This window comes from Echeneis naucrates, chromosome 3 (assembly GCF_900963305.1).
Source record: "Echeneis naucrates chromosome 3, fEcheNa1.1, whole genome shotgun sequence".
In the NCBI taxonomy this organism is placed as follows: domain Eukaryota; kingdom Metazoa; phylum Chordata; class Actinopteri; order Carangiformes; family Echeneidae; genus Echeneis; species Echeneis naucrates.
Window position 1 is genome coordinate 18,676,884 of NC_042513.1, and position 288,358 is coordinate 18,965,241.

General features: G+C 42.0%; 1 protein-coding gene across 1 annotated transcript; it reads right to left on the minus strand.

Annotated features, from left to right (window-relative positions):
- Nucleotides 1-11,714: 11,714 nt before the first annotated feature.
- znf536 (zinc finger protein 536) lies at nucleotides 11,715-210,739 on the minus strand. Its single transcript, XM_029497423.1, has 8 exons — nucleotides 210,109-210,739; nucleotides 185,875-185,960; nucleotides 166,404-166,547; nucleotides 130,648-130,747; nucleotides 100,191-102,484; nucleotides 61,241-61,399; nucleotides 52,174-53,952; nucleotides 11,715-13,032 (listed from the first exon to the last, which is right to left on the minus strand). Exons 5-8 carry the CDS (start codon nucleotides 102,481-102,483, stop codon nucleotides 12,878-12,880), a joined length of 4,386 nt encoding a protein of 1,461 aa, XP_029353283.1. The 5' UTR covers nucleotide 102,484; nucleotides 130,648-130,747; nucleotides 166,404-166,547; nucleotides 185,875-185,960; nucleotides 210,109-210,739; the 3' UTR covers nucleotides 11,715-12,877.
- Between the last annotated feature and the right edge of the window lie 77,619 nt (nucleotides 210,740-288,358).

Below are 288,358 nucleotides of genomic sequence, written 5' to 3' on the forward strand. Positions count from 1 at the left end.
TTTGCTCAAAGTTTGACTCATTCGCCCATTCATTCACTCATCTGTTTCCAGTCTTCAGTCAGCGGCACAGTGACACTGTGATGCACACTCACTCTGTGGTTATACCGCCAGTGTTTTTTCGCAAATGCACCCTCACTCACTGTTTCACTCATAGCTTTGTGATGATCCTTCCATTTGTCTCTGTCGGGCCTGTTTTTTCTCCTTCGTCCTCTCATTAAGTCAGAACAGGTGAAGTGCCGTGCAGGTCATCAGCCAGGAACAGTTCGCCCGGGCTTCCAGCTTTAAAAGCTCTATCTCATCAGTAACGCCCCTTTTTTTGTTCGTATCATTTGTTTGCTTAATTCTTGCACGCAATATCTTTCTGCATCCGAACATTCCCATCCATGAACGATTTTACTGATTCAGTATGTTTTTTTTTGTTTGTTTATTTTGTTTTTTCCAGTTCGTCCATGTGTTGGCTTGGCAGCAGATTAAGTGCGGTATTCCAGCAAGTTCCCGGTTTGCCAAAATTGCCACCTTAATGTGGTGGAAGAGATTGTGTGCTGCTGTGACCCTGGGAGCTGGGTTATTGGGGCAATAGCTCCAGGAGAGTGGCGGGAACCAGAGTGGTTCACTAAACAGGCCACGTCAAAGCTTTAGCACTTTGCTGAGAAAAGCAAGACCCCCCACCCCCCCACAGAAACACACACACTATCTTTGTTCTCGGTTCAGTTTTTACTACATGCTACCAACGAACAGGCAGGGTGTCCCTGACAGGACCCTGTGAAGGGAGGAGCTGCCAAAAAAGCAAAACAACACATGGCTTTCAAAAAAGCACCTTGACACTCAACACTGCTGCTGGATAAATGTTTTGTGGGCTGATGAAACCAAACTTGTATTGTTTGCGACATGCTACATGTGATAAAAAAAAAAAAATCAACAGTGACGTACAGTGCAGGAAGCATCCTGATTTGAGGCTTTGCTGCCTCAGGCCTGGAAAGCTTGACTTCACTGAGCGGATAGTGAATCCCTGAGTTTATCAAGCATTCCTGCTGAAGGTCAATAAAAACTGAGTCACTTGGCGGAACAATGACCCAAAACGTAAATCATCTACAGAATGGCTTCAGAGTGGCCCAGTCACAGCCCAGACCTCGACCCGCCTGAGATGCTGAAGAAGGGTTGAGTGCTTGAGCTCATCAGTACCAGCCAGTTATTAAGAGATCTGTTTTCACGCATTTACTGTGGCTTTGGGACATGAGGTGGAATTGACCCCCAGCAAGAGGGATCTCCAGCTCCTGAACCCCAGACTGCCCCTGATGGCCCTGCATGTGTTTAACTTTGTGTGGCTGCGATGTGTGAATGGATGAATGTGGCGTGCAGTGTAACATGGAGGAGTTATGTATTTACTGTCAGTCACACGCCAACACATTCACTTGGCCACTAACAAATATACACAGTACCCTCTTGACTCCCTCAGTCCCTCACACTTCAACTGTCAAAAAAACAAAAATAAAAATAAAAATACAGGTCATAGTTTCCACCTCCATCTGTTTGCTTACTCACTGCTTGTGCTTATTCTAGGGTTGTGTGCGTGTGTTTGTGTGTGTGGTGGGCGGTTCTGGACACTGAATGAAGGATGGCTACAATCTGGATGCCAGCAAACATGCACATCTTCAGCCTATATGTCGTTTTGAGAAACCTGTGTATCTTGTCCTGTGGCAGGAAGAACGTTAAGGGACACAAGGCTTGAATCCTGAACGTTGGTCAGACACCAGTGCTGACCGCCGCATCACATTCACCAAACTTTGGTATGTAACCTGGTCAGTTCAATCATTTTAACAAAGCTCACTTTCAGCTGCTCTCCAGTTCTCCTTTTCAGGCTGGTTTTTTGTGAAATAATTGTGCTTTATGCTTCAAACACTCATGCATTTGCACAGTCAGCCTCTTTCTCTCTTTGTGTGTGTGTGTGTGTCTGCAGACTAGATCCCCAACTTTGCCTTATGTTTCTTCAGAGTCCCTGCTGAACTGTGGGACGCCCAATCTGCTGCTGACCTGTCACTGTACACAGATAATGGATGCCCAGCTGCATGTGTTGTCTGTGTGCATATCTGTGTGTGTGTGTGTGTGTGCGGGCCATTATCCATGTTTTTCAGCAATGAAGAAAAAAAAGGAAAAATGGGGGCGGCGGTGGTTGATAGATATGCTGGCCACCTGCCTCTCACTCACATTCTGACACAAAGAGCATCGGCTGCTCTGCTGCATTAATCATCATGAACTTTCTTTGACCTCAACACGCAGCTTGAAGTTAGACAAACAGTTAGACAACACAGCAACGGAGGGAGGGGGAAACATTATGAATACTAGTATCTAGGATGTAGGAAGATGAGGTAATAAAATCAAACGCTCTGAAGACTCAAGGGCCCAAGAAGTGGTTGAAGCAAATCTGTGACTGTCTGAAAAATAATAAACCCACCCTGATATGTCGTCATTACTTTTTTATTGGTTATTTTATTAATATTTATAATTTTTTATTAGCCAAAGTTAAAGAGGCACAAACATGGGAGATATTGCACTTGTGTCTTTCTTTTTTCTTTTTTCTTTTTTTTTTTTTGTTGGCCGGGCTGTGAGTAGGCAATAGGAGGCCTCTAGCAGGACACCATGGGGCCAGAGCCACAAAACCAAGATCCAATTCTTATCAGGAGATGTAGATGTTTTCTTTGTCAAAGCTTTTGTGAAGACTGAGAGCCACAGGGAGATAAAACAACAAATGTCTTTTTTTTTTTCTAACATTAAAACTGATTATTGCAGATAGTTATCATCTTTGGGGATCAAAATTTTGGAATTTACAGAAAGATCTACAGCGCTTCATATTAACGGAGCAAAAAGAAAGAGAAATGAAGATGAAACAAAAAAAGGAACTTGACGTTCATTATATTTATCTGACAGTAGGTTTTAAGGCAGCACACTATCCTCCCCCTGTAGATTATGGTAGATATTCTTTGATGAAACAACGAAACCTACAAAATAATTATTAATGGCTTCTCACTCAAGAGCAGCATTAAAATGCTGATTGGGGTTTGATACTTTTACAAATAAAAGCAGTGATTTAATGCATATTGAGTTTAGAATGAAAAGCATTTGCATGTCATTGAGGTTTTGTTAAGTTGAAGGACTGAATACTTGTACCAGCGAAGGTAGTGGAATGTGTTTCATCTTCAAGGTCAAGGTTAAGGTCAACTATCCCATCGGGGTCAATATAATGTGCAGCAGGGACAAAAGTAACAAATATATACAAATAAAGATCAAATAGAGATGTATAAAGTAAATCTAAAACCGGATTAGAATAAATACAGAGAAATGTGACAAAAATACTCGTTTAAATGAAAGACAAATGGAAGTAGGAGTAAAATATCCCCGTTGCCTGTTTGTCCTGCAGCTAGGCAAGGTGTATCTCCTCCAAATGGGTGTGGAACTCAGCCACAGCACGTGGACTGTACGTTAGATATTGTAGGTGGACAGAGCAGCTGCTCTCACTGCTCACATGGACATGATTCTGTTTGGAAAAAAGTGCAGAGAGACACAGACAAACACAGGCATGGAAGACGGTCAAAGAAACGGAGAGACAGATGCCGAGGTGGAAATGCAGACAGGGAAAGACAGAAGTAGAGACAGAGACAGGCAGATAGACACAGACAGACAGATGGACAGGCAGAGACAGAGAGACAGAGGTGCAGGAAGCAGCCAGGAAACTCTCCTCAGCACTTGCACTGATCGTGTGTCAGTGTTTGCTGGTAGCAGTTGTAAGTGAGACAAGCTGCAGCTGAGGAACGGCAAGTGCTATCAACACACACTGTTGAGTACGGCCTGTGTCTAGTGTATATGTTTGCGTCATATTGCCAGGTGCTCCTCAAGGACATAGCCATGGCAATTTCTGCAGAAAGGACATGAGGAATAGAAACAGCATCACCAGTGTGTGTGTGTGTGTGTGTGTGCGTGCATGCATGCATGTGTTTCCCATCCTGCGGCACACACTAAAGAGTTCCCGCTGTCTGAACTTATCAGCTCTTTTCTGGAAGCGTTTTGCGGGGCAGGTAAGATTAGTAACGGACAAGAACATCTCTCTTCCACAGAGCTCAGCCGGTAAACACGATCAGGACTTGATCATGTTTAGAGTTTTGTGAATGTGATCCTGCATGCAGAGTAATCTAACTCTGAATTATCTGCCCAGGAGCTAAAATCCCTTCAGATCCAACCACCACAACTTTTTAAGACCTCTCCCTGTAGAGCTGTTATTTATCCCCTCTCATAAGCTCTCCCCCTTTTGCTCTTTATCTCCTTCCCTTATTTCCTCTCCTCCTCCTCTGCTTCCTGACTTTTCTTTGCCTTCACTTTTCGGTGGGGGGGGGGGGGGGGGGGGAATCACTCAGTTCTTTCAGGAGGAGACTTTGGAGACCAGTGGAGACCAGTGGAGAGTGAACGAAAAAAAGAAAGAAGGAAAGAAAGCATGTGTGTGAGAGTGAGAGTCCACCTTCCAAATAAGTTCCATTAATCATGAACCAGAGTCTAATGTAACTAATATTTTACAATTAGAGGAGACAAGATGGAGCTGGGGGCCATATATCTCCCTTACACCACATGATCATCGATTCATAAGAGCCGGGGAGAGGGAAAAAGGAGGGAGGCTGCAGGACACTAGTCCTGCATACAGACACACACAGCAACACATGCGCAGACGCTTGCACACCCACATGCATAAGCACAGATGCTTAGCAGGAAACAGAAGGATGCATGAGAATGAGGGGACAAGCTGTCACATTAGCATTCGTTAGTATACGATCGGCTTAAAATCAGGGCAGGAAATCTTTTTTTTTTTTTTAATTGATTGACTTTTTTTTTTCCTTTTGATTGATTGATTGATTAGTAGATTGGCCATGAAATTGTTTGAAAGCCAACGAGAGATACTGTAAAAGAATAAATGAATGAAAGAATCAAAATGGCTGTTTTTGTCAACAGCCAATTGTCACAGTTAAGACGAATGAAAAAAAGATGCATTTCTTCTTTTAAATGAATCATTTACTTGTATTTCCTTATTTTTGTACTCTATTTGCATTGTCGTGTGTATTTTAAACGCGTTTATTGGACGGTCTTTGCTGTTGTAGTCATTTCTTTTAATTTTATCTCTATCTCATCGTCTGCTGATTCACTAGTCCTCTATAAAGCCACTGAACTTCACTAACACAAACTAAATTTAGTATTAATTGATTTATTGAATTAGCACCAATCAAAATTGATGGCCATGGATTTTCAGCACTACTTAAGTTTTGTTGTCCAGATAAAAGTTATCCCTTACACATCATTAAACAGATTTTTTTTTCAAATAAAGTCCTTAATTTGAGAAAAGCCTTGAAGTTTTTTTTTTATTATTATTATTATTCATCTTTTGTCATAATTTGTTGAAAAAAAAAAAAAGTTTCATCTTGAGCTTAGTCTTTTTTTTCCAGATAATGGAAATATGATTTTGGTGAAGTTTAATTTTTAATTTTTTTTTTCTTTTTATTGTCCACTATTCATAATATTTGCAGTAATGGAATTATGATGGGTTAAGGTAAACACAAAGAGAAGAGGAAGGGGACACATAGGTAATGACAAATTAAAGAACTTAATAAAACAAAACTACTGAAGCGGAGCATGACTCTGCACTGGAAAAGAAAAGGCAGGTAAAAAGAAAACACTCCAGACAGAAACAAGGTGAACAGAAACGTGATCTTTGTGGTGTGAAAGGACATTTCGAGATAATGTCATCTGCGTCATTCAGTTAAGAGGGCAAATAGAAAATATAAAAAAAAAGTAGAGATCAAACAACGAAGATGGCGGAAATATACGATGGTGTGTACTAAAGCACAAGACACATGGCACCTTTGAGCCAAACACTGAATCCCTATCAGCTGCAGGTTCTACTCCGAGCCACAGTTAAAAAGACCAGCTCGGTCCAAGTCCCCGAACAATGACATTGCACCATCTCTGTTATTACCTAATTAATTTCATTTTTAAAACCCATTTCATTCAATCAGTTATTCTGTCTTTGAGGTAAAAAAATGCTGCTTTAAAGCCAAGTGAAACTCTGGCTGCATCATAAAAAAGGTTTTCACATTTATGACTTTGTTCGAATAGAAGTAATTAAATGGAAAAAAAAAAAAAAGATAAGGTTTCTGAAAGCCCACAAATCCTCATTGTTTTTGCTCTGCCCTGCAGCATGCAGCCTGATCAGAGGAGCATGAACCCGCCGCCGAAGACCGGCTCCGCACCAAAACCTGGTCTGCTGTGCCCTCTGGTGGTGGTGCGCCCGAGCTGCACCATTCAGACTCCAGCCTGTCTAATGTAAAGGAGGAGGGAAAATTAGAGGCAGCTGAGCAAATGAGCAGAAAGATGGGTTCATCTGCAGGTCACCATCTGCCCGACGACCAGCCCAACGCAAAGAAACTGCAGTCGCTGCAAGCGTGTCGTCTCAAACACATCAATTCGCATGTAGATGCACGCGCGTGCAAAGACAATTGCATAACACGCCAGTGTGCGTGCACAAACATGTGCTTGTACACGCGGCTGCACAACATGCCATGGAGAAAAATGAGAGGAAATGGATACTGAGGGAGAGAAAGAGAGGGGAGAGGGAAGACTGAAAGACAGGGAGGCAGAGCAAATGATGAGAGAGAAAGTTAAATGAAGAGCAAAGAGCGGTGTTCATCACTCTGTGATCACAATGTTCAAATTGCTCAACTGAGCAACAAACAGAAATGCACACTTACATTTACACACACACACACACACACACACACACACACAATAAGCTGGATGTAATGAAAGATGACCTAATATGTTCTTTAATCAGACACATGTGCACTGTTACATGGAGACACACTCCAACTGAAATGTATATGCAAACACACGTATATGCATGGAGGCCCAAACCCCCACGTACAAACACACATGCAGCCAAAACCTTCAGGATGCGTACACACAAATACACACACGTTCACATAGGCTAAGCAATAATATCCTGATTGTTCCTGCTCAGTTTCATATCCAACCATTGGAAACATCCTTCACAGGCGACATGTGTGCGTGCGTGTGTGTGCGTGTGTGTGGATATAAAACAGTCAAACAGTTACTTTCCCCGGATGTGAGTTTTATTGAGAACAGACTTGGGAGATTCGTGGCATGGGGGCCCCCCACATCTGGCGCAGTGCAGCTGATCCGTTAAAAAATTAGTCAGGCATTGACCTGGGCAGCCTCCCAGCAGCGCAGCAGCCTTTGGGGTCCTGGCATTAGGTTAACACAAATACGGATTCTATCAATGCAGTGCAGATCAGGTTTCAGATGACAGGAGGAGGGTGTGTGTGTGTGTGTGTGTGTCTGTGTGTTGGGAGGGGGGCGGGGGCATGAAACCATAAAATTTTCCTCCCTTTGAAAAGCAGAGTCAGCTGAAGCCACAGGGCTCTGAGTGGGGAGGAGACTGTGAGACGGTGTGTGGGAGGTTTGTTGTCATTTTTACTGTTATGATAGGAAATCTGCAGCATTCATTTATGTGTGCACACAAACAGACACACACATACATAAAACCAGTCCCCCCTCCCCCCATACACTGACATTAACTTTTGGCTGACCTTCAACACTGATAAACTAGTTTTAACAACTCTTTGAATTACAGAAAGTTACTTTTACACACTGAAATGTCTAAACATAAGTATTTCATGTCTTTATTGGTTTTGTTCTTTCATTACAACAAATGTTTCCAAAACGTTTTGAACCTACAGAAATGAGTGAATTGAGTCTGTTTCATTGTTCGCCTGTCAGTGATGTCATATCCTTAAAATGGACTCTTATCCAGTTTCAAGCCGCGTCGTTTTTAAAAAACACCTTGATCGATTTGAATTAAGTATTTTAACCAGATGAAGGATTTTTTTTCATCAGACATCTGGATCTTAATTTATCAGACAACAAGCGGCGAAAACATTCAACAGTTCAGCTCCCAGCTGCTCAGTGAGCGTTAATGAACGTCTACTGGTTTTAATCCCCAGCTGTTTGTCGTGGAAAAGAGGGACCTCTGTGGAGAATTCAGCTCCTGGTAAAAAACCCCCCGAGCGTCTGTATCATAAGTTACCTGGGAAACGAAACAAAGGTTGGCAGCGATTTAAGATCCCAATCGTCCCGTGTCTGATTGATGACAAAACACTGACTTGAAATGTTTTATTCAGTGTTTGCACTGTTTCTAATCACTGGCCTGTTTCTTGCGGAGAAGATGAAACTCCGCTGAGAATTCGGTTCCTGGTTTAAAAAAACCTCCTGAACGGATGACACGAAAGGAGTCGAAACCAGGAGACGCTGACGACAGAGGTGGTGACAAGACAACAACTCCAGTGAGCTGATAGTGTTTTATACAGCAGAAGTTACAGACTGTCTGTTTAAGAGCAGATGTTGAATACGCTTTGCTGACAATGTTGGGTTTTTTTTCACTCTCTCTAAATAGATAAAATTTATAGATATACTGCATGTATGAGTTGTATCTTGATGAAGGTTTTTGATACACACACACAAAAAAAACTTGAATCATTAAGTAGTAAATATTAACTATTGCTCCTTTTCAAAAGAAAATCGTCAGTGAGCGTTTATGCTTAATTAAAAAGGCTTGATCTGTGTAGTTTCCTGTTTTTCTGCAATTATCTTCTTATTATCTTTTTGGAGGAGCGATCTAATCAATGACACTCAAATTATTAAAAGTGATTTTCAAAGGTCGTGTTACATCCAGTCTGTCACTTGTCACAGTCTGAAAACATGTAGCAGAACAAAAGGTTTGTATTGATGCTGATGTTCTGCAGCAGTGCTGAACACAAATTAAAACACTGATGGAGACTGATGGTTGTCACAAGTTAACAACATACCCGAGAGAAACCTGATACTTCCAGCCATAAAACTGAACTGTGACTCTTTCACCAACGGGCTCATCAAAAGAACAAATGTTTCGGCATATTTCACAACAGTTAAGTTTACAGGAAATCCATTTAAAAGGAAATGTGGCCGGGATAAGGTCTTTTCTGAAATATGGAACTGTATTTAGCCAGAAAAATGTGCACCACAGTAAGTTACGGAGCAAAAGCCGCAATACCATTTAACGGTTTTTATTCCTACGGTTGGACTTTCACAGGATTAAAGCTGCTTGTGAAGTTTAACATATACAAACGCGTTTATTTACCGTTACTAAAAACCATGAACCCCGCTAGGGGTGAATGACGTGCATAGAAAAGCCCAGTGTGATTCGTTCAGCAGTAATTGAGATATGAGTCATGTCCAGTGAAAAAAAATATTGGTGATGATGCTTTCGTTGGGGTTCGTACCTATGCTCCTGTATATTTGTAGGTTTCTATTGTCCACGGCAGCACAATCTACAGTCTACAACACGTTGCGATAACTTTCATCTTCATCACAAAAACTGCAGCTCTTTCCGACTTGGATAATGCACATTGCTGTTTGGATAAACTCTAAATTAACTGTTTCACTGTGATCCAAACCTACTGTATACTCAGGATTTGAAGCCTGGTCTAGTTTGCACCAGAGACGCACCCATAAAAGCTCAATTTATTCAGAGAAAGAAACTTCAGCCCCTGAGTCGGTACCACAGTTCCCCTTATAATAATAATAATTATTATTATGATTGTTTGATTGTTATTTTTATTACTATTAGAACAAAGAACAACTGAACATCCTAATTTCGGCTGTGGTTGTCTATCTATCTATCTAAATATAAGCATTCACATGGTTGGTCAGCATCAATGGTACAGACGCATCGTCATGTTGGATTGACAGCTCAAAAATGGAGGAGAAGTCAGAGAAATCAAAAAGACCTTAGCCTGGGCCACAGATGAGTAATACCTGCTGCGTGGATCACACTCTGGAAGCCCTTTGCTTTCTTTCTAACCTCTGACATGCTACTACACGGGCTGCTCAGCGTTGTTCACGACAGTCTATCACCGATGCACAAGCACCTTTGGGAGACAAAGTAGTGCAGACGGTAATCGAGCTGTGTGTATTCGACATCGTGGCCACAGCCCGTGAAGCTTCGCCATCAAAGTGACTGAGCGATAATAACTCGTACTGGGAATGACGGACTACTCTACAAACAGTTTACGCATGTCTCATCACACAGTGACACTCCAATGCAGCGGTGGCTCTCACCTTTATCATTCTCGCTCAGTCAGAAATGAAGAAATTAAAAACATGAAACAGGCCGTTGCTCTGTGACAATCTTTTTTTTTTTTTTTTTTTGTTTGAATACATTTTATTTTTATTATAAGTACAGTTCAGTAGTTACAAAACGAAGCATCTGCCATGAGGATACAGCAAAACATAAAGAGTGTTTCAGCTCACAAGACAGGTTTTGTACATAATATGTGGAGTGGAATGCTCATTATAGCTGGTTCAGAGGAGGAGAGAGTCCATGAAAGACTCTCGCCGTTAATCTCTCATCTTTATACCCCTGGAAAACAGAGATAGGGTCAGAGGTCAAAGCCATTGCTCAGTGCCTCCAGTAGGATGAGTCTGATTGGTTCACTCAAACCCCATTTCCAGAATTCCTCCCTTCAAACACCCTGTTGCATTTCCCTACAACCGTTACTTCTCACTTTTCAATAGTCTCACTGTTATTATTTCAGTTTTAAATCCCCTCTTTTCCTGGTATATTAAAAATGAACGTATGGTTAATTGTAATCTACATGAATCAACTTTGAGAAAACAAAACAAAGAAAAAAAAAAAACAAACAAAACAAAAACAAAAACAAAAAAGTCAGAGGCTGTACTGCAGCGAAATTTACTTGGAATTGGAGTTTGAGCATCGGGTCATGCTGCTGCTGAAGCAGTAATGGGGCCTATGTTGCAGGTGTAAAAGGGGATTTGCATACAAAAGAAATCTGGGTAACAATTTGTCAAAGCCACATACAGTGTAGCGGTTGATCTAACTCAAAATTCAACTAAAAAAAAAGAAAAAAAAGAAAAGAAAAATAAAGGTAGTATTATATTTGGACTGTATATACTGACTGAATTTTTCTCTGGGTTCACAAAAAATGACGTAGAAACATTTCACAAAGCCAAGGGACACACAAACACACACCTTCATTTTAGTTAGTTAGCTAGTTTTATACTGTATAGGTTGGGTTTATAATACTATCACAGTGCCAAATACTTCTGAGAACCAAAACAAATGAAAGAAATAAGAAAGGATAAAGTCCCTCTATTCATTATGGACTCTGGATACAGTATATGGGGGCAAATATGTTTGCAGCACAGGAGACGATTGTCATCTTTTTCCTCTTTTTTTTTCTTTTTTTTTTTAATCAGTAAATGGAGAAGGCATTAATGTACAGTACATATAAAATTAAGAATAAAATCAACCCTACATCCTACAGTCTAGCACAGCTACATAGCTTTTTGTAGAAGCAATAACAGATGACTTGTATCTAAGGCTATACACAATATGTCTTTTTTGCCAGTTTTTTGTTCTTTTTTTTTTTTCTCATCTTAAAGTAAATACATCAAACCATTTTCAGTAGTCATTAACACTGTGCAACAATGATCGGTGGCAGTATTTTACAAACATCTGCAACACTAGAGTCCTTGAGGTTGACATGAGAGATGAAGTGAAAGGGGTGGAGGGTGATAAAGAAAGAAACATTTCCCCCTTTTTTTTCTGTTTTTAGGATTGTTTTTTTCTTATTATTATTCTCTGTCAAACTCTAAAAGATTTGCCAACCTTTTGAGAACGTGGCTGTGCAAACTACTGTCACTTCTTTGCTTTTTCCTTGTCGCAAATGTTTTAAAACTTTTGTTTTCACTTCTTTTTTAAACTACTGTATATCTCTCTATGTACATTAAGCATCTATGGCCGCTGTGATGAATAATAGAGAACAAGAAAAATAGACAAAGGAAGCCATGTGGCAGGGTGGGGGCCTTGTACTGGCCTGGTTATGGAGAGGGGATTTAGTATTGTTAAGTTACATTTAAGGAAAGTCTGAATATTCAGTCCTCTTCGCAATTATCACTAGCACCACCATCATCAAAAGTCAGCTATGGGTTTTTTTTTTCCTTCCAGCAATACCATATAGTTCTGGAAACAAACTTGTATTGTAGATTGTCATGTGGTGTCCTGTGTGATGCATGTCTATGGGACATAAATAGTGACTCTATTACAGTTGATAGTAGAGCCAAAAGTGGCTAGTCTGACAGGAAATGTGCTTGGTCTCTGTCAACAGTCCGGCAAAGTTGATTTTCTATTCTACAGTAGATTACATTCCAGTACAATATAATGGCGGTCCGTGGACTTAACAGGAGAGAAAAGTCTTTGAAAGCATTTGATTAAGCACAACACTTCAGTCCTAACTAAAAAAAGAAAAGAAAAGAACAGAACAGACATACCTTTCTAGCTCAAGGAATGTATCAGAAATAGTGGGGCCAGGTACAAGAACTGCTAATCAGACAGGTAGTTTCATTGAAAGAAAAACAAAACAAAACAAAAACAAAAATCAACATTGTGTAAGAGATAAGACAACAAAGACAAGAGGCATTCAGACCACAATAGACAAAACAGGAAAATTGCCATCACTTCGTTTAATGTCCAGACTGCTTTAAAAGCCATTAGGTCCATTACTCAAACCATCCCCAATCCGTCCTTCATATAGTTCTTGCCTTCTCTTGACTATGACGGTAGTATGTGTTTTTTTTTTTTTTTTTTCATCTTAAGTAAAGTATTTGTTATAGTGTACTCCTTCATTTATCCTTCATCCTCCTCTTGCTCATCATCATCACCGCCTTCATCCTCATCCTCATCATCCTGCCTTGCTCCGGTCTGGGGCCATTAGTCTTTGTTTACACCTTGGGCATCCAGCCCCTCAGGTTCGCCTAGGTTATGGTTGTTAGGGTGGTTAAGGTCGTTGTTAAGATGGTTGGGGTCGTGGGTCAGCGCGGGGTCATGGGTCATGGGCTGGTCCTCCTCTCCCACCCACAGGTGCACTACGGCCAATGAGAGAACAAGAGGCAGATTAGCACCACGGACCCAACAATACCGACCCCACCCTGCAGCATACACACTCACACACACATGGGGAGAGACACACACACACACACACACACACACACACACACACACACACACAGCTTTATCATTAGATCATACCATTAGTACGGTCAAATGAATGCATTAGATAGTAGAGGCTTTACATATCGGTTGATGAGCAGTTGTGTCAAACATTAAAGACCTTGATGGGTCAGAAACAACAACGACATAAAAAAACTAAAATATTTCTATCTTTGCGTTACTTTGCTTCAGTTATTTCTGATTGTGAGTTTGGGTCTCATCCCCAACACAACAGAGATGAATGGAATTTGGTTAGTAGTGCATAAGCGCTGACAGAAATTAAACATATTCATTTCCAATGACATTCACAATGGCTGAGTATTCCGTAGACCCTTTGTGTGGAGCATTTCTTTGGTAGAAAATAAACAACTACACAGTGACAAAATAATTGAAACAAATGTAGAGTTTGTATGTTTGTGTGCGTGTGTGTGCATGTTTTTAAATGCAATTTCAATTTAGTTTAAATAATCTGTTGTGTTGGGACAGTGAGAAAATATTGAAGGGCATCAACACAACTACAATAATGAAAAAAAAATGGAATGGTTGGATGCTGCTTAAGACAAATAAGAGCTTGGCAATGGATCGTTCCTATGATTTGACCTTTGGCCTACAGTAGGGACAGAGACAGAAAGACCTTCACCTTTGCCCTTTTGCTTTCACAGAACTGTCGCTCTGTTCTGTTGTAAAAACAAAAAATAACACGAACACCAGATTTCCTGGTGTGTATAACTGTGTGTATAGCTGAAATAAAAAGTGTCACCCTCTCATAGTAGCGCTCTGGCTTAAATCACATCCAAGCGTGTTCCTGTTATTTTGCCCACCCAGTTATCTGCTGCTAACATCAAGTGAAACCAAATGTACTCTTTTTGTAAGAAAGGTCAGAAGAGCTTTCACTGTATCGACATATTTACTTTGCAACTCTACGCTTCATACAATTCATCTTTCCCAGATTTTATTTTTGCATCTTCGCTACGCTGGGGTTCGTGCTGTGAGACAGTCTGCAGCTTCCACAGTGAGATGATCATTTCTAAAACAATATGAGACACTAACACATTATGGTTATGACAACGGCAGTACTTCTGTACTCGTTACAAGCAAGTTGGTTGGCTCAGTAAGTGTGACAGGAAGTGTGACAGTGGGTGAGAAGTGAAGTGAGTAATTCTAATAAAAAGTTTTAAGACTTGGTAACACAGTAAGAAATGCATAACTGTAATTAGGTCCCATAGCAGCAGCCACTAAATAATACAACTACCCCCCCCCCCCCCCCCCCCCCCCCCACCCCACACACACACACACACACACACACCACCCCTCTTATTTCTACACTTTCATTCCCTCAGCTACTTCTTCGAAAATTATTTTGCAATAAAACGCTGCAGAACACATTTGCATGTCATGTTCTTTTAAAGTGGCGTTATGAATCTGACAAAACCAAATTAAAACACGGGTTTATTTGAGCTGTGCTTTCGCGAGGATGGAAATGGATATCGAAATGAAGGAAGTGCCACTGTAAGAGAGGGAAAATAAAGAGATAATAACATGATAAAACATCTCTTAGATTTAACTCTCTCAGGCTGTTTTGTGTGGTTTGAGCAACACTTACTTTATGCTTCTGCTTTTAATTCTCCGCGTTACTCACTTCAGGTGCTTCCAGCAGCACTAAAAGAATATCTCAATATCTCAGATTTCATTCATGTATTTGTTTGTTTGTTTTTTTCAGGTCACCACTGACCACTGTTGTTAAATCTGGGCTAAATAAGTTCATAAAAACAGCACATTAAGATGACTGGCTGTGAATATAGAGTGTTGTTTTCCTAGGGCTTGATTCCAACTCTTTAACAGAGGATCTGTGGCCATGACCACCTTTCACCACAAGATGGCAAGCAAAGACAGGAAACAAGAGACTGAATCCAGCGTCCAGATGGCTGAACACACTTCTACATACGTTGAGACGGTCATTTACACATTGATGGAAATGTCAAAATTTTTGTATTAATGCCTAATTAAAGAAATGAGAAGCTGATTTACCAAAATGCTCTGATGAAAGCATCAAACATCACCGATTTGGTCGTGTCCATAACCTTCACTGTGACTTTTTTTTTTTTCTTTTTAATCTTTAGGATTAAAAGTTTTCAGTAACTAAACAAAGTTTCCTTGTTTTGAAGCTTCAAAAAGTGCCTACCCTCCCCAAGGGCACTTCCTGCCTTTGACATCCCTGTAAAGAAACTTACTGTAACGAGCTCCAGATTAGGCCCCATATTTGATTTTCACTGTTCATTAACTAAGCCACCTGGAATGTTATTATTTAAGCACGGTGCTCCTTCTCCCCAAACAACTGCCGCTGCGAAGGGGGAGAGATTTCCTGGCCAACTTTATAGATTTAGCATAACTTCCCCTCGCAGTTTTTAATTTCCCATTCGGGCAGGCAGCAGATGCATCTCAGACGCAGAAAAAACTGCCTGGCATTCATTTATCACATGAATTCAAGGCTTATCTGTTTGTTTCCTTCAAAGGCTCTGCCTTTCCTGGGAGCCGATGCGACGTGCATGTACGATGGAAACGCGATGGCGTTGTGATAAAGATAGAAAAATATATATATCTGAGGCGGTGGGCAACAACGACAACACGACCGTCTCCAGCACAACACTTTTGAAACACAACGAGAAAGAGCAAGTGCGCCCTCCTGTGGTGCGTTTGGAGGTGGCAGATGGCAGCAAAGGTAGTTACTGGGAGGGAAAAGAGACCAAGGAAAGGAAAACATATGGTGGGAGGACACACAGCTCCGGGATCCATCCACTGTTAATACATGTGTCATGCTTAACAGAATGGATAAATGAGACGGAGGATGGAACAATAGCATACCGCTGCACTCTGAGCATGTGTCGGAGACCGCCTTAGGATACGGTGGACTGTGTTGTGTGTGTGAGTGTGTGGTCTCAGATGTATCACCTGACATTAATAGCAGTCTGTGAAAACATCACACAACAGGCACTCACCAAGAAGAAGCTGGCGTTTTGCAGTGCAACACCCAACAATTCCTGCGACTGCTCGTGTGAAACATTTTGCGAGGCGTTTCTCCACATTTAAACCAACACCAGTGACTAAGAGAAGATGCTGCCACTTCCCACATTTATTCTGTCTATTTTCAGTCAGCTTGTATGGATTTTTAAGTTGTGGCTGATTTAAATCGAACCTGCTCCCAGCTGACATTTTGTGAGACTTTACCTCGAGCTGCATCGTCTTAATCTCCCAACTTCATTCAGAATATCTGCATTTCTCACATGCAAATTTAATTGCATTTATTTTTACTGACGGCTGTTGTTATCACGGAGCTGTTGTTGGCTCTGTGAAAACTAGCCACTGCATCTCCGAAGCCAAACATGCAACAGCCAGATTTCTCATGTCAGTCTGGCGAAAGAAGAAATGTGATTTCACATCTCTATACATTTGATGCTCATATCATACATTTTCTACCTTTTAGAGTCTTTATTTTACAAGTTTTTCTTCAGGTCTCCCCCCCCCCCCTCTGTCTTATACTTGGGTGAATATTTTCTGTCTTATATCTTAAGTCCTTCTAAACTTATGATATAATTGCTTGGGCCACAAGTGGATTTTGCTTTTTTTTGAACAAAGAGTTTTGGAACCACAACAAGAGATAATTGACAAAATAGCAACTTCTCTGGGACAAGTTCTGTGTGAGGAAACTGGAATCTTCATCTCCAATGAACTGAATGCCTGCTATTTACTATAAAAAGGATGCTGCGTATCTGGCGGCGTGCGCGGCAGCCTGGGTGCGGTGCATCATGTGTGATCGTGTCTGTCCATATGGACTTCAGCAGAGAGTAAAGTGGAGCTCTGTGAACCGTCTCTGTGCCACTGAAGGTGGCTGTGGCTCCTTTGTTCCCTCTCCCAGGCTTCTGGGCCCTGCACTAGCAGGAAAAGTGTTGTTCTTGGCACAGCCCCGTCACATTGTACAGCCCAGTATTTATAAATATGTAAATATGAGCAGCACCAGGCATAACACGGCTCGCTTGTATATACCAAGGAGGAGCGGCGAGGAAGTGAGCATGCACAACCAATCTCCGCCACCCCCACCCTCCACCCCTCCACCCCTCCGCACCCTCCCCAACTAAAAATTGTATTTTTAGATGGTTTTAATGAATACAGGATGTTTATAGTTACCATTGCCTGTGATTCGCACAAAAGAATAGAAAAATCCACATCCAGCCTACCACCCCCTCCTCCAACCCCCCCCCCCCCCCCCCCCCCCCCCAAACCCAAATCCCTCAAAGCACTACTAAAGAAGAAGAAGGGGTGAGGGAGGGAAGGGAAAAAAAAGCAAAATTGTGGCGAAACACAGCAGGATTGTTGTGCTCTCAGTCTCTCTTCGACTTCAGATCCCTATTAGACAAACAGAGTGTGGTGTTAAGGTGCAACAAAGAGTGACAAAAAACTCTGGTGTGCGGGTGGAGAGTAGTGGGGGGCACATGCAAGAGAGAGAGCGCGAGAGAAACATGCAGCGAGAAGGTTCCTCACAAAGCCGACTTCAAGGTGGAACACAATTTGTATGTTTATTCTTGTGTGCGCGTGTGCTGTTAGTTTTTTGTTTTTTGTTTTTTTTACATTGCAAAAATAATACAGAAGCCAAATAAATAAAGTGGGTAAAAAGGCTACCTGTTTTCCACTGTCTGTGATAACGCGTCTCTGGTTGTTGGTGGTTTGTTTGTTTTTTTTTTTTCCGTTTGTGTGTGTGTGTGTGTGTGTGTGTGTGTGTGTGTGTGTATAATGACTCTGTGTCAACTTGTTCTCCTTTTATAAACTCTGTTTTGTTTTGCTGCAAACTCTTGGGTCTAGTTCGAGGTGATGCAAGTGACAGGACGAAAAGATTTAGGAGAGAGGAGAGAGAGAAAGAAGGAAAAAGTGAATAAATTGTAAAAAAAAAAAAAAAAAAAAAAAAAAAAAAAAAGAATGATTGCAGTTGGGGAAACACAATGAAGAGAGTGGCCTCTTTCTATCTTTTTCGCTCTCTGTCTCCAAAACTATTTTTGAGGCTAAAAGATTGCCGGCTTGATAATACCTCCGCTGAGCAATTTAAGCCCAAACACTCTGACGCTACAATCTGTCTTCTCTGCCTGATAGCGCTTTTCTCCCCTCTCCTCTCCAAATTACTTTCTTTCATATCTAATTATATTTGCTAATGATCTTATAAGAGAATAATGGAATGTGCTTGATCTATTACCTTTTTTTTTTTTCAATACATAAATACAATGCAGGGGGAAATGACTATTGGAGACAGGAGGAAATGTTTTTTTTTTTATGTTTTTGATGAGAGGGAAAATGAAGCTGGGAGCTGCAGGGTCATTAATGGGCAATGAACACAGAGGTCATCTCTCATATTCTCTTTGACATTTCTCTCATCTGATGTGCTGAAACAATCACAAACACATCCACGCTCTCCATTGTGTTTTTTTTTTTTTGTTGTTGTTGTTGTTGTTTTTTTTGTTGTCATTGCAATTTCTCCGTAATCTTCCAGATCTCCAGCTCAAGTCTCTTGGATCTTCTAATGGGAATGTCGAACTTTGTTAGTTGCCGCTATTTGCAGCCCTCAAAACTTCCAAAGTTACGCCGCACTTTAGGAAGCATCGAGGGATAATCATTTCGGAGATGTATCATCAAAAAGTCACAGGAGAGCCTGCAGAAGTGCTCTCTGGGGAGGTATTAAAGGGGCATATGGGCTAGAGTACTCTTCTTCTGTGGTATGGCTTAAAAGGCCTTGCTGCAGATTGAATTTTAAGTTCAGCTTTTGTACAGATTTCCACAAAATCACAGAAAGAAAAATAGTAGTTCTAATTATCTTCACCCTATTCAAATGATGGCTTTCTGGCATTAAAGCTTACACTCGCAAAATCATTTGGCCTTTTAAGTGAATAGCTCTTCTCTCTTTTTCTGGTGCCAAACCCCTGTCCCGTCTGTCCCTCCCTCGCTCCCTTCCTCTTAAGCCTCTTCCCCATTCCCCCCCCCCCCACCACCACCACATTATTTTTCTTTCTCTCTCTCCCTCACCCTCTCTCTATCGCTCTCTCACCCTCTCACTACAGGCCGTAGGACAAGCCAAGCCATGACAGGCACTCTAAACCCCCTGCATTAATGGAAGGAAATGGCATTCGATCCCTGTTTGATCTCCTAATCATTTCTGATGAAATGATAATTAGTGCCCTTCCAATTCTCCCACAGAGGAGGAGAAAGGGGTGGGAGAGGGTTTTGGGGGTTTGGGGGGAGAGTGCGAGTGGATAAATACATGAAAAAGAAAAAAAAAAGGCTTGCTTTTTAGACCCCAAATGACATCTCTGTCACCAAGCTCGGCATGTTCGTAACCAACAACATATCCCTTTTTGCAGATTTCCTATCCTGTAACACACATAGAAAGGGGGATATACACACTAACACGCACACACACACACAGGCATTCAGAAACACAGTGCCTGGCGACTGCTGTCTGTGATTCTTTTCAGCTGACATAATCCTGATTGATTCGTTCAGCAGATAAAAACTGGGTCCACTTCTGCCCTTTTACTGGGGGGGATGGAATATAATACGGCCTTTTATGCAGCAACAATGTAACATAATGGCGTTGGAATGTGCAGGGAAAAAGGGCCACATCTTAAATGCTTGTGACACACAAAGAGAGAGAGGGAGGGAAAAATAAGACACTGGAAATTAAAAAAAAAAAAAAAAAAAAAAAAAAAAAAAAAGAGAGAGAGAGAGATCGAGCGCGACACAGAGAAATAAATCATTACACTGCCAGATTACCCATGTGCCCTGGTTCTATCAAGGTCAAATGAAGGCTTTTGTTTTGGAGAGCATGTGTTCTTTCCCTTCTGGGTGTGGCTAGATGTTGTTATAACTTTGTTTGTCTGTCTGTAGCTTTGCAACTCCATGTTACCTTCGTGTTCTCACAAGGAAAACACAGATTTGGAGCTGCCACTTCATCACCGTGTGACTTTTGAAAAGGAAGCTTTGCTTTAGGGCGCAAGGAAGAGGTGAAATCTGATGTCATCTCACATCCTGAGCTATGCGCTTACATGACTCGACATCCCTCACGTCCCTCTCTGAGATGTGGATGGAGTCTTAAGGCTTCTCAACCGGATCCCTGTTAGTGCTGCACAGTCTGCATCAGTCAGCAACAAACTGCAACAGCATTTTCCACAATCGTAGGCTTTGAAAGACGTAAAAACAAAAACAGCAGCATGGACTCACAGCACAGAGTTTCTTTAATGCGATTATCTGTTATTAAATATTTCCACTTGAAGTCAAGTCAGCCTGTGTTTAGTTTAGTTTAGTTTGGTTTTTTTTACATTTCTATGTCTACCTCATTTATTAACAGCTGTGCACAAAAACAACATGAAATCAGAAGAAGAGGATTGTGACGAAAGGTTTAGGTCTTTTTCTACTGATATAAACTACATATCCATTTAAAAGTGAAGTATTTTTTTTTTTTTTTTTAATCTACCAACATGCAGGACAGAAAAAGAAGAGTGATACACTGAGTGTGGGTGGATATTTCACTCACGTCAGGACGCTCAAGGCTGAAATGACACACGCGCAAACTGTTCCCTTCACTGGGGCCGTGAAAATTTCTTTGCTGTCGTACGATTTTTCGAACGTTGCACCGCCACACCACCCAGTACGAGGGTGCACGGCCTTCTGTGCCAGTCAATCATATTAAATGTAGGTGCTAATCTGCCAAACCCACGGCCCTCCCAGGTTTGTGCTGGTGTTGTCCACACCAGCACAGAGGTGGTGATATATCTGGCTGCTAATTCAGTGTGGCATGAAGCCACAGATGGGAGAGCGTAAGATCGGACATTGAAATATGTCTCCTAATCCCTCCATTTGACTGTGAGGGAACAGGAAGAGGAGGATGAAGTATGGAGGATGTATGTAGATCACAGAAGGAGGAGAAAATGAACTAGAGACATCGCAGCAAATAGGGCAGTATTATATAGGGCAATATGCATATATAGGGCAAGAGTGAGTGTGCTGCCCTGCTAACGTCTATAATATACTCACTCATAAAGACAGACACAGACAAGAAAATAGAGAGTATGAGTAAAGTGCTAAATCTCGATCTGAAATAATGAAGCCAAAATATCAGGCCTTTCATTAAATATAGATATTGGTGAGTCAGTTCCCTTCAGCTCTTCCTTAAATCTCAACAAGGGCTGGTTTCAATACAATGCCATCAACTGAATTATTTGCATCAACTAAATTCAGGTAGAATGGACAAAATGAAAAAAAAAACAAACAAACAAACAAACAAAATAAAAACGGAAAGCAGGGTAGAATCCCAGGGAAGAAAACACACTGAAGAGTCAGAGCGATCCGTCCTCAGCTATCAGTCCCATCATGTGTAACCGCAGAGAACCTGTCGCTGGTGCCCGGTGTTTACCATGACACGAGGAGAGCGTCATGGATCTACAAATAAAGCAGGACAGACTGTGAAAATGCAGATGGCTCAGTGGATGTTGGCCGGTTAGAGTCGAAAGAGGAAGGAAGAGGATGAGAAGCAGCTCTGTGAAGAACTCTAACATGGGCATCAATTAAATACATTAAGGTGCAGGCACTTGCCATATGCTGAAGCTCTAGCAGGCAAGACTGTGAAGATTTATGGAAGCTGAAACAGTTTTCAATTACTGCTTCCTCCCAGTGTTTCCAGTGAGTCCACTGTTGCATTTGCGTTTTATCATTCATTATGATAGCGTTTTATCATTTAAGAGATGAAGAAAGGATGAAGGATGAAGGAAAGGAAAAGCATGCAAAGGCAATAATTTGATAAGAGCACATCAATGTGGGTGCTGAAAAAGTAATGCTGGTTAGTTAGAATGGAACAAAATGTTGGAAAAGAAGCATTGACAATGCTTTTTTTTTTTTTTGGCCCCACGTCCCAGCAACTGGTCAATCTGTTGGTTGTCAAGAATTTTTTATCTTGGCCTTCGATTGGGGACAAAGAATGCATCAATCAATCTTGTAGATTCACGAATAAAATGACATCCAAATAAAAATGAAAATTCGGATTTTTAAGCCCAACTCCGCCTGTCTCTCTTGCTCTTTCTCTCTCTCACATATATTGTAGTTACTGTGTAATGGTTTAGAATAAAATAAGTTGTGAATTAAAATGTAAATGGTTTATGGCTTTGTAGAGCAGTGTTGTAGGCCTTTAGAAAATATACTACGAAAATAATTTTCGACTGTATTTATTGACTATATTCAGTTTCTTAAGTTAAACTTAATGCCAGACTCATTTCTTTTCGTTCTTTCTTTCTTTTTTTTTTTTTTTTTTACTTTTTGGCTGAAACAAAAAATGTGCTGACACTTAATAATAAAAGCTATATTTCTGTTGTTCCTCCCACATACTCCCAATGCACACACTTTTGCACCACCACGTCAGTTTTCCATGATGTAACAAAAGAAAAAAAGAAGCGAAAGTGAAGAATTAAAAAAAAAAAAAAGTGGAGCACCTGGTTTCTTTTTAACATGGTTTCACAGGCTTTCAGTGGTCTCTGATGATTCAACAGTTGCTGCTATAAACAGCTGCTGCCTGCTCTTAGCAGATCTCAATTAAGTCTCGCACAGCCGGCAACACCATATTTAAGCTCGAGCTTTCTTTTTTACCCCTTTTTTTACAACATTACAAACAAGGAAGGAGGCCAAAAGGTCTGACAAAACCCAACTCAAAGATGACATCACACTACAAGAGATTCGGCAAAAGTCGAAAATTATGATTTGCTTTCATTTAAGAAAATAAGAGCAAAAAATGCAATGAAACTAATATAAAATAAAACAAATGTTAACAGGCAGCAACCTTAAGTCCTCCCTCTTTTGTCCCCCCCCCCCCACTGCTTTTTTCTCTTAAAAGAGGCACTCGGCACTCAAAAGACGAAGAAGAAGAAGGAGTGAGTGTTGATATGATTATGTAAATGTAAACAGGATTTCCTCCCGACTGGAAGCCGTTTCTCTCTCTCTCTCTCTCTCTCTGACCCGTTCTCCTTGCAAATCTTCCATTTAAGACGAATTCCCCCGGGGAGGCCGCTCCGCTGTTACTTAACGGGATAATTATGATATACGAAACCTTTCCAAGATCAGCCCCCCACTCCCCACGCTCCACACACACGCACACAAACACACACACACTCTTACTCTTCCTCCTCATCTTTGCCTTCTCCTCGACTCTTTCCATTTTCATGTTTTCTGTCTATCACTCTCATTCATTTCCTCTCAGGCCTTTCCTCTGCCTTCTGCCTGTCTAGGACAGTAACACTGATGTGTCTCTAAGCTGTCCAAATAACCATGAACCTAGGTTCAGATAATATGGGGTTTCAAAGGCCAATGTTGACATCACTCTTTTTTTTTTTTTCTTCTTTTCTTTCTGGTTTGATGTTGTCCACACTGAACCGTATTTCTACAGGAATGGAATGTTTTCCGTTGTGGAAATGCTTCTGAAACACCATTCACTCCATCAGCTGTTGCTGAACCCGTTTAAGCTACTCCCAAAGCGATGTCTGCTGCTCATGCTGTGCAAGTAAAATCAGAGTTTGTATGTTTACATTAAAATTAACTTACATGGGGGGGGGGGCAAAAAAAAAAAAAGAAATTAAGGCACACATTTCGCGAAGTGCAGGATAAATAATTACTATGAAGACTTTGCCTAACTCATCCTCTGCAACAACGGAAAAAAGAATTTAACTCAATCATGTCAAACCTGCACAAACTGATGTGCGATTTATTAAAATGCCAGCTTCACATTTAAAGTAAAGCAAGTCTGCCTATCTCTATTTAAAGGTCCTGTCAAATGCCTATTAACTGTACTACTCATACTATCACATTTTACCAGAAAGAATTCAATATACTTTGTTACCTTTCTTTCCTCCCTGTTGTACTGTTCATTACAGTTTGTTGCATTTTACTGTGATAAACTATATTGTGATTAAAAATCTCTTTTACAGGTTGTCATAATAGTAATTCTTTAGTAATTGCACTCGGGGATCGTTCCTTCCTGGTGTACTATATATATATATATTTTTTTTTTTTGCGTGCTGTACTCTAAAAATGAAATATTTTAAAAACTTCTCACGAGCAGCAACTTGGCAGTGGGTCATTACAGTACAAACATATAAACATACAGCATGCAGCCAAACATTGTTCAAACCCACAGACATTTATTTTAGATCCTGCTGGAGATTCTGGTGAAAGTGTCCAAAGATGCCAAACATGACGAGCTGAATTTCAGGGAAATGTATAAATAGTAAGAAGAGTGATAAAGTTATGCAACAGACATCTGAAACAATCAAGTTTCATTATACATTTGTCTGTTAAGACGAAGCTACATGATTTTCTATGTTGAGTTTTTTAAATTATGTTTTACCTTATTCTATATCTATGATGTTTTCCCTGATGTCGGTGAATAATGTCATTTTGATGTTGCTGAATTTCTTTTTTGTTGATATTATTAAATTATGTCCTCTTTTATGGATGCAGTTGAATTATAGTTTCCTTTTGTCTTGTTAAATCTTTTTTTTCTTCTTCCTCTTTCGGTCAGTTTTTAGAATACCTTAATTTTTTTTTTTTGTTGGTAAAAAGAAATTTTTTCTTGATGTTGAATCGCAATTTTCTTTTATTTTGCTAAATCACATCAAAGTCTTTTTTTCCCCCCCGATGTTTCCAAATTGCATTTTATCTTGATGTGAAATTTGTGTTTTTTCTTGACGTTGTAAAATTGCATTCTTTCTTGATCCTGATTTTGTTTTGTTTTGTTTTGTTTTGTTTTTTTTTCCTCGCGGTGTTAAATTATGATTGAAATTTGTCTTGACGGTTTTTTAAGGCTGTATACACGATAACGTTGACATTTCAAGCCTGTTCAATTTGTCTATGAAAATATTCTCAGACAGATCCTTCATTTCACTTGGATCTTAACACCATGACCTCACGATGGAAGAACTGAGCAGCAATCCCATTTTATTCCTCCGCTATCCCACCGTGCTGTGCGTCTGCATGTGTCTAGCTGGTTACTTTCCATAATATACTGTGCTTACCCTTTGATCTCCAAGGAACAAAGAAACACATACTTTTGATATGAAGAATCAGAAATGTGTAAGAGGGTGAACAGAAATCACGTTGCTCCAAACATTTCATAATGGAGAGATACAACTTAATTGCAACTCTGTGTGGTTGTTTGGTTCCTTATTTATTCCTGCAACTTTGTTACAGAGCCACACGTCAAACTATTTATGCGCTGGTGTAAGCACTTTCGGCTACGTCTCTTTTCGCTTGACAACGGCCATAAACACAGGAGCGAGAGATCAAAACTGTTCATCAGAGAGCGTGACAGATGACAGATATGGCAAGTGATTTTCCATGATCTTCTGCACACATGGGGGGGACTTCAAGGGATGGAAAGAAACTTAAAAAAAAAAAAAAAAGAAAGGATGAAGGGGGGAGACCGGATGAAATGAAAAAGAAAGATCGAAAAAAAAAAAAAAAAACAGGACAAGAGGAAATCAAAAAAAGGTTTTTTTCCACATGAGGTAGTGGAGCACAAAAAAAAGAGGCAAAGACAGAAACTTATCACTTTCAATGACAATAGCAGCACCGTGTGCGATGGTGCCGGTGTGAGTTTCTCGTATTGCAGAACAGACGTTGGTCGCCGTCACTGTGCGCTCTGCTAATTGGACACTCATAAATTACACAAATGGAACCAAAGCTCTGCTTCCTGACTGTCTGCCCTGACCTTGAGTGGGCTGAGGACATGATAGGCATTAAAACATCTTCAACAAAGAAAGAGTGAAATCATGTTTGCGTGAGAGCAACGCTGCATTGGACCGCTGCAACTGCAACTTATTTTACTGCGATAAACAAATTAAGATCCAAATTCTACCTTGGATGTGTAAGAGTAATTAAGAACCGCTCGCTCCCTGAGAATCCTCGTCTCTCTGCTCCCTTTTCCCTCCCTGCACCATTGTTTTGCTGTTAAAATCCATAACATTTCATTTGTTCCCCTACTTTCTGTAAGCCTGCTCTCTTATTTTCCCAAGGCCAAGAAACTTCAGACATGAGAACCCCTGATATAAAACCAGGGAAATTTACCTGGGATTAGCAGCCATTGACAAATAACCTTGGTGATAGATGCAAAGTAGATTTGGTTCAAAGCTCTCCCAGCAGCCTCAAAAGAGATTAGTTCACTTCTTATCAGGTCAGCTGCGTCGCCTGGGAAATGTGTTTAAAGTCACATTGATTTATTGAAAGATTCCCCAATAAGAAGATATCGCTTGACTTAAGAAGTGTGTGGGTGTGTGTTTCTGTGTGTTATGTGAATGTGCACCTCTAATAAATTACACTGCCTGTTTAAGATTTAAGAAGAAGAAGAAGAAGACAAAAAAAAGAGCCTCATACAAAGGCAGTTCGAGCAAACGAGCGCGCGGCTTGACGAAACCAAAAAAAAAAAAAAAAAAAAACCCCAAAAAAACAAAACAAAACAAAACAAACAAAAAAAAAAAAACTTTGAAAACTCGTGTTGAATGCTGGTACTGGAGGGAGACATTCCCCATTCTCTCCCCACCTGTCTCGTCCACTCTCAGTCCCCTCTCTCTCCATTCACCCCATGCTGGTTGTGCTGCTGAAAACAGTGATTGTACAGTGGTGAGACACAGAGTGACACTGACAGGGAGGTATAATAAGGCCTCTTTGTTCCCCAGAGAGAGAGAGAGAGGTAGAGAGACATGCAGATAGGCAGCGGCTTTCATTTACACCATTACCTTCTTAAGCGTCATTATCAGGCCAAGGAGAAGAGGACTGTGGGAAAGCGGGCGGGGCCACGAATGAGGGAAATGACAGATATGACATGTCTCTCACCAGGTCCATCTGAGGGATGACAATCTCAATTGTTCTCTCTTTCCCTTTAGCGCACATGCATGCACACAGACACACACGCTTTCTATTGTAAGCCTTTTTCCTTTTCATCCCTCCTTTGGTGTTTAAAAGTTTCTTCATGGACTACATGCAACTGATATTCACCACTGGACACGCCGTTCCCAATACGCAAGGTTTCAAATGCTGTTGTAAAAGCCGCTACCTTCCTGGTTTTAGGCCTTTCCTGGAGATTTTTGGAGCTTGGCTGCAGGAACTAGCACCAATTTAGACGAGAGGACATTAGCAAGGAGGGACACCAATGTCAAGGGGTCAGTTCATTTTAGCAGACAGTCATAAATCCTCCAAAAGCATTTTCCTGTAACTTTCTACCAAGCGTGCCTGTTTCATGCAGCTGAGGGCCAGCTGCGTGGACAGTTGTAACTTCAGTCTTCACACAACTATTTTCGTGATTTTTTTGTATGTATGACTGAGAGGAGCGCTATGACTGCCTGCCAGGAGACAGAAGCCGTCCCACCTCCAAATGATAACACAATTTTAGAAGCCATAAAATACCACAGCAATGAGATTTCCCTTCTGCCTCTGTACTTTAGATAATGTAGCGTTTGCCCCCTGATGTCTCTTTCTCTCCTATAAATCTGTTGCTTCCCTCCTGTTTACCAACTCAGCCCACACATTTTACAGATTTTTATCCTCCTTGCGTCTCTCAGACGCCGCTTCTTTTCATACCTTTTACCTCCCTGCCTTTATCCACGTACCTCCATCCCTCCTTTCTCTGTCTCTGTGTCAGTTTTCATGCTTCCTCCATGCCTTCGTCTAACTCTCCCGCTGTTTGCTTTTAACTCTTGAGGTCATCCGGGACCCCCGGGCAGCTATCCCAGAATGCTGAGACGGCTAACATCCTGTGGAGCTGCCTTCTGGACAGAGCGGACAACTGAGCCAGGACTCGATCAGTGCTCGGACTCAACCATGTATTCGGGCGAGTCAACACCCAGAAAAAAAAAAAAGCTGTCTTCAGAGAATCTTTGGTTAGAGTTGGAGGTTTTATATCACATTGTTGAATGTAGACTGTTACATGTAGCACTGTAACATCAATAAATCATAGCCACCTTTATTTGTAGACATTAATGTAATTACCACAAGCAGCCAACTGGATTCGCAGCTTTCACTAGACTGTAATGGGTTTTACATTGTTAGCCAGGTTCCTTTATGGCACAACAATAGATTTTCTTAAAAGATAAAACTGCTATAAAAAAAAAGGGGGATATTTTGCCAAAGCAAACAGAGGTAGAGCTTTCAGAGTTTTTGGCAGGGCAGACAGAGTGAGAAGATGAGGGTAAAAGGCATAAAAATAAGACAAAGGAGTGAGGAGGAGAGGAAGGATCCTAGTCGCGTCAGGAAGCAACAGGGTATAGGGAAAGTGTACGGATGTGTGATGTAAATAAGCTTATTTACACATGTGGATGTCAGACTGACACACAGGCTAGCACACGTGGCGCACAAACATACACACACCTCTCTCCTCGCAGCCGAGCTCGTGAAACACATCAAACCACACAGACTGCTGCGCTTTCAAGTAACTGAAATGCAGAGATTACAAAGAACGAAAGCTACCGCACGGTAACGCGCACACCTGATAACCACGACACTCTCAAGTTCCAGAGAATTTAACACAAGGGCCCGTGTCTCTAAGTTGCTGCTCAAGTGGAAAGCTATAATTAGCGATTGACTCGTTGCCTGAGTAATTCAGCTATGCACAAAAACATGCAACCACACGGTGCCTTTATGTAGAGTGGACAAGTAATAATAAGATGACAAGGAATCAGTAGTCAGATCACATGCATACACACACACACACACACACACACACCTCCATCCTTCACCGCTATCTGGAAACGACAATAATGTCTTGTCCAAAACTGACAGTGATCAATACATAACACAAAAAGTCAGAAACAATATCACAGCATCGGGATCTGCGTCTATAAAACGCCCGTGATTATTCGATGGGGTGGCGTAGGGGGAAAAAGGAGTTATTAGGGAGGATGAGGAGCGATCAGGCCTGCTCGGCCAAAGACAGGTGAAGAAATCAATCCGCACTTTGTGTCACAGGTGTGAGAGGCACAACAGAGGCAGACGTATTCGCATTTCAGGTCGACGCCACCTTCCCTGAGTTCTTCGCTCGCGGAGGGACGTCGGTGAAGTTCGAGAAGGGGTGATGAACAAGAGAAGCACACACAGCAACAGATAGACAAAGAATGACAGAGGAGGGAGAGAGGGCGAAAATAGTTGGTCTTGGAATGTGCATCAATGTGTGTCAAAAATTCTCTGGCCAGTGTGTCAAACAAACGCACACACACACACACACAGAAGCTTTTGGACACTACGATATTGACAGAATGTCAAGAACAACAGCAGCTGACAGGGGGGAGTGCGTATGTCTGATGTTTGTCAGCACAGCTGAGTATGCGTGCAGCATCTTTACCCCGGTGCATCTTGGTGTGTTTACGTGTGTGTGGGGTTTGTGTGTGTGTGTGCGTGTCTCGTCAAAAACAAAGGAATCCAAATACACAACTACGCATAAGCATAAATATCACTGGCTGTCAGTCAACTTCAAACAATGCTTCTGTAATCTCTGATAACATAAATACGAGCAGCTGTGGGAAGCCTGAAAAACCGCCACAGGAAAAGAGCGCCGGGTGAACCGAGTCTCCTCCTGACCATTAAAGGAAACTTTCGCTGCGTCCGCACGGCAAGTGAATTCAGAGTCAAGTGCCAACGGGGCCTGGGGGGAAAAAAGTTCCGGCTCAGCCTCTAACCCACCTCATGCGGCTCAAGCCCCCAACGAGGGGTGGGGGGGGGGCACGGTGGTCCACCAGATGGAGCTGGACATATAAACAACAGGAGGACTCCAAATCCCAGAGGGCCGTGTGCCTGTGCTCAGAGTCTAACAGGGCTCTGCTTGTCATCAATAATCCCAGTTGTCAGACCTCCCTGTCGACGAGGAGCAGATCAACATGTACAAGCCAACTACCCCCCTTTTACTCCCACTCTTCCATCTCCCCCACACGCACACACACTTCGTCTTTGATCTCTCCCCAGTGGAAATATTCTATTTCCTATTTCCGTCATCACCTGGTTCAGATTTAGAGGTCAGGAGAGGGAGTGCTGGATCAAGCCAGGCTAAATAGCTGTCACTCACACCATCAGCAAAGCTAACCAGCTGCCTTTCTGCTGCTGAAATTTGTTTTAAGCTGCCCCCCCCCACCTCGTACCCCACCTTTTCAGCTCTGACTCGCTCCCTACCTACCATTAATGTGTGTTATTTGCCTTTATACGAAGAAAAAGAAAGGCTGTGGCAGTTCAACAAATGTTAAACCCTCCTCGTAATTCACAGGCTGCACACTTGTGGCCACAAATGCCCTCCTTCTCGATAAATGGCTTTAAGGAAACAATCATTTCGGTGTGTAACTAATCATGGGGGGGGGGGGGGGGGGGGGGGGTTATATATCTCAGCGCTTTTCTCGAAGAAGGGACACAAATAAGCCCCCCCGCCTCCAGTTAGTGGAGGATGACAGTGTCTGCCTTTGACCTCTAGATGGTGCTGATCTTTTAGATGTGTGACTCGGTCGCATGGTGTGTACAAACAACCTGTGTGTGTTGTTCCATTGCATAGACATACATGTGTAAAGAGTCATCCTGTGTCTGTATTGTATATTACTGTGTTGTGTGTGTGTGTGTCTGTGTGTCTGTGTGTGTGTGTGTCTGTGTGTGTGTTTTCCACAGGACAATAAAAACATTAATTTGCCCTGAAATCATTTCTGACGTAAATGTAAAGCAGTGCCCATTGGAATCCAGTAATGAAGCATGCGGCATCTCGCCGGCTCCTAATTTGACTAGTTAAATGACTCCATTACGTGTCTAACAGACAGAGGCAAATTTTTTCTGGTCAGTTGAGGCTCACTTACCCGCATCCTGGTGTTGGGGAAATGTCTATGTCTCTGGCTGGCAGGCTGACTGACTGACTGACTGGCTGGCTACATCTGGTTCATTCTCTCTCACTGTTGATGTTTTTTTTTTTTTTTTTTTTTTAGTCCTTTCCAAAATGGAGAGATGTTGAATGAATATGTGAGGAGGCCATAAAAATAATACACCAGCGTTGTTTTCATGTTCACTCCCACCTCAAATTTTATTTTTTGATCCCAATTTATCTAATCATATCTTTGTCAACAGTGTTATTTGGTTTCCGACAAAGAAGATATAGTGAGCGAACGTGAGAGCAGCAGAGAGGGAGAGGAGATTAAAAAATATTGAATTATTAAAAGGACTACCTGCTGTCCATCACTGTCACTTAACACATGTAGAATGTGAAGTGCCTTCCCAGCAGCCACTGGGTGGACATCTGTTACCATGCATACACACACACACACGCACATGCACAGTGACACCCCAAATTTCTACGTTCAAAGAAGAAAAGAATTAATTTGTTTTGTTGTTGCTAAAAGCGATGACAATGGCGCACACATTCCCATTCATATGCACACACAGCGCAGATCACCTGCCATCTTTACCCAATTCCCTTGAGACTATAATACTCAGAGTTGGACTTGTCTTACTTGTCAAAATGGAAACACTTTTCTTTTTTTTTTTTGCATCCATCTGCAGCTGAGCAGGGTTAGTAAAAAAAAACCTTCATTTCCTCTCAGCCCTTTAACATCACCCCTGATCTCACAGCGCTTGACCTCCAGAGAGCCGACGTGACAACCTGCAAATTATCGGCAAACTTCGAAATGGGGCCTTGCAAAAATAAAAGAAGAAAGAAAAAGAAAACTCCAAAACCCAAAACCCATGGCTTTTTTTTTTTCACCACAATGGGTTTTCTGATGTGAGATTAATTCACAAACAAAAGAAGCCTCAGAGTTTTTACAGTATAGACATGCATTTTTTATATTGAACATAAGGGCAGGGGGAAAAAAAACAAAACAAAAACCTCAATGCCAAAATCTGCTCCTAGTGAAACATGATAAATTCATAGACTTGGACTTGGAGCTCAAGATGAGCATAAACAATGGAATCATTGTGTGTGTGTGTGTGTGTGTGCGTGAGTATGTGATGTTCATGTCTGCACGTCTGCTAATCTAGAGCTCATCTATGTGGATCATCCCTTACGTTCTTGAGCTTATAAAAAGAGACAGGTAGGCCAACACACATGCGCACAAACACACGCATACACACACACACACACACACACACTGGCAGATCAACAATGTCCACTCTGGTACAATCTTCCATCACACTATGTACCACACTAAGACATAAGACGCACACTGATTAGCTCTGGAAACATTCAACCGTTATGAACCATGGACTTGCAACTTGGCACGTGCACCCGTGTCTGGTGATGTCGTGCATGTGTCCATGTACGCGTGTTTGCATATGTATGTGTGTGTGAGTGTGTGTGTGTGTGTGTTCGACGAAGCCTGACACAATGTCCTGCTGATTCTTCTGTTGGATGTGATGGGGTGATGAGTGACATGCCTGTGTCGTTGATAGCAGTCTGTCTGAATAGATTCACGCCAAATGGGACTGTGCGAGTGCAAGTGCTGTGCTGTATGTGTGCGTTTGGAAGTTGTGCTGCTCTCTGTGCGTGTGGGTCAATTAAACAAAAAAAAAAAAAAAAAAAAAAGGCTTTGAAGTTTGTGAGCTACACTAATGTAGACTCTCCTTCAAATCACATATTCGTCTTCTCCCCATTTGATTTTCTATCTCATTCTCTCTGCCCACCCCCCCACCCCCACCGCCTAGGCACACTGTGTGTCAATAATGCTACCAGCTGCTCCACTGCTGCTCCTCTGTGTGTGTGTGAGAGAGAGAGACAGGCAGACAGCGAAAGAGAGGCCTAAGTCTGGTGGACATAAAGGACTTAATGTGATAGGTAATTACGTAGTCTGATCTCACATACAGGATTTAAGAGCTAACTATACCGGCCGTCTCCTGGAGACACACACGTTAATGTCTATAAATAACTGTCATATGACAGTGAGATAGACAGATAGATGCTAAATAGATTGATAGATGCACGGATGGATACAGGCTTATCAGTCTATTCTGTGGGGTAATATGTTATTATGTGGGGACGAATAAAAAGCAGGGTGAACCAAGTTGATACCCGCAAACGCGTCAGCAGTCAGGTCGCTATGAAATAATGCGATACCTCGAACTCATACACAACACTGCAACTATGCGAACAGTTTGGGCTTTTTTTTTTTTTTTTTTTTTTCAGGACCAATTCAGCTTTTCATCATTGATTAATGAAATGTACAGAAATTGCTCAGGTTTTTTTTTTTCCCTCAAGGATCTAATCCAACCTTTAATTTAGGGACAACACACACGCACACACAGAAGCAGGAATAAATGACGATTATTATATTCAGTTATTTATGGTTGAAAAGGCCTTAAATTAACATGTATTAAGTATTCCAAATTATATAACATACAGCTTGAATCATTATTTGTATGTTTAATCCCTACAGGTTTCCATGCCATAGAAATGTTCGAAATTCAAAGAGACTTAAAAAAAATATATATATAATATTCATCTCAATAATTTTTTGCTGCTGCTAAAATCAGATGATTCAAAGAAATAATAATAATAATAAAAAAAAAACTGTTACTTTGGCAGGTAGAAATTTTAATCGTAATCGTCGAACGCTCACTCTGGTAGAATTGGAGAAAGACAAACAAACAAAAAAAAAAAAACGGTTGCTGGCATAAGATGAGGCAGGTTTGCCCTGCATTACGTCTCACTGATGTAGCTTCCTACCAAATTATTAGAGATAAGAACAAAGGCATGAACAAACGAAGAAAATGAACAAATAGAGGAAGAAAAAAAAATGAATATAACGATGTTCGATATGGATCCTGGTTGAATGGAAGTAATATAAGAATTTGATATTTATTCAAAAGCATTCAGGGTTAAGGGAGTTAAGGTGAGAAAGACAACCCCCCCCCCCTTCGCCCTCCTCCAGTCTCCTCACTTCCTCTTCCTCCCTCCTCCTTCCTCCTCGTTTTGCCATGCCCTGGCACCCCTGTCATTTGTGTGACTGCTGATCCTTGCAAAGAGGACAGATGAAATATTTCTCCTCCAGTGTATGAGGCTTTCTGTTGGGGCCTTGCAGATATGATGATTGGGGCTGACGGACGGACGGGGGTCCTGAGTTTTGAAGTCTGTAACAGACAGCGGTGGCTTTGATAGCCCCTGCTCCTCTTGCACTAGATCACCAAAGACATCAGGCGAAATGAGTGGAGAAAGAGGAGGAGGAGGAGACGGGGTGTGGTGGGGGTTGTGGGGGGGGTGGGGGGGTGATGGCGAGGAGGGTGCAAAAGAAAGCTAGACCATGGAGGGAACAAAAGCATCTGTAGAGTGGTCAGGGCCGGCGGTGGGAGCAGCAGCAGCCGTCAGAGGCTTTTTGAAGTTTACACATGGCCCTCCCCTCCATTTCTCTCCCGCTTTCCTCCAATTCCAGTATTTCCTTCCTTCCCTGGAAGCCTTCAGCTTCCCTTGTTCTTGCTTTCTTATGGCCTTCTCTCTTTTTCACCCTTCGATACCCCAAGTTTCACCCAGGAGAGGGTATGCCAATGACATCTCGGTGTATGTGCTCCGCTCCTGTCCCCCTGGAGATTTCCAAAACCCATGTCAGAGCAATCATTAACCCACCATCAGTTTGCTTCAAAGTGCTTCCCTTCAAGTACAAAGAGCGAGGCATGCTGCTGTCTAACATCTGTAACCCTGCTGTAAACCCACAAATCAACACAAGTCATCAGTCAACGCAAATATAATAGCAAGTCCTCCCGTTTACAGCATATATGTCATGTGGCCCCCAGTCGGCCTTTCTGAGGAATCCTACAGCAGCATTTCCAGAATTAGCGATTCTGGAAAAGTAATACTTTGCAAACAGGCAACTTTTAAAATAATTTGTTTCTTGAACACAGTAATAAGCCATAATTACTCTATGGTTAAAAGACAACTGAACCGAGCTCCACTCCAACGTCCCTGTGAGGACTCTGTCTTATGAAACAACACCGTAATGATTTCCCCTGTTCTTATTTACTGCAACCACTAAAGAGCTTTGTCATTGGGATGTAAATATATTTTGGGAATTTGTTTACAAGATTGATGCCGACCACTGATGTACCTTAATAACGTTTCAAGACACTTCGTGCACTAAGGACCAAAGGGGCTATATGTTATGGGAGGAACATTTCCAAACACATGAAGAAGGTGGAGAACACCAGCAATATATGGATGTGTGTTCAATACTTTATTTTGCGTTCCACACTTGCAACCCAGGACCATTTGAACAGATTTATATGATAAGATAAAAAAGGTTTGCCATAGTGATGACACAGGTGAGGACAGTCTTATGAATCTATGTCTGTAAACGGCAGATTTAGAAGGCCTCGTCATCGACGATGTTGCGATGATGCAAAAGCATACTATTGTGAGCCATTTGTAAAGAATATGTCATGAAGGAGTTTTGAGTGGAGGTCCTGCTAGCTAAAACGTTAAACTTTGAGCACCACAAGAATTGAAGAGTCAGCAACTCGAATCAGCACTGGCCTCCATCTATCCATCCATCAACCATATCTGCTTATCCTTGAGGGTGGTGGGAGACAGAAGAAACATTCAGTCCGATTTTAAGGCAGCTTAAGGGGACGGGAAGAGGGGGGTTTTAAAACAAGGGACTCGGTTTACACCCAATTTCATATAAAAAGCGAATGAACTTGTTCCCCATTTGATCCTCACTCTGTAGATTACAGTGTGTACAGTGATACTAGTTGACACCCAACAGATGGCTTTTGTCAGGCATGGAGAGCAAGAGTTAACCCAATCCTCTGCTCACCCTCCCTCCCTCCCTATATCCCTCTCTTCTTTTTAAATGTCTCCCATATAAACAGATTTTGTTGCTGCTTAAAGTGGGCTCAAAATTAAAGCGTATCGTTTTACACACATATTGCATGCATATTACGGGGCCCCAGCTGGTGGCGGGCTGCTCTTAAGAGCCATATGATTAAGTTAGAGGTTGGGGTATCCGATAAGATTTGAGCTCTCTGCCTCTCTCGCTATCTCACTGCCTATTTTACTGCAAACTTATTAAATGGAGGAAACAACATTATTTTTTTCCTGAGTTTATGTGTAATTATTGTCACACACCTGTGACTCCCTGCCATCGACGAGAGGGAAGAGGAGAAGGGAAGGGGGGGGGCGGGGGTGGTGAGGAGGGGGGAGGTGGAACGAGAAATGTCGTTGGAAGCAGCGGGAGTCCTCGTTTCAGAAAAAAGGGAGGAGGATAAAGAGGAGAGGAAAAACAAGAGCGCTTGTTAATCAGGCACTTTCTGTCACTGGCTGAACACTGATATCCTAATGATTCACACCGAGATAGTGACATCATAAGGGAGCGTGATGGAGAGATGTAGAGGGAGAAAGGTAACAACAGGGAAAAGTGGTTGCAAGTGAAGGAGGAGGAAATGACAGCCCCCTCCCTCACACACACACAAAAAAAGGACAGCTAGATTTGCACAGACAAGATGACAGAAAGCATGAAATACCAAAGAAGAGATATAAACCAGGAAATGTCCCTCTGAATCTGTCATTGCATTCCTCACAAACAGGCGCTTGTTTAATTTGAACAGAATGTTTCTCAAGGAACGCTGTTGTGAAAGTTTTTCAGCCAAGTTTCAATCTGTAATTTCTCTCCCCCCCCCCCACCTCTCTCTCTCTCTCGCTCTCTGTTTTGCAGTTTTTTCCTCTGCAGACCACCCTGTCGAAGGCAACAGCATGTGATCCGATCCTCAGAAGACAAAGGAAATTACCTATTAAGTGGGAGAGATGATCTTCCTTTAGGCGCGCTCCAAAAAAGTGACTCACGATGTTGTAATTGTTTACCTTTGACTCGGACCATAAGTCTCTCCTCCCTTCTCTCTCTCTCAGTTCGGGGTTGTAACATAATATTTTAGCAGTGCTGCTTTCAGAAGCCCGGCTCTCACTCTCCTCTTTTTTTTCCCCTCTCTCTTTCTCTCTCTCTATCTGTTCTAACAGGACAGATGTCATCACCCCAAACAGTCTGAGTCATTGTACGCCTCCACACCCCTGAGTAACCCAAGGACATCAGGGAAGAGAGGACTGTAATTTTACATTTTAGACATTTAGCTGATGCTCTTACTCATGGCAACTTGAAGCTTCAGTGTTTTGCTCAAGGACACGCGGACGGCAGCAGTAATGTAACGAAATAAATCAAAAGGAGGGCTGCTTGTGTGACCTGCGGTTATTACTCAACAAAAGAAAAATACAATTGTGAAAGGAAAAATAATCATTTCAGATAAAAAGCCCTTAAAATATTCTAACAAACATCACTATCAGGCGGTATTGATTTCGCTGAGGAAGATTTATCTCGGTCTAAACAGGTGATAAACTGTGTTCTGTGAACTCTCCTCCTGCACGGGGGGGACGGCGCCGACTTCAACTTATCAAACGGCGACTTCTGTAATGACTTGTAAAACAGTTCCAGCAGATATTCGGAAACTTGTTTTTATTGATGTTGGGAGTCAGCTGGGCGATTTCAGCAGGACTCAAAAGGTTGTTTTATTTTTTGATTCTTTTTGCGCCAGTGTTTCCCCCCAAGATTGAGAAGATCTGAGAGGAAGGAAGAAAGTAAAGGGGGTGGGGAAAAAAAAAAAAAAAAGCTGGAAATAGTGTCAGTGAGCGAGAGGGCTGCATGTGCCTTTTTGGGTGTAATGTTTTAATAGAAAGCAGATGGTTCCAGATGCAGAGCTGAACACCGGTGATGACACATCTTTAATATTTTAGAGTGGTCTTTGCTGTAAATGTTGCAGCAGCTGTTTCCCCACGCTGTAAATCTACAGTGTTTTTTAATTCTTTTTTTTTTTTTTCTTTTCCCTTTTGTGTGTATTTGTGTGAGTGTGTGACTGACAGCTATTGGGTTTACTGTAAATTACAGAAATGAATATGGAAAAGTGATGAAAAGGCAGTGAAAGGGGAGGAGGCTGCGCATGCGAGTGTGTGAGAGTGTGTGCGCGCCCTGACTGTTTGCCGCTGAATCAATTCCTCCTCATTCTAAACCCTGCTGATTATTCTCTTATTTTAGTTTGCTAGAGGCGACTCACACGCTGTTGCCCTGTGAGTATAGGAACTGATATTCAAATGTAAAGTGATACTAAAATAATGAGATGGAGGGAGAGGAAGAGCAAAAGAAAGGCTGATGCAGGAAGAAGGGGAGGCAGGGAAGATAAATATATATTTGTATTGTGTTTGCGTTTGCAGCCGTCGGTTTAGTTTTAATGTCAGCGTGGAGGAGAGAGGGTTTTCGCCGATGCTTCTGAGTCAAGGTGATTGTCATCAATTCGCGTCTTGGCATTTAAACCACCCTCTTCAAATATGAGTATTTGAAATGCAAATACAGCTGCATATGCCCCAGACAAATTAAAAGACACACACAGGAGTTGGGGGGGTGGACAAAAAATTGCTTTTGAAGATATAACTTTTTACTGGTTTTTATCATCGGAATTTGCATTGTCAAACCTTCATTTCTCTTTGCAGAGAGAGAGAGAGAGAGGGGCTAAATAATGTGACTGAGAGCATAAATGGCATATTACCTGCTTATATATTTATTTGTCGTTGCATTCACCCGGCAGAAGGAGAGAAGAAAGACCAAGAGGAGAGGTGCTGTTTTTATCTTGCCCTTGGCTTTACTGTTTGTGCCTCGCGGAGTGTGTTCGATTAGTTGCTTTCTCTCTCTCTCTTTCTCTTTTTTTTTTTTTTGAACACAAGACACAGTGAGAAAATATGATACACATTTTTCCCCTCTCTCCATCTCTCTGACACTACAGTTATTTAAACATCAATAGCCATGCGTCTTCTTTAGCACACATTCTTTCTCATATTGATATTTGTATATGATCATTACTTTTGGCCCTGCACGCTTTGTTATACTGCATCAGCTTCAATAGGTGTAAGATCCAATACTGCAACCTCTGCATTCAAGCCCCCACCCCCAACCTGTACAAAAAAAACAAAAAAAAAAAAACAAAAACAAAAAAACAACCCCACAATAAAATTGTTTGGTTCACATTAAAGAACTACGGCAGATAGGGCTGGACTGCAGTTGCAATAGATTCGGGAAGGTCCTTACATTTTTCATTGTAAAATAATAAAAACTTCAAGGGAATATGGCGACAACAACCCCCCCCCCCCCCCACCCCTCATCTCCTCCCTCCAACAAAGGTTACAAAATAGAAAAAAAGAAGAACAGCATTGTGTTCAAGTTAAGAGCCTGGAAGAAAGACACGTTCTTCTAAAACTTCAGGTAAGCTGACGGCGCGCTTTCACAAAGAGTTGTGCCTGCTGCCTCACTCCTGATAAAGTTGCAGAGTATTTGTTTTCTTAACAAGCCGAGCTTTTATTCATTTATTTGTTTATTTCTTTTATATGTCAGATGATGAAGTAGAGGAGAAGGAAGTGGAAGAAAGGAATGCATATGTGTGTGTGACAGACGGTGGCGATCACTGCATCCCTCCAAACTCAATGTAATTTTTGGGGAATTTTGGACAAAATGACACCTCTTCAAGTATTTCATGTTGTTTGTATAAGATATACCTAAGTTAACAGGCGACCATTGAGTGTGGTAGTTGATGTAGGAAGATGAGAAAGGGGGGGTTGGGGGGTGCGGGAGGAACTGTGGGTGACGACTACCTGCAGAGAACCAGCGTCCAAATGAGAACATGATGACAACATCAGAGAGTGAGAAGACGGACTGTCTGCGAGATGACAACAGTATTAGACAGAAGTCAGATAATTAAGAAACGCACTTAGTGTTTTGTCAGAAGTGGCCGTCACTGCTGGTGATGGAGTTTTAGCGCCACGTGTGTGTGTGTGTGCGTGTGTTTTTATCTTGTGCTCCATAATGCAGATAATGAGCCCATGAAAGAAAAAAGAAGAAGAAAAAGATGAAGGGAAGATGAAGAAGAAAAAATGAAGAAAAAAAAAAACAGTGAGAAAATGAATCAAATAATTAAAATGAGAAGTTGTGTTCTGTCCACACAAAGACGCCAAGTTCTTTTGGGTATTTCAGATGTAGCTGTCCAGTCAGGGAAAACGAGACACATCTTGGATAGGAAGCAAACAAGAGGGGTGGCAGAGGATGGGAGGGAGGGAGGGAGAGATAGATGGATGGAAGCGAGTTGGGTGGGGGGGGGGGGCACAGAAATAAACCCAACTCCCATCTGATGAGCAGCTTGTCCATAATACTGAATCCCAATCTCTTGCCAAGTCTGCTTCCTGATACAGAAACACGATAAGTGCAGTTTTTTTTTTTTTCCTCTTCCTCTTTTTCTCATTCTTTTGGCCTGGCAGCATTCCTCCCCAACATTACAGATAATCAGGTGGTTGTTTTTTTTTTGCCCTCCCCAAAGACGCAATAGTCAAATCAAGAAAAAAAAAAAAAAAAAAGTGGGGATGAGGAGGAAGAAAAAAAAATATAGATGTGTTCATTCATCTCTTCATGCGGCCAACAACTACAGGACAGATGATGTGGCCATCTTGAGATCGTTTGTCATCTGTCGGGCAGCGGTGACCTTGCAACCAACGGCGACCATTGCACTGATATCATCTTTTAGAAGAAGAAAAGAGAGATACAGAGAGATAGAGGGAGACAAAAAGAGAGAGGAGCTGTTGTTTTTGGTAATAAAGACAACATTTATGCCTTCCATTTGCGCTGCCAGTTAAAAGAGGCACAAACATGGAAATCCATTATGGAACGCTTCTTAAAAGTGTGACCAATCCTTGTTCAGTCAATTAGAGTCAGGAGACTGAGAATATGATGTTTCTCTGTTTAGCCCCCAACGCATACAGATCAGCCTGGATTTGATGATGGAAAGAGAGATTTTTCTCTCTCTCTCTCTCTCTTTTTCACTGAGATAGATTGAGGGAGAAAAGGGAAAGCAGAGAGGAATGGATGGAGGGGCAACTCAGCCAAGCTCTGCTTATCTCTTTTCTTCTCCTCTGCTTTCCTGCTATTTTTTACCCTACTTCCCCTCCCATATACAAAAGCATTAATGTGCGCAGCTATGTGCTTTGCCATTGTTCTGTGTTTAAAAGCTTAAAAAGGGACGCTGTTTGTGTAACTGGCAGAGTTAGCAGTGCGCGGCCGTGTCCAAAAAGCCCGTACTTAAAGTTGCTCTGTGAGAAAAAAAAAAAAAAAAATAGGCCGCATAAAAGGGAGTGCAAGAAAAGCAGTTAATAAGAGTGGTTACCCCAGAATGAGCGGGGATGAGGTTTCACATTAAAAAGATTTATCTTAAAGTATGGTGCTAATCCCTCCAGTTTTAATCCCACACACACACACACACACACACTCACAACTCACGCACACACAGACACGCACCCTCTCCTCACGGCACCCTTTTCATTCCTACTGAGACATAATAAAAAACTATAAACCATAAACTTCTTACAATTTCTGGAAACTGGCAAATGCAGGGCGTCCTGATTTTACAAGGATTCCTGGCCAGTGAATCACAGAGCTCGGAGGACTCATCTCTCTCACAGCAGATTATTAAACCAAAGAGGAAGCCATGGGGTACGACGGAGGGCAGCAAGGACAAAGGCAAGAAGAGGAAGAAGACGAAGAAGAGGAAGAAGACGAAGAAGAAAGAGGAGTGCATGTTTGCTATGACCTATTTGATGATTATGGTGATGGCAGAGGTTGTGGTGATAGGTGGTGGAGGGGTGTTGTCGTGCTCTCTGTCACACTCGGCTGTGTCATACAAGCTGGATGGATGCCTCTGTCCACTGCAAGCTGCTAGAACGAGGAAGCATATGGGTGTATGAGAACCTCAGCCCACTTCATGAATATTTGATTCATATTTCCTGTGTCTGTGTATGTGTGTCTGTGTGTGCGAGAGAGGGAGAAATAAACGTGAAGAAAGGGAGGAAGAATATTTCTCTCTCTCTCTCTCTCTCTCTCTCTCCCTTTCACTTGTCATTGCGAAAACTCACAAGGCTTACTTTGTGGCATTCTAATCATAATTGCCAATCCTGAATACAAATCTCTCAGCGCTAAACACATTGAGTGAAATTGAAATGACAAAACGAAGCTCATATAACACTGTAATCAAAGATACATTCAAGGCTGCGGAGGGGGTGGGTGGGGGGGGATTGCAGTTGAAGAAAGGAAAAAAAAAAAAAAAAAAAAGTTGAGAGTGTTCTTCCGCAACCAGTAAGAGATGAGGATCAGGGGCCAGTTATTAGCCCGGCCGGGGGAAACAAAGAGCCCCAGTGTTGGAGGGCGGCTTAATACTGAACCAGTTACTGTACCTTTCAAAACTAATGTGTAACCATATCTGTTTTAAAAGGAAGATTCATATTACTGTGAATGCACCACAAAAGTTGTTCCCATCCCTGCAACCCAGGAAACTGGAATCGCACTATTACCCCCACCTCCAAACACACACAGATTCGATTGTAGGACTGGCCTTTTCTGGAAAGCATCCAATTTAAAAAGACGACAACATCAAATTTTTTGCAATGATGTTAAACGTCATTGGCGCTTTTTTTTTTTTTTGACTGAACAATGGTGCTTATTGTGCTTTATTGTTACTGTGGCGACTCAGAAAGGTCACCGTGGGTGTGGCCGGGCAGACAAGGGCGACACTGAATGAAAATTGGGTTATATGTGATCAACTAAGTTATTAATCAGATTAAAATGGATTCCCTCTGCCTGCTGTTTAACTAGGCAGGATGAAGGAGGGGGAAAAAAGGGAATGAAATAAAGACAGATAGAGGGAGAGGAGGGAAAGAGAGGCAGAACAATAGACCAGTGTTTACTCATGCGAGAGCAAAGAAAGTCATTGTTTCGGGAGCTGAAGTCACTGTCGCAGATGAGTTTTCGATAAGGGCCAGCTCTGCGACACTTCCCACTGCAGGTAACCAGTTTGTCTGAGAGAATGTGCCCTTGCCATGGATGCCCCCTAGCTTCATCCAGGTAACCTCTCTAATCCTGATTAAATCACTGTAATTAGAACAAGCCGTGTTCCTCCACCCCCATATTTCCCTAATAAAACAATGCAAGCAGTTTAAATCTGGTTGCTGGGATTTGCAACGCAACAATGCAGTTTATATCCATCTCTGCCGAGGAATTAAGTGTATTTTCTAACTGCTAATGTTATAATGTTGCCGGCTTATTTGTCTCGATGCACGCTATTCTTATTCTTATTCCCCCTGCGGATTGTCTTCTCTCTCTCCGCTCTTTTTTTTTTTTTTTAGCATAACTTTGTTTATTTGAGTCTTATTTATTTGTTCCTTGGTGCTTTTTGATGTTTAAATCAAACACGTTTTAGCGAGTGGTCGGGATCATCTTTCACTACAGGAAATAATGCAAGTTATTTGTCCTTAATTGCCACAGAGCGTTTCAAACACGCCAACTCACTGCCTATGTGTCTATACCTGTGTATATTTTTTGTTTTTATTAGTATCACTGCGTGCATCCATTGATGTGGAATAACAGAGGAAATAAAAGTTGACATTGTTTCTTCTTTTTTTTCCCCCCTTCTCTCCCCCCACAACCCCCTGTTTCCCTCTCCCTCTGCCTCGCTGTCTGTTGTTTTTTATATATCTGTGTTCTTCCTTGAAGTTGCTGCGGCATTGTCTCATTATGTGTCGACTAGCTGTGTAAGTGTAGTTATTATGCCTGCGCGTCTTTGCCTGGCGGTACTGTCTCTCTCTCCCTCTCCCTCTGTTGTCTCTCTCTGTCTCTCCCTCGGAGGATGAGGAGCTTTATGAGTACAACTCCTCTGAGGCGTCCTCTTCACATCTCCAGGGCGCCTGGGGAAGGGAACGTTGCATTCTTAAGAGGAGCAACTCAAACTGAACAAAGTCTACAGGAGTCAGGGAAGAAAAGAAACAAACAGCAAACTAACGAGACGGGAAGCAGAGATCATGTCAAATATATTGGGTTGGAAAGGCCAATTCATAACCTATTGTTTCATGTTTTGCAATATTGAATATGACGCGCGCCAACGTGGCTGTAAGTGCACTGGGAGGAGGGAGGGCATCCAGACTCACATATATATTTAAAAGCACTTTCCCAACAGACACACACATACACAACATATGAATGTGGTCTCCAGCTCCCAGTAACCTCCGAGCTCCCACGCTGTATTCACTCCTGTTTCTTCAGTAATGAATAGAATAATTGTCATGTAACTTTGCAATCACCCCGCATTCGTCTCCATTTTCTTATCAAGAGCAACTCGATACTGCCCTTCATTCACTGTATTTCACTTCCAGGAAACGTGATGTGGCCAATATCAATGGCATTATTAGTGACGATGGCTGGGAGAAGAATATGAAGCCTTTTCAAAAAGGAACCTTTCAGCAGGCGGCAGCAGTTGATATCTGGGGAATTAGCGAGGGGAAAATATTTTTAGAGCCATCACATCTGCCGAAGAGAAAAGAGAGGGAGAGAGAGTGAGCAACAGGTACCTTCCTCGGGGCTTTTGACAGCAGCTATTACACTAAATTGCTATTTGAAAACTACACTATTTGCACTTTTAGGTGACAAGGTGATAATTCACCTCTGCACACCTTAAACTGGTAATATTGTTGTGGACATGAAACAGCGGCTTGCTCTCAGCAGCTTTCAGAGCTGTCATCTCAGCATAGCGGTGGCACACATGGAGAGCCGGGTATCACCAACAGTCGTCCTCATCTTCTTCTCAGTAAGAGACAGGCCTCCAGACGGCTTAATCACTGGAGAAGCCCCCCGTGCCCTCCAGCAACAGAGAAAAAGAAAGAGGGAGATCGAGAAATAAAGGAAACGGGAGGATCCCAGAGTGTGGGAAAGCGAAACGCTGGAGATCTGAGAGGCAGGAAGAAGGAGAGCTGATGGACTCGCTTTGGTCTGAACAGACAGACATCAGTGGCTGAACTTCAGTCAGTCAGATACTGGTCAAACTTCTGGTTGAAGTTTTAATTAGGTTAAGCTGTTTACAGGAATCTTTGCAGACCTGAAATTGAAGTATTACAACCACGGGGCAGATGAAGAGGCTTCGTGCTGGAAAAATTTTCATCAAGGATCATTTTGTTTTAGCACAAAAGTTAGGTCTTCCTTTCTTAAATCTGGAAATGTGACAGGTTGCAAATCTCATATATGAAGTGACACCACTTTTTGTTTGCACATTAAAAGCTGAACCCAAAAGGAATTCAAATTACTGCCTGATGGTTGTATCCCTCCTGCACCCTGACCATTTCCATCCATGCCCGTTCAGACTGATTTAATATATGAGGTGAGGACTATGAGATGATTTAATAAAATGTTTAAAGTGTATTTTGTCACTCTGAAATTTTAACCATGAGAAGCTAATCATTCCAAGTGACGATTCTTGTCAAATCCAAAGAGATGACAGACACAAAGTAAAATACTCGCTTCAATAAACAGAAGATGCAAACAATAGGCCTTACTTATGGATGTGTAACTGCCATGATTAAGGCTTGTTTAAGCTTTTCTCGACATTTTGCAGTTTTCACTTATGGCCACAAATGTTGGCCGCTTGGCAAAAGTTGCATATGCTGGCCTTAAACGGACCTCCATTTTAGCCAAATGTTTTTGGAAGAGGAAACGAATGCACACTGTCAAATGATTACCCAGAATGCTTCCAGTGAATGTGTATGACTTCCTAACTTTTCAGGCATTTGCAGGGATGGAAACCATTAGATACACACGTGGTGCAGTGTGTATGTCATTCGTGCAGTTCATGCAGAACTGTATTATCAAACTGTCTGCACCGAACGTGTGGAGAGAATAGAAATTGCGGTGGGGCCATGGTGGAACGGCAAAAGTTTGATAAACAGGAAACGCTCATCTGGTTTTACTTTTTCATTTTTCTTCCCTATTCAGAAAAGAGACATTTAACCATTTCGCTCAAAAAATTCTGACGTTTCTGAAAAAGGACTGTGTATCGCCTCCATTCGCCCTGAGTATGGATCCTGTGATGTGGCTCAGGCAGCGACATGCACCTGCACCCTCTGCTTCTCCAGCGACAACCTCTGAACTTTCAGGCCAACTTTAAACATACAGAATAATTACAACGATGCAGGTGTGTTTGGTGGATAATGATACCCCAGATACCCCTTTCCCACTGATCAAAGCAGTTTTTTTAGCCGAGCAGCAACCGCTTTCATGACAATTAACCACCTGATTAAGGACACTGTTATAGACAGTTACCATTTTCTGCGATATCACAACTTCTTGCCGGGTGTGTATGGAAAAGAGCGGGATTCAGGGTTGTGTGGATAAAGGGTCAGTTTCACTTTTACTGTTGGCTGCTAAAGGTGAGCGACATCTCGCATGATTCAAGAGAAGATGCAATTTCTTGCAGAAGCAAAAAGGCCCGTAGTCCAGTGTGTGTGAGTCTGCATGTTGCATGTGACCATCATGTGTTTCTGTGTTTTTTTTATCAGATGCTCTAAATTTCTGCTTCAAATTATTTACCTGATATCTGATCCGTTCGTTAAAAAAAAAACAAACAAAAACCATTCTTACCATCTTGTGCATAAACTACAAACCCAGGACAACACTCAGTGTATTTTGTATTTTAAAATCACCACCAGGAGGTAACATATAAAAAACAATGAAATACATGATAAAAAAAAATCTCCACAGTTTCATAAATCCAAGGATTGGACTCAATAAAGTGTAATAATTACGGTGAGTGATATTTGTGTGCATGAACACACAATTTTACTAACTGTATCTGTTACCAGCATATGTGCATGTAACAGCATGTGTGTAAGCATGTGTGTGTGTGTGTGTGTGCGTGTGTGAAGCTTCATTTGTTATGCCTACCTTTTTTCCACTTAAAGCAGAAAAAGTGAAAATTACACCAGCTATACCAACTGTGATCCACTACATCTGCGTTTCACAGGGAGCCCACCATCCCACCATATGTCCTCAATTATCATCATTGCTGTACAGAACCTGTTTCGCACTCACACACACGCACGCATGCGCATGTGTGCACTCGGCAGCCTTTCATTGTAAGGATTTAAGCTATAAGAATGCGGCACTCGTGGTGAGTTCAGACCTATACGGAGAAGAAAAGCTCAGCTGCTTACCATCACACAGACAACTGGACACCAATGATATAACCAATCCCGTATTTAAGATGAAAACACACACACACACACACACACACACACAGACACACAAACACACACATGTCCTTGCACCTTTACAAGGACATCTGTTGATATGATCCAACACCTGACCCGACAACAAAATCTTGAAGGGTCAGAAAGTAGCTGGTCAGATTGTTGTCACTATGTAACATATAAAAGTACACAAACACACAGGACAAAAAGGCTAATCACATTAAAGGGAGGCCGGACAATTCATTCATCTACAACCGCTTATCTGTTTTCCGGGTCGCGGGGTGTTGCTGGAGCCAATCCCAGCTCACATTGGCTGAGGGCGGGGCACACCCTGGACAGGTCACCAGGCCATCACAGGGATACACACAGAGAGAGGCAGACACCAACAACCACTCACTCTCACGGATAATTTAGAGCGACTAGTTAACCTAAACGTGATGTCTTTGGACGGTGGGAGGAAACCCACACAGGCACGGGGAGAACATGCAAACGCACAGAAAGGCCCCAGGACGGGAACCGAACCCACAACCTTGTTATTGTGGCGCAATAGCACTAACCACTATTCCGCCATGCTGCCCGGAAAAATAAAAGTGTTTCTTCTTTTAATGTTCGGGGTTTACACTTGGGGCCAACATTAAATCAAATATATTTTCAAAGTGGGAAAGGAAACGAAAGGAAAGAAAGCAAAAAGAGTTACGGCGGCTCATTATTAGTCATACCAGCTGTGTGTCAGTCATCTTTAACAGTTGTAATTGACTTTATTCCTCAGTTTCATGTTATTATGCATTCACTTAAAGGCCATTTAAACAACAACCTGTGAGGCGACGCAAACGGTGTGTTTTTAATCAGAGGTGGGTACAGCTAACTAACTAATGATTAAGTCCCACAAACTGGTGTGTGTCAGTTGTGTCAGTGTTCAAAAAAACGCATCTATTGGAAAACATGACATGCCTGATGGATCACTCCCAGTAGAGTTTGTGGGATGCTGTTGCAAAAGAGTCAGAATAAAAGCGAACGATCCTATCAGTCAGCAGTAGGATGAATTATAATGTCTCAATGAGATGTTTACTCATTGAGACACTCAGACTTTGTGTTGGAGCGAAAATACAGTTTTTCTCTTTCTGACACACAAAATATTTTGATTTCAAATTAATGATCAATATTTATGTTATTACTATTGCTATTATTATAGCGGTGCATAAACCTCATCAAATGTTTAAATTGGCCCACGTTTCGAATATTCCTACCTTTATGTGCCTCTTGCTATTATTTGATGACACGATGTAATATGTGTGTTCATCCTCCCTAATTGACAAAAATAGACAGTTTTTAGTGTCATTTAATGTGTGCACGGGAGGTGACGCTCCTAGAGAGTTTTTATCAGCAGCAACAAACACCAACAAACAACAGCAGCGAATTATAGAGCACGAGGCCAGAGTACTTGTAAATTGAGAGTGATAGGTCTAATTGATGAGAGAATATACAGCCTTCTTCCTCTCTCTCTCTGTCTCACTCACTCTCCCTCCTACCCACAAACTCTCTGTTTACGTAGCCTACTTCTCAAATGACAAGAGGTGCTCAGCTATGAGTAGCTATCTCTAGGTCCCCAGCTCCGGCTTGGCAACCCCTGTCCCCACCCCTCAACCACGCACCCACCTGCCGACCGTCAGAACGTCCGGTCAACATCAAATATATTAAATGAACAAGGTGGGCTTTGAGGTAATGCAAGCAAAACGATGTGTGGAGCAGTGGTGGCATGTATAGCACAGTTTGAATAATGAAATAGTTCGTGTTTGATAATGCATGGCTATAGATAGGTCTCCGCTGCAGCCAAGTATTGATTGTGTTAAGCACATCTACAGTAGAGCAAACAGCATGGGGTTCATATCAATCTTTACACAGCACGGTGTACCTCAGTAACCAGATACCTTGTCTGATTACAGAGACCTCAGGGCCACTGCTACTGTTAATGACATTTATTGATAAATCCTCAGCCAATTTAGGGATGTGTAGTTCAAAATTACAGATGTGTGGAAGCGTGTACGCGGGTTACAGAGGATATGTGTGTATTTGTTACGTGTCAAAGTGCAAGTGGATTCACGTGCATGGTACCCACTTCCACACTTTTTGCCCACCCCCCGCATCCCATCCTATGGGCATTGAAATGAAGAGCCGGCCACTCCAGACGTGCTGTGCGTGCCCTCCAACAAGTCCCATAGATTCAGAGGAGAATTTCGATATTAATGATTCATGCTGTATTTGCATACAAACCTAATGCAAACCCACTCCAGATAATCACATTTTTCCAGGTCTGAATTGAGTTTTACGGACGTCTTTGCTACCCCCGCCACCGCCGCCACCACCACCACCAAATAACACTGTGGATGCGTGGCTTCTGCTCTCTGTGCCGAGGGTGACCCCCAGCACAAGCGGCTGTTTACAAGTGGACACATGAATAGAGATGCTGCCAGTGTTTTTTCGCTGTGATACAAGTGTGTCTAGTTTTTCCATCCAATGTGTTGTGTGTGTAGCTGAAGGAGCAATGGTCACCTACACAACTTATTTAGAAGCAAATTCACCAAAGTGCTCGACTTGAGTACTTTTACTCTTCCGCCACACAATAATCTCTCTATTTTTGCATATATATGATCTAAATAATCTAATAATAATAAATAATGCACATTTATGTGGTTGCTAAATATGAGGTTTTTAAAAAAATTTTCTTACTGAATGGCTCCACAGCGGTAACACAATAGTATCGCAACACGTGATATAACACGGCTAAATACTTGATGCTATCCATCATTATGCACTTGTACTAAACATTTAATTAGGCATTTCGCTGGCTGTGGAGTATTTTTCCTTTGTGGTATTATCTCGTTCTGATATAAGCAGTGACCTTACAGACACTGTGGGATAGTAATGGTTGTAGCTTTAGCAGTACAAACAGTAGCCTCTATAAAAAACAGTAGATGAAGGTATGGTTTATTCCTGCACACGCAAAAGTAGACAAGTCTTTCTGTAGTAGTGCTAGTGATTATAACAGCAGCACTTGTGGCTGCAGTGGAGAGGCTGTAACAACAGTGATCATCGTATCAGTCCTATTAATTCTCGCTATGGGTTTTACGTGGGGGCTACAGCACACAGTTCATCAGAGGTTAACGGGTAAAAACTGACAAACACGTTCGTATTCACACTTATCGGCAACCACAAGCCTCTTAGTTCATTTCTGAGCTTCCAGGGAATTCAACCTGTTCTTTACTGAAAAGATGCAGATAAAGTAAGCTTCGAGCATGAGATGCAGTGTTACATTATCTGCATATCACTGAAACAGTATACACATTTAGCTGGCGGCTTGGATGAAAGCAGACTTTGGTTGGGCAAGTCACGCAAGGTCACGTAAAGTGCTGCGACAAACTTCCTGTAATTTTTTTAGAATTCTATTCTGCTTTCAGTGACATTTTAAAGCTCTGAGTGGCAACTATCTATTACCAGGAAGTTGGATTGACAGATTTATAACTGTGACTGACTGAGACAGGGAGAAACTAACAACATTGTAAGAAAGGCTTTTGTTCCAAAGAGAAGGAATTATTCAAATGTCTAACATTCTGGGTCGCAAATGGCTCTGCCCCCATTACATAGCTTTGGGTTTCCAAGCTAAGATGTTTCTTTACTAAACCACACATATGCATGTATATTTATAAATCAATCCTTTATCATTAAGATGGCCTAACGATGTCAAGATATGCAAAGAACCTGGCTCCATCGCAGTGGGTAATAGCTTGCCAGACGCAAAGGTCAGATGAACACATGCAGCTGCACTGCTTCATAATGAAAGGGGCCACTATTATATGGATTAATGCATTTTATACTGTATCTTTACAAAGCTGAAATCTGTAAACATAAACTGCAAATTTCAAAGTGATATTGTGTATTGTTTCATTACGCATGCAGAGGCAAAAATACATCACTACATTTGGCCCAGACTGCATCTAATGCTGACGATATCTGGCACTTAAGGTAAAGAACAGAAAAATCCTTTCTGTGGAATTTTTACTTTTATCCTTTGCTCGTTTTGAATTATGCTACTGATTGGATGACAAAAATAAGTAATCTATGTTTTTCCTGCAGGTCCTGTCTTTGGTGTGTATGAAGTATGAAGTCAGTGTTTCACAGCTCAACAGCAACTTTAGATTTTGACTTTCTTTCTATAGAGACACTTCAGCAACCACCCCTAAACAGCAAAAGAGCATTGTAATAAAAATAAAAAAAAAAGAAAGAAAGGAAAAGACTTCCTTCTTCAGTCTCAAGGAGCAGCTATAACCTTAGCAGAATCATGAAAGTTGACAGTTCATTTTTCACAGGGTCATAGATCGACGAGTCTTATAAAGTAATGGGCTTTCGGGAGCCAGCTTTATGAGAGCTAAGATAGTTAAGAGACATGTGGGGGAGATGGCATGGGGAGCTGAGGTCCTGCTCTGACTCATCTAGGGTTATTCCCTCCATGCTGTGGGGTGGGAGGGAGGCGCTGCACTCCCAGTAATATAAACGTGTAATAAAGATTAATCTGTTGCTACTCGCCAGGCTGATAGCTTCTAAACTTGCTTGAAATAAGGCTAAAATCACTTCAGAGCCAATCTCAAGACCTTTGGCAAGTGTCTGAGATTCCTGTGTGGGTGTCAGGGAGAAAAAATGTATATGTGTTTGTCTTGTGTGTTTAATGTTTATATGTATGCAGTGCTGGGGAAAATTCAATTTGTGCTTCAAGCACGTGTATTCATCTCTTTGCATGTGGTTTCTGTTTCCATAGGTGGATCTATGTGGTTGAGAGCTTTCTAGCAGTTACAGTGTTGTTAGGTATAAACACACTTACCAGGTGCATCTAGCCTCTTCATGCCCCCCGTGGGTGTTCCTCCTGCCCCGCCCCCCAGGCCATTGAATGCAGGGATGTTGTCTTTGCTGTAGGCTCTGAGGACAGACAGCATGTTCATCTGCTGCTCGAGGTGGGTCTGCTGCTCAGCCTTCAACAGTCCTGGAGGACCTCCGGGAGACAAAAGGCTCAGGCTCTGCTGCCACTGCTTCTCCAGCGGCAAAGCTTGGTTCTGGTTTTGGGGAACCAGAGAAAGTGGTCCCATGCTGGAGGAAGACCCTGCCAAGCCAGCACCGCTCCTTGGGGGCATAGGAGAATCGTCTTGGAGATGTTTGGGGTGGTTCTGAAGGTGGTCCGAGGCTGGACTTCCTTCTTCCTCTCTCTCTGTGTCCATTTGCCCTTCCTCATCTCTTTCTTCCTCCCTTTCAGCCACTCCTCCCTCTTCTTCTTCTTCGTCAGAGTGATTCTGTTGCTGCCGTCTCTTGGGGGTAGCTGAGGGGGTCTCATTGGCGCTTTGCACCCCGGCCTTTACAGTATCATCATCTGATCCTACTTGATCATCAGCATCTCCATGGGAGCCCCTCTCACCAATCTGGTCATCCCCAGCCGATCCTCCTCCAAAAGCCTGGCTTTGTAGGTCAAGACCCTGCTCTGTTGAGGTTATATAACCCTGAAGGCTTTGATTCGCCCTCGGTGATTCATCGTACAGGCCACCAAACCGTCTATAGAAGTCACTCTGGAAAGGATTGTAGGTCTGGTCCATGTGGTTGTTCCAACCTCCCTGGCCTTTCTCTCCATCTCGGTCTCCATCTTTGTCGAGGGCCATTCCAGAGGTTTTGGTATTGGAGGAGTGAAGGGTGGAGGTGGTGGGAGAGGTCTCTCCATGAAGCTCCTTTCCTGCATCAGAGCGCTGCAGCTGGGCCTTCCCCAGATGGTTGGCTTGGAGGTGCAGAGCCATAAGCTCCAATGAGGAGGTGGAGAAAGAGCAGAAGAGGCAACCATGCCATGCCACATTGTCATGGATGGTGACGGAGGAGCCAGGAAGAGAACCGGATGCAGATTCAGGTCGGACTGACACGGACAGATCAAGTGGTTCATACTGGGATCCGGGTTTGCCAGGCTCAGAGTTTGGTTTGCCTTCAGCCTTATCCTCTCTGTCCTGGTCAACTGACACGGCCCACTTGGCTTTGGGCTCACCATTGTCATGGTGGAGCTGTGCCTGGAGCTGGACTGGACTCTGGTTGCCCTTGATATCTTTCTTCATTGAGCTGAGGACAAAGCTGTCCATGAAGGCCTGAAGCGAGCCCTGAAAGTGGACTCCATTTCCCATCATGCTTTGGTAAGCCCTGCTTAAATCGGAGAAGCTGGCAGGACTATCTGTAGTGGCTGAGGCATGGGAGGAGGGGCCGTCGGCAGGCTTCATGTTCTCAGCTGAGGAGGTGGAGTCAAAGCGGCGGTCTCCACGATCACGATCTCGATCAGGTGGTGACATCATGCTGGCTGACGCCCACTGATGCGGCAGCAATGGACCTGCCCTGAAGTCCAGGTTGGATGGCATTCCCTTGAAAACGTTACGAAGGACGTCTGGTCGGGCAAAGATGCCACCAGAGGCTGTCTTCGTATGATCTTCTTTGTGGTCAGAAGAAGTGGTGTGGCCAGAAGATGGGCCTGAGGTGGTGGAGCCATTTTGACGCTCACGGTGGTGGCGTTCCAGGTGGTACTTCAAACTGGCAGACTGGGTGCCGGCATAGTCACAATGAGGGCACCGATAGGGTTTCTCTCCTGAGAGGTCAAGAAAGAGACAGAGAAACAGAAAGGGAAAGGCAGGGAAAACAGTGAATAATTAACCTGATTATTAGATTGACTGGATATCAAAATCTATTTATTGGAGCAGGGAATGTGGACCCTAGGGTCATGTAACCTCCCTGAACAAAGAAAATTAGGTCAAATGAGTTGAGCTCACAAAAAAGATATGCATTTCATTAAGTGCTATAAAAAAGGGGATAATTTTGCAATTGCCTCAATTTCAGTTGGCATCAAAACACAACATGCAGTTTCTAACTCCTCAAAGAGAGATGAGGAAAGAAAGTGAAAAAAATGTGAAATAGAAGAATTAAAAAAAAAAAAAAAAAACAGAAAGAAATTGATTGAAAAAAAAAAAAATGATAATGGACAAGATCCAGTCTCTTTTCTCATCCACAGTCATCAGCTTTGTGGCCCTTGGTTTATGTCACTGTATGCGTATTGGGGTGTGGGTGCACGTGTGTGTGTGGCCATTGGAATATGGGTCAATCCAGCTTGATCCAGCAAGTACGCCATCACCAATTGAGCCATCACTCACATCATCACAATAAAAAACATTTCAATATATGGTGCTTTCAGTCCACTACAAGAGATAATATTTTCAACTGACAACAAAACTATCTGGATGTTATCTGCGCGTGCACAAGCAAGGGCAGAAGCCTGGCGTTTGTGTGGTTTGCCTGTGCATGGATCCATGGTTGTTTGGGGGTGGGGGGGGGTGGTGGCACTTGGGGTCATGCGGCCTCTGTTCTGGCCTTGCTTGCTGTCAGGACTGACGATGAGAATGCCATTTCTCTGATATTCCCTACATGCAGTTCATCTTGAGGCGCATAAATCAGCCACAGCACAAGAGCTGCCTGTCCACTGCAGTTATACGGAGAGCAAAAAACATGGATGATGCACTACAATGCAAATATAAGTTGATTTTTAAGTAGTAAAAAAAAAGCCGACATATGTGAAACACATGCTTTTGCAGTTACATGGAAGCCCTCTGATAAAGAACAATATGATTCACAACAGGATACACAGATCAAAGTGATTTATATCACGGCAAAAGAGGGGTGAAGCTGTTGTGTAACATTTACATATATTTATTTATGGTGTTCACACATATTCATGAATATTCTTGATAATGGTATCACACTAGCATTATTCTGCCAGAAATGGATCTTCCATTGCAATGATACTTATGGTGAAAAAGAACATATCCTGCAAGCAATTATAATAGGCTTGGAGCCTGAGCCAGCTTTGGATTCATTAAACAGTGAAGAGAGAGGGAAAAAATGTTAAGCTTGATTTTTTTAAATTTATTTATTTATTTTTCCTTCTTTTTTTTTTTTTTTTTATGTATACACATAAAAAGTTCCCAGAGTGGAATTTCTGTTAAAGGGAAAACAGTGAGAATGGAAAAAGGCAGTTAGAGAAAATAGCGAATGGTTGTGGCGTTTTGTGTGAATGCACATTTCTATATATACAGTATAGGTTCTTAAAATGTTTAGATTATACACATGGAAACCATTTTATAAAAGGAAAAAAAGGCATTGTTACGCAAGGCTGGCTTGAATGATTTAAGTCGGGCTGTGTAGTAAATCATGGATATAATTAGCAAATGGCATACTGCTCAAGTAATTTATCATTATTTAGAGGGCACCATTCCAGAAAAAGACTCTGCGATCTGCAGACCTACTGCAGAGTTCTCAAATAAAGGGCCACAAACACCAACTCAATACAATATTGATACAGGCGAGGAAAGAAAAGGAGGGTATACAAAAGAAAATTGAAGGTAGAAATGCTGAGGAGAGGAGGGACAAAGAATAAAGGAGACAAAAAAATAGAAAGAGCATGCAGAGACAGATAGCCCCGACTATAGTTAGAAAGACAGTGATTTGATATCTTTTCTCTTACATTAGAGTGGCTATGAAGCATAGAGTATATTTAAAATAAACCATATGAGATGAGCTTTTAACGCAATAAGTGCTTCTCCTGTGAGCTGCTGAACAGAGGCTCAGTGCTGATTTAATAAGGAAACGTCCCTGATGCAAATGATCATTCTCAATTCCTCTAACTGGACAAAATGATATTCTAGGAGCCAAATTAGACAGAAATTAGACTGATCTGATCTTTTTTTCCTCCCATTGTTTTTTTTTTCTTTCCTAATGTTAATGTTCATGCGAGGGAAAAATAAAGATTAATGTAGCATATTCATATCTGAAATGAGGATGAAAATCACAGGTTGTACGTTTGACTCTCCCCTTTGATGTTTACAGACGAAGGTAAACTGAAAACAAACGCGATCGGTTTCTTCCAATTTTCGACTAAAATTGAGAATTAGAAAATATGAGTCAGAGAAGACGAGTGAATCGCTGCATCTACTTCTGTTTACGTACGTGTGTGTGTGTGCCTGTACACCATGTGGAATGTGTGTGAACACATGTTTATGCATGTGTGTCAGGCCTGAGCCTGTGTGTATGTATGTGTGTGTTTGTGTCTTAGAGGGCCATTTGGACTGGCTAAGACATCTGCTCCATCATACGTCAGGGGCCTGGTGTGACATCTGGGGAATATACTGTATCCTGCCTTGCAACATTACACACAATTTACTGCTAAAGGTCATTATGTACCCGTTAATCCACTTTTAATTGATATCAGCGCAAACAGCACAACCTCCCAGCCACATGACAGATCACTGCCACCACAAAACCAGGAAATTACTGTTTGGTACTTTAAAAATAGATCGGTAAACTTTTCCCTTCTTTTTTTTTTTTTCTCCTTCCCCCTGTTGTCCTTCTTCACTTCGCTGTTGCGCTTTGGACATTTTGTTCCCGACAAAGGTGAATGACAGATGTGCCGATGCAGCCATCTCAGCGCTGCCTTAAAATACTGCAGCTCATAAACATCTAAGTGACACCTTTGTGGATCTAAATTATGATTCTCCTGATTACTGTACAGGGACATGCTCCTCCACAGTGTGTCTGCACGTCATGTTGCATGTACTTGTTTTCTCTGGCTTTGTGCGACGGGTGAGAACACCACACAAATACCCCCCAAAAAATGTTAAGAGGGGCAATTAAAGCAGCTTGGTAAGATATGACACACTTGATGATGAATTTTCGTTTGCCAGAGGGATAAAACAGAGAATGTTTTAGGAATAAGTACTTACAGTATGTCAATAGTTACTAGACGGTTGGGACATACATTTAATTTCCCTTACAGAGAACATAGGACATTTGGAATATGTACATCTGCCCAAAGGCAAATATAATGCATAAAGGATAAGGACCAGGATTCTTTACTATATGCTCAATAAATCTAGCTCTGCGAGAAGAAAGTTAACTGATAACGCAGCTGTAGTTTTGGCCAAAAGTCACCCCAACACAAGTGAATAATGTCATTTGTTGGGGATTACTCTTAGCTGTGGTTTAATACACATTTTAAATAGTATCGATAGAGTATCGACACAAAATATTATAACGTGTTTAATGCCGTCCAGTGCAACAGCAATGCAGTATATATACTCACATGCACACGTCTAAATAGTGTGTGGATAAATATTGGATCTATATGTAGCAAAAAGAGAAAAGCAGCTGGGGGAAAAAAAGGAAAGACATTAGGAAGGAGATACTGAAAGAATTAGGAGTAAAGGGAGGAAGGAGGGGGCAAAGGATTGAGAGGGATGGTGTGGGAGATCACAGGTCCCTCTTGATTTATCCTGATTACAAGGTTAGGTTAAGGTTAAGTGACATGGGCAAGTCCTGGCTCGCCTCTTTCTCTTACCCCCTCTCTTTGTCTCACCCTCTTATCGTTTAAAGGTGAGCAGGGACTCTTATTGGTTATGCAGCCCTGCCTGAAGTTATGTGTGGCTATTGTCAAGAGTGAGGACCTTTTTATTTTTTACACACAGCTGCTTACTGCTAAATAGTGCCTTGTCCAGAAGGGGACAATCTGGGCCTCTAATTGCTGTCACTGAAGCCTAGATTCATTATGTGACTTTCCCATTAAAATGTGAGCATTAATTTGTATAATGAAATATCACCCTCTGCAGTGTGTTCATTAGCTGTGGCCCCACACTGTAGTGCCACAGCAGCACAATGTTAGCTACCTAGAAAACTGTGGTTAATTTTGCTAATGGATATTTTCCCACTCACTGTTCAAGAGGAAATTAATACTGTAACATTAGCTCTTTAACTTTTGGAGAAATTTAAATTCACTTCATTCCTTTCAAGCTGGTGTTAGTCGCTCATTAATCTCTGCGTTGCGTTGCACAATGCTGCCTCGACCGGCTTGGTAGGCAATTCCATTGTGTCACTCACATTGAATTAGGATGAAGGCGAGCGCAGCTGTCATCTGTGAATTTCTCTGCATTGTCACCAGAGCACAGAGAGGATCTTTAGCTGCTGTAAAAGTCATCTCGTGGATGTAATCAGGATGTCACAGTGGAGCTGCTATGATTAGGTTATAGGGATGATTTAAAGGCCACATATTGGGGATGCATCAAGCTGTTTTTCTCTCTATGTGTAGAGGACCATGCTGAACCTGTGCTTAGATAGGCTCACATCCAAAGATACATTCCACGGCAAAAACAACATCCTCTCTAACCTTTCTCACTCTTGCTCCTGCGTGCCGACGGCTCCTTTTATTTTATTGTACTTTGCAGACGTGAATAGATACATGTAGAGTATTCTGTGTGGATGAAATTAGATGGACCTACTTGTCTGTGTGTGTTTTGCCAAATGAATTTGTGCCAGGACTGGGCTGGGCTGAGGTCTCTGCTTTCTCCACGATAAAATACGGCCCTCATGGGTATCCTTACTGTACTACTCAAAGCAGACATAACTCAGTGCTCTCACCACCTTATAACAGATGCTTCCTGAAAACCACCACCAGCACCTCTATCACAGCCTGGCTGCGACCTGGATGTACTATTTAACATAAAGATCTTAATTATTTGAGTATACACCAGCTGTAGCATGCTACAACATAAAGCATTTCCATTTCCTATTTCTGTTCCAGCTCTGAGGAACACTACGTGTGTCTTATTAAGGAGCGCAAGAGAGGGTTACAATGCTGGTGGTCTCTTGCTCTGCCTTTAAAGTGCATGGAAAAGGAAGAAGAAAAAAAAAAAAAAGAAAAGGAGACAGAAGGAGAATAAAAAGAAAAGCAAGCTTTGATTATTCTCATCTGCAAAGGATTTCCATTTCCAGTTGTGAGCGTTTCAGCCTCACGTCCCTCCTGGCACCCAAGGATTATTTCGTAGTGAAGTGTAGAAACTAACAAAAAGGTTAGAACGGTCAAACTCAAGCTTTTCAAGTACATCTTGAGGGACTGAGGGTTAAATGTTTGACAGCCAGAAGAGGAAATTTCTCGAAGTCATGATTAGTATTAATATTCCTTTTCCTGTATTTTCATTCACTAGACTGTGTTGAGTCCAGCCATGAAAACAGCGCTTTGTTGAAGCATTTGAATTAAAGTTACAGATATTAAGATGTACATTTACTGAGGTGATTCAGGTAATCCCAGGAGAAGTATCCCTGTTATATATGCTATCATTTATTTTTTGTAATATCTTTTGGATTTAAGACATTTTTTGGGACTTTCTGGTATGTGTTTATTGCATGGTATTTCTTGGACTTAAGTCAGTATTGAATGAAACTGGCTTCTTAAAGGCTTACATGGGGAGCCAGCATTCGGTGAACAGGGCGCCCTTTCATGTCGTTAAGGTTCTGCCCAACAATAACTGTGTGTCAAACTAATTTTTATCTTTGGTAACCACGATTTTTACTTAAAACATTGCAGGATCTGTGACATTTTTTTCGTTGTTAAAGCCAACTTTAGATTAACCAGTTCTTTATTTGCCTTTCTTGCCAGGAGCTTTAAGCACAGTTGGGTTTACAGGACTCAAGTGCCCTCATCTGAGCAACTACATCATCAGAAGAGACTGGACGTTATACTGAAACCTGCTGGTTAGCAGGTTAGGATGGTGACTTAAGCAGAAGGAAAAGGTGATAGAAATAGAAGCAAAACAATGATGTTTGATGCTGAACTCACAATGTTTCTTCAAGACTTGTTAGTAAATGGCTGCTTATGTAACATTCATTTTAGCATTAGCATTAGCATTAGTCTCCAGCTCTTAATGGCTCAGTTTACTCTTTCCAGTTTGGAAACACTGAGTCTCTGTGAGATGAACTGAAAGTGTAACTCTACACATCAGACCCAACAGCTAGAACCATGTGTCCTTGTGAAGTGTCCTATTTGTGACTTTAACCTGGATAGTCAGTGGGGCGTTTGTACCTTGCAGAGGGTTAGCACCCTGGCTACTGTCCACAGTCCACATCATTACTCTAACGGCAGCCTTAACCTCCAAGCAACAACCGATATGCAGCCCGCCACGGAACTAAAGCCGCCTGAGTCCCAATTCTGGAGAGATGCATGAGCTGAGAGCGAACAGCTCACAGGGTTTGGACGCGTGACTGAAAAATAAAACTAAATCTATTAGGGACATCATCTCACGCATGTCCCTAAACTGTGGACAGGCAGGCTTTGTTTTGGTTTAAAAGTTATTCAGAGTTAGCGAGTGTGAAATTGCCCTCTGAGTGATGTCATCAGAGGACACTGAACCCTTGTTGTGTTAATTAGGGCTCAATTAAATGATGAGTATAATATAAAAAAAAAAAAAACAAGCCACAATGGCCACAAACCTCACTGAGGGACACTGTAGGAATACATATGTCCCTGCGCATGAATAGTTTGATTTAGCTGTATTCATGTCAATGTGAAAAAAATGCTTTACAGTGCACAGAAAATATCTGTGATTACTTCTGATGGACTGAGCATGATCTAAATGAGAATCACAGCATGTGTTGACTGAGTGGGACCAAGTTTGTGTGGTTCTGCTTATGATCAGCACATGTGAGTTGGAAAATAGGACCGTTTGTGCACTTTCTTTTTGTTCCTTCTCTTTGTTTCTTTCGTGTTAAAATATAGCCTGATAAAAAGGTTTCCCTGACACAACTAATGCAGTATTCATCAATTACAAAACTAATATGCAATCAATTAATCTGCATCATATCCATCATATGAGTGGCAGATTGACTCCAATATCTGATTAGGCCAATATTCATAAACCAATATGTCAGTCTAACCCCAGAAGGAATGTCAGTGCAAGTAGTAAAGTAAATTTTACATGAAGTACAATAAATGTTTAATTGCAGGAGAAATGCACTGTGTGCTTGCACTTGGCTGAGGGAGTGATGTCTTCGGACGTACTGACCTGTATGTATCCGCAGATGGACTTTGAGATGATGGGAGGTGCGGAAAGACTTGCCACAGTAGGGACAATCCTTGGAAGACGAGCCCAGGCTCCGCTCGCGATGCTGGGACAGAGGCGGCTGAATGCTCCCCGCTGCCTTTCCCAAGTCCTCCCCAACATCTGGAGCACACACAGAGACAGCACAAGGAGGGAGAGACAAATTGAAGGTGTGTTGAGTGCCATTTCAAACCGCCCCTTCACACATCACAACACAACATAACCCCCCACCCCCCACCCCCGACTCCCCCTTTCTCCTCTGTCTGTCTCTCTCATTGTCCCCTGTTTCCCTTCCTCAAATGTGCGAACACCACACAAAGTCAAACACATCAAACAGGTTCACGGGCCACGCTATTTTCCCCGCTGACAGAACGCTGACAGTTCATAAGCTTTTCAGTTTCTTTAGAAACACCATAGTCCTGAGATACAACCCCCACCAAACCCACCCGGCCACCCCCACACTCAACTCAAACACACCCTCCCTCAACACCACTATCTGCACCACCAACCCCCGTCCTTCTCTCCCCTGTTTTTTTTTTTCCTTCTTTTTTTATCCTTGCTATCATCATCATTCCTATTAAGCGCATGCCAGATTGCAGTGAAAATTAACAATACAAAATAAGACGGAGCGAAAGAGAGAAGAAAAAAAACAAAAAAACCCAGAGATAAATTGGGCTATGTCAGCATTGCAGGATCTCCTTGCATCTCCTCCTGCGACCCAATTTTGACAGGTAGTTGTCAGAGATATGATAGGGTGATAACGGTTTTGACCCCGCCCTCTGCCACTGCTGTTCACAGAAAAATTAATTAATTAATAAAAACGCACAAAAAAAAAAAAAAAAAAAAAATCCACAACGTGTAGTTTAGTGCGGCAGCAGTCTCTTATCATCACAATCACCTTACTGAATATGAATCAGAAAGATGAGTGGCAACAACCTGGGAATGTGTTGACAGTAGCATAATCTGAGGTGAGGGTGCCATCATCAGATTGTGCATGCTGGCCTTGTTATACTAAAGGTTAAGAGCCTGTGATGTGCTGACAGTCAGGGAATTTAAAGGCTTGAGCGACACAGTTAAGTTCAAAAAAGAAGCTAAAAGAAAGAGATAACAGATGTTTGACACGTCTCCTATCTTGAAGCTGTTAAAAATATCTTGTTCAAATAGCATTTGATGGACGTTACGATGCAGGGAGGTTCATCATCAACTCGCATGGCGCAGAACTGTCAAGACAGATTTACGGATTCACGGCTAAGTAAAAATTCATATTAAGATATCATTTCTTCTTTTATCAAAGGTCTCATATTTAACGCTTGCGCTGTCTTTTATTTGAAGTGTTGATATCCATTTATTTGATTCATTTTTGTTCTTATGAACTAAACGCCTCTTTTGTGATTGGTTGGCCACTTTGTTGGGGACTAAACTGAAATATGACCGTTATCCAATTTGGACTAGCTGTGGGGAATGGCTGAAGCTTTGTTGTGACATCACAATGTTTCTGAAGTCTTGACAGCTCATTTGTTGCGATTTCTGAGTAGAGACTTTGGACATTGCTCTGCTGGCTTTCACAGTATTAATATAGAACCTAGACCTGGCTCAAAATCAAACATGTGGCCATGATGTAGGACCTTTAAATGCCGGTGTTTCCCTTATTATTTTTTTTTTTCTGCTGCTGCCATGTCAATATCAACATTTACACATGTGAAATGTGCAGTGATCTGTGAGGCAACTGGCCAGTACACGAAGTCATGAACTTCACAAAATGAAATACACAGACAAACATGGTTCTTGTTAGTCGTGGCTATATTTTCACCATAAACACAGCAAATACAGTCTGTAACCGCCATGGTATGGAAAAAATGAAAAAAAAAAAAAACCAAACAAACAAACAAAAAAAAAAAACGTCAGCATGTCATTATGTGTGTGACCCGAATAAGCACAAATACATATTTATTTATTTATTAATATGTGCATAGAGAGGAGGGGAGGGAGCGCCGGAAAGAAAGAAAGAGAATCGAAATCGAGCAACCCACTCAGGCAACCATGCCGCACAATAAGGAACATTTTTTAACAGTAGCCTAATCTTTTCTCTTTTCTGTCGCTCCCCACCCCATTCCACCCCTCCTCTGTCGGGGAGTCAAATAAGGTTTACAGAATGGAAAGACCTAAGTCAGCAAGTCCCCCCCCCACACCCCCCGAGCCTTCCACCCACCCCCTCTACACTGACACTAGACACACAGCTCCATTCTGCAACACTGCTATCAGGCTGAAGGCTATTTATCACAACTGAAACTGAAGGGCAACCTAAATGTAAGTCTGTGACAATACACAGATACTAAATACCAGCTGCTTCTTCTTGGGTTTGGCAAATGTGTGGTTTAATTCTGTGTACTAACAAGGAGAGAGAAGCTGGGAGACAGGTCTTAAAAGCAGATGTTAAACTGTGGATCTCGCTTTTCACAGGAATTTAAACAATACGCGACAGAGCGCGGAGGGCTGCAGAAAGAAAGTGTGCGAGGAAAGAAATCACAGCGACAGAGACCGAGGAATGATCCTCCATAAATGGAACTGAGTGACAACTAAAGAGGAAAAACATGCAGGGTTGTTAAAAGGGAGACTTAAAACTGCGCTTCATCAGATCTACCTAAACCCACTTAAAACACTTTTAATAGCTTGAAGAAAATCTGACACCTCATTGAAATTATACTAAAACATGAATTGTATGTAAAATAGCGCCGGTGAAAATCTAATTTCCTGCATAATTTCAGCACAGTGTGAACATATGAACGAGCCCTCCACCGCCACCCCATTTTTTGTTTTTGCATTTATTTATTTATTTATTTATTTATTTGAATGCATTGAAAGGACAGGATCATGTTGACAGGAAATAAATAAATAAAAGTCAATACAATTCCCCCCAGTGCTCAGTCCAGGACTGCACCATACTGTAGCCATAGTTGCCTGCTCATAAACATATTTTGAGCGGTCTACTGTACAGATCCCCTTTTGGCAAAGATTCCTCAGATCGTGTAACAGACACTGGCCCACCTGCCCATCCCAGATGGGGATAAAATTAAAAAATCCAAAACACAGATTAGAAGCAGGGCCAACACCAGACCACACTTCCAAATACACACACACACAAGCTCTGGATGTCTGTTTTCTCTTTCGCTCTCTCTCTCACACACACACACACACACACTCTCTCTCTCACAGATAGACACACATGCGCGTGCGCGTCCTTGTGTGTCAGGGTTAATAGTGCCCCTGTAAGTAGAAGACACACTACTGAGACGATGAGAGTGTGCTCTCCTGGCATATAACGGCCCTTCAATAATAAATGGGCTTCACACATTCCCACACACACGCAGCACACACCATAAAGACAAGTAAAACACAACTTTCGCGGCATCCCTTTCTTGTCATTGCATGTAAACACATACACACACACACGTACATAGAAATATATACATATGGGCCCTGTGTCCTCACTCACGCTGGGCGAGGTGCAGGTAGCCAGGCCATCACAGGGCCAACACACAGAGACAGACAGAAACAAACAACCACTCACACAACTCAGAGTCAGCAGTTAACCCAAACATGATGTCTTCGGACGGTGGGAGGAAACCCACGAAGGCACAAAAAGGCCTCAGGCCGGGACCCGAACCAACAACCCTCTTGTTGTTGGGCAACCACTATGCCCACGTGCTGCCCCATATATACAGTACACACAAACATATACATACACACACACACAAATGAATACCTATAGGCCTTAGGTAAGTGTGAGGATGCACGTCATGCTGGTTGTCCAGCAGCATGCTCGTCTTTAATCAGTTTACTGATCCACAGCTTTTAATGTGGCTGTTCCAATTACTGTAAAAGTCATCCTGCTTCATATAACCGCAAATATTGACACTTTATTGCAAAACACATTTATGACATTTTGAAGGTCACCCCGTATATTAGGCATCATCGTTCACAGCTGGGTGTGTGATGTGGGGAGAGACTCTCGATCGCCTGTTGACACCCAGCCGTAACAACCCTCAGTGTATTGATTTTTGTTCCCCGGCTTCCATCTTTTTCTTTTTTTTTTTCTTTTATGCAAAGAAGATTCACTGCAGGAGACGCAACATTAAAGTGATTGTCACAGGTGAGCCTCTGGCTCCTCATATACAAGCCTGTAAAGGCCAGCTACTATCACTCTTCCACTTTGCCCACACTATTATAAAATTAAGAATCCCCCACTTATATTAGAGATATTTATATTTCACCATGTTGACAAATTGCTAGAATTACATTAATTTTGCATTTAAAAAGACAAATAGTGGCATTAAGGCCTGATGTATGACAGTAAATACAACATGATAATAAAGATGATACAGGGTTGGCAGGTTTGCTCCTTATCTAAACTGATTTTTTTAATGAAAACACATTTAAAATGAAATAAACACATTAATAAAAAAAAGGCAATGAAAATAAAAGAAAATCATTAGATTTTGCTGTTTATTTTTTTCAGTTACTTTGGCAGACGAGGATTCTTCATTATATCACAGGAATAAAAAAAAACATGATCTGGAATTATTTGATATTTAATATTTGACATTTAATAAAAAATCAGTATTTACCAGCCCATGCATCTCTCTCATCTAAATTTGTTGCAAGTGTCAGAGGCCCCTACGGAGTTGACATGTTTTATTTCAGCCAGACCTCATTTTCTGGCATTAATCCCCCACAATAGATCATAATCCATATCAAGAATGAAACCACTCATCTTTTAATTAAACATTCAAGCCACTACTACTTCTTCTTTTTTTTCTTTTTTTTCCCCTCCCCAAATTCTCCCATCAAACTCAAACGTTCAGACTGTTTGGATCTGTCGTCTACGAACCCCATCTCGCCTCTAACCCAGGAAAAAACATGACAAATGCAGAACTGTGACTGTGCTAGTACAAGAATATCACAGGGGGGGGGGAGAAAAAAAGGAGAAATACATGTATAATTCAGTTGTATCTGATCTGAGACCAGCTCCTCTCCCCTCTGCCTTTACTGGTGTCACGGCAGCATAATGGAACATGCCAGAACAAAGGCTCTGAGATCAGATTGGAGCAGAGTTGAGCAGGCCATCTGGGAGGCAGGCTGAGTATCAGTCATTCTGCCTGCTGTCTGCTGCACTCACACTCATGTACACACACTTCCCCTCTGACTAACTGTGTGCGAGAGTGCCACTGTGCACCTAAGTGTCTCTGTGTGCGTGCTTGTGCGAGGATGTGCATGCGTGTGTGTGTGTGTGTGTGTGTGTGTGTGTTTGTGTTTAAGACACTTTGCTCCCTTCAGTTCGTGCATCACCAGAAACGACGTGCACAGACAGAACCATTTGACAGACAAACACACGAGATGTACGGTGATAAGGATCTTTCGTAGTTTATACATTGAATTCATTACACCATGGGTGCGATGGTCCTATGTCTGTGTGTGCGTGTGTGTGGGTGACAGTGTGATGTGACAGTGGAAAGGAACAGTTACAGTATTTTGTGTAACTTTGAATACAATTGTATCTGTGTGTGTGTGTGTGTGTGTGTGTGTGTTTATATGGATACCCCTGGGACCGGGCATGCTGCCTACTTCTTTATGGCAGCCACACCCTGTTCCCATTAATGGAGATAATGAAAATGAAAAAAAAAAAAAAAAATCATCAACAACAGCAAAAAATAAACAGCAAAGCCAGTGATTATGTGTGCATATATGGTACCAGGGGTGTGGGCTGATGGTGGCAATGGCAGTGGGGGGGGGGGGTGTTGTTGGGTGTGTGGAGGGGTTGCCAGTCCTTAATGGTGCTCTTTCAATCACACTTTGCACTCTAAACGTTTTGTGGTTTTGATTAGTATGATATCACTTTCAGGAAATAAAACTGGAGGGGAAAAAAAAAAAAAGCACATCAGTCATAAAAACACAAGATGTTTTGCGTCTTGCTCAGCCATTATTCTAATGCGTCACGTGACTCCTGTCGAGGCCCAGCGGCCTCTCCCCGTAGTCAAATGACTGACTGGGGGATGAGGGAGGGCAGGCGGCAGTGGTGGTGGTGGTGGTGAGGAGGGGGTTGACGGAAACAGTTTGAAAAGGGGAAAGATATTAAGAGAGATTGGGTGAGAGAGGGAGGGCGGGAGGGGAAAGAGAGAAAGAGTAAAATGTGATGACATCATTTGAAAGGCATTAGGCTTTTAAAAATGCGCCCGGGGGGACTTGGATTTCCTTACACCAGAGCAACACAACACCATCCGGCCTGATGCTCGCTTGCTCTCTCTCGCTCTCTCTCTCTCTCTCTCTCTCTCTCACACACACACACACACACACACACACACACACACACACACACACACACACACACACACACCTCCCGACACCCCATTCCCCTCTCGTTCTTTTTTTGATTTGGACCACTGCCATCTTTGTGAGCGTCTGGTTCATGCGAGTTAATCAATTTGAGGTTTAGTTACACTGCTGATGCTAGCATTCTAGCCACTGCTAGAACGTAATCTGAACTCGCAGAATTTATTAACCAAACACCAATTATCATTAAACACCACTGCATTATCCCCCTCCTTTTACTACCTGACAAGGACTACTTAATGAAATTTCAGATTAAAGTTATTTGGTCCGTGATTTATAGGCATTGAGAAAGTCCTAATGCAAGGCTCTCTTAGTGTCTTATATTGTGCAGATGCTTTTGGTATTTTTCTTTTTTTCTCTCTATGGGAGCTCACTAGGGACATGAAAAGTCTCTGAGGTATTACAGCAACCAGGTCTAGACCAAGAACAAGAAGGAGAATAAGAAGGGGGGGGGCAACTGTGCTCCAAATTTTCATGAAGCATCCTTACCCCGTACTTGTTGTTTTCCTCCTGACCCTGTCGAGCAACAGAGATAAGACCAAACACAAAATAAATCGTGAGAAGAAGAAGAAGTACAAGAGGGGGAGAAAAAAACTAAACAAACAAAACAAAAAACAGAAATCGACAAAAATAAAAATAAAAGAAATGTAAGTTGTTGTTTACCCCCGCAATGTTTGTGAGATGAAAACAGCAGCAGAATGTGTTACATATAAGGCGGTGGGGTAAACAGGGGCACCAGATGTTCTTTGATGTTAATAATGGCATTTATTATTAATATTAATTAGACCGCATTCAGCAATACATTTGGGCCATTTCCAAGTCAATTAAGCAAAATGGCATTCGGGAGATGTTGAAACGACATTTTAAGGCAGGTGTTCAGCAATCCCCTAATAAAACATTTTTGCAGCTCCTGAAAAACAAGCCATTCTGAGGCAAATTTTATTTATTTCCTCCTTTGTTAACTCTTCCTCGGCATTTCACTCCTGTTGTGAACGCTCACAGTTTGAGCATATCTCAAAAAAACCACATAGAGTATCAGTTCTAGATTTAGCTGGCATTATCTAATTTAAAAAAAAAAACAAACAAAAAAAAAAAAAACCAAGAAAAACGGTATGTGCTGATTCTGAGCGTGTTGCATCCGTACATGAACAAAGTGTGGCCATCCACACTTCATTAAAGAAGCGAGGGCAGGAGAGGGTTACTCCAGATATGAAATCACAATTGATCATCACGATGATAGTAAGAAGAATACTTTGAGGGTTATTGATGGCTGCTCCATGGAGGGTTTACATTCTTCAGACAAAACCTGAACAAATTCACTTTTTGGGTTTTAAATGCTTTTATCTGTTAGGCCCAATCTACAAAGTCAACTCCGCCAAAACCCCCTAGGACCAGGACACAAGGTTCCTGTTCCACAGAATCTAATTAGACAACGTAAGCCAGAGGCCTCACACCAGTGTGTGTGTCTTGTCTATATCATCTAAATAATCCCAGGCTAGACGTGTAAGGATAAGTACACACACACACACACACACACACACACACACACATTCTAAAGCCCTATTTGGTTTAATCTAGACCTTTGAATAGGATCCTGCCACACCTCGCGGACCAATTGAGTGTTTATGAGTGTGTGTGTGTGTACGCTTCATAGCTTTGCTATTTGGCGGCAGGCCCTTTTTATTCAAAGCTTGTGGAGGCAGCAGCCTTACAATGGTACATTAACAATCTGTGCGTTCATTTATCAGTGTGTGCGATGTGGACTCTCCGTTCATGGCGCGCTGCGCTTTTCATGGCTGAAAATTAATGAACAAGCCTCCCCTCGCAACAAACATGCACCTGTGCTGCAGAGATGCTAATCACAAACATTTATATTTATTAGTGAACAACCGCACTAAAACTGGAGATGTGGAGGAGAGAGAGATAGAAGGGAGGAGAGGAAAGGATGGGAGAAACAGAAGGAGGAGAGTCCCCCCCCCCCACCACCACCACCACCACTTCTTTTTTAAACCTGTGTAGTGGAAGGGTTGTAGTTTCAGTTGTGCCCAATTTTGTTAAAGCCATTTATTTGAAGCACTTTCTTGAATGAAAGGGGAGGGGTGGCATGGAGGTGCGGCATCTCTTCAGGGGGAGTGTGATCTTCACGCTGTGAAGATTATTTCTCCACAACTATCAGGTGAAGGGCACTGCTGCAAAAGAAAGAAACGGAAGGAAAGAAAGGAAAAGAGGCAACTGATGCAAAATCAAAATGTGTAGAAATGATTAAATTTGGGGAGGGACCAAAACTCAGCCCCTGTCATTGCACAGGTGGGAATGATGGACAGCGCAGACGACTGCCTCTTCCGTTTTGGATGCTTTGCCTTGCCTCCGTTCCTCTCTTTCTTTCTCATCTTCCACTCCATCCTTCTTTCTCCCCTCTTCATTTCTCCTCCTCTTCCTTCCTACTCACATACTGACAGAAGGTGGCTCTCTCCCTCAGTAAAGGCTATGCCTCTGCCCGGCTAAGGGAAGAGGAATGGTGTCTGGCACCAGCCCACCTTTGTTTCCCCCCCTCTTCAAGTCTCAGGCTTCAAAGAGCATTGGAAAAAGACCTACTAAACACACACACACACACACACACACACACAAATGCACACACATTCAAATGTCTGAGGGAGCACTGATGTCTCACTAACTTTATCATTCTAGCAGGGTGATCATAGCCTCGTTGAGAGGCTGTGGATGATGCTTGAGGGTGTATGAGTGTGTGTGTGTGTGTGTGTTTGCATGTGTGCGTATGTGTGTGTATGTGTACATTAATGAGTGTAAGTGTGTGTGTTGTCCACCACTGTCTGCATGATAGCACAAAAGGCAGATGGGGACAGAGGTGGGTGTCTTTTAGGACATGAAGGCAAGAGCAATTACTAATGTGTTTGTCTGTGCATTTGTATACACACACACTTGCTAATGTGTGTGTGTGTGTGTTTGAGTGTGTTGTGCTATAATAATTAGGCTGTATATTCATCATGCCCCCTCTCAGTCTGTGTTGGCAGGAAGTGGTGTGGTTACCATTAGTGAAGGATGACTAGGTTGCTGTGTCTTTTACTGGGGTACTGCTGGCTTCCTCCTGATAGATAAATGCAAGGAAAAGAGAGGACAGGGAAGGAAAGGAAGGGATTTTAGACAAGGCATGAAGGAGAAAGGGAAAGAAAAGTAAGTGGTGACAAAGAAAATGTAAGGGATAAGAAAGATTTAAGCGACGAAGGAAAATGAAAGGGTGGGTGGGATATTACATCAAATTAGGAAAGGGAAGGAAAGGGAAGGAAAGGAAAGGGTTTAGAGTGATACAAGAAGGAAAACAAAGAGGGTTAGGGTTAATAAATTAAATACTTTACAAGAAAGCGTTAGGGAAAAACAAAAATGAAAAACGAAGCAATGAAACAACAAGGACAAGGAGGAAGCCACATTATAAAATAGCAAAGAGGGAAAAAGGAACCAGTTATGTTGGAGGAAAAGAGGAAGGAGGAAGGAAAAATAATCGATAACAGAATATAGCAAAAAAGAAACATCTGGAAACTAAATGAAACAAACAGAAGGAAGGAAATACTAATTTACCATTTAACAACAAAAACAGATAAAAAAAAAAAAAAGTGAAATAGATGAAATGAGAACTGGGCCTGACAGGATACTAAAGGAGGTGAAATGCAAAGGAAGGAAAACAGAGTCGGCCGCTGTCACCCATATGTGAGAGCCACCCTGTTGCACTGGTCCTTTAACACTGAGTAAAGTAGGACTCCTCCCTAAGCCGCCATTGATTTCCTATTCATTCCCGGGCATGCTAAATCAACAGTAAGCACAATAGTCCAATCATCAAGCTCAGCTATAGTGCGACCACTTCTGTCCCACCCTCCATCCACCTGGCAGTGGACAGAGTCTTTACTGTACACTGCATCAATGCTCTGCACACCACAGCCATTAGTGGCGTTATTTTCCATCAATGAAAATGAATCAATTAAGCCTCATTAAGGGGTGCATATTAAGGTGGAGTAATTATCTGGTGGGGAATGTACAGTGATCGATAGCTCGGGAGCATAAATGTGCACTTAAAGACATATATTACCACAAGAGGCAATGAACACTTTTAACAAGGCCACAGTGGAGGGGGAGCTAAAGTGGGTAAATCTGCTTCATGTCATGCATACATATTGTGTTTGTGTGTGTGTGTGTGTGTGTGTGTGTGTGTGTGTGTGTGTGTGTGTGTGTGTGTGTGGATAAGAGACAGTGAGACTACAGCTCCCACTGTAGCCTGGTCCGACAGTAAATCCAGAGACCAAGGACGCGTCCCGTTTTCCTCTTCTATGAACTTGTCCAGCGTCTTGGAAAATGAAATAAAAAGATTTATATTGCGGCTGCAAACATCCTTCCTCTGTGGACGTATGAGCGCGTGTGGAAGCGAGACAACGGCCAGAAGAAACGCTTTAAAAATAAACGAGAGGAAGGCTGCCCGGATTTAGTGAGAGAAGGGAAGTTTTTAAACACTCAAGGCCTTCGCCCGGTGGCCACCCGCATATAAACACACGTGCATGCACACACGTGCACTTCCCAACACACACGCACGCACACACACACAATCCCATGCATAATGCCTATTAAAGAGCACGCTTCGTCCCAGTCGCATAATTTTAATTTGTTATGAAGGTCATTGACAGAAAGTAATAATCACCATTGGGGATCTAACAATTTGCCATTTCAGAACACTGAGGCACTGATGACTCAACTATTAATAGACTGAAGTGCACCCACACCCACCCACCCACCCTTGCCCCACTGCCTCTACACCCACTGTCCTCTTAAAAGACAAAAAAACAAAAAAAAAAAAAACAATTTCAGTACTCTTCTTTATTTCTTGACACTCATCCCCCATTCACACACGCACACACAGACACACACGCTGCCTAAAAAATGTATCACCTTTTATCCGGGGAGGGCTATATGATATCTGGCGGCAAATGGGAATGGGAAGCTGTCAGGAAACCTGCCATGCGAGGTATCTCCTGGAAAGGCAAGGAAAGGCGACTTACACTGTAAAAAAAAAAAAAAAAAAAAGAAAACGAAAATGAAAAGTAAACTAAAACAAACAGCTTTTTAATTCTAATTTTTGTTTCTCGCTTCGAGCCTCGCGCCCGAGGAAACGCCAGGGCTGCCTGCGCTGAGCTGATGAATTGTTAAGCACCCCCCCATCCCCTCCTCGCTTTTTTTTTTTTTTTTAACAAACAAACACGCAGAGAGACACAATAACAAGTTTATTATAGACCAACTCATTTATTCTCTGCTTTAGCATCACCCAAGCCATTCAGACATATGTGTCTGGCATTTGTCGGCAAACAAATAAGTCCGAGCTTAAGCTATTTTTATCTAGCGCAAGAGCGTTTGTTCTTTTTAAGTGATCGTCAGCGTTTGGGCCGAATAGAATGGGAGTTGGAATCCTTTATCTTTCAGAGGCTCAACAACTCAAGACTAATTACAAATTAATCTGGATCTGGATATCTGCAATAAGAGGGCCCCAATAAGAACTTGTGGTGTGCTAAGAGGGACTATCTGTTATATATTTATAGGGGAGCTCAACGCATGGAGAGGGAGAGGCAGGCCGCAGATGCAGGCGGCCGAAGCCCAAAAGAGAGTAGCTCATAATTGCCTGCTTTTCTATATCCAAGCAGCCACATCAAGGCTGAGGATTGTGGATATTAATAATTGATCATTAGCTTGATAGGGCAGCACATGCTCAAGTTTTTAGCGGTGGAAGCTTGATGGCCATTTTAGGTCTCTCCTCAGGGTCTTGAGCACAGTTGCTATACTTGTGGAGAAAGTCAAGTGGGCTCATTGTAATAAATAAAACACTATTGCCCTAAACAAAAGGAGGTCATATCACCGTGATCTGTTGTGTATTTAATGCATTGGCTTGCTAACATTGTCTCTTTTCACTTTTTAATGGTAAAAATTTGCACCATCAATCCAGATTCAGAACAAATTTGAGTGATTGATGTAAATTTTTTGTCTCTGAATGCATGGTTAGACGGCGTCTTGTGCTTGTAGTAACTATGATGGTAGGAACCAGACAAAGACAGAACAAAGTTCGACCAAGTCCTGGTCAGCACAAGTTTGCTACATCAATGTTTCCTGCGTGAAACCAATCAAAATCGGTTCTTTCAACACATTCAAATGTATGTTCATTACGGTAACCATGGTGACAAAGGTCTCACAAAACTTAAAAAAAGAAACCTCACAGAGGTCAAACTTCTGTGTCTAAACATTAACCTTATTATTGTTACCATGACGGCAGAGGCCTGGATGCTTGCTACAAGTACATCCCTATATAATGCAATTTTGTTAACATGACAATGAAGATCCAGCAGGCACGTATGGGTTATATCCATGGGTGGGGACATATGACCTGTTGTTCCAGTTGGAGAATTTAATGACATTAGTACATTATTGATCTCTGTTATACCCGCACTTGCACAAAGATTTTCTCTCCGTGTAGAATTATCTGAGGGATCAATTCAGAATTGCCATTTTGTTGAAAATGATGTTTTTATGTTTCTTGACATCCGGGGAAGGCGTGTGGAGATAGAAGGCTTTAACACCTCAGCTAGCCACTCATAGCTACAGCTGAACTTTCAGCAGTCCATTGGCACTGTGGGTAATGTTAATGTCATAGTAAAAGTAAAAATTTAGATTCTTAGATTTCTTTTTGCGTCAACTTTGATTTATATTATTTAATCATTGTTTTACCTATGTCCACCCTGAGTATGAAAATGTTAAATGAGCACACTGGAGACCAGATGTGATTTAAAACTGTCAGAGATAATCTGAACATTTCGCTCACAAAGAAAATTCAGTGAAGGCAGACGGAGGAAAAAAATGTCAAGTCACACACTTGACTCCTTTTTCCAAAAAAGAAAAAGATCACAATTTACTCGGGCAGACAAGAGATGAGGAAAACTGTTACATTCAATTGAAACAGTTAAAAATGGAAGATGACGTATGTCTTCCTGGCCCTACTAACTGCTGCTACAGGTAACCAGAGGCAATATGCATCAGTGATATTGATTAAAAGGTTTATATATAATAGCTCTCTCAATCTGTTGGAGTGAATTATGTTTTTTGTTCATTTACACCCTGATATTTTTTGCAGTTTTACATGTCACTGAAATGCCTACAGCCAGCAGGACTTTCCAACATTTTCCCTGTAACAAATTTTATTAAGGTTTAGATTCCTGCACCCCTATTTCCTGATAATGATCCATCTGAGCAGCTCAGGGTGTTTTTTTTTTACAAGCGTTTCTACGGATGCTCTTAAATTCCTATAATGTGTTTCCCAAAGCAGCACTTCAGAACGAGTGCATGTGCTTACTGCTAAGGGCTTATGAACTGAAGCTGTGTGTGGTGCTGATGATGATGCTGAACGCGCTATAAGGTAACTTTGCATATTTTACTGTCTGTTAGCCATGCCATATATTGAAAATATTTACATTACAAAGAAATACCTTACACTTGGATAATTGTTCAGCTTGAAAACGCAGCCTAATGTGCAGTAAATAGTCTGAAGCTTTCAGCATGCTGACCATTGTAATTCACATTCCTGGCTGGAGCAAAATTTTAGAAAGGAAACTTGGCCTGATGCTTTAGGCAGGTTTTTCTTTGAAATGTTAGATATTAGTCCTGAAACGAAGCGAAGGCCCTTGTGATGGGAATTGCGGCTCTTTTTAGAGAACCAGCTCTTTTGGCCCCCGAGTGCCTCCTTAGAATTTTTTGTTGCTTAAATTTATTTACTGCAAAAATAATGTAAAATTAGGTGTAAAATTAATTACTCATGAAAAAAACCATCAAATGTTTATTATTTACAGGGCTTTATAGACATATTTTACACACTGGAGTGTAATGCTACAAATAATAAATTATAAAGTACAAACACGGGCATTAAGACCAAGTGCCTCATCTCTGAGGGGTTGATCCTGTTTCTTCTTGCTATTATTATTGTCTACCCTATTTTGGAGAAGATTCTCTCTCAGGGGACTGAGGTTGGTACAATACACAGTCTCCGTGCCATCACATGTGTAAGATGTGGGCAGGAGGAAACCCTTTGGTGTCCCACCAGCTCAGTGGGCCTGCACTTCTCTGGAAAAGGGGCTCCTCACCTTTTCCAGTGTGTCGTCCCTGTTTGTAGCGCATAAACTTTCTTTCCCTCTCACTGTGTGCTCACTGTGCTGTGTGTGTCTGTAACCCCGCCCCTCTCCCGTCTGCTCAGCATGGACACACAGACGCCACCAAACATCTTACATAAAAAAAGAGCCGAAAAAACCGTCGGCTCCCAATCAAGAGCTGGCTCCTGCCATTAACTTCCAAGATCGCTAGCGAAAGACACAGCACTAGAAGGCCGTCCCTGCAAGTTTCATCTCTGCACTACACCCATTAACAACAACCTATACGCCATATATCAGTGAAAATGTTGCTGAAATATACGGAGAAAACTCAAAAAGAGCTTCCCAGCCAGAGGACATTAGAGGGGAGAAAAAAGGCAGACTTGCAACGACCCAATTCAGTTTTTGAATTGACTTAATTTCCATTCCAACAAACAAAAAAAAAAAGTGAAACAAAACATTATGTTTTTGCTTTCTCCTGTCGGTTCGAGAGCCTATTAAGACACTCTTAACCTTCATGACGGCATTGTTAATCTCAGATCATTTCTAAGACCGCCTTCTGTTCCAGTGGTTTTTGGGAAACACCTCTCAAGCTTAAGAAGGTTGGCGAAATGGATTTTACAATCCATCTTAGCCCTAAGATGCTTTTGTGGAAACTAGGCCCCTGTTTGTGTTCCTTCCAATTGCCATTGATAAGGACCAGGAGGGAAAGCCTGTCCCAACGAGAACAGCCACAGTAAACCGGAACGCCGTTGCATTCCTTTGAATGCACGTTTGGAGATCCGTTTGGAGTTGTGCTGGCTGCAAAAATTCAAACTTTTGTTGAAATCCTAGCGACAACAAAAGGAATTAAATACCAACATTTGATCACAAAATAACACCTTGAATGCCCTGAACATCTGACTTGAGACTAGGCTGGGTGCTAGTTACCTTCCTGCTGGGGAAATAGGCTTTGATTTGCTGCCTGGTAGCCGGTATGTCGCACTCTATTACTCACAGCCTGTACAGGAAGTGTACTCTGTACACCACCCCCCCCCCCCCCCACCACTGATTCCCTCCCCCAGTCCCATGGTAGGGAACCTCTGGGCACCTTGACTGTCGTTTAACTGCTTGTGGCACGAGGCAGCTGAGGAAATGGGTCATTAAATCCAACGAGCTGGGGCCAGCCCCCCCAGTGCCCCAGATCTGTTTCCAGTCAGATAGCCTTCTTTTACAGGAGAGACAGAAAGAACCTCAGCGCAGCAGCCCAGAGCAGACATTAGTGTCACTGCAGCCTGACACTACTAATAGCAGCAGCTAACAATGACTGGTGCATTTATTTATCTATGTATTCTCATCCCAGTGGTATCTTAGTGGTGAGATCACCCCTGTCCCTCTGAGGATTTCATGGAAAATTCACTCCACACCTGCTTTCAAGCACAGTCCCTAAAAATACTTGCACTTGACCGTGAGTCACACACACACACACACACACACACACCCATTAATTATTGCTAAAAAGCATATAGGCTATAAAAGCTTCGTATAATAAATCTAAATCTCCATATAACATTAATATATCTGCCCACGCTCGGAAAAATCAAATGTTTCTGGTCAATTTCACAAATGGAAATTTTTCTGGATGAGCTCAGCTCTAATGACGGTGGCGTCAATATTGTTCGTCTGCCTACAATGTCTTAACAGTGACCGCAAAAGTTGCCATGACATTGTTGACATACATTTGTGGTTCCCAGAGGATGAATCACACTGACTGGGGTGATCCCCTTATTTTTCTTTTCTTGTCAACAACAGCTCAAATTCTTCATTCATCCATTGTCATGTCCCTACGTCATTGCATGGTTTAATAAAGCTAAATTCGTTTTCCACAGAGGATGATCCCCGCTGACTTTGGTGATCAACAGTTTGTTTGACAGTGAAGCAGCTGCTCCCCTGGATTGTTGCAGCTGATAGGCAGTAAGGGCTGTCCTTGTCTGTCACTTTTCATGTTTGCAAGATAATAAAAGCAACATGCTGAGTCAACTTACGGTTCAACTCTTTTCAGTCAAAGGAAGTATCAGTATCAGTTCAGTGTCACTTTCAAATGTAATCATTTGCATGGATGGAGGCAAAATACAGGGCCTCACAGATCAGTCATAAAAACTCTACCTTTTATAACCCCTAAAAAACTGTCATCTTAAGAGAATCAAACAAACAAAAAAATCTGTTCCTCCTAAGATGATTTGTGTCTGTATGACTTTACCTCCATCTATGAATTTGTGACCAAGTTAGGTAAGATTTGAATCAGTCTGGCCCTTTGACTGGAGTATTAGTGCTTTACTTCTGTGTTTCTACATCTATTCTCATCCTTCACCGGGCATTTATGATTAGCTGAGATCATGCTCATTCTGAATATGTGGCGACTTTGTGACATTTTAAAAATGACAACCTCTGAAGAAAAAAAAAGAAAAGAATCAAACCCATTCTTATTTAAGCTTTACCATCTATTTAGCTGAAGCTCAATTCCAACACATTGGCTTTATGTTTCGCAGCGGTTCAGATTTGAGTCTGTGGCCTTTTGCGGTTTGTCATCACCCTTCTCTCTCCTTAACATCACTGTCTTTCTTTTTCTCACTGCAACTTCAAAAAAGGCACACAAAGCCAGAAAAATCTACATAAAATTGACTCAGCACTCCCAAGTTTCATGCTCTCCACTCACATGACCATTTCTCATAATAATATACATAATAAATCACTACAGAGTCCCTGATCATCCCCTTTTTCACATAAAGTCTTAAGCTAGATGGCTTTCACTTTTGAACACCGACTGATCTCATCATCAAAGGAAAAGGGCAGACATTTGCCAGGAAGGTAAATACCTCTAACATTTGCATGGAGTTTCTTCGATTTGTCCTTTAGGAAGATGATAATGTGTGATACATCACGCCCTTCTTCCTCTTCCCACATCCTCTCTGAATCGAACTCCTGTTCCCTTTCTCCCTTTTCTTCTTCTGTCATTGGTAAAATGCAGGACCAGCGATATGAAAAAGAAGAGGGAAAAAAAAAAAAAAAAAAAAAAAAAACTACACACACTTGTTGCCTGGACTTTATCTCTACATTATTCCCGCCGCTCTTTCCGTTCATTTCAGAGAATAAGATAAATGAACAACGTACATTTTGTGCACCTGTCCTCCCCTCCCCACCTTCCTCTTCCCCTAACGATAAGGGGATTTCATTAACGTGAGAATGCTTGGGCTCAAAGAAACATAATTGCTTCAGTGTTGTTGTCCTCTCTGCTGCCGACGCCCTAATTTCCTCCTTGCCTTACTCCTGACTGTTAAGTGCTCATTATATCAACACAGGGGATGGTCCAAGGGCAAAATATTGACAAATGTCCATGCAAAAAGACACTGAGAAGAGGTGCGTATTTTTGTGTTGTAAAGTATGCTGAAATATTAAATAATAATAACAATGAGGAGGACAGAGGGTGGAGGTGGGGGGAGGTGGTGGTAAAGGATGGATTAGGAATAAGAGTAGAGGGAAGGTGCTAATAGAGTGAAGGTTAGGGTGTGAAGTGATAGGATCAATCAAGAAAGATCAGTCCAGCAATAAGACACACACACACACACCCCTCCCCCATTCTTGTTGGATATCTGTATGTAAAAGATACATAATTTTTTGACTTGCCATTTACACAGCGTTGCACCTGAAAGCCGGGCGGCATAATAGACAGTTTAAAATGTCAGGGAACTAAGTAAGTAAGAGAGACGGGTCGACCGGCAGAATCTTAATTAGAGGAGCTCCGTCTAATGGCCATGGCTTTCCAGATTGGCCGATGATGGCAAGTGTGTCTACCAAGAATACACACACACACACACACACAGTTAACACGTGCAACTATTAATGCTGACATACATGTGCATCACTCCTTACAGGCTTACTGGCATATACTTCAGCAGATATGGACACATTTGCATGGACACAGAGAGACATGTGCTCTGGACCAGCTTTATGACTACAAAACAAAATGGAAAAAGCACAGTTTTCCTGTTTTTTTGTTTGTGCAGCCACTCACATTTACCCACATACGCACACCCTTCAACATCAGTGCAATTAGCAAAAGATTCCCCGTGTTCAACCTTAATTTTATGCCTACAGCTGACCAGTCGGTGACCAAATCTATCTAGTTATGGCACAGCATCACAATAATGTTCAGTGGTAGTCTGGAAATGCATGTATAGGATTTACCTATCTATCCCTGAGCAGACCTGGCTATTGAGCCCAAGCCAGCGCCACATGATTGTGTTAATTAATCTGCCATTGTGAGCATGGGGAACAGCTGCACGGGCTCTCGTGGCTGCGTTGTCAAAGCAAAACAATGCAATGTTAAGCTTCCCCCACTGAATCTTCCATTACAAAGGAGCCACAACAACGGGGCTAAATTCATAAATCCACAGATCAGTTTTTACCAGCACTAAAGTCTGACCTTTAAAGCGAAAAAGGGATTTTTTTTTTTTACATGCTTCATTTGGGCTTGAAATATGGTCAGATATGTGATACCTAGGATTTGGTCCAAATTTCCTCCCCACCACCCCTCCCTCGAGCCTGCAAAACAAACTGTGGAGAGATAGAGATGCAGAGAAAGAAAAGGACCGAGCCAGGGAGAGGGAGGGATGGATAGACAGAGGTAGAAAATGAGCAACAGAAAGACAGAGGAGGAAGGAGAAGGAAGAAAGAGAGGCAGAGATCAACACAACAGAGTCAAACGGATGAGTGCTGGAAACCACCAGCTGGGCTCTGGTATTTTAAAACAAAACGTCTAACACGATTAGCAGGGATCCATCGATCGCTGCTATGTGGCGTTAATTTAGACTTGGGAGAGGGGGAGGAGGAGAAGAGAAAAGAGGGGGGAAAAGGGCTCTGGAATAAGCTTTACATTTGCTTTAAGGTCAAATCATAAGAGGACAAAGCTGGTCATGTAGGACATTTGAAATTAAGAATCAGAATTTCTGACAATTTGTCACTGAGGGAAATCTGAACAGACGGCTTCATTTGCGCTTTTTGAAATCTATGCGTGTTTTTATTTGACTAGTATTCACAGAAACTGAATGGACTGGTTAATACACAGCAGACAGTTACATGTAATTTTGTTTAGTTGCACACAAAACGCAAGCGTTCGTGCTTCACAACAAGATGAAAATCTCACATTCATTTAGAAAGAACATTGACCAAGGGAATACATAAATAAAATTAGGTAAACTGGTGCTGCCACCGCAAATTATGTCTGCAATAACAGACTTCACAAATAAATGGCTTAGCACCTCTAATCCAGTTCACAAAATGTTTCACTAGACAACCATTTCACTGCATTCATTACAGCTTCGCTGAATTACAATTTTATTGCTTGCAGAAATCACAGCGTTTGTCTTTAATGTGGCAACCAGATTCATCTTTGTTTCAGAGACCGCGATATGCCTGGAAGAGATGGGAGATGGCGTGCCCCCTATCACACACTCTCTACAGTGAATGGCGTGGCCTTGGTGCACACTTGGCGCTTCCAGAGAGATGGTGATGCACCCCGAAAAAAATCATCAAGATGCCTGGCTCGAGCCCCACCCTGCAGCCGAGCCCTTCTGTCTAACAGAAAGCCCTCCAACAGCCCACTGAGCACACAAGACATTGGGAGAGAGAGAGGAGTGATACGCATCAAGTTGAGGTGTCCTGACGTCTCGACGCGTCCCGCCACTCGTCATTGACTTTGTGTGGAAGTAGTAGGTAAAGGTGACTGATCGTTTCCTCGGGCTTGAATAAGGCAGGAAAGCCTGGGAAGGCTGTAAGTGGAAGCAATCTAAATGGCAGATGAAGAACAAGACATTCCCTTCTCCCTGTGACACTGTCTCTCAATCTGTACCCTGTTCTAGTCTGCCAAACACCAAGTCAAATAGTGACACTGAATATGGCAGTGAATTCCAAATCAGTTGTTTAGTTGCCATATTCTTGATACTGCACAAATGTTCTTTTTTCCCTTTTTTTTTTTTCTACAAGAGTTTTTTATCACAATTCTTGGACACGCAAGTGTATTTGAAACCAGTTTGAATTACTTCAGACTCCCTGAAACATACGCGCACGCCGAAGCAACACAATCTTGAAAGCTTACAGATGGGGAAGGGTGACATGGTGCTAACTCCCATCTCAAAAGTGACACTCGCTGCAGCATCTCACCTGTCCAACACACTGGATTTCAGAAAGCCATCAGATGTTGCATTTACCGCAACACTGAGCAGTGGAGAGCATCCGATCAGAAGATGTGTGCAGCCTGAGGTTTGGTGCACTTACTCTTGACAACTCAACAGGACACTTAGTTAAGCTAGAATGGGAATTTGTAATGCCAGAAAAGGAGGTTGGTATCTTGTCATTATCTTTTCCCTCACGGCTTTGTTAGAATTTACAGCTAAAATGTTACAGAGGGTGTATCGAATTGGATGGAGGACTTTTTTTTTTCCTCCTGTGGCACTGTGCTGTCGGCTCACTGATTGTTGGAGTATAAAAATAATCGTCATGGAAATAGATCTCATTGACAACGTGCCATGTTCACACTGTGAGCAGCTTGTGCCTTGTGAACATAATCCAGAAATGTCCTCCAAAAACTTTCCTCCACAAACTTTCAATCCCTCATCCTCTTTTTGCCCTTCTCTCCAAGAGATGAAAAGAGGGAATGCCAAGGAAGACAAAAGACAAAATCCTGTCTTGTCAAGTACCAGCAAAACAGGTAGAAATATGAAGTAGGAGGTGGGCACAAGGATCAGGGGCAAAGGAAGGAGAGGGGAAGGGAAGAGGGGAGGTGGGTGGGGGGACAAAAGAGGCAGAGCGCATGAGGGAAAAGAACTTTGATACCGAGAAAGAAGGAGGATTGACCAAGACAGCTTTCCCATCCTTCTCCTGAAAATCCACCCATCATCTCTGTGTCTAATAGGAAATACCTGATTCTGGCCCTGGGAGCACTGTGCCAGCACAATTACACCTTACATGCTGTGCCTGCCAGGAGAGGTGGCATTTGGGCGATCCGTCCCCCCGTGAGAGTGGCTTGTAGCTTAGCCTCGATTTAGCTCCTTGTCTTAAGACGGGAGATAGGAGGCATGAGGAGGACCACTGGGGATGCAATGTGAGTCTTTCTCTACGAAAGCCCCGGATAAACCTGTGTCCTCAGGAGGGAAGGAGCTAACTTCTGGCAGCTGGATGACGACCCAACGGTTTAAAAAGAAAAAAAACAAACACAAAATCTACACCGGTGTTTTCCGGAAGTTTTAACCAGGGAACCTTCGTGTCCTTGGCAAAATATTTGTGATATATAGATAATTTGTTGAGCTAGTTGAAAAGCACAAGGTCTGTCTGAACGCACCTTGAGTGATGCTTTTCCCTCCAGGAAAAACGACTCTTCTGGTTTAGGAAGATCTGAATCCTCCATGTATATTATGTGCAAGAATCGCAATCTAGGCCTGACAATGACTGTTGGAGATCCTCACATGAAGATTTATGCTTCACACTGACACGAGATGGGAGACATTCACATTCCTATAAAAACCTTACCATCGACATAAACATATGCTCACTGTGTGGACCAACGGGCGATGTTAACTCGAGGGCAGATAAAAGAATATAAGAAAGAGAGATGACGAGACTTAGGTTCATTAGGAAGGCGTCTCATCAAGCACATGTTCAACACTTGGTCCATAAGGGAGCGGTACCTGGGGCTGTCACATTCGGAGGGTGTTACTCTAATAAGACAACAGTCGCTTTTATTTACAGCGAACACAAGGCATGAACACGCAACATGAAACATGCATTAACACATCTTCTGTTGTGCCTTTGGTGAAACAAACAACTTTGTTATTTTGTAAACAAAACATCACACTAACAGCCCCGTTTTGCAAGCTAAAGATACATTCAAATAACATATGCTCTTGACTGGAGTAAAAAAAAAAAAAAAAATACAATAAACACAATAGGTGTAAACCGTCTAAATTGCAATTGCACCACATCTTGGAAAACAAACACTTCGCTTTGTTACCAAGACAACTGAGATAATGTGATTCCTGCGGCATTGTCAGGACTGCTACTTGCTACAATATGCGTGACAAGCTTAAGTGTAGATCGAGAGGACTGAATGCACCGATTCAGGCTCCAGCCTATTGCAGATTGAAGATAGTCCGGCAAACTGTATTTGCATAGGTAACCTTGCCAAAGAGTTAAGCTCAGCAGCTAACATTGTCTCCACGAATGCAAAGCCCGGGTTAGAAGTAGGCACTGATGTGCTCTAAGACTCTATAATGCTTGCTATGATTTGACAGTTTAGTTACTGTTACTTCCCATGCTAATGCTCAGCCCAGTGAATAAATGCAGTTCCATTCTGTCAGCGGATTTAAATGTGATCAGCGCCAACATTTGTTTTTAATATATCTATCTGGGCTAACAGCAAATTCATAATACAGCCTACAGCCCATATCCGCCTCCTTCCTCTTTGCTTTCCATGGCGACAAAATGAATTCAGCTCTGAACCTAATTAATCCACAAAGGTTTCATGTCTTAATCCCCAAAGTCAAGGGGGTTATTGTCCTCACAAATGAGGTCAGTGTTCCTCCCAGTGGAAATAAGGGGAAGAAGTAGCAAAACACTGGGAGTAAAGCAAGGGACAACGGATGCTTACAGAGTGAATTACTCTTTCTTCGGCTCTCCTGCTGAATAGAGGTGTGATTCAGTGGCAAGAGGACCTGTAAACAAGGATCAGAGTTTTTGGCTGTCACTCCAGGAATGAATACATCTGTGGAGGTCACGTGACGTGAAAAGGACCGAATGGTTAACATGGCATAATGCGAGAAGAGCCAATAGAAACGCAAACTGATGACCAAAATGAATAGCAAAACACAACAGCAGTGAGAGAGAGGGAAAATGAAACGCCTGCCAATCTCCAGCACATAGACCTTTTGAACCAGGTGGATAAGAAAGCTGGTTATTGTCATTAAGGCAAGTCACTGTCAAACTCGAGGCGAAGAAGCATCATCCAAGTGTGACAGGACGATAGCCATGATACAGCCCTCCGTCTGGTGGGATGACAAGGGGGGATGTGACACACATGGCCACACCATGCTGCCTCAAGCGCAGTCACCACCAGTGGCCCACACAGGGTTTTTCTGTGTTGGGGACAAATCCGAGCCAGCCAAAACGCTCGTCCAGCATCGATGCCCTGTGTGTACATCGTGGTCCCTGTCTCCAAAGACCAAGTGGCAGCCAAAGAAAAGTGCGGACGATTGACCATGATAGTCCACATCTATGCTCATTTACACCATCCTGATGAGAGCTTTCCAGAGATCTTTTGAGTCATCCAATCAAGGCTTGGCTGAGGACAGGCAAGGGGTGTGGAGGGGTGGGGTTGGGTGGCGGTGCTTGTATGGTGTTGGTAGTGGCGTGGGCGTGGGGAGTTGGGGCGGGTCAGCCAATAGCAGGCATGTTGAGGGAAGGGTCAGCCAAGATGGAGGCAAGCTTGAAGAATAAAGTCCAAGATGATGTAATCAACAGCTTGGGGAAATCTGTTGCTGTCAAAAGTCCGGCCACTGGACTGCATACAGCAGGCATGGTGGATCAGTGTAAGCCCGATGCAGAGAAGACAAAACCACGAGCTTTCTTAAGAATTCTTAAAATCTCTGCGTTATCTTACACGGTGTTAGCAAAGCGGCAGTGTTTCATGCTAAATTTTTCAGCCTGCCTGGGCAAATTACATTTTACATTCTTTTCTTGAAGTGGAAAAAAATGGAAAAGCAATTTTGTTTGTGGGCTCAGAAGTCCATTAACTCCTTAGGCGTTATTTAACGCATTAGGATTTGTAAGGCAGGTTTCCAGAGGTGATAATGTCTCTGACTCTTTAAACCTTGTGGTAGCACTCAATAGCCATTGAGCTTCTCCAGGCGATTAACTGAGAATGAAGCTGATAGATGTTTTACAGAGCAGTGGACGCTATAAAAAGATACCGAAGCCCTTGAAGCTGGAATTTTTGCAACTTTGTCTGAAACGTCATTTAGCAAATCAGTTTAAGGGGAAGTACGAAAGACAAGGAGAGCTGCAGGACAAGACTTTCTGACAAAAATCTGCAGGTCTCTTGGGTAGAAAAGCAAAAAAAAAAAACAAACAAAAAACCCACATAAGAGCTGACAGATGCATGAAATGTGTGTGAAATCCTCCATCCACTGACCCAAACACAAACAAACAAACAAACAAAAAACCTTTTAAAGCATAATAGTTTCAGGAAAGTAAGGTTTTCTTGACATTCCTTTCACATAAGAAAAAAGAAAAGAAAAACCACAAAACGTTGGATGCATGCCGGGCTGGTCTATCACCATCTGCAGGTTTACGCTTAGGTAGAATCCCGAGAACATACTGTATCCAGTCTACAAAGGACCTACTCAAGTATGTTCGGCAGAAGCTTATTTCCCACAAATTGCTTTCTTTTTGTGCGATAACTGATGTGGCGACACAATATCATGAAAACATCAAAAACATCAGCACAAAAACCTGTGCTGTTTTTGATCACTGATAATTACTGTATCTGCACTCCAAGAAGACTCGAGGAGTAAACAAAGTGAAAGCGAGCACCTGTGTGTGTGTGTGCGCACGCGTGTGTGTGCGCGCATGTCAGTGTATGTTTGTGGATCATAATTTCCAACTTCTCTGCGCGACTGGTGGAATAAAAAGTTTATATTGACATCTCAGCACCGCTGAGTTTGAAACATGAGTTGAAACTGACAAAGGGAATTAAAATCTGTAAACGCCACATTTTCTGATGCCTAATTTGAAAATCAGCTGTCAGAGTTGGTGTTTGTTGATTTTTATCAACTCAAGGGTTATTACATTTCAAGAATGTGACAATTAAAAATCCTTCAATCATTCCCGTGAGCTTTCTATAACCACACGAACTTGAAAAGCGATATAAAGTGGTGTGACAAAAGGCAATGAAACTGCAGTTGAAAACTCAGCATTGGCTCAAAAGGAAAAGGCAAAAGGGAAATCAAAATTTTTAGTCAAAACGTCTATGACATGGTGCGTCCATGTCGCAAATTTCCAATCATGTTGTAGTATCTTCGTATTTTCCTTCTTCTTTTAGTTAAACCAAAGCGCAGGCTCTCTTCAGATGACTGCATTTTAGTCGAAGAAGCTGGCATAAACAAAAATGGAGAATATCTGACATCAGTTGGTGAAGAGCTCATTGGACGTAAAAATTGTGAAAGCAAAGGGTTACAAAGCAATTTTTTCTTCCTCCTTTATTACTTCAGCACCCTCCCAACCCTCCCTCCTGCCACTGTCTGCATGCTTCCCCTTCATCTCAGAGGATATATAGAGGAGAAAAAGATTTAAAAGCACTGGAAAAAAAAAGCTCAATTGTTTATTGATTTTATAATAGGCTTAGAGCAAGAGAAATAAAGTGGGGGTGTGGGGGAGAGGAGGGGCAGGGGGGTTGTTGTGGTCAACCACGGGCGATGGCGTGACAAACACGTGGCTTACAGGCAGGTAACAACAGCTTTAGTTCAAATGCCGGGATATTGGTTCGAACCACCCGCCCCTCCCCCCTCCTTTTTTTTTTTTTCTGTTTTCCAAGCTCCCATTCATGGCAATGTTATCCTGCTTTTAAACCAGTGTAGACATAATCGCTCAGCTCACAAACAGGGCACGGCCTCCTGGGTTTGAGAGAGTGTGTGTGTGTGCATACGATTTTTTTTTTCCCCCCCGTCCAGAAAGGGAGGGAAGAAGGGGAAAGGGGTGTGTGTGTGTGTGTGTGTGGAGGGGGGGGTCTCAGTTCAGGATGAAATAGAATGAAACATCTCTGTGTGAGAGTGCGACCACATAGGGCGAGATAATCAAAAAGAAATGGAGAGGATCGGCGATGGTTACATTTTGTCTTTTGATCAGAGGGGGAACTAAATTTCATTAAATGTATTTAAAGTAAAATAAAATAAATATGTACTGGTGGTATGTATATTTCTAAATAAAAGATGAGGATTGTTTGAGCAGGCTTTTGTGAGTGTGTAAAGCAGAGTGTATGTGTCTGCCAGAAAACGAATGGGTGTGTGTAGGGTCTGATGTATGGATGATAACACTAATTAGCTCGTTTTGTTTGGGGCACAACACTCATTAAAAACCCAGTGGGGCCATTAAAGTTACCATCCCTCCAAACCATTGCTGCCACCATATCCATCTAGGCTGCTATCTCAGCCGCTCTCCCTCCTTTTAATGGTCTCTGCTTCAGGTTGTTGGGTTGAGCAAAGATTTGTGCGACTTGGATCATTCCCCTTCTTCTCCTCTTCCTCCAGCGGCCCACGTCCATATCTCTTGACTTCTATTTAAATCTCCATTCCCCTTTTCTCCTTTCAACGCTTTCTCCATGTCACTCACTTGCTTGCTCTTTTCGGCTCTGGCTATCTAGCTTCCCTCTCATCCACCACCTCGGCATCGTGCTCCATCCAATAACGACTGTTTGCTGAAAAAAACGGGGAGGGATTTGTGCTCTTCGCTCCCAACAAGGAGGGGAGACACGGGGTGGATTGGAATCGGGGGGGGGGGGGGGGCACTTGTTTCCAAGCTTTACACAGCCATGTCACTGTATGATTCTCCCCATGATTCAGTGCGGCTTGCCGTGCCATGAGGCACCTGTAACTCTGCAGCTGGAGAGACTACTGTGGCAGAGAGGCCTGCCGGGATTAGATGAGCAGGTGTAGCATCCTGCTAAAAGATACAGCACAAAGCCATATTCCGGCGCATTCTCTCTGGGGCTAACTAGGCTAAAGCTAACCACGTCTGCTGAGCTAAAACCAAGGGTTCAAGTCAATCCACTGCAAATATTACTGTCATGATAATGTGTCACATGCAAGAAGACAAAGAGCAGTGTGTAGAAAGTTTTCGTGGTTTAGACAGTCTATGTGATACTTTCTCACTTTAACAAATGTTACAGTATTTTTTTATTTTTTATTTTTTTTTTTGGTTAACACATGCCATAAAAACTTCTGACAACAAAAATGAATTTATCCACCTACCAAGTATTTTCATGATCATTGAGCTGGCTATATTCTAATTCACTACAATATAAAAACCCAATGGTTATTCAAAATCTCTAAAGAACAAAATAAGTCACAGGGTGGTAAAGCGGTGGCATGTTTCCATTAGCATGAACATGGATATGTAATCGCAAACAGACGCAAGATCCTGTAGTTTGGGAACTACAGAAAGAGAGAGAGTAGTAGCATAAGGTAGTTGCCAGAAATCTTTCGTAAGTGTCACTATTGAGCAGAAACTATGATGAAGCTCTGTGTGATCCTTCGTAATAAATCAGGTCAAGGTTCCATACTAATACCATTAAGTATCGAAGATCTCAGTCCACAGAGAAATTCTCAAAGCCCGTACTGAGACACTGAGCTTTAAAACCAGTCATCAGGACATCTGTAACGTTGTGATGTCACAACAAACCAGTCACCACCCTCAGCCACCACCGAGCCTGGCCCATCTGTGCACCACACCACCTTGCAGTATTTGTTTTTTTCTAAGCCTTTCCCTGAAATGTGCCATATTTTGTATTTGATTCTGTTTGATCACTCAGGAAAGGAACAGATCCTCCCTTCTGATTGGCTGTCTGACCTGTTACTGGAGGTCCAGAGAGAAGTGTGAGAGAGAAAATTTAAAACTACGCTGAAATGGTTTTTTGGCTCTTCAAACCATAAATATACCTTCTTTAGGACATTAAAACTTCAAAATAAAACCTTTAATTTCAGCACGTAGGACATTTAAGTATCACGGAAAGTCAATGATTTACAGGCCATCTTCAGAGGACAGAACAGAATATTTATTTATTGGCTAGAATGGAAAACAACTTACAGCTCAACAAAGCGCTGAAACAATTTCAAATATGAAACAAGATTGAAGAAAATATAGAATGCAGGCCAAAAACTATGAAGTTGTTCAACGCCGTTGCGCTCCGCCCTCTGCTATACAGACACACACCGAAATGTGCATCATTGAGTGGCTTACTAGATTCCCTGACAAATGCACCACTCTCTCCCGTTTGAGTAATGGTTGATTAAAACTGCAGTATCCAGCTGCCCACGATGCCCGTGAAGAAAAAAATAAATAGCTTAAAAAAAATGTTTGCTTTGTATACATATATTTTTTGGGATTTATGTCTACGGTGTGAGAGAGGGGGTTTAGGAAGATTAATGCATTGTTGATTCTCATATTTTAACATGACAATAAGTAGCACACAGAGTGATGCCAGCAGTCTCTTGTAAAATCAATGTAAGCAGGCCTTTCCACACACAGCTCCCCCCTGTACAACCTATGTGCAGTAAAGCTGACAGGACACCACCGGCACATACTCTGAGTGCCTGGTCATATCCCACACTCTCTCTTTAGCCATGCTGCTGAAAGGCACCACTCTGAAAATATCCCTGGTCTCAGGTCTGGATATTAAGAGTGTTGATTAGATATATGAGTTTGCCATTTGCCCACGGAGCGTGGAGTGTCTCCGACAGAACTGGGGACCATATGGCTGGTGAGAGATCCCCCCGCCCTCCCTTCCTCTTCACGCAGCCTGACAGCTGGATGGCTGCTAACTGGGGACGAGGAAGCTTGGCAGCTGCAGCTGAGAGCAACGCTTTGATGCTGCTCACCCTTTTTCACTCTCTCGCTCTCTGTTGCTCTTCCTCTTCCTTTCTCTCTCTCTCTCTCTGTCTCGCTCTCTCACACACACATGCACACACACTGTCTCTCAGAAGAACGCGCACACCCTCTACCAACCAGTGTTAACTTTCTACAGGTTGGACAGGAAAAAGAAGCAATACAAAAATGGGAGGTGGAACTGAGCATTAAGAGTCAGGACTGAAAGACGCTGGTCTGCAGGATTTCTTTTTCTTTTGGGGGGGGGGGGTGGTAGAATTGTCCCTTAATTTAGCTCCTTACAACTAGATCTTCTGGTAATAGTTGGTGTCAACTGTAACTTTTCATTAACAGGCTCAGCTTTTTAAGTAATGTTTTAATGAACAACAATTACAAAGGAGGAAAAGTAGAAATTCTCTGCTTTCCAAGAGGTGTAAAATCTACTGCCGTGTACGTGACAGCGCAAGGAAAGGAAAGAGAGCGCGCACCCATGGGTGAGAGGAGAGGTGGTGGTGGTAGTGGCGGGTGTGCAGTGAGGTGGAGGGGGAGAAAGGAGGAAGTGGAGGAGGGTGAAAAGGCCTCTGGGAACACATTAAGATGTACAACTGGCAAGCACAAAAAAGTCTGAGATTTTTTTATTTTCTTTTTCTGTCTCTCTCTCTTTTTGTACTTTGACTCAAAGGGATCTTTCATCATTTTTTCTGCAAAAGAAAGAAAGACTCCTTTGGATGTTTAGATGCAGATACCTGGATGCTTTGTGCCGAATGAAAGAAAGCTCCATTCTTTTCACATAAAAGTGTAACAGCAGGCAGGTGTTTTTTTATTTAATCTTAAACCTCATCTGCACCATGTTCACCGCCCCGTAAAGTACAGCCATGTGTTGACTCTATGCATTTCTTTTTAATGAGTAGAGCTTTAAGTGTTGAACATAGGATGTTTTTAATTGAGGTCACTGTCAACAAAGACGTCTTTCTTTGAAGACGGAGCATTTCCCAGAACAATAAGACTGTTTATTCCAACGTTTCTCAACGCTCAGATTGCGAAACCATCAGTTCACAATAAGTGCTGCACAAACTGATAAAATGCAGAGTAACATGTTGCCATAAAACACGAGTAGGTTTGATAAATGTCGTGCAAATTCTCAGATTTTCTTAGACTTGTCCTTCTCTACCATCCACATGTCCAAACTTTAATATCCTGTTCTTTTTCTCTCCAGCGTCCCTTCATCTTTTACTTTTTCCCTAACCCCCTAGTCCCCTCATTTCAGCCACCACCTGATCCGCATCCTCATCCTGCTGGCCTCTGTGCCATCCCGTTTTTTTTCTTTCTTTCTTTCTTTCATTTCATTCCTCTCCCTTGTTTCCTCCTCTTTTCATTCATTTGCCTTTACTGTACCCCCACGACCACCCCCAACCCCCCGACACACACACAAACAGACTCTTGCACTATATTCATCTCAATCTCTCCTCCTTTCTTTCTACCAGCAAGCTCCTCCCTTCCCTCCCCTTGTTGAAAGGCCCCCTGTTGCTGCCTGCTATCAACCAGCCCTGAACTGGTGAACATGATGTAGGGAAGGAAGGGAGGAGAGGAGAGGAAAGGAAAGGAGAGGAGAGGAGATGTAAGAGAGTAGGAGGAACAAGGAGAGAGGGAGCGGAGATGGCTGGAGCCAAGAGGAGAGCAGCTGGGCACGGCTAACAGGGAATGATAATGACCTCAGAAATCTGCTGTTCGCTCCACAACAATAGGGTGCTCAGTCGCCTGGAAAATTGTGTTCATCAGCTAGCTCTGCTCACTTACTAATTGACATTGCCAAATATTTTAAAAACAATTGGAAAGTGGCAGGGTGAGAGAGTAAAAAAAAAAAAAAAAAAAAAAAACAAAGCCAGAGATCTTTATCCCTGGACTTAATTCCTCTGTCACTTTTTGCCTCTTCCACTTTTTCTTCCCCCCTCCCCAATCTCTCTCCCTACTTTCTCTTACTCCTCCTTCTGTCCCTTTTGTGATGGGGAGATAGCTACAACTAAGAAAGAAAAAAAAAAAGCACATTTTTCATGTCACTCTCTCTGCTCTCATGTCAGCACCCTGATGTTGATACAAAAGGCTTTTTATGTGACCTGTCAATGGGGTTAAGAGGAAGCGATTGGGGGGGGGTGGGTAAAATTAGAGAATGAGAGCGCAAGGAGGAAAGCGCAAAAGCAAGGGAAGGGAGGAGAAGAGGAGCACAAAAGCAGAGAGGGAGAGGAAAAAAATAACCAAGCAAGAGATTCCCTAGTCATGGTATCACATGCCTGGCTTCCATTTTTAATGAGGCAAAGGTCAATGTATTCTCTTGCTCTTTCACTTACAGGAAGAACCCCAATCATGCCCAAGTTAACTTGTTCAAACAGAGCCCCCCCCAACGCACACCCACTTCACACCCCCACCGTGCCTGGTCCTGGTTTCCGCGATCCAGTGCTGCCCATTTGCATTCCTTGACCGAGAACCCTGCCTCATTTCACAGGAATCCCACATTGACAGAGTCAGACAGCTGTCACCAGACAGAGAAAAGGAACTTGGCGTTCGCCCTCGTTGAGTTACACTCTTTAACCCCCCCCATCCACACACACTCACACACACACACACACACACACACACACACACACAGCCACCTTCCCTCTCTTCATTAAGCACACACCAAAACAATCAAATGAAGAACTTTTATTTGCTTAAAGTGGTTTGATTTTGACTGAAGGAGGGACAGACGCCTGCTTGGTCAAAATTCATGGCCATCCTGGGACCCTGTAAACACACTCAACACTGGTACAACTTGCGACTGTGATGTTAATTCATATCTCTCTTTTCCTCTCACTTTCTGTTTTGTTTCTCTTTCTCTGGCGTCTTCAATAAAGTTCACTTCTTCCTGCATTTTGAAACCTTTGTTAAAAAAGAGCTCAGTTTCAGCAATGACACCGGAGAAGATAGCTTGTTGATGTATTAAGAATATTAATATGCAAACAGTCTACCTGACGGAGTAAGGCAGCCTTCTGTTATGGAAAGATAAATATTATGTTTTAATTATAAAAACATAAAACAGAAACGGGGGAAAGACAGAAGAAGAAGGAGGAGGCGTGTGTGTGTGTGTGTGCGTTTGTGTGTGTGAGCCAAGGAATCTTGTTCTGGGAGAAAGGTACACTATGTTTGGCAAAGACTGGGAGTTGAAAAGAGTGGATGGCATAATGTGATGCTGTTTACTGAGGAATGTGATGCCCCTCTCATCTCACTCCACTCAGTCTCTCCCTGCTGAATTGCCCGTGTCATTTTTTTTTCTTCACCTCTCCTCCACTCTCTCAACAGTCTTTTTCTTCTTTTCATTCTGTCCCAGCTTCATAACCAAATGGGGAATCCTAACGTGATCATTAAGACATAAAACGGGCTGATAAATGTTTCATAAGAACAAGACTAGCCACTGATAGCCACCCAGGAATACTGAGGAGCAAAACCCAGTCTTGCAGTCCTTCCCTCGTTCAAACGCACTCGTCGGAATACAATTGGAATTTTAAAATATCTAAAGAGCCTGGGCTAATTCCCACCATGGGTAATATTTACAAATTGAGTTTGAGAGACGGGGCAGGGGAGAGAAAGAGAGAGCAAGGAAGGAAGAAAGAAATCAAATGAACTGTGCAAGGAAAAAGAGAAAGAAGAACAGAGAAATAAATTGCCCTTTTATATTGTGCAAGCGTGTACGAAAATACTAAGTCTGCATTTATCCGAGACATGTCAATCAGCACAGCACACTGACAATTAGTGCATTTGAATAGAACTTTTATCATTTACCAGACACCAGAGTCCTGACCTACTGTACAAAAATACAGCTCGGGGAATGAATGTGCCTGTAATACAATGACTGTCTATTTAAGTTTGGTGACACATAAAAAATACAGATATGACAGGCCAGGCTCCTTCAAGTGAGCGGGGGGGTAGAAAGCTCAGGTTTTGTAACCATTGAGTTCTCTGATTATAGAGAAAAGAAGAATAGTGTGAAGAGTGCTGGGGGGGGCGCTGGTAGAGGAACGGATGTCAATTACAAAGACAAAATAATTTATGCAGAGCGGAGAAATGGGGGGAAAAATTGAGAGACATAATTCATTATTTTTTAATGCACATAGTTTTACACACATATATTATGTGTGGGGGGGGGGCACAGACTCACAGAGGACTGGCCTCATTTCAAAGTGCTGGCTGCTGTGTGATGTGGTAGCACTGTAGTTGTATACAGTGAGGGGCGATGTCTTGTTTTCCTAGAGACCATCAGCTAAATGTAGCTAATTTGACAGCAGTTTAGTTGTGCCCTTCCTGTAGTTGATGTCCATTTATATTTCTGATATATCTGATCTTTTTTTCAGTAGCAGAAGTGGTGGGGGTTTTTCTTCTTTGTATCTGACATTCACAGGGTCAGATTAATTGACTCAAAGGGTGACAATCCCAAAATTTCATTGAATACCCCAGAAGCCAACCAATCACCCTGACACTTATCTTGTGATGAAGACAGTGAAATGTAATCAAGAATGTGCACTAGTTATTTATATATGACATTAGCATCATTTTAAGATTAATTAAACAGAATAACATCAGGATATAGCTTCTTTATCTTTTCTGTTCTTACATGTGAGCAAATAAAATTTAATGAGCTATCTCCAAGTTACACAGCTAGATACACAGCTACCTTTAACATTGTCAGCTGTTTGCATTGCAGAAGGAGGAAGGAATGTTGAGTCCAAAATCAAAGGTTATTCCTCCAATCATAGAGAAATATCCATTGGTGGAAATCAACTTTTTATTCCTATCCCTTCTTTTACCAAGGTTGGCATGCTAACCATCTAGGACCAACCCATCAGCCCTCATAGTCACCAACATAGTCACTGTGGACTCAGGTCTGGCCTGAGACGTTGCGCTGCTCAGATGGCGTTTTATAACCTAAAAATAGTTCCTTTAATGAGCTGATCACACTGCATGATTTGCTGAGCCTTCTTTCCACCATGGAGGAATACATGAATACACAAACTGATGGCTATATGTATGAAAGAGGCAGCTGCTATCATGCCTTTGACCCTGAGTGGCCCTAAATATCCAAAATTCACTGCATTTCAGATTATTTTACACTGTCATCTGATTGTCACCTTGTTAGAGGCTGATTTCTTAACTACTGGCGCCACTAAAATGCAGAAGACTAAGTGTGTTAGCCAAACTCTCTTCAACCACAACCGGTTGTGTTCCTGTTTTGTTTGTCGGGATATTGTGTTTTTAGATACTATAAATATCTCAGGTATTTTCCTATTCATGTTATTATGGCATTAGGGTTAGGGTTAGGGTTATGTCAAATATAATCACTGGCCTGATAGTGGTTAGCGCTGCCGCTCCACAATAAGAAGGTTGTGGGTTCGGTGCGGGTTAGGCTGTGCGGAGTTTGCATGTTCTCTGCGTGGGTTTCCTCCCACCGTTCAAAGACATCATGTTTGGGTAAACTAGTGACTCTAAGTGTGAGTGGTTGTTTGTCTGTCTCTGTGTTTCGGCCCTGCGTTGGACTGGCGACCTGTCCAGGGTGTACTCCACCCCTGCCCAGTGTGAGCTGGGATTGGTTCCAGCACCCCCCACTACTAGGAAATGGATAAAGAGGTTGAAGCTGAATGAATGAATACTGCATTCCCAAAAGGTGGATATTCTGTAACCTCAGACGTTTAAGTAGGAAAATATATATTAACATTCCCTTACTGTGTTATCAGAAAAACATACCACAGCTAAGAGCACATATCCTCCAAAACAACTTTGTTTTCAAAATGAGTTGTATATTAATGGGATTTTTAGGAGACATGGTTGGCTCAGATGGTGGGAGGGGTCAATTCGGGGCTCAAAAGAAAATGTAACCCCTGCCTCTTTGTCATCTTAAGCAGGCTGTGGCACATACTAAGCTACAGTTCTTTGTAAAACCTCCTTTTGAATGAAAACCTGCTATACTGACCCTTCATTACGCCTACTTCTGTTTACACGGAACCAAACAAAGCCCTGATGTACGATTTCAGATGACACGACAACGCAGTCAACTTCCTCTTGTACCGTGTACGTGGAGCAGCGAGACGGAATAAAGCAGCAACATTCCCGCCTTGAACACACTGTTTAAAAGGGGGTAAAAATATGTAAATCCTCCGTCATTTGAAAGTACAGCGTGTATTATACACCCCCAAGTTCAGCTACTAAATTCATTTTTACACAGTTGTCTCAAAATGTTCAGGACCACGATTGAGAATTCTACTTATGAATGTATAAATGGCCGTGATGCTTCGTTTTATCGTTGTGACATATTTCACAGTGTTCATAATATTGCTAATAATACATAACATAGTATTGACAACATCTAGCCAATAATAGCTAGTTAAACTGGATTTGTCACTATGCATATTCATAGCAGTATGGATCTTGTTCAAGTCTACTTTATTTCTGCTTTAATGACACAGTAATTACACTGTAACAGTTTGTCTGCACGTGTAATTACGCCCCCATTGTACTGTCGCAATTAGATGAATATCCACGCTTTATAACCTAAGGCGTCAAGTTGGCAAATCCAATTTCAATTTGTATAAGGCAAGCATTTTGCCTGCTTGTTTGAGCCACGGTAAAGACCAGGGATATGCAGGCTAATCCTCACCATGTTAAAACGCTGTTCCTCTTAAAGAAAAAAAAAAAATGTAGACATGGGGGATTCTCCAGAGAGAAAAAGAGAGACAGTGAAAGAGAGAGCCAGAGGGAGCATATAGAGTCGTTTACAGCCCGGAGCCAAGAGGTGGGAGTGAGGTTTAGGGATAGTGGGAAGGTTGTGGAAGTGCGTGTAAAGAAGAATTGCTGCCGCTTTAGGCCTTGCAAAGCCTATTTTTTACACACGCAGCCACATTGTGCTTCGAGAACGGGGGAAAGACACTATGGTCCCAAATTAGGATTTTTAATGGTGGGTTACAAGCGCGTTAGTGCTGGCACAAAAAAAGGCAATGCTTTCCAGCGGACCGGTCTATTTCACACGTGACAGGCTGCAGGTCTACCTGTTGCTGAACCTCCCGACGATGCAATGCGTTTTTTTTCCTCTAAACTCGGCTACTTTGACACATCACATGAAACAATGATGATATGAAGTCACTCCAAGGATAACTAAACAACATCAAAAAAACAACAACAACAAAAAAAAAGATGGTGATGGGCATAAATGTAATTACCTCTTTGTTTTCTTAAAAGAAGAGCGAGAGAATGAAATTCGTTGAATAAGAGGCACGCTCAAGGTTAGCCGCTAAACTATACTGTAACAGGGAAGGTCTTTAAAGGATCCCTCTGACAGACGCTTTTGTTTTTCTGCTCTTTCTCGTCCTCATTTCTTTTTCTTTTTTTTTCACACATTGCTTTTAAACAAGTGCCGTCTCAAAGACAAAAGCGGTTGACCTTCTTTCACAGTTGAGATGTTATTGTTGATTACTATAATTTAAGTTTAACTCAAAATTGCTATGGGTAGGTGGCGGGGCAGAGGCTCACATATAGGTAGGCACTTGCCTGCAGGTGCGCAGCACAGACACAGACACAGCATTACACTTTTACACTTCTTTTTGAGCATGAGATATTAAGATAAAGACAATGGTACAGTAGCCACATCCTGTTCACAACACAAGAGAGTGATATGCACACATACTGTTAAGCGCACACATACAGAGGAGAGGCTTCACACTTTTCTCAACATGAGACTCAGACACATTTTCTCTCACACATCAAAGCTTCTAATTTGAGAGTCCCCAAGCTCCAAATGTAAATCAAAATGTAAGTTGTGAAAAAAGGCAAGTTTTATTACTTCTGAATGAAAAAAAACAGAAAGTGGCACAACAAGCATATTTAACATTTTTAATGTCAAATCTGTTTACTTCTCACTTTTTTTTTTTTGTTTGTTTTCTCCAGTGAAAGTGTATCCCACTTTATTCAGATCTGTGCATGGGTAATTGTTTTAGTTTACTTTCCAGCTGCGCTCTGTAGCAGTTAGCTACAGTTTGACATCCTGTTGTGGCTCGTGCTCTCACAAATCTCTGCAACAACAACATGAGGACAGTTTCTGATAGAACAGACGCAGATTGAGGAGGAGCTTGAAGAGTGCTGGTGCATCGCTGGGCTTCACAACCTGCACAGCCATATAGACACTCAAAAGAACAGCAGGAAGGCCGATATTAAGGCCTTGAGGAAAACCTACAGGATTTTTGCAAAGCTGCCAGAATTTATTTGCATTTATTTTTGAATATATATTTTGTCTTTAATCCTCCCCTCCTCCAAAAGTGATGACTAAGGGGTGAGATTTAACCACTCAACTAAATCTAATGAATTCATTTGCACTTTGTTAGCATTTGGTGGTAAATTCTGCTGGTCTTATTTGTCGATTATTATTTGAATTCACTTCTTTTTATACTGCACACTCATTGTTAATACAACACTACTGAACCTGTTGAAACACCACAAGCTGTACCCATCAGATTCAAAGTGCTTGAGTCAAAAGAGACATACAGAGAGAGGGAGAGAGAGAGACAGATGGAGAGAGAAACTTCCAGCATTAAAATTCAGAAGATAATTACATCCGCTACACCCCCACCCTGTTGAGAAAGTGTTATGTTTAATAGTCTCTATAAAGAAAATAGGTTTTTATCTCACTCTCATTTTCATTAATTCCTAATTGGGGTGGGGGGTTGTCTGTTATTATTTCTTAGATTAAAATAAACATAGCCTATCCCATGTTCAAACCCATCACACTACATGGGCATGATAAGGACTTTATGCCTCTGTGAATAAATAAACAATTTCGTCTACACTGGTGGAATTAAGTTGCTTATAGCCTTAAGCTAAGCCACTCTGATTTATATTTATATTTATTTATATATTTTCTTTCCTCACAGGACTTAAAAGTACATCCTTGCTTTTGCAAATGAAGTTCACAATTTTTTTTTGACCTGTTTTATATGTATAGCTTTAATTAGTGTCTTGTTTAGCTTAAACCGACTGATTATCACATAGTCGTGACCTAATTACCACGCACGTACTTAACGCCAGAATAGTGCCCTGAGGAGCAAGCGAAAGTTACCTTTAAAAACTTGTGTAATCATTAGCAACGAGCCTCCCTTAATCCCACTAAACATACATTTATCTAGCCCCGGCCGGCCTGTTTTTTCTGTGAAGCGAGAGGGGAGGGGTACGGTTGTCTCCTACGTGTTTATTAAAGACATTTATTAATCGCTGTGGTTAAAATGAGTTTGTCCCTCCGCTCCCAGTCTTTACTCATGTTCCACAGGGATCCAGGCTGCTAACCTGCAAATGTGAATGCAATGCTGGAGCAGGTCTCTTCCTGGTTTGTGATCTCTGGAGTCTTGTGTTTGGCTTAATGTGAATTCCGGTAACAACACAGTGGTGTCAAGGGACAATTGTTAACATGCCCAGCATAACTTAAGTATCGGAATTATGTGAGCAATGTGCTGGTCTGATTCTTCGGATGGTGTTTTGGTTGATTTACATTCTCTTTTACCGAGATTTTTTTGTGGACATTTCAAACCAATTCATGAAACCTGATTCTCTAGTGTACATCGTGAGATATACATAATTAACCAAAGAATCAACTGTCATTTAGTCTCTGACTTTCCTACCTGAAGATGGTGAAGAGGGATGTGGGCTGTCATCCTGGACGCTTCCAGTCTGGGAGTGTCCTCCTCCAGCTCCACTCTCTTCTGTCACGTTGGATGAACCAGGAGTGGTGGAACGGCTGATGGACTGGGACTCGGGGTCACTGGCTGATCCACGGCGTTCGTCAAGACCTTGTTGCTGGAGCACTTCCTCAATGCCTCTTCTGTCTTTGCCATGGATACGGGAGTGGACAACCATCTGATGGTAGGTTCGGAAGATCCGGCCACAGTCAGGACACTCTGAAGGCTTCTCCTTTAGGCTGGAGAGGCTGGAAAGGCTGTAGTCAATGTTGGGGCTACCCAAGCCAGCCAGGGCTCCAGGAGCCTCGGCACTACCATGGTGAGACATTATGTCACGGTGACTGTCAAAGCCTCTTCCGTCCTCCTTCATGGACATCATTGCTCCACTAGAGACCTTGGACCCCTGCAAAGCTTCAGAGAGCTGCTTCTGCTTGGTGCTATCGCTGGAAGAAATCAAGGAGTAGTCTTGTTTATCCTTTGAGAAAGAAGCCAGTGCTCCTGCACCACCCATATCATCTTCCTGACCTGGGGGAATGTGGTGCTGCTGCTGCTCTTTAGGCATGAAGGCCCTGTCCATAGCCATGCCACGAGCCATTATCTGCCAGGCTTGGTAGCTACTGAGGGAATCCATTTCTGCCACTTTTGCAGCTGCCTGGAGGCGCTCCATGCAGCTTGACTTGAGTGGTGGCACGAGGTTTAGACAACCCAGGAGTGAGCGCTTCTCATTTTCTCCCAGCCCATGGCCCATGCCTCCCGCCATTGGCCCCAGCAGCTTCCCTAGCATTTCTTTTTCCTTCATGGCTATCCCTGCTTTAGCCAACATCTGGTGCTGCTCACTCAGGCCCTGTTTGTCTGGAGAAAGGAAGCCTCCCTGAAGACAGGAGATGTAGCGGGAGTAAAGGTTGGCATGTGCTTCCTGAGCCAGATTGCTCATGCTATTGACGGCAGCAATATCCTGCTCGCTGGGCTGGGGCGGCTTGCTTTTGATGGCCAGTTTGTTGAGATGTACCTTCATGTGGTTCTTCAGGAACCAGGGTTCCTTGAATCGACGGCCACAGATCTGACAGCAGTGTTCAAAGGAGTCTTTGTGCTTGCGCATATGACCTTTGAGGAACCAAGCTTGGCTGAACACCTGTCCACACACATCGCAACGGAATTCAGTGGCCATCTGCATGCCGCCAGCACCACAGCCACCCTGGCCTTGTGTGGTCTCTGCTGTGATGTGGGCCTTTTCCACGTGACTTATCAGCTCCTCTTCATGGGAAGCAGCAAACTCGCACAGAGTACATTTGTAGGGCTTGTGCAGTATGCGAATGTGACGGTCAAGCTCTTCTCTTTTCTTGAACTTCCCTTTGCAGAAGGTACAGCGGAAGCCTGTAGTTGGGTTAAGGGACTGTTCATCCTGGGTGCCAGCTGGCTTGGGTGAAGAAGAAGGCTGGGAAATTGTTTCTGGAGTGGCAAGGCCAGAGGGGGGAAGGAGGCCACAGGCAGAGCCTAGCTGCTGCTGATGGGCGTTGGAGCTGTTATTGAGGCCCAGATGGGGTGTTTGTGCTGCCTGGAGGAGACTGCCGCTCCCTCTCATCTGCTTGTCCCTCAGAATAGCCCTCTCTTCCAGCTCATGCAGCAGCCTATTCTCTTCTCTGACACGACCACGGCCCTTACCGAGATTACCCAGCTTATGGGTGCGGAGGTGAATCTTCAAGTTGCCCTTTTGAGCTGCTCGGTGGTCACAGTAGGGACACTTGAAAGGCTTCTCCCCTGTATGTGTGCGCATGTGCAGCGACAAGATGCTGTTAAAACGGAAGCGTTTGCCACATAAAGGACAGGGATACTTTCTATTCTTGCGGGCGTCATCTTCAATATCATTCATGTGGGACATGATGCCCAAGTTCTGGCCATTGAGAAACTGCTGAAGGTCAACACGCCCATTCAGCCCACTAAGCGCTCCTGCGTCAATGTCACGGTTGAGCTGATTGGCTAGCAGGGCCATCTGACTGCTGATGGGTTGACTAGCCAGGGCTGCGTGGTGGGTCTTCTCGTCCAAAGGCGTAGCTGCTTTCTCTTCAGGGATCTGTTGTGGGTGGTGTAGGTCGGGAAAGGCGTGTCCTAGCTGGGCAGTAAGCTGGTGAAGCTTTTCACTTATGGGGTAGCGGCCATTCAAGACTGCACTACTCAGATGGGCATCAGCATCAGGCACCGCTGATGACACACCAAGACACAAACTAGAGTCCTCCATCCTGTGAGAACAAGACAAGAAAGGAAAAAGCACATTGTGCAGAATTAGATATATTTCAGAAACAATGTTTGTTTTCGATGCCAGCGGTACATGCCAATATCCTTCAAATATTTCTTTTCCAATTCTAAATAGACGTTTGTCCAACCACATGGTCAGAACTGATATGCCTCTTAATTTAGACAAACAACACCTGCCCTGTGTTGCCTTTTACAGTAAATTCATTTGACTGTCTTTCAATTGTCAGCACCGAGGGCCTCAAAAAGATGTGACTCTGTAGAACTTTTCGAAATTAAACACCATTTTGGATGGAATAATTACTCTGTAAACACAGTCAGCAGTGTATAATTAAACTACTTGTGCCCATCCTATCAGAATTCTTCCAATTATATGCCTTAATGAAATGGAGCAACGGCATTGTCAGGAAGCCACCGCAATACTACAATTATGATATTAACAATAGCACTTAAAACCAAGGGGTTACTCCAGTAAACACAACACTCTTATCTTGGTGCAATGACACTTGTCTTGGTGCAATATTCCATTAAAGAACCACACTACATTTGATCTGAATCACTTTGCTCTCCTGCTTTTTTCTTTCTTTCTTTCTTTCTTTTTTCCCTATTCACCCCGATTTACTCCTAGTCCTCAGCTCGCTAACTGTCTTCCAATGTTTAACAGTTAGTTTCAATGCTGGAAGAAAAAAGGCAAGAGATAAGCACACCCTTTAATCTTAGGAATAATCCGGTAGCAGTTGCTTTGTTCGATCTACCTGCTGCTGATACATGACGATTGAAATACATCATGGATTTCTGACCGTGTTGTATTATCATGGTAAGTGTTTTCATTTTTTATGTTACAACATCAGTGAATGAATAATATTAAAAAAAAAAGAATAACATTGATTTTAATGCAGATCCATCTGCTCTCCAGATGGTGAGGTATAAACATCTATCTGCACACTTCCTCTGGCTGCTGGCAGGGGTCAAACCCTCAGAAACAATAACCACGGTTCTGCTTTGGTCAACAAAATATTGTATAATATCTCATTACACTGATTAGTATGCTGCCTGGTAACAGTGGCAGCCACTGTGCTGTTACACATTATTATAATCATCAAAAAAGCCTTTCATGGAGGGGCAATGTAAAGCGCAAACATTAGGTGAGTCCACGTTGAAGAGAGAGTGTCATCATTTTAGGCAGCGTATGGACCCAATCTGGCAACGGTGAGGCACACCCGCATTAAATATGTTCACACATGTTCAGTATACACTTTACAGCCACAAAGGGCAAGTAAGGTTCTGCCAGACTCTGTCTTTCTGCTTCTGTCTCTCCACCTACAGTATGTTTCTACAGCATGGAAGACCCTGCATTGTGCCAGGCTCATTTGTTTTCTCATTCATTTGAATTTTTTTCTCCCTGTCTCTCCCATCAGTAGGAGGTTAGAAGACATAGGGGGTCCCTGTTCTTTTAGACACGGGCCCCTCCAACTCACTGTTGATGGTGGATTCTTATCTTGAGGACATGAATTAGAGACTGTGACCAGCTTCCACTTGTGCTTAAAGGAATGTGACACTTGTGGGTCGCCTTTTGAATTCTCCCCACAAGTATCATAAAGCAATTCTACTGAATTCATCAAGAATATAATGGTCATGCTATGTTCTGCTCAATACGCTCCTGTCAAAGCCGACTGGAATCTAAAAGGGATCTTATGATCAGGTTTCTCATATAAGAAAGGAAGTATTGTTATCAATAGTGTAAATGTAATAATATAGCAACTAATAAAAGTACATGGGTAAAATGAAGGTAATTAAGTCGAAGTGAATAAACTTCACTGGTACATAGATAAGCTGTAAACTGCACAAGTGTCCACAAACTCAGGAAACAATGTAAATTTGATAGAAAACAGGACATTTTCAAGGATTTAAAAGTTGGTTGAAGCCCAGTTTTCTTTCAGCAGTGAGAGTAAATGAAGCTTTGAAAGTTAATGCAAAGGATTCCTACTCGTTGATGACTTCCAAACAAAGGCAGAACTGGAACAAACTGTTTTACTACAACCTCTGCGGACTTATTAAGACAAACTGTCTGTCTGTCAACATCAAATCTTACTTCCTGCAGACAGGCTGGTTGCTTGGGCTTTCGTCCCACAGCAGGATAATGACCCCAAACATTAGGGGAACAGAGCTATCCCTGGAAGACCAGCGCAGTCTCCAGACCACAACCACATGGAGCTGGTTTGGAGTGAACTGGTGGTGAAAACAAAGCAAACTACGAGAACAAAACATTGGTGGTAACTGGTGCAAACTGAATTTTCTGATCATTGTGTTGTTACGATTGAAGACTTTGCTCAGTAGGACAAGTCAAATTTTGATTAAATGAAGGGTTTAAGGTTCTTTTCTTAAAATAAATATTTATTATCTATCTGTTATATGCTTTATTTACACAAATGTCATATATATATGTATATTAGTGGAATATTTACATACATGTATCTCCACACATACTATAGTATACATACTGAGTATATTTATATATATGCATTTATTATGAAAATAATATCAAGAGAGAATTGCAAGCAAAGATAAAACTTTGCCAGACTGCTTTATATGACTTAGGTTTCAGATTGTATTTATGTGACACCCCAGCTTCCATCACCAGGCGTGCTTATATCGAAGAAGACCTTATTTGAATGGGCCTCTTTTTACAGAGACAGCCGCCTTTTGGAATAGAAATCTGTGATTTAAACTAGGCTGATGAGCTGTTGCTCATTTGGGGAGATAGCGGCTTGCCCTTTTCTTCAATTTGATTTCTGTCTTTATCTTTAACATATAACAAAGGCAGATAGACAATGGAATAATGTGAAATGAACTGACGAATCCAGTTTGTGTTTTTTTATAAACGTATCCTGGCTGACGAGCGTATGCAAATGAGGCACATTAATATGCTTGCTTTGCTCCCGAGTCATTTTATATTTTTTCCCCTGATTAAAAAGGACATTTCTTATGTGACATCCCCCCTCTGCTCATATCAACACACACATGCAAGGGAATTTGAGGATGGTGTAAAAGCAAGAGAGCACACACACACACACACACACACACACACACACACACACGTAACCCCTTTTGACTACAGATAACAATTCAATATGCGAATGCCCTCTAAAAGACACAGTGAGTATGTTGCAGCTGTCAAAAGACTGCACACAGAAATCACCCAACAACTCTCTATTTTGACATCATCCCGTTGCTGGTACAAGACTTTTACAGAATATCCATCGAATGTACAGAAGAAACCTCGATGCAGTGATGAATGCTTTCAGAAGATCAAAGCTCACGATTGTCACTCTTACCGTTGTGTTAAGGAAAGACCTGGGGCCACTTTGTCTCCGCCAGGGCTGTGTAGACTCCATCATGAACAGCACATCCACCGTGCAGCTTTAAACCTCCGCACTATCTATCTGCCGTTATTCTAACCTGCATAACCTTATTATTTTCTGGCATGTAGAGCAACGCTGCTTCATTAAAACAACTGGTTCCTCTGATACCTATGAAACCACAAAGACTTCCTTTAGCATTTTCTCACGACAGCTCAGTTGTTGTCTTTATAGTTTGTGGTTTAATATTCACCAAGGCACCACATGCAACCATAAACACTGCCGCACATTGACACACACACACACACACACACAAACTGATGTGACTCTGCTTCTCTTAATGCATTTTTCTTCTCTTCTCCTTTTCTCTTCAAGCCTCAGCTTAATTATAAGTGGTATCTGTAATACAATGGAAGTGTATTTCAGCATTTGAATGTGCTCAGTTCATTTCTGTCTTTATCAATAATAGCGAGCATCATAAACTCATATGTGATTTTCCTTTTTTTTTGTGTTTGTCTATAATTGTAACCATGTAAATTATTGAAGTATGTGAGAACCAGTTTAAATATTAGAAAGAGATACCTATTATAAATTCAAATTAAAATCAACAATTTTATACAAAATTATGACTATATAGGGCCTGAGTTTTATCATAAAACTTTCCTCTTGATGTTGGGGGGGTGGGGGGGTTACACAGGATCGAAAAGCCATTAGTTGGACTTTACTTTGTTATTTTGGCATATATTGACACCAAAGCTATTGATTAATCACAATGCAATACCTCATTAAGTCCTAATGAACAAACTCATTGCGTTAAACGAATCAATCATTATTAACAATGTGTTGAATTCCATCATATTTTCCCCAAATCTTTAATGAGACGCGATCTAAAGTTAAAGGGACAGTTTGGATTTTTGCCATATGTTACGACTACAGGTTGTTTGGATCTATTCAAAAGATGTAAATATGCTTTCAAAGTACAAACAGAGCTTCTTCATCCTTTTAAACATCAATTACTTTTTGTTTTGGGATAAAGTTACTTCAGCTAGTTAGAGCTCCAAACCAGTTTCCTCCTGGTTTGTGTTTTGTTCTGTTCCAGGTGGTCTTTGCAAGGTATTTCATTAATCCAATGAAAAAAAAAGAAAGAAAGAAAAAAGTTTCCCTTGTTTTCCCTTCCCCTCTGTGTTGCTCTCACTCTTTGACTTCTCTGCATTATTACTTTCTGTAATAAGGCGAAAACACTCTGAAATGTACACGGAAGGCAGTCACACAAACCCGATTCAATCCTGACTCCGTCATAACTTCTGATCAAATAGACGTGAAGCTTCAAAAATGGATTGTTCTGTTTTGAGGAGGAAATAAAAACAGTGGAGCTGCAGACGTGACTGAGTTAAAGCCTAATCTATCTTTTGATTTTAAATATGAGGATGTTGTTGGTTTTTTTTTTTTTTTTATTCTACAAATATGAGCAAACACGGTTTGAACACAGATGAGAGTGAGCATATTAAAAACATAAATTTAGTGTACAGTATAACTAAAAATGTGTGCCTATTCCTAGTCTCCTGTTATGAGCGCATGGAAATTGACGGGCAGAAACTTTATGTGGACGCCGTCTAAAAAAAAAAAAAAAAGAATGCTGCATAAACAAAAAAGAGTTTATTTTACATAACCACAGGAAATTCCACTTCTTGAAACGTAGCAATAACAATAAATTAACAAAATGCTTTATTCCTCCTTAACACACTGAGAACAGCAAGGAAGCAAGGATGTGACGAGACAACAGACTCAATAGATCAGTGACAAATGAGTGAATGAACAGGAGCCTCTAGCTTTCCCTCTCCTTTCTGGAACAATATGTCATTGAGGGCTGTTTAAGAGGTCCTGTCAACAGGTAGTTCAACTTTCAGCTCATCCCTGCTGATCAGTGGGAGCCTTCCTGACAGCGAGAAAAGAAAGACACCAGGAGAGAGCAAGAGAGAGAGAAAGAAGAATGTTTTTGGTCTTTTTATCCGCCCGTCGCTCTGACAGCCTTGCAGGGGATGCCATGGGAGGAAGATCAATGCAGGACAAGCGGATTCCCACAGTTCATTGTTCTGGGCTAGCCAAATCATCTTCCCAAGACGGCCGGGAGCTCAAAGCTTCCCTTTATGATAACCATCCCTGGTATTATTCCCACTATGATGATGATGACCTGCAGATGTCTCTGTCTGTGTGTGTGTGTGTGTGTGTGTGTGTGTGTGTGAGTGAGGGTATGAGTATGAGTGTGAGTGTGTGTGTGTGTGTGTGTGCATGTACATCTGTGAACACGTCTCCCCTCCTGAGCGTGCTACAATAACGGTCACAGTGGCATGGACAGACCCCTGCAGCAGCGAATAAAGCAGAGCAATGAGCACAGGATTAATAGTGCCAAACATTTGTAAAGCAGCCTCTCTTTAGTGAGGTACGCTGACGGGAGCCCCAGCCAAAAAAATAAATGAAAATTATGAGGAGCTGACACGATAAGGATAGTGAGTGCTCCTCATCTTACATTTATATTCTGTATCAATCCTACTTTAATCCTGCAACCGCTAAAATCTAAATCACAAAGTGAGTAAAGCATGTGAACACTCACTAGTGTGACCTTTGAATAGAAGCTTAAATATACATCATCATTACAGACCCAAATTTAATTGATGATGCCTTATCTTTTCTAATTCTTAATGGTCTGTGCTTATCCATTTGAAAATTCAAGTATAACTAAGTTTGCACCGCCTCATACACCAACTTCCTTTTCAACTAATGATCGGAATGAAGCGCTGAGGTTTTGTGATGCACCTGTGAGGTCTCCTCTGGTGACTTAACTGCTGTTTCCTGCACAATCAGTCAGAAAACCAGGACACAATGCAGCGTGTGTGTGTGTGTGTGTGTGTTTGTCAGACAAACAAACATGGTAGTGTTGAGCGCTCACGCATGGTTAGACTGGAGGAAGAAAGAGGCCAGAGAGACAATGACTACTGTGTATCTGTCATAGCTTACATCACTGGTCACCCTCTGCGCTCCATGTCGGTGCTGCAAACACACACGCGCGCACACACACACACACACACACACACACACAGAATCTGTAGGTCACATTATGGACCAATTGCTGCGCATGCTTAGCGAGGGCAGCAATGACATGCAGGATTCAAGACAAAAGTGGAGCCTGGCTCCGCTTCCCCAGCAGTGAGAGAAAGAGTAGTTGGATGTCAATATTGCCTAAATAAGAGAATATCAGAAATAATTGCTGTTTTCTTCCACTCATGCTGGGAGCATTCTGGAAGAGTTTTGCATAATGACTATAGTCGAAAGGGGGGTGGGGGTGGGGTGGTGGAGGTAACAGTGGTGGGTGTGATGTGTGGCAGCAGTGAAGGTGGCAGTAAAGGGAGGGGTTGTTGTGACAGGTGCTGAAATCAAACTAGGGAGGCAAGGGAGACAAAGGTTCAATTTACTAAGAGGAGACTTTAATTGTTACACAGCTAATTAAGAGAAGAAGGTTCTTTTCTACACAACTATTTGCTGAGAGGTTTGTGTGTGTGTGTGTGTGTGTGTGTTTCTGTGCATATACACCAGGAGATAAATTGTGACTTCAAGCCAAGTGAGCCTATAGTAGAAAGTGTTTCGTGAGTGTGTGTGTGCGTTTAGAGAAAAGATGGGATGCAACCTCAACATACAACATATCTCTTCACGGCTCCTCTGCTGTTGGGAGTTTGGGACTTTCTCTTTCTTTCTTCAACTAAAACAAAAGTCTATGGCTAATTAGCAGCACTCATTACAGGAAGTGAGTCAGGTAATTATTTTACATCATGCTGCCGATAATTGAATGATTCTTCAATGTCTGAATGTCTGTTTGAAAGTATCTCTTTCTCCTCGGCTCCCCCGGTCTCTCCTCCACCCATCCTGCCCCCCCCCCACCCCTCCTTTTTACCAGTTCTTTCTCTTTGTCTTTGAGGAAGATAAGAGAGGAGGCTGAATACAGGTACCGCCGCCATATGCTCTTGAATGAAAAAGCTCCTCTGTCGAAGCAAATGGGATTTTTAAATATTGAAACTGCCGCATGTCTTTTTAATATGACCGTGTTAAATCTCTCTTTATTCCATCACTTTGATAAACTCCCCCCCTTTCTATCTCTCTCCTCTCCCACTTTCTGGTGTCTCCTCTTTTAATCTGAGGAGTTTGAAAGGAACTTTAGCTCTCTGAGAAGTAGTCAAACTTATTATGTAACCATGCTGTGTCTTTTTTTTTTTTTTTCTTTAAGCAGCACACTTCCTGTTTAAGAAAGCAAACTAATCTTGTCAAAGCCATCAGGAAGCTGAGACTTGAGTGGAAATGCTTGTGATTCTTCGCATATGTTACAATATCTCATAGTGGTCTTACAGCCACTATTGTTCTCACGCACTTTTTGCAGAATAAAAGATATAAATCGCCATACACACACAAACACACACACATAGACACACACACACATATGCACACACACACTTATTTTTTTCTCTTTTCACTTCAAAGTCAAATATGTACAGTGAGCTAATGTGGCACTTGATATAAAAGGGAAGGGAAAGAGAGAGAGAGGGAGAGACAGCATTATCTACTTTAAGGCCAGGGTGTATTTATTACAGACTAATTGTAGCAGAGGAAGTGCTTTCCAGGGTGTGCTCTCTGGAGAGAGGGCGGAGGGCCTCGGGGACATAAGGGCATGTTTATCTATAAGACTTTATCAGAAAAACACATTGTCCAATGCTCTTAAGATCATCAAGATGGAGTTTGGTGGTTGATACTGGTGTGGTTGTGCTGGCAGTGTGGGTGGGGGGGAGAGGACAAAATAAAGAAATGAAAAATGGATGAAGAGGATGTAGAGTGAGTTGTAGTGTTTGCATCAACGCCAGCAGCTCGGCGAGAGGCAACTGTGATTAAGGCAGGAGGGAGAAGTTTGGTGAAACTTTTTTCTTTTGCAGGTCTCTCTGTGTACCAGACTACAAAACACACACCTACACACCTGTCTGATATCACACACATTCACAGATGCGCAAAAACACTGTGCAATGTATTTTCAATGCCAAGCTTGTGCACACTAGATGTGCCACGGAGTACTTCTACAACTACAGCCTTTGTTTGTGTGTCTGTGTTTCTGTGCGATCAGACCGTTCCTTGACAGCGAGGACAGTTTGAGGCTGCAAAGGGGCAGATTTTGGTTATTAGAATGAAATACAGATCTAAATTTCAAGTTGTCACTAAAGATGCTCAGAAGTGTTGTGTGTGTGTTTGTGTGTCTGTCTGAGGAAGCATGCTCTGGCCATGTCCCAGGACTCATTGTGTCTGTCTGCACCAGAGCTTCGGTTTGGAGGAGTCTGTCCCAGCCAACACTGCATTTTCCTCATTCTTCTCTGCCCTGTCTGACCTTCAGCGTCGTCACTGACTTAGCTTCCACAACAAAGGCTACAGTACACACACTCATTAAGGAGACACGCACACACACATTTTTTGAACATCCATGTTCTGGTGTGGGAGACTAGGTTCATTAAGGCAGTGGATGTTTATAATGAAAAATGGCCCCTTTGTAGTAAAGTATATGCACGTTTCCCTCGAGACAAACAAGTATGTAATGACATGCTATGCGATGAATTGAATACATCAGAATATGTGACCCAACACATCAGAGCGCTGTATGTTCAGTCTATGTGATGAAGTCCCTGAAAGCATTTATGGCTACAATCCTCCAGCGTTCAGCTGAGGCCTTCAGGTGTTTATAAGAGCCGCGGCTGCCGTCATCAGGGAGGGACTCGGTGTCTGCCAGGGGTCGCTCGCACCTTGCAACCTCTCCTGTTAGTGACAGAAATGTCTTGACATTTACAGTATTATCATGATCGTTTCCTGGTGGCCAAGACAAGCTGTCTTCATGTTAGTGGCTGGTTGCTAAGTGCTTGTGCCTGCCACTTGATGGAGCACTGAAGAGGTTGCATCAGCTTCCACCTCTCCATACACACACACACACACACACACACACACACACACACACACACACACACACAGAGTTCTTGTCCTCCATAAATTCCAGAGCAGCCTCGGGGTGCTGGATGTGGACAGTGGTGGGATGACGATCTAGGGTGTGGGTGGTTATAATCTGCATGCCCTCTGCCATCTCCTATCACCGCAAAACCCCTCTTCTTTTTTGCCTCACCTCCCTGGCAATCCTGGCAACCCCCAGCCCCCTCCTACCCCCCACCACACTTCTCCCATCCCTCTCCATATTTTCCCCCCCTGCATCTGATTAAGTTAACAATGTGGTGTTATTTGCATGCTGATTTCGCAGACCCCAACCCAATCCTTCTCTCTCTCTCTTGCTCCCTCTCTCTTTCTCACTCTCTCTCCCTCTCTCTGTCTTTCTCCTCAATTCTCTGACAAACAAGAGAGGCAGGATCAGAGTAATGTGATAGCACAGCAGTCAGCCAACGCAATCTGCCTCAAAGACCAGGTGTTCGCAATCCACCTCCCTCTTAATTCCTGCCCCCATCATTTCTCTTGTTTTTATTCCTGTTATTCTTCTCTTTTCTTCCCTCCCCTAGTTCTCCTTCTTCGTCTCCTCTCATCTATCCCTGGTGTGTTTATAAGGTTGTATTATAATCAAATCTGGAGCGAGGGAGGCCTGTCTTTTTTTATTAATTATAGGCCGCAGCTGATGTGAATGTATTCCGAAAGCATCTTCCAAATAGGTCGGCGGTACAGTTTGCTATTCTTATCACATTTAAATGTCAACACGGTGCAAAACCCTACAAATTAGTTCAGGCAGGCTTCAACCCCCATTTAACATTTAAAGCGCCATTCTGTAGGGCTCAAAGAGCGATTTAAATCAGTTTACACACACACACACACATATATATACACAGAGATAGCATTTCATCTTTCAAACTTCTCATTTCAACACAGACATTTAACTGCCAACCTTTGCCTAAGAGATTTCAGTGCACCATCAAGAAGAATGCGGGAAAGAAAAAAAAAAAAAGAGCAGGATGAAAGAACAAAAAAGAGATTTAAAGCAACAGAAACAATGCATTAGCTTTTATGAATAATAAATTTGCCTGTCAATCCGTGCAGAAAAGATCCAGGTTTTTAGCATCTCTGCATACATTCATTGTCCGAATGAATAAATCAGAATGGAAGGGGGAGAAAAGAGTGGGGGTGGTGGGGTGGGGGGTGGGGGGGGTTGCATGTTCTTGAGCTCTACCCTATCACTGGTAAATAACAACAATGATTTGAAACACATCTGTTCATATGCAGTGCCAACTAACCCCTATAGAGCAGCACAAGACAATGGAAGCCCAGCACTGTTGTTCTGCATATTGGTGGCTGGGCATACCAAATAGAGTTTACACCGTCTTACACACACAGAGATCTACTGATACAAACAAACATAATCAACAAACAGAAATCACGTACAATCCGCCATAAAACAGTCGACATTAGTATCCGCCACAAAAACGCAAGTGTATTATCCCCTCTTTCAATAGAAAGGTCCGACTCGGCTTGTTTTGAATTCAAAAGCTGAACCATCAGCCACGATAGCAGGACACAAGCAAAGGAACACAATAGTAATGAAGTGAAAAATGTCCAGCATTGAAACACTCATGCATTCAGACTTCTCTGAAAGTCACGATACATCCTGAGTTTTAACTTTGAGGCAATAAACATGAATCTGAAGACCATCGACACACATTCAAAGTGGTCTGTCTGACTTTACAAAACAAATCAAAACAATTTTTGTTGGATTTTCTTTGTCCTCATCAAGCAAACAAGACTATCAAATACTCAGGCCTCTGGAGTGTCTTTAACAAAGGCTTACTATTACCAGGCAGGGTGCAAATAATTCATGACACATACAGTATGTATAAATATATATCTTGGCATAGTAATTGAACTGTGGTTAAGGTTAGTCAAAGATTGTTTTTATGGAAAATAAACTTACTTGGTCTGGGTTGAAAATCATCCCAACATTTTGCAAAATATATTAAATCTACAGCCATCTGGGTTACATTTCATAAACATAATGAGAAACGTTTATCAATAAACATCTTTGCCAAATCACAAAATGTGATTTTGGTTAAAATGTCAAATAGAGCCTCTTTGTTTTCTTACAAAATCCATTTGTAGCAACTAAACCATGATTAGGAATTTTGTATAGACTCTACTCAAAGGCACATAACATATAAAGTGGACTAGAGTAGAGCTTCAAGAACCAAATCTGTCCCTTGGAATGGTGTATATTAGAAAATAATGTTCTGATTTGAGTTTGTAATGTTGCCATTCCACTCGTCAAACGAAGATTACTATGCAGGCAGCCGAAGTAAAGCAAAGGATATGGATGGCACAAGCACAAAAACCAGAGCAGGACCAGGCTGTAAAGAACCCAGTGTCTGGGGTTACATTGGCTCATTTCGATTTCAGTAAAGGTGGAACAGAACAAAATCATTTCAAAGGTAATGCCAACAAGTCCTGTTATCACATTGCTTAATATGGCACATGCAAATTGTAACCGTTCGTTAATGGCAATGGAGGTACAGTGTTGATTGAAATCGCATTGCTGCATACGTAGCACTTCCGCATGAAATGAGAACATTTTGAGGGGTAAGGCTTCGGAAACACAGCACAGCTACACTTAATGTATATTTTTTGGCTGAAAAAGCTCTCTTTGTTGTTGTTTCTGTTCTATTTAATTATAATTCTTACTATCACTCTCAGATTCTCTGTCCACTGTAACACTGACAGAAAAAAATAATGAGCGATTTATTTTGTTTGCCAATGATTTAGTGTCACATTCCTCAATTTACAATTTTTTGCATTTGGAGCATAATTGGTTCCTGAATGGGTTTCAAAAATCAAAAGCTCAAGACATGATATGCTCACTGGACTCACATTAAACTGAAATCAGCATCTTTCTCTAACTGTTACCTAAATGCTTTTGTTGTCTGAGGCGCAACGCACATAGGACTCAGGAGATGAAACCCAAAACATAAATGTACATGTCCTACATCACACAGAGAAGGAAACAAAAAAGATGGCTTGTTCAGTTTTGGTTTTTCCAGTCATTACGGACATATACATCAGATTTGTAAAATACAGGTTGGCATAGGTTTCATTTCCATTTTTAAACTATTTACACTGTATGCAAGGGTTGCGAGGGGTGCTGGAGTTAATTCCAGCTGTGGAATTCCATGCAGGGGGGGACACACCCTGGACAGGTCTATCGCAGGACTGACATATAGACATACAGCCATTTAGACTCACACTCACGGGCAACTTTCCAGTCACCACTTAAACTAGACGTGAATGTCTTTGGACTGTGGGAAGAAGTTGGAGATCTCAGAGGAAACCCACACTGGCACAAGAGGATCATGCAGCCTCCCCGCATAAAAGCCCCAGGCCTGTGAACGGGACCAACGACTTTCTTGCTGTGAGGAGACAGCACCAGCCTCCATGCCAAAATAATCTACAAGAATGTAAATGATAGTTATATGAAAAGTATAATTTTTTGTGTCTGTTCAAGGATGGCCGGCGGTGAAAAAACACACCAAAATTACGGAAAACAAAAAAAAAAAACCTCATCATCGCCCGGTGAAAATGACAGCTCCAATCACGCCATTCGATGTGATGATAAAGACTTCTCGCCATCAGAACCACTCACTCCAGTCAACACTTTTGACCTAACTCGGTACAGAGGTGCCTTCGAGGAAAAGAATAGCATGTGATCCGTGCACTTGAGTACACACACAAGCAAGAGCCCCCCCCAAGTCAGGGGTGGATAGGGGAGGAGGAGGAGGGGGCGGGGGGGAGTTGACAGGGGGAAAGGGGTGATGTTCAGCCTTGAGGAGAAGTTGGCCCTGTCAAGCTGTTTCATGCCATCGAGATGCAGGATCAACTGCAGGCCTGGCAGACACACTTCCGCATGCACAAACACACAAGCGGCCCAGAGCGCTTTTGAAACTCGCTTTGTGCCGTTACACTGCTGACCCCATTTGTACCACTGACTGTATGGATGTCTGCGAGGGACCATCCCATCGCCATTGCAGCTGAGGATGAAACAGGGGATAACAGTCGCCCTAGAAGGACTTCTAGAAAATTCAAGAAGTCTAAATGATGATCCACAACTCTAATACACTCCTCTATTGAGTTCAGTCCATTTTAGTTATTTATTAATTAGGCTTTTGTTACACTATATATGCATTAAAATATATTAGGTAGCCTAATATGAGAAGAAGAGCTAGTGTAGGGGTCACAGAAAGACTTCAGTATCAGCTTACAATTGCCCTATTACATCAGCATAAGTAACTGAATCCTAAGAGATAACTAGCTTATAAGAGACCCAATCCCTCTGACTGGCTTTTCTCTACCTCTAGGCTTGTCTTTGACTCTTTCCAATCCAGCTCAGAGCAGAATGCTCAATGGGTGTGCCTAATGTGGACTCGCTGAAATGTCAAAGCATTATATATCCTTTTATGCACACAGTGGCCCCTAAGAGTTTAATTGACTATGCTGTAAAGTGAGTTTGAGAACCGCAAGAGAGCAAGATGAAGATGAATATGTTTCATTAGAGGGCAAACAGAGCCTGATGGCTGGAATTGGCATTGAGAGAGGAGGAAGAGTCCAATATGGATAAAAAATACATTTATCCATTCACAGTCCGCAATGAAATGTACCAGCGTGGCTGTCCACTCCTTGGCTAATCACCTTCGGTGAACTTACCGAGGAAGCGATTCATATTTAAAATGTGTCCATTTCTTTCTCCTGACTTTTCTTTTTTCCTCTCTTCTCCCAGAGTTAGCCTCTGTCTTTCCCTGAACCAAACAAGGGAGGAACAAGCTTCCAACAACTGCCTGGCAACTTCAAATACCCGTCAAACAAACAACCAAGCAGAAGACAGCGAGGAGATAAAGGCCCCTGCTACTATCCCGCGGCCTTCGTTTACCAATTATACTGAGTACCTGCTGACAGGTGGGTTGTCACAGTGTCTACTTAGCCACCCAACTCCCCTCATACTCCCCCACCTCGACATCCCTTCACATTCCTTCCTGCTCTGTTTCAGTATACGGCGTGCTGGTGAAGAGGAAGCTCGTCGCACCTTCAGGCAAGCGGAGGATACAAAAGAAAAGGGGGGGAAGAGGAGGATGAAGGATGAAGCCAGTTTAGAGTTGGGCTTCCAGAGTACAGCCTTTATATGGGAAACATTCCCAAGAGACGAGGCAGGTGGTGGAAAGGTCATCAGGTATGATGAAGAGCTGGCAGGACATTTACTGTTCTCTTGAAGGCCAATGGTGGCGTCCTGGCCACCATTGGAAAAGGCTCATCGCTTACTGGGACAGTGAGGCCATAAGGGATTTGGTTGGTTATGGCCGGGCCTTAGTAGGCATGATTACTTTAGAGCCAAAAAGCCTTCGATATGCACCACTGCTGTTACAGTCTCGAGGCCTCAATTTTCTGTGAAACTAAGACCAGCTCAATTTGTTGCGCTTGTATCTTAAGGCGCTGTAATATTCTCGCTATTGACCATTTCTCTGTTAATATCATCAGATAATCTTCACAGAGCTGACAATATCGCAGGTGGACAACCTTAACCAGTTCTAGGTTTTGATCAAATTCCAATACAACAGTTGTTCTTTATTCTCTGACTTTTCCACAGCTCTCCCCCAACAGCTTCTTCTTACTGAAACAGGAGGTTTGAAGATGGGGCCTACCCCCACATCCACCGACCCCCCCCCCCACCCTATCCGTTTCTCCTCTGTCTTGCCTTCTCAGAAACTCAGCCAGCCAACGAACACGACTGAGACAAAACATAACCATAATGGCTCATTAAAGGGAACGGAGATGACTTAGGCAAACAAAGCAGCCTTCACTGTGCTGTCACCGAAACTCCTGCAATGGTGCGTCCAAACTCATGCTGGTGACAAGGAGGCAAAAATGTCTTCCTCCCACCGAAAACGCACGACGGCTCTGAGTGTTTTGATCGCACTCGGCGTGTCTCTATTTGTTCTGTGACAAATCTAATGTGTGCACAGCAGAGTGAAAGACCACTGTGCTCCGGAGGGAAGAGAAAGTGTGTGTTCATCTTCTTCCCTTCTTTCTTAGAGGGGAGGTGTAATTCAAGAGGTATGACTCAAGCATATGAGTCACATTTAACAATTTAATACTCATCAAACCATTCAAAACCCCTGGTTCGCTGCATGGGATATCAAATTCTCCACCATGTGTTGTCTCATGTACAGACCAAAAAAAAAAAAAAAAAGTAAAGTGTTTCAGTAGACCAAAACTTTCACAAGTCTCTGAGAATTACAGAGGATTCACTAGTGAAAGCGATCTCACACACACACATCGCAGTATCACATCTCATCTGTGTTTGGCGCCGAATATCAGCGACTGTCCGTAACTGAGCAAAAGAGAAATACTGTTGAATGAGTGCTGAATTAGACCGCTGGTCGCTGAGGCCCAGTGTTGAATTTTTCCAATTGGCCGTATTTTTCTTGCATCATCATTCGTCAAGACTGAGGGTTTTTATTTGCCTCAGCGACAGAGGGGTAAGGAAGTGAGGGCCCGGTCAGGCTGTCCTGAGGTATATGAGCAAGTACAACTGATGCAAAGACACACCTGGTAACTGGAAAATGTCTAAACTGAAGGAACGAGGTTTTCAGGGAGCATAATCTGCCTGGATTACATTCAGAGGAATGAATGAAGTGCTGCATTGCAAACTCAACAGGAGGTGGTAGTGGTGGTGGTTTTCGAGGGGAAGGGGGGAGGTTGAGCCTGCACGACTGCGACGCCAGAGACCAGCTCTCAGATCCCTTGTGCATTCTGCGGTATGGTTTGGCGAAGCAACTATGAAAAGTTTAGTAACGATGTGGTCACTACATGTGGATATCTCCACCGCAGGATCACACATTCAACAAACATTAACATCTATCCAACTTATACGGAGAATGTTGCAACTAGATTTCCAACAAAACAGATCTACTGCTGCAGTTCACTTGTGTAGCGTTTTTTACGGGACAAGGTCCACTGAGAGGGTGAGATGGTGTGTTTATGACACGAGATAAGTGAGTCGTAATTAATGAGCACTCAGTAGAATGACGTTTTCTGTAAACTCTTATCCTGTTGTCCTACACTCTAATGAAGCTCTTCGCAAATGTTTCTCACTTTTTTTTTTTCTTTTTTCTTTTTCCGTGATTGAAATTCGTCTGTACAGCTAATCCCAAAGGTTGCCACTGACCCAGCACCTACTGCAGGGAAAGAACAGTCGTATCTACTAAGCAATCCCCCAGTAATTACCCGCACCATGCCTAAACCTCTTTCTGACAAAGTGTTGTGTCTGCACAGCATAGAGGCAAGGAGTCATAAGAAGCTTAAGGCCCATGTACCTGCGTCTGAGTGTGTGTGTGTGTGTGTGTTTCAAGAATAGGCAGATTAAAAAAATGATTGGAAAAGTAGAATTAACCACCTTTACTGCTTCCTTAATTACTGAAATCCACCTTTGTGTAAGCAGTGCTATAAATACTGTCCAAAACACAAGTGGCCATGAAAAATTCAACTTGTAAATGAACAAATGCTCACAAACACACATTCAGTACATTCACACACTTGCTTTTTGCTGGGTGACCAAAAACTGAACCCGGCACTTCTCAGAAACTGGGCCAAACCATATGTCCTTCTGCATATTTTGGGATCAGACTAATTCATTTTGATGACAGTATAAAAAATGATGTCCTCAAAAAAAAAAAAAAGAAAGAGAGAGAAAGAAAGAAAAAGAGAGAGGGGAAATTTGAAGACGGCAAGAACAGAAGAGACAGAATCAAGTGCCACAGGGAATAGATGTGATGAATCCAGGTCTTTGGGGGAGTTTCCAGGAGAGTGAAATAAGGTTGAACTTCAACAGGATCAGCATCCAGGGCAACATTACAATAAGAGTAGGTTTTTTTTTTTGACAGTGATAAAATGATCTGTAATTAGGACAAACAGCACTAAAAGCGAGTTCAGGGGCATTTTTCCTTTCTTTTTCTTCGCGTTCGGGCGCGTAATGGCTTTGTGCGGATTCCCAGGATGGCAGCATTTGAAAGAGACAATTAAAAATGAGAAATAATGGAAGACGGAAAGACACAGAGACAGCATGTTCTTCAAGAGACAGAAAAGTGGCAAGGCATCATAAGACGACGCAGGGAAAAAATAAATAAAAATAGTTAAAAAAAAGAACAAAAAAAGAAAACCCACAACAAGTGTTCCCTAACACACACTCCTGCGGCTGAGGTGGCAAGCTTCACTAAAGAGGTTAGCTGATGTGACGACAGGCGCAGTTTGAAAAAAGCTATGTTATATACAACATACTGTTCCACTTTATTCTGCTTGTACGAGATGAGACTGCACCTCTTGCAAGACCAATGTGACAAATTCCATCAAATACAACGCGTGAATTTGTGAGACTGTAAAGACAGGACAATTTGTCATTAAGATAAGCATCCTAAAAAAAGTTTTTCAATGTATTTGCTTTTCATTTTGCTGTACTGATATTGTGGAGATTTTTATTTATTTATTTTTTTTTACTTTTATTGGAAGAAATTAGTAAACTGAGATCGGCGACAATCATGGGAAATCAGACAAGTACGCTTTTAAGACAGACTGTGTCTGTTGTTACTCATTCTGGTCAACATATAATACACATATTAAATGGTACTGATGGATCCATCAGGGAGGTGTTGAACTTGAAGGCTGCTTTAAAACGATTCAGGAGAAGATGACAGAGGTGGAAAGTCATTTACTCAAGTGCTGCATTTAAAGGACCACACCGGTCAGCCCCGAGAAGCCTGTTCACTCACAACTGAAATTACTTGTGGCAGCTGTTTCCCAGTTCATGTGAGTGGAAAGATCTGAAATTTGCTCAGTGCAGTTCATGCATAATGAGACATGTTGTTTCTGTTAAACTCAACTGATTGTAGGTTTTAAAGTGTTAAAATCCTCATTGCACACTTGTGGACGTTTGTGAAAGAGTCCCCAAAAAAATGATCAATTGGGTTTTGTATATTTTTAATATTTTCTTTTTTTTTTTTTTTTTTTTTGTTCAAGCACCAAATTTGAACAGGGTCAGTGCACAAATAAGACTTTCGTAGCTCCATAACAGCACTGAAATGCACAATTCCTCTATGTCAAGGACAGACTGCGAATTCTTCATCGTATCATCAGATCAGCTTGAATGCATCAGCCACCACGCAACAGATGTGTGTGTGGAAGGCCGTCCTCACCACAGCACTCGCTCATGAGTGGAGTAAAACTCCATACTAGCTAGCATGTTTCGTTTGAGGCACAGCTGAGTGCAGAGTTTTAAATTACAACTATCACCCTCACACTTTATTTTGAAGGCTGGACGCGTAGGATTTTTTAAGAGCTATTTTTAAGTGCAAAAATGAAATTCTACTGAAGTCAACAGGAAATGTCCCTACATCTCGGTTGATCTTTCTCTCAGTAAATGTTTTCCTGATGAGCTGGTCTCAGTCTCTCGTTTCAAGGCTTCTTCAATCGAACATGACATTCGCTTTTTAATTGATGGATTGATGGTTCCATTTAAAGGAATGTAGTCCATAAAGCAAGACAAAGCATTTTGGGGCGTGGCTTTTGGGTGACTGACAGACTATGCCTAAAACTGTACTTGCCTGACAATCAGTGACCACTTGTTACATTAGAGATAAATAACAAACCACCTGAAATTTTCTCAACTGATGAAATAATTTACCCAACCAGTTTCAATATAAAAATGCAGCGTTGGCAACTGACACTTAACATGAAAGCGTGAGTAAAATAATTTGTTAATACCATAAGAAAGCACAATTATGAATTAAAATGTGGATAATGAGTAATTTCACTTTTTACTGTACAGTCATTGTAGCGTTTCCAAAAACTAATTTAAAAAAAAAAAAACAAAAAACAAAACACTTGGCGGATTTGAAGCAGAGATTCATATTGTGTTTAATTCAGTCTTCTCCAATCTGAAGTCAGTACAATTATGTCAGAAAACATAACATAATTGTCTTTCGGTTGACAAGAACTAAAAATACAGACAATAGCTTTGAGATGAACAGAGGCAAAAAAAAAGAGGAGGAGAGAAAATGTTTTGTCCTTCAGCCGTGTTTTCACTCCACTTTCCCACCCCACGCCAGTGACTGCAGACTAAACGGATATGTGAATTAAACCCCATTGTTTTAAAAAAGATCTGCTGCTAAATTTAGGTGGCGCCCCCACCACCCGCCCCCCGCCCCCCCATTCGATGTGAAAGAATGTGCCAGCTATGTTATGTTTGTGTGTTTTATTTTCTTCCTTTCCTTTATCCTCCACCGTCATCTCAGGCTACATACATCCTCGTGTTGTTTGAAAAAGTGGTGCGTGGTGGTGAATCTGTGCAGGCAAAAAAAAAAAAAAACAACAAAAAAACACATACACACACGTATAGTTCAGCCAGGCGATTTTTGCAATTAGAAAAGACACAAAAATAATTATTCTGCAGTGCAGTCAGTCGACATATCCTGAGTCGATGATGCACGGATCACGTGTTTAATAAAAAAGGTTAATCAGTTGTTAATCAGAGGATTAATAACTTGTTATTTTCTTTACAAAACCATTAATATTATGCCATAAATATTTAATGTTGATAAGGCTTTTTTTTTTTTTTTATGCAAGTGACAGCATGGGGGTGGGGTGATATGTGCCTGATGATGCAGGGCAGAGTGAGCTATATTCAGGCATTAATGTGCATTAATCATGCTTTGGTGAAGACAAATAAATTCATTCATGTTTATTAATACAACCTTGTAGAAAACAATACTCTTTACATTATTCACCGAGTTATTAATAAAGGATTTATGAACAGGAGGACCACAGGACAGAGACTGGGGATAAAAGGAGAGCAGGCTCAGGAGAAAGAAAAGGCAGACTGAATAAAGAAGAGAAGAGATCGGGAGAGGAGGAATGTCAGAGTCACGCAGCCAGGAGCAAAAGTTCATTAATGTTTAGGGTGGAAAGGCCGGCGTTCAGGGAGGGGATGAAATGTGCGCATATTTGTGTGTCTATAGCTTTCTGCTGGAAAGCTGGGGGTTAAACAGAGATTTTCTGCCCTCACTCTTTTCCTCCTTAACAAATTACCCTGCCCGTTTGCTAATCAAAGCAAAACAAATATTGCTTTTCATTCGCTCCATTTGTTTGAATGAACATACAGACATTCCCAAAATACTCATTCCCAGCTCAAATGTAATTAAATTGTGCCTTTAGTGAAAACATGCAGTGGTACTCCAATTAGTTGTGTTTTTGTCGTCGGGTAAAGACGGAGAATGGCAGTGGGTATGCCCCGGGCACCTTGGTGTCCCAAAATGGAAGTGTGTCTCGATGGGTGGGTTGGGGGGGAGTGTGTTTGTTCGGCAATGTTTGGGTGTATAAAGCTGAGCGCAATGACAGAAGAAAGTGTTTGCAGAGTTGGTGGGTGATTTAGTGATCTGATGATATTTTATTTGTTGTGCTTTGAATACGATATGACCATCATGGTGGCGTCCATCTGACTCGAGGGGGGTTTGTTTGAATATTTCTGCGTGACCGTGTCCAGGCTGTTTTTTTTTTGGGGGGGGGGGCACACCCTGCCTTTCTGACAGGCAGAACAGTCTTGGAGATCAAGCTACTTAAAAATCAAAAACTCCGAGCACAACCCTGTTGTCGAATAACCAACAGCTATATGGGGCGAATAATATTCGCTTTTGCAACTCCAAACTTTCTTTGCTTGTTTTGCTTGGGTTCAGGACAGAGAAAGCTCCCTGTCTGGTTTAATACAGACAAAAGGTCATAGTCACAATGGGTTTATTTGTATTAAGTCTTAATGGGAGTGAGAATATAGAATAGAAAGGGTTTTTTAAATCAATTTCATACTTAACTTCCAAAAGTCCAAAATTCACTCTCTCAACGTGTACGTAAATATTATTAAGCAATTTTTTTCTTATAGAAGGGCAAGTAACGCAGGGGACAAATGCTGTAAAGAGAGCTGTATGTGAGGCCGCTGCTGATCACCTGACAATGGGCCGCGGGGTAGTCAGGGTTAGCAAGCAAACCCATATTGTAACAGCTCATGGAAAGGTCAAGATTTAACCACAGAGTGTGACAGGCAGTGACCTCCCAAAGCCTGGTGCCCAAACCACCGCATTGACCTGCGCAACCTCTCTCACAGAGCAGACAAGACTTTTTCCTTTGGCACTGAACATTGGTTTGATTCCCAGCCAGATCTAAGCCACGTGTCCCATTTCATTTCAATATTAACACTCTGCCAAAAAGTGAACTGTAAGGAGAAAAGACGGTGGAGAAATACGAGCCGTCCGTTTGTAAATCCATCTTCTAATCATTCATTTCTCTCCTCCATCTTAAAGGCCGTCATTTGATTTTTTTTTTTTTTTTTTTTGGTCTTAAGCTCCAAATTGTGTTTTTATTGAAGGTCTATAGGGATTGCTCGGCAAAATGTCATCCATCAAGCTGTCGATGAATCCATCCTTTCATTTAATGATCAGCCTACCTGATATGCATTTTACATGGCTCCATATACCTATAATGGGAATCAATGGAAAGCAAATAAAGCTGGAAGCCAGTAAGCTGCATGTCTGACGGATGGATGTGGATGCCGGTTATTTGTCAATACACACGGCTCTGCTCTTAGCCGCGTAGCTTTGTACTATATACGCATGGATGAGTGTGGCTGCAAAGGTGGCTCACTGTGGGTTAGAGACTGGCTTACATGTGAGTCTGTACAATCCCTCTACACTCTTTGTCTTGTCTTAAAAAAAAAAAAAGTAAGAGACTGAGTGAAAGAGACAGAAAAAGGGGAGAAGTTGGAAATGATGACGGCAGGAAGAGATAAAGAAAGACAATTAATGGAAGGGGAGGAAGAAGAGATGGAGCGCAAGGGGTTTTAAAAAAAGGATGAATTGAAAGGAGAGGGAATGGAGGGAGAGTCGGTCTACGTGGTTTCAGTTAAATACTGATTTCATCATACTACTGGGGAGGAAAAAGAAAGGGGGGAGGTGGCAGTGGTGGTGGGGGGTGGCGATGGTGGCTGTGGCTGTGGCAGCTCTAAAACACATAACTTTTTACGAAGTGAAAATCAAATATTAAAAATGACAGGCCTTATAAGTGTGCTGAGTGAGCTCGGGTCACGGAGGGAGGGAGGAGCGGGCGGCTTGTCAGCTACTATCTGTCAGGGCGAATTAGAAACAATCAGGGCCGAGTGAAAGGGAAGGTGATTGTTATTAAGCGGCGGGGCCCTGCGAGCGGGCGCCCCAGATGTGGCCATGCATATAAAAGAACAGGAAGCCGGCAGTTTAATTCAGGAAGCTTGCTGAGGCGAGCGAGCAAAGCCACAAAGGAGGAGAGGGAGGTGGTGGATATTGGGGTGGGGGGGGGGTCGTATGAGTATACGAGGGGGTTGGGGGCTTCTTGGTGCTAATATGCTGGAAGTTACTTTGATAACACATTAGGCCTTTTGTGGAATGATGGACCCTTTTTTTTTGTTTTTTTTCTTTCTTTCTTTCGTCTTCTCATCCATCTCTGTCCATCCCGCACAGGGACACAACCGGTGAGCCCACAGAGGAAGAAGGTTGGGGGGGAGGCGCAGGGGGGTGAGAGGAAGAATCATGGGTGAAATCCAGATAAGTCGACCTAAACGCACACACACGTATGCGAGTGAGGTGGGGAGTGACAGCCGAGCCCATATATCAATTACAACTTGATATCCTGGGAGGATGATGGGACGGACAGAGGACCCCACCCTGCCCCCTCCCCCCAAACGGATGGATGTGTGTGTGTGTGTGTGTGTGTGTGTGTGTGTGTGTGTAGAGCTCCTGTCTCATAAACCAACCCCTGATCATTCTTTTTTCTTCTTTGTAATCATATGACAGCCGTACCCTGTCTCTCCCTGAGCTGCTGTCAATGTCTTGTCCACGTGCATTCACATTTTTTTCACTCCCATGCACACTCATTGATGCACATGGACACAACTCAGGTTTGACTCCTTTGGTAGCTCTGTGATCTGTCAATGCGAGCGAACGCGACCGTGCACCCTGTGGAAGTCCAGAGAGACAGACATCAATGTCCACAGATCCTTATCAGGAAGAGGGGGCATGAGCGGGGGAGCAGTGAGGTTTGATGGGTAAGGTTGGTTGTCGTGTCACTGCAAACGCCACACTGCAATAAAATCTGCGAACAACTCACAGGGGAGGAAAAAAAAAAAAGAAAAATCTAAGTTGATGTCTCGGTTTAACTTTTAATGTACCAAAGATAGATTTGTTAGAGTCAAGTGGTTCCATTGTTACTCAAATACTTTCACTTAACATTGGTTATGTGAAATCAATGGGAAGTACAGAGGGAGAAAAAAGAGCAGAAATGAAGGAGTTGTTGCGATACTTTCTTTCATATATTGCTTTTGTCTCTGAGCTTGAAGGGCTTTGATTTCTATTTACTTTGTAGTGAGCGATATCGCAAGAAATTATTCCTCCCCTTAAGAATCATTGATCGTCCAATAGGTTGAAATAAAGCAGTCTTGTCACACATTCTCCCCCTCTCCCTCGCTGTCTCTCTCGCTTGTCATCTTTATCGTGGTGATCAGTCGAATGCTCGCCTAACACAAGCCTTCTCTAGTTTCTACCTCCCAGGTTTTTCTTTCTGTTGCCGCTGCTGATGTAGCGGAGGTTATGGTGTTAAACACGGAGCCGCTAAATGTTCCCCAAGGTAATAACAGTCAGTGCATATACAGTACTGTGCTGCACGGCGACAGGAAGTTTCAGAGTGTGTGGAAGAAATGGAAATGGAGGGGAAAGAGGTGAGAGGGAGGGTGACGCTGGGGGAAAAAAAATGAATGGTAATAAAATAATTTGGAGACAAAGAGGTGAAAAGGAAGGGTTTAATTTGAAAGAAATATGAGATAACTAATTGCTAAACTACTGTAGATATGGGGTATATAAAGAGAGTGACAAGTGATGCTCAGGTTGACTGTTCTAACACAGTTTGGTGAGTGAATATAAGTTACACTGGTTAAAAGTCTACCGTTTAATATATTCACCCAGACCTGATTTCACTACCTGGCGATTTCTGGGATTTGGTGTCTCTTTACAATTCTTTCTTTATTCTGGAAATTATAGTTTGCCAAAATAGCTGCAAATCAATTTTCCTGTTTTCAAGATCACTCATCAACTATAAATGGCTTTACTACAAACTGTATGAATTTATTGGACTGCATATGCCGATTATAGACCAGATAGTGTGAACGAGCACTCGGGAACGCAACTCCTGGTTGCCACATTTAGGAGAACTTCTATTCATTGAGGTTTTCAGCGTGTTAACCAGTAGGGTTAAGATCTGACAGGGAAACTTTATCAGTGCCATGTGTTTATGATTAACTCTTGCTTTGTTGGGTTTGTTGTTGTTCTCGCTCTTATTTGCATTGTCACAGGGGTCGGGTTTCAAAAGGAAGGAGTTTAACCTTTCACTAAAACTGTTTTCTTTTTATATGTGAGGACAGTCTGAAAATAAAGCTTTGTTGCCAGTCAGTCGTGTCAGTTGTCCTTTTAGCGCGGTCCCTGCTTTCTCATGGCTGCTGACCTGACCTAACTAAACCAAACTAACAGCAGTATATCAGCAAACCAAACCTTTCACATTCAAATTGAATGTAAATGTATTTAGTGTGTATGATGTACGAAGGTAAATTAATGTTAAATTTCCTCTGCAAAGGGCAGCAGTCCACATAAACTCAAAAAGCCCTTTTTTTGTGATGTCTGAATTGAGTTATGTTTGAAATGTGAATTGTGGTGGTCTTTTCACAACAAGCTTACCCAAACAGACAAGATATAAATTGTGATTTGTAGAAAACTGTTTTCTGAAGTGTCATAAACTGTAATAGAGTTGGATTGTGCACAGGTACTATAAAGAGGAGGAAAGTGTCTCTACCTAGCCAGACTGACCTAAATCTTTCCCCTGATGAAAAAAAAAAAGAATAAAAGGGTAGAAATATGTGGAAGAAGAAATTCATAAGTGAAAAAAAAAAGCAGAACGTAAGACATGGATGCTTTGTAAAGTGGAAATTGCCCACTTCCCCCAATCCAACTCAATCCCCTCTTTTTTCTCTAGGAGGCCAAATCCAGGCCATGTCTAAGATTTCACAACGATTAGTGAGGGAGGGATGAGGAAGGATATAGAGATGTACTGGAGCAGCATTAGACATTAATCACCAAGGAGGGAGCGAGAGAGGGAGAGAGAGAGAACCAGAAGACGGGGAGGGAGTGATAAAGATAGAGAGGTCCTAACATGGCTCAGCACTGGACTTGCACTCTTGCTGTCCCCCTCTGGGGGTCTTGGGTTTGACTGCAGAAGAGTGGCTCCGAAGCGGCGCAGGAGCTTCTTAATACTTGTAGGCTTTCTGTATGTGTGGAGTGGAAGTGTACGTAACGAAGACCTCTCACTCAGTGTCACCTGGGATTGGCCCCAGCAACCCTACGATGACAACCGTTATAGCTGAAGGGTGGAAACAGCTCCACTATCTCTTCTTATTTTGTCCTCATCAGCAACTCAGAAAGGTGTCCTCAAAGCGGAACCTTCTTCTCACTCCTCAACCCCTAAAAACACTTGACAAAGAAAACCTGCCATCTCTCTGTGATATGTCAGACGAGACAACCACAAAAGCTGTTTGACGTTTCCTTCCAAACAGTCTGTACATTTTTCGGCCTGGCCAGACTCTCTGATTTGACACGACAATAAGTTAAGAATTGGGTGGGGATAAGAAAAGCCTGTGGTCATGGCTACACAAAACAGATGATGACTGTTGTTTTAGAAAGAAAATAGTGAATTTGAACAGCCATTTCCTCTGTCAAAGTTACATGTTTGGTTGAGCAAACCATTTAGCCGACCTCCTTCCGCGGAGCTTTTGTGGTGTAAAGTCACAGCACTTCCAACCTCTGCTTCTGACAGACAATAGTTATTGTGCACACCGCCACAATAGTTGGCCTGTCAGAATGATGCAAATGAAGGTTTGACAAGAAATCGTCATCACAAGTAGCGCTTACGAACACATGGCTGAGTATGGAGATTCAGTAGAATGATAACGGGTGCTCTTATAAGGATGGACAGGGATTAAGGGCTACCCGAAGAAAAGCCCTAATTACAAATGACTTAATTACATATTACATCACATGACAACAACCAAGTCATCGGCGTGACATCCGAGCAACTCCATGAAATGTGGCTGACGATTTAGAAGCAAAACATCGGTGGAAATTGTGATGACATTTTCTTGTTCCAACAGTTTTGTTTGGTTTTTTAAGCTGTTACAAACACAGATTTCTGGGATTTTAACACATGGCAATATTGTCGTTTTCTCTGATGAGGAAAGGCACGAAGGAAAATAGGTGACTCTAAATTGCTGAGGGTATGAAAAGACTAAAGAGAGATTCCACACCAGCGTTACTTTCCACCCACAGAGACAGCTACTTAAGACTCAAGGAATGAAGTTTGGTGGATGTTCAAGCTTACGCTTACGTTAGCTAAGTAGCGATAGCAAAACTTTGAACTCTTCTAAGTTTGCGCTTCATTTATTGCACTACAGGCGCACACACACGCTTTCAGGCAGCCCTTCCACGATCAGGCCGAAGTTTCCACTTGTGTGGTGTTATCATCATATCGAAGCTTCTCATATTCTACTGATATATTCTTGCCCTCACCACCTGCCCCACCCCACTTGGTGTTCCCTGCACCCCCTTCCGCCTCCTCTCCATGTCCCCTTTCCTCTCCACCCTCTCCCTACACCCTTCCCCTTTTTATTTTATTTTTTTCTGTACTATGAATAAATTTTGTCTGTCCCGGACATGAAAATGTCAAATACCTAAAATACACCTAGGCTAAATAGCATATTAATTTTTAATGCCTGCTCATCCTATGCTGCTATTCTCATATCAGGCCTGTCTGCCAACAGCTGTTGCTGGCTCTCTGGCTGGGAATTTATCATCCATCTAGCGAAAGGAGGGGAGAGAGGGAGAGAATATAAAAAAAAAGAGAGATGGGAGACATTGTTCAGAAGACAAGGAAAAAGGGGAGGGACAGATCTGTGTTTTCATGGATCCCTAGCTTGCATTTATATCACCCACACCTTGCAACTTTCTTTCTTTGATATACGAGTGGGATTCAATTACACTAATGCCAAACATAAATTGTTCAAGATTCGTTCCTACCCTAACCCGGTGTGTTATAGCACAAGCCTCCTCATACATAAAAAAAGAAATAAGGAACAAAGTAGTGACATTGACGCTGGAGGTAGTGTGACATTGGGGAGAACAGGAGAGGGAGGCAAGATTCACGGAAGCAATGTGCCAGTGTGGGTGTTGAATGCCACCCATGTGCGTTTTTAGGTGGCATGTGGTTGATGATTATCATAGATTATCACAATCCAGATTGTTACAAGTTCTGTCTGCGCACATAGCAAGCAGGGTACTGTAGCTGTGTGACTGTGTCTACGTGCGCGTGTGTGTTTTGGTTTAAGACGGAGTGCCTTTGGGGATAAGACTAAATGGTGAGTGAATGACGAACAGTTGGAGTGTGTGCATCCTGTGTGCATTTATTTGTGCGTGTGTGTGTCTTGTTCTTTTATCCTTACAGTGTGAGGAACAAATACACAGGGTTTTAGGAAACTGTGAAGAGGAGAACATATTGCTACAGGTGACAGCATGAATTGAGTGTGAGCTTACCTTAACACACCAGCTGCATACTGGAGTCCAACCTGTCTGTCAGGATCAACTGGCCTCTAACTGTATCTCCTGACTGACTACTGCTCACTGGAATGGCCACCTAGAGGGAGAGAACAGCAGAGGGGGACAGATTAGAAGCCGAGGTGATAATGAAATATAGAGCTGAAGAGGCAAAGGGGAAGATGGACGGGGTGTGTGGGAGGGGGGGCAGTGACGTGTGGGGAGGAAGAAGTAGATGAGGTGGGGCAGGGAGGGGGTCAATGTTGAGATGAAAATCTAACAAATTCAGCAAGTGACGCTGCAGAGGTCAAGGGAATGCGGCCAGAAAAAGGTTAAAGATGAAATCAAAGCTGGCTTGCTGTGGTGCCCGGAGGCACAGCTGAAAATCTATCCCTCCAAGGCAAGGCCACCGCTGACGTGAGGCAGACAAGAAGCTAAATACTGCACGCCACTCAGGGATCTTTCATTTTCAACCGATCAATAAGGGCTTATATTTATCAGGGCCTCCGAGCAGCTGCCACGTCTGACAACCTCCACTTCATTTTTGCACTCCTCCTCTTCTTCCCTTCCTCATCCTCCTCCTCCTCTCCACCCTCTGCACGCCAAATTGAGACCCATTGACCATGAAAAGGGGCAGAGATCTTGGATTGCCATTAACCCCCCTTGTGTCACCAGACTGTCTAACACATACATACACACTACACACACACACACACACCCCGGAGATATAATTCTGTTAAAGGTCTGTCTCCCCCCTTCTTTAAAGAAACATGCCTTATCATTATGGCCTTGGCAGACACCAGCACCTCTCCATGTCTTTTGTTCCTCAAGCTGCACCAACACACACACACACACACACACACACACACACACACGCTCTCACTCCTACACACACATGCAAGGAGACAAACAAGCACACACCATCCTGCAACAACTTGATTTCACTTTTAATTACTACCATTTTATACATCTCTCTCTTTTTGCCAAATTCACTTCATATAACAAAAATATCAAATCCCAAATTACCACTATAATGCTGAGGAGCATCATGAGAAGCGGAAGATTGGGTTTAGGGGGTCTGAGTTAAAATAACTGTCTGTCTAATCATCTGCACAACAATATTTGCTGTGAGGCATTCTAAATAGATTATCGCTAGTCCATCTGTGTCATCATTGATTTATAAAGCATTAAGCTGCTTGGAGAAGAGATAGGGCCTTGCGTTCTCTGCTGTTAAAGGGGCTTCTTGTCGAAATCAGGGGCACGCCAATGGAACAACTGTGGCACTTGTCTAACCTCCCCTTTAATCGTCAGGCAAGAGGAAGTGAAAATAGGACGGGCGTATCTGCGTTTCTTTTTTTTTTTTTTTTTTTTTAAAGGGAAGTATGAATCCAAATTTTCTGCATCTCTTTTTGTTTGGTGATACAAAGAGACTGGGAGGAGGGGAGGAAGTACAGAAAAAAAAAAAAAAAATACACACACAGAGAAACAAATAGCGCACATAAACACATGTGCACAAACACACATGCAGGAAAAAAAAACAGGGGACATCATTAACATATGAATGCTATATGCAAATGGTAGGGAGAGAGCAGATGTTGTTGCATTTAATTGACCTATATGTGAATTGCATCCAAACCTTTCACTGTGCTTTCTGGGCCCACTGAGTACGGTTTTCACTGGCTTTCTAGTACCACTCAATATATGAGCAGGGAGCACAGCGATGTTAGCGGTGTTTAAACATAAAGAGTAAATGACTAAAAATAAAGTAGAATAGAATTCAATTCTGGGAAAGACAGAAGACACTGTCTTTTGCCGAATAAATCTCTCTAGCAGCCCTCAAATGCTGTCTTTTGTTGGGATTTGCAAATATTCGAGTGAAGCATTTTTATTTATTTATTGCGCATTTGATTGCAATACGTCTATTAGAACGTTTTACTGCAGTTATTTACGTTTCAGATGACAATTACATGTTGAGTTGAAAAATGAAAGCCTTTCGGTTTAAACTTGTCAACGGTATATGGATTTCCAAAAGTAGTGAAGCCAAGCAATAATATTAAAACGCTGCTTACATTCTAATATGGGAATAAATATAAAAGAGCATTATCATCAAATAGTACTGTACATAGTACTGTATCACATATTAGGTCACATATTCTCACATTTAAAGTCTCAGGGCGCCTTTGGTGAGACCTGTGGTTACTGGTTGCTCTCGGCAGTCCTGTCACGTAATTCTCATCTTTAAATGTTTAAATGTGCTTTGGAGGAAATGTAATTGACACATTGGTTGTGTTCAACAAGTAAGGTTGAGTTTTACTCTGGACCGAAACAAGAATTGCTGGAAAATATCATACAAACAATTAAAGTTTTCTTCCTGATGGGGTCTTAAAGATCAAAATGTATCTGCCCCCCCTCCCCATTTCTTTTTTTTTTTTTTTTGACCCCTTTCCTGAAGAAAATAAGCCTAAGAATGAACGCAACATGGATAATGAATGAAAAGCATTGCTGACCTTCCCATCCAGCTAACATTACAGTCACAAATTACCAAGCCGTTGAGTATCACAAATATTAGACCTAATTTATAATTTTAATAGTCATAATATTTTAATACTAATGAAATGGAGTGGCTCAGTCTTGCTCTCTAACAATAAGCCCCAATTATTGAATGAGTGCTTAATACAAACAGGGGCAGTCTTCCTTCTGTGAGGTCTTTAGAGGGGACTCAACCAATCACTTCGATTACCTGTTTTTACACCACAGCGTGAAAAATGTTGCATTTTACATTTTAAAAAGAAATCAAGATTATAAGGAAAAGTTACCAGTTGATTCTTTTTGCCTTTCTTTTAAGAATCTGGGGAGAGAGTTCGTACTGCACGCCATGTATGAAGAAATTACATTCATTTTGGACATATTGGACATCCTCATTCAAAATAATATGAAAACATTTAGAGGACAATGTTTTCCATTTGCTTGTTCCAGACATATTATTTTACTTTTTTAACCTGCTGAATGAAGCTTTATGGCAAAGAGCATGACACCTCCGCTGATGGAAATGTGGATTTCACTTTTTGGGGGCTGCTTCACAAATAAATTCAGTAAAGGCATTGTTAAACTTTGCAAGCATTACATTCACTTCATATGTTTTCCTTATAATCTTGATTTCTTTTTAAAACGTAAAATTGGCAACGTTTTTCACGCTGTGGTGTAAAAAGCCTGGATTTTATCTTCTGTATCATGTCCAGTATATGCACTATTGATTTCCTGTGAATCCCTATGCAACTTGAATGCAGCACGGGAAAGGCAGACTATTGCTAGTTACAATGACAAACACTGTACAATGTGTAAATAGGCTGAATAGCTGTTGCTGAAAATAGCTGCTACCATACAGGGGGTACATTGGGACATTTTAAGGGTCAAGCCTCCGTGACCTCCATTGATGAGCAAAAGTAATATAATGGAGTATTTTTGCTTTGCGGCACGGAGTGTAAAAGTGAAGAGGTTCCTTCCACTGTTTGACACCTTAGGCAGTATGTCAAGGCCCAGAGAGAAGGTGATTTTCAAAGTCTATTCATCTTTAGCTCTATCAGTAACCCCCCCCCGCCTCCTCATCCCAACTAGATTTTGTTCTGCAGCTTTAGACACAGATAGAGGAACACGGAGAAGAGGAGGAGGAGGAGGAGGAGGGAAAGTCACACATTTTACACTGCAATGTTTGCATGGGTGAGCCATGAAAAACACAGATGCTATTTTCATCTGGGCCTCTGCCTTTCTTTCTTGTTTTTTTTTTTTTGGTTTTGTTTTAATTTTTTTTTTTTTATCTCCCTTCCCTCAGTACCACCACTGCCACCGCCAATCTTTGGAAATGTCATTAAATTCTATTAAATAGCCTTTTGTCCAGGGGGCAAGGACCACCCGATATATGATAATACATTAAGGCCCCAGTGTAGCAGCCACTGAGCCGAGACCATCTTAAGAACAAGCACTGTGTGTGTCATTATGTGCGTGTGCACGCCTGTGTGTGTGCTAAAGAAAAGGAAGCAAGAAAAGGGATGAGGCAAGTTATGTGGCGGAGGAAGAATGAGATGGAGGGAAAGACGAGAGAGCAAGGGAGGGAGAGAGAATGAGGTGGTGTGGCTGCCTGCCTGCGCATGTGGCTCTCTAACAACTGTGACACATACTAATAGAAACATACCTAATAAATTACAAGCTTTCAGGGTCTGGCAAGCTGACATTTTCTCTGTGCGCGGGACAATTTCATATCTGCGGCGCAAAGTCGAGGGGCTGCTGGACCAAATTGCATCACACAGAGATGCCAGAGGATTAGCATAAAAATTAAGACTTAAATTTCAGCTTATTGTCAACCCTACTCCTGCACCGGCTGCCTCACAACAATCAATTCTTCTTAGAAATCTGATTAGATTCCATGACGCTTATTATCCCAGTCATGTCTGCCTGCCCCCTTTCTCCACCGCCACCTCCATCACACATTCGCACACACACACACACACACACACACACACCCCATTGGCAACGTCAGTACACTGGCTGCCATGACAGCCTGGACCATTTGTTTAAAGGAATTAAGGAGGCGATTAATCTATAGGTGTGGCATTTCTTTTGACACATGATGCCTCATTCTCTGCATGAGTTTTTATCTCATGATTTTGTGTCTCTGGCATCCAAGGAAGAAATAAAAATCCACCCTGACAATGTTGGTATTGTCGCTTTCCTTTTTTTTTTGTGCAGGACAAGTTCGTTTCTGTTTGCGCCGTGGCCAGAAGCTGGTGGTCAACCACAAAAATATGAGCAGTTATAAGTTGCTCTTCTCTTTGTTTAATATGCAGGGGGAGCATTTAATTTAAGTATTTAGATTACAATCACAATGATTTGTCTCAGTCTTACTTCTAATCAAATGCCACCATGGATCCAGTCTCTCTTTACTTCCACCTTCCCTCCCTTTTCGAATGAACTTGACCACATCTAATCCCTCCCCACCACCAAGAACCCACCAGTCACAAATGCTTTCTGTTTACAGCCCAGAGTTGGAATGATGCTAAAAAAATGTTATGAGATTTCATGAGGCTGTCGCAATGAAATATTTGTCAATAACAGTTTCAGTTGAAGCACATTGCACAAGTATGTACTAAAAGCACAGCACACGTTGGGTGGCTTTGGTAAGACTCTTGATTGTTTAGACAAATGGCATTTCATTGCATCCAGATGTCTTTAAGCTGTGCTCATCCGCCATCGTCGCTTTCCAAGGCACAGGCTGAATGTATACAAACATCTCATAACTACATTCCTCATCTGGGCCTGCAAGCGTCATGGCGCTCGTCACCACGGCACGGAGAGTTAAGTTTTGATATTTAGATCTTTGAGATGAAATCAGCAAAAGCAGCAGAAGTCACTCACTTAGCAAAAGTTTAAACTCTGGTCCGAGGTGGAACGCAATCACAGAAGGAGAGGTGGAGGGGAGCTGGGTATGTTCCTGGCCTGGACGGGCGTTCTAACATCACGCTGGTTACAAAAGGCCCTGAATAAAGACGCCCACGGGGTTGAGAGAGGGAGAGAAGGAAAGAGAGAGGAACAAATTGTCTGATGTTCTAAGTGGATAACAACAGCTCCTGCTATGCAGCAGCGGAGGCGCAGAATAATTTAAACCGGCTACCCGGTTGACCCCCCCCCTTCCCCTCCACCACCTCCTTCCCTTCCCTCACCCCCCCGGCCACCACTCTATTCTTATGTTAACATGGCTAAAGAGGAGAGGGCCACCCAGCAGCAGAGAGCAAAAACTTAAGTCCATCCTTCAGGAAAAATAATCTATCTCTTTTCACGATGTAACTTTACTCACTTACACACACACACACACACACACAAATACTGCTTGGTAAGGGAAAGTCTTAAACCCATACAGAGGGGGAGCACGTTTACTGTGCCTTTAAAGCATATTACTTTTCAGACAAGAGTTTGAAGAAAATAAACTGAGTGCTTAACTGGGCTATTTTCCCTTTCAGTTACTGCCACGCAATGGCAAGGCGGGGATGAGAAGAATTCATAAGTCTTTAAATGCAGAGTAAACACTACTTTCTTTGTTGATTGTAGAGCTCTGTTGTTTTTTTTTTTTGTTTTGTTTTTTTTTGTGGATCTTAACCCACCCCACCTTCCTCCCGTTCCCCTCTTTCAGTTTCTTTGTATCTTTCTTAAAAATCTCCAACCAGAAGAGCCGCTGTTGTGTGTTTGGTCTCCAAACAACACATGTGAAGTGCACACCTCGGTAACATTTTATAGGTTCAAATCCCAGAGTATGGGAAAGGGAGCGAGCAGGAGAGAGAGCGAGAGTCATATTTTATATCAGCGGTTTATTTTAACGGGCGCTTGTAATTAACGCAGCATGTCCTTTATCTCCCAGCCATCTATGCCAAGGACTTTATTTAAACAAGTTTATTGTGAAATGTTTGCATTCTCAGCATTCGGCCAGGGCCCACACACAGAATATTATTTCATACATCAAGGGGAGGGTGGGGGAATGTGTAGAAGGAGGAGGTGGTGGAAGGGGGGCAGCTTTGGAAGAGTTTATGCTTTGAGCGGTTATTGTTTTTGATTACAGCAAGACTCTTTTTTAAAAAGGATCAAGCCCAGTAACCTTGCATGCACACACACACACACACACACACACACACACACACTTCTACTGACTCATACAGAAGTTGCGCCGGGCTGAGAGGGAACCTGTTTACAGAAGGTTTGTGTGAACCTGAAGCCTTCGCCTGGGCCAAATGTACAATCTCAGCATGATTTATGAGAGTAAGATCACTCTATTTATGTCCAAATGAGAGCACTTGTTTAATGCCGCTGCTTGGGGGCTTCTTTTTGGAGTGTGTGTTTGTGTTCTTACAGAGTTTAATGGAATCTGATGGGGGAAGATTGTGTGTTTACACTTTGTCAAAATGACCTAGAGTTAACACGCAGCGTTCAGCACACACACACAGGTGTTTTTTTCACAGGGGTTAACAATGCTGAGCAATGAGAGTGTCCCATCAAAACCCACATGTTGCGCATGCTGAGTTTGATTGTCTACTTCTAGAGCGAATGGTTTCACACTTTCTCACAAATAAAAAAAAACAAAAAAAAAACAACAATTTGGTAACTGGGTTAACAAGAAACTACGTTTAGAGTTTTAAAAGTGGAAGCTGATAAGCTGGTGAAAGCTGTCTGCACATTAGCAGCTGCATTTCATGTATTTTTTGTCTTCGTGTGTGACTCCATCTGCAGAGTTGGACATTGGACAAAAGACAAATTTAAATTAAAACCAGATGATAGTCCTGACATCTTCACTATGAGGTTCTTAGTTAGTTAGTCCCTTATAAACACAAACCATAGATGCACATTAAAACCAGATTCAAGCCACATAAAATACTTCTTGAAATGAAAATACAGCCAGTCTGATAATATATATAACATTCAAATCAGTCCAGGCTGGCGATGAAATATTCCTGATCTTCTTCTATGACCTTGAGAAAACACTCAGAGCAGATATTCTGATGGTATCACATAATAATAGAGCATGCATGCTTATAATATCTACAGCGCCTTTTGGTGCTGATGCATTATAGTGCCTGCAGTCCAGCAGATCAGATTGATCACAGCTAAGTTTAGTATCCTCTGCTTTTAGCACACAGAGAAGATTGACAGGAAGAAGACGAACGGCAGGGAGAGAATGACTCACGCCAAAGGTTGCGAGCGATCAGAGCTGCACGGCTGCAGCCTGCTGAGCCTCGGAAAACACTTCAACAAATAGCTTTCAATAGAAGGCTAGTGGGAGTGATGCCTTGGGCACAAAGGCTCCACACACAACGACCTGCTATAATAGAGGTACACACAGCAGAGACTCTAAGACTGAAGGCCAAACAACTTGCTTCTGACACTTTAACAAACTGTACAACAGCCTCGTCCCGCCTTTTGTGTCCTCTGACGTTTGGCTACTATTTCCTTTTTGACGGACAGACAGTGATCACTGAGTTACCCTGGAGGGGCAGGCAACATTTCACTGGTCCTGCAAACAATTCCAAATGCAACATATTCACATGTTATTCCCCCATGGGAAGGAACTGCGATGTACAATGCGTCCTCTGTTAACCGACATTCATATCTCCCATCTTTCACCACAAGTTATAGAATATAATCATGAGCGTGGTTTCAGCTGCACCACCTTTGCAGAATGTAAATCCTGGACAATTAACGGGACAAATTGTTGGCAGATGCAAAATAATTGCCTACAAATGTAACTTATTGGCGATAAAATCTGTTTTTAAGTCTACCTTTAGATTAAATTTGTAGAAAACCACTGCAGCCTAAGCAGGAACATTGAAAAGATTTTCGAAAGTTTAAGTGAATCCTAGAAAGTCACTTAATTCCTCTTAATTTCAGGGCTCCTTTTATTCTCTAACTAGCCCTTGACGGCTGACTTGAGGAGGTTAAAGGTCACTGCCTCGCCCTGGCCTATGACCTCCTTCTTGAGGAGTTCAACAGTGATTGCAATTGAAATGATCACCCGTTGAAGAGCAACATTTAAAGGATGGATTTTTCACATAATCTACTTACTATGGTGGCTCTGTATGTTTAGAGCTGAATCCTTTATCTTTCCAAAGAATATGATTTTTAGAGAAATCACTTAAATTGCTTGTCTCAGAGTCTGAAAGTAAACAGGGAGCATAGCTGCTGAGATTAATTAGCCAAGAGATTAAGGGACTGATAACTGGGGCAACAAATCTGCCCACCTAGTCGTCCATTTAAGGCCAATATTAAAGCCTCCTTGTTTACATGTGACTCGATGTGCCATTCCATTACTTCCAGCCACCGCCGTGGAGCAGTGGAAAATTAGGGGAAGCAAACAATTTGCCATTATGCTAACTATATATTGTACTTTGTGTTCAGCGTGTCAGGGGACCTTATCACCTACAACACTAATCTAAAATGACATGTTCCTTTTATTTCACTGATATCTTTTCAGCTGGGAACAATTATTAAACAGTATTGTAACTTTTTTTTCTCCCAGCTACCTTTCTAATTCCAGCCCATTATGGGTCCAGGAATAAAACCAGATGTTAGCATTTATTGCTAGATGGACACACATATTCTGACGCCTCACACAGTCCACCATGAAAATAATGAAAGGTCTCAAAGGCAGCTGAGGTTTTCCTTCTCAGATCTCTAGTACCCTTCAGGATGGTGCTGTTTCATTTGTGGCTTTTTAATTTAGCTCCCCTGTCCTTTTTACCCCGGTTCGGATAAATAAGTTCGACCAAAATAACTCGTTCATCTGTAACACAACGCCGCTACGGTGACAGTGTAACGGCTGTGAAAGTCGTTCCCGCACGTGTAAACAAATTAATATGGGTGGATGAATATGCAAGGTGATTAGGTCAGCTGTCGACAAACTGCCACAGATGTAGATCCCCATGTAGTTTATGTTTATTTTCATTCAGATTCTGAGACAAACATTTGGAGTGATTCATGTCAAAGCTGTGTTTATTTGGAGGGCCGTATGATTGCCCTGATATAAGCTGTTTTACACTAGTCCTTGTTTCTCTGAATCTCTACAGGTGGTGGGAGCAAAGTTAGCATGGCCCACAGCCCCATGCTAGCCCCAGTTATGGTTTATGGTAAACATGCTTGGTGGTATGTTTACACTGGTAATTACTTTTCAGTGCTGGCTAGTGGCTAATTTTTCAGCCTGTAATGTCCTTAAACAGGCTGAAAGGCCTGAAGGAGTTTAAAAGTGCCCATTTTTGCCAATGAGAACTCCTAAATGATTGGTCTTAATGAACAAAGTCCGCACTGTTAGCCAAAGCTTTATATGGCAGGTCTCCATCACGTACACACCAACCTGGGGAAATCGTTATAAAATGGCCTTTTAGCCTCATCAGGAATTATTTAGGAAATGATTTTTGCGTGAACATACCCACAAAGACACAAACAAAAAGAGTGCCTGCACAACAAGGTGCAGTTTTATCACAATGATAAACACATATGAGAGAACCTTCTTACTTTCCCTGTGGATTAGTGTGAGAAAGGTACATCCACTGGTTTAACTCCACGTGACGTGTAATTGCCAAGACTTTATTTAAACACAGCCTCTGACCAGACGGATCAGGGTCAGTGAGCAGATGAAAAATGAGTTAAGCGTTATTGTTCTTAGTAGAGCTGTTGGGGAGGAAGAAATGATACCTAGAGTGGAGGTAAAGACAGCAGACTGAAGACAAGTTAAAGACTGTGTTACAAAGGATAATGGGAGCTAGGTAATGCTGTGAAGCCCATCTACTGTAAGTCAGCCAGGCTAGTTAGCTAGTCTGCTGATCGATTGTGTTGGTGCACTTTATCTCCTTTCCTCTGCCTGGTTCACCCCCTCCATCCACATTTCTTCCTTTTCTGTCCTCTGTTTCCTCTCCCTTCCTTTCCTCCCTCTGTATCCTCCTCAGCCTTTTCTCAGCCTCGTCATGCTCCTCCTCCCCTCTCCCATATGTTTTGGTGTGAGAGGCTATAAGGGGATAAAGTGAGGCGTAGGCACTTCTTTAGCCCAGCGGAGGACAAACAGATCGAAGATGGAGAGCACCTAGCTGCCGGATGAGCTGTACACTGAGAACTCTTATCTCCTCTCCTTCCTTACTTGTCATCTTTTCTTCAGCTGTGCACTGTCACAGTAACTTCTTTTGATTTGACTCATGAGCTTCCTCTCCTGTTTAATCTGTTGCATTGGGGCAGCATTTTTATTTTTTTTAATAGCCACACGTCAAAAACGCACCAGAGGTAGAAGTACTGCGAAAATAAAGTCTTTTTTAAAGTATAATTGGTTTGCTGACTATTCAAAGTCAGAGTGTACACATCCCCCCTAAACACGCACTCTCGCTACCTTACGCACAGGCGCGCACACACACACACACAAGTACATGCAGACACATTGCCAGGCGCCCTGCAGCACAACAAGTGAGGGTAGTGGCCATTCACCAGAGTTCTATTGATCGTACCTGCCTATGCCAAATCATCTACTGTGTCATTCAGACGTTTTCAATTTTTAATCACCAGCTCCAGCATCAGAACAAGTCCCTGTACTGCCAAACACACACACACTGTTATTGTTTTACACATTAAGAAAAAAGAATCTAAAAGGCATAAACACACACAGCTGCTAAAGCACACAAAATCTTAAAAACATGCATAAACACCCCTCTACTCTTAGTACTCACAGCACTTCAAACACCGTTATCCCTTCGTTCCTAAACACACACACACACACACACACACAAACACCCACATTGATGCACAGATGTGAGCAACAAAGCATATTTCTGCAGACGGTTCAAAACCACGGATTGTTCTGTCAACACCAGGTGACTAACAATATCAGCATCAACACGCACACTGAAAGTGTATGTCCGTGATTGTGAGTAAGTGTGTGTGACACAGAGAGAGAGGGAACGATGGGAAGGCTTTAAAACCAAGTGTTATCACCTGGCCCCCGTCTTGTGCCCATCTCCAGACTGTAGCCAGCTTTGACCTTGGGATCTGCCATATTCATTACATCATTAAGTTACCTCTTCATTAACTTTTCATTGTTTATGGAGAAGGCATCGGGAAGGGGGGGCGGGGGGGGGTGACGTGATGGTGGGGCTCTAAAAAAAAAAAAAGCCTTATCCATAGCTGGGCATCTGGGCCCTATTCTGCCTGCCTGAGCGTTCCCTCCCCTGCAGTGTGTGTGTGTTTGGGTGGTGGTAAGTATCAGTGTGGGTTTGGGAGGGTAATCTGGAGATTAGACCAGAGGTTTTGTCAAAGCTTGTCGATTTGATTCTCCAAACTGAAAGAGTGGGAAAAAAGCTGGTGGGGTGGGGGCTTACAAAAGTACGAAACAGATACCGCCCAATACCACCCTATTGATGCTATAATGTGATACACCCCCAGCTAGAGATCTTAGCACCACAATAACCAATAAACAACCTTCCGTATGAGTCAGGCGGGGTCCAGATTACACTATTTTCAGAGGTCTTGGATCTGGGTGTTCATATGTCTCGTGACCAAATGGATCAGAGCAGACTCATTATCAGCCCACGATCGCAAAGGCCTTTCCTGCTGAGGTTTGCACATCTTCACTGTGTGGTTTTCCAGAAGACGCTCCAGATTCTGCCCAAAATCCAAACTCAGACACGACAGCGAAGTGAGTTTGGTCCTTCGACCATTGTGAGCAGGAAGTGACTCCGCCCCCTGCCTTTACGCCACACTGGCTCATATCCCTCTTTCCAATGGTGAGATGATGCTGTCCGGTGAGTCAGGTCTATTTCAAAATGTGTGAGAGTCTACTCTTGTCTACTTTTCTTTTAGATATTCAATAAATACAATACAGAAAATCTTGGTAGTGCTGCTGCTCTTTCTGCCCCTGCCAGCTGCTTCTTGTATCAGTGGTCTATTGTGGTTTTTCCATTGTGTTGAACTGTCCTCTTCTCTGTAACAAACTGTGTATGAGTGACCACAATTGTATAAGTTCTCTGTTTTAAAAAAGCTCTGCATGTTGTTTCTGTCCTCTCTGACCTTCAGCCCCCCCTTTCCCACCAAGCGCTGTAATATTTTTTAAGTGAATCTACCAGTGTGGGTGTGACCGTGTCGAGCACACAGCACAGAGTCCCTGGAAAAGCATTTTTTCTCCTTGTTGTCCAACATGACATTGGCTGACAATACTTTCACTTCTGAAAATAAAAATAAATTGTAAAAAATTGACCATAATTTTATGATCCATTACCACTTTACATCATCTGAAATCTGATTGTGAACATATTTGTGAGTTCTGGCCTCGGAGCCACCAGGCACTGTTGTGCTTCCACACCACTCTGGTTTTCTGTTATTAGCAATGCATCGCCCCGACCGCAGGCACAGATTGTGTCGAAAAAAAAAAAAAAAAAAAAAAAGTCTTTGCCAGCCACCATCTACTATTGCAGGCCAATTATAAATGGCAAATCACAATACACCGTGGCTCATTCAACCCCCCAGCCCACCCCCCCCACCCCCTTTTGCTCTTTTTAACGGCAATGCCTGGCCAGACTCCACTACTTCTCTTGAATAACGTGTAGATGGCCCTTTGTGTTGCAAGCTGCTGGACACTTGCTAGTTCACACTTTTTCACAGACAGCTTTGAGGGGGAGAGGGACCGATAGACAATCACCTTGAGCTTTTTTTTTCAGACGTTAAAAAGTGTGAGTCTCACTTTTTTCCCCACACAAACACTTTTACGTGACGTCAGCTAAGATTGAATTGTGATTTTGTCATATTAAAAAGTAAAAGGACAAATACTTTTAGTAAGAGGCCACCGACCAGTGACTGAGTCCGTATACACTCAGAACAGGTAATCCCCATGGAAAAAGAAGTGAGGAATAAAAGCATGAGAGATGTTAGTATAACTTTAAAGATACTGTAAACGAAATGTCAGAAAAGAAAACCATATATAATAGAATTTACACTTAAATGATTATTCTACTCAACAGACAAAAAAAAGGAAGTGGGGAAGAGAAACTTTGCAAGACAGGAAATAATAAAAGCAAAGCTTGAAGTGTCTTATCTGTATTTCTCTAGCTTCGTGTGCCAATTAGTGCAACACCAATGTTCTTATTTAAAAGTTGTAAACCAGCAGATCGGCAAAGACAACGCAGAACTTGTCAGAGATGTGTGTTTGCAGCAATCAGAAATGCAGCAGTTCCTCTGAACTGAACTGATGCTCAAATATCGCAGACTGTTTTTGGCTGCTGCTCTTTTTGTCTCTTTATCTTTGTGATGCCTAGATGTAGTTATGTGTCATGTAACCAGACAGCTTTGGTCTTTCATCTTATCAAGAACAATGATTGTCATTTTTATATGGAATACTCTGATTTTATTCCTTCCCTCGTCACATAATCAAAGCTTTTAGTTTGGCTGTAGCCAGCTCTAACCCCCCCCCCCCCACCCCAAATTTAACTACATTACACTCACACCCTCAGAAAATGTGGCCAACTTGACTTTTCTTCTTCCACATTATGTTCCTTCTCTGGAGAGGCCCCGAGACAAATAGTAAATCCACAATGTGGTCTCCCACATCCATGGACTGATGCGCAGCTTGTGACTTTAGCTGAGATTAAATAGAAAACCTGAAAGAGTTTGATACTCCCTCTTCAGCATCCAACCATACAAACAGCAGCAGAGGACACAACACATGAACACAGATAATGCTGGAAGAATCAGACCCAGCTGTCAACACCACTGGAGCTGCAGGTATGGTATCATCCATGTGTCAAAAAAAAAAAAAAAAAGCAGAATGAGGAAATGGATCATCGCAACATCGCAACTGTTTGCGTGCATGCACATTGCAAATAGTCATTCAGTCAACTTGATGTTATCTTGCAGGTCTTGTTTTCCACCAAGTTGCACTGTTGCACTACGTCAGGTCATTTGTTTTCACTTTGGTTTATTGTGGCAGCAAATGAAATGAGGAGTGACTGGAAGCCAACTCAAAGGCCAAATCCGCAGAAAAAAAACTTGTCTTCAAGGCCTATAGCGCCTTGCACCTTCTGGAAGGATCCATTCTTCTCCGCACACAAGACCTTATTTACTTGAAGTATGAGTAAGTATGAGTTTGAGTAATTTTGAAAGGAAAAACAGATCCACCGGCCAAAAAAGATAATTCCTGGAAATGGCAAAGCTAAAGTAAAATAGAAAACAAGAGGTCCTTACTTAGACACCAAATCTGAGATATGACTTCAGTTTCTATCAAATTATTTATTGAATTTGTGACCTGAGGAATGAGGAACAGCTGAAACAAAACACTTACATTAAAATTTCGAACAAAACATATTAGATATATTATGAAACTGCTAGCACAAAGTATTGCTTCTGTTTTGTTTTTTTTTCTTCTTTTTGCGTTGAAATGTGAAGAAACTATTAGATTTTGAGTTAAAGTTTAAAATGTGTGACATTTAACTGGACATGTACAGTATTTTATGAGGACCAGAATTTTAAAGGTATAAGGGCTGATGTGGACATCCTGTTTTAGTAACGACATCTCCTGAGCAGCAATGAGTAGTTTCTCCCTCACCTTTCTACCCTGAGAAGTCCCTGCTCAGCACATGAATGTACTGGACATGATGCAGTTTACTGACATCGGATTAAACGTGCTCCGGATGCTAAAGCAGTTCTCAGCTCTCTCGATCTCAGTCCATCAGAGTAAAAGAGCATTTGAAGAAAGAAAAGAAAGAATATAAATCAATGAACTGATAAATATAAAGTCAAATCGATGAAAGCTCTTTGATAATAAAAGTATGTTTTAAGAAGAGACGTAAAAGAGGTCATTTTTTCCTGCTGACCTGATTTCCACGGGCAACTCGCTCCACAGCTTCAGGGCTCTGACTGAAAACAGATAAAAGGCCGAGGCCCAAGGATCTATAGAGCAACGGAGAGAGTCCATAAAGAGTCTAAAGAGTCAACAATAAGATCTTAAAGTCACTTCTAAAACATTGAGCTCTCTAAGACATTGGTAAAAGTCTGTTGGCTGAGCTGAGCACGCGCTGACATCATGTATTGAACTCAGCCTGCCAGGATCTAAAAGGCAAGTACATCTGCATGTCATTGGCATAACAACAAAAAGAAATACCATGCCTATGATTAATATGCCACTGGGGAATCACTGAGAGAAAATAAAATAGGTCCTGAAACTGTCTCTTGAGGGACACCGCCATCAGGAGCTCAAAAGCCGTACCAGATGTCCCAACCCAGTGATTCCAACTAAACTGTCTCAGCACTCAGGTCCAGATGAGAAAGGGCTGCACACATCCCAGCATCAGCAGCCATGGCAGGTCATTGGTCACCATGAGAAGGGCGGTGAAAGCAGGAATTTTTGTTTTCTATCCTTACAGATAAGAGCATGGACATGTCTTTTATAAGACTCACAAGCTCATCCACCTGAAGGTGTCAGGGTCTGTCTTTTTTATTGCACAACCCAAAACAGGTCAGCCCTTAGTTTGTTGCAGTGTCTCAACGGCACGGCAAGGCATCGCTTCAGATAGAGTGTACCAGTCATGAGATGGATTTTTGTCTGTCTGACAGGTAACATCCAACCTGTTTTCTTCTCTGTCTCAGCCACAGTTGCGTCTGCCTCACAGCATTACTGTCAAGGTGATCTATGATGGAACCACTCTGCTTTCCCGTCTTCATGATCGCCTTATGGCTGCATTCGCAGACAGTATGTGCACCACTCAGAGGAGGCCTCTTCCTAAGCCTGTTTCACTTCTCTCAGTTCAGGTGAGTGTCTTTCAGGCACTCACCTGAACTCAGGCGCTTTTCAGCAAAGGTTAGGAATTAAAAGGACATTTTTCACAGCTTCTAAGTTGAAAACAGAGCACACTAGAAAAGGTTAGAGAGCAGACATGAACATGAACGCGTTGCCTATTTGCTTGGGGGTTCTTTCAATCATGGGATTAAGATGACGGTTAAGGTTAGGGTTAGCATCATTAGCATGATTTCTGAACTGCAGAATCAGGTTAGCCCTGTCTTTAGAGCTTTATCACTTATCACTTCAGCTGTTTTTTGGCTTTTTATTTTTTTTTGCCTGCACCTGAGATTCTGACACGATTCAGTGCTTTTTGGTTTCCTCCATCTATACACTTGGGAACAAAGTCATGTAAGCTTTGGCTCAGTCTGACCCTTCGACTGGAGCATCGCTGCTCCTGTATATGAACTGATAATTTTAACACATCACTGCTTTTGGTTCTGGTGGATGACGTCACAGCCAGTCAGTGTCTCATTCAGAGGTCTTGCAGTCAGCTGATTGTGTAGACATATTAAATGGGATCAATTCTGTTAATTTTAATGACACAAAGACAGGAAGACATAGACAATAAGATATTTAGACCGTTCGAGGCAGATTTTTCATGGTTTGTGCTCAAAAGAATGATCAGCTAAAGATATAAAACTTCAGATCAGCTCTAAAACAACACAAACACATGCATGGAATTTTTTGTGTTGGGCTTTTCTTTGGTAATTGTTGTTTACAGTTTTGTTTATCAAGAAAATAATGAAAATGTCAATGTCAGTGAGTTTTGTCAGGTTGTGCTGATTTGGAATATGGCAAGCCTAAAAGGGTTAAACTTCGAAGAGACAGTGTTTTCAAATTTCATTATCGTATGACTGTGCATGCAAGTCTTTTGTGTACTCTGCTGTGGTTTTTCTCATTTGGTGTGACGCACAAGACAGGGTGGGTTGACTCCAAATGATTCACCTCAACTTCAGGAGTGTAAGCAGCGTTCAAAACATTTCAAAACAGATGTAGGTGGCTATTGCACGTGGAAACGAGAGCCAGTGTGCGAAATGCAGAGGTGACAACTTGAATCAATTGGTGCCAGTGCTGAGGTGTTTCGTCATTAGACCACACACGGGTCCTCGCACGCGCAGATCTCACTATCTGATGGAGAGTGGCACAAAGGAAATGAGGCGCTATGAGTTTGTGTGTGTTGCACACGTGTGCGAGGAAGGGAGAAACCTCAGAGCCCCAGGGATAGTGTGTCACATAAGCTCCATCACACGGCTGCTTTATTGGGCCTGGCATGGGTCAGACCCCTACTGTCATCTTCAAATATGCCCGCCACCTGCTCTCACAACACACACACAAGCATGCAAACACGTCCATATGCGTACGCACTCACCATACACAGACACACACACGCACGAACACTCATACATACACAACCAGCACACATGGCTTGCAAAGAATTCATCTGGTGTTTTCTTGTAATTGCAACAAAAACACCAAATCTGGACATGTCACGTTCATTTCCCAGGACCCCAGGTTGGAGGGCTAATTTCAAACATCCTCCTCCCCCTCTCACTCACAGACCTCTGTCCTTTTTTCTCCAACCGCGCTTTCTTCTTCTTCATCTTCAATTTTTTTTTTTTTTTTTTTCATCCTCTCATCTCAGAGGAAAAGAAAGGCGGTCTCTTATTCACCGGCCAGTTTTGCAGACGGTTATTTGCTTAAGAGAGGCAAAACTGACTGAAATTCTTTATCCGTCTACCCAGAGAGTGTTTGTGCCACTCTGCCTTCAGATTCCACATGTCTAAGATATACGCCCAGGCCTCCGTTCCAGCAACTCAGCCGCCAATAATATAAATTAGCAATGCAATAAGATTTGCAATGCCGCCACAATCAGCTCTGAATGCATAAGCAAATCGGCTTTTTCTACTTTTTTCTTAACAAGCTATTTTCCCTCCATCATTTCAATACAATAAGATTTAGTACATATGAGAATGTATTGCGTATACGTACACTGTACTTACAATGTTTGTGTGTATAGCCCATACTTTGTCTGAATTAGCAATCTGTTCATTGTGTTTTTAAGCATTTGATAAATGCAAATCCTTTGATTTGCTGCTTTCTAACTTTTAAAAAGCAACATATAAAAGTGAGACTAGTGTGTGTGTGTGTGTGTGTGTGTACATCTAAAGTGAATGTGCCCTTTTTTCCACAAGCATGAGTATGGCTGTGTGTGCGAGACTGTGTGAATCAGTATGTGCACGTCTGTTCTGTTGTGCGCCTGTCTGTATGTATGCATGTGTGTGTGTGTGTGTGCGTGTGTGCGTGCGTGCGTGTGCGCATGTTCCCTGATGGAGATAAGTCTGAGTGGTTAGGAGGGAACAGATGTCAGCTGGTGTCGGCTGCCAGGAAGACTGAACAAAGCCAATCACGTTGCCTTCCTGTCCAAAACGCATGGTAGGGGGGGACCTGCATCTAACAACAATTTGTGGCATTAACTCTGAGCATGCCACCCTGGCTGCACACACACAGAGACGCACAGACAGACACACAAATATACACTCCACCATCATCCTGTTTGGAATAAATCTGGTAAAAAAAAAAAAAAAAAAAAAAAACTGGTGGAGATATGAAAGATTGCAGGGGGAACTAACAAAATGGCGTCTGTAATATGATCTGCCCTTGTTGCTACAGTAGCTTAATCATTCATAAGCCTGTACAATGGAGGGACTGGCGGGCGTTACTGAGTCACTCCTGGGGTCCTTTCTTCCTTTTTAAAAAATGATTCTTACATCTTTTTCTTTGCAGCCGTTCAACCATGCTGTAAATTGTGTGTTCGAAAAATTTTTGTAGCACATATAAATATTTACACGTATATTCATATTAACCTCACTGCTTCACGTTACCAGTTTCAGTGTCAACACTACTCTCATGAAGCGGAGTAAGCTGAGTGTTGCAAATGTCTATTTGTCCAAAATCTATTATGACATTGTGCTGCTATTTGTTACGTCCTAGTTCCCCCCACTCACATCAATCATCCGCATGGAGCACAGTGTTACTCTTCCTGGCTCCTTTTTTTATACTGTGAATGACAAGAAAGTTCATTTTGACTCCCCCTTTCATTTCACTCTCTCCCTCTTACTTTTTCTACATCATGATATCAACACTAAGTTCCAGAGAGTACGTGTTCTGGGATAAAACTGGAACACACTGTGATCTAATTACCTAAGTGAGGAGGCTTGCACAACCACACATGCACTAGCACAAAACAAAAATGCAAAAAAGATTTAAGTTGAATTTAGACCTGTCTCATAAGTGTCAACCATCATGATGTTATTACACAAAGTCAATGTAATGCTATATCAAAGCAATATGAAGCACAAAAGCGGCCACAGTTTTTATAAGCTCCAGGACTGATCCATCTCGGTCAGGTAGAGGTTTAAAGTGGTCAGCTTGTCTGGGACTGACGCGTTTGGGCCAAATGATCAGTTGTGATTGGGAAAACCAAAAACTGCTTTAAATCTAAAGTTCTATCTAAAGTCTGATCCTGATGAGCCAATAAACTTGTCTATATGCAAGCGGTTTAAAATTGAGGAAAAGACATAGCAAAGAATCCAAATATATGTGTGTGTGTGTGTGTGTGTGCGTGTGTGCGTGTCTGTGCATGTTTGGCATCTTAGTCTTGACTGACAGAACCTTAGGGATTGTCTGTTACAAATCTGCCGACCTTTGACCTCCCGAATGAGTTGTAAAAACCACACTCCATTTCCCTTAAGACGTTAACAGTCTGCACAAGTGGTGAGCGTGCGTGCGCGTGCGTGCGCGCACGTTTATGTGTGTGGTGTAACCCTGAGGTTAAAGAGCAATCTGCACCCAATTAAGCGCTTCACTAGGAGGGCCCTGCTTCCATAAATGAGAGGAATGCTCTACAAGTTTAAGAGAGAGGGACTTGACTCAGTGCTTTGGAAGCAGCATACAGTACATGTGTGAGTGTGTGTGGTGGCTGTATGTCATGGCTCAGATGATTACATCGCAGGTTTGTGTGCTGGTAACAATTAAGTGTCAGGGAGCTAATGTAAGGGTTTAAAAGTTCACCACAGACAGAGGACTGGGTTTGAAGTGAGAGCAGTGGGCTTTACCCACAGTTTACCACTCACTGAGCCACGCAGCCCCCGCAATCCCAAAACTCTGAGGAGTAACAGGTACGGAGAGTAAAAGTTTCATGTACCATTGATACACATCGGTGTGTTTGGACAAAATTATACTTAGAAAGAAGAATAACAGGAGAAAAAGTTGCCTGTGCTCTGTCAGTACTGCTAAATGTTTCCTTTTCCCGTCAGCTGGATCTCATAGTTTTGGGGAAAGTGGATCACTTCTCTATCGGGAGGTCTGGTGTAATGTACATGCAGTTCATACGACTTATTTTGTGGACTTGCTTTCAGTTTGTGGTGTGTTTTGGGTTTTTTTTTTCCTTTTGTCTTTTTTATAAAAATGTAAAAAATTAGGGTTGGCCAACAGATCATTTTAAAACCTAACACACACATTAGCCTCGTCCAATCACAGCCAGCAACTGGACAAGACAAATAGAGGGATGAACAAAACTGCCAGCTAGTATATGAATTGGGGAATGCTCCTTACATATGCAAGAAAAATGTGAGATGGCAAAGGGGTGCAGTGGTTGACCGTCGCCTCACAGCCAAAAGGTTCGAAGCTGGTTCCTTTCTGGGTGCAATTTGTTTGTTAACATCAAGTCTGGGTATATTTCTTCCAGCTTCAACCCCAGTTCAAAGACAGGCAGGTTTAGGTGACTAAACTGACTAAACAGTGACTGGTGTCACTGCCCATGTTGGAGTTAGGGTTAGGGTTAGGCATATAGGCATATATACATATAAATAAAAAGAGAGAGCTAAAACCTTAAACTCTGGCTTGAAATCCATATAAGCAACTGCAGGCTCATCATGAAAACCTTGATGTGTCATAAATTGTCATAAAAGCAAAAGAACAGACGTCACCAACGTTAAAATGACGGCTCTGTTGTGTTCAGGTACCAGCAAGTCCTGACAGTGTGTCAAAACATCACTGTGTCTATTGTGAACTGTGGCATTCAATGCTTTGTTGTTCACTGCTTTGGTAAAACTGATTAATCTGAACCATTTTACCAACAAAGTTGGTGCCTGGCAACAAATGAAATGCATGATGGGGTAGAAAGGAAAACAATCTGACCGCAGGGATGAAAACACACACCGAAAAATACGCACACACTCATGCAGACTCACAAGACAGTCAAAAAATTATTCCAAATTCAAAAATTAGAAACGTCGTCCAAACAGCGCGACCTGGTGTGTTTTCCCTGTTAATTTGTGTGAAGGAGCTGGCATGTGTTGGCCACAATAAAGCATGTGTGTCAGTTACATATAGCAACGATAATCACATTCAAAGCAAGAGGTCAGGGCAGGAAGTGTGAAAGCAAGATGGCAAATACAGATGGATGGAGCAAGGGAGGGAGGCAGGAAGGAGGGAACGGTCGATGTCCATCCCGCTCTCTCCTTCTCCCGACCCCCACCTGCACCTCCTCCCAGCTGCACTTGCCATCCATCAGTGGGCGAACAGAGGAGCGGGAGCCCAGAGTAATGAGCCGTAAGCCCCCTTACACGTGTTGACGCTCCGCTAAATAAGATCCATTTACCTAGGCTGCCGCCACCACGCCCCGCCGACGACTGGAGGAGAACGCGGCACCCTCCCCGCCACCCCCCAGTGCACCTCAAACACACCTAATGTCACACACACACACACACAGGCTGGTTCTTCCTATGTGGGTATCTCCCTGTCTATGGGTTTGCATGCGTGTCTTTGTAGGAGATTATGGATGTTTGTGAGTATCAATAAGCAGGAATGACTGTATGTTTGTGTGTACGCGTGCATGTGCGTGTGTGTGTGTGTGTGTGCCTGTGGGCAGGGAGGATGGCGTGGTGATCCAGTTACTCAAGACAGACAGAAGCAATTGTTCTCCAGTTACAGAGTTTTCTCTGAGACTTGAGGGCATCACTGTCAAGCGTTGAGGCCATCAGGGAAGTCTCACATTAGACGATTACACTTGATCTGGCTTGTATGGGTGTGTGTGTGTGTGTGTGTGTGTGTGTGTGTGTCACGGGAGGGGGACTACACAATGTGACCTCCAGTCCCATAACTAGGCAACAACGAGGGCCAGCTATTTCCTTTGTGAATGATTTTGTAGGTTTTTGTGTGTGTGTGCGTGTTTTTGTTTACAAAAGTGACCTGAAAACGTGTTGTAGCTTCTCTTCAGTTTGAAATCAAATCATGGCCAAGAGACTCCAAAAATCATCAAAAATCATTCGCTCACTTTATTCAAAATCTTTTCTTTTTGGCCTGTGCCTTTGTCAAATGACTGGACCGGTGATTGGCATCTCTGGGGAGGGGGTGGAGGTGGGGCTGTTTGCAGGGACCACTAACAACAGTTAAATATGTGTGTTATACTATGTGGAACAATTTGTGAAACATCCTCACAGTAACAAATGAAAAAAAAAAAAATGCAAAAGAAAAGATAGACAGGATAGAGAAAAAGAGAGAGAGGCAGAAGTTAAAAAAAAAAAAAAGAAAACAGGCAGAAAATGGAACAGATGAGTGAGCAAGGCTTTAGTAGCGCTGTTGGGGTGAAAGAATGCCACTATTATGAGATGTCTATTTTACCCACCAGCTCTCCGTCTCTCTCTCTCAGTGCTACGCCTGTTTTCCTCTGGCCCCCATTATCAGTGCACTTGAACCCGAGGATAACAATGAGTTCACAGAGATTGAGAAGTGCCGAGGCCTTAATTGTATGTATTTAGTCACGCAAACAGAGGCAATGGCCTGAGAACGCCTAGTTAGCCAATGACATCATTTAGCCACACAGCCACTTTAACTCAATAGGGCTGCTGTGGCGTACAGCTCTCTGTCACTTTACCCTGCCTGCATCGTTCGATGCCTCTCCGTCTCTCAGCACAGAGAAATTCCCTAAATGCTCCATCTCTGCTCCATCAGAGTCCTAACTACTGTTTCTGTCCTTTATTGTGTCGTCTGTCACAAGGTCAATTTCCCCACTCCTGGTTTTTGTTTGATTTGCTTTTCAAATCAGCTTTGTGCACCTTAACTAGTGATGTGTCATCTATTTCAAATCTAAAAGTTGATTCTCTGCCATCAAACTTTTACAAGAGTGTTGGTGTTTTAAAGGTTTGGGACAATACATAATGATTATTTCAATTATCGTTGAATCTGGCAATCGTCACTTTGGTTAACTGATGAAACTGTTCAGTCAGAGAGAAAAATTCCAAAATGTCATCAAACATTGACAAATGACCGATTTGTCCAGCCAACAGTCCCAAATCCAAATAAATCAGACAGAGAAAATCTCACATTTCAGAATCTGGAACCAGATAATTGTTTGGCTTTCTTTTTACTTCTTTTTTTTATATTTTACATTTTTTTGCTTGGTAAATAATCAAAATAATTTCTTTTTTTAATTATCAAGAGTGTTGATTAATTTTCCATCAATCAAGTGAACAGTTCATCAGCTAATAGCTTGAACAGAATTCCAGTCAAAACAGATTCTCTTCATGAATTTGAGGATTTTATTTTGACAGTGTTTGCATGCTCGCCATTTTTAGAGCAGGATCTGCAAATATGGGCAGGGAGGAAATGACCTCTCTCTCTGTGATAGTGCATTTGGACGCCTGTGACTGTGCGCGCATGTCTGTGTGTGTGTGTGTGTGCGTCTGTTTGTTTGCATGCATACTTTTGTCAATCAATGGTAGTTGCTGGCAGTCACAAAGATGATGATGGCACTGAGATGTTAGTGTGCCTCACTTACTCGGCACAAAGAAGGCTATATGTGTGTGTGTGTGTGTGCGTGCGCGCGCCTTTGTGTGTGTTTGTGTGTGTGTAGAAAGGAGGGGTGCTTCTCAAGCAAGGATGTCAGCACTTGAAAATTCAATCACCATCTGGGCTCATTTCATACAAAGGACAGAGGGAAAGGAGAATAACACACAAAACAACACAAACACACACACACACACACACTCACTTGCATCTTTCATTTCATGCAAAGACAACAGAGGGCAAAAATGTACAGCAGCGAGGTGCCCCTCTTGTCTCCTGCCTTTCTGTTTTAAGTGAACACTTCACTCCTCACCTGGATCCCGCTGCTATAAAAGCAGGTGCAATTTCCTTCCACCTCTGCCTGCCCGTTTTCTTTCTCTCTTTTTTTTCTTATAAATCACCAGTTGTGGCAGTTGTGGCAAACAGCAAGCGAACAACTGAGAAGGTGAGGGTTGAACAACATCGAGGGGTGTTTCCAGTGGAAAATATCAGCCATGCTGGGGCCTATCTAAGCAATTAGGCCTGTGCTATGTGAACATGCGGCATCAGGGCTTGTGTGCAAGGTCACCCAAAGCAAACTGGGATAAGAGAAAAGAAAAGCAAAGATTCATCTGCTTGAGTTGGCACCTCAGGTCAATGGGTTTGCCTCCTATTCACAGGCAGCCCAGTCCACATTTACAGATGGTCCCTTTTTCAACTCCACATAAGGCATTTTTATATGTGAAAAGTAAATGTTTTATGCAAACAAGATTTTTTTTTTAAAGTGTACACAAAAAGCATCAGAAGTTGAAAGCACGTGTCTGTGTGTGTATGTGTGTGTGACATGATTTTTGCTGCGGCGCTGCCTCCTTTCAGTTGCACAGCTGTGTGAGAAATACCAGTGGCAGGGGCTGCTGAGGCAGCAAAAGCATTTAATACTCAACAAACAGTTATCCAAGCCCATGTCCAATAGCTAGACACCACTGTAATGTGACCTACATACAAAGTGAATAAGATTTTTTTTTTTTTTGTGTGTGTGTGTGTATTTCAGTCGGGGGTGCAGCGGGTTGTATGGGCCACAGAGTGGGGGTTAAGGAGGGAATGTGAACAGAACTCTTTCAAATGGCAGTAATAAAATGCCAAGTATTTCTCTTTACTCCCCGTTTGCCTCCATCGCTCCATTTCTTCCTCAGAGCAAAAGAGAAAGTACAGTATAATGTAACCGAACATATTGTGCACTCCCAGGCTTTGAACGCTCCGTCCTCTGTTCTGTTCATCCTCTGCAAAGAGGGCTGTTTCTTTCTTTTGAGGAATTTATGTGATGAAAAGTGGAGGGAAGCACCATGTATTTTTACAGCGACAAGAGCCTAAAGTCTCCACTTTGGGGAAATAGCCCAGTGCAAAGCTGCCAAAGTGGTATCCACAAACTGAATAGTGACTGCTTACTGAAGGTGGCAGATCTGGCTGAACGATAACTACACAAACCTTTTGGATGGGATCACAATCCACAATCCACAATCTGAGTTACGATGAACACTCTGCTCCTGCTCTGATTTTATTCTGAAAATCCTGACTAGAAGTTGTGACCACTCTCTTTTCTTTGGTAATTTCTATGTTAAAGCCTGATCCCACTGCTTGCTGAGGTCCTACACTTTCTTTCTATTTACAATACAAGGTGTTTTGATAAGCAACTTCAACTGGTGCTAACCAGCTGGCTTTGGTTTGCCCCTTCCTCAGATAGCGCTCTCACCTCACTGGCGGACTGTGACGCCACCTTTCAGACAGCAGCCGGTTTCGATGGTTCTTGCCCTTATCGGTGTAGAACCGGAACATGAGAAACTAAGCTTGCCAAGGCTTCGCAGCCTTTAGTTGGCACTACACTAATAAATTAATGTCAAAAGTAGTGGCCACACCTCCTGCTCCGTGCACCATTTAACAGTCTTTCTGAATATTTTCAGTTGATCGACAGTAAACGAATGGCATATGAAAATTTAAATAGCATTTTCTACCTTCTTTTCTGGCATACGATTGAGTACCTTTTATGATTATCTACCTCACATTTGCCACTTTGGAACTGCAAGATTTGAGCTTCTTACTATTTTCTGGGCCAAACATTGAGAAGGACACTGTTTCAGCTAGTTGCGTGGCACAAAATTAAAAGCCCATTATGCATAATTTGAGGCAGAAACGGACAGATTGACTTCAGAATAATTTTGATAGGTTTGGTCCCAGCCTCGGTCTAAAAATTGATGAATGAATAAAAGCACACATGCACGCATACACACAAACACACACACACACACACACAGTCAATCTGCCTGGCCACATCAACAGAGCAGGTGTCCTTAGTAATGCACCATCGCGCACTTGGATCTCTGCATCTCAGAACAGAGGGAAAAGAGGCAGGAGGGAAAAGTTAGAGAAAGAAAAAAAGGGGGGGGGGGCAGTTAGAGGAAAGACATGAAAAAAAAAAGTCTAACAGCTGAATTTTAATGCATGGAACAAGTGTCAGTGGTGGTGTGTTTGTTTGCAAGCTGCTGGAATTTGGAGGCATTATGATGATCTGCCACCAAACTAGAGGCAACCTGAGCTGTGTGTGTCTGCCTCCGACTCCACTGACACGATGCTCCAGTGAAGCTTACTTGAATGCACCTCATTTCTTTGCACAAGAATGGCAGACTCCAACACTTGTTATTTTGGGGAATGATCAAAAACATAAAGATGATGTATTTTCAGTATCCATATCAGAAGTATGTTTCCAGACGACAGTCCCGAAGCCCGACTGAAGAGAAAACTAAGCAGGGAGAGATGTATTTAGTAAAAACCATTGCTTCGCCCCCCACTGAGTCTCAGCTACATGGTACATAAATAAGCATTATGAATCACGCTGTTTGGTCTCACCCCGCCGTTTCACAAACAAGATCCAGTTTCCATTTAGCCACCCTGGTGATGAGCGAGCCTCCTGCAATGGTGCGCCATTTCGAAGAAAGCAACAAAACCAAACAGGTCATGTGTTTATCTAGAGCTTCAATTTGCTAAAATATAAATTTATCTACTTCTAAAGGATCCAGCGTCTTGGTGTTCACATTTCAACTTGTGCGCCTAATAGGCTTGCACCCAGTCTAAAACCTCCAAGAGGCCAGAGGGCAAAGCAACAACAAAATAGCCACGAGCTCAGATGAAAATGCAAACTGCTCCACATATATGACCATTAGCTTGCACAAAAGAAGAAGGCTTAGACGCCTATTATTATGAAAAATAAGCCAAATTGCCCATTGTTGAAGTTTGCCTGGGTTAAAATGTGATAAAATCACATTGCAAGTTGTAAAAAAATAATCAGTCAATCAATCAATCAATGTTCAGTTCTGTCATTAACAGTGTCCCTGCTTGCATGTCTGCCTAGTAGTTTGTTGCCTTTCCTGTTTGGCACAAGTTCAGAGGCAATGTCTTGGGTGGTTCACTCACATCAGATTACCCCTACACAAACTTTATCCCATGCCAATCTGTCCTTAGGCTGGGCATTTTAAACCTTGTAGTAAAAATCAAGCCTCCATTCAGGGAATGTCCTTTGTAGAACTTAAATACATCCCAATGTGTCCATCAACAAAGGCCTCTACCCTTCCTCCTCACTCCCTCTGACACTTTAAGTTTAGGATTGTTCAGCAGGCCTGTGGGTGGGTTTTTCATTCTTTCCCATTCTTCCTTTATTTTGCTCCTTCTTTAGAGCATTAGGGCAACCAGCCATTGAACTACAACCGCTACTATAAAAATTCATCAGGATTAAAATGACCTCACACACAAAATTAAAGTTCCCCAATGTACACAATAAGGGCCTGTATGTTTTTTAAGACATTCTCAGCTTCCTTGGGAACAGGATTGTTTCTTGACAAAGTAGTCTCTGCTCAACAATGAGCACCTTTCAGACACACACAGGGACTGCCTTTAGAGCTGCGCAGAGAGACGGATTTCACATATCAATCAAAAGACTGGGGGGGAGTTTGGTGCTGGTGTGTGAGGAGCGGTGGGGGCCGAGTTGAGAGTGGTCCTTCAAAAACCACGAGCAGCTTCGAATGGAGTATATGCTCTCCTCTGTTACAGCTACTATTCATAACAACAGCAGACACTGGAGTAATGGGGGCGTCCCTCTTAAACCCCCCCTCCCCCTCCCCCTTTTTTTTTTTTTTTTTTTTACTTGCTGTCCCTTATATGGGGACTGAAGCACAATTCTCCTGCCTGGCTCTGAAATAATAAGACTGTAGTGGATGCCTCAATTGTACAACATTGTTTTTTATTTTTTATTTTTTTAAAAGGAGGGCGCCAAGAGGGTCCAAGTATTCAATCTGTGTGCAAGCTTTCATGTTCTAGAGTACATGTGAGGACTTGTATGTGTGAATGTCTGTGTGTGTGTGGGGGGGATTCCATTACACCTGCGCGATGGCGTAATGAACCCATGAGTGTGTGCAGTCGGCCACAGCCACCCACTGTGCCAACCATGCACACCACTGCCGCTAATCACGTTGAAAACGAATAAGGTGTCAGTGTAAGTAATTCACAGCTGTATTAAAGCACCAAAGCCAAGATATAAAGGTACATAAAACAAATTAGATACAGCATTCTATTACTGAATATTTTTGGACAGCTGTATTAATGTGCGCACCTCAAAGGTCATCTTATTGGGTCACTAGCTACACTTCTCACTTTCTGCAATTGCTGCCTTTGGAGGGTATTCAGATCAAAAGTTCAAAGAGAAAACAGATGTGAAGAGACCTCGTGTTTGAATTTCATCACAAACGCGAGATGGAAAACACATATCAATTTCTAAAAATCTAAACAGAATAATTTTTCAGATGTCACTGTGGATAATTTAAACAATGACAGAGCAGTAATTAGGTAAAATGGGTTCAAGCCCTGATATGGGTTTAGTCTTTAAAGGTCGCATATCGTACATTTCTGTCATCTTTGATAATAAATCAGGTTGAGGTTCTGTATTAATACTGATCAAAGACACGCATGTTTAGATTAATTGGTGACTCTAAAGTGTCCGTAGGTCTGAGTGTGAGTGGTTGTTGGTCTCTGTCTGTCTGTGTGTGTTGGTGACCTGTCCAGGGTGTACCCTGCCCTCGCCCAGTGTGAGCTGGGATTGGCTCCAGCACCCCCCGCGACCCGGAAACAGATAAGTGGCAGAATTTGAATGAATGAATGAAGAATTTGAATATAAGATACACACACATAAAACATAACAATTTTAAGCAAAATCTAAAAAGCTACTTCACTTAGACCTGTCCCAAAAACCATTTAATCATAACTGCCGTACATTCTGGACTAGCATCTATAGCTATAGATTCTATTTTTTAAAAGTAGTGGTCTCATTTTATTACTCTACAAATCAAGTCAGGTTCTGTCTCTGATGGAAGGTCAGAGTGTGATCGTGCACCTGGAGAAGAGGGGAAACCTGTGAGATCGCCGCACACGTTGCCTCTTGAATTACATCATTTCTCCCAGCTTAGACCTCTGTCTGACATTAAAGTAGATCTCTGTAGCTGGGAAAAAAAAGCATTAGTATTCACTGCATGTATGCGTGGCACATGTGTGCTATTTTTAAATAGGGATGCTGTGAAAGTGTGGAATTGGGGACAAGGCAGCCTTGCACCGGGCCGTGACACAGACTTATGTTAAACCTAATTAGATCATGATAATAGCTTTAGGGCCCCAGTGATCAATGCTAGAGGTCTGTGGAGATGAACTTTCCTTAAGTTTCATGCTGCACGCTGGTTGTACTCAATTTTTTCATACACATGCATACACACACAGATACATCAGAGCAGTTTGAAGACAGTGTGCTGTATGATAGTGCTATTTTAAATGTGCTTGGGTCTTTCAGTGGTTTGCCACCCAAAGTGAAGGTAGTGGATGCGTACAACATGGTTACACTGATACATACGGTTAGCTTTTAAAAAACTTGCACGAGTGCCACATCCACCACCAGTTTGATGGATGGATTCCTTTAATGGTAGAAATTCATAAAGCCCATTTGAAATGGGCAGACTCTTCTCCAAACCTCTCCCATAATACAATGCCCCACCGTGTCTCCACATCGCAAAAAAGACACTTGCTGATTGCGGGCTGCTTTCCATCAACAACGTTATGGTGGAGTCTAGTTTACAGCTAACAGACTACTCGGATCACTCTGACTGAAGACAAAGAGGATTCCTTATGCTTCCATTACTGTCTAATATAATTTGGGTAATGCAATATTTCAACATGTCTGCATTTGCTGACATGCTAGCTAGCTAACTTCTGATAAATCTTGACACCGGATGCTTTGGGAATCCCTGCACATATCGGTAGTGCTCGCTGTCTGCCGTCTTCCTCTTCCTATCAGGCAAGAATCTTCTAATTAACTTTATTTATTTCTTTATTTATGTGTACTTTTTCCTTACAAAACTGTAAAAAATCTAAACTAGCTGGCATTCTCTTGCATAATTTATGTGCTTTCACCACTGCAATTACTTCTGGACACAAGTTTGGGTTGGGAACCAACATTCTTGGCCACTCAAAAACTCACCCCCCAACTTCATTCCACAGCTGTTCACGATGGTATGCACTCACAACTGCATATTTGTCTGGTCAAGACAAACAAGAAACTTGAACTACTGTACTAAGTGGTGCTTTACCCCAGGGTCCCATCAGTCTTTCAGAAGCCTTGCCATTACTCAAATTTATGGCATTGATACACAAGCTTTCAAACCTTTTTTTTTTTTTGATAATGCCTGTTTTGCAGGTCTCCAAATAATGTCTCTGCTTTTTGTTAGCAGTATTGGTCTGTTCATTTGACTGAGTTTGAACACTAGTAGGAGCTTCAGAAAAAGCCAATTGTATTGTTTCTCGTATCTAATTGTGTTTTCCCATGGCTACCTTCTTGTGAAGGGATACATATACTTAGGTATGGTTACATCCACATTTAAGAGACCTCACAGACTGAAAGCAGACAAAAAATTGTAGAGCCTATCTATAGCAAGGGAGCATCGTAGGTTCCCCAAAGAAGATCTGAGTGAGTTCTCTCAGGACAGAACCATTAGGCCTTTGCTTAGGTTGTTGCCGACACAACCCAGACTTGGATGACCTTTGAAAAGTAGTTGGATGGATGAAAACAGGACTGAAGGAACTGGCTTCCAGTACTCCCAGTTGAGTGCATACTACTGCCCAAACAATCAAGAGCAATCGATTCTTGAAAAATTGACAAATTTGTCCCAATTTTAAAGAAAGTGAGAGAATCAGAATCAAAACGTTGTTGGACCATACCTGCTCCATGCCCCAACAAGTGCACACTCAGGGAAAACCCTGGTTGTGTGTATAAATGCAGTGCATATGTGCAGAGAGTTATGTTTGTTTTGTTGCCATTGCTAAGCCCTTTGCTTTCCACCACTCTGGCCTCAGCTCGCATAATGTAATGGATTCCAAAAATACAACCATTTGCGAGAGGTCAACTTGATTCATAATCTATGAGTTCTGTGCCAGTTTGTCTTTTGGGTAGTAATACCAAGCCTGTTCCACATCGTTATGCTACCTTGCCTGCTACCTAGTGCTGAGATGATAAACTGGCATAGCTGTTTGAATTTGATAGGTACGTGTTGCCCTTATTTATTTTATGTTCTGTGGTTGTGGTTGAGGAGGAACACATCAGATTGGATGTCGAAAATCCAGACAGTACTATTTACACAAATACATTTAGATACATTTTAAACACCCAATCTCAGCCATGGATGGATTGGTATAACAAGCCGTCTTGACAAATCTGTACTGGAAGATATAATGACCGCCTGAAACCTAACGAATAAAGGTTTAATCATTTAAGATACAAACTCCCAGGAAAAAGGCATCCCCCTGCTTTGTGTTGCACAGTAAAAGTGTTAAGCTTTCCATGGCGACATCTATCTCTCGCCGCCACCTTGAGGGCATCTTTTAAGCAGAGGAATTTAGCCATTATGTGGCATTAACCTCATTAGAAAACACTCTTTAGCTGCTCCAAGATAAAATTGATTTACAGCTGCCATTTCCACCACTGCTCTCGATCAATGGTTAAACTATCCATTTTATGGTCCTGTGCACACTCTCTGCTCTTTTCCCCAGTTTTCTTTAACGGCTCCTGTCCTGCCTTGTGCCAGGTAAGTAGTCACAGAGTGGAAGAGGGCCTGCCTCTATCCCCACAGGCTCCAAACATAGAACTGACGACACGTTTTATCTTTTAGAGTGGATGGACACCAGAGTATCATTGGCAGATTACTTGAAGCAATTAAGCACAAAGTTGCTGTCTTTGTCTTTTCTAGACGTGAGAATTTCACTGCGGTCAGCTAAATTTGCGTGGGTGGTCTTAATTGAGGTTATATCTTGGTTTTTTTTTCTTTCTGTTTTGCCTCATTCCACTATTGCCAAGACTGCTGCAGTTATCCACTATTCAGGAATGTAATGAGCGGAAGCTGTTGCAAAGCCACGTTTTTAAAAAACTGATGGTTGCCTTGGGAGGGTGTGTGTGTGTGGGGGGGGGGGGGGGGGGGGGTGAATATGATGTAAAACTGTTCTGCTTTAAGTAGTCTGAAGGTGTAACTGGGGTGTGCAGACAGAAGAGGAATGTATCATCTTCATTTGGCCCAGCAGTGAATTTATCAGACACCTGAAGTACCTGCAAGTGGAGGTCAGAGATCACAGTCCGGCCGGATCCAGTCAGATAAGGTCAGGCTTGGTCTTGTTATACTGGCAAGAAAATAGGTAGTCGATATGATTTCGCTATAAAATGATAATTGATAGTTAATTGAATGATAATTTGGGATGATCATATCTTGTATGAACCTGTTGATTGTCTAATAATTGATAGTTAAGTTAAGAGTACTTAGTGTGTGTCCATTATTTCCATTGCTACAGTTATGTGTGCAGTTTTGATAAATTTGGTTCTTCTAGAGCTTTGGTACTTTACTAATGTGTGTCGGTCCATCGTTTCTCATCCTCATTCTTCAACAGTGACGTCTTGAGTCACATCTGTACATCAGACACGCCTATTGGCTTTATTGGCTGATGTCACAGCCAATCACAATGTCTCATTCAGAGGTCTCACTGTCCAACTGCTTGTGTATCCAAAGTCTCTTGGATCAATCCTGTATTTTTCTGACCTCAGAGTGAGGAGAGGTTTTTCTGGGTTTATTTTACAGACAGAATAAAGACAGAGAGCCATGGACAAGAAGCTATTCAGAGCCTCAGAGGCTTTGGAACAGATTTTTCATCATTACTGCTCAAAAGAAGTAGCAGAACTCCTGATCAGATAAAGATAGAAACTTCACATCAGCTCTAGAAAAACACAAATACCATTATCCCTAATACGGTAACCAGAAGTCTTTATTGAGTAGTAAATATAATTATCTGAGGTTGTGCTGATTCTGATTATGTGGAGCAATACATTTTAAAGAAGATGTTTATTGACTGCATAACTGATGTCTGTGTTTGTGATTTCTCTGTTCAGGTCGGCTGCATTTTGGATCAGGTCTAGCTCACCTCTGTTCTCTAGGGCCTCCCCTCTCAGATCAGGCTTTTCTTATTTGAAAATTAACTGCTGCTTGTGAGGTCAGGGCAGGTTTCCTGCAGGTTCATTTCAGGTCGACCTCTCCATAGATGAGCGTTCCTCTGGGCTTCAGACTTCTCATGAATCATGTATGTTAGTTTACACTTTTTTAAAGTGATAGTAGCATAGTGGTAAATGAGGAAATAGGGATTTAACATGCATGCCTAATTAATATCAGATGAGGCACATTGAAAGCCGGTAAGTCAGCTTTGAGTTTGCAACAAAGCTATGAAAGGAGATTTTTGTCAATTGGAACAAATTATGGCACAAAAGTTTCCACATAAAACTGATCGGTAAAACAATGCACACCACACCACGCGTGTGGTCAAATGTCAGAGTAAGCCCGCCCACCTCTGACAGCTCAGGTTTATGTGGATGTTTAAGCAAAACACGCCACACTGTATTTCTTTGACAAATCAATACAACCACCATTTCAGCTCTTCTTCCTCCCCTCCCTCTCCCTCCATCCTGTGGCCCCCCGCTCCATTCTTATCTCCCTCTGTCTGGGAGAATTGATCCGCACGGGTGGAATGATATCAACCCCCACCCACTCCCCTCCTTCTTACACTCCTTTCAACCCACTTTTGACACATAAATAAAATATGTGGCCTTTTTGTTTCGATTCACCATGCCGTTACTTCTGAGAGAGGAATATGGTGCACGGGGCTCACATGGAGCCGTTGGTAGACAAGAGGGAGCTGAGAGTCGGCTGGTTGCCATCACTCACTGTTCAAAGGCACCCTCCAAAATCCCCTGAACTTTCCAACATACGCATTTGTAAGGGTGACGCAGTCAGATTCTAAAGAATGGCATTAGAAAATAATGTGAGTGCTAAATTATTCAAGCTTTTTTTTTTTTTTTGGTGCCATAATGCTTCACTTTACAACCACACACAGCCACACAGCTGCTCACACACTCTCTCACACACACACACACATATATATAAATATATCCTCCCACTCACATCTGAATTATGGCAGATCCATTTAGTGTCAGCGTCCAAATTTGGCAAAGGAAAGGATGAGCGAAGGTACTGTGAGGAGACAAGAGTTCACTGACTCTGTCATGTTGCTGAGTTAAGATGCCAAAGCAGCATCACAGTCAATCCACACTTTAATATCAATTTAAATAAATCAAGTCCACAGCTGCATGGATCAGCCTCTGATATTAACAGACGAACGCAACTTGTTCATCCGCACCTCGGCTAGATATTCCTGAGATGATAAAGGCATTTCCACAGCTGGATAAGAAATAGCTGCTGGGTGAACTAACCTGGCGTCCTCAGAGGGTCGAGGGGGAGGGGGGGCCTGCGAGGTCTCTGCTTCAGCCTGTTGGACGTGCAACGCACTCTAACTTCTCCTCACGCCTTCCTGGGCACCTTCGGGGTTGCACCTTGTGCACCCCTCCCTCCACCTTGGCTTTATGCGAAGCCCTCAAATTTAGGTCAAGTCGCGCACACACACATGCATACCTGTGTTACATAACCTTGGCCATGCTCAACATACAAGCTTCTGGTCAAAGGCAGCTTGGACTTAAAGAGAGACAGAGTAAACCTGCCACAACGGATAACTGGGATTATTTAAATAGGAATTATCTGTTGATATGCCCATGCTGGCCCTCTGTGCATCTATATACAACAGACATCCCAGCATATGTGTGTGTGTGTGTGTGTGTGTGTGTGTGTGTGTGTGTGTGTCATTATTATCCTCATCATCACCCTATGCAGATTGCATCATCGTGCAGATAACTGTTACCTGCCACAGAGGCTTATGGGAAAGGTCTCCTCTGTGCCCAGTCTTGCCCTTTTCCCTTTCTCATTTCTTTCCTTCCTTCCTTTTCATTTCTCCTTCAGTATTGAAGTTTGACCCGATCACACAAGAGAATTGTTAATATTTAATGTCTCAAATCCCAAAATATTATTCCTTGTACCTTTCTTCTTGCCCCCCCTCCCGTAACCACCTCTACACAGTTCACTTCCTTTACCTCCTTCACTTCCTCTTCGGTCGAAGCCCTGAGTCACCTCAGACGGTGGGCGAGTAGCGTCTTAGACAGCGTGACAGCGTGCTTAGCCCTGTTAAGCCAGCGCCAGCTTCAGCTCCACGTCTGGTCGCCACTGATCAGAGAGCCCTGAGAGAGAGAGAGAGATAAGGAAACTGCTGAGTTCACTTCCACCACTGCTCCCCTCTCTCTCTGCCTCCAGTGGCCCCTCAGAGAGGGATTCCCCCCCCCCCATTGGGAAAAGGAGGGGCAGGTAAATTGACTGATGTACTGCTGACTGCTCTGCAGTAACCTCTGATTACCTCCAGCTCACTACTCCTGCTCATCCACCAACCTTTCTCCCGTTCTGTTCAACTTTTTCCAATTTATTTGCCATTTTACACAAGTTACGAATATCCGAATAACAACGCACTATTATGACATTAAAGAAAACAATTGTCGAAATGATCAAATATTATTCTTCAGCTTTCATAGTGGCCTTTAAAAAAAACTAATAAATAAAAAATACCACCACAGTGCTCATCTATTGCTCACAAATGGACATTTTTTGTAAAGGCTTTATAGTGTTTACTACCACACAGGACCTAAAAGTGCCATCAGTGACTTCTTATTTGAATGATTACATAATCACACTGTCTGCATGTTTTATCTACTGATGCCATTTTATCCACTTTGTTGTTGCCTGCTTGATTTCACAGAATGTCAGTAAACAATATATATTACAACACAACGCAGCTCTGCATCTTTAATCAAATGTTGGAAATTAAAGACACTAGTTATACATTGTAAGTGGCGTGTCCTACAGTGACCAAACAGTGATGTCTCCATCCATCTCCCTTATTTTTATAGTTAACATCTTCAATTAAATTTTTTATTTTTTTTTTCTCTCTCCAGCTGATGCTGCTTTGTCCGTTATGCTTTGTCAATAAAGCCTCTTTGAATTTGAGGTCAGGTTGATATAATCCAATTACTGCAACGTGCATCTCCTTTTAACCTTAACCCCGCCCTCAACTCAAAAAGAAAAGAAAAAATAGTCACAAAAGCCTTGCCACTTTGCAACAAGTACAATGAGTGTTTCAGGGCTGCACCCACCAGCATCCACACACACACACACACACACACACACACACTACAACCCTTTAATTGCTACAGTAGAGCTGCTTGGTAATAATAATAATGATTGTGCTGTTTTTGCAATATACAATGCGATTAAAGTTTTTTATTTTTCTTTTGTTGCATATTTTTTTGCATATTATTTTCACTGAAACACTTTTTAAATAATAACAGTGCAATCTTTGTTGGGCCTTGTCCCAAAGAATTGCCCCCTTCGTGTCTGGAGAGTATCATTTGCTGACCAGGCCGTTTCTTTCACGCCACAACACTTATGGTGCTAATAACACACAACAATGACACATTTAGCCTTGACCCAAAAAACTGCAACTCTGCAATCTTGATGAACTCTGCTGGATGGTCAGGATTGATCATTCCTGCAACAGTTTCTTGCAGATGAATCTTTCAGCTGCAGACTCGTCATATTTATCTCATTAAAAAGTGTAGACAGAGATGCAGTTTGCCAACAAGTTCCTCTTGTGTGCATCATTAATATTTTTCTCCTAATCAGACTGACGACAGTGCTTTGGATATGATGTTTACTGTCTTCCCTCTTTTCTCACACTAAGTTGTTTTAATCATCTGTACCACCTGCACATTAAGGCATTAAGGACAAAAAAAAAAAAAAGGCAACAAAAACACAGCTCCTGCATAGATGTGCAGCTACATATTTCATGCAGTAGGTATCCAGGTCATTAAACAACATTTTGACACCTCTGTTATTTACTACCCCGTGTGGTTTCCCACCTCGTTTAATCAGACTTTACTAAAAGCCGCTGACTCAGAGAGAAACCTTCTTTCACTCCTTTGCTGTGCTTATGTTTACCCCCCAAAAACACACACACACACACTTTTAACATCACCCCACCTGTCCTGCGTGTCCCCCTTTCTATTTGCTTTATTTACTCACATTTTTCAAAAATGTCTGTTTCATGTGTCTGGGGTTCGGAGGGCCTGAGCCACAGATAATCACAGAAGAAAAAGTAAAGCGAAGTAAAACGGAGCGTTTCCCTCTCGACATGAAAGGCAGTTAACAAGGCAGAGGAGGCTGTAGCCACATGTGGCAACATCCAGATGCAGAGTGTAACTTAACGTTATCGCATCCGTCAGGTGACATAACGTACAACTTTGTGTAAAGACATTTTTTTGACATGTTTTACCAAAGAAACTGTCACAACCCCGCTTCAATCAGAGTTGATTTTTAAAACATCCAAAGTGGTGTGCACTGATTTGTTTTTCTTCTTCTTTTTTTTTTTGCCTTAGAAGTGGTTTATGCTCAATTACCTCTGCTGGGAAAAGATCACTTCAGACAGGAGTTTGGGGGGGGGGGGGCAGATGGAAGGGAATAAGATGCGGCTCAATACAAGTTAACTTTAATGGAGGGATCCAGGATGAAGGGATTCAGGAGGAAAAATGAGGAGAAAAAGCAAAGAGGCAAAGAGGAGGGGCGAATGAGGGAGGGTTTGGGGGGAATATAGACATAAAGTGCTGGCAGCTGTGTTTGGTGTGGTCAGATTCTGGGGTCAGGTGCTGATGAACACACACACAAACAAATGTTCACACGGCACACATATATTAGCTGTCCCATGCTAAATGGAAGTTGGATGTAATATTGGTCTTGTCACAACGGCCATCTGATGTCAATTTCACACAGTGGCAGGACCCTCCACAAGCTGCTCTGTACACCAGCCACCACGGTACCAAACAAAACCAGCACACATACAAAAGGTGTACTGGAGCCACACAGTCATGTGTGCTCTTTCTCTCTCTACCCCCACGTCTCTGTCCGTCCCTCCCTCTTCACACACATACACACACTGGGATAAGTCATGAGGAAAAGGATGCCCATGTTTTGTGGGACCACCTGTTCATCCTGGATACAAGTCTAAGAACCCAGTAAGGGTTAACCCTCTTTGTGGGAGCGAGCCAGGAGAGAGTGTGTGTGTGTGTGTGTGTGTGTGTGCGCGTGTATGTATAACTTCATACATACATGTGTTTGTGCGATTGTGTGTGTGTGCGTGTGTGTGTGTGTAGGCATTGGCACCTCCCCCGCCTGAAACGTGCCCCATGAGTGGCAGACTGGCTCAGGCTGTCCGGCTGGGAGGGAGCAGAGCCCACTGCTGGACCACCTCCCTGGCAACACATACACGCAGACACACACACACATGCAAACACACAAACACAGACACCTAATCCTAGGCACATTCCACAGAGAGCATCTTTCCCTTCCATCACCCAGTCCAATCTACCTACCCACCAACTAACTCCACTAAAGAAAAACACATTAAAGTGCCGCCAGGGGACAATACTTTGTAATTGTCTTAAAAATTTGTGATTACGAATGATATTTGATTTTTTAAATAATCAAAAATAATTTAAAATGTGTGAATTTTCCTTCAAATGAAAATAAAACAAACACATGAAAACAAATAGTGAACTGATGATACTTTTAGTAGTACAAAGTAATGTCCTGCTGAGCTGAAGGTACTTTAAAATTCACTGACACACACACACACACACACACACACACACACACACACACATGCGCACACATTGTTTATTCACCCAAACCACCTTGAATCATGGCACCTTTTATCATTCTCATAAGTGTCTGAAAATAAGGAAAGTGCCTTCACTAGCCCCCACCAGCCACCCGCCCTCACTAACACCACCCCAACAAGTAATCACCTCCTGGGAAGCAACGAGATGGAGGGAGAGAAAAAAAAAAACAGCAATCTTGTCTTTCAAACAAAAAGGGGGAAAATATTTTAAGGGGCAATGAAATTCGTGGCGCTGAATAGGATGTTGGTACATGTTTTACTAAAGGAAATATAATGGCAGACTATTATTAGATCACATTAATCACGAGTGTGCCAAAGGCAGTGACAGCCGCGCTGAAAAGGATTGAAAACGCTGGTAATGGATATAAATTACCCATTGTGTGATAAAAGGATTTTTTCTTCACTTAGAAGGTAAAAAGGAATAAAACACTGAGAGAGCCACTAAACGTTGCGTGTACATATTTGCATGTGTATATGCGTACATTATGTGTGAGTGTCCTGTGTGTAATGTGTAATAATGCAGGGTTATCAGTGCAGGATTAAAATTTTAAGGGAATCAGATAGTGACAGTGGGGCCTTCTATTAAATGCACCAGCGACAGAAGAGAGGGAAGGATTAAAAACAGATTAAATTGGTTTGTAGTGACAGAGATGAAAGGAAGGAGGAAGAGCAGAAGAAGGTGGGGGTGAGGAAGGAGAGTGTGTTTTGACAGAGGTCTGTCGGGCTTTTGGCACGGTGATAATGAGTCACATCTCCCATGCACTGTTATTTATTGCTGACTTGGCTCACAAACAAAAGATCAATAATTTTGAGCAAATCTAATGTTGTCCTCGCCACTAATGCGCTCGTCCATCACATCTGCCATCTCCACCAAGGAGATGGACTGATTCCCTGTTTATTTGGAGATCAAATGCAATCATATCACATGTCTACAATAACAGAGGAACCCCCCCCCCACTGCACGTGTGAATATGAGCACCACCTCGAATTATGCCCATGCATGTGCATATATACATGTACAGACATGTGCAAAGGTGTCACATATGTGTGAATGATAATATATATATATATCGAATGGGCAACGGGATGCCGCGCTTTTCTTCCACATCAATCTTCATTTCTTCCTCAGACCTTGCCTTTGAAATATGAAGTGTGTCAACGGCCCGTCCCCCCGCAACACGGGAGGCACACAAACATCCGTCAAAATAACACACCCGATGTTCACCAGTTAGCCCCGCAGCACAGAGAGATGAGAAGACAGCAGATCCTTCACTGACAACTAGCCCTGGGTGAGACACTTTCCAGCCACCTGAACTCAATCAGGCCCCAGTGGAGGCAGCATTTGGGTATTTCATTTCATCTCCTATCGCCTTATTCACTTGAGGTACATTTGATTTATCTCTCAATGCTACACGCAGGAATGCAAATCAGATTTGGAATCCAACGCTAGTTTTGTTGCGGCGACGTGCATTTGTTTTGCTTGTTTTTTGGTTCTTCTCAGCGCAGCTCAGTGCAGGCACTAATATAAAGGCCATCAGTGGCTCAATCCACTGTGTTGCAGAGTGCACATGATGCGCGCCCACTCTCTGAGGTGTATTTATCAACCGTTGGCCATGTATGCAAATCATCTGGGACTCGCTGTCCTTCGCGCACCAAAACCGAGTGCAGCCCATTGCCAATAACCAGCAGTGTGACAGTAAAGCCAGTGGCAGGTGTAAGGCACTAAGCTCCTTCCCCTTCTCCCTGGGTGAGGTGTGAGGAGCAAAACAATGACAGACAAAGGTCACCTGGCCCACAACATCCCACCCACTGAGGTGTTGACCTGCCGAATGTACCGCTGAGGCAAGAGGAAGAAAAGCAGGAAGGAAGGAGAGAAAGAAAAGATAAGGAAAGATAAAGGAAAATATGTAGGTCTGCAAGCCAGCAAAATTTAACCAGACTTCAGAAGTATCAACCAAGGAAGAGGAAATGTGAAACTGACGTATTCGATCATACAAAAAATGTGATCATACTAGATCCGCAAATAACTTTATTCACTATCATCATCACCATCAATCTGTATGTCTTTTGTGAACAATAAAGTAGCCAGGAGGCCATACAATTTTGGATTCGTGATATTTTTAATTTCTTATCTATTTAAAAAAGTATATTTTATTTTCTTTTTAAATTTTGTTTTTAATGTCATTTGTGTTTCTTTGTCTTACATGGGCATGACCATTTTTGAAAATGCCAACACATTTCACATTTCATTGCCTTCACATGGTTCTGTTTCACCTATAATCCACGGATTACTAAAAAGAGATCTAAAATCATCGAAAGAAAATATCTTTCCTTTCTTTCTTGATCAATTGATCCATCAATTCAATGTGACAATGTAAAAAACAAAAAAAAAAAAAAAAGAAAGTGCAACAAAGGCAGATCTAGAGTGCAGTGGGTCAGGACCTAGGCAGGTAAAATAATAATGCCTTGACATAAGGCAGAGAGCAGGGAAGCACACCAAGACCCAGTGCAACCCACGGCACCTCCCAAGTCACCTAATTCCCTCTCTCACTATGTCTTTCTTCTCCACTGTTCACATACCCACACAAACATCAGACATCCTGTAAGTTCACAGTCAACATACCTGGAGGCCATGTACAAATTAGCAATTACGCACTGTTTCTACACTATGGATTTTTTTTAAGCTACTCAAGCTAATCAGTTGCTACAAGTCAACCAGATAATCTTCACCGGAAACAGCGTCGATTGTTGTTTCGGAGAGGTGGGCCAGGAGGAAATCAGTAAGGGGCTATAAATAGCCTTGATGTGCATGCAGGGGATCATCACCTACGCTGTGTTTTTTCCCTCCCCTGTTTAATTGACATCCGTACATCGGTGATAAAAAAATGCAAACGTGGTGTTGATGACACAGCTGTGCACAGCCAACCTTTCTCTGAAAAAGTTTATGCACAAGGCAAGGACAACAAATTACAGGTCACCATCTCTGAATCAGCCTAAGAAAGAGATGGTGAATCACGTGCTGCAGGCTAATTTTGACCAATCTCCTGAAAACTATTTGCCGCCTACGGAGAAAGTCGTCAGAGCCATGAAAGTTGGCTTTAGCTTAGCAGAATGTGCGTCTGTAATGACCACCTCACATATCGTGGTAATTATTATTGCCATTGACAACATCACCAGCATCATCACCGTTATCATCTGCAATCATCAAGTCCATCAAACTGCAAATTTTTTTTGACGATGATGTCACCGTGAGCAGTCAGAGACTGGTGACAAAGTGATGTTAGGATACATCGTGGAGTTCAGCTTTTCTTTTTTCCCCCCCTTTAACCAAGAGAGAATAAATGCTATCTTTTTACCTTCTAACCTCTCATTTAGAAGCACCATCTATGTCCAGCAACATACAAAAATACGTACGGTGAATACACTCTGACTTTCCAAACTGAGGCCTTCAATGGCACTAAACTGCACTAATTTAAAGGGGCTGTTTGTCATTTTTCTCTGCCATTTGAATCATCAGATAGTTGCATAACAAGAGCTACATCTATTGATCCACTTCAAGACAAGATTAGGGCTCAGTGTTCAGGTTGGAGACTGAAGTGACTCACTATCCCAAATAGTTGAGATGGGCTACAACGAGCTGGTTAGATTGCGAACTTTAATATAAGAAAGGATGCGATACAGACAAGTTTCACGCTAGATTGGATTGTTTTCTTAATAACTGCTGCTAACAATGTAGCAATAAAAAAAATTACAAAAAGCACCTTTATGATCTCTAGATTTGAACTAGAGCTCAGGAGACGTTGGCCGAGCAATGTATTTTCCATTTAAAATTGAAAATACAGTTGCTAGTTGATTGGTCGGTCCGCCTGCTCAGAACTTTCTCTTTGGGTGATTTTTTTAAGAGAGGCTCATCCAAATTTAATGAAGGCCAAGATTAAAGTATGGAATCATACAAGAATATTCCATTACTCTCAGATCGACTGTTGGAGGATAAGGGTTTTTTAGTGCTACACACAAACAAACATGAGACAACTACATCAACGCTAACAGTGTTACTGTTAAGGGTCTGCTTGTCTATGCTACAGGTCATCACTGCAGCTCAGAAGAAGAAAATGATTTAATCGCAGAATTCAATCACATCGACACACTTCTCTGGATTATGGGTTTTTGGGTTTCTTTTATGTTATCCGTGTGTAGGGTGAAGAAGTCCTCTGACATGTAAGATCCACTTCAGACTGACGCCAGCCTGCTGTTTTTATCAGTGCAGCCCTATCTCACTGAGCAGACAGGCTAGACTGACACCACAACAGCAGCCTTTGGTTCCCTCCACCTAACACTCCTCTCATAGCCCAAATATCCCCTGTGGGATTTCACCAGACGAAAGAGTCATGTCAAAGATCTCTACAATACGTGACATCTCCCTCAGCCACTGCTGTCATGTTCCCTCTGCTTCTTACTTCCATATCCCCCTACACCCCTTTTTTTCTTCCCAAGCCTCTTTTGACTATGGTTTGAGCAGGAGACTCTCTCCATGAGCATTTTAAGTTGTCATTTTTCTAAACACACATATCAAAGCTGTGAGTAAAGGCATGGGGGAGGGTTGTTGGGGGGGGGGGGGCATGTCTCTTATGTCTTCCTACTGGAGTACAATGAAGCTTCAGAGGGGAAAAAGAGAGAGATTGGAGTGAAAAGACATTTGCAGATCTTTTTGCCATCCAGAACCTTCCTCTTCCGGCTGGCAATACATCATTTGTATTGATGCAATATTAAATTTCAATATCGCATGTCAAAAGGTACAAAATGATAGATCATAGCCTAACTAAATGCATTATTAAAGGCATACGCTGGCTGCACCGGCTTCTCTTACAATCAGCTGTGTCAGAAGAGTACAGTTGTGATACTGGCAGGCTTTCAAAGCTTTGTCGTTTTTCTTTCAAGCTGCATCCCAGCTTTCTTAATCTAGCTTTCTGTCACTTATTAATGTTCCAGAGGAACTAAAAACCACAGATCTTTCCTTCCCAATAATCAGAGGCTTAACTCACATCCGTTTATTTCTCCAGCAAAAAAAATTATTCTTAAAGAATAAATGAATGAAGTCATAATTAAATATTGAATATTGAACAGAAGATAAGGAAACATGTTCAGCTCTGTTAGATATGTTAAGAGCACAGAAGAAAGGCAAGCAAAGCCAAGGCCGAAGCAGTGACTCATTCTGTGTGGTATGATTTATGTGCTCTTTATGTGCTCTGCAACCCTGTAAGTTTATCTCTATATTCCTTGCCTGATAGACTGACTCCTTGGTTGTCTCTATCCCTCTCCACAATGATGCTGTGTACCCAACTTAATGGTGGATTTTAATTTATAACCCTAGTCAAAGGTTGCATCTTTGATGTTTACGGGAACACAGGAAAAATTAATTGAGGACAGAGGGAAAGAGGTGCTTCCCTTCAGAAACAAGTGGATTTAACAAGCAGATGCTTTTTGTGCACCAGCGTGAAAATGGCAGACCCCATATAAAACTATCACTGGCCTTGACGTGTGTCTATATCCCGGACCCTTTTGCAAAAAAACATGCACCATTGCAACCTTGAGAGATTTGAAAGATGTCTTCCAAAACACCCAATAAACAAAAACTCCATGTTTTCCTGACTATTTCTTCATTTCAGGTGATATGGGGTGTAAAGTAAGTGATCGGGATCGAATTAGAACCAGAGAAAACTAAACCATCCTCACTTACTGAATTTTTTACCGCCTGAAAAGTCTCTGTCCTTTTCACGAAGGGGCCACATCTTGTGTTTCATTTTATCTTCACTTCTGTCTAATGGCTATCACTGCCAAGCTCTTTAGTACAGCATGTTAGAAACAGAATTGGCGACAGAATAGCATTTACAATATGACCTGAGCAGGAAAAAATCTGACGCTTTGTGATGTACACCAGCTTACTGACGCTTAAATATGCAAAGTTACTTTAGAGTGTATTACAGTAAGCATCACGGACAGTTGACATTAAGACTCATGCACGTGCAGTCATTCCTAAATAGTGCTTATGGAAATATAGAAATTTAAGAGCGTTTACATCTGCTGAGAGATCATTGTTAGGAAATGCGACCCCTGTCTCTGTTGACAGTATTGTCTTTAAGTTTATTAATAAAAGGTGATTCCTTACCAGGTTTGGAAGTGCATGGTTCTTGATGGGGGTGTCTCTGTTTGAGCCAAAACTGTAAGAATTTTCTGTAAACTTTCCATATGTCGCTCACCAGCATCAAATTGTGCGCCTTTAACCTTCAGTCTTCCACATTTAAAATGAGCTAAGTGAAAATCTGATTCTCCTTGACCAAAATTAGATGATGACATAGCACCACCACCACCATCATCATCACCACCAACATGATAGAAAAGGCTAGAAGCAAAAAAAAAATAAATAAAATAAAATAAAATAAAATAAAAACATCATAATGTAACTTTATTTTCATTTATTTAAAACAGGAGATGAAATATTATAGTGTATATAATATGCCAATAAAATAGCTAAAAGAGTAAGAGGAGACACATTAAGGCTCATGATGACAACACTGCTGCTGATTTGCATCTCATAACAATGGGACACTGTTGTATTGTTTGTCTGTGAGGGTTGTGTCTCACCAAAAGTCAGCTGTTTTTGAAGGGTTTTTTTCTTTCTCCTGGATACTTTATGATTAACTTATATTAAGTGCTTGATTCTATTGGATTTACTAACGTTGTTGCATCTTACCAGACTTAATTGTTTATCCTCTTTCATGCTTGCCTGTAATGCTTAAATTAATAACTTAAGACCAGACACCCCTTTTTACTCATACAACCTGTCATTTTATGGATTATTTTTCTTTTAATCTACATAAAGCAGAAAATCAGCTGGATGAAATTGGCCCTGTTTTTCTTTGACTAAGACGAGGCTGATGACTCTAATATTGGACAGATGTTACATTTTGGTTGGAAATGAAAGTCAGGTTGACATCAAAGCCAGTGTCGGCTAAATGAACTGTGACTTTGGCTTTGGTTACCACTGGAACACCTGTATTTATGTCAACGTGACACTGGCATGACACAATTGAAAGACGCTGTATTTGGCAACTTGACAAAACAGCTTAAACTCAACAAAACATCAGTGTCAGCTGTTGTCAGCAATCTAAGTTACATCACCTAAGGCTCTAGACATCGTCCCGACAGCTCAACCTATAGCCAACCAAATAAACCAAATATTGTCTAAGGGCATAGGTGGGCAGCTGTGTGGGGGGCTGACAACAATGCAGCCGTGGAATTACGGTGCCTTCAAAAAGGTTGATGAATGTAATTACATGGTGAGAAAAAATGTGTCTCAATACTAAGATGTTTAGAGGGAGTGCAGCAAGAATGAATTAAAGTGTGACAAAAGAAGAATGCTTAAAAGCTGTAAAATAAAAAAACAAGCTGGAACAAAAGCAACAGGCTGTACGCACATGGGCAAACAGAAAAAATGCTTCCAAGTCTTTCCGTATGGGATTTTGTGTGACTACAGACCTCTTGGCCTCTGCTCTTGGTGAAGCGTGTCCACTCTGTCTAGGTGAGATCAGACTTCCCCTGTTTTTGACTCCTGGTTCCCTCCCTATTGAACTCATGCACTCCACAAGTGCACCACCAGACTGGACTGTAACACATCACACAAACGTGAGTTCGCTCTTTCCTAAGTATCTAGTCTGTCCATGCACGGGGTAGCAGCAGTGATGAGCGTGACCTCGGGGGATGAGCAGAATATCTGGCCATTTTTGAGCAGAAGTTTATCCAACATTAATTTGAAGATTTTCCTGATTTTATTTCCCTACTTTTCTTCCAACCTCTGCTTTCAATGCTTCTCAGTTTTCAGCTAGACATTTTTCTAGAGAAATATGCATCGTACTAATCTGTCTTAAATTTCTCTTTGTGTAACTTGAGTCCCATCTGGAGAGCGCTCCAATCATTACTGTATATAATCTATTAAAGGATACGCAAGTTCAACTGCTGCTGCAGCTCTGGTGGTCTCAAATCCTAAGGAGCCCGTTTCTATGAAAAGTTACATAGTCATTTGAATGAAACTTGGTGAAATATATTCAGAGCCGAAGGGCCAAGCTACATGCTTATTTTTGTGAGCTTGTGCAAGTGTTAATTCCCCTGAGCATGTGTAATGTCCTGAATCACAAAACCCCCATGAGGTTTTAATTGCAGGGTCCAGATTGCCAGGGCTGGTTAAGGCCCGGCGACCCCCATGAGAAGTCACAGCCTGCATTTAGCTTCCAGATCCCATGCAAACGAACACAGGGCCCCGTGTTAGCGTGCTAGCACTGGCTGGCAAAAATTCAATTTGCATCTCCCTTCTGTATCTAAGCCTGCTGTCTTGCCCTACCGATGCTCTCTCACCCCCACCCCCCAACACACACCCTCCCCCACACACCCTTCTCTTGCCTTCTCCCTTCAACAACAGAACACAGTGGAGTCGTTAGGACCCTCTCTTCATTACTTCAAAAAACCAATCATTAGACACCAGAGTATATACGTAATTAGAAAATCACTTCCTTTGCAATCCCGGCTAAGTAGTTTACATACTGTAATTACAGGGACAAAATCAATTTTTAATCATTTCACTGATTGGGCTCATCAGCTCAGTAGGAACATTGTATCCTGCTTGTTGTGCGAATGCAACATCTGGGCTAAAACAATTACCCTTTTGTGTTCCAGAGCGGCTCTGAAAATGCCTTGCTGCCACTTCCCCATGTCGTGGACACTCTTTCTATCTCTATCTGTCTCCAGACGCCTTCCCCCTTTCGTTGCTCCCTTTCTTTCTCTCTCGCTCTCTCTCACTCTCTCTCTCTCTCTCTGTCTCTCTCTCTGTCTTCTCTCTTCCTTTTTCACTCCCTGCCCTTGACTTGGACATGGAGGATCACATTTAAAGCTTTATAAATCAATACGCTATAATAAGCTGCTCTTGACAGAGAGGGAAAGAAAGGAGAAGGGAAAAACACAACATATTGCTTTATTAACACCTCTTGTGTTTTTGTTTTTTTCATGCCCCTGTTGTTATTGTCATTGATGTCTTTTTTTTTTTCTTCTTTCATTTTTTATTTTCTTTCTTATATTGTTGCCTTTTTTTTTTGGCCCTGCAGAAATATCACCTCATTACCATGTTTTCTGTTCACTATGTGAAGGGGTGGTGGGGTGTGACAATGTCGATATCAGTTTTAGCAAATATGTAAAAAGCCGCCTTCTTATCGAAGTGAGACATAAATTCATAATCCAACTTCAAACCGTGTTGACTGTCCTGGTATGTTTCACCCTTCATCGGCTAATAAAATGCTTTGTATTCTTGTCTGAGAGAAGCCCAATCGATCCACATTAGTCTGAACTCTCTCCTTCTCTCTCTCACTTTGAAAACTCAGGAAATCAGATTTCAGAGTGGGGTGGGGGGGAGAAAAATTGGTTAATGCATTGATCACTTGGGCTGTATGCAAATCACATTTGCCTTTATTTTTTTGCTGATCAATAGCATTAATTAACAGCTTCGTTTTAACGGCACCCCGCAATCCCGTTAGACACTGCTGTCGACCTCTGGAATCATCCCCACTTGCTTGCCCGCCCCTTGGTAGCCATGGAAATGAACGGCACGTGGCAGGGACCATAAATCATGAAATCCAATCTGACCGTGAGCTCCAATGCTAAAAGTAAAATATGAGCACTCAGACACCACCCAGGTAGGTCCCCCCTTGTTGTGTAGAACATATTTTCACATTCTGTTATTTATGATTTAAAAAAAAATGTGCATTTGCATTTTTCAGTTAAACTTGTAGAAGTCATCACCCAGAAAAGGCCTGCTGGGAAAGGCAGGGATGTCATCTCAGCTTTAAAGATAAGAGCATTTCTGAAATGATGATCAATATGGTTACACCTTTTTTTTCCCTTTGATTGGGAAAACAAACTCAGAAAATTACAAACAATTTTGAAATGATTTTTCCCACTGGACATAATTTCTTTAACTTTTATTTAAAACTAGTACAACACCGTCAACTAGATAACTAGTGTATAATGAATGTTTCTGAGCACGTGTGTGTGTCTGTGTGCGTGTGCTAACCAGCCTAGCTGCTTCTGCCAGGGATGCTAATGTGTGGGATTAATAATGGACGCTTTTTGAAATTATTATCATTCCCAAAATGCTCTTTTGTGATTTGCTTTGAAGGGCGTAAATGTGTGTGTGGGAATGGGGGTGTTAAGTGAGTAGGGGGATGTGGTTGGTAAGAGAGAAGGGGGGGCTTGCTTGCTCATTTGGAGAGCTTTTCCAATTATACAATTAGTCAGGAATGTAGGCCAGCAGCCTTGGTGTTCCTCCTGCTCCCCGACCCTGGATATCAAGTACCCTCACCTCACTTTGTATTTGTCTGTTTCTTCCTCACTTGTTAAAGAAACAAAAAATAAATAAAACTGAGAAAAGAGAAATAATTTGTGCATATGAAATGACAGAGGCATCAGCTCACTGTTCAGGAGGTGGCTGGAGCAGCTGGTGTCCCCGGAGGAGCGCTGACCTTCTTTGTGAATCGGGTTGCGTGTGAACTACCATGGCGGTGCACTGTGGTGCTAATAGATAAAGTCATGGGGTTGGGCCATCTCTGGTCAAAGACTTCTTGTTGCAGTGAAAGGCTTTTTTGTAAATCCGCTACCAAAACTCTCACAACGCCCGAAAACTCCACCACTTTGTGAAAATGAGTATGTTAAAGAGACTAAACACCCACATAGCTCAGTGCTTTTGATTTATTTTATTTTCTGGGATGGGGTGATATGATAAATCGATTTATGATGAAGGAAAAATAGTTTCATAATTTGGCCCATTTTTGATTGTCCCCTCACTCTCGCCTGCTTGCCTGCCACGGAGCGCCGTACTGGGTTTAATATGAAGCAACAACAACAGCCAAGTACCATCTGTTGGCATGCGGATTTTCTGTAATCTCTCTTTACTGATTACAACAATGACTCCACAAACCTCTTAAATAATTATCCCACAATGTAAAAAAAAAATAAAAAAATTAAAAATTAAAAAAAGCTAAATAATTATAATCATTAACTCCCACCAAGTCTGCCACTCCTCCAGCAAATGAATGCTGTCAAGAGAGAGAGGGAGAACGCTGCGATGCCAGTCATGTTGTATTTATATCAGCAGGGTGGAGTACCGCACAGCAGTGACAATCAACCATACCACACTGAAGAGGAAACAGTGGTTAAATGGACCCCTCTGCACCCACCACCCCCACACCTTATTTTGGTCTTTTCATATTTAGACAAGAGGGGGAAAAAAAGACCTTTACCTGTGTTCAGGTATTATTTTGTTAAGTAACCTGAATAACATTCAGACCATAGGTTGATATTTCCATGAGACAGATCACTGACAGCTTTTGTTGGAGCATAGGGTAACAAAAGCATTTTAGGAGAAGAAGAAGAGGAAGAGGAAGAAGAAGAAGAAGAAGAAGAACGGGAAGTGAGGAGCTGTAAGGAGCCTCCGCAGACTGAAATGCACCGCAGTCAGGAAACAGGTCTATCAAATTAACCCAATGTTCACAAATTAGCTGACCACCTACCTACACTCAAGAAGGAGCAAAAAGTTCACACCCTTTCCCTGGGGGCTCTTATAATGCATTCTGGGAAACATAGGCAACCACTTGCAAGAATTAAAAACCAGAGTGAGGCTTAAAAAAGGAAATTACACATAATTGTTCCTGGAATGGACAAAAAACTTGTCAATTAGATGGTGTTTGGCAGTGAAATCTGGTCAAAGTGTCCAAACAGGATATTCAAGATTTTTTATTTTTTTTTAAACCACAGACATCTTCTTTTTGTTAGTGGAAGAAGAATTTAAACTTTTACTTAGATGTCCTGTATTTATAGTATTGATATGCAACTTCAGAAAAAGTTTTTTGCATTACGCAACGTTTATAAAGGCACATTCCCCTTTTATACAGTGTTATATATGTAAACATTTGGTGTGTATCTGTGTGTGTAGCTCACTTTATGAATCTCTCCCTCTGTAGCTAAGCCATCTGTATGCGTGTGTGCATCCGCAGGTTTGTGTTGCAAGTTGTGATGTGAGAAATGGTGTGAGAATACGTCAAAGGGAGCATGTGTTTGCTCTGCTTCCAATATGAGGGAAATCTGTGGCACATGCTGCCTATATGATACAAGCCAAAGCCACATGACTCACCCTCTCTATATCTGATTAATAAAACTATATGGCCTCTAGCACAGCACACCATTACCATGGCAGAGTCTGACTGGACGGACGTGGTATATTATTATTATTATTATTATTATTATGAAAGTAATTAGACAAAATGTGTGCACAGAGCATGAAGTCATATGTGATCAAACATTCGCAGTTGAATCTGTTTCCATTTTTCCTTATTACAAGATTATAGCCGGCCAAGCCGGGCTCTCTCAGCTCGTCCTGTGGAGGACAGCTGCCATATATGTTTGATCCCTGCTGCTCCGAATCTTATAATAAATGTTATAACACGAATTTTCCAGCTGCAAGAGAAAAGGTTTCAATTGATTAGTACTTTACAAGCAATCAATTTTTACAAACCGGCCTGACCCCTGCATCTATTTCTGCGTTTCTCAGGAAGCCAACTCTCACGACAATGGTCTATTACAAATGAAAAGAACAGAGGGAAGCGAGAGTGTGCGAGTAATTACTGAAGAGATGAAGAAAGAGAAGAGGAGGGATGTCGGACAGACATGTATGGATCTGAAGTCGAGCCAAGATGAACGTGACATTCAGGAGCCCCAATTCCTGTTCTATGATTAGAATAAACAATAGTGGCGAAGATGGTGATGTTGATGATCCTCATCATCATCATCATCACAAACTGATTAGTGGGATGAAGCATTCTAACTCCACAAAGGAGACATATCCTACGCTTGTGCTCGTCACGTGATCCCACATCACTCACTGGTGCGCTCTGAGACGCACAAATAGTGCACACATTTGAGCAGCCCATCACTTTGAGTGATGGGGTGGCCACGCTCCTCCAGCTCCAGGAATAATGGCTGGCACCTGTTTACCGTGTCACTTCTGTTTGCTAATCGTCTCCTTGAGCTACATAGAGAGGAGCTGACGGCAATGTGGCTTTTTGACAGGCAGTGTGCATGTGGGTTGGTGGTTGGTTCAGGGTGGGTGTGTGTGTGTGTGTGTGTGTGTGTGTGGCGTGGGTGTTTCTATGTTACCGTCCATTGTGCATGATATAATATAATCCTTCAGGTGATTAGCATCAGCCAATAAAGTGAGACAAAAAGAGAACTCGGAGCAACTCGAACACTGCAGATTCCTTCAGTTTAATGACACGTCTGAACTCACCAACAGTTCTCAAAAGACGAGTTACCTTCAAGGGAACTCTCTCTCCATCCCTGCATTTTAATGGTTAGGCCCCAACGGAACTTTAAAGTAGAGGGAAGGGAAGTATTTATATTTTCATGTTGTGGATTTGGACTGAACAATAGAGTTAATAATGATTATAAAGAACAACTGCCTCAAAATCCACAGATGTCAGTACAGCTAGTTGGATATAGGAGCTTCTCTTTAAAATCCCTGGATCTTACAAAAAAAAAAAAAAAAGAATGAAGAGATATATTTAAGTTCTGATTTACCATTATTTATTTTTTGTTTTGTGACGTAATTCGTTTGACTAATTACTTCTTTTTTTTCCTCTTTGTACGCAGTAGAAAGATTGGTCTGGAGGGAAAAATAAAAACACGGTTGTACCAAAAGAAAACAAGACAGTTATTAAAGCCTAGCAATAAACTGCTGCTCCCATTTAGAGCAACACAACGTATACAATGTCATGTGTTATCATTGTCACTTAATCATTTTTACTGCCACTTTATATTTTTTCTATATTTTTTTCAAGTACTTCTCCTCCTGGTTTCTATTCTTGTATTTTTTCTGTACCTGTGGTTACTGCTGTAACAACGAATTTCCCATACGTGGGATGAATAAAGTAATCCTAATCTTATTATATACATGTAAGATTTTGGAAACCCGTGTTATTAATGAGAACAGTGGCTGGTGACCAGCATCCAGGGCATCAGCCAAAACAGAGATGAGGTGGTCGGACTGGGAGAGAAATCCAGCCCTGCATGGTGCATAGATAGTGCCAATTTAAGGATTACCAGGAGAAGAAGACGGCGCGCTCTACCCTTCTGTCACCACCAGACCATGTGGAGTTTTCAATGGGATTAACTGGGATTGCGAAAGAGAGACCGGCGAAGATGTAACGGGTTAGGGTTGAAACTTTTTTTTTGGTGTTGTTGTTTGTTTTTTGTGCTTATGTAGAGTTTGCCTTGGAGTCCCTGCTGTGCTGGGAGCCCCCTCATTTCTAAGCTACCATTAGCTACCGTCACACACTGGAGCAAATAAGAGGCGTTGGTGCTCAGGAGTCAGGATAAATGTTCCATCCTTTAGATTTTTACAGGAAAATTGGGCCTTCGGGCCTTTACATGGAAAGAAGTCTGCAGGCTGTTAAAGGCAGTTGGGGAAGAGCTTATTTTTGAAGTTATGTTACAGTCTTCTTGTACGCCAAAACAAGGTTACAATGCTACAGTTACAGAGTCATAAAATACTTAACAGAATCCAGTGATTCTGTCAAGGTATATGGTCTTCTGTATTCTCAGTGTAGTTTGTACAGAAGCGTTTGGATTATTTATTATTATATATTTTATTTTACTCTTGAAATGAAATGAACAATTTTCTTTTCCATATGTTCATAACATTAATATTATTAATATTATGAACAAGTCCAGCTTTCCATCGGCAAAGTGCAGAGCTGGTGCGACTGTCGCTTTTACATTTAAAATGACAAACATTTTAGAGACGCCCTCCAGATGATCACATCGTGACAGTTTCAGGAGGATTTTCCTGTTAATCTTTAATGAACATCGAATAAATATTTTAATCTCATAGTTTTCTGCATGTGGACATATTGTGTTTGGTGCAAGTAGCTCAGGAAAATAAGGTTACAAATAAGTAATAAGTAGGCCACAACTGTTATTTCAATGCGTCACAAACATTCAATCACTGTCTCATGTCGTTTGCTGCTCTTTTTCATTTGTTCATTCCAGGAGGGTTAATTTTACAGCTGATGTATGGGTTCTCACTCAAAGTGATTGAACACTAAACCCATAGAGATTCAATGGGGGGGCTGCGTTTTTTAATCCCAAACCCATATGGGACTCACGGTAGTAACAAGGTGTTTCATTGGGTGTCAGTTTGCACCTTCGCCAACATTTCCGACAGATCTTTGCCACCAGAGGTGCAAGCAAGCATGGTCCTTTTGGGACCTTTAAAAAAAACTGTAAAGGAGATTTTGGCATTGTGGATATAGTTCAAAACCACCCAAATGTGCAACCAAGGCCATATGGAGCAGAAGTGTGGATTTAAACAAAATGGAAATGGCGACTGAATGACTGATTCACATACGCTGCCCCCAAAATAACTGATGTGACTCCTTCAAAAAAAAAAAAAAAAAAAAAAAAAAAATCAAACGCCTCATCAGAACATCTGAGGCGCCTTTAACGAGCACCGGCTCAATCAACTTTTTTTGCAGGGTAAAAAGAGGTTTAAATGAAAAACAAAAGACACGTGCAAAGGTTTGGATGTGTGTGCAGTATGACAGACACCTTTAATATCCTACCGCCCCAGCAAACCCACCCACCCCCGCGCACATACACACATTTCTCCCCATGATCAATTGGCGTGATCGTACCTGCGTGACTGCTGCTTTCTCCAACGAGCGCCGAATGCCAGGAAAGAGCGCCGACAGCTCCGCGAGAAGGTGGGACGAACGGGAGCCTGTAAACAAAGCACACACACACCAGGAAATTCACAGTCAATCGCATCTAAAGCTTGACAAGTTTGCAACACTGGCAACAGAAGAAAAATACCTATTAAAACGATGTGTGCCCCCCTCCCCCAAACTCTAATCCTCCACAGGTTTATTTTTCCACAGGACTTCCCGTGAAGACGTGATGTCATTTACACATCCACTGGTAATCTAACAAATATATGAACTGTAATTGCTTGTGCACATCAATCTTTTGACTTTTTTGTCATTTTCTTATTATTGCTTTTTAATTTGACATTGTAATACCAGTGGAGGACAAAGACAGGGAAACAGGGTTTATAACTGTGGAGTGAAAATATGTTAAAAAAAAAAAAAAAAAAAAAGAAAAGCAAGGAAAAAAAAAAAAAAAAACAGGGAGCTTTGTTCTCGTAAGCAGAAAACTTGGTGAGTGCAGCACAGTGGAGGGATGTTATCTGATCCCGTAGTGAAGCCCCGCTGCTTAACACCAGAAAAATAATCAAGCCGACAGAAAGTATGTGAAGTGAAAGGCTGCCACTCCCCTTTAAAGTTAGGCTGTAGCTGTGAGTGGCGTTCGAGCTGAGGCCTCACACAGAGAAACTGACAGCAACTGGCTTTGGCTTTTGAGCCGTCACTTATGAAATCACAGCGAATAAATGTATTTCCTAAATCCCACAAAAAAAAAAAAAAAAAAAAGTTGGGTTTTTCTTCTTTTTTTTTTTTTTTGTTGAAACTCTGTCGAGGTGGGAAACCTGAGAAAGTTGCACAGCTTTTTTCTCTGTTGAAGAAGCTAATTTATCACTTTTGATGCTGCTGACAAAACTGCTACTGGTTTGCGTTTCAATTTTTATGACATTTGAAATGTTTGCTTGAATTTGTTGAAATTTTCATATAAAATTACCTGTCAGATTGTGGATTTGCTTTTGCGCATCTCCCCACCCCAACTCAGCGATCAGCCGCATTGGGAGCAGCACTGTCACCTATTGTGTTTTTTGTTTTTTGTTTTTTTTTGTTTTTTTTGTTTTTTTTTAAATCAGGTAACGTAAGTAGCTGTCTTTTCTGCGATTCCTTAAAATTTATGCTTGGAAAAAAAAAAAAAAAAAACAGATGCAACGAATTCTCCTGGCTGCCCTGGAAGTGGAGAGGCAGCAATGAACGGAGAGGCTGGCCCCATCCTGCTGCAGGAGGGGGGCAGAGAGAGAGAGCGTGAGGGGGCGGATGTGGGGGGCATAAATGTGGAGGGTCTGCAGGAGGGCCACCCAGATCTACCCACCACTACTGTTTTAATGGAGCGTCAAGAGTAAGACTCACTCAGAACACACACATACACACACACACTTGCACACAAAGCCACGATGTTGCCTTAAGTCACAATCTAAATTGGCTCCCAAGGGCATAGCAACTACCTTGTTCACCAAAGGCATTGTGTATGTTTTTCAGTGCTTAGCATATGTTGCTGTAACCTGAGATCTCCCTCTCTCCCTCTTTCTTTCTCTCGCTCTCTTTCTCTGCTGTACCCAAACACACAATGCTGCTGGAACTTGCTGCGTTTTCTCCCATTACGTTTTTCTCATCAGGCCCTTAATTAAATTGAAAATAGTTCACATCCACCTATCAACCCGTTGCACAAACCTCGACACAGGCGCAGACACAGGCAGGGGCGTGAGGTCTTGGCTTCTGAGGGAAGAAGTTGCAGGGAGACACAGAGGGAGAGAAAGAGAGAAACTCCTCAATGTCAAGTCTGTTTTACATATGAGCTTGTGATATTGTGATCCTAATGTATTGAAGGTAAACACAAATCAACATATTTATTATTGAAAAGCTGTAACATTAACTTTCTGGATTATTGACATCAAAAAATAATTCTATAAATTGACAATTTACGGTTATTTCCTAAACTACATTTGGAGTAAGTACATACTATACAGAATAGAGATACTGCAGGTTATTGTTCTGCCTAAGTGAAATGCCAAAGCAAAAAGGTCCTGACGCCTGATCCAATCTGCTCCATGTATGATTTGATATCAACGCACACTGCAGAGCAATGAAAGTAACATTTTAAGACAGTCTAACCTTTCCTGTGTTTACCTTATTAAAGAGTGTGTACCTTAACTGGGAGTGCAATGCACAAATGGGTGGGGGTGGGGAGGGGGCAATGTGTATAAAGCCAGCAGTTTTTAAGCAGGCGAACAGTAAAGTAATAGGCAAGAGCAGTGAAGTGTTGATTCTACATAAAATGCTGGGTAAAAATTGCACCCTGCTGCACACAAACACACATACATAATACAAGCAAACACATATACATACACACACACACACACCCTGCACTCCTACCACCCCCCTCCTCAATATACTCCCACAACACGGCCGGCTGCCTGGCAGCCGAAGTTAACATTTTCACAGAAAATATTCCTTGCCTCCAATAGTCCAATGTAATTCATTTTCCATCTCTGTTCATTAATCATTGTTAAAATTAGTGATCCATTTCTTCCACTCTGCCATCTGCACTCAGCTTCCTAACAAACATGACACCTCAGCGCATAATAAAAGCTGACAGCTACGAGGAGGCCTTTCCAAATAGCTTTCTGCATATGTGCACCTCCACGACTTGATGCCGTTGTCAGACAAAAGTAGGTTATTTAGACCACTGGTTAGAGAGAGCTGTGTGTGAGCAGGCACACATTCAAACGCTCGCATATATGGACAGATATATGTATATTCATGTGCATATATACGAAGAGCACGCGCAGCTACAGTTCATGTCAAAGAACTGGGGGAGAAAAAAAAAAGAAAAAAGAATCAGACCAAGGCAGAACTCATGGTCACACGCACCAACACATACACAAAACAACAGATGTGCCTAATCCCGAAAGGAATGTGCTATAATTCTGATAAGTGTTAAAGTGAGGAAAATGAGAAAAAAGGAAACTCACAAAATATGAGCAATCATGCAGCCTGAGAGAGAAAGAAAAATAGAGAGAGGCCTTAAAAGTTTTAAATATCCTGTTTACCCCTACAAGGCTTTCGCTTTAACTTCAGCTGGAGCATTGATGTACTTTTCATTTGCTTCCAGCAGCTGCAGCATTGGTGTATATTTGTTGTGATACTGAGTATCGGCTCAGCTACACCCTGATCTCAACAGCCAATTCCATTGAGAGGCAAGACGTGGGATAGAGAGAGAGGTAGAGAGGGAGTGAGTCTCTGGGCCGTGAGACGCCCCTTTCAGGTCACCCGGGTCTCATAAACACCTCTCTAATTCACATAAAAATACCTTGATAGGAGCTGCCGGCTCCCCAGACACCCTTGCAGACCCCAGCATTCAGACTACTGGACTGAACAGATTTAGATTTTGCTGCTTAACCAATAACAGGCTTAAAGGACCAGCGTGTAGGATTTAGGGGGCTCTGTTGGCCAAAATGGAATATAATGTTTATAATTATGTCTTCATTAGTGTATAATCACCTGGAACTAAGACTGGTGGTGTTTTGTTATGAGTCCTTCATGTCTTCGTGGGCGTGGGTCCTCTTCTACGGAGCCCACCGTGTTTCTACAGTAGCCCAGACTGAACAAACCAAACACTGGCTATGGGGAGGGCTTTTTGCATTAAAAGCCAAACAGAGCTTCTCTCAAAAAGGGACGGGTGAGGGGGAGGGCTGGGGGGGGCTGAGGCAGTTACGCCAATAAACACTTGATTAAGTTTATGGAACCTTTGTTTTGGTTGAGGCACATAACACTTTGGTTAGCTTTAGGCAAAGGTCGTGGTTTGGGTTACATTCATTTCCTAACTCAGGTTCGAGGATATTCGTCGTCATGGTAACGGCAATTAAACGAGCAGTTATTGTGACTGGAGCAGTTGTGGCTAATAGAAACAAGACAACTGCTCTGAAACCGGAAAACGAAAGTCGTGTTTTCTGGAAGCCATTTACGCACTGTCACCTGACCTCCTCCCTCACACCCATCGTAGTTAATACAGCTGCTAGAGATCACATAAACTTAAAAGGGATAACTAGCTAACTATGAGCATTACAAATTGCACAGATTATACTTTTTTTTTTGGGGGGGGGGGGGGGGATTCAGCTTCATTAGAAATAAAGAAAGAATCACCTTTTTGTTTGAAGTATCCCTGAAGGACACACTTCAATATTTGTGAATTCAAAAATTCTAAAAGTATTTCAATGCCACCCATTTCTATCTCTTTGGCATGCGCACTCTCACACACACGCACACACACACAGCTTACTCCCCCCACCTTCTTCTAGTCACTTGTTAACACCCCCCCGCCAAACTCTCCCTTCTCACATCCACACACACATATGCACACAATCACAAATGCGCACACACATGTTCACATGTATGCACATTTAAACCTCAACAATCCTGTGCTGCTATAGTACTCTTCTCCACACACACACAGACACACACGGTCAGATCCCTCCCTGGCGAGGTGTGTGTGTGTCTCTGCCCGAGGCACAGCACATTAATCTATATAATGCCCTCAAAGAGAAGGCTTTTTCACACCGCTAACTGCCAAGGACTACGAGGGGCAGCGGCTGAGCCATGATTCAGCTGTTAGCCCAACTGGCGTCCCTGCGCTCTCACACACACCCACACACACACACACACACACACACACACTAACACCCCATTACCAATCCCACACCCCTCACAACACACACACACACATACACACAATATGTTAGCAGGTCTCCACACATGCACCCGTTTTTGGAAAGAAAGACAACAGACACCTACATTGCCTCAGGAAGGGACACATTGAACGTCACTCCTGATCTTTTGGTTTTTTGTTTTTTTTTTTTCCGACAAATACTGACATTGATTGTTTCATCACAGTCTGCTCAGTCTTACTTCTTTATCAGATCCTGTGTGCAAACTGGTCTGACTGCAATTGTAATTTTACTATATTTTACTCAAAATTCTTTGATAAAAATAAAAAGCTTAACTTCTCTTGAAAATTTATTTAGAGGTTGTAGAAATCTCTTTTCTCAAGCTCTTACATATTATTTTTAGTATATATACACTAGTATCACATTCAAACTAATATCAAAGCATGCGATTCAAGCCCTGATGCTCAACCCAATGACTTCCCACACATACACACACAAATTGAACTGATGAAATCCAGAACATATACAGCTCCTCCACCATCTGCAGACGCCACCTAAGAAGACAGTTTACTGATGTTACCTTGCAGGATTTCTGGCCTTAATTATTCTGGGACTGTAACCTCTTGCTGGTGTGTGAAGTTGCCCAGTACAGATTTAATATTCATTTGTTGCACGGAGGGCCACAGAACAGACAGCCTGGAGCGGTGATTGGAGGGCCAGTGTTCAGAGACAGACGGCGAGCAGAAGAGCAGCTAAATCATCTTGACATTCACCAAGAAGTAGCCATACAGAAAGCTACTGCTGATGTAGTTCTGCCATCGACTAATTTGGTTCTACTTAACCCCTAAACACCCTGTGCGCATGCACACACACAAGTGGATGCAAGGCAAACAGAGGCTGACAAACACACATGCACACATACACACTTACTGATACACACCTCACAGTGACACATTTAATTCCAGGTTCTCAGCACATCTGAATTACAGTGGGCTGATGAGGGAGAGAGGGCCAGGCCCCTCCGGACTGATTAGCATCATTTAAGAAAGCCTTCCTTTACGTCTTCTGCCAGCCTCCGTGACCTCTCCCTCTATCACTCCCTGACACTCACCGGGGCGTCCCACCCACCTCCTTGCCCACAAGATGGGTGGCATTCCCACCAGCACGGGTCAATATGGACTACACTAATTTATATCCGACATAGGACAACTGCTCAAGTTCCAGTGCCTCCGCGGCTATTTTATTCCTGCAAGTGTTCATAGGCAACTTGATTGTTAGCTTTAGATTCTGTTTTCTGAAAGGACAGGAAGACATAACCAACGCATATATACATCAGACGCCATATGATGCAGTTTTTCTGCCCATGTAAAGTAAATAAGACAGAGCCTGTTTTATTTGTGCATATTTCCCCCCTTCTAAATTATATAAGCCTTGCACATGGCTTAAAATTTTGTAAAGCTTTTCTCAAAATCCTACTTATGGTTGCCATTCTGTGCCAAAAAGTTCATCTGGCCTGTAAATTTAAGCATGGATTACAAATATTCAAATCATGAGCTTACTGTTCAAATAAACATTTCCAACAGGGAGGGGAAAAGTTGCAAGGCATACACTTTCAGCATAATTCCTCCTCTGGCACCTCCCCTCCCCTCGCTCCTATTAAAACAACCACAAAAAAAAAAAAAAAAAAAAAAGATGAAGAAGAAGAAAAAGAAGAAAAAAAAAGCAGAGAAGAGAAAGAGGGGTTGGGGTAGGAGGGGGGATGCAAAAACAAAAGACAGAGTTAAAAGTTTGGCTTCTTCATTTACTGTGTGGCTGGATAAACACTGTTGATGAAATATGTAATTAATGTAATTGTAACCACCTATGCAATTACAGTCAGCCGGGTGGGCTCAGCTGTGGCCCCAGTACACCCTGCCATAGGACAATAGGGCACCTTATTACAGTTTTAAAAGGGGGAGGGAGGAAGGAGAGAGAGGAGGGTGGGAGGGTGGGGGGGGCTTAAGCTGGTCAGCTGCTCACCACATGGTAGAAATAATAAGGACTAAAGTCACAATCATTTCAGCTTTGGTTTAGCTTTGCTGATCACTGCACTTTATGCTGGACAATACGAACACCTGACAAACTCTTATACTTCCTGGCCTTTCCGACATGTACGACCTGTGACCCACGACATTCAGTGGATGGAAGGATCCGTCTTCCAGAAACATTCCAAAGTCATACATTTAAGGACTGATTGAAATAAAAACGTAACTAAAATGTCCCTCAATTCAGGCACGTGTTGGTCAGCTGTTCAGGAACGTTTCCCTGATCTCACCGAAAATCTCGCCAGCGTGATTTGTGACAACACAGCCGAATTAGAAGGCAATCCTGCTCCGAAAGGCAACTTCCACAAGTGTGAAACCTTACACGTGCACAGATTCAGCGGTCTTTGATACCTGTCAAATAATTATTATATTGATAGATTGCTCTCTTCATCAGAGAGGGCCTTCGCTTTCAAAATGTCTACCCAGATCATTTTTTTAATGGAAAAACCATGTTGGACACGAAGTATAATTTAAAGCAGAGCATGCTTATGTATCTTTAAACACGCCTGGAGGGGCTCTTTAAAGCAGCAAGCACTTAAAGCTGTGAATGTTACACTATCAGACATATCACATTACTAGATTGTTCCTGCTCATGCTTCAAGTTGAAGTAACATTTTATTGTTCTCTTTGAGCCATGAGACACGAAAATACACATTTTTTTTCATGCTAGTTTTCCATGATATTTAATGTAAAAGCTGACTTTTTAAATCACTATTCTACAAAATACTAACATCTCCACAATGTGGACTTTTCATGAGCTGTGAAAAAGCAGGCCTGTTTTCTGCTGAGTTATTCTGGGAGAAGAAAATATTTCTCATGCCATGAGGGAACAAACACTCAGTCCTTGTCCGTGTCTCTGAAAACATTTATGTCACTAAAGTTGCAGATACCTTATCATTATTAAGATATATAGATAGATAGATATATATATATAGATACATATATAGTGTAGAATCAAGAATATAAAGTGCCATTAAGTACAAATAACTTCAATTTGCATTTAGGTGAAGTACTTATTCATATTATTACAAAATGCACTTGGTTACTTTGCACTGCTGCAAAGTGATTTAAGCATTTACTCATTTTGTTTTCCTTATTGCACATGTGAATGTAACAATCTGCAACCAGTAAACACACTCAGAGTAAAACCAGTCATGCTTGCATATGGAAACAGCTGCAAATTATGGTTGAGGGCACATTTTGCACCACTATCCACAAACGTATCACCACCAGCATAAAGACAAAGCCAAATTTAGGCTAAGGTGCAGGCCGCTGCTCAGGCCGGTTCACACTGACAGCCGGTGTTATCCCATGGATTAAAACAGCCTCTTCCCTGCTACCCGCCCCTGCCCAGCATTAAAGTCGTCCATATTTGCAAAATTGCAAACAGATGCAACTCAAGTACCTGCAAATAATCTGCCAAGACCAATTTCAAAAGGAAGATTTCAGAATATGTGGGAGTCATTAGAGGGAGTATTATTTCAGCGATGAGCGCGAGAGGGCCAGCCGTGGATCACCCAACCAGATGGGTTCTGCTGCCTTTTATTCAGGAAGAAAGAAGCCGACATGTTCTTCATCTCCACCATTCCCCCAAATGAAGATATATAACGTGTATGAAGCAATTACGGCAGAATATTGGAAGTTTCAGAAGCAACCAAAGAATGTCAAATTTCCTTTTGAGTTTCTCAAAACAATCTTTTCATCTTCTTCCCAGTGAGGATGCTTTCAGATTGGTAGGGGGGGGTGAGGAGTCGAGATGGTGGGCTGGGGTGGGGGGTTCGATGTAAACGAGGATACAGAAACAGAGATCTGAGGATTTTTTTTTTTTATTATTATTGTTTTGTATCGAGTGTTAAATATGAAGAAGAATTAAAAAGGTAGACGCCTTAAAAGGGGGCCTGTGGTGTATGTAAATGAAATATTTTTCAGAGGCGTAATTTGCAACCGCTGCTGTTGTTATTTTCAGACAGTTATCAGAAGTTTCTGTGGTCGCCTTAGTACAGCTTTAAAGCGACGCACAACAAAGTCCTCACCAATTAAAGACGATTTGAACACCAAGAACTGCAGCAAACTTCATTAGATTTTCCATCTAGCTGCTGACAAAGAGCCATTCAACATCCATCTTTAAGCATCGTAATGTATAATCAAAACGCATTTCTTTTTTTTTTTTTTCAAACCCCCTCTCACTGCATTGAAAACATCTACCTGCCCTTTATAAGTACAGAAACGTTTATATCAAATGGGATTTGATTAAGTGGCTGGTTATTATTGCTAGTGGGGAAGCAGAATAACAATCCAAGGCACTTAAAAAAAAAAAAAAGATCAAAATCACCAAACCCTTGAAAAAATACACATTCAATCAAATTCTTCATAATTGTAACAGTAGGAAGCATTTTAGGCATTCCACCCACAACAAACAGGCTTTGTTCTTCTGTTATGAGAGGCAGTGAAGGGACACAATCAAGTGCGTGAGAAAGCCAGGAACATAGGATTTTCAAGCAATTCCCCTCTCTTTCTCTTTCTATATACAACCCCCCCATACCACCACCATCCCAACCCCTCCCCTTCCCTTCTTTTTTTTTTTTTTTTTTTTTTCAGGGTCACCCATATTATTTACTTCCTGTCACATTGTAGCTGGCAAAAAGAGAATTTGGTAATTGAGTGGTACAGAACATGTGCCCTCCCTGCTTGCAGATGACAGATGGATTATAAAAACTTCAAAGGCGAGCATTTGGAGCACCAAGGGAGAGATGCTAGGTATTTGAACTATCATTCTTTACCCAGGAGACAATGACTGCCTGACATGGCGCATACATCAAGGAATAGTTGCAACGGCGCAGACATAATCCAACACACACATGCACTTGCACCCCTCCTTTTACTCCCTCTTCTTTCCATCTCTCTTCCTTCTTCTTTTCTTCTCCCTCCCCGTGCTATATATTTAACATCCTGTTCTGTTCTGCAACTTTGTGCCAAGCTCAAGAATATAACAAGTGGGGGGTAACACTGAGAGGTTGCAGGAGAGAAAGAAAGAGAGAGAGAGAGAGAGAGAGAGAGAGAGAGAGAGAAGAGGCAGCACTGGCAGGGGATGGATTTTTATCTTAGCATTTTTTTTTTCCTTCACATAACTTGTCACCTTTTTGGGCTTTTTGCCGCTTTTACATTTAAAACTTCCCATGTTTTTCCCCCTGCTCAGTAAAATAATCTGAATTTGTGGCTGGTGGCTTTGTAGTTCTTAAAAAAAAACAAAAAAAACCAGGCAGATTAGTAGGCCTGGAGGAAAACTGTAAGTGAAGGGAGAATGGTGGGCGGCGACGCCTGTAATCATCTTATAAGCATGATTTATGAAAAGGGCCATCTGCTTTGCCTTACTTAAACACAGAGGCAACCTTTAATAATATAGGGACACGAGGAAAGGAGGGAATAGAGGGGGAGAAGAGGAAACTGAAGAGAGTTGTGGGGTGCCCCTTTCCCTTAATACACCTCTTCTTCCTCTCTCTGTCTCTTCTCCTCCTCAGCATCCAACCATTAGTTCAGATGGCAGCTAATCACTGTTGACCTCCCCTGCCACAGCATTTAACCCCAGCCCCTCCCACTGACCCTAAAGGAATTAGCAGCTACACTGTAACACACACACACACACACACACACACACACCTCAACTGAAAACTACCTTACCCATAGAGAAAACTCCCTCTACCCACAGCAGCACACAGGAAGTACTCAAAACTCCCAGAAAAGAATCAGAATTTAACATGACTCATAAACAAGCCGGATGCTTGCCGGATGCTCATTAGTGAAACCATTTATGATTTCATCTATAAAAATCTATCTATCTGTCTGTCTTTTTTTGGTGTTGTTTCAAAAATATCTCCAATCGTCAAATTTACTACAGACTAATTTTCCGACAAACAAATCAATTAATCGATTTCAGCTCTGGATTATTTGACTATTGATTAATCTGTTTTAGTCTCTAAATGTTACGAAAAAATAAATGAGAGAAATGTTTCTACGAAGCTAAACCAGCATGAGCTTGATCTTGTTTTTCTTTAATTATTGATTATCTACACTTTTTGGCAGCAGTCAAAACGGTATTTGTTAGAGCCCCTGATTGTTGAGGAGTAAACCTGTTGAAATCCTTAAAATCAAGTGCAGCCTGTCACTTCTTCTGATAAATGACTAAACTTGGATAAGCTAAGCTACCAAAGCATCTGAGGCGATATAGCAGCTTTTTACACATAAAGGAAGAGAATGTCAACGCCATGACTGGAATTCATGGCCAAGCTGTTGCCCTTTGGCCCCACACTGACCTGGAAATGGCTGTGAATGTGACTTAAAGGAGTGATGATGGCAGCATAGAGGAGAAGAGATTGTGGGGGGGGGGGGGGGGGTCACAATAGTGCCATATGGTATTTGCTATTGTGCTACAAGCCACGCCTCCATTAATATACATACACACAAGCACACTGTGCATAGGGTGTAGAGGCAGGCTCACAAACACTCCTCCCCGTGTGGTCACCTTTTCAGTGTCCATCAGGATTGTCAGCCTAATCTTCACTGGATCAGTGGATCATCAATTCCTCTGCTGTTTGTGTGTAATGGATCTCCACTGAACCCCCCCGACTCACCCATGTGTCCCCCTCTGCCCCTGCATCACCCTCCCTCCCTACTTTATAACCAACTTTTATATTGTCTAAATGCTCTGAACAACTGAGTGTGTTTACATCTGTGACAGCTGTTAAAGGAAACATCCAACACTTCCTCTGCAGTTACTTTTTATTTGGTGATCAAAAATAAAATTAAATCATGTTGTCAGTTTAAAAACACTGGTGGGGGTCACAATGTGGGTTTGGAGGATTCCCTTCCTCCCAGATGAATACACCTATGGAGGTAAAACATTTTTTAAATACAAATGAAAATAAGTATTGATATTGTGGAGTCGAAGCTGACTTTTTTTTTTTTTTTTTTTTTTTTTTTAAACCATACAGTTTTGGTTATGGCGGGATTGAAAATGCATTTATGATTTCTGCACTGCTGTATAATTTTTTTGACAAACCTGTCATGGAAACTGTATAATCATTTGTCTTCCCACCATTTCCCATCCTTCCTCACCCTCTTCATCATCGTCTTTCTCCTCCTCACTGAAGCCTCGCAGCATGTGTAAGCAGAAGCACACGTGCTCTCCTCGCCCTCATTACAAGCTAACTACGCTGTTTGATTAAAAGCATGTACAGAGAGGAAGAGAGCGAGGGAAAGAATGAAAAGAGAGAGAGAGGAGGAAGAGGTGGGGGGAGAAGAAGAACAGGCCGAACCTCCATAATTAAGATCATTTCACAGATTACCTCCGGCAACAAAAGCACGGCGAGCGGCCGCCCGCAGCCACAGAAATTGGATGAAAAAGGGGTGTTGAGGAGACTGACCTCCGCCGGGTACCGCACAAACACGAGCCACAGCTGGATCAAATGCCCTCACCCCCACCACCAGCAACAGACACACACACATATACACAACAGGTAACAGCACTTACTGCAGAGTCACAGGGAAGTGAGGGAAAACCACACTTCCTACAGTCAGAGCAGACAACGCAGAGAGGAATCAGCACCTGAGGGGCTTGCATTACAGGGCACAGACAGACACACACACACACACACACAGCAATGTAAACTGCCTGAAGACGTAATCCTTCCACAGGTTTAGTAAGTTGTTCAACCAGGTTTGAAGAACAGACTGGTGCTGCCATCACATTATTTTGAAAGAGTGATTTCTAAGCATGCAGCCAGTTAATTAGTTAGCTTTAATATTTCTTCGTAACAAGCTGCACTTTCTACCTTAAAAGTGGTGCATTTGCTGCTGCATTTCATTATTGTGGGATGTCCAAAAGCCTGAATGTGCCATTTAAAAGTCGCAGAAGGAGGTTGATGTGATATCTTGTGTGATTTGAAGGATCCCCTCCACATTGATATCTTTTTCCATATTTTAACTCTCCTGACGCATCACATTCTTCCTGCACTGTTCAACTCATCCTCTTCAATCCACCTCATTCCCACCCTGAAAACCAACCCTGATCTCAAGCAAACAGGAGAAAGGGTCGGAGAAGGGGGGTCCATTTACCCTAATCACAGGGATCTAGCAAGAGCGCCTCAAAGCCCTCAGGGGATGATCGGCAATCAGAGAGACCGAGGCTGTGAGGGAGAGCGAGAGAAATATAAACTGATTTCTGGAGCAAACCTCTCAGATGACCGTGTACTGTGACATTACTATCTTCTGAATTTTTCAAAAATCCTCTTAAAATTAAGATGAAAGGAAAACTCTGGTTTACTAAAACCTGGGTTTCCACAGCTTTGGTCTTTGATTATATCAGTTTAAATAAGACATGATTCTTCAAAGTAAGAGATCTTAAAATGCAGGAGAAGTTCATTCTGATGACCCAAAGTACAATATTTGGGGGATGGAATAAATAAAAAATATGAATATTAAACGAAGTGTAGCAAGCACGAAGAAGCAGGTGACTCCAATGAAGTTCACTTTCAGTCAAAGGAAACCCTCAGACTTAACTTTGAAATGAAAGCATCACATGAAAAAACTTCTTTGGGTTCAGAGGAGGTTTTACAAATATTGGACCATCATGATCTAACAAAACTCTGAGTATACTGGCTCAGTAAGAATTTATGTATTTTGCACGTATAACGTTTAGCGAGTTTGTATGCTAATATATGCTAATTAGCAGAGTCTAAAATGATGGGAATGGCAGTTTTCATTTTGTTTGGCTAGCATTGATGTAATTGACCCGGTGATGGAGCAAAATGAAAAAGTTCCTGAATGTGTGCGTAGCTTGGTAATCCATCTGATTGTCAAGGCATTCCACAAAAAGCCAAAAATGTCAACCTGATGGTGACATACCAAGGAAAAGTCAGCAGACGTCATCCTCCTTTGGGAACAATGAAGGTCATCCAACCCTTGTTGAGGCTTTTTGACCAGGGTGGTGGATGAACCAACCAAGAAATCAACTTTGCAACCACGACTAAATATGAACTAAAAAATTATCATCAACATGTAATCATCCATTTTATTGGTATTTTGAGATGTCCACACTACATTTTAATAATGCCTTTCTAATACTATCTGTCTTTGGTGGAAGTTTTTTTAGTTTTGTAGTGCCACACCTGGATAGTGGAACAGCTACCTGCAGGGTAGTAGGTTTGTTTTAAACGTATCCAAATGTCTGAACATTCATGTACGCTGATGTTTCTTTTCTTGTATGACTTCTTTTTGATCGTAGTCCAAGATTTCCGGAAATGCTTTAGTGCAGCATTACCATACCCTGTAGAAGATAAGAGCTAGAGCTATGACGAACCTGGACAACCTTTTAAAAGTCACTTATAGTGGTTGCCATCAGCACACAATGCAGCTCAAACTGAGGAAAAGTCTTCCATGTCCTCTTCCTGTTCTTTCTTTGTTCTGTACTGGGAGCCGCAGACTGACAGAAGATTTGAAACAGCGAATCTGTTCAAAATGACCCCCCACTTTTTGGGACAAACATTGAGCAAACTTCAAGTGTGAACTCACTGCCACCCTTGGAGCCTATCAGTGTCATCAACCACAACATGGATGAAAATGCCTCAAATGTTTACTCCTCCTTTCCTCTCTGTCTCTCTCTGCAGATCTGACAGTCCTGTTTACCAAAGCAGTCGACAGACGAGCCAAACAAGGGCCCGGGCCCCAGCACTTCCACTTAACTCTCTCCCCATTACTACGATTGGTGTGAATGACACAACAAAAGAGATAAAATGCAGTTCTGAGATGGAGAAAACAACTGCAGCTCACGATCAAGAATAATAATAATAATAATAACGAAAAAGACGAGGATAAGAACAAAAGAGGAAGAGGAAGGCGAGGAGGAGGAGATGGATGGGGGCTGGGGAGAGAGAAAGATGATGAGGTGGGCCATTTAAAAATAAATAATAATAAAAAAAAAAAAAAGACGATTTAAGAAAACTGTCGGAAATTGCGGGAGATCTGTAAAAGGTTTCTCTTTCAGCATGGGTGGGAACTCATCTTAAGACTTAAAAAGAGGTGTTAAAGGAAAGAGCCAGGCGCCGGGGGAATTCTCCCACGTCAGAGAGCTTTCCTTTTTAAATTCAACCCGGGTAATAACACAGATAAATAATAGATGAATAGTATTTAGCTCCCACCTTGAACAACTCTTTTTAACGTAGTTCATGAAAGACTGACAGCTCACAAGCAACACAAACATGCATCCTCACGCCGCGTGTGCCCCCCCGCACACATGTACTGTGTATTTTACCTAATTAAATAAAACACCAGGTGGTATCGAGTGATTGTTTGCGAGCGTGTGCATTTTATTTATTTGTGTCTGTGTGGACGGGACAAATGCGAAAGAAGAAGAAGAAAAAGATCTTTTTTTGGATGGATTCATTATTCGTAACTGATGGTTGGTTTGGGTTCAGAAACAGTGAGAGTGGAGGTTGTCAGACAATGCATGTGTTGCTAATAAGCCCACCTCCTCAGAAATAATTATGCAAATCATTTTCGTACAGTTCCTAACTTGTCTAATGATATTTAACTAAGGTCTTTTTTATGATGTACCTAACAACTTCATTTTTGGAGATTATATCCTCAAGTTAGAGCATGAATAAACATATATATTTATATATATATATAAATATATATGTATATAAAAAAGGCACAGTTGCAACCACTTGCTTGTGTCTCCTGGCTGCTCCGCCTCAGAGATGCGGTCGTGGCAGCACCGGGCGTTTACAGAAGGCTGTGTGTTTAAACGGCTGGAATGCTCATTTGCCTTTTGGGTTTACTTATTTACTTTTGCATAAATGGAGAACAGTAATGTGGTATTAAGGGCTTCTCAGGGGGAAGGTTGTGAGTGTGTGTCTCTGTGTTTTTTTTTAAACGTAGCCTCCCTCAGTTTGCTATATTAAGGAAGGTTGATGATTGATGCAACATAGATCTAATTTCTCTTGATTAAAAAAATAAATTAGGAAAATAATGCCAGGCATGAGAAGAGCTCAGCCCTCAACACAAAACCCCCACCCTCGTACACACACATATTCGCCCGCCCCTCCCTCCCTTGCTCAAAGTCATCAGATACAAAATGAGCATCCAGGCTAAAACAATCACAAAATTCCCAATAGCCAAATATAAAACCTAAAACGACTGCCTTGATCAACTAGACCCCGGTAATCTGTAGCACCAGCCACAGCTGTAGCACCACGGCTTGTCACTTGAAATAAAAACCTAAACCTTTCAGGGCTTTCGATTGATTCTTTAATTCAGCCTGATATGACATTAAAACCCTATGGTTGACTTCCACTGGCTGTGACAAATGTACCGGCGCTTAATAGAGGTGTGCAGACAGGCCGGCATTTCAGTGACTTTTATCAAACTGAATTTATCAACGGCGGGGCTCCCGAGATCGGTGGCAGCAGCTTGTTCAGGAGGAAGCCTACAGATACCGTTAAGCACATCATCCCTCCTCTCTGTCTCTCTGCCTTGCTTCTTCTCTCCTTCTGCTCCCTGCATTTCTCTCCTCGCTCTGCCCTGTCATCGGTCTGCCTACTGTATATTTATCTCTTTTCTCTGCAGGTCTACCGCTCCAATGAATGTGCCACTTTGTAGGGTAATAGGTAGTAAGTATTTTTAAAATTGACCAATTAAAAGAACAAAAAAATAATAATAATAATAATAATAATCCCAAATGAGTCCTGGAGTGTGTGTCCTTTGAAACAGCACTCGTACCGTAGAGATTAAATTGTTTTTCATATAACAGCATCACAGTTTGTCATGAGTTTGAATAAAAAGGGGAGATACGTACAACCAATGAATAATCTTCACCAGCTCTTCCTGTTTAAACCACAGCTGTTGGGTTTCTCTCCATAGCACTATGAGGTCCTGACCTTCTGTGTAAAGTGCCTGCAGATAATGTAGGCTAAGATTTGGAGCTATATAAATCGAATTTCAGTTAATCCAGTTGTGCTAGGTGGAGACGCCAGTGTGATTGGAAGGAAAGAACTCACTGGTTTTCTTGTCTAACACCATCCTGTGACAGTGAAGGTAACATAAACTCCCCATTATTTATTTATTTATTTATTCATTGTCGTTTTGAAAATGGTAATCTCTTTGGATTAATTATCACTTGTGGTGATAATTAATTTACCCTAACACTAAATTCAGAGGTGAACTGCAGGGTGTGGTATAAGACAAATCCAATCCAGTAACTTATCAACACTTTCAGCAACAAGTCCAGGAATGATAAAGGACCATGAATGGTGGAGGATAAATATAAAAAGATATGATGGGAGAAAAAAAAAAAGGAGATTAGAGTGGGAGAAAGGATGGAGAGATGACAGAAGCTGTGGTGGAGAGGGAGAAAAAAAAAGAGTGAAATGGTGGAATAAGGAGTGCGATAAGGAGGCTTTTGAAGGGTCCTCTCAGATGCCGGGATTGCTCAGTTCAGCGCCGTCTGAGCCTCTGAGGTACTTGAACCTTGCCTGCCTTTCCTCCACCTCTCTGTAGTGCTGCTGCCCTGCAGGCCACCTGTAAACCGCTTTGACACATGATCCACTCCCACAGATGTAGAGTGGAAAAACACACACACACACACACACAGAGAGAGAGGGAGAAACCGCTTCTCCCAGGCAGCTAAACGCGCAAATGCTTTAATTCGTCATCGACCTCTGGTTGTTTTTTAACATTATCACTTGCTTAACAACTGCCTGTTCCACTTTTCAATGAAGGGGCACTCACGGCAGAAACAAGAGAGGTACCTCATAGTCTGTCTCATGACACGTTGAGTAAAAACATGGACTTTCTCCTCTTTCTTCTTTCTGCATCTCTCACTGCCAGTTCTACCATGAGATCCTTCAGCAGGACAAGACAAATAACCTGCTATTATCTATGGTCCTCACGTTGGTGTCAAAGTGGCACTAGGAGGATTTTAACCTTCACCTCCTGAAGGCCGAGGGAAATAGGACACGTTGGAATTTAATTAAGCAATTAGACGGATGTCATGCCACAGCCACAAACAAGTGGCAGAGAAAGAGGGAACGGCAACTTTTAGGCAAACACACAAATGTACAAAAGAAGCTGGGAATTAGGCAAATTATTCCTTCAGATAGGACGTGCAGTAAGACACACATGCATGTAAAAAAAAAAAAAAAAAAAAAAGGCTGTTCAGTCAGTGCAACAAGGTGCAAAGCAAGCCCTCCACCCTCACGCAAAAAAATGGAGAATAAAATAAAAGAAAAAAAAGAATAGGATGACTCCTGATTAGGCATTGTCAAAATATTTGCAATGGAGGAATTCCACCAGGCGAGCACGGAATCGGCTCCTCTACAAAAGAGCGATCTTCCCTGGGTAACAAGTTGGTGCAATGAGTGTCGACAGAAGAGGAGCTGAAATCCCCCCCGGGCTAGAGAATATCCCGCTATTGTAGTCTTAACCCGCGAGACCTGGCGGGGAATGTACAGCTTTCACAGTCACTTCTCATCCTATTTGTAGCACTGTCACTGACGTGTGAGCGACTGGGCCAGAGCAGGTCACTTTCTCCTCGCCGTTTTTTTCTTTTCCTTTAAATCTCATTGTCATCCTTAAACTCTCATATTTCATACATCTTTTTTTATATTTAAAAAAAAAAAAAAAAAAAAAAGCATGACAAATATTTGAGGGATCATTCATCTATATCATGTTATTTTCTCTCTCTCACCCCCCGCCCTCATGCCAAACCACTTTTTTCATCTCTCTTTTTGTATTTTTTGTTCCACAAGGCAAGTTTCATTAAAGATCCAATTATGCAAATCAGGTGCTGGAGAGGCAGTTGAATATGCACTATAATGGTGTACAGTAATCGTTCGACACAATATACGGCATCCGGGGCCAGATTTACGAGCGCAACAGAACTGCAACGCCTCCGTCCTTTGGTGAAAACCTCTTGATCATAATTAAAGGTGCAGGAGTTCTCTCTCCAGCATCGTCATCCCCTCCCTTTTCTCCCTCTTTTTCCCCCCTCTCCCTCTATCTTGTGCTACTTTGGTGTGCTCATTAGCAGAGGTCTGGGACTTTTACAGAGGTCACATCCGGGAGGTAGAGCAGCTAAAGAGCAGACATGACATGTGGGATGCAGTCAGTGATGGTATGTGAAGTGGGTAATAGACATAACCTGCCTCCCTCTCTTTCTCTCTCTCTCTCTCAGACACACACACACACACACACACACACACACACACACGTAACCTTCCATTTCATGAACACTGGAGGTTTTACCACAGTCTTAGCTGAGCGTGGCTGAATGCTAAGCAGCAACAATTCTCTGCTTCAGGACCTCTGATTGATGTGTGCTTGCCTGTTTGTGTTAAGCTGTTGTCTACAGAAATGACATGGCTGAAAACGCAGGGCCTTTCCGCACGTCAAAAGGGAAAATGGTCATGACATCAAATGACACGTTCTTACATCCAAAATGCTAACGAACTATGAGGGGGAAAAAAAAATACTGAAATAAAGACAAACTCAATAATAATGCCTTAATATCAGGAAAGAGTTAGGGGTCTGTAGAGAGGCTGAGGAGAGGGGAGACACAGTAGGACTATCACAGGTTTGTAAGGATAAAGTGTTATGTAAGTGTTACATAGTGTTACACATATTGTTTTCTTTTTCTGAACAGATTTCTCGTCAGTGTTCTCTAAAAGTGTCAATTGATTGCATGGAAAGACCAAGGCCAGACTTTCTCTCAAGGCTGAGCAGTGAAACCAGCCCCCCCCCAAACAATAAACACTAACAGCCGACAGGTTGGTGTGCACACATACACACTACACTGTTGCAAAGGTGAACTCCCATCGCGCTCTGACCTGCGTGTCTGCACATTCTCGGGCTTATTTAACAAAGACTGGGAGGAGAGAGAAAGAGAGACGATCATTTTCCCTGCCTTGCATCCTCTCCAGTAGCCACCTCTCCCTTACGAGACCACTTCTCCTTTTTCTTCCTCTTATCGTCTGAGACCTCACCCGCCCTCAGCCCCAACCCTGACTCCCCCGGCTGCCCAGACAGGCAGACGCTCCCTGTGATGGCACCCCAGCATGAGAGGACTGACTCAAGCTTATCCGTCAGAGCTTCATCTGCCCCACAGTCTTTATTCTTAGATCAAACTGCTGTCCATGATATCTCCCATAACACCCCCCGCCCCCCACCGTCACCACCACCTCAAGCCCGTCTACCCCTCTGCTCCTCCGACCGCTCAAATCCTGACCAAGCTAGGGAGAATATCAGGGAAAATATACAGTCGCATTCCTGAGAACAGAATGAAATGGCTCACACAGAACGACGCACACACTACGGGAAAATTATACATCAGCTCTCATTTAAACAATGATTCAATAAAGCTGATCATTCACACAGCTAGATTTTAATTGATAGCACATTCATTTCTGGCTAATGACACATTGCATATTCCCCATTGCTTCTTATGCCATTAAATAATTGAACTTTCTTTGCATTATTTTACAAGCAGTTCCACTTTATTCCTGTTTTTTGAGTTATTATTTGGCATAACAGACAGGAGAGAGACAGTGAGATGTAACATATGTAACAAGCCCCACAGCGGGGAATTGAGCCGGTGGACTTTAGGGTCAAATTTAAATAAATTGAAAGGTTTCTGGTCTTTAACATGCTCATGCACAGGATGAAGAAATACACAATTCATTTCAATTATTTTATTTATTTATTTTTTTAAGATTGATTGACTGAAGCCTAAAAAGGCCAAATGTGAATAAAGGTCAGTAGCCTAACCTTCCTAACTTCATAATCCCCTGCCTCCCCTGTCTGTCCCCACAAGGGACTAAATCAAATCTTAGTGATGGTGACAGAAATTCAAACATATTTGATGAAAAAACAAATTATTTCAGATTTCTCTGTAATGTGGCCAATCTAGTGTGTGAGGTTTGTGGTCAGATAAAACTCAACCTCTGTGTGTGTGTGTGTGTGTGTGTCTGTCTGTGTGTGTGTATGTGCTTGTCATATTAGCCTCACACAGCAGCAGTGAGTGTTGCTCGCCAGCATCTTCCCCTCTCTGGCTTGAACCCTAGAGATCAAGGTCACGGAGCTACAAGGCTCAACCCAGTCTAACGCCTGTGTGTTACAGCCCCTTCAGTACTCCTCTCATCTGCTAAGGGTGCGCGCACGCACACACACACATATATATATATATATATATATATATATACACACACCGACACTCTGGAGTACATGTACCCAGCCGCCTTGCCCGGCTGCAGATCAGAACCAGAATGGAAATGAACACAAATAGGCGGGGGCGGGGAGGTGTGGGGGGGGGTGCTTCTTAACAATGACTGCACATATCAATTAATGGCTGGCTGATGAGCAGAGCCGGCCTGATCTGGCCTGCCCACCACCGCCTTGATCCCAGCGGACTGGGAGCCCTGGCCCTGCAGCCTGTACAGCTGGAGCCCTCTCCCCTATAATTACATGAGATTGGGATCAACTAACCACAGTCGGGCTGCCGGTCTGACCATGGACTGCACCACGCTGCAGATGCATATATCACAGGATGCAGGAGAACTTATTTGTGTTTGAATTATATGCTGTCCAATTGATTACACACACATGTATTTTCTGTACTGCCAGATTATGTAATTTGTGCAGCCACTTCACTGCTGGTTTGTGCGTTTGTGCGATGTGCTGCCTTCTTTATGCGCATTTGTTAAACAAGTGTGTGTGTATGTTTTTTTTTCCTTTTCGTACTGCTTTTTCAGTCCTTTTTTTTTTTTTTTTTCCCTTTCAAAAATCTGACTGTTTACATGTCAACGTGAAAATAATTCACTGTGTGTCAGGCTGACAACACGGCGGCTCCAGTCGAGTGAGTCTACTGCACGGTGAACTGAGTGGCTGACTGACTGACTGACAGCCTGGTGAAAAGAGAACTGTTTTGATGCCATCCTTTTGGGTGCTATGCTCTTACTCTCTCTCGCGCCTTCCAATCTCTCTTCTCGTTTGTAGCTGAGAGAGACTCGTATCGCTGCGCTCAGTCGTAACCCCACCGCCCCCTGTGCCATGCTGATACAGGCACAGGTGGGAGAGCAACTAACACAGGATCACCGGCGAGAGGATTTTGAGCTCAGCTGATCACAAAGTTTTAGCATTAGAAAATGTCAAAATATATCTGTGCAGCATGTGTTTGCATTAAATCACACACTTAACACGCATTTATCTGTTTGACCTGAAGTCACGATAAATCATGCTTGCACTTTTTAAAGGAATAGTAACTTTAATGATGATTAAATGGATAATTCATGAATGGCTAATATGTAATATAAAACACAACCTCACCAGAGGAGGAATGCAAAAACAAAAACTAAATAAAATAAATAAATAAAATACAATCAGGCCTAATGAATATTAAATTAATTGCAAACACAAAATACTGAGGCCTTGACAGAGACAGTGTGTAAAGTTAGGCCTTCTCTTAAACACCGTGTCTCTTCCCTGATATTTTCACCCAAAAAGAATGACAACACTTCAGTTCGCAGCAGAGCAAAGAGGTGTAGGAAAGGGCAAGCAGGTCTGAGAGGCAGCCTTGACAGCCAGAGGAGCAGGGACAGATATCCACTTGCTATATCACTTCCAACATGGGAATGAAAGAGCGGACCAAAAAAAAAAAAAAAAAAAAAGAGGGGGGGGGGGGGGTTAACGCCCAGACACTATTTCAGACATAATATCCGCCTTGTGCATACCATTAAACAATGACAGCATATCTATTTATCCCTTTTCCTTCCACAATGAATCTGAGGAAGATTTTGCTCCTTTTTTTTCTTTTTTGTTTCAGGACAACTTCAGTGAAGGGTTAGAGAAACAGTGTGAAACAATGTGATGGACATTGTTGAGTATTTTAAGACAGATGACGTGTCTCTCGCAAGCCATTGTTGTATCGCTGGTAGTGGCTAAATAACCCGGGTCAGATCACTCAGGGGTCAACTCCAGTTCCAAGAAAAGATTCATCCCCTGTCCAAGAAGCAAACGGTGAGACAGAGGCTTTAAACGGGATTACAAGCCTCATCCCTGCTGCAACATATCATGAACAATTTACTGCTGCCCCATCTTATAGACCAAGCACAAAATAATAAACAAATGACATAAATGTAATATTTCCAAACAACATGAAATGAGTTCAAACTGCAGGATTTTTTTTTCCTTATTAATTTAAAGAACACTTCTTCCATGCCCTGCAAAAAATATTATTGATTTATGGGCTCTGTCATTTTAATCTGACTCCCAACTTTCTTCCTCCTCTTCTTTCTCTCTCCTGCCCCTCTTTTTCCCCCAAAACAAAATATGTTTAAATATGTGCCACATTCTCTGTTATCAAATGACAAAAAAAAAAAAAAAAAAAAAAAAAGTCAATTTCATGGCTGCGTCAATCTCGACGCCCCTCGTCTGAATGCCATCATCACCGTCTCTTCCTCAGAGCAACAACACGGGGACTTCTGCATAAGAGGTCGATCACAGCACAAAATGGCAGGTCTCACTGACTCTTCTTCATCTCAAGTTTTTCCTCTTCGACACATGAAACGCACAAACGCACTGGTAGCACCCCCCCCCCAAAAAAAAAATAAAAAAAAAAATCTAAAACTTTAACCCCCCCACACCTCCTCCAACCCCCATCTCATCCTCTTTCTCCCCCCTACCTCCTCCTGCATGCACTCTCAGCACAAGTGAAAAGTTTTCCCGTGCACAATCTTGGCTGGACCCCCCAAGGAAAAATGAAGGAAAAGATTAAATGGCATGAAGTAAACCAGTGCAGGGACATACTATGCTGCAAAATCCGAGCGCATCCCGTGAAAGTCTTTAACTCAGAGTGTTAATGTTACATGCAGGGGGTAAACAAACCACGTCAGGGTTTATTTATTTATTTCCTGCTGAAATGAAACTGATGCATATACTTTACGTTACATTTTGTGTGTGTGTTTTTTTTTTGGGGGGGGGTTGCAAGGTGTGTAGCCCGTCCGCATCCTTCGGTCCCAGCTGCTGCTAATTTTGTTATTTTGTCGCCGTTTTCTTTCTTTTCTTTTTTTTTTGGGGGGGGGGGGGTCGTCACTCGCTACGGATAATTGCTCTGTTATTTTCTAATCATGACTGGGGGAGACGTCGGGGCCCCCGCTGCGATGCGCCCCCCGCGCAAACAACTACGACAATCCTCCCCAAAAAACTGACTTCCCATTGAGTAACACACTCGAAGCAAGCAAGTCCACACACACGCGCGCACACACACACACACCCTCTCTCTGAGCCACACTCAGAATACTGCAAGACCCCCCACCCCCCCACTAACCAACCCCCCCACACACCCTCCACGCGCGCGCACACACACATACACACACACTTCTTACCTTTTGGATTTGGCCAAACGCCGGCTAACTCCTGCGCGTAAACGCCGCGTTGTCAGCAACGGCTTTCATTGAATAATGAGGCATGTCCATATGATTTCACCGGATCATATTCTTTTTTTCTGTTTTTTTTTTTTTTTTTTTTTTTTTTAATCGGGATGACGTGGGTGTTGAAAAGTGGCTTCGGGACCTGTTAAATACTGTCCACTCCTCGATCCCGTCCCTTACAACTGCTCCCTACCGCGCACCCCCGAGTTTGAAATGACAAACGCTGCTTTATTACTTGTCTCTTCTTCTTCTTCTTCTTGCTTTTCTTCTGCCCCGCTCTCCCTCTCTCTCCCTCTCTCTCTTTCTCTCTCCCTCTCTCTCTCTCTGTCAGTCAGTCGGTCGCTGCCTGCTGAAAGTAAACGTTTGCATTGATGCCGATCCCCGGGCATCAGATCAGCATATTCCCTTCAGCTTGAACTCCCCCTATCTGGTAGGTGAAACGCGTCGTAGCCGCCGTTAAACGGGAACTCCATTGTAGGGAGCGGAGCTGGCTGGCTGTTTTACTGTTTGGGTGTTTGGCCACCTGGCTGGCTGACTGGCTGGAGACAGCCCGGGTCTTGTGGTATTCGCCGTTGACGGAGGGGTGGTGGTGGTGGGGGGGGTAGGGGGGGGGTAAAAAAGCAGCTGAGCCCAGCGGTGAACAAAACCTGATTTAAAGAAATAAACCCCCCTTCTCTCCCTCTTCAACCTTACATTACCCCCCACCCCTTCCTTGACAAGAGGAGAGGGGGGGGAAAGCCGATTCCCACCTTGCCACCTAACTTTTGTTTCTGACCTTGAACCTCTCCACAAACACGTCTTATTCCTAAAATGTAAAATAATAATAATAAAAAAAAATATCTACCACAAGCGTTCGCAAACAGGCGAAAGGCAGCCTCGCCAGTGAGGCTTCCGTGCTTCTGACAACACAAGCCCTCTATGCGTAAAGGCAAGCCGGTTCACACATTTTTTAATTACAAAAAAAAAGTAGAATTCGTTACCTTTTTTAAAGTGAAGTGTTTTGGCTCTGGATCCTCTTCTCTTCTGCTTTGGGAAAGAAAAAGGAGCGAAAGAAAAGTCCAGGATGAAATGAGTGATGCCTCCCGTGCGTCCCGAGCGTCAGTCACCGCTTAAGAGAAGTAATGAGTGGTAAAAATGACGCTCATCTATCTGCACTGTAACCTTGTGGCGTATTTAATGTAAATAAGCCCCCGTTGTGTTGCCAATCCCCGTTCACACAAACGCAAAGCCGCTCCTCGGGAACTCGCTTTTGCCCCCCGTTTTTTCTTTCTTTCTCCCTTTCTTTTCACTGTATTGGCGAATTATTCTTTCTGTCAAGGAGCGCAGGAGAGAACCGACAGAATTATTTGAAAATATGCCCCGGCACTAATGATGCGAGCGGTCCAGTTTGTGAATGGATGCATTTCCACACACCTCTCTGGAGGTGTTTAAAAGCAGCCACGCTGTCAGCAAAAAAAAAAAAAAGAAAGAAGAAGAAGAAGAAGCAAATACTTTTTTCTTTTCTCCCCCTCTTTTTTGCGCCCCCACCCGCCTCCCCCAACTAATATTCCCACGAAACCTGAAGTTGGCACAACTTTTTTGTGCGATGTGTAAAAAATAAATAAAATACGACCCAGAAGAGAAAAAAAATAGACGTTCCGCGGAGGCCGAAGTGTTTGTTGCAACTAAAACCTGCCTAGCGGGATGGTTTTGATATATTACGCTTCTATAGAAGGCTGGAAGAGACTAAATAATGCAATTATAGATTCAGTGTCCCAGCGTTGACAAAAGACAGGGCTTCAATAGAGGCTTTGTTACAGGATTATATAATGATTATGGGGTAATTATGGGAACGGTTTGGTAATAATAAAAAAGTATCAAGCGCTCTCTTGCACGGGCAGCTTGTTTTCTATAATGTAAGTGCATGAGTAGAGGATTGTGATAAGAAGGACAGACAGACAGACGGTGCTGCTGACAGCTAGTGGCAGGATGACGGCAGAGAGCCCCCCCCCCCCCCAGATTATTCAAAATGTCGAACCGAGAGACACATTAATGCCACTGACTGAGATACTATCAGATGTGCTCAGAACCGGACATGGGCCCACAATGGAATATCTCGGGGTCATATTCATAACAGCCCTGTGCGTAACCCCCCACCCCCACCCCCCCGTAACACCCCCATCACCCCTCCCCTTCTCCTTCAAATCATCCTCTCTCTCGCTCTCTCTGACACATGCAGCATGGCACAAGCAGGGGAGAGAGAGAGAGAGAGAGAGAGAGAAAGAGACAGAGAGAGAGAGAGAGAGAGACAAATACACACATGTAAATGGTCACTGTCGGAGACCAACACACTCCATCTCTGGATGACACAAATCCGCCCCTTTACTGCACATTACCATTATTATTATGACTGTTATTATATAGGAATTTATCTGTCTATAAAACTTTTTTTAATCAAAACTTCTATTAAGGGAAAATATTTACACTTTTTTAAACAGTTCTCATCCTCCAATGAAGACATAATTATTATCAGGCATATTAAGTTATCTGTCATATTTTTATCCCCTTTTGACTCCATTGATACTGAAATATTTATGTTTTTTAAAAGATTATTCACAATGGTGTGAGTGTGTGTGTGTGTGTGCATGTGTGTGTTCTGAGACATTAATAGATAGCCTAAATATCTCCTTTCTTCCCCTTGCCAGACAAAACATATCTTCCTCTTTAAAAGATACTCCACATTCATTATGCACTATGTAAATCTGATTCTCATGCTGCTCCTTTAAATGGTTATATGGAATTCAGTTTGATGCTTATGAATTTTTTTCCCCTTCCTTCTTTTTTTCTGAGCATTTTCCAAAAAAAAAAAAAAAAAAGAAGGAAAGAATGAGAGAAAGAAAATTCCTCCCCTAAAGAAATTAGCATAACCATTCCCCATCAATAATATTGCTATCTCTATGGGAGTGATAGCAGTAAGCAGTAGGGGTGTTCCTTTTGCCGATTCTCCATGGATCAACAGCGCGTCATCAGCTCCTTTTGAACTTGTTATAGCAAGTCAAGTGATTCTTTATCGGCTGACAGGCCTGACAATGCATCGGGGATGGGAAAGCAGGTCAAAAGGAAGTTGCCATATGGACTTAAGCATGCAAATTTCTAACAATACATAGCAGTGAGGGTTGTACTCTCACAGGGACACTACTATATATGTGTAAACAGTCACGCAAAACTGGCGTCCATCCACATTGTACAGCATGACACAAATCTCAGTAGCTTAAATTAATGGTATGCAGAGTGAGAGGTAGGAAACAAATTTCAGCTGCATGGGGACAAGGTGATAAAACCAAAACATTAATTCATTCATCACTTCATTATATATATATATATATATATATTATTTGCATCATTATTTCTTTTCAGATTAATGACACTTAATGCAGGAGAGCAGCATGCCTCTGCCATTTACTATGCTAAAGTTTAAATTCTGAATGAAAGCTGATAATTTCATAAAGTGATAAACACTGTTAAGACGGACAGGGGGAGGTTTGGCAATGCTTTAATCTGCCTCTGCAACAGGTGCAGCAGCATCACAGTGATATGTGTTCCCCCTGAGCACACTTTGACTTCTCCATTTGCATTAAGGCTCTCAAAGCTTGAGAACACTTCCATGCTTTTACATTTTAAATACACATATACTGTTGTGCAAGAACAGAGCAGCAGTGGTCCTACGACTGCTTGTCTTTGCTCTGTTACATTTCATTCTGAATGAAAAGAAACTGGTGAGTGAGCGGGTAGGACTGCGAATGAGAGAGGAAGAAATTTCTGTGTATCTGTTCAAGAGCACCGCCCGTGTTTGTGCTGAAGGGAGAGGAGGCAGAGGGAGCGTTTGGCCGGCAGTCCTGGGAGGGTCATCACTGCCTTATTACTGCCATGTTAGTGACTAGCAGCTGAAGATGGCTCTGCTCCCTGCCCCTCTGCTTGGGAGTCAGCCAAGACAGCGTGCTCCAAAAAAACAGACCAGCCACTGTTCATTTCTCGGACAGATTAAGACGTTATTCCACCGCTCTGGCTGCCTCTATCTGACTCTCTGTCTCCCCGTAACCCTTCCCAGGGCCAGATTAACAACACGCCCGCCTGCTACTTCACAGGCCTTTTTGCTAATTTCGACTCTCAGGGAGTACATACAACAATCTAAGGGCACGGGTGCAGCACGATTGCAATGTTTTCATGGTGTTGTATGTGCCAGTTTGGAGGGAACTATCAAATTATAGAGTTGGTGGAGTAGTTTGAGCGTATGGCAAGCGTGGTGTGAGGCTCCATGTTTGTGCCTGTATAATGACTGCATCTTTAAAGCCACATATTGTGCCCTGCTTATATTTAAATGCAAACAAGACGAGACTTTGCCTTTCCCCAGAGGAAATGAAATGCTTTTCTTTACTTCAAATTGAGTTTCTCAAAGTCTAATTTGAAGCAACCATTTGATGAACAAATGTTTTCAGACTATCCTGCTTTAATGAAAAGGGAGTGAGTGCAATTTTAAACAATTTGAAGCTCTGAACCCTCTGTGACTGTAAACTTTAAAAATTAAACTTTAGAATTTGTATCAATTACACTTTCAAGTTCTGACAGGGTCTTAAATAAGAGCCAGGAGCCCTGGCTGTGGAAAACATTCACCACACCAGATTCATTTCCACTGCAATCATCTCCTCTATTGGTGACATCAATCCTTCATGTGAGGCATTTATGTTTTAACAAATACACACTACTGTCTCAGGCTCTCCCCCGCTGGCTGGGGTCAGTGAGTGTGTGTGTTTGTCAGCTCTGATTGTTAATGAAATGCTCACACAAATACAGTACAGGCAAATATTTAGAGCCCGGCCTGGAGATTTCATCACGGACAAATCTGCGATATTTCAGGGAGCACTGTATTTCTTTATTGGCCTGGACAGAGAGTATACCCAAGATCAAACTTGTCCAGGCTTGATGAATGCGAAGGAGTAGGAAGTATGCTGCCATTGACTGATAACCAATGGGATTTTAATTTGAATCACATGAATCGAAGTCTTCCCAGAGCAGAAATAAAATACATCTAAATGAAAACATCTGACTCCAATTGATTAAGAACAATGGTCTGCATAGTACGTCTAGAATATCCTTGTTTTCAGACTGATTTGATTTCTTTTTCATCCATGACTAAGGAAAAAAGGAACTGCTGGGTGTGCTGATGAGCCAGGCACCAGAGTTTGAGAATTATAAATACTCAGCCATTTTTGAAGCACGCTGAAAGTCCTTCATCACAAATTACTGCTGCTGGCTGTAGCTCTAACTTCTGAAACTTTTTTCAAATCCCTCCTTCAAGCTTGAGTCCTCTGTGTCTATATAGAGATATATATCCCATCTATCGACCGATCGATCGATATATAGAGAGAAAGAGGTGCGGCGGCATTGTGGTTAGTGCTGTTGCCCCACAATAAGAAATTTGCGGATTCGGTTCCCGGGCCCTTTCGATGTGGAGTTTGCATGTTCTCCCTGTGTGGGTTTCCTACAGGTACTCCGGTTTCCTCCCACTGTCCAAAGACAACATGTTTGAGTTAACTGGTGACTCCAAATTGTCTGTGGGTCTGAGTGTGAGTGGTTGTTGTCTCTGTGTTGGTATGCGATGGGCTGGTGCCCTGTCCAGGGTGTACTCCACCCTTGTCCATTGTGAGCTGGGATTGGCTCCAGCACCCCCCGCGCCCCAGATTTCCTGTTTAACACCAAAAACATCAGATATAGAGTCATCACCTGCCTCTTGACTTTTTATTCAAGATAACCGGCTATTCATTTTGATATTTTTTTTTTTCCCCCAACAAAATTGCAAATGGCTTGTAAGTCCGATGATGTAGATGTTTCAAAAGTCTTTGAAGGTTCTGCTGTTGAGGTTGAGGCAGGTTGTCCAATAATTGATGGGTCAGTGGTTCAATTCCCAATATGGCTGTTGCAATGAACTCCAGCCGTATCATCAGTGGAGGTGTGTGAGAAAAGTACGGTGGACAAAGAGTGATTGTGTGTGTGTGTGTGTGTTGTGTGGTGTATAAAGCAATACAATATTTAATGTGCCCTTTTTTGACTTTCTGGCTCAAATGCTACACTGATATGATGTAACATTAAAACTTGGAGCACCAATTGCATAGCGTCAAAACACCCTCATCTCTAACACCCCAATGGTGAAATATCATAGGTCATCCTCACCAAGAGTTAATCTAGCTACAGGGACAATATTCAAAAACCCTAACCCTTTATTTTGGGGTGGGGGTTTGAACGCTGATCAACATCCACCTCAACTTTTCAACCAGTTTATCAGTCAGACATTGGTTGCCCTGAGCGTCACAGCTCAGTCTGGATGCACCTCAACAACGGGCAGTCCCTGTTCATCACCACTGGCCTGTCTTCTTACCTCTCACCTTTCCACCAGAGTCCATATTTCCTGGATAGTGTGCTATCATATTTTACTATTACCTATCAATTGGTTTCTAATCGTAGTAACGAGGCAGCAAGCTGGCTGGTGACAGAGCACTAACGGCCTCACAGGGAACATTAAGGAGGCTGGGTTATGCTGTGGGCCGTTAACTACCTACAGGCGCTCGCTAATGGCTCCAAATGACCTCCTCAGTGGCTATTAGCACATAATTAGAACCTGCAGACCAGTGGTGACCTCCGCCGGACACACGTGATTACTCCTCTCCCCCCTGCGATCGCCCATACTCCTCTGCTCTCTCCTCCTTTCCTTCCCTGCTTTTGTCTTTCTATTTCTCTCTTGTCCATTCCTCCTCCTCCTCATCTCCTTTTCTCTAATGCTCTGTAGGATTACACTGACTCCCTGGTGGGAAGACTACCACTAAAATTAATCTCTTTATGGTGCCCCAATACAAAAATATTCCTCCTGTACCGTGGGTCCTGGGAAACAGCATTAAGAGAGAAAGTTCATTGCTACACAAGGTCTGGTTATTGTTATAACGCATCAAACTGGTTTCAGTGTCTGAGTAAATTTAATCTTTTTTTCTTTGTTTAAACCTTGCCATTGAGTGTTGGCCTTCAATGCCCCTTTCTTTCTTTGTCTTTGTTGCCTTCTTCCTTTTTTACTTTGCTGACAATTGGCAACAGCATCTTGACCTGATTGGGCAGCACTTCCTTAAATCAGAAGATAATGTGGCTTTACAGTGAAAAAGAGAAGCTAAACAGCGGATAAAGGGCAAGGTGCCGCAACACCACAAAAGGGCTCAGTCGCACTAACCTCTGTATACACTTCAGCAACAGTCTCCCATTACCCGGAACAAAAGAGATGCTTTACTAGGTTAGTGTCAGCTCAGGAGCAGCAGGGAAACAATGAGGAAAAAAAAAAACAAAGGAATGTGCTGATTTTTTTTCTCTCTGTGTGTGAGTGAGTGCGGGAAAATGCAACAGAGTACCAGTGCCTTAAATTATCAGTGAATTATCTCTGAGCCTGTGGGAATTATGTGGGTTATTTGTAACAAGCAGTCAAGGACAAGTGGGCCTCGTGTTACAACTATGAGATGAATACTAAACACACACACACAAAATATAATTCCTGACCAACTATCTGTATCTTTCCAGGCCATCTTCCACCCTTGGAAATAAGAAACAGGTACATGTGTTCAATGGAGCTGCAGATGACTAGATCTGGAGAGGTCGCACAGCGGAGAGTACACCCTCTGACACAATAAGTACAGCTGTTGTACTCTTGACCATGTCATTGGCTTGGCACAGCAGCGCGCTGTGGTAATGCTGAGAAAACAGTACTCAGTCAGTCTGCTGTGAAAGCTGCGCCAGACAAGGTCTTTTCAGGGAAAAGGTCCAGAGGACATGACCGGACCAGGACCTACAGCAGGTCGAGGATCCATACATGTGTCTCACCGAAGCCGCAGCTCTCACAGGCTACACCTGATTTATTTGTTGGCAGCGGCACAAGAAGCCATAAATTCACACACAACATGTAAAGTTGATTAAATGATTATGTATTTACTCATTCAGTTAAAATGCAGAAACATTAGCAGTAAGGTGGAGCTGTGTTTCTGGTCACCTGATGGTCAGGTTGTATCAAATCAGACAATGTGTTGAAGGACTTTTCTTATTGTTACTATATCAAACAAACAATGTAGGAATCTTTATTTAAATTTTTTTAATGAAGTTAACATCAACAAAATCCTCTCCACTGTTTTGTTGAGCCATCCATCCACCTGCTTTTTCCATTGCCCCATCATAAATCTTGTGCCTGCTACAGAGCTTTGTCGCATTAACATGAATACATTTTGCTCCAGGGAATTTGCTGAGACAACTGTTGCCATTCTTTTTATTTTATCTACTTTCTCTTGATGAAAAAAAGTATTCCATCCCCTAAAACGGGCAGCTCTGCACAAACACACACTTATTTCACGAGTTCACCTCAACTGCCACAGCACAAATATAGATAACTTGTAGAAAAGGCTCTACCTCATGGTAAGGGGTGCTGTTCACTGTGCCCACTAGAGGATGCAGCATGCTACTGCAGATAAGTGGGGTGCAGGGTTGGGAGGCCTCTGGGAGGCCAAGCCAAAAGTATTCAGCTATCCCAAATTCCTGCCCTGTGTCACCAAGTCTTAAGAAGCTCTTTTGGACTGTGGCATGAGTTAGATGCATGCACATTTAAAAACATACACAAAACCACATAACAGCAGTCCCTCTATCTCTTTTCAGGATTTCATCTTATAAATCAGCTCAGTGTTGCTGATCTTATGAGGTACCAGGTCAAACAGCTATGAACCAAAGTATCCTGAGGACTCACACAGTGGACACATTCTTTTCTCTGCAGCACAACATTTCACACACATAGCAGTATACGATATACAATGATATTAAGAGAGGAATGTAGTGGTGTGGTTGACTGTGAGGAGCACAGTCTTACTGGGGGGAAGTTATCAATGTGAAGGCATTGAATCCAAAAATAGCCACTTGTTTAGATGCTGTCTTATTTTGGGTGGCGGGAGAGAAACAGATCAGCCAAGTGCAGTGCCATAGCCATTGAAATGTTGGGGTGATGCACACACATGGCCAGGCGGATATGACAGTTGCACACATGCAAAGATACGATGACTTGCAAACATCTCCACCTAAATGAGGAGGAGAAAAAAAAAAAGACACAAACTTGGATATTCATGACTTCATAAAAAAACAACTTATCTTTTAGTGGAAAACTGTAAAAAGGTATGAAAGAGTGAATGCTTTAGCCAGCCTGAGAAGAGATACATTGGAAATTGCACTTCCACATCATCCATTTCCTGTAGATGGCTGCAAACCCCTGGACACACTTAATCAGTAAAAGAGCACACTTCCCAGTATCCATTCTTTTGTAATGGCATTACACCACACAAGTAAGATTTAGAGATCCTTTAATGTGCCAGAGTCTTCTGCATAAAAGTATATACAAAGGTTAATATTGCAATAATATGTTCCTGGAGGGCATTGCAATCATTATCTCTCTGGTGGTATCAATTAGAAGCACTTTACTGCAGGTAATGACTAAGATTCTGGTACAAAATGACATTATTATTATTATCCCCATCTATAATTTCAGAGTGGATACACAAGACATGGGGGAAAAAAAGAGAAGCATAAGTTCAACCAAAGGTAGGCATAAAAAGTGAAAGGACTTTGGGCTGGAGGAAGGAAACTGAGGCTGGATGAGTGAGAGAGTGTGTGTGTGTGTGTGTGTGTGTGTGTGTGTCTCTGTCTGTTTCTTGGCACATATGCACCCCGTTGACATGTTCTGGAATTTTCAAAGGCGCAAATAATACACAAATTAAAAAGTGCATCCTCTTATTCATGGGATGACTGTCTGTCCTAGTTTCCTCAAAGCAGCTTGTGTGTTTACATGAGCGTGTGTGTGTGTGTGTGTGTGTGTATATAAAAGAGGGAGACCAAGCGAGAAAGAGAGATAAATCCAAGAAGAAAGCTTCAACAACCTGGCGACAAATATTTGCATTCCTCAAAACACGGGAGTATTGTTCTTTGCTTCTCTCTATTTATCTAAAGAGAAAAGACTGAGGGGAAAAAAGTTAGAAATGTCTAAAAAGATGTGTATTTGTGTGTGTTTTTGTGTTGTGACCTTTGTGCTTACTTCCAAACATTCATAATGAGTGCTCTTCCCCTTATTGACCCCCTCATCAAAAACATGAATAATTGAGGAATGGAAAATGCTCTTGGTTGTCCTAGTGGGCATTAGACACAGAGAAGCAGACCCTTGGACTTTTGATTTAGCTGTTTTATATTTAATAAGCACACACAAGAGCCTCCGAGGCGCCTTTTTTAGAAGAATTTAATTGGACGTCGTTGACATCCATCACGATGTTGTCATGGCACTGACCTTTCCACGGAGGCTATTCATAACCAGGAAGTTACATGAGCCGGGTTGCTGCCTACTCCGTCACACCCACCGCAGTGATGCTTTATCATTCACACCATCCTCCAGATGTGCTCACGACAAACAAATTTGCTCTTCATAGCCGCTGTTAAGATAACGTTGAATGTCGCTTCCTATTGTTTCATGGCAACATACAATTGGGCTTGATCTCTGAACTATGCTGGCGATTATATTGACTGCACATGCTGTAAGTGGATGTGTCTGCTTCATGTAGTCTACAAGTGTCGTACATAAAAGCTCGAGTTAAAGCAATGACTGATTGAGGATGAGATATTGGGTCAGTGTGAAAAATTTATAATGAGCCCCTAAACTATCAGTAAAAGAAGAACAGACAAGAAAGTAATTAAAAACTAAGAACAATTTATGCCGAGATGTGGAGAATGCTTCAGCTCACACTAAGTCTCTTTGGCTTGGTCTGAACTCCTCGTAATCAGATGAATCTTTTGTTTATACACCAATCAGCCAGAAAATTATGACCGCCTCCCTAATATTGTGTAGTGCCCTTTCGGTGCACAAAGCAGCCCTGACCCCAGAGCTCTGGACTCCTCTAGACTTCTGAAAATGAGCTGGTGTATCTGGTCCAAGATGTTAGCAGAAGATTCTTTAAGTCCTGGAAGCTGAGAGGTGGAGCCTCCAAGGATCAGACTTGTTGGTCCAACTCATCTCACAGATGGGGGACTGGATTGAGATCTGGGGAATCTGGAGCCAAGTCAACACCTTGAACTGGTTGTTCTGAGACCATTCCTGATCCATTGTTGTGGTGTGGCAGGGAGCAATATCCTGCTGAAAGAGGCCACTGCCATTAAGAAAAATCGTTTCCATAAAAGGGCTGGACTTGGTCTGAACCAGGTTTAGGTCAGTGCTACATATCAGGAAGAGTGAGATTTTCATCACTAATGAAACGATGGATGTTCAGGAACAAATCCTGTTTTCCAGATTCAAACCACACCTCTAAGGGGAGCCCTCAGAACTATGTTACAAACACTTCCTCCAAAGTCAATTAACCATTTTAATAATTACAAAAATGGCTGCACATAGCATGGTGAACTGGACCAGGAAAAAAAAAAAAAAAAAAAAAAAAGAAAAGCACCATCAACTCCTGACAATCTGTTCTAGACAGAGGCAATGTAGCTCCAGGCACAACCAGAAAAGTCCACAGGAAACAATCAGCAACTGCTGGGTGGTAAGCTCCGCAGCAACAGTTTTGGGCTGCGAGTCACTGGTGTTTAACCAAGCAACAACAACACAAAGTAGGAAGTTAGAATACTAAGTGACTTGTACATTAGCCCAGATGAATGTAAAGTTAATACGAACAGGGGGCGAGGTTAAAGCACCTTCCTAAATGGCGCCGCAGCACAGCAGAGCCCGCAGGCAATAGGCAGAAACATAAGAGAAATGGAAAGGCTGAGCGATTCACCCAAAGGGATTAGATTTTAAATAGATATCAGCTCATATATGATTCCCTCTTTCTTTCTATCGTCTGTAAGTGGGTGTAATTTGGAGTGCATAATGAAGGAAAAAAGGAGCTATAGGTTAATCTCATTGACCTCCACACTCTAGGGACAACGGGCTATAGTCAGAGATATAGACCCGTCTCCCCTGCCAGTTAGCTCAGCCTGCCCTCGGAGAGGTAATGAAAGTTATGAAAGTAACTCAGTGCACAAGGGGGAGTGGGAGCAAAAGTGAGCACGAGAAGTAGGGGGGGGGGAGAAACCTGAGGAAAGTGGGCGTGCTTCGTTAGCCTTATTATTAGAGTGAAAGAAAGACACCGGTTTTAGTTTTATGGTGCAGTGAAAATCAAAGCTAAAACTGAATATGCAGTTGGCAACAGTTCTGACCCACGCACAGCAAACACAACTGGAAATGTGAGCACGCTGACACAACCCAATTTAGTTTGAACCAGTGAAATTTCCCCCTGGACAGCAATTCTTTACACACCTTTCTATACTGAAAGCCTTACTGTGCTTCATCATGAGCAGCCCTCCAACAGAAGAATCAGGTATACAAAAGGCGCAAAGGTAAACACTCCGAGGTCTCGATCCATTCTTTGCACAGCTGTTGTACAATTGCATGTAAACTTTTCAAATGAAAAGTGAGATTGAGACTACACAAGCACTGAAATGGCATCTCAAATCTTGGCCGGAGATCAGGGAGGCAGTGACCTGAAGCCAGGACTACACTTTCTGCACCACTTTCCAGCAGACGGGAGCATCTTTACACTTCACAACTCTTATTCGTTTCAAATCCTTTTGCTCCAATTGTACATTTGTCCATATACATATATATATATATATATATATATATATATATATATATATATATATATACATATTGTTCTGGTACAGTGCCCTCAAGCCCCCAAGCTGGACTTGTCAGTGCCATAAAGTCAACATTAAAAAACAGAAAACAGACAGAGGGGAGAGAGTGGGCAGATTATCTTACGGTTCGGAGCCGGTTCGGAGCCTCCCTGGATCCCCGGGAAGATGTCTCCTGCTGCTGGCGTAGTCCGAAGAGCTGAAGCCAAGCTCCCAGTAGACTGAATCCAGCTTTTGTGAGTCCGCGGTGACAGCTGTGTGGTGTGTGGTTACTAAAACTCATTTTCAACATGCCGGGATTCCCGTCCCTTCCTCCGTGCGTTGCTCAATCTCCGCCGGCGTCTCAATCAACGGGCCCCCATTAACAATCAGGCTCTCCCGCCAAACACCTGAGCCGGAAGCACCGCCCCACTCCGGGAACCGGCTGCACTGGGAGTTGTAGTTTTTCATCCCTCACCGAGCATCACCATGCCAACAAATATAGCTGCGTCACATGTCTCCCACCAGCTCAAAACACAAGAACGGAAAAGGAAAAGAAAGACCCAAACACCGTCCATAACAGTATATTAGAGTCAAGCACATGGTCTTTTCAGAAAGTGATGAGATCCCTTCACATTTTCGACACCTTGGGTTGTAGATTTAAATGTAAATTATTAAATAGGCCACTGTAGATGTTAAGTGTGACTCATGGGCAAAAACTGCGAAGAGGAAATGTCTCGTTGGAAATATTATCAAATTTATTGTCAGTTAAAATCTCATTTAAAAAAGTTAAGTGACCCTTAGCTGTGAATTTCCAAACTGTGATCAGCTGTTTCATGTTTGGTTTAATGATCCTTGAGATGTGTCGAGAACTTGTCTGGACTCAACCGGTGGCAAAGTGAACTGGTTGGACATGGTTTAACACTCCTGTGCATATAAAAACCTATAAACCACACTGTACATCAAGACGAAAACTCCCTCTAGACCTTCATCATAAAATTGTGTAAAGGCACAGATCAGAAGTTTGATCAAGGAGGTGAACAAGAACCCAAACTGTCACTCAGATGTGGTTTCACAAATAGAGATGAGAGAAGATGCTGGAGGAACGATCATCTTGTAGGACTCTATTTTTCAGGTCTTTATGATGATATGGAAAGACACTTTCCACTTTGAGGCAAATGATGGCCCACCTCATATTTGACAAACTGAAAATGAGGAAAATAATTCTTTAGGATAAAATTGTGGAACTAACGGTAAATTTAGGTGATTCAATTATTATTTATTTATGTATTTATTTTGTATTTTAATTCATTGATTATTTTGTGAGTATATTTATCAGTTATTAGTGTCTGTGCTCATCACACCTGACGTGCTAGTGTAGCTCAAAAGCTAAGAAATTTTGCAAATTAATTTGCCTTGGGTTAGCCTTTGAGAAAGACTCCCAGGTGTGCTAACCACAATGCTAACAATATAAATTTTATAGAATAGAGGTGACAGATCATCTCCATTATCCGCTGTATTTATTAGATAAAACTAAAGGTAACGGACAAAGGCCTATTCTGACATGGTGACGCTAAGATAATATGTGAGCACCCACAGAAAATAATAGAAGCAGATTATGTCATGTGTGACAACATTTAATTGTACTGCCTGTGTTCCCACATAAGACAGTGAACAACAACAGGCTCGGGGTGCCTGGTCCTCCACAGTTGGCTGGCGGCCTGGGGGCCTACAGCAGACGGTTCAGTTGTGTGCCCGGGCTCTTCTGGGGCCTCGTGGCTGGGCTTTGTCTCCTGGAGCTAGGTTAGGTGGCGGGCCTGGGGAGCCAGGGCTCCTGACCTGACTCTGGGCCCTGGTGGTGGTGTCACTCATATTTAGGGAATGTCCACATACATGTGGGGTTTTACTTGCCAGCTTTTGTTGGGTCACATCATGAATAATTGATGAATCCTGCCAAAAATGGGCTGAGCTGCTCTTCCATCACTATGTACCTGCTATCACCTGCTTCCCTTCCCCTGTCCATCCTGCTGCATCTTCTCTGTCCTTTGTTCCCCCTGATATTCACTGAGGTGTAGCACTGCCCTCCCTGCCACACAAATGTCATTTCACTCAATAAAGATAAACAAACTAGCCTCCAGCGAGGGCTGGTGATGGTCTCACACATGCACTGAAATAATAAAATATTTAAATACAAGACTGGAAGTGCATCAACCTCATTAAAAGCTGACACACCCTGTGGTGTTAAACTATGACCAAAAAAAAAAAAAAAAAGAATGAAAGACGTGTGAAAGACAAAGTTACACAACGTCAGGAAGAACAAGAAAAACATCCACATCCAAATGAAACTATGCTGTGAAGTGAACAAGTGCAGCATTTTACTGGCCTCAAATCAGAAACCATACAGTTAATTTTAATCTGATAACTCTGGTCCCCAGTCTCAAGTGCACCAATGTGATAAAATCACAGGTTAAAGATCTGAATCTTCAGTTTCTGTGCCCTGGAGATAAGAGTCCTTTTCAAAGAATATTGCATTACGGGGGAAGATTTGGTGTACATTACAGTCAACCTTAAGACAATTAAGTTAAATGAAAATTTTTGTCCCTCCCTTTCTGAGATACTCATCGATGACAATAATATTTATGTTAATTATATGTGCATTTCCTTGACATGTAATTAGCATGTGTGTGTGTGTGTGCAATCTCCTTTTGCGATAGAATATGCATGGCATGTGTGTATCTGTGTGTGTGTGTGTGTGTGTGTGAGCTTGAGGACAGGGAGGGTCACCCTGTCCCTATATATTTGTCCTTAACCTCCCACAGAACTGCTGCTACTCCCACTACATGAAGGGGAGGCTTGCCGCACATAATCGTTTGAGACTGGGACAAACTTGGCCCATTGATATGTACCACTGTGTATTTATTACGTCTATGGCAATATAAGGCAGGGCAGAGTGAGATATCAGCTTACCCAGAGAGCTGAGAGAGAGAGTTTAAGATAAAGGATATTTAATATCCAGTGCACATCGGCAGGGGCCTAAGCCTCTAATAGCACTTGGGGTTTCTGAGCAGGTAATGCCTTCATCTTTGTCTAAACACACTTTTATGGGCTTTAACTGTAATAATATAAAGAGAGAGGGGGTCACAGATAAATATAGCGTAATGGCTCAAAGCTGAAGATTAGCCATGTATCCTGTCTAGGGGATAATGCTTCAAGGCAGTTCCTCCAAAAGGTGTTATCTCCTATGAAGAAAGATGAGAGAGGAAGACGCGTGCACACACACACACACACACACATCCAGACACATATATTTAATAATAACCTCCTCTTCTTTCCTGTCTCTTTTTCCCGCCTTTCTTTTAACAGCGCTTTGCATTTTGTCACATTGCATTACAATCAATGGCAGCGGCGTTCAGGCTGTAATGAATCTGTGAAGCCAGTGTACATGTACATGACTGGCAACAAACATTACCAGGGCACATCCCCTGTTGGAGGACACATTACCTTCACTTATTTTGTGTCTAAATGTTAATGAGCAGCCACACGATAACTTATATCATATACTGTGGATATGAACGTATCCATAGTATAAAAGACAGAGTATGAAAAAAAGACAAGGAGTGTGCACATGTTCACTCAAGAGCAACAGAAGCACTTAAAGGCCATTTAGTGAGCTTTTTTTTTTTTTTTCATTTATTTATTCTTTTTTTTTTTTTTTCCCAGATCACAATCAATCAGGTGTCCTCTTCATCCATTAAAGAGGAGGAGGAATCAAACAACAGTCACACACTCATCTGGAAACATGGGCGAGGGAAAAGAATAGTGTTGTTGTCCTAATTATGCACTGGGGTGATACATTATTTATCAATCCAACATACATCAGCGGGGCTGGATATGAGTAAAATAATTTATGATAAGATCCTCCCTTTTCGCTCCTGCCGTTTTTTTCTCTCTATGTCCTCCACCCCCCCCTCCTTTAAATCAAACTTCAATAAAATGTGCCACCCCTATTCATTTTGCATGAGGCCTCCCTGGAAAACATCCAGGACGGCAAGATGTGTTATTCAAAAATTCTTCAGACGATGCAGGGTCAAAACAACAAAACAATGGCAAGGAGGAAGCCACAGACTATGTAACTCTATAACTCACCTTGGGCTACTGCAGCGGCTTTACACAGAGCAAGACAGACAGGAGGGGGAGAGGGAAAGGTTAGCAAGTGAAAGACAAGACGCCACCCCAAAAGAGACCACCCAGCCCAGATAAAAGGCATTCATTACAGCAGAGCAAACCTAGATTTCCTTCTGGGGTCCCATGACCCTTTTCTTCCCGCCAACTCAGCCAGATAAGGCAAATTTCTATTTTTTTTTTTTCCCTGACCTGTCCACTAGTCATTCACAAGGCCAGTGTTGTGAAGGAGGATCTTGGGACTAAGCAGGTCTAAGCGTTTGATTAGATTTGTAAACTCTAAAGCCAAAGCTGTACCAGCAGAGTTTTATTCATTCTAGGCTTTTAATGACATAACTCCAGGCTGAAACACAGATCGGTCTCGTCTCTATGATCTTTATCTGCATTGAATCCAAGTTCCATAACTGTGAGACAAGACAAAGATACAGACAATAAGATATTTAGAGCATTAGAGGCTTTGGAGCTCATGTTTTACCATTACTGCTCAGAAGAATGAGAACTCTTGATCAGATAAAGATAGAAACTTCAACTACCGAACAACCCAAACACTATAATCCCCATTACAGTAAATCTTTATTGAGTGACATATATAACTATCTGAAGTTGTGTTGATTTGGAATATGTGGAACACTTGGTGGGATATTTTAAAACTGGGAACTTTAGAAAGACGTGAAAAAACTTAAAAGCCACAAAGTGAATTTAAAAAGGGTTAATCGTCAGAACTGGTGAAGCAGAGATGAGTCAAGATACAATACATCCGATAAGATATTTTCCAATGACATAGGTTAATATCATTTCGGTAGATGCTTTCAGTAAATTCCCCGATTGTTTCAGTGTCATTAGTTTGTAAAATGTCTTCTTGTCATAAATTTGGAGTTTTCAAACCCAAAACAACCATAAGCTCACAATCCAAGAAATCACACAGTGTTTGTGTAGAGCTCCCCATGGGAAGTGAAGTGAACTTCATGTACCCCTTTAACAAACGGTTGTGCCATCAGCTTCTTCTTGAGTGTGTCTAGATACGGTACGTAGCAGCCCTTCCCTGATTACCCTTTGTCTGTGAGTGTGTCTGCAAAAAAGACTGCATACTTGTTTGTAAGTGCAGGAGAAGAACAGATTGAATTGTGCGTGTAGAGCTGACTTCATGCAGCACGGTGGGTTCACACACATGTATATTCTTACAGTATAGCTGCGCCACCTTTTGCTAATGACAGATGCAGTAAAACATTCATAAAGGATGGGGCCATCCATCATGCTACGTGGGGCACGCAGAACCGGCCTATCTTAAAAGCACAAACAAGCGTCCCCTGCACATTGCTGGGAGAGAATGGGAAAGGGAGGGGAAGGATAACGAAATTTATATCATATTACACACTGAAATGTGACCTCCTAATGATATCAGTGAAATTCAATCAATTCCTTGACTCAGTATTACTTAAGGTAAACCAGTGTCCTTCCTGATATGAAATGAGAAAATTAAATACAGAGTTGTTGGTTTTACTTACTGCTTCAAGTTTGAATGCAGTTTGCGTAAAATGATTTCACCAAAGAAAACATCAAGTATCTGCACATGGTCTCCAAGAATTGGACTCTGTCAGCAATAATAAATCACAGTCATAACAGGGACAGTGGAGGTTTTGACTGGGAGGTGTATTAGCATTAGGGCAGGAGCATGTGAAGTAACGACACTACTTGTCATTGTTGGGAAAGTTACCGGGAAAATTGAATTAACTGCTCATTCCTTGTAACTTTTTCAATATTATAGTAATTCTATAATTATAATTATTATAAAAATAAGCAAGTCCCATGAAATGTGCCTTCAGATAATTCCCAAGACACTGATCACATTTTTATTAATATCTTAAGTTATTCTGTGATATCAATTTGGCTGAGAGCCAACAATTTATCCAACATGAACAATTATGTTTTTAAACTCTCCTGCAGCAGCAGGCGTGTCAGGCCTCCGTCACCATGGTAGCAATAATAAAAGGTCATGGCTTGGTTACATTTCAAAAAATGTTTGTGGGTGGCATTCAAATTAGTACTTCCCCGACTGTAGATGACTTGCGTTGTGGTGGTTAACTTTATGGAACAGTAATGGATAATAGAAACAATATAAAATGCTGTTTTCATGTGGGAATCGAACACCGCTCACCATTCCACTAATCATTATTACTACAACCAGGAGATGTCACCTGACAACAAAATATAACTTTGGGCTTGTGTTTTTTGAATGGTGACATGACAAATAAATGTCCACCATTCACTCTGCATTAAACTCAGTTTTGGTCTCCACCTCCTGCTGAAGGGAAGGAATGCCATTCCATTCAATGACCCAAATCATTATCTGGAGTTGCTTCTGAAAACAAGAAAGAACAGAAGTGTTCTTTGAGCCACATGAGCACAAAAGTATTACAGGTGGACCAGGTGGACCAATCGTTTGAAAAATTACAATAAAAGCTCTACAAGCGCTACAACATGAAATAAACTTTAAATGACAGTGATGATGATACATTTAACATCAATAGCAAAATATCACACATCAAAATGGAAATAGCCAGTTACCTATAAATAAAAAACAGAGACATCACAAATACCGACTCAATCAAACAAAAAATCTGATCTTTCTCTGCATTCAGTTCAGTTTTTAAATGATTCAATGCGCTTTTTTTTATGGCCCTTCTATTATTATGGGTTGGATATTGCTTATTAACATTTCGAGGTGGCAAAAGTTGCCCTGCTGAAATACTAATACATTACAAATGAGTGTGTTACAGCACAACAGTGCTCGTTTTACTACCAGTTGTACTGGACAACTCAACTACTTGCACAACGAACCGGTATATTACTTTTATTACTTGAAGCAAAAAGTAACACTTAGTTTTCAATATGTGATGTAAATACCTCACAAGGTGAGTTTGTTTACAACAACAACAAAAAAAACCTACCTGTTATCAGAGAAGTCATCCGACACAGGGAGCTGATGGAGTGTAACATGGATTTAAACAAATTCACAGCAGTGGCTGTCAATAAGCGATACTGCTGTCACTGCATGAATATCTAAAGTGATGAGTTACCAGAGACTGAGAAGAAAAAGAAAAGTTGTGCTTGGTAACAATTTTGCTCTGATCAAAGCGTCTGTAGCTACAGGAGATGTGGATTAACAGCCATTTAATGATGAAGTAAAGTTTGTGTTGTGTTGCACTTGTTTGGTGTTTGTTTGTCTTTCCCATCCAGCTCTGAACAAGACAAGCCAGCAGAGATTTTTTATTTATTTATTTATTTATTTATTTTTTCTTGGTTGCAAACTCGTCTGTGTGTTTGATAGAAGGCATGCAGGCACAGTGTTGCCTGTTGAAGCACATCATCTGCATCAACAATGAAAAAAAAAAAAGGGGGGGGGGGGGGGGAACGGCAGGCAGATATAAATGAATATTCCTCACCTGTCTGCTCATGTTGACTCCTCTTGTTTGGATTTCACAGTGGGGGAAAAAAATAAAGGCGTATATTTACTTTTAATTGAAAGGAAATTAAAGACGCATCCACATCCGCATGTGACAAAGGAAGATCACAAGGCTTGGGAGTGACGATAGCTTTTGTTTAAGATGGATTTCATAAAGGAAACCCCCCACTGATAATGATGAAAAAAATCTTGGACATTTCTCCAAATACAATTACCTCGGCATCACCTGATTCAATCAAATGCATTTGCATTTTGTTTGCATGCAGTGTTCCATGAACCGGTAAACAAGGCAGGCAGAATAAATCTGATGTGTTTTCATGCTTATGGTTGCTCTTCTGTTTGCTACATTTTATTCTGAGTATTTGAATTTTTATGAATTGGTAAATAACCGCACAAATGTATGCAGACTTGTGTGGATGGATGTTCAGAAAGTTGGAGGGGCACGTTCATGTGAGCTGAAAAGAGAAAAACTGAGAATGTTAGCTCATGTTTTGAGACAGATGTTGTTTGGCTGGCGAGCGTGGCAGATTAATATTTGACTGTGTCTGATGTGTACTTAGGAATGTATCAAAGATGCATCATTCTGGGGACTACCAGGGGATACTGCAGCTGGCACAATGACAAAAAGCATAAGGCCAGACTTGGCAGCAGTCAATCATACGCTTGTGGTGATGAGACCAAGGTCTTATTCACTTGTAATCCCTGACCTTCTTTCCCCCTGGACACTCATCACTTCAATGTCGATGTGTGTAGAAAATATAATTATAATTTGTAGTATTTATAATGTAATATACAGATATATTTAACGTGCATGGCCGTGCACAGACATTGAGGGGGCAGGTGCTGAAGAGAAAGATAAAAGGGCAGGTCTTTTACAATTATTTATCGGAAAATAGAGTTATTCGCATCAGATAAGTAAAATTACTTACACATTTATTTATTTCAACAATCATACACAGGTAGACCTTTGATAACAAATTGATTTTAATGCAATGATCAAGTTATAATGAGGCAATGCACTTTAGCATTGCTCATTTCAACGCTTATCACCCTAAAAGATAAAACAAAACAGTATTAGAATTCAAAAAAAAAATCTCCTAATGAATAAAGCAATAAAATAATCAATCTACAATCAAAACTACAATTGGTTTATGAGAAAAAAATCTATTTAATACCAGTAATGAAGGGTTATTTGGACAGAAAGATGACAAGAGTAGGATATCACCATCCAGCTTTGAGGGTCTGACTGCTTCGCCACTTTTTCTGAAGCCAAATTTAAAACTTAATTTAAAAAGTAAAAATCAAATGAATAATCTCAGCTCATGTCATCGCTTTTTCAAGAGCAAGTGCTTTAAGTCTTTTTGTGAATGTCTCTGAAAATATAAATCAACAAAAAAGAAATGGAGAGGATGGACAGGATAAGATTTAAAAGTCACTCCCTCAAAATCATTGTTTAGGAGCTACAAATAGAAACTTTGTTGTCTCTAGCTTGCAAAGCAGCATTGATATAATTTATTATAAATATATATATCATATATGCAGTATACATAGTATTTTTATTTTCATTAATTTTTCTATTTTTAAGGGGCCCACTTCAAGAAAGTTGCAGCCTTATTGCAGTTGCACCGCAATGTGTTGTCCCCACAGAAACCGAGTATTTAAAATTTCACACGTGCACAACATGCACCTCCAAAGGCAAAAAAAGAAAAGAAAAGGCATCCTTCTGATTTAAACAATTTACATGGTTTTATGTCTCTTTGTCATTAATCCATGAAAAAGACACTTCACTGCTTGAAAAGAGGAGGATGTTGAAGAGACAGCCATGTCATCTCGGTGCTGCGGCTTGAGTTCACCGCTCTACCAGGAACGTGAAGCCACATGCTGTTCCAATGCTCAGGCTACGCACAAAAAAAGAAGAGGAGCTTGTTTATTTTTACTGACACCCTGTTGGTGTGATCGTCTGCGTTGTTGTAAGTTACTGTCTACACGGGGAGCAGTGAATTTCTCACTTATCCTTCTCACACACATATCTGACACATCACATACGCTTCCATTACAAACACCTGCACAGGCCGCACAAAGACTTGCCTTCAACTAGAGCCGAACTCGGAGAAATGCTTCAAGTCTATTTTCCTTCCTTTTCTTTTACTTGAAGTGTGTTATGCTTCCCTGAGTGCTGGCAAAATGTGGGTGACCTACACTCGGCACTGACGCCTTAACGCATCCTGTGACAGACACAGATGGAGGACGAGGATGCGCCTCGTGTAGGCTGACTCTGTAGACACCTACAGTCCAGTGCTTCTGCTGCATCTCACCTCACTGTGGTCCACTGCTTGGCTGGACTCAGCTCGATCTCGTTCAGGAGGTCAAATGTCCTAAATATGATCATCACCACAAATGTGATGCAAAGGCCAGGGAATTATTTGACACTCTGTGTGTGCATTCCTCTTGTCTCATGTCTGGTGGGTGTTAACTCTGACCTGGGGGGGCAGTACGAGAAGTGATTTTAAACAGTTTGATGATCAAATGACACGAGACTTGAGGGATGTCTCACCAAGTACCAATCCAATACTGTTACGACTTACCATGATCGCTGTTGTTGCCTGTGGCTTTGGTTGAGCCAAGAGGCACTCCTCGTGACATCACCGATTGGTTTGTGAATAAACTGTGTGTTGCTACTTTGGTTTATATTTTCTGAAAACAAAGTCTTCAAAGCAAACCAATGTCACTTTTGCCAAAAAGCCTCTGTGACCATAAGTGGCAGTTATGGGTTGATAGTCAATGTTAAAAATAAGGTGTAAGAGTGGAATCAGAATAAGAAATGCTTTACTATTTCCCAGAGGAAATGCCATTCATTGCAAGTCTTACAGAAGAGAATTAGAAATAGAAAATATAACTAGAATATTACAAGCACAAGTAAAGATGAAAGACAGCTAACGGATAAGTGATGTCTCTGAGGCAGCAATATTTATCCAAGGTTTTTAAACATTGGTTCACACTAAACTGCTGGTGATACCAGACCAAATAAGGCTGCCTCATCCAAAACTCCTGAGGGCACTGAACTCAACACGGATGAGTTTTATTGCATATTAATTCATAGCTGTTCATTCGTAGGAGGGAAATGTGTTGTTTTCAGGGAAGCATCAGAATCCATCCACCAGCAGAAAATAGCAACAAATCAGAAAACATAGTCATTTTTGCGGTAGATTATTTAGGATTTGTTTTTTTTTTTCCCAAGGCTAAAATTACATATACAACACAGCATTTTGGAAACACCCACACGAGGGGTCAAAGGTCACCTCACCATGAAATACTATCACTCCTCCATTAATACAGGTGCTAATGATCATCTGCGTGCTCCTGAGATCATGGCTGCAGCTGATGTATGACTCCGCTTTAACAATTAGACTGGAGCTTATTTGCCCTTTGAGCTGTATCTTTTCTACTTGTTTAATGTTACGTCTATTGAGACTCCATGATACGGCGGATTGGGGTTAGCTTAGGTTGCTCATGTCTCAGTTACACTACAGTGTTAGCTTAAGCGCTCTGCACATACATTAAACAGTACAGAATATCAAACGATAGGCCCGAGGAGTGGCGGAGATACATATACATTATGAAATACGTGGCAGATTAAAGTACAGTATCATCCCTCATATGGAAAAAAACATCCGTGAGGTAATAATACACGTGTGTTTGCAGGAAATGTTCTGCAATGTAATACAGTCACATTAGGTGAATGAAGCAAGCTATTTGTGGATATTTCAAACATATCACAGCATTCCCCCCTGATTTCTAGCAGCTTTTTTGCTCACCAATATGTCTGTTTCCTTTCAAGAGCAAGCCCCACAGGCAATAAGAAATAATAGGCCTTCAGTATATACCCCTAAGCTTCTGAGAAAATCAAAACAAAGAAGCCAGAGTCAACACTTAATAGACGGACCAGACGTTAGTGTTGTGTAATTGGTAAAAGCATGTCATCCACAAAGACGCGTTTTAAGTAGGAAATGAATAGTTTCTTTGAGCACTTTTTTTTTTTTTTTGAATTGCCATCCTCTTTTTCTTCTCCCTGTTTACAGCCACTACACCATGACTCACAAATAAGCACACGTGAGTATTTTTTCATTTCAAATGCTGACAGCAACATCTTAAGGTTTAAATACAGTTTGCGCACATACGGCGGGAAAAGAGGAAAACCACACCACTGAGCTGTACTGTAATAACTAAGGAGACTATTTGCCCTTAATTGATATGGCCTTTCTTACCATGAAAAGAACAATTATTTCTAGCACCACGCACTTCTTATGTGCACAGTAAGCTATCAACACAAAGTGCCCTGAGTGAAATGAACAGAGCCTCACCATCAGCCTTAAAAAAAAAAAAAAAAGACTGGCAAAGCCTTTTTCATCTTTTGTTCTTTTTCTTATTCCCTCTTGCTATAAAAGTGCCAGAAACAAGCTCGGAGATGATAAAAATATGGCAATGTAATACCAATTTAATATATCAATGGTATTTATAAGGCATTAAAGTCAATGACACATGGCGAGCAACAGCATAAAACAAAGAGTCCTTGTTAAAGTGGATGCATACCACTTTCATGGAGCCCTTCATAATTTTGTGGGAAAGCATCCTTATGAAAGTCATCAGCGCTGGTTGGCAGTGAGAAGAGGAGTTTTTGTTGATCTCAGCCACTCCACAGTTACTTTATTAAAGGTCCCACATTGTGTGAAGTGAGATTTCCATTTCCTTTGAGTATCAAAGGTCTCAGTCCAGAGAAATGCACACAGTGTGTACTCAGAAACGGGGCCTTAAAACCAGCTGTCAGAACTTGTGATATCACCACAAAGCAGTCACCGCCATCAGCCCAAAAACCAAGCCCACATGGACTCACCATCCAACCTCACAGGACTTGGTTTCTCTGACCGTTTACCTAAAACTTGCTTTATTTTCAATTGATTAAGCAGAAAATAGCCAGACTGAGCTGGTGTTACGCCACTCCAGAGAGAAACATCAGAGAGGAGATGTAAACCTACACTGAGACGGTTCTTGGTTCTTAAAATCACCCTTCAAAATAAACACGAAACACGAAAAGTGTCAAATATGGGATCTTTCTGTCAGGAAGGTGGAAGAGAATGACGCTATGAATTCACAGTGAGTGAGCGTTAGGTGACCCTTTTGATATCTTGATCACACTCAAGCCTTCTGTCTTCTGCAGTAAAAAATGAGCCATTGTGCTTTTTGTCTGGGCTGTGCCGGCCGGGGCTCAGCGAATGTCTACGTTTTAGGAGTTGAGCTATTTCTTCGAGCAGATGTCAGTAACAACATGCCAACAGATAAAACTGCGGCGAACAGACGTTCACTTAAGATTCAAATGTTTACAGCAAGATACCAGATTTATCAATACTATGAATCAGCAACAGGCATGAATCAGTATGTCCGGGTAATAAAGCTGCTACGGCTCAAAAATCTCCTCTTCTCTTCATTCACTACACATGTTCTATGAATTACATTTGCAGTATTAGCAGAAACCTTGAGAATCCAGAATAAAACATAATCCCTGTCTTTAATCCCCGTTTCCTGGGCTCAGAAAAGATATAGGTCTGAGGTTTGAGGATATTTTGCTATCATCAAATATACATATCTTTATTCCTTCTGTTGCCCTCAGACATTTTTACTTCATGATTGTCCGTGTTCTTGCGTTCAGACAGAACTTTTGCCCCTCCTGGTATTCTGCATATTTAAACACTTTGTTTATTTTGTGGCGAAATAGAAAAGTCAGTGCAGTAGTACATAAAAGCAATCAGTCTGCATGATTTAACAAGAACCTGAGCCCATTAAATGAACTCCGGCAATATTGGAGGAAAAGAAAAAAAAAAAAAAAAAAAACAACCACAGCACATCAGCAGTTTTCCCTGAACCCCCCCACCACCGCCCCCTCCCCCTTTAGACAACCAGAGACACGGCCCGCTCTCCAAATGGCACTTTTGCTGGAAGAGAACGCAGGAGGAGGAATAATGTACAGCAAGTTATCTATGTACAACATCTCCAATGGAAAAACAATTAAATGAGATTGATGGAGAGATGAAGACAACTGGGTGCGGGGTAGGTAGGAGAAGCGGAGGGGAGAGGACTGCGTGTGTGTGTGTGGGGGGGGGGCTTGGATGTTGGATCTGACTGTCTGTCTATCCCTGTTTGCGTACCTCCTGGAGGCACAAATGTCAGCTTTGAGCAGTTTGTGGACTCCCCACTAAGCTCTTGGCCTGCTCTGATCCAGACTGGTTCTATCTTCTGGACTCTTGGCATGCCACGTAGGAGCCGCGGCCATCAATGTGTCATTCAAATGCCATGGCTTCACAGCCACCGCATACTTGCATGCTCATGTACATCAGGGTTAGTACTTATCTGCGGCAGGAAGAACGTTTTCACTTTGAACTAAATTCTTAGATGATGCCACACCAGACTCCAGTTTCCAGTCATACGACAATTATTAACGAGTGACACACACACACAAAAAAAAACAAAACAATTCAGCTTCTGAAGTCTCAGATCGTCATAAAAAAATCTAAATAATGACACAATTACATAATTACTACATTATTTTCAATACATTAAAAGGAATTCATGGTCGGTGGTGGTCAGCCAGTCCTTCGCTCTGTTGACTTTGCGTCAACAGAGATTTTATTCAGCTATCTGTAATAATGGTTAATAGTTCAGCCAATTCTATGATTGTACACATTGTACACAACTTGATATAAAAGCAAAACTGGACTGGAACCAGTTGTTTTTTCTACTATTCATTAAGCTCGTGATTATTTTTTGAGTGAATAACTAGATCAATCTGTAGATTTTGCAAACACATTTATAATCTGAAATATAATAATCCATGTCTGTGACTGAACGACACCTGGGCAATAAAAGAGTGGTGGAACTTCGTCTATTTAAGATCAAGGTTAGAAGAACGACTTGAAACGCTTCAGACGGAGGTCTAAGGAGACCCAAACAGCATGGTGACGCTGACCAGGAGCAGCGTACAAGAAGACATTTTCTAATGAACCTGCATCAGGTACTTGGACATGAGAGAAATAATTAAATCAATGGTACTGAACTCTGTTTTAATTTTTTTTTTTTTTTTTAATCATTTTTTATTTAATTTTATTTTTGTCAAAAAACATGAAATATGTTTCATTTAATGCAACAGAAGAAAAATACAAACTACTAGAGGCAAATGTGCAAAAATAATTGAACCAGTTTTACTTAAAGGTTTAATCATTTTTCAGAATTTTTGCTAATGAATTTTCAGTTGCTCAATTAAACCATTAAAAATGGGACGTGTCTGCTGTTTTAAATGAAGTTCTGTTAGAAAACACTCAAATCATCCTTTGTTCTATTAGAAATCTGTAAACTGTCTTATTTCCTTGTGTCATGGAGCTAATCTGGAGATGCATTGAACAAAAGAGTGAGTCTGTCTGGCTTTCTGCTAAATTATAGAGTCAGGAATTTGTTTTGAAATCAAAGAAGTACAAAATGCTTGCAGACGGCAGCCGAGTGCTGACAGTTTTTTCTTTTTGTCCACAAAATCCCCCAAGACAGCGCTGAAATCATGAGCTGATTTTCCATTTGCAACAAGGAGGAAAGTTTACAGGTGTGGCTCCTGTAACAGCTATAAGTGACAATTGCACAATGATGGTACATGAGTTGATAAACAGCGTAACAAGCCATGTACTACAGTGTTACAACTGTACAGAAAATCCAGACTGAGTGGCTGGATAACGACGCAGTAAAATTGCTTGGAAGAAGTCTTTCTTGAAGCAGAGTCCCTCTCAGACATTCAGGCAAAAATAAAAGCCCTCTTACTCATATCATTGTACAGAGTTACATACAGTGCGCACAAAAAAAGTTAATCTTTAAAAAGACAATATCCACACACTTCCACAGGGGTTAAATATCAAACAGATTTATATATTTCACACTGAAGCAATTTTCTTTCCTTATGACCATTTCTACATTCGACAAACCATTAAAAAAAGCTATTTTCTTAATAACTAAAGTATAAAAACCGACCAAACTATTAGTTAATCAGCATGAAAATTAAGGGTGAATGTACCAACATTAAAACATCACGCTGCACTTCAGGGTCCTGACCACATAGTTACTTTTTCTTAAGTAAAACACAGAAAAATATAAAATTAGAGCTTAAATTAAAAATATATATACATATGTCTTGCAAAAAGGGTACTTATCTCTACAAAGGTCAAAAGTTAAGGGTTCCGTTAAGGAATTACACTGATTGTACTTTTAAAAATAAGTGTCAGGTCAGTGTTGGTCTGAGGTCTCAGGTGGTGGTCACAACATGACATGATCACATTATTTTCTCCATTAATGGGCATCTGTAGTGCACGTGATGCAAAAAGACAAATTCACTTCCAGAATATAGCAAATAAACCTCCCTTCTTCCAACCTTTTATTTTTTTGTTGCTGTTTGCCACCCGTTTTCATTGATGCATTAACTATTGAAAACAACTGCCAACAAAACTGATGATGCCAAAAAATAAGAACAGGAAAACTAAAGACACTGCAAAAAAAAAAAAAAAAAAAAAAAAAAGAGAGAGAGAGAGAAAAAAGTGCTGCCACTGTTAAAATGCAGGTATTGTTTAAAGAAAAAAAAAAAAAAAAAAAAAAAAAACAAAACGAGGAAGACATGAGAAGAAGTGAGTATGGAGCCGGTGGCAAAGAGAAGAGTGACAATACTGCTGCTAAACAGCTTTGGCACGAGATGACAGGAAGCAAGTGAAAGAAATAAACAGTCAACACACTTTGTTTCTGCTACTTAAAAATATCCTGTCCCGTTTTAAATCTTGACACATTCTGTGATGGGGCTGTGCACGGATAAAGAGGGTGGGATAATATTGGTGAAGAGAGGGCCAGCTTTTCAAATGGCTCTAAGGCGAGTGTGTTTTTTTTTTTTCCCCCCTCATTGCTATTACTAACATTACTATGTGAATCCCGCGGCCCCTATGGATTTGCTTTCCATGTAGTGCAGCACTTGCTAAAGAAAAACTCCACAAGGAATAAGCTAATCCCTTTCAAACGGGTCGCGGCTGGCTCGGACATGACATTGCAGCAAGTGAGGGGGCGCGGCGAGGGAAGCAGGAGGGAGGATGGTGAAGTCATATGCTCAAAGTTTGGATTCAAAACACTCGCCCCTCTCCTCTCGGCGCGTCTCCCTTTGATCCCCACCGCCAACTATAATAATCAGCTTCTTCTCCAAGTATTTATCTGATAGAACACAGACAAGATTACATCGAGAGCAAATATGTGTCCCTATTATCCTGCCAAGGAGCGACTCAGAAGACGGAGAATAACAGAGGTGACAGAGTGAGAGTCAGAAATGAGGGTGAAGAGGAAGAGAGCAATATGTAGTGTAAGTGAGAGGGGGAAAAGGTTGTTGTCGAGTGGAGGAGAGCAACAAAATGACAACTCATTATCCCAAACCCCAAAAAACATCCCAAGCACACACAAACAAATGCATGCCGAGTGCACTCGCATTTCTTCCTTTTTTTGTTTTTTCTTTCAGTCTGATTTTGTACACCACTTTTGTTTGCGTGCTCTGTCTCCGTCATTTCACTTTACTTATTTATGAGACTTTACAAGTTCCTTGGTGGATATGCAGAGCGTTGCAGTTTATGTCTAATTTAGTAAATATCCTTTTGCCAGTCAGGCCTGTCAGCCATTGTTTTTCTCTTTTCCCCATTTCCTCTCCCATCCCCATCTCCTTCTCCATTTCCCTCTTTGCCCACCACCCCTCGTAACCACCATCTCCACTCTCTGGGTGACAGAGGAGAAGTCTGGGATTCCAGCGATACATATTCCCTCTGATTCACGTCCCTTTTGTTGTTTGCGAAAACTTTAACTTCTCAACTGCATGCCAGAGACAAGGTCAGGTAACTAGTGTGGGATGCCAGGGTAGTTTGTGTGTGAAAGCCCTCATTGTCATTTAATGCAGAAAAGGGGGGATAATAGCCTGCCAAACAGGCGAGTTGTCTCCTTTGTAGTACCCTTCGTTAACGATCACAGCATGGCAGTGGTAGCATACAAAAGGGAATGAGAGAGGGAGGAAAGCAAGAACAAGAGCAAGAAAGATGAAATGTATTTTGAATGTTTTATGGAAAAACAATCTGACATAAAGTAATATTCATCTCCTATGAATCCAATATTCTTTTTGGAATGATATTAGACTGTATCTATTATATCTTCCATTGTGTTCCCATCTGCCCTTTTCAGGATCTAAATTATGTGCATTAGTACGTAAATGGGCTAATGCCTGTCCGTATTTAGCTGGCTACATGCCATGAATATATTCTCTGCTTCAAGAAGTAATTGGTAATTACAGTGGTCATTTAGGCAATCACTGTCTCTCCGAGATTCATGTCATTCTTAAAAATAACTAGCTCTTAACCTTTGACAGAATTCTACAGAAACTGTTCATCATCGCCCCCGCTTTGATTCATTTTTACACACATACACTAAAGGCACGCACAATAGGCACAAGTATTGCTGAGAGACAAAGATGGACACACACCTACAGTATGAAGCCGACACGCATATGTGCAAAGGTACGCGGGGATGGACTTGCGCACACACCCACAGGCCCGAGATCGCCCATATCGAGGAGCAGACAGAATACTCCACCTCCGACACCATTAGTTCCATTTCATAAACAGTAAGTCTACACATATATACAGGTCATTTAACTTCCCTCCCTACGTCCATCCGTCCATCCAGCCATCCATCCCTCTCTCACTGGCTTTAGCTCACGTCATTGATAGTAAACAGTTAAGTCTTTCAATCTATTCCATCCCTCCCTCAGTGTGGCCGCTCCTCTGCTTCCCCTCAGTTTAAACAAGCTCCTCTAAGACACCAGTCATTTCCATGCATAATGATCCTCCATAGACAGCAGTGGTTGTGGGGGAGTGTAAAACTGGTATTGTATGTGAGAGATCATCAGGTTGGCGATATTAGCATCGAAATACTTATTCGCTTACTCCGATGCCCTCCATTACAGGCTGATGCGTGCGACTCTTTTGCATCTTCAGTGCCTTCTGCATGCAGAAAAATTTATCATTGCTTTCTTTTACCGTCACCCACCGGCATATCAGCAATTTTACAGTAATAAGCTGGCAGAGTGAGTGTTTCATAAATTCTCCATATCCCTAGAACTGGTTTTATGAATCTTTAATGTGAGAGCCAATGACCTCAGTCTTGATATATAGAGTAAAAGCCACAAGGAAATAAAAGCTTTTTATAATGATGAGTAAAATGTTTAGACACAGGATGCCCCCTCCAAGTCGTTAGTCATCTTATAGGTTTTTGTGTTAAATTTTATTGTTTTATGGCTTTAAATTTCTTTGTTCACAGTTAATAAAAGTGTGATTATTTTTGATTTAACACAAACAATATCAAGCAAAAAGGAATCATTTTGAAGATTCTGCAACTCTTTTTTTGGGGAGGGGATTATTGAAATGAAGAGTTAAGGAGTGCTTGGCCTTGCATCTCAAAAGGTCCTTTGGCCTCCAGGTTTGTATCATGGTCACAGGTACCTGCTGCCAAACTGCTGTTTGCCAAGCTGTCCAGACCATTTTGGCTATATAAGCAGACAGCTGGGTGACACCGATTCAAATCTTAGCTAACTTAACTCAAGAATGCGACGATGGAAGTACACTGACAGAAGCACGCAGGGCATTCACACAAAAGGCGAGGCCTCTTGGAAAAAGTGTTGTTTGTTTTAGAAGAAAAAATATCTTATCTCCATCTCAAATCTTTGGAGCAATAATGCTCTAAAGACCATGTTACTTTTAAATTGTATACGCTTCCCTTGTAGCCTTAATTTTGTCAGCCAAGGCTGCGATAAAAAAAAAAGGAAAAAAAAAAGACACCTGAGACTTTTTTTTTAATCTTTTTAGGTGTGAGAACAAGAATAAAACTAAAGTAGAAAGTGACAAAACATACAAAGGCAGTGTATTATTTGCAGGTGATTTGAATAACCACCTTTCCAGTTTGGAGAAGTAAACATGAGCGAGAAGATGGGAGTGTGGATGTGCTGTTGGGGGGAATGGGGTGTTGACCAGAAAAATGTGTTTTGTCCAAGGGTGGGGTTCACCCTGGACAGGTCACCAGTCCATCACAGAGACACACAGAGACCAACAACCACTCACACACGGACCTACAGACAATTTAGAGTCACCAGTTAACATAAACATGATGTCTTAGGATGGCGAGAGGAAACCCACGCAAGCACGGGGAGAACAGACAAACTCCCAGATCCCAGACCGGGAACACAACCTACAACCTTCTTGTTGTGGGGCCACAGTACTAACCACTATACTGGCACACTGCATATACACGCACACACAATTTCTTCTCTGTCTATGACAACAGCAACAAAGAAAAGAGAGATCCGATAGGCTAAAACCGACAGTTTGTCCAGCGTCTTTTCTAGCACGCATCTATCAGCTAAAACAAACTCTAGAGCCCTACCTGTCCACGCTGCTTCCTGTTTTTAATTCACAGTTAAATACAGAGACATTTCCGGGAACAACTGCTGCCGGGGGGATAGACCACCACAAAAGGACAACCTTCATAAAATGGATGTCTGGCCACCATTATAATATAAACTGACCAGTGTTGACATTTTTACGTTGTTTATTGTGCGACCGCTCACTAGCAAACCAGTTTTCCAGCATTGTTTGTGGACCCTCTCTTTCCCCGGCCACTTAATAATTTATTGAGCAATTTTGTTCATAAACACGGTATAAAAAATGCCAAAAGCATACATAGCCTACTGAATCATTCACAAATCGAAACCCTAGTCCAGAGCCCAGTCACTGTCCAGACTTTAAACACACTGAAATAACTTGCTGATAATACAGTTTTACCTTGAGTAGTAACTTGTGATTTTACAGTTGTATGCACAACTTGTGGCTAACCAATGTGAGCTTATTGTTTATTTAGCATATATATATATATATATATATATAAGCACATGTTCTTTCATCGCTGTTCGTTAAACATTGAGTTTATAATCTAATTCTGATATTCATCATAAACATCAGTTTGTGGCCTCCAACATTGAGTCTCACTTACCCATTTCCAGGTTATGAGGGGTGCTGGAGCCAATCCCAGCTCACTCTGGGCGAGGGCGGGGTCACCCTGGACAGGTCGCCAGTCCATCGCAAGGCCAACACACAGAGACAGACAGAGACCAACAACCGCTCACACCTACAGACAATGTGTTTTGACGTTGGGAGGAAACCGGAGGCAGGCTTGGGGAGAACATGCAAACTCTTTTCAGAAAGGCCCCAGGCTGGGGAACCCGCAACCTTCCTATTGTGAGGCAACATTGCTAACCACTAGGTCACCGTGCTGCCCTATCTTTGAGTCACTTCACTTCACAGTCGACCCGCAGGTATCAAAGTAGGCAAATTAATATACCACCTGCATCAGGATCACCTCACCCAGTCAGCTGTCAGCATAGTTTACCACAGAGATACAGGCAGCAAGTAACGTATGTGCCTCAGCACGCCATAAATAAATCAACAAGCAAGACAAGCTGTAAAATTAACCCCAAAAAACAGAACATCTTCATGAGAAAACAGGGCCCAGTAACGGAACAACGAGCAAAATAAAGTTTTTAGGGTTTTTTTTGCCCATCCATCTCTGTTTTATGCTGGCAAACCTGCCAATAACCAAAAAGAAACTGACAGTAGAATTGCAAAGTAACAAAAACACTCTTCCTCTTGACTTTCCATGTCTTTGCGGCAGTTTTGTTTTGTTTTTCTATTTTCCTGCCGTTAAGCCTTTAAAGAGTGAATCACAATAAAATAAAGAACTTCTGCCAGCTCTAATTCAAGATTGAACAGAGATCTCCTCCTACAACTTATGTCAAAATTAATTCATCTAATAAATAAATCTAAGCCTGTTTTTAAAACAACTGCCAGTATTAAAAAAAAGAACAAAAAAATAAATAAAATAATGGTGAAGGCCTCAGTCTAGGGGTACCAGACAAACACAAAGGCATTAAATAGACACTTACAGGAATGCCACATCCATTTACTGCACTGCACAATATTAAATTAACTATATTTGCAGGATATAGCAATGAATGGAGTTATGCTCTTTGTCTTTGAATCCATTTTCGTGTGAATTCTCAGTATGAAGTCAGAGTACCGATAACACAGCTCATCATTGTCCTATTAGTAACTGCCCCGGACAAGCCTCCGCTAATTCATCTGCAAGAATAAGGGATGGTTCTAAAAAAATAAGTATATGCTTTTCAAAAGCTCGGAGGAATGCAGAAGCAGAGAAGGAAAGGTTAGAACAATTCAGTAGTTTTTTGGTACACTGAACCCTGAAATGTGATTTGCACACCTTATAATTCCTCCCTCCTGCAAGGTTTGTCCCCGCTCAGACGGAGAAGTGAAATGAAATGAAGTCAAAGAACAGTCCCTGTAATATTAATGAGACACTGGAGTTTGCATGGTATAATTTAAGGTGTCTTTTTTTTTTTTTTTACATGCCTGACTTACACACACAGCTGTCTTTAGGTGAGCAGATGTACCCGCAGAATTGGCTTTTTTAGTCTCAGTGGGGCTGGAAGAATGGGTCACTTCCCAGCATCCCTCAGCATATTTAGTGCAACCTTTAGAGATACTGTTGATAATTACGACGCCTGTTTGTTTTCATTTTATTCATGTCTGCTTAAATAAAGAAATAAATCCTGTATTGGTTTTGCTAAATGTTATGGATTACTTTAAACACTCATCACTATATGTTTGATTTCTGTGTTCTGGTTTGATTAAAGTCCACACCGCTGACATCTCACACTGTGTGTTTACTTACACTACAGAGAACGTTGTATATAATACACATCAATTAATTAGTCAACGAAAGCCTCAGGCATAGGGGGCCAGAGTTACTCACTGAATGTAATTTATGTCAGGAAAACCTCCACCATGCACCTGAAATCACAGCCAAAACCTCCCTCTATATGCTTAGTGTACATTTTTCTGTAGAGGTAAATCACACATATTAATGATGACACCATTTCACTTAAATTCACGCAACATGTCACCAGAAAGGAAATACTGTGATGAATGCTGTATGTTGTGTGTAAAAATATTCATAGTGAGAAAAGTAGGATGGATATCAGTCTGCTGACTAAATCAGATTTCTGGTTGGAAGTCACAAAGAGGCACAGTGGTGCAGTGGTTCACAGCTATAAGGTTTTGGGGTCAAATGTGGCAGCCAGTGAGGGAAGAGAGTGTGGACGTTCTCCTCGTGGTTGTGTGGGTTCCCTCTGTGTACTCACCGTCCCACTGTCCAAATACATGCCATCAGATTTTTTGGAGGTGTGTGTGACAGAGTGGCTGAGGACACACCATGTGGTCCTGTTTGCCTGAATATTTGATTGTGTCTCCATTATTAGTCAACATTTGCAATATTTGCAGACGCACAACTCTCCCATAACGGTGCTAATATATAACTGAAACCTCAATTATCAAAGACCACATGGATGTCGACCATTAGGCTGCATGGGACCTTTAATCAGAAGAACAAAATGTTAGATGGGACAAAGGAGCAAAGGACAAAAAAAAACAAAAAGCCAAACAAACAGACATGAGTTCAAGAGCAGAACCAAGTTTTTGGCTTCCTGGCACATTAGCCAACAGTTCGTCAAACTGTAGCGGTCCAGCAAATGTTTCAAAAGGTCAGCGTGGCATAACTGGGTCCCATCATAACGCTGCCTCGATCTGTCGTCACTGGATGAAGATGAAAGCTGGACATCAAGAAGAGGAGGGAGCAGAGCTTCTTTAAAATCAAAGGATTATTTTTCTCTGCCAAAATACACCACTGTAGGGCATTTTTGCTTCATGAATTACATATATTACACAAATATTCCCTGCTAATTCATTAAGCCATTAAAATGAGATAAACTTGGAGAAGCCTGTGGTTTCCCAGCACTGACTTCATATTATCATGGAAGCTTTCAAGCACTGAATCATCGACAATCTCGCTAAAAAAAAAAAAAAATCACAAAGTGCAGGATGTCTGCAGTTGATATTTGTATCATGTAAATAAGGGGTTAATATTCATTTGTATGAGTAATCACTCGGATGGGACTTGTGGTGCATTTAGCCATCCCTGTTGGATGGCACGCTGGTGATGGAGATGGGCAAAGTGAATTTTCTGTGCTAGATGTGACACAACGACAAAGAGATTGTGGGGCCTTCTGTTGTTTTTTGTTTGTTTGTTTAGTTTTGTTTCTTTTTTTTTACAGAAACATTTATACACATCAGTGCTCATCCATGTACTTCTGTAAACACCCTATACATCCTGTCAAGTCCCATGGTAATGGAGAAGAACAGTGCAAAGAGGCTGAGGGTGGACGTCAAGCGATGTTAAGTCACAGACGTCTTTATTTGTGTCCTCTGTAGTGAGTGGCTGATTGGAAGGAAAAAGCAGAATGTGCATGAGAAACTTGGCAGTTCAATATCTTTGCATAGAAGGTAGATGTACTTACTCGCCCGACCCTGAATCCCCAGGAGAGAGAGACAGAGGGAGGGAGTGAGAGAGAGAAAAAAATCATCACTGATGGATATAATTTTAGAGGAAAAATGAGTCAAAGAGGCAGAGAGGGGATATAAAAGCAGATTATATTTAAGCAGTAATCAGGACAGTGAAGAGCTTGAGAGATTTTAATATGTTTAAATGTTCTTAATTGGGCTCAGAGTGGAGTGGGGCCCCCTGAAAGCATCCACCCAAAACAGTGCTCTAAAGGTAAAAGCAGATTGGCTTTTATTGAATTGTAATGAGAAATGGGAAATTGGATGTTAATTTTGTCCCTGGAGTAAGTAAGCGCTCCCTCTGCTCAGTGCGAGGTGTAGCAGTATCAGGGTCGTGCGATTGAAGTTGTGTTGCATCTCGTTCAGTTATTTAAGGTACAGGGAGGGCGATGTTATAACTTTATGGATTTTGTTCTTGGTGATATATGCGCCAAAGAACACATGCCAGTATTTGTGTGTGTGTGTATGTGTGTGAGTTGGCACATACTGTATTCACTGGCGTCCACATTTCCACCAAACACACACGCAGTGACGTGCAGTGGATGATGTATAGAGACACTGTGATCACATTTAGCGCCGACACTGTTGTCACCTTATTTAGGTCTTGTAGGAGTTAGACCCTGGAAGATCTGCTGCAAGCGCCACTCCAAACATACTCTGAGCTGTGTTACTCCACAACTCTCAATATTATCAGGATTTTACACTGGGAAGGGAAATATTAGTGTGGAAAACATATCCGCCAATGCAAACTTGCATCTAAAAAGGCATAGCGACAACGCAGCTCAAAAACAGCATTTCCATGCACTCTGTCCCTTTGAATTGTGGAATCAGCTTGGCAAAAGAAGCGGCACCATAAAATTCAGCTGTGGTTTTCTTTCAGCCAAAGCGCTTTTCTTTTGTAGGGGGGTTGGGAGTGTTGGTGGGGGGAGAAAAAAAAAAAAAAAAAAAAAGGAGGGAGAAAAGCCTAGGTCTTAGCTGCGAGAGCAAGAGTGTGGGGAAAAGCATGGGTCCATCTGGCAGCAGGAGAGGCAGCTTTGTGGAGATCGGCTCCAAGACACACTGCTACAGAAGGGTCCTTCTCTGCAACACCTGCAGAATACCTCCGAGCTTAGACTGCCTGCCTGCTCGCATTGTTCAACACAAAGTACGGGCATACTCCGCCACAACCTCTGGTCGCCCTCGCCCAAACCTGGGAACAGAGGATAGGCCTTTCAGATTACATTATATCCTTGCACACACACACACACACATCCAGAGACTGCAGCCACAGCAGCATCCTGTCATCCTGTCAGCCAATATTAACAAGCATAAATATATCGATACGGAGAGAGAAAGACATACAAAAGACGGAGTCTAATGAAACAAACGGACACAGATAATGACGACAGAGACGCTAAAAGAACAAGAGCGTGTGTGGGAGAGAAAACACAGGAAAGATAGAAAGTGAGAGATGTCTCTTTTATTAACCCTCATGCTTCAGTGCTCCTTGTTAAGAAGAGGGAGGACACGGGGGCCTTATCACCCAATTTGCTGTCCGTGTCTATGTGTTTCTCAATTGATTTCTCTGACAAAGTCCAGAATCATTTTTCAGCTTCATCCCATTCCTCTCCCTCCCTTGTTTGTCTGTATCTGTCTCTCTCCCTTCGTATGACTCTCCGGCCGTCTTTCTGTCATATATGAAGGCGCGTGCTGCCCCCTCAGCTCGGTCACATTGGTGGTACATATTCAGCACATGAAGAAGTCCATGAGACAAGCATAAAGAGTGCACAAAAAAAATCCCATCACATGTGTTAAATATGGAATATTTCACAGATGTTTTATGAAAATGAGAATTAGGACATGCTTGAAGCACACTGATGACAAATCCTCTCTAATCTTTAATTAGGAACCTTGTAAAAAAAAAAAAAAAAAAAAAGCTAGTCTACCGGCATGTACAACTTTTAAAGTGTATTAAATGCTGCAATCATATTTAAAAATGTTATAATCTCTCTATATAATTAGAATTTTATGCATAATTAAGAGTGCAAGTCACAGGTCAAGGTGAGTGTTAATTCTCACATAAAACCTCATCTGCAGCACAATGACAACACTACCACTGTTAGATTAATGAAAAGTGCTAAAAAGTGTTATTGTTATTGTCAGGCCTAAAAAAAAAAAGAGAGAGAGAGAGAGAGAGAGAGAGAGAGAGAGACCAAATCTTTTTCAATGTCGGCTTCTTTTTCAGGGCTTGCCAGCTAGTGACTGGCAAAAACACATAAATGGTCATTTAAGTGTGTGTGTTTGTGTATGTTTGTGCGTGTGCATGTGTGGGGGGCAGAAATCTGAGACGAACAGCCCTACCCATGCAGCAAAGCTGAGATACAAGTTACACACACACACACACACACACACACACTCACTCAGACAGACACATAAAAACTTTAGTTAGCTGGCTTTTTAAATGGGATCATCTTTGGCCTCATGTGTCCGTCAAACCCAGGCTGTTATCATTTGACATCTGTTATCATTTTTCTGTCTAATTCCAATACTTGTAACAAGCAGATATTAGACAACTACCCCCCCCCCACCACCACCACAACCCGTGGTAGACTTTTGAAACACAAAACTCCCCCATTATCTTTTTTTAATCTTCATGGCACATCTCCGCGCCCACAAACACATCACATGGTTCATATATCGTAAAATAGATGATCTAAGTTGAATACAAAGAATTGTGCTAATTAATTCAGTGTATCATAGCTCTGTCTAAAATTTCATTTATTTTTACTTGCTTTAGAGCAGCATTGCAATCTTGTTTGCAGAAGAGGGAGCAGACATGTGGCTCAGCCTCTTCACCAGAAGCAGTTAGTTACGTAGCTTAGCTTTCACTGTACAGAAGGATTTCATTCAGACTATGTTCCTCATACACTAATCTTCCTATCAAAGCCATTATCGGTCACCAGGTCTGAAAAAAAAACAAAAAAAAAAAACCCATTTGTATTAAGTTACTATGACAACAGTGCGTTGTCTTTTTTTAACATCATTCTTACATTGTGGCTGAAGCTGTGATGCTCATTTCTTCAGATTTGATGCGAATATGTAGTTAATGTAAATACAGACATCTTTTTTTTAGCGATGAAATGTAATTAAATTGTACAGTAAAAAAGCTGTAAAGTAAAAAAATGTCTTTGCGCTGTTGGCTGCAAACAGATACAGGAGGACACTTGCCATGCAACCAAGCTTTTATATCTTCCATAATGTCTTTCCACATACAGCACGTGGCATGCAAGTACCTTTGGTGGGATTAAATTAAAATGATTTGCTGTACACCGTCAGAAGTTCTGAGAGTCTACATGCTCTTGCTGTACTGAGCGGGAGAAGGCCTAAATACAGAGCGCCGGCTATCAGGTAATCACTTTACACGGGTCAAGTTGTTGGGGTGATCCCATGAAGAGGCAAGGGGCCACTGCTAACAAGACCACTTATGGCCGTGATAGCTGTAAGTATAGCAAGCCATTAGAGGAACAGTGTTCACATTGACTCAAGTGTGAAATGACATGTGGAGAGATCGTGAAAGGTGACATTATCATTATCACGGGGTCATCCCAGGAAGACATTGATGGATTCTTGAGGATTCTTGTCACCACAAAGTAGTAAACTCTGACTTGTGATAGTGCTTGTGCTTGTTAATGCTGCTATTGTCTAAGAGAAGCCTTTGAATGTGAAGAGGCAGCAAAAATGACTGGATGAGAGAAAAAAGCTCTCAAAAGCACCAAGGAAGTCAATCAATCAAGTCGACTCAGATGTGAAAGATGCATTCCTCTGTGAAATGACGGGAATGTGAAGGGTTGGCTTATTGGCTAGTTGGTGGACCTTTGGAGCTGCCACCAATGTCCGCCAGGCTCTTTGTTGTTTTTCCACTGACACTGATGGCCCTAACTGATCCGAGGACTGCTCTACCGAGCCCCAACCCCCCTTGCCACCTTCAACCACTCCCCATTCCCCCTGACATCATGCTTGGCGAGATAAAGGCTCGCCAGGCATGAAAAGTTACAGGCCAAAAGTTTGAGCTGAAGAAAAGAGAAGAAGAAAAGAGGGAAAATGGAGGAAGTTTAAGCTGTGGAGCCCTTCCCCTGAAGGCAAGCTGGCCTGCCATCTGTGCAGGCTCTCTAGCCATAGCCACCACCCCTGGAAGAGAGAGAGGAGAAAGGCAGCCAGGGAAAGAGGGAGGGAGGCATAGAGGGAGGGAGGAAAAGATGGAGGAAAAGAGGGAGAGACAGACTGGGAACATGAGAGTGGAAGGAGTGGGTGAGAAATTAAGGATGCAATAAATGTACAAAGAAAAAAGAGGAAAAAGTGGAGCTGAATAAACTAAGCATCCATCCTGACTGTGTTCTCTTAAAGTCAACCTTTTGGAGCGACCAACTCACCCCTGCCACTTCTGAAGACAACACCATAACCCCCCCCCCCACCCCCTTCAGGGTGAGAAGACACAACCGACTGCAGCTTTGAGCATGAAAGGCAGCTCTTGACATGCGGACATGAGCTTTGCTTGCCTGGCACTGACACTGAGTCCACTTTTTAACCAAAAGGGATCCCAGTTTTGTCGCATTTTTTTTCCTTTACTCCCTTTTCCTGGGAAAATCTGCCAGAGCTTATCCATCGAAGCCAACACATGAACTTTCAATCAGGGATTAGCCGGATTTTCCAATGTGGATCTTCTTTTGTGAATTTGGCCAGCGTTGCCTGTGTCGTTGGCAAAGGGAACGTAAATAGAATATGATCCCTGGGCCAAGGGATTGCCTTGCTTATTTCAAAGAAAGACTTCAAAAACAGGGCCCACTTAGCCTGCTCCATGAGTGTGATGTTTCTGTGGGTTTGAAGTGCGTCCTCCACATCAGACCACCAAAACTGTCCAAGTAGGCACGGACACATGCTGCTCTCATGCACTTTGTCTGCAGGGACAAAAGAGGCAAAAGAAAAGGGAACAACATGGCTTAAAAGAGCAGAAAGAGGAAAGGAAAAAAAAACTTCTCACACCAGCAAATGGGGGGATGGCAGACATTTTTCCCTCTGCGCTACTGGTGAGAATGACATCCCTCTATCTGCTGTAACCCGCCCCTTCCAATACACGCCCCTCTATCACCAACTTCTCATCCTGCACTCTCTTCTCTTCTGTCACCATTGTCCCCTGTGTTGACGTCCAGTCTTCGCAGATCTAGATGCTAATCCTAGCTTACCGTGCTGGCGGCTCCGATAAGAGAGGCCCCGCCACACAACAGCAGTGTGTGCGACTCCTGTAGACCCCAGTGCTCTATCAGACCGGTCCATGTGGCCGTGGGCCACCACCAAAGTTGGACCGAGGTCTATCTAAATGAGGGTTTATATCCAGGAACACACATGGGCTTGCACACACACGTGCAGCCTTCAAGTACTATATAGAAACACATGCACACAGCAGAAGAGCTGAGCTGCTCAGACATAAAGAAAAACACTCAGATACAACAGCTACCCAAGAAGATTTAACTTCCACATGGACATAAGTTTTATCTTAAAAGGGAACAATAGGCAAATATGCCACCCAACTGAGCATTGTGTTTGTTCTTTAAATGTCAGCGTGAAAATCCCCCCTACTTTGAAGAAGATAGGACTTTAATCAGCTCGCTCACGCTGTTGCACCCGTCATTTGCCGCTTGGCTTGGCCATGGCAGCAGACTTAACAAACATTGCATGTTTACTCGGCAGCAAGTAAAAATGATCTGAAACTTCACTCCCTCTTCTCGCTGTCCCTCCTCCTCCTCCTCCTCTCCGTCCATCCACCGGGGACAGTTGATCTCACCCTGCCGTGCCTCCTCCTGTGATGTCCTCTCTCCGTCAGGTAGATAGCGTCCCACTGGGCAGCGCTCAAGTGTGTCGCGATGCAATGGAGGGGACTATGATAGGACGGGTTCAGTTTTGTGTTTACAAATTATCGGTGAGAGTTGCCAACACTTTGAGATGGCACGTTCTTCCCCCAACTTCCCTCCGATCTGTTCTCTTTAACAGCAAAAGAGAGAAAGCAGTGAATCCAGATGAGCAGTCATTTCATAAGGTCACACGAACGGAAAAAATGTCTACGGCTGAGTGGCTTGTTGGAGTGTCGGGTTTGTTTTTTCCCCTTTAAATACTGATCTACTACGAGTATCGAGTATTTGAAGCTTTGCAAGTGTTCTGTGGTGTTGAGTGCTTCTTAGGCCGGAAAGAATATTGGGCAAATTTTAATTATTGTTGAGGTGTAGTAAATAATACACATAATTATTAGCATGAAGTGTTCTGTCACGTATGGCTTTGGTGAGTACAAAAGGTCCCAGGCAGTTTCCTCAGCAGTCATCAGTGTACAAGATGCAGTTTACAGGAAGTGTGGTGTCGAACACATGAGAATGTACCTGAATCAGCAGCAGTCAGATAAAGTCAAATTGAGTTGTTTGTACAGCTTTTCGGTGCTGAACGCTCCCAGCAGCCCAAAGGGAAAAACGTGTATCAGTCAGTCACACCCTGCATTACTTTTATACAGTACTCGGGTATGTTTTTAACATTAATTATTGTGTTTATGCGCCCATTTGTATCCATAGCAGCTGGCTTTCTAACTAACTAAAAGGTTAATGAGAAGGAGAAACATTTTGTTATTGGATTTGGAGAATACACTTATTTACAGCAGTGTATAGCAGTTTGTGGCTATCTTCCTGGAGGAAGTGCGCACCAGTATATGGCTATTTCCTGCAGGCATTGCATGTATATGTGCACTGATTCCGTGCAGGTAGTTTGTACTAATGTGGAGTCATGTCATCTTGAGCTATGTAAAGCTCAGTTTATTTATTTCAGGCCAGCACTATGACTGACAGCAGACACGCAGGTAGACTCGCATATGACTCAGGGGCATGTCACAGTGGCATTTCATCTCTCTGCCTCACCTGTACTTGTCCTGCTTTGTCCTTTTAAAGTGTTGTTTTTTTTTTCTTCTTCTTCTCAGAGGCGAGTTCAAACTCCTCTTGTCAATGTGTTTAAGTTGCTGTTGTCTCCATGGTGGTGTACAGTTCAGCACACAGGTGTGTACATTTTTACTGCGTGTGACACCTTCATACGTAATGAGAATCTGTTATACTTTCAGTGTGTGTGTGTGTGTGTGTTTCAGAGATTATGGTACATGTATTGTTGAAGCTCCCTCAGGGCCTGAGGGTACATCCCGTGTGTGTATGTGTGAAAGTGTGAAATGTGAAAGAACCATCCGCTCTTGCCCACCTATCTCTCACTAAATGAGAACCTTGCCACCCACCCACCCCCACCCTTGTCCGCCTCCCGCAGGGAAACTCTCCAACATCCAGCACATTGTGACAAGGGGTGGGGTTGGGCGGGGGGGATTAGATGCCACGGCTGAAAACCACACTAAATTGAACCCTCAATGTTTATTTTTACACTTTGCATTGTAAATTAAAAAAGAAGAAGAAGAAAAGCGAAAAATGAGTAGGATGGAATTTGAGGTATTGTTACAGCTACATCTTTTTTTTTCTTATTTGTTTCCCTGCAAATTAGATTGTTCTCCTTGACTAACAAAGCAAATGTTACAGCCCAGAGCACACAGGAAGACGATGCATGAGAAATCTGTGCAATGTGTGCATAAGTCTGTGTGTGTGTGTGTGTGTGTCTCCATGAATGCACTTGATCTTTTATCTGGTGACACTTTTCTCCAAGTGATGCTCACATGCTATTATAAGACACTATAAGCACTTTCTAAATGATTTTGAGTAAATTGTAATCATGATCATCTATACATAATATAAACTACATTACACACTGAACAGTGAACAGTGAAAATGTACAAGGTGATATTTTGTGGGACTAAAAACATGCTTCACACATAAAGCCGCTCTTTAAGTATAACTCTTTCATACAAAATGAATTCAACATTTCTCCTTTGGCAGTCCATGTAGACGCCTCCTGTGTTTCTGTTGGTTTTGAACAGTTTAAGTTGATGGAAGATGAGGTGTTTTATTTTGGTAGTTTAATACACGGCCATGCGGTGTCATGCCATGACATGGATCTAAAAACTCAATAAACAAATTCCAAATAAGAAACATCATTTTACATATAATTGTTTTCAGTGAGACTTTTGTAAAGTAAAAAAAAAAAAAAAGAAATAAATGTTTTTCAAAAATAAAACAGTGCATGTGTTATGTGAACTGTGATTTTCCACTGTAACATGTTCGTGACATGCCTTTGTTTTGAAAGGAGTGATATTATCACAGGGCAGAAGTGTGTTTTCTGATGGTCCAGAAGTTGATAGCATTATAGATGAACAAACGCAACACATTGTAAAATAGTTAGAATTAGATTTTCTACATGTTGCAGCGCTGAATGCAGATGCCCAATTAATCGAAATCTAAAACAAATTGATAGATAGAAAGATTGATAAATAAAGATCTACTTTATTAATCCAAATTGGGAAAAGAAGTACATTGTATCCTGTGTGCTGTCCTGTGCGTTGTCTTCAAACAGTGTGGGGCTTTCGACCGTTACATGAGACATCTAGATGCTAATTTCAGTAAGTGAAGCTATTACACAATGGATGAAAAGAAACACAGAAATCCAGAAAACACAACATGAAGTCATGATTGAATGCTGATTCTTAGCTAATATGTACATGTCTAGCACGAGCAATCTCTATTATATCTCTCTGTCCCTCTAACTCATCTTTGTGTATGCAAGCGTATTTGCATATGCGGTGCAATCTCAATGCCAGCTCTCAAGTATCTGATTTTTTCTCCCCTTTAAAAATTATCAACAACCACTTAAATACAGCACATCCCCCCAAAGAGCTGATTAAGCAATTCATACATACAAAAGCTAATCACCCGTACTTAAGATATGGGCCAATATGTCCTCAGTTTTTTCCTTTTTTTATCAAGCTTCCAAAATACGCCACTGCCTCTAATGCATTCTGCTATATTACTCTTAAATGCTTTCATCAGTCTGAATGTGAGGAAAACGTGCAGTTTCATTATCTTTCAAACGTGGGTGATGAATCTATGCCAAAGGCCTTTAAACTGTACATGTGATTTAGATTTGCATATGTGTGTGTGTGTGTGTGCGTATGCATGGCCACAGCTGCGGCCAATGTGCGTCTCCATATGTGAATTCCTTAAAAGTCTGTGTATACATGTGCTTGGTTGTGTGTGCGTAGATTAGGTTGTGTGTTGGCGAGGGGGTGAGGGAAGGCGGGGAGGGTGGAACAATCTTCTCTCCTCTCTGTCTCTCCACAGTTATTTGTATCAGTGCTGCGCATCACTACCTTAAAGTCTCCATTAATCAATCTCCCCTCCTTTTTATTGTATCACCATGCACTGCGCAGAGATTGCTAAATAAAAAGACATTTCTGTATAGAGGAGAAAGAGGGAGAGAAAGGAGGAAAAAAGAGAAACGCAACTGTATTCACTGGACCTTAAAATGTTTTGATGGCTTCTGGGAGCCACATTATATTTACATAGGAATGTGTCATTAACGTCAATGGTGCAGCAGAAACTATTAAACTAATACAATGCTAAAGCTTACAACCTTGAGAATTTGATTAAAGGCCTTTGTTGAGTTTTAAAAATGCTCCATTCTCCGGTTAAAACAAAAGACTGATGGATTCGGCTGCGGTTATAATTCAGCTGTCAACTTCTATTGACGCTTCTGACTGTCGCAGCCAGACGACATTTACATACTTTATATATAGACCAATCTGTACGGCTGCAGTCATAATAGGAGAAAGTTCTGGAAACACACACACACTGACACACTGACACACACATACACACACACAACCACTGTTTGTCCTTCATTTCAAATTAGCCTACTGTAATTTTGAAAAAGACTGCAGGCATTGTTTGCTTGGCAAAGTGTTGCTGTTATAGTGCATCTTTAATTCTGCTTTAATTGTAAAAGCGCCCCCCCCCCCCTACCCCCCCTCACTCTGCCAAGTGCTCTTTAGTTCTTTGCTAATCTCAGGCCTTAGCTCATCTTAGCGTGGATATAACGCCACCCACCATGACTTTTTTTTTTTTTTCTCTGGGCCTGTTTATTAGCTCAGATGCACCGTGTGTGTCTGTGACAGTGCGTGTGTAACAGCAGATGAAAAGTAGCATCTTAAGGGAGTCTTCTGCCCTGAATTTGCCCCCCACCAAAAACCCCCTCCTTGCTCAGTGCACGTTATGGTCGACTCTCTAGTAATTTAGTCTTATAGTAATAGCATGATAATGTATGCCTCTGAATAGGTGGGGGACTGGCGGCATCATATTTAGCACCTAGCTATGTTATCCCCTGATCATATTTTCAATATAATTATGAAATATCGGAAAATGCATGTGGGGATGTTTCGACAAATAGGAGCCATGCTAAAGCGAGAACCTATTTGTGTTTCATTATCTGTCGGAACATATTTTACAGTCATTGTGAGATATTTAACATTGTTTTATCATACCCTCGAGATATCTTATACACCGATCTAATTAAAGTTACCATTTTGCCCAGTAGCCTATTTAAAAAAATCTATATATTCTATATAATTATGAAATGATGCATTATTTAATATATAAACCCCAAAGCTCTTTGCAAGTGGCGATAATTTTAATCAAAAGAAAATGAATAGATTCCCCCTGTCTTGGTCCTGTTTATAAGCTTAATTGGAGAATGGAGTAATTCTTGATTGTTCTCAGAGTTTTTTTGCAGCCAAATGAAAAATATGAGCAAGTGAATTAGTATGAAAGCATGCATGAAATCTAGTTTCAAATCATGTTTGAGCCGTGTAAGAAAACGAAAGAGATAACATCGTCTTAGGCCACCACTTAACAAACTGGGAGCGTGTGTGCGTGTGTGCGTGTGCGTGCCCCGGCAATGTACAGATATATTTGTGCGTATGTGTGCGGCGTGTGCATGCGTATGTGTTTCTGCGGATGTGAAAGGAAAGCAAGTGAGCCTTGTGCTGTGCCTTATATGAAAGTGGCAGTATCATCATTTTTTTTTTTTTTTTTAAATGGGAATATTACACAGAAACACATTGTTGTCCTTGGTATTGTTGTGAAAGTAGCCCATTAAAATGCAAGCATGTATATTAAAGAGCAGCGCTGCCTTTTGATGGATCGTCGTCTGCCCATGAATAAGTGTGCATATTGATTGGCGAAAAAGGTGAAAAGCAGTTTGACACAATTATTTCTGAAAGGCCCTGGTTATCCCGCATGATTTAAAAACCATTTTAAACGCCTGTCACTTACATTCCCTTCTATGAGACCTCGGTGACTCCTGAAAATAATAATTATGTAAAATGTCCAGGCGATATTGGATGTGGCGGCCTCAATGCAGAAACTACGATATGTATTGATATGCATCTATAAGAGAAGATTGAGAGAAAGAAAATCCTCAGCAGAGCCACGAGGATGACCGTGGCCTCTGTCATTTTTCCCTCTTTTCACATTGTGTCTATTCTCCAACAGATCCTGATGTGTATGAAGAGCTTTTCCACTCAGTAACAGCTGCCATTAAACCATTTAAAAACCACCAATGCTTCCATGCAAAAAGCGTCAATCTTGTTCAGAGATATTAAAGATGGACTGATGCAGACACACAACTGCACGGATTCAGCTGTTTATACTTTTGCAACACGGACCGAAATGTGAAAGGTAAAAATGTTCTCTTAAAGGGTTTTCGAACTAACAGTCACTGCTAACGGCTGCATTAAGGTGGAGAAGTCGCAGCTGATCAGCAGACTATGAGAAGTAGTTTCTACTTCCTGTAAAAAAAAAAAAAAAAAAAACAATAACAAAACACCAACCACAATAAGGTGTCGATTAGCGGTAAATAAGATGTTGGCTGAAATGTGTTTTAAGTGTTAATATTTGAATGCGCAAGCAGACAAGCCCGTCAGACGGCGGTGAACATGCATCCTAATAAACAATCATCCTGCATGGAGATGAATCTGTGAGTAATCAGTGTCTCGTGTAAAATAAACAGCCTTGAATGTTCCTCTGTTAAGCAAGTTCAAGAGGTGACATTGGATAGTGCATATTAGGAGCCTGCCATCGCCGATTAGTTCATCCATGTGTGGCTGTTATCGGGATCTTCTTGACACGAACTGCCACCATTGTCCCAGATGCATGTCTACATTGCGTGATAGAAATCCACTTTTTTCTTCTTTTTTTTTTTTAATATATCTTCAACAATCTCTGTTCAGCTCCTTTTTTTTTTTTCCTCACTCGCAAAGTCAAGCTTGTCAGCACGTCTCGATTTGCTCATCAGTCGGTCCCTGCTCTTGAAATTTGGAGAAAGTTATGCTGGGAAACTTTTCGAAGCAGCTCAGCTCAATATATTTATCCAGCCGGACAGAGGGAATATAATTCCTATCGAGAAATAGATCACACTGGGGTCTGTGACTAATGCTGAGTGATTGATCAGCCTCTGGATTATTTTATTATTTTATTTTATTGAATAAGTTGTTTTCCAGAGCCTAAGGTGACATCAGCCTCAAAACAGCCTCAGAAAAGGTTTTTTAAGGTGCGGAACGAAAAAGCAGAAAATTGTCAAATGTGAGAATCAGGAATCAGTGAGTGGTTATTAGGCATTTCTGCTTTCATAGATGACTTTCAACATTCAATCAGCTATCAGAATGGTTGTCAATAAATTTTCTGTCTATTGAGTAATCAATTAACCAGTTAATTATTCACGCTACAGATCTGAATTCACAGACAGAGAGGAGCGAGAGGGAAAACATAAGAGAAACATTTCAACTTCATTCTTTCTTATATCCTTAATATCCTTTAAGGATATTAATATTATATGATGATTATTTGTATTAATATTCTTACATACCTGATTTGAAGTCTCCCTGAGTTCTCATCTAAGAGCTTGTCCTTCAACATGCGTTGTGTTTCATTTGTTTTATTAGTAAAATCTTCAATGCTACACAAACAGTGACAAATGAGGTATGAGACATTTACAGTCTGTTTTTGTTTTGGTCTGGACATCATAATGGAAAACATCTTTCAACCCTGAATTAGGATCTTACTCTGCCGCCACTTCCTGGAAGTAAGGCAGAGAACAGGAAAACAATAATATCAAATCCCTGCTCTGTTTGGGATTTGCAAGAATGGACTTTGTGCAGCTGACAGGAGGTGCGTGAGTGTTGGGTGTCTGGGTGTGCATGTGTGTGTGGGTGTGTGTGCTTGTGTGAGTGTGTACACTTAAGAGTGTGCTTTTGTGTGTTTAATATACTGTAGTTTCCACTAGCATCAATCATTCCGTACAATTAGCCCAATTCCTGCACAATTTTCTGCTTTCTGAAGAGAGCAGCACTGCTGACTGCACATCCAGCTGTCTCTGACCAACATTCTCTCTCTCTCTCTCTCTCTCTTCTTTAACACATCACACATCACCCTGCGAACATGTACGATGCACAGAGGACAGCAGGTTTCTTGTCGGAGTGTGTGTGTGTGTGTGTGTGTGTGCGTGAATCAGTTTTCTTTCATCAGCTATTTTCCTCTCCCCTCCTCAACTGGGCGCACCTCTTCCTCTCCGCCTCCCCCTTCACCGCCATCAGCTTCAAGTGTCATTTGTTTACCATAGCAACCGGATTAAATTAGGGGAAGTGATTACGGCTTATTAACAACCAAACGCTGTCAGTATATTCTTATAATTTGGTATGTAAACACTTTGCCCTCGTAGCGCTCTCCACCAGAAATTGCTTTGTACAGCGTGAGGGGGCCCCCGAGCTCAGTCATAATAAAAATATAATTATGAATCAGACAATAGCCACTCGTAGTACACCCCTGCTCCCCCCGCCAACCCGCCTTCCTTTTATCACTCCACCTTAACACACACACACACATACACACTTACACATGCGCAGCCATGGCCTTACAGCAGCCCCCTCAAAAGTTCCCAGGTACCACCAGAGAGCCACTTGTAATGAACAATAAAAATGCTAACCTCTTCTCTTATTTTCCCTCCTTGATTCTAACTAATAAACCCACTAGAATTAACATTCACACTTCATGTAATGAGGTGAGGGAGAGGGGTGGGGGAAGTGTGGGGGGGGCAGAGGAAAAAGAGGGGGTGGTGCTGGTGGGGGGTTTTAGACTTTGGTTCGCCATATTGACTGTTCTCGCCCTTAGCCCCACTTTGCATTTAATACAGTACTCGGGGCCAAAGTGATTGTCAAATTACTTCCTTGTTGTGTGGAGAGATATTTGTAATTAATATTAAAATTAAGCATTGGGTTGATGCTTGGTGGTGTATTATTACAAGAGCTGCTACCAAAAGGCCGCTGCGCTCACCCACTGCTCTCATCTCATTCTGGCTTCATCTCTCTCACTCTCTCTCCTTTTCCGTTATGCATAAGACCATTTCTCTCTGCTAACGTTTTATTCCATCCCTAACTTGTTTCCTCCCCGCTCATGTTTTTTTTTTTTTTTTTTTTTCCCGTCTCTCACTTACAGGAGACCTCTCTGTCTTGATCCCCCTTCTCCCTTCTCTCTCTTTCTTACCTTTTTTTTTTTTTTGTTATCCCTCTGTTTTCTCTCCTTACCCTCCTCTCTCCTTTAAGACATCAATTATACACCCACAGATTATGTTATCATGGGGTGTCCCACTGGTTTTGGCAGAGTGCTTTAGAAACACAGGATCATTTTAAATAAGCACCTACTCAGAGAAAAGAAAAAGGGGCTGGATGTGGGGGGGTGGTGGGGGGATGAGGGGAGTTGGGGGAGAAAAAGAAGGATGAAGGAGTATGAGAGATAGAGAGAGAAAATAGAAAAAGAGAGAGGGGGCTGCTCTAGGCCAAGAGAATATGAGCAGGTGCAGCAGGGAAAATGAGTGCTATAAACAAGCCCAGGTCCTCGTAATTTATCATTAATCTGGGTGCCTGTGCTCGCAGGGCCGGGCTTATTCTGCATGCTGATAGCCATGTCATATTTTTTATCACAGATTTGTTTATGCTTTTATCCTTGTTTCTCAGGCTTTACACTTACTGCCATGGCATCAGCTATTACCACACTGGCATTTGGGGAAGGGAGACGCCAAGTTGCACATATACAACGATGAGCCACAAATCAACAACAACAAAAAAAGAAAAAGATCCATGAACGTTTCACAGTGACATTCATGGATAAAATCGACAGGCAGGAAGAACAATGGTCGCGGCGCAGAGAGACATTGTGCCGGCTAACGCAGCTTTTGGAAGAAAAAAAAAAAAGAGAGAAAGTGGATGGAGCCGTGGTTGCACTAATCAAAGGCGCCTTAGCAGTTGTGCCTGAGCTCGCCATGGACGTCCTCCTCCTTTTGTACTGCAGAGTCTGAGTTCCTCAAAACTGGAGACAGATTGCCACAGAAATCAGTTCAACGTTAAAGAGGCTCAGATGGGCATCAAATCTGTCCAAATGTTCTGTACATTGACTACACGCACCAGATTTATCATGAATTTCTCATATTGGACTACTTCATTAAAAATGTTCCAACCATGTTTACTTGAATAATCAACCAACTAACTGTATCGAAAGCAACAACATGATCTACTTTGGAAAATTGTACCAGAGGCCTTACTGTTTGAGTGACTGTCTCGAATGTTTATTTTTCATCAAAGTTAGGACGATTAGAATGCCCCCCCCTTTCTCCTTCATCCGCATTTGAATTGGTAATACTGCTTCTTTGTTTACTCTGTGCAATTTACTAATGAAAAATATGTGCAGAAGTTATTGATTCATGACCGTTATTGTTTAATTATTAATCAGTTTAGTCTTATATTAGCATTTTAAATGTATCAGACAGCTTGAGAAAACTGACACGCAGGTTCAAGTTTGTTCTTTTATGTGCCATTGGAGATTTTAGGGAACTTCAAAGACAGACTTGGAACATGTAATTTCAAACATTGGTCCTAAATGTAGATGTTGTATTGTGTGAGGAAAAGAAGGCTTTTGAGTTTTGAATAAAATTTTAAAAATTGAAATAAATAAATAAATAAATAAAAAATGCAGGTGACAGTTAGGACATTGTGTTTTCAGGTTGCCTTCACTGTTTTGCTCATGACATCTCAGTGACACCCTGAGGGAACCTCATTTAGGCTTAAAGATGAACTGATGAGACTCTGGTGCCTAAAGGTCAAAGGGTCTTCTACAAGGTCAAAACACACAGTTTTGACCTTGTAGGTGCAATGTTCCAAGAACTTTTCATAGGAACGCCTTCACTTTTGGCTGCGACTTAAGGATGAATTAACTAGATTATAAAGGTCAAGGGTCAGAGGGCCAGGTTATTTTGAACCCATAACGCAAAGTCTTGTTCTCTTATGTGTGTCAACTCAAGGTCATCTTCAGAATCAGAATCAGAATCTCCTTTAGTGTTATTGTACAGCAGTTGTAAATACAAAATTGGTTTGGGTTGCTCTCTTCCCATAGTGCAAAAGGGTCAAAAGATATAAATATTATAATTTAAAAACTACCAAAAAGTATATTAATAAAACTGAAAATGTAATCTTGATGGAATTCTAAAAAAATTGGTACCAATATTAACTTGGACTGAAAGAACAACGGATTTGATTTTAGTGGTCATAGGTCAAAGGTCAAGGTTACTTCACATTCTTGTAAATGAAATTTATTTTAAGAAAATCAGACTGAATTAAATTTCATCTAGCAAAAATATTTACTCAGATTAAAGGATGAATAGATCACAATTTGATGGTTCAAATTCAAGGTCATGGTGGACAAATGTTCTTCAGAATAAGACATCAGAAACGGCCCAACTGAACATTTACTTTTGATCAATGTCATTCTGGCACGCAGACTCATTTGGACTAAAGGATGAAGAGACGAGATTTCGTTAGTCAGTCGTCACTGTGACCGTGCAGAGCAGAGTTCAGCCAAACCTCCAAATTCATAAACTAATTATCACACTATTGTTATTCTATTAGTTTTTTAAATTTACATTACCTGCAGATGATAACTGGTCAAGACAGCAGAGGATCTCTCCTGACACAGATTGTGGTCGGTCATACTGTATATACAATTTGTTGAGTAAAATGAAATCACCTGAATCTGGTGGATGATGTCAAACACCATACATAGTAATTATATTATAAATTCAAAAGCAGTATAAGGTGATAACAGGTCAGCACAAAGTAAGTTGAGCTCACTGTAATAAACTGCAGGATAGCGAAGCTCTTTCAGGACTTTCAACACATTCTCTCAGTATTAATATTGTAAAAACAAAGAAAACTACACAGAAAATTTGGCATGCTGGCACCAGTTTCAGAGTATGACCAATGTAAAAATCCATTCCTTTTAACTATCACGCTGTTGTGGGAGCTATTTCCATGTGACGTGAATACAACAATACACTCATTCTTCTTACACAGTAATAAGCGAGGACAGGACAATGATGTTTCCAGATGACGATGTGGGAATTCTGTGTGTGGGCCCTTGTTCTCACAGCGAGGGAAAAAGGTCAGTACAGGACTGTCACAGCCCAAGGTCAGAGTCTGTACTTATCCAGATTCAAGTCAAGTGCATAATTAATGATGTAGCTCTGAGGCACCAAAATCATTTTCAGCAATGAAAACGTAAAGGTAGTGTTTTATAACCAAATGAAATGTTTCTACATTTGAAAAATGTGACACCTGCTCTAAAAATGATTGCTGGCATTTAAAGTAGAGCTTCAATTTTACTTTCCTCAATACACATAAAAAAAAAAAAACAAATGCAATTTATTTGAACCTGATTGTGACATGACACATGACAGAACTCTACTTTAGCATGAACATGTTTAATTCTTCACGACAATTCTTTTATTTGCCTGTCAAGCCTGTAATCATCCTGAAATAAAACCTTTCAAATATCACAAACTGGAACACGCAAGCTTTCGGAAAATGGCATCAGCGGATTTCTTTCTAAATATGGACCTATCTAATGGAAACCCAGGTGGTGCAGCGGGTGTCTTCATTCGTGACCAGGCCTAACAATTAATGGGTCATTTCAAAAATAATTGCAAGTATGAAGGTACAGCATTATGGGTTGTTACTGGGATCATGATTATCCTAAATAGCGTCATTTTCCGAGCCACTGGTATATTTTATATCTTGATTTATGTTTAGTAACAGTACAAAAATAAAAAGGAGCATGGAGTCCCAGTAAAATTTTTCAATGTATATAAAGTGCATAAATAAGTATTCTGTCATGAGGACAATCAGGACAGGATGTTGCGACATTTGTGACGCCAGTAAATTGACTCTTTCCCGACCCAAGTTTTTCTCATTTTTGCCCTCAACATTTCTCAGCTAAATTCCTCCTTTTCACCCGTCGAATGGTGGAATCATGTAAAGCCACTGGCAGAGATCTGAACTGCAGCATCCATGTACTTTGACACATAGACAGAAACAAAACAAGGCCTTGCTCCGCAAAATTAATCCATCCACTGTCTCTGCAACTTATCTGAAAGTCTGGGCATAAAACTCCAGGTTAAAGATGCACGTGTTCAGTTCTTATGAAGGATGATCACGTCTCTTCCCCGGCCACCCTTTCTACTGCCACTCATACATAGGACTGTGAGGATTGTGGAGGCCATGATGCAACAAAAATGTCTGTGCAAAGAGGCAGTAAAGTTCTGTTTTATCTTATCTAATACAGATTTTCTTCTGTACATTCCCTTATACATGCACTTGTTGAATGGACACTTTAAACCTGAGGATCAAACCACCAAACTTCTAATTAGGGTACTACCCACTCTACTTCCTGTATTCTGCCACATATTGGGATTCCCTCTGTTTTAATACAGGGTAGGCAGGAATTGCCAAAAACTACTTACATCTGTTATTTCTTACACTTCCAAACAGCACCAGCACAGTGTACTGAGGCAGCTGGCAACTGTATTGAATATTCAACATTAGCATGCAGACATATTTAATTCTGAAGGATTATCTGGGGCTGCGTTTGGTAGGCTGTTTAATGACCTTGTTAGAGACTGGGTTAAGCTAAGAGCATCAAAACACACATTAGCAAGACAAGCACATTGTATATTAGAAGGTTTCTTTCCATCCCTCTCAGCATCTGTCCTTTAATATGTTCTTCTCTAGCGTTGGGAATTTCTGTTGGTCCATATGTCTCTTTCTCTTTGGAGCTGACAGTCGGATTTTAAGTGCCCCCCCCCCACCATTAGAGTATCTCTTTGAACTTTACATCCAGTCTTTGAAACCCCACCACTGGTACCTACTTAAATGTTCCAGCATGACGAAAGGATGGGCTTTAAGAGGCCACAGCTCTGTCCCACTTTCTAAATGTGCTCCATCACATAAACACAACATATGGGCCTTTACACGCACCCATATTCACACATTCATTCATACGGACACTTACACAAACAACCGGATGCAGAGACAGGAGTGTGATGTATGCTTCCATGACGACAAGTGCACACACACACACACACACACACTGGAAGTTGGCTACCTGAGCTTTGACGGGTGCAGTGCTGTGAATGACAGGATTGATTCCTGGGCACCGAGTTCATTTACATATTTTTACTTTTCTCATAGCATCAGCATACTTACCCCACCCCTTATCAATTTTTAGAATGCTCAACGTGTGTGTGTGCACGCATGTGTTTGTCTGTGTGGGTGCATGCACCCCACCAGTGAATGTGTGTGTCATAGTGTGTTATTACAGGAGAGAGGGAGAAGCTTGTCTTTTTCAAGGAACACCCCCAGAACTAATGTTCCACACCTGTGCACAGCGCGGCACTCTTTATCGAGCATCACAGGTGCACTGCATTAATTGTGGGAGAAACCATTTCATTGGGGGCGTTGGGTGGGGGTGGGGGGTGGGGGGGCAGTGTGGCAGTGGTTGGGGTTTCTCCACCACCACCTCCTCCTCCTCCTCTTCTCTGGCACGCATTCAATCACTCAATATTCACATCTGAATTGCTTTTAGCATTGAGGGCTCGAAGGTTTCGAAGCATCTGCAGGGAGTATATCAGAGGGGGAGTACCGCCCTATTTTCACGTAGTTAATTTTTAAAGTTAGTTTGGCAGAATACCAGAGTGTATTAGTGTGTGTGTGTACATTTGTGCGTCTTTTCAGGTGCTTATATTCGCCAGAGCTGGCCTTTCTACTGTGCTTTAGAACAGGCCTTAGAGTCTTGCCAAATACATGTAATGTTTGCAATGTTCCTGGCGAGGAGACAAGAAAGTGTGTGTGTGTGTGTAGGGCCTAAACACCTGCAGGACCTGGAGGTCAAACATATGAGACTGCCCCCTCTGGTGACGCAATTACCATGTGTAAGTACCTTCCCCACGATCCCGCTCTCTCCTCCCTCCCTTCTCTCCTTCCCTCCACCTCTTTATTTTTCACACAACCTGGCCAAACAATTCCTTTACATTATCCTCTATCACTGCCTCCCCTTCTCCCCACCTCTGCTGCCATCTCCTCTAATTTCTACCCTTCTTCTACAGCCTTATCCTCCTCCTCCATCACCGGCTCCCTGCACACTCTGTCTCTTCATTTTTCGCCATAGACCAGATTATGACTGTCCGTCAATCAGTCCATTTAACATCTGCTCTGGGTAAGGCGAGGCAGACAATAACACATCACGGTCATTGAACTCAATATCCCTAAAGATTTCGGAGGCCTATTTTTTCTTTTTTCTTTTTTACATTTTCCTTTATGTTTTCTCTTTCTCCCTCCTCTCTCCTCTTTCCCTTCTTTTTGGAGGTCCAGTAATGAGTAACAAAAGGTCATTGGAGCATTGCAGCTGCTCATCCACTCGTATCATAATCCACGGCACTCATGCCTGATTACCTCTCCAATGGTCAAAGGTAGGGGAGGGAATAAAAACAATGGATGCAAGGCATGAGGCTCCTCCAAGAAATATGGGCCAGGGGTGTTATTTTGGATGGCGCCAGTCAGAGAGAAATAACCCTGAGCAGATCCATTTATTCTTTTAAATCAAAATGCCTCTGCAGCAGTATGCAGCGAGGGGGAAAAACATGACACATTTTCTCCCTTCCCCTCCATCAACAGCCATTTTGATCTCCACAATTGACCTTCCATGGCATCATTTACAATGAGTCATATCACAGCCGCAAAGTGTTAAAGCTGTAGTGCACTTGCTTGTGTATACGAGCACGCACACACACACACACACACATATATATGCACTCACTCACTCACACAGATAATCATTCTCTTTTATTGCCCACACATGCTTGCAGGCACGTACACACACACACACACAAAGTTGCGTTTCTTGACATTATCGCACACGCACTTGTAGGCATAATAGCTTTAACAAGACCAAATTGTCCGCCCTTCATTTGTATGTCTATGGCGACCCACATTCTCCATGACTCGCCCTTTGACAAAGAGGGGTCATTCCCCCAGCACAGAAAATGAAGCCCAGTAGATATTGTTTGATTGGATTTTGCCTTTTCAAGGTTTCAGGATCATTACAGGAATTCATTTGAAGTGTTGCTGAAAATGAAACTGCGACCCTTTTCCCGCATTTAATTATTCTAATACCACTTTCTTTTTTGCTCTCATTTTTTTTTTTTTTTTTTTTGTCAGTCTGCAAAGTGTGCCATTTCGAGAAATTAAAATCATCAGGCTAGCCTTAAAATGAGACCAGGGTGGACCAATTTTCACCGAGGAAGTTATTTTGTTTCCTCTCAGCCATCTCATCTCTCTTCTCTGCCTCTACATTGGCCTTTTTTTTTTTTATCTTCATTCCCCCTGCCCCCCCCAACCAAAAAAAATCTGCCCTAACCCTACCTCCTCTATATCCACCGCTTATTTTTTTCCTCGCTCTGACACTGAACTTCCTCTTTTCTTTTCCGCTCTTTCACTTTTCCAGTGTTTCCATCACTTTCGTCTCATCCTTCCAGAGCCCCCTCCCCTCAGCCCCTTCTTACCCCCACCCGTCCACATTTTTAAACACAAGCCAGCGCGTTGGTTCCAAACCAAATGTGTTCATTCCAACATTTCAATAAATTGAGTAGGGGAGGCATTAACGTTAATCACAGCCACCACATTGTGCTTTAGACACGTCTGTGGGATTATGGATTACTATTAGCTGGATGGAAACCGATTCTTTCATTTGAATTCCGACTTCCTCGACTTGCTAAAATTAAAAAGAGAACTAATACTTCTTGGACAATAATACTTCTTCTTGGACAGGGTTTGCTACCCCCCCCCACCACCACCACCACCACCACCACCACCACACCCCTCCACCCCTCTTCTCCCTGATCTACAGGAACACCCATGGAGCTGCGGATGACAGACAACGAAGACAGTTCACATCTACATTTAAATCACTGCCACATGCAGCTTATTGTTTCATTTAGGCATCTGATACCTCCCTAGCTGATAATGAAAATGTCCCTTTCTGAGGCCGATTACTTATCCGTCATGCTAAATATTCCCAGTTGATAACATTGGCCAAGTTACAGTCCTGACAGGCTGCAGCTGGGGCACAAAAGTGCTTTCAAGATAAGAAGTTTCCAATGAAAAGTTTGTGGCTGTGCTATTCTTCAGGTTTTTCTCCGCTTTATTGTGTATCAAATATTTTACTAACTCACATTGATGAACAGTCTCAAACAGGGCCCACATGCAGAGCATCAATCTTGTTATTGTTCACTGAGTGTCATCAGCAGCATTCATTTGTTGGCTGAAACAAAGAGTTTTACAGGAGCTGTTCTCACGTCTATTTCTTCTGTGTTCTCATGGGGAGAAGATCATGGTGATAGTCGTTCGACAAGCGCTTAACCCACATCTGTTTGTACAGTTCACCAGATTATAATGCGCTCTTTGACCGGAGCCACATCTTCAGGGGGCACTGGAAGCAACAGCGAATCACTAAGATGTGTCTGGGCGAGCTGGTTTGCATGCTAACATCAGGGAAAGGTGCAACAGACACAAGAATTAATGTTGTCGCTTCCCACGACGGTAGAGAAGTAAAGAAACGCAGTTTGCCGATGAACTCATGTTTCTTCTTGATTGATTAAAAAAAACTGATGTTAATGCTAAAATTAGCTTTGTAACAATAGTAAAACTTACAAATGGCTCATTTAAATGGCAATTACAACAGGTGTACTACTTTAAAAGGTGCTAAGTGAAATTTTAGAGTGGGCAGCCGAGTGGCATAATGTTTAGTGCTATTTCCTCTCAGAAATAAGGTCCTGGCTTCGATTCTCAGACCTGGGGTCTCTTTGTGTGCAGTTTGCATGTTCTCCCCACGCTTGCATGGGTTTTCCTGTGAGTAGTTCAAAGACATGCATGTCTGGGTTGATTGATTGACACTAAATCGCCTGTAGACCTGATTGTGAGTGGAGCGGTTGGTCTCTGTATGTCTGTGTTGGCGCTGCCCTTGCCCAGAATGTTTTTACATAAATGAAAAAAGGGGAGGGTTAGGGTTAGGGTTTGGAGGAAAATGGAAGAAACTACTTCATTTGCTGGTGAGGTAAGAAGTCAGTCAGAGCCCGAGCTGTCAGTTAAATGCGCAAAGTGAAACTCCTTCTCTCCCACATTATTTGCTACAAATAATTCAAAAACAAAAACTCAAAAAAGCTTTTTACTGTGAATCTAAAATTCACTTTACTTCCTTATGACCACTATGAGGACATTGTCGGCTACATATATGCTGAACAGTAATGTGACTGCTACATCACTTTTTCAGCACATTTTTGCTCTGGTTTTGGTCTGCACCTGTTTGCTTGGTTTTTTACTACCTAGGTTTTGCTGGCTGGGTAAGAGATATTCTCTGTTTGACATTTAGTGCTAAGTAAGCTGTAGGAAGAGTGGAGTTTATCGGCATGCTTTAACTGTAAACGGATGCCTAAAGGGAGGGGCTCGGTGGGGGGCATGTGAGGAGGGACGATAAAATAAACAGTGTGGCAGTAAAAGAGTGAGTTTAAAGACGTTAAAAAGCTGTGAACCTGTTGGGGGACAGTGGTCTGTATTTTCATTACAAATTAATTCTAAATCCACGTTTAGATGAAAATTATTTGCAGGTTTTAAATGCCAGACATCGAAATGTGTAATAATAACTTTGCAGGCCCATTTTTTTGTGATATAAATCAAATAGGCCTGTTCTTTTCCTGCCATCAATTTCAGACAAGTTGATATTAGAATAAAAAAAAAAAAAAAAAAAAAACGTACAAGGTGAAATAAAAGCTCATAAATTGTGTGTGTGCGTGTGTGTGTGTGTGTGTGTGTGTACCACACAGTCTTGTGGTAATACATCAGGGAATTGAGTTGCTGAGTGTGTATCTGGTCAGTTTGAGTTACTGGACGTATGGCATCTGTCCTTTTCATCTCTTTTCATGGTGACGGTTTGCCCTCACAGCTTCAGATTCCTTGTTGTATGGATGTTTTGTTTTTTTTTGTTTTTTTTGAGGTAACTCCGGCGAGATATTCGGATACTGTAAATTACCCAATGTTTTCCCAATGAGGAATTAGTTAAAGTTGCTATTCCTAGGTATAACAAGTGATTTTATTCTTTGGACCTTAGAATTCTAATTATACTTGTTCGCTCTGTCTTGCCAAAAACACTGTTGAAAGAGAAAAAAAAAAAAATAGTGAAAATACCCTCCCAACCCCCTCTTTTATCTCAAATAAGCCTGTTGGGACTATTTTGACAGAGCCAAGTAGTTCTGTAATTCACACACAGTCACATATTTAACGGGAATAATCATCTGAGTCCTCCTCTTTTGTCTTCTCTGATACTCTCTGAAATTTTCCTCCAGCTACGGGAAAAGGAAACAGCTTTTCACTGTATGGTCACTATCAAGGTCTGAGAGTGAGACAAAGTGGAATAAGAGTTTCAATATTTTATCATTTGCAATACAATTTAACAGCTGTTAAAACAGCAGGGCAGCTTTTATGGCATTTTTTTTTTCCAGATGTAAGAAAAACATTTTTCTCCTGCAAAATGGAGAAGATTTGGGCTTAATATTTGTGCATAAACGCAAAATGCTTTTAGACGAGAAGCTGCCAGTCACCTAAGCATAATGATAATCTCTGAAAATTATGACAAAAAGCAGGCATGGCTCTTAGAACAACTGGTTACGTGACTTATACATTTATTGTTTTGGGTTTTATACCAAACCATTTCCTTCCTGGCTACAGAAAATGACAAGACAAGAGAGGGAGCATCCACCTTCTCATCCAACTCTCAAGAGAATGAATGAATCTTTCGGATCTATTCCAATTAGCTTTGAAAAGTTTTGGTGAAAACATCTGTGAGGACATTTCCACTTAAACTCTGAGTTGTCTAAACACAATGATAACAACATCACTCATGCTTCAATGTAATGTTTCCGAGAAGTAAGTCTAAGCTACAACTCTTCTGAAAACTCTTGGTCCTCGTATTCTGAGTGTGTGTGAGTTTGTGTGGCTGGCTGTGTATGTCTTTGTGTGTATCCCTGACGCTGCTGTCACCAGTAGATGGTATATGTCAGCCTTGACCACATGCTGGCTCCACTTCATCACCAGCTGCAGCCCAGCTCAGTTCCAGAAAAACTGGCAAACTGTTTGTCTGCCTGCCTGCTTGACACACAATAAAACTGTGTCTCCATTAGAGTGGGCCGCGCCACCCCACCCCCCACCCCCGCACACACACACACACACTCCCCCTACACACACACATACACACAACATTATAACACAAATATGAACCCAACTGTAGTACATGCTTGTATAAATGTATAAATGGACATATATTCAGACAGTGTCATTGTGGACATTTTTTGCACGTGTGTATGTGCACGTGTGCTTTTGAGTGTGCTTTGTACCTTTCATAGAGACAACTGCAGTTTGTGCCAGATACCATCATAATGTTGGACAGGTGTACAACGTGGTAATCAGGGATTTACGAGTGCTGTGTTTGCGTGTGTGTGTGTGTGTGTGTGAAAAAGACGAAGGACAGACACAGACAGAAGGGTGAAAAAAAAAAGCAGAAAGATTGCCAAGTATTCCATCTTCTTTACCTCTCTATTTTCCTCACAAACTTGCTACTGTTCCAGTTTACCTGATCCTAAAAAATTGTGTTTACAACTAATGGGTGTGTGTGTTTGTTCGCGTCTGCGTGTGAGTGAGCAGGCTGTCTGGACAAGGTCAACCTCTGCTGTCCTTACTGCCCCTTGACGCCCCCCCCCCCCATTAATAGCTGATCACACTCTTCCTCTTCAGCCCCTCTTTTTTCCCTATCTTAATCTCCTCCCGTCTTTCTCTTTTGCATGTTAATCCTCGCCCCTCCTCTCTGTGTTTTCCCCTCCCTCCATCCCTCTCCCCGCCGTTTTTCTACCTTTCCTCTGGCCGCGGAGCTTAAATGACAGGCTGTCAGAGGACACTGAGTTCTCTGGCCTGGTTAGTTAATGTGTTAGTTACAGACACACCTGCCAGTGAAAGAAAAAGCACCTTCAGGGACACAGACTCCAGATAACAGAGGGCAGATGAATGGGAACAAATCGATCAATCAATCAGAAAACAAGTCATCAAATTTGTACTTGCTTAACTGCCAGCGGTGATCACTCTATACACCCCCTCCTCCCTCTCCACCTTTATATTTTCATATTTATTTCTCTATTCACCATTACCCTGGATATTGCGCTGCCCTCATAGATGCACACACATTAGCACATAGCGCTGTCAACCTAAATGATACTTTTCACCATCTTTCCATTTGCACCTCCTCTTCCTCTCGCCTTCCTGTGCCTTAAATTATTCAGATCTCTCTACATTTGATTTAGCATGCCTCCTGTCTACCATTTCCCCCTCCTTTTTATACATTTCATTATGTTGTATGACTTTAGACCCACTGGCTGGAAAATGACAATTATTTTGCTCCAGCAGCCAGCTATTAACAAAGCTGAGGAATACATGGAGTGGCGTGCAGTGTAAGACGCATGCATGCATACAGACAGACAAACCCACACGCACACACATGCACACACACACACACACAAATACTAAAATGGATATAGAAGACAACGTGCACACAGGTAAATACTGCACACATATAAGGTATGAACTAAAACACATGAAAACACATGCATATATGCAGCTGCTGTGCCGTTTGCTTTTATGCCTTTTTCTCGCCTGCCTTTTCTCAGACTCACAAACACACACACACCCATACTTGCACTTACTGTACTATGAAGCAACAAAAAAAAGCTGACTTGTGGCCGGGAATGCATGAGGAATGATCCCCGGAAAGAGCAGAACAAAGAGAGAGATCCGTCACTGCAAAGTAATGCCTTTTAAATGTACCTTTACGTTGCCGGGCTAGTGAATTCAACCCATATCTAATGGTAGCTTGTTTGGCCTTTTCATCAATTCTGCATAAATATATATGAGCCATGGGGAAACATACAAGGGGCCTAATAGAAATGAATGAACTACTCAACCATATATTTGCCGTAAGAGATATGCAGCTTGTGATTGGAAGGGGCATCCACTATCTGCAATATTGATAATACTTTTCAAATTTCATCTGCTTTTGTTTGCGTTCTGCGGCCGCCTGTTTAAACATGGTGAGAATTATAATGAGGCCAAACATTATCTCCACCGGTTGTTCTAGGCTGAACATATAACTTTATCACTGAAATGATTCCCGCACTTTGGCTGCATTGTAGCGTTTCCATTAGAGCTTGGCTATCTGACAGAACTCCAACCAGTCGGCAACAGTGGCCCATGTCTGGTGGCCAAGCGGTGTCTGAGTCTGTGACACTGTGCTGTGTGTGTGTGTGTGTGTGTGTGAGTATGTGTGTGTGTGTGTAAAATGTGCCAGGATGTTTAATTGTAACCATCTCTGATCAAATACGCTGGAGGACATGTGTACTCACTCTATTTTACTTTGAATTGTATTTATTAACCAAAACAATATTTTGTGTATTGTAACATCATCTGGTATTTCAGAGCTATTTTGAAAAATCCTGTTTGAATGTAAAATGTTTTACAATATTAAATTTGTTCTGCCTTTTTTTTTTTTTTCCAGGGTGGCCTTTGTTTTGCCCTGCCTTTTAATATCTAGGATGCCAATCACATCCTGACAACACATCACACGGCAAGGTTGACCTTTTTGCAGGAAGGCTTAAAATATAGCTCTGCGTAGACACATATAAACTGCAGGTCTGAAAGAGACAGATGTTTAGGATACCAGTGAGACAAACGGAATTCAAGAGGAACGGAAGAGGAATGTTACATTCCCAATATCCAATTGGTATGAGACAAAATAGTGACAGGCTACACTCATGCCCACTTCACACGCAGTGATTAGCCAGATGAGAGGAGGGGGGTGGGAGTTTAACTGAGTTTCTATTGTTTTTAATAATATCTTGACATCTCTGTCACTTTTCATGTGTACGTTTTTTCACCACCTAGTACACAAAAAACAAACAAACAAACAAAAAAAAACAAAAAACTGTTGGGTCTGAATTGCAGATTTCCTCTTTTGTTACACCTTTGCCCAGGACGACTTAGTTAAATTTTACTTTACACTGCTGTGACAGAACAGGAGCAGTTTTGGGTGCTGGCTTTTTGATGAGAACAAAGTTTATTTATAAATCTGTATACCGATATTTTAGCACTGATTAGCATGTATTCATAGTTTTCGGTCACGTGACTCGAGCTGACCTTCTGGAGGGCAAAAAAAAAATAAAAAAAGGGTCCAACGGTTTCAAGCCATGAATATTTAGAGCATCTCTCTAAAGAAGAAAACACAAGATATAAGATTAAACTGCAAGTTATTGGCACTTGCGACCCATACACGGCACCCTCCGCCGTATTTCATCCGTTAAAAGCAGCAAAGTCCCTGCCAGACCTCCAATTCAGCCGTGTTTCCATTTATCTTGTGGAGGATCCCTCCTCTTACACTGAGAGTATACAAAAGTAAACCATTCCTACAGTTTAAATGACCCACAGTTGAGTCCCACCATCCAAAGACATGCATGTTTAGGGGGACTGGTGACTCTAAATTGTCCGTAGGTCTGAGTGTGAGCGTCAGAGGTTGTTGGTCTTTGTCTGTTGGCCCTGCGATGGGCCGCCAACCTGTCCAGCGTGTAAACCCGCCCTCGCCCAGTGTGAACTAGGACTGGCTCCAGCACCGCCGCAACCCGGAGACGGAAAAAGCAGTTTAAGATGAATTAATGAATGAATAACTGAGATGTTAGCCTCGTTTGTAACAAGCTATCTCGCTAAAAACTGACTAATCCATTGGTTGGCATTCAGCCCCAGCTACCTAGCTGTGCTAAAGATGCTAATATGAGCAATATACTTGCATCAATTGTCAGTTGCAAACAGATATTTCTGGATAAGATGGGAGTTATTGGCAAATTCTGAGGCCATATCATTTATATATATATATATATTTTATATATAAACAGCTATGCATGAATGTTTTCATCAGCAGCAGAATCATAGAGGTGCTTTGAGTGGAGAGCTCGTATGAAGCCCCGACACCAGAGGCTGGTTGTGTGCATACACAATGCAGTCTGTGATTTGGTTCAGGCGACGGAATCAAGTGCTGAGTGATTTTCAGTTCCATTTAAACGAAGATGTTGTGTCTGGCACCTTGGTATGGAGGGTCTTTTCCTGCCATATTTACCAAGAACTGTGACTGTTTAACCATAAACCAAAAAAGTCCAACAACATTGACTGAAAACAAACACGCTATCTCTGAACATTTTGCTGATTGAGTTCAGCATCAGCGGATTAGCGCCAGGATTAACAATATATCTAAGATGAATTCTTCACCCATTAAAACTGAGCTGTTGCTCTCCAAGGCTTGTACTTCACTCCAGCTGTCATGTCACGATATAAAAATACATATGATTAAAACTTCAACTATAATGTTAAATGTCGCCATCATCAGTTAATAGCCAGTGATTTATCACATGGCTTTTATTCCTTTATGGAATTTCTGTCTATATCATAGCGGTGCAACAGCTGTGTGTAAAAGATAAGCAGTGGATATTGCTGCAATCCTTTATTCTTTTCTATATTATTTCACTTTGTTCTGCTTGATTTTGCTCTGGTCTATGACATGATCCTCCTTGGCGGCTGCTGTCGAAGAGTCTTTTTAAAAGGTTCTCAGCAGCAAGAGTATGCAGAGGTGAACCATATTATATATCCTCTTAAGAAAGCACAGGAATCAGTCTTGCATGATTGCCCCTCATAGTGCCTCACAGAGAGTGGGAGAGAGCAGGTTATCCTTGTAGAAAATGCTCAGTAGATATCATACAACAAGCTCTGTCATGCACAAAGACGCTGGGAAAAAAAAAAAAAAAAAAAAAAGAAGTACCAAGACCATCTTTCATCCCAGAGTGGCTTGAAATCCCACACACACCCTTCGAAGAGCATCTCAGCCCCTGCACAGGGACTGGGGGTTATTTGAACTAAAGCTTTGTACAGGGTTTCAGGGAGCGTTCAATCTCTAAGACCAGGGTTGGTCCGATGCCTACCATGGACTTATGGTGATCTTGGTGACTTGGCCAAACATCGCAGCCCAGATCGAGCTGTGTCACCAGGGACAGACATATCAGAGGAGCTCAGTGAAGCTGGCAGATCATGATAGTCATCTTAGGGAGAGGGGTCCCAGTGATTAAATCCAGGCTGTTGGATCCCACCCTCTGGCACTTGACCACATACACGTGCGTGCACACACAAAAATACACACACACAATGATGCATGTGTGTCCAGAGTCCCAGACCCAGGTTCATTAATATTTGCACATTATAACCCTCTTCTTTTCTCACACTGCTGCCACCAGAAACACCAGCTGGGCCTGCCTCTGCATTAACATAATGCTATCAGTGTGTATATATCTGCGTGTGTGTCTCTTTCTGTGTTCGTATGTTCTGATTCTTCTGTATTTCTGTGCCTTTCCTTATTTGTGATATTTGTGTCTCTTCCTTTTTCCTGCCTGTTACAGTGGGCACGCATATTCAAAATGGATTTAAAGGCTAAATTGTATAATGATTTCTGGGAAAACAATAAATTGAGGTTCCAAATAAAGGCCATTATGGAAATGAGATTAGGGAGCAATTGAATTAGGCTGTAATCACTGTTTCTATATGTCATTACAATGCAACTTTATACAGCATTACTCTGTGCCTAGAGCTATAAATGACAAACACTGTTTCTTTGAGGGGTATTTCAGTAGATCCACAAGGGGAGGGTTTAATTCAGCTACACTCAAAGCAGCTCCACCTCCACCAATTTATTTCCGAATTCCCATTATTCCCATCGAGGATACACAAGACCAAAGTATTAGATGAATAGATTTTCATGTCGGCTAACCTCTCTTTAGCAACTGCAGGGGAAATGTTGAGCATGATTTCAGGGATCTACCGTATACATATTCATCAACCAAATTCAATGCTCCATTTGACCGTTTACAGTTTTAATCATATTGGTTTTTTTTTTTTTCTAACATTTACATTTGCAATTCTTCATCTGGCTATTGCTCTTGTCAAAAGTGGCGGGGCACTTTTTTTTTTTAAATTTAATTTCGATAAAATGAATGGATAATGGCAAAGTTGGCAAAGTTGGCAAAGTCCAGCAAAACTTAATTGTCATGTAGTATTAAGTCAGGGGATTTTGGTTGTTTGATGACTGCAGTACCTTCTCATCATACAGAGGAAGGATGCATTCAGAGTCGAGTAATTGATAGATGATAAATTAGCTGGAGTAATACATCAGCCTACTTAAGCTTAGTGCAGACACTAGGATATCATTTTGCAACCTTCCCCAGGCTCCTACATACAATACAGGCTGATATAATGTTATTGAATTATATTTAAATTAGTCTGGATCTAATTGCTGAGCTCATGCTTTTCTGCAACAATGACACGTCAACCAGCAACAACAAGTGTCAATGCATCTGAACCTAACCGGTGTGTGAGGATAGGTCGGTAGGTAGGAGGTATTTGTTCTGATGTGCATCAGACCATGCTGGTGTGTGTAACACAGTTTAAGGACTATTTCCTTACTTCAAATGCTGAAGACTTGATTAGATTTTGTGCGTCAGAACTTCAACCATCGTCGCAAGAAACACGGGGGCTTCAAAAATTTCAAACTTATCCAATGATATTAAATCTGTATATAACAAATGTGTCAATTCAACATCTTAGATCATATACACATATAAAGGCAATCTAAATTGCCGTAACAGGAATTATCTTGTCATCATTGCATTGTGTGCTCCCAGCACACGCACGCACACAGTCCATCATCACCAGTGAGAGTCCTCTCCTCCTGTTTTCCCCCGGTCCGTGGGGATTTGTCAGTGCTCGTCAACCAACCGTGTCAACCGTGACAGTCGTCCAGATGTCTCCTGCTGCCACAAAGATGACAGGAAGGACAGGAGGGGAGGAGGAGTGGAGGGATGGAGAGAGAGGAATATCCCTCATCTGACAAGAACTACAGTAGAAAAACCGTGAGCAATCAAATTCAGAGCACCCAGCTATACACGTTGACAAACACTAATAAAGTGGATTCCATGCTTCTGGTACTTCAGGGAATACACAAAGTTTTTGAGAGATTGGCCTGTTGGTCAGCTTACCTGTTGAAGCAGAACTCCTCTGCACATTTATTCTGTGTTATGATCAACTCAGACCAAATTCCAAACAGCTGCTTTTCTGCTGATGGGAAATCTCACAAGGCAAGCACAAGTATTTTATTAACTTGTTACCATGGCAGCTCTTTGAAAGACTTTTACTGAGGTGCAGCGTAACCGATTTCTAAAAAAGGTTGTGAAAGGGTCCAATTCAACCTTTGCTACTCACTGTGAGCAAAGAGTTCCACATGAAGTTTTATTAACGTGTAATACACTGCAGGCCAAAAGTTTGGACACACTTCCTATTCATTTGAATGAGAAGGTGTGTCCAAACTTTTGGCCTGTAGTGCATGTTTAGTGAGAGACTAGATTATTACAGTGATACAGTGATAGTGATAATTTGTGGAGTATGATGGGTAAATATTGTGCCTACACCCCAGGTGTTTGAGACCGGTCTGGTGTTTGACACCAGTACATCCTCGAAAGATTCTCATCAGTCACATTGTCATATTCTAACACCAACTAAGTCCCCCTGTGGGATGTTCAGGGTATTACTGAGTGTTACACAAACGGTGCTGCTTTTGGTTTTGACTGCTGATTTAAATGCTTGAATTACCTCCAAGTTACTTTTAAGTTTTGCCTCTGTCACAATATAATTGGACTAAAGGGTGCTAAAGTTGCATTCACTTCATTGGCTCTGGGGAAATAATGTAGCATATTAAAAAAGGGCATGAGACTGACTCAGACTTGTACGGCTTTTTAGTTAAATCTGTACTAGGAATGTGTGTTTTATCTGTATTCTTTGTATGTTGTCATTTAAATTTTATAAACGTGGGCTTTTTCGCTACACTTCCAGAATTAGAGTTATTTGTTTGTTTTTACAGTTTACAGTTTTTGTGGTGAAGTGGTGACTTCAGTGGTGACTTTGTTTTGCTTATATACCCTCATGCATCCAATGCAAAGACTAACAAGGGTTTTTAGCTGTAAGCCTGTGATACTATAAGGCACATGTGTATATATACTAAAGAATGATTCAGGAAGGGCAGCAGGGCAGCGTAGGTTGCGGGTTTGGTTCCCGGGCCTGGGGCCTTTCTGTGCAGAGTTTGTGTTTCATGTGGGTTTCCTCTGGGTGACTCTAAAGTGTCCGTAGGTCTGAGTGTGAGTGGTTGTTGGTCTCTGTCTGTCTGCGATGGGCTGCTGACCTGTCCAGGGTGACCCCGCCCTCGCTCAGTGTGAGCTTGGATTGGCTCCAGCAACCACCTCCCGCAACCCGGAAACAGATAAGTGGTAGAAGATGAGTAAGTGAGTGAGTGAGTCAGGAAGGACTTGCTTCTTGATGAGTCCTTAATAAGTAGTTCACTAATGAACAGACTGAGACATGTTATATTAATATGTATAATATTAATGAATCATCAGCTAATTACTTCATAAATATTTAGGCTACTTTTGCATATTCATTTTGGGTTACCGTATGTTTTGGCCTCACAGACAAAAACTGTTTTCTAATGCTTCTCAGTTCATTTAACTACCTGCTGCTCTAACTCTAAAGGGTTAATGAAGAGGAAACGAGTTGCTGTGGTGTGTTTGGCTGTAGCATCTTCAGATTTCACAGAGGCCACAGACACCAAGACTAGAGCTGAAAAAACACAAAACAGCCGTATACATTTACAACATAACCCCGTGGCTCCCCTTTAAAATATGGCATGCCGTACATTTTAAGAGGAAGGGAACAGATAAATGCATTGATTAAATAAAACTGACTTATTTAGTGACTCTTAATCAAAATTTGCATTCATCATAAACAACCTTTTATTAACCTGATAGTGTAAGAACTTCAGGTCCAAACTGGGAAGCAGAGTTTCTAGTAGTTTGCAAGCAGCTTCCTACATGTAACTTATCTAGTTTAACTGTATTGATGTTGCTCATTCAAATGAAGGGTTTATAAAAGACAACAAATGGAGGATAAAGAGGAGAACAGATGGGAGCCAGACTCACCCTCCAAACCTGCTACAGATTAGGCTTTTATATGCAGTTTTTTGATGTAGTTGCAAGCAAAACCCTTTAAAGCACAATTAATTGTGGTAAAAGACTTGTGACCCTTATAGTTTTACCATCGGATTCACTATCCCTTCTCTTCTAACCACAGTGAGCAAATATGGGGGCACGGCAGGGCAGAGATCCAGCAGGCTGGTAGCCTGTGCCAGGAAGTGCTCTGTAAAGCACATGGTGAGAGCCTGCAGCACCAATCAGCCTGTACTAAGGTTGTCAATGGGCTCATTAGCACTCATTACAGCGACCTCTTGGGCACCTGGGCGCCCTTCAGGGGTTCTTAAGGCAGGGTGGTGGGGATAGACTGTGGGTTGGGTTAGAGGCAGAGCAAAGAAAAACAAAAGCAAAAAGCAAAATGAGGGCAACAAATGCTGTAAGTTGTGTTTAGGGCATGAGGGAAAATGAAGCGTGCATGATGGTGACACAAAGATGGAAAAAGGTAATGGGAAGAGAGCAGCAGTTAAGACTGATCTTTTTCTGAGCTCTAGTCTAATTATAAATATCACTTTTACCTTCCGTAAGGAAGTGCATTGTTCGCTTAGTGGAAATAATGTCAATTTAACACATGAAACATCATGAAAGAGCAACTGAGCTATGCCAAATTTAACGTCCAACTATGAAGAGCTGCAAAAATAGATAGATAGATGGATAATTAAATCAAGGTACTTTATTACTAGGGCAACACGGCGGCATAGTGGTTAGTGCTGTTGTCTCACAGGAAGAACGCTGTGGGTTTGCTTCCTGGGACCTTTTTGAGCGGAGTTTGCATGTTTTCCTCCCACTGGCCAAAGACATGAATGTTTAGGTTAGCTGGTGACTCTCTGTCTGTGTGTTGGACCTGTGGTGGACTGGTGGCCTGTCCAGGGCGTACCTCGCTCCAGTATGAGCTGGCATTGGCTCCAGCAACGCCGGTGACCTGAAACCGGATAAGCTAACGTAGAAGATGAGTGAGTGAGAGTGAGTCCCTTATTAGCCTGAATTTTCCCTCTTCACACTGACTTCCACTTTAATTCCAGATACGTTTTAATGTGCTATTCCTGACTTTTAAAGCCTTACGTGGCCAAGCCCATCTCTTTCAACCCTGCATCACCAGTTGAACACTGAGATCCTCTGTTGTCAGTCCCTCCCTCCTGCTTTGTGACTCCCGTTGATCTTGTATTTAAGGTAATCACTTCCAAAATGTGGAATGTCCTCCCCTATTTGTCAGCTGTGTGCTGTGTGCTGGGACACTGTCAGAAGACATCTAAGAACATTTCTCTTTAGACAAGCCTATCTGCCATCGTATGTTTGAGTTTGTGTTGTTGTTATTGTTTTAATTCTTTTGGAAAGCACTTCGTGATTTTTTATTTTTTTTTAATCAGTTATACATGTTCCACAAAGAAACTTTACTTATAAATGTATTCACACACTGTAGAGTTGCTTTAATCTATGTTTACTCATCCCAAACAGCCAATGTACTGACACCCATAATAATGGGAGTGATATTACAACAAATGAAAAACTTAAATTCCTGCAGGGTATTTGTATTTTTATTGTTGATCCATATAGAGATAAAAACAATATTTTGAATAAAATATAGATATCAATTTGTTTGTTTTTGCCACCCAGTTAAGTGACTTAACTTGCTAAGTCAAAGTACTGATTGATGGCCTCCCACCTGCCAGTCAAAGTCACATGGCTCAGATTATGCAAAATGCTAAGACTCAATAAAATTTTATTGAGTTAAATGAAAATTTGCCCCCATACATTAGGCTATGGAGTGAGTTTGCTGTAAAGTTAGTCATTTTAATGTGCGAGGGGATTGACCTATCCTTGAAGTCCTTTTAAGGTGTTTTTGGCAGCTGTCATCTCCACTTCATAGCCCAAAGCTTTGCGATGTGGTCATGACACATCAACATCCCAACCCTTTGGACTTGGCGATGAAGACAGGAAAACACAGTGCAAAGAGTCCCATGTGATCAGCCTGCATGTCCAGCAAAATGTATGCAGTGAGTAGTGTCAAGTCTCTATTTGCACATGCACAACAGACACCGCGCGGAGAAGACCCCCAGGGTCTTCATAAGCAGCTCAGGATGGCTAGTTCAAATAGAGGAGCTCTTATTTTGGCACTAAGAAAAGGAAAAGAGCATTGCAAATAATGAGAAGTGAGGTGAGGACAGTCAGATGAGGCAGTGTATGGTCATGGCTGGCTGTGAGGCCATGACAAAGGCAGGAAGTCCACAAAGCTGTGTGTGAAATAAAGTACAAATTGCTGTTATTTACAAAGAGGAAAGTCACACATATTTGCATAAAACAGGCAATTAGATGGTCAGTGAGACCAAACCAAACCAAACATCGGTAACCATTTGGTGCATATGATCCAGTGAAGGCAGGTAACAGAGAAAATGAGGACAGTTAATCTTAAATGCATCCTAGATGGACTGGCCAGGCTCACAGACTCAGACAGCACTGATGCCGACCCGGCTTACCAGGAGTTGACCAGACACAAGGAATAAAAAGCCAAGGGGCCGTCACAATAGTGTGAGACCAAGAACCACTCACCCAGTCCCACTGTAAGTCCCCAAAGAAAAGCAGAACACCCACCGGCTGCCACCGGGGAACAGAGACAGGACCTGCAATAGTACTTTAAGTAATTAACAAGCTTAAAACTAAAACCAACTGAATAATATTTTATGCCCAAATGATATTTAAAAAAAGACTATTAGATATTTACACAATGTAGAAACCAAGAGAACGAAACAGCACAGTGTGACGGGCGTTTCACTTTCCTCGATTTGTCTGTCAAATTTACTATTCTGCTTAAATGTCTTACTGGTCTGGCTGTTGTTAATGTCACCTTAATGCTTCCTGTGCCTGAGTCTGGATATTGTTTTCCTCTGTTATTGTGGCTTCTGATTGAGCCTTCATGGGGTCATGATCCTGTCAAAAGCAGTAATTTGAAGATGGGATTACACTTCAAGTCATCAAATTGGCATTAACCTATTACAATACTGTGTGTTTCGTTCGTGCAGAGGTTTTATTACGACATGCACTTTACAAATCCTCAGCCTCCCCAACTCTACAAAACCCCCGAGGAATAAAGGCTGGCCTCTTTTTTAACATGTAATATGAAACAGTACTGAGACGACTTATTGGCATTACTGTGATCTTCTGTAGACTTCATCAGGAATCATCACACTGAAGTTTCCACTCATTTGTGGATTATGTGCGACACAAAAAAAAACATATTTCATAAAAATGCGGAGACATCTGTCACTTTAAAATAAGGAAGGCAATTATTTTTTTTTACCTCGTTAAATATATGTAAATCTAGTGACAGTTGGTAAAGACATAGCTAAATTAAGACAGAAAAAACTGAAGATCAAAACAGCATGAGTGTCTGAATTGAATTGAAATAAATCAATTGCTTTATTATTTCTTTGTATCCGTTACAACAGATATGCGGTAAATAAGGTGAATAATAAGGAAGCAGATGAGCTCATGTCACTATAAAAAATGAAGAAGTATGAAATCAAAGTTATTTGAGCCAAGTATAAAAATGAATGAACTGATTGATTGAGTGATCACAGGATGGGAATGATTCAGTTACATAAATTAAGTAATGTTGAAATTCTGAAGACTGCTGTAGAGAAATTTAATTTATTAATTATTTACTTCATTTTAAACCAGCCACAAAGCGCCCACAAACCAGTGGCATTCTCGTGCCGGTCCCAAGCCTGGATCAATGGAAGATTGCATCAGGAAGGGCATCCGGCTTAAAAACTGTTGCCAAATCAAATCATCCAAATCACAGGAAGCTGACTCGCTGTGGCGAACCCAAAATAGGGAAAAACCAAAAGACGAGGAAGAAGAAGAATTATTTACTTCATTTTATGTAATTATTACTGGGTTATTGAATAATCACAACCAAAAACCCATCAAATTATTATTATTATTGTTATTGTTGTTGTTGTTGTTGTTATTATTTTATTATGATTTGCCAATTACAATAATCATAGTGATAATCAAATAGTAAGCAATAAAGTTGTACTCTTGGTGCTTGGATCCCTAATTAAATTGGAGCACAGCTTCATTTTAAGACATTTTAATCTTTCATATTCAGGCTTATTCATAGACTCAGTAAATAGCAGAAAGTGTAAGAAACAATCCAGACAGCTATAACTTTGTATTTCCTCCAGGATTCATTACTTTATGGGCAAAAGGCAGCAGGAGACACTTTTCAACTCTCGGGTGCTCCATGCTCTATTTAGACAACTTGACTGATCTGGGGTGGTTCTATTTTGTCAGTTTTCCTAACACCAGCAGCAGTCAGTCAGTTGCCGTAAATAAAATGAGTCATGACTTTAAGCAGCTGTGGCCTGGTCCAGGGTTTGCTACAGCAGGAAGCTGAATTCTTGGTTGCTCATGACGAGCAGGACCGTAACTTACACAGCAACTTCAGTGCCGTCTGTATGTTCATGCGTTTGTGTGTGGGTGTGCGCGAACGTGAGCTAATTTGTTGATCGTTACGTCCATCGGCATTGAAAATTGCTTGGATACATGCATGTGTGTTCAATCAGCTCTTCTGACATGTAAAGTCTCGCTCTGAACTTCACATATTCATACATTCAAATCACAGTTAGAGCCTGGATCAAAAGGCCAGCGTCACCTGAAATGTGGCATTTCATTGGCCTATGCACCTCCCACTAACGCACTTCTTCCTCACCTATCATCTGCTATGTTCACATAATGGTTTTGTCTGATCCGAGCTCCGCCGCGCACACAACAGTGGCGATGCAGCGTCACCCTCTAAAACAGCGTGACTCAATGATGTCCTTTTAATAGTTTCTGGACAGTAATGGAGCTCTGAGCTAAATTAAGCTCTGCGTACAACGATAATAGTTAGTGGTAAGATAAGTTTATTCTTTGTTATGGTAATAATTTCATTAGACAAAAATGTGTTTATGGGTGCACCTTGTAAGCATTACATCAACTGCAATATTAAAGGTATTAAAATTAGCTATTGACTCAGGGCGCCATCTAAAAGTCTATAGCAGGGCTGCTACCATCTCCCTTTTTAATTGTGCTTCAGTGGTGCATTTTTCCAAATGAAGCCCTTTGCACGCTTATTAATCCATCCTTGGCCCACAGCTGTCGCGCACGCCACCCTAGTCCTCCTCTCTGGGGAGGGCCTGTCTTCTGAGTGCACCAGCACAGATATTAAAGTTTTGAATGGCGTTGCAGTTATTCTCCTGGAGGAACTGAAAAAATAATCACTAAGTATCTTTAAATTTGCTCTCACTGGCAGTTCCTTAGGAGCACTTAGCAAAAACTAACACAGTCTGATACGACTTTTGTGATAAATACTCCTTAGCAAAGGTTTGAGTGTTCAGAATCAGTTTGAAATAGTTCCAAAGAGGTGTTGGTTCAGCTGTCTGATCATTCTGGAGGATGTTGGGTCTGTTGTTGCTGGACTGTATTTCACAATAAACTGGAGTGACGTAGGGATGTAGATCGTAGGGTGGCTCATGCCAGGAGGAAGATGAGGTGGATAGATAGATGGGTCAACAAAACACCGGTGTATGACAGCATTTGTATAATCCATCACTGTTCAACAACACAACCATTATCTGCACTGCTTATTTGTGCAGGGTCAATCATAGGCAACACTGGGTGAGAGTGGGGCCTGTCGCCATTCCATCAAAGTCATGAGAGGAGGCTGGAGGCCCCAGGATTCAAACCCAGAACCTTCTTTTTGTGAATGGCAGACCCAACCACTACACCAGAGAGAGGCCGCCTCCTTAAACCTACCAATCTTTGTGTCTTAGCCTAACCAATGTTTGACAGTTGGTATTGTAGGTAATAATAGACGTATTTATTATTGCTACCGGTGTAACGAAGACCACCAGTTTTTCCTCAACCCTCACCCTAGTTTTTGTGCCAAGCCTAACCATAATCTTATAATAGTAACCGTGGTGAATAAAGTAGGGATGGCACTCTCAGTACAGCGTGCGTGTTTAATATTGTAACTGTTCAACCAACTGAAGTCCAACGTGCCGGCCACCATGGGGCACTATTTCAGGAGGGTTTACAATGCTACATTTGTATCAGAAGGCTGAAAAGAAAGGACTGTGGTTGTCGAGGGTGGAGGACTTGGTGAGACTGCTGTGGCTGAGGAGGTAAAGTGGATCATCCACTAATCGGAAAGCCGTTCGTTTTATTGGACTCCTGGATCCCCCTGTTCACATTTTGAATTGTCCTCAAGAAAGTTACTTCCAAAACTGCTTTGAATGTGAGCATGGTTAAAAAAAAAAAAAAGTGTGAATGGGTGAATTGGTTTCAGAGCTTTGAGTGGTTGATAAGACTAGAAAAGCACTGTACAATAAGTGCAGTCCATTTACCACTCCACTCTTATTTAGCCCACCCTCATTGTGTTGGAAAAAATAATAGAAGCACCTGTCCATGTGAGGCAAAACAGCTCAACAGCACCATGAACTGGAGCCACCAGCATTAATAAGGTTGACTCAGAAATGGTCTAGAATAGTTTGTTGGCAAAAAGTTTATTTGAAAAATGTGGTAAAGCAGTAGAGCAGGGTTAAAGGTAGAATGGAGG

Coding starts and splice junctions, on each gene's coding strand:
- znf536 (XM_029497423.1), bottom strand. CDS start 102,483: ATGGAGGACTCTAGTTTGTGTCTTGGTGTGTCATCAGCGGTGCCTGAT. Junction 53,953..61,240: donor CCATCTGCGGATACATACAG/GTCAGTACGTCC, acceptor TTGACCTCTCAG/GAGAGAAACCCTATCGGTGC. Junction 13,033..52,173: donor GAAGAGGCTAGATGCACCTG/GTAAGTGTGTTT, acceptor CATTGGCCGTAG/TGCACCTGTGGGTGGGAGAG.